The following is a 243,725-nucleotide window of genomic DNA, read 5'->3' on the forward strand; positions in this document are numbered from 1 at the left end:
AGCACACCAAGCTTTATCTCGAGCTTCTGTAATCTGATTAGGCGAACAACCAAAAGTAACTTTATCTTCTCACACACATTCAAATTTGAAGCCACACATCTTAAATTGAAAGATTTTTTTAAACCTCTTTAATAACCACACTTTAATTTGGACATTAGCCTATTTAATAACCATGTGGTTCTTTCTGCTTTTTTAAAACTAAATAAAACTTACAAAACACTGGAAAAAAAAAACTTACAAAACAAATCCCAAGGAATTCCAATGTTCCGCACATCATAACATATTTTAAGATGAAAAATACTTTCGTCCTTATTAGGTAAGTAGGAGTTTCTACATTTCTACCAATAGCACATGATATTTTGTTCCTATTTTACCATTCCTCTCTACATGTTACAATGAAAACATAATTTTTTGGAAGATTCACTATTCCAAATTATTAAAAAAATCTTACATGAAATTGACTTTAGAAACACATCCAAAGCCCATTTACAACATAATAAAGAGGCTTCGAACTTCCTAAAAATTACAAAATTGCCATTGATTTTTTAAAACAGCCCAACCCTAAAACCTCATTTTAAAAAAACCTAAAATACTCAATAGGTTATCAAACTAATTTAATAATCAAAATTAAATTCAATAGGCCAACTGTCATTTTTTTTGGGTTTGTTTATAAAAATTAGGCTTAATTAGTTCACCCTGAAATATTGGTCAAATCCCGCTTTACCCCATTAAAGGCAAAGTGACCATATTTGCCCCATTGACCAAGATTTGATGTTCCACATTGCCCTATACCGTTAACTTCATCCAAAAGTCCGTTAAGTTTGAGTGGGTGTTTTAGTAATATTGTGCACTTAGGTCATTTACTCACCAATTTGAGCGGGTGATGTGGCAAAGTGGAGCCCACTTCTAGCATATATTAATAAATAAATTAATTAATGAATTTCTATTAAATCATTAAAAATTTATTATTTTAGAAACAATTGAAGAAAAAAATTAGCTAAAAAAAAAAAAAGGAACCCACTAACCCAAACATAGCCCCATTACCCTTCCCTACACAGAACCCATAAACCCTCCTATCCCTCACCTATCAATTTCTTCTCTGCTCCCCTCCTTCCCCATCGCAACCCACCCACCCATACCTATCCCTTAGTCCTCACCCGCATAAGAAGCCAGAGGAATTCGTTTTGGAGATCGGAGGCGATGAATTGTGATAGCAAAGTTCAATGAAGATGTAGGAAGAAACTTTGAGAAGAAGCTTGTAATTTCTTTTATTAATTTTCTCTCTTTTTCGGATATGCTTTACAATGAACAGTATCTAATATTTATATGATAGAAGCACTTAGCTTCTCAACTACAACTTAACAAACACGTGAACCCACGTGAACTTCTAACTAACTAAACAATTCAACATGCCAGGTCAGCATTATACACATGTCTTTTGCCAATCATCCCCCCTCAATCGCAGTGGTGGCTGGACCAAAACTAAGATTGTGAGAGTGTTTCAAAAACAATGGACTATGCAGGCCTTTTGTGAAAATGTCGGCAACTTGGTCTTCAGTATTGACATATCGAACCACCAAATCATGACGCTGAACCCGTTCTCTGATAAAGTGAAAATCAAGTTCTAAATGCTTTATGCGAGAGTGCAAAACTGGATTACTACTTAAGGCCAATGTTGATAAATTGTCACTATGTAAGACTAGAGCTTCGGGACCAACACTATGTAAGTCTTGAAGAACAAATCTGATCCAAGAGATATCAGCAACACAGTTGGCAAGAGCTCAATACTCTGCCTCTGTAGATCTACGAGAGACAGAAGATTGCTTACGAGAGGACCAAGAGATAGGATTCTGTCCAAGAAATACCAAGTACCCTGTAGTAGAGCGACGAGTACTGGGATCCCCAGCCCAATTTGCGTCACTATAGCCAACAAAAACAGAAGAACCAGATGTAAATGTCAAACCATAAGATAAAGTGCCTTGCACATATGTCAATATACACTTAACTAAAGTCATATGAATATCAGTAGGAGCAGTCATAAACTGGCATACTGTGTTCACAACATATGCCAGATTTGGGCGTGCGAATGTGAGGTATTGAAGAGCTCCAACCAAGCTGCGAAACATTGTAGGATCAGGAGGTAATGTACCATCAATGGTCAAAACATGTCAATGAGGTTTACAAGGTGTAATTGATGGTTTACAAGTTTCCATGCCAGCTTTCTTAAGTAAATCACGAGCATATTTAGCTTGGTTGACAAACAAATCACCATTGGATTGATAAGAAACCTCCAAGCCCAAGAAATAAGTAAGCTGGCCAATATCTTTCATATCAAACACCTGTCCCAAATCATCAATCACAGATTGCACTAAGGTAAAACTTGACCCAGTGATGATAATGTCATCCACATACAGCAAAAGAATAACCACATTACGACCATCATGCTTCACAAAGAGACTAGGATCAGAGTGTGAAGAAACAAAGCCCAAAGCTGGAAGATATCCAGTGAACTTGGCATTCCAAGCGCGTGGTCCCTGTTTAAGACCGTAAAAAGACTTTCAAAGCTGACATACATAATCTGGATAATGATCATCAATGAATCCCAAAGGCTGTTTCATGTACACTTCTTCCTGTAGGTCACCATGAAGAAAGGTGTTTTTAACGTCCAATTGACGCAATCACCATCTATGAGTTGCAGCCAAACTTAAAATCAATCGAACTGTGGTATGACGAACTACAGGACTAAAGGTTTCATCAAAATCTATACCTTGTTCTTGACTAAATCCTTGTGCAACTAAACGAGCTTTATATTGAGCAATACATCCATCAACATGTCTTTTAATTTTGTAAATCTAATGACAACCAACAATATTTTTATCAGAGACTGGAGAAACTAAATCCCATGTACCTTGAGTTTGTAATGCTTGAATTTCCTCTGTCATAGCCTGCTGCCACTCAGACTTTGTACTAGCTTCTCGAAAAGTATGAGGCTCATCAAGAGCAGTAATTGTAGATAAACAAGTGGAAACATTGAAAATCACCAAAATCTTTATTCTTGCTAATACCACTTTTAAGACGAGTTTGCATAGAATGACCATGTTGTGGAATGGAAATATGAGAAGAAGAACTAGAGGCATCTGTGACAGAGAGAGGAAGCAAAACCTGTAATTGAGCAGGATCCAAAATAGGTTGCATAGTCTGAGCAGAACCTAAGACCTCTTGAGCCTGATATGTAGATACTGAAGAAGATGAATTCTCATTTGAACATGGGAGAAGAGAGTGAACAGTCTCTGTGGTAGTAACATATCTATGAGGCAATGAAACTGCTATAGCTGAAGAAGACAACTGTGTCATGACAGAAGAAGATTGGGTTGAAGATACTGAACAGTTCTTCATTGGAAACTGAGTTTCATCATGAATCACATGTCTTGAAATAACCACTTTATAAGTGTTAGGATGAAAACAACTAACCCCCTTATAACCAAGAGAATATCTAAGGAACACATGCTTTGCTGATCGTGGCTCCAACTTGTGAGAATTATAGGGTCGAAGAAGTGGATATACTGCAGATCCAAAAACCTTTAATGATTGAAGCTCAGGATTATGACCAAACAATTTGAAGTATGTTGATGTCATTTGAAGAAGCTGACAAGGCATACGATTTATGAGAAAGGCAGCATGAGCTCCAGCATAGTACCAAAACTTGTCATTCAACGCAGCAGTAGCAAGTAATGTAATTGTGGTTTCAATAATATGCCTATTCTTCCTCTCAGCAACCCCATTTTGCTGACATAAGGACATGAAATCTGATGGAGAATGCCCTTAGAAGCCAAGAAATCTTTAAAAGCTTTACTATTCTACTCCCCACCACCATCAGATTGAAAATATTGCACAGAAGCTTGAAAGTGCTTAGTAATATACGCATGAAATTTCACAAATGCGGGAAAAATCTCAGACTTATTTATTAATGGAAAAATCCAGAGGAATCGAGTATAGTCATCGATGATTGACACATAATATCTATATCCACCAAATGCTACAGATGAGGAAGGACCCCATACATCAGAGTGTAATCGCTGAAAAGGTAATGAAGAATGAGAATGTGAACTAGCAAAAGGAAGGCAGTGCATTTTACCACTCAAACAAAAAATACATAAACTCTTAGAGGAATCTGAAACACTAGAAATTTGAGACTGCTTCAACATCTGAGTAAGAACTTCGTTGGACACATGACCAAATCTCTGATGCCAGAGAACTGAAGATACTGGTTTCCCAAGTAAAGCTGTTGGAGTAGAGGCAATCCCATCAGTCACAATTGGTGAAGACTTGGTACTGGACCTTATTGACAAATCACCCAGAGCTTGAGGAATTGGATACAGACCCTTGTTACTGCGACCCTTGTACAACATGAGCCTTCGTTGCTTTGTCCTGCACATAGATATATGAGTCATCAAAAATCACCCAACATTTATTATCCTTACACAGTTGGTAAATGGATAACAAGCTGACAGTCAACTGAGGCACGTGATAAACTTGATTAAGGGGAAAAGAACCAGAAATACTAGGAATATAAGCATTGCCAACATGAGCAATGCACAGACCTTCGCCATTCCCAACAGTTATTTTCTCATCAGTGGTATAAGGAGCAACTTGAGCCAACTGAGTCACATTATTGGTCATATGATGAGATGCACTACTGTCGGCAATCCAAAACTCATCAGCAGAAAATGAAGGAGAGGTTTGAGCTGTCATTGCATGGAGTTAAGCAGGAGGTGCAGTGCCTTGATAGGCAAAGTTAGCTCTATGGTAGCAGTTCAAGGCTGTGTGACCTTTCTTTCCACAAATCTGGCATTCCACAACAGGATTAGAGACAGAAGAATTTTTAGGAACTCGATAGAAGCAGTTTAAAGCAGTATGTCCTCGTTTGTTGCAAATTTGACACTCAGGAATTACTTGAGACTTTTGAATAGAGGAACCAAAAGAAGGACGTGACTGAAAATTCCCTCTTGGATTTGAATACTGTGGTGATGAATTGTAATTGCCTCTATATCTGACAGACCTTGAAGAAAATCCTTGAGAGGTTGTGGATACCGGGAATAAGAATTCGATTGAAAACCAGAATGCCCTGACTGTTTCACACCAGTAAAACCATGGGAAGATGTAGGCTGCGCATGAATAGTACCAACAGTCGATGCTGAGAGAAAAGAAGATTGCGAGCTAGAGCCTTGAGTGGAAGAAACAGAACTCATGGGACCAGACATTTGATGAGACAATGCCATCACCCGTGACTCTATTGTACGCTCAGCAGAAAGCAATTGTGCTCGAAATTCCTTCATAGTGATGGGAGTCTCACGAGCAAAGATAACAGTCTTGATTATATCAAACTCACTAGGAAGACCATTAAGAGCCGGAATAATAATATCGTCATCCGTCAACTTGACACCAGCAACCGTCAGTTGATCTCTAAGATGTTGAAGTCTGAGTAAGAATCGTTCAATAGAATCTGCACCTTTACTAATTGTGTGAAGCTCAGTTTTTAACTGTGTGACTCGAGACCTTGATACAGATGCATAACGATCTGTGAGATTAAGCCATGCGTCTCTAGCTGTCTTACAACCAACAACATATTCAATCGCATCATTCGAAAGAGTTGCAATCAACAAGCTCAATAGAGCTTTGTCAATTTGTATCAACTGCTTGTATGCTTCAGTAAGTTCACCAGTAACTCCCTCACTCTCTGTGACAACATACTTAGGTGGACAACTACTAGAGCCATCAAAGTGACCATAGAGATCGTAACCTTGTAGCACTGATTGGAACTGATAGTGCCACTTAACAAAGTTATCCTCAGACAAACGAATGGTAAGAATTCCTAGAAGTCCTTCAATTTTAGGCATCACAAACGTCATTGTTGCAAAAAAACAGAATTGATGCAGGCTTCGTGCGAACAACTTGTCTAAACTAAGCACGGAACAACAAAGAACACAATCACCAATCAATAATCGTTGATCTCAAACAAGACCTAGGAGGCTTCATGCCAAAATAGAAAATTGAAATTAGATGCAAGAACAGATATGCTTCGTGCTTCAATTGTAAAATAAGACCTCAGAGGCTTCGTGCCTAAATCACTTGCAGGAACAGAGATGCTTCGTGCTTCAATTGTAAACTAAGAACTCAGAGGCTTCGTGCCTCCATAATCGCACTGAAAAAGTTGAGAAGAATCATCACAATTTGCAGCCACAGTGAGTACAGAACAAGCTCCATCAAGAAGTGTAGAGAGAAGAAAATTCTGATGAACAGAGATCACGCGGAAGCTATTGGATCAGAAGCCGAAGCTCAGATACCATGATAGCAAAGTTCAATGAACACGTGGGAAGAAACTTTGAGAAGAAGCTTGCAATTTCTTTTATTAATTTTCTCTCTTTTTCTGATCTGCTTTACAATGAGCAGTATCTAATATTTATATGATAGAAGCACTTAGCTTCTCAGCTACGACTTAACAAACACGTGAACCCACGTGAACTTCTAACTAACTAAACAATTCAGCATGTCATGTCAGCATTATACACATGTCTTTTGCCAATCAAATTGGACAGCAGGGTTTTGGCATTAGGGTACTTGTGGTGGCAGAGGAGAGGGTGGAGGAGCGCGAGGAGGGGGTGAGGGGTTTGGGTTAAGGAACAAGCTTGGCCTTGGGTTTATTGGAAGAATGAGAGGAGAGCGATGGGCTTGTTTGCTAGGATTTGGAGCTGAGGATGGAGAGGAGGAGGAGGGGCTACGTGAGGTAAGGAATGTAGGGTTTAAGGGGTTGGAGTTGTAGGGTTTTGGCTGCGGTTAAGAGGCTGGTTATGGTTTGGAGCAGTTGGGGTTGGGTTAAAGCTTGAGTTGGGTTGGCCATAGAGACGCGTCAAAGAGTGAGTTACAGAGTCTCATGAGGTTAAAGAAAAGGAAAAAGGGTAAGGGGAGAGAGAGAGAGAGAGAGAGAGAGAGAGAGAGAGAGAGAGGAAAAAAATTTCAATTTTTAAAATTTTAAAATTTTATGTTTGCATTTTTTTTTAAAGAAAATAAATAATTATTTATTTATTTAATCTATGTTGGAGATGGGCTTCACTTTGCCATATCACCCACTCAAATTGGTGAGTAAATGACTTAGGTTCACAAAATTACTAAAATACCCCTGCCACATCATCAAACTTAACGGATTTTTGGAAAGAGTTGATGGTATGGGCAATGTGGAATATCAAACATTAGCTAAGGGAGAAAAGTGGGTCACTTTAACTTTAAGGGGGTAAAGTACGATTTGACCAATGTTTCAGAGTGCACTGTAGCAATTAAGCATAAAAATTAAATAGTGTAGAGTTTATCTATATCACTAGCTAGTACTAAGAATGTGTATATAACTAAATACCTCTTTTTTCTATTTATTTTTCGTATTTAAAAAAAAAAAAAAAAAAAAAAACCTGTAAAGGCCCGTGATCATAGCCCATCTTTAGGGATCTTTCTACCAAAGATTATAAAACTAACAAAGAACTTTACGAAGAAAACAGATTCATCATGATATATTTTTCAATGTATCAACCCATCAAATGGGGTTTTTGTCCACAAAAGATTTTAAACTGGAGCACAAGAAAGAAAAGAGGACGACATAGATGTCGTTCTCAAGTGAAGACTCACTGATGGAAATGTCCCGACACTATTAACAAAGCTCACTGTAAGGAAGATATCTCTAGTTACCCTACTGTTTACTACATATGACAAGTTTGCTCTTGAAAAAGGTGGATAGAAGTGGTCGGAGGTGCCAAATTGTAATACAACGTTAAGTTTAGGTGGTTAATATAGAATTGCCAACGGGGTCTAGTATTGTGGAAAAGAGCATCGATTTGCAGATTAGTGGTCTCAGGTTCGAATTTCCATGAAACCTGGTCTGTATGTGTGTGAAATCTCTCTCCTCCTCTTTCTAACTTTGGCAAAAAAAAAAAAAATTGTAAAAATAGAATTAGTCTAGGTGGTTAATATATGCGACTTGGTTCCAGGTACTTTCCGTATAAACCAACCAAACGGAACCGAATCAAATGAATTGCAGTTTAATTTAATTCTTTCCAAGGTTACATTTTTCTAGCTTAAAAATCGACACAAATCACCAGTTTAATGATAGAAAAAACTTCAAAAATCAATTATTGTTTGCCTTCACTGTTGAAACATGAAAGATGGATTGTTACTGCTAGTCATCCGTCGGTAGTACCAAAGTCTATATGATCACTAAAGTTATGCAATGAATTCTTAGGTACCACTTTTTCAATTGTAATAACCGCAACCATAAAACAAGTACCTAGCCATGCTGCTATTAGGTTACACCCAATTGGCCTTTGGACGCTTGGACCATATACTAGTTTTACTTGTTTACCATCATTGTTTCGGCCTAGAGCACTGTGTTTATCACTTAATGGTAATTCATGTTACGAAAGGAGGGAATCGGACTGAAGTGCAAGGGTACTGGTACACTGTCTTGGTATTAACGACCTTAACTTAGATATGCGATCATTCGCGTATTACTAATATAATAATATTCTTAAACTTTAGATAAGTTATCTAATTGAGTAGCACATGTTAAAACAAATAAAATGATGCAAAGCTTAATGCCCAGTAGTTTCTTTTCTTTTCAATTTGTGATAAATAAGTACTAAAATTGATACTGTTGAATTGCGTCGATACTTACTCATATTACTCATAACATGAATATATATATATATATTAACTTCGATAGTGTTGTTCTTGTCACATGACAGTTTTGAGTGTCAATACAAATTTAGACGCAAGATCATCTTTTAGCTGGAATATACTACCACTCATTTCTATTTTTCTCCAAAAAGATCTCTAAATTGCCCCCACTTAGCTTTCACTTGGCCTAACTTTTTAAATTACATGCAGTTGCAGTCGGCAAGTCTAACAATGTCAACAACTCCAATGGTCATCCTTCCTATACGCAAACAGATACTTTATATTCCTACAAGAGAAATGCCATTGAATTTTATGGGAATATCCTTTACCCAACTCAACTGTGTAGAAAATAAAATGTGTAATTAAAATGCCCACTTGGGCAGGGATTTGTTACTTATTAGAAACCAAATTGTGGGGAGCACGTAGGAGGAGGACTTGGTCTAAACAAAGCCCCTAACAAAACGGCATTTGCTATCTCTCTCTCTCTCCCTCTCTCTCTCTCTCTCCCCCCATACAAAACTCCCTTCTCAAAAGGAGGTTAGTTTCCTACTCTTTTCCCCACCCTTCATTCCCATCACACGTTTCAACCAAAGATCCAATTTTAATGGAAAACTAATACCAATCAGCACCCACAAAGACCCAACAAAATTTATTTATTTATTTTTATGGGTTTTTCATTTAATTTTTATTTGACAGGAAATCAGTGAAAATAAATTGGATAAGTACATAAAAAGGACCAGCCGGCATGCTAAAGCTACCCACACTGACAGTTGGCCCTAACATCACCGGCATAAATAAAAGGTTACAGAATCTTAAAATAAAAATAAAATCCGATTCAGTTTTCTCCTTTTTAGTAACTGTTTACTAAAAAAAAGAACTTGCTAGCTCACGTGGGGCCCACAAGGTGTTGATGGGCTACCATCACGACACGTGGGTGTTTCGTGTCTGTTACTGTTTTCGGGTCACCGGTTGGTGAGTTTAAAACAAGTGGGTTCGTTTTTACCTTCGGAGGACACCATGGGTTTTCATTCAGCTTCGTCGTTACAACAAACCCAGCAGTTTCCTTGACTTGGACAAGGAAGCCACCGGTTTATTCTGGTACCTAGTGCGTAAATTCCCAGAAATACCCATTTAAAGTAAAAGGGAAAATCCAATTTCCTTGGCCATTAAATGACGGGTCGGGAAGGGCATCTTGGGAAAGGGAAATAAATGGTGAAAAAATAAAGGGGAGAGAGGGTGAGGGGGGGAAGGGAATAAATACAGAAACGGGCAAGCTTCGCATGTTACATGTCTCTCTTTCAAGTTTCAACCTTCATGGATACGCTTTTAATGGATTAAAACCTTAATTTATTGTAATTTTTGCCGTTTTTATGAGAACAAATTAAATAAAATAAATCAAAAATTAAAAGAAAAAAAAAACTCATTTCTGATTTTTCATTTTCTTTATAAGGAAAATTTTTTGTAGCTTTGTATATATCTCTCTCTTGGTGGAGGAATGCTTGTCACCTACTCTTTTTTTTTGTAGTTTCCACTATCTTCTCTCCAAGAAAGAAAGAAGAGCTTTGAGCTCTTCAGGGGAAGAAAGGTACAGAAAAAAATTTGCTCTGTTTTTTTTTTTTTTTAATAAATATTTTGGCTCTGTTTTTGGTTGATCAGAGTTTTGGGTTTTGTTAATTACAATGGAGAGGCATAAGTGTAAGCTTTGCATGAGGAGCTTCTCCAATGGCAGAGCCTTGGGGGGTCACATGAGGTCTCATATGATGAACCTTCCAATTCCTGCAAAACCAGAACTTGAGGAGGAGGAAGAAGTACCACCAGGTAGGAACCAGGACCAAGTCCAGGTTCTCATTGATGAACTTGCAGAGTCTGCTTCAGCTTCTTCATCTTCTTCTGAAGAAGAAGATGAACATGGGGAGGAAGGGGAAGAAGGGGAAGAGGGTATGTTTTATGGGCTGAGAGAGAATCCAAAGAGAAGCATAAGGCTAGTAGATCCTGAGTTTTCTTTTGCTGTGGATGCTGGCTCTGTTGTTCTTCAAGATAGAGAGAGTGAGACTGAGTCGTCTAAGAACCCAACTCGGAGACGATCCAAAAGGACTCGGAAATCCGCCATGTTAGAGCTTCATCATCAATACCAACACCACCATCAAAAGCTTGAAGCTTTGAAGAAAATTAAGCTAAAAAACAAAGTCATTAGCAGCAGCAAGACCGATTCTTTCGAGCCCGAACCGGTTAGTTCAATTTCTGATGCCACCACAGAAGAAGATGTTGCCTTTTGCCTCATGATGCTCTCAAGGGACAAATGGAAAAAACAAGACCAACAACATCATCAACAACAACATCAACACGAACAAGAACAAGATCAGGACGATGAAGCTGAAAGATCAATGGAGGACAGTGATGAATCCGAGGAACAGCTGGTGAAGTTTCCAAGAACTAGAACTACTCGAGGGAAGTACAAATGCGAAACATGCAACAAAGTGTTTAAATCCTATCAAGCTTTAGGTGGGCACAGAGCCAGCCACAAGAAAATCAAAGCTTCCAATCCTAACCCCATCTATGATCATGAATTGGAGCAAGAAAATAATGCAGGTGCTTCTTCTGTAGCAGAAAGGAAAACCCATGAATGCCCAGTTTGTTTTAGAGTCTTTTCATCTGGTCAAGCTCTTGGTGGGCACAAAAGATCCCATGTGACTGGTTCAGCAGCAGCTGCTGCTACCCATGTGAAAAATTTAAATAAGCTTGGTGACAATTTGATAGATCTTAATCTTCCTGCTCCTGTTGAAGATGATGAGATCAGCCAAATTGAGCTATCTGCAGTTTCTGATGCTGAGTTTGTGAACCCCATTAGAAGATGAAGAAGAAGTTAATTGCCAAATGAGTTTTCTTTACACATATGGCATAGCTTTGAATCAAAAGGTACAAGATTTTGTCAAGTTTTTTAGGTATTGCTTTGCTTGGATCTGTTGTTCTGCCAAACTTGTTATGCCAAATGGGATTGATTACATGGTTTCTGCTGTATGATCATCAAAATTGTTCCTTCATAATTCTAACTGTAATTCATTTCTCACAACATCCAACAATTCAGGAACTACAAATGTTTACTTCAAATTTTTCTGGGTTTTGTTCATTTTCTGTTGCTGGGAAAAAAAAGTAGCATTCATTCTGGTCATGTGTTCTGTTTCCAAGCAGTTCAAGCTAACTGCTCTAGCTTTTTTTTTTTTTTTTTTTTTCTTTTAAATATTACTATTATTATTTAATTGAGAAAAGGTCATTCTCAAAAGAGGTTGAGCAAATCCCACCTCTTTTACAACTGACATTTCACAGTTGATGAGGGGGAAGCTAATTCTCTTATTTGCCTGCCACTACTGTACAACTCTGCCTCTGTCTGTCTGATACTCCTCTTGCAAGCTGTACATACCTTACAGAGATCTGCACAAACCAGTGAGATTTGAAACAGAGCTTGACACCATTTAATGACTTGAAATGAATCTGATTTTTCATTGATTACCCAGAAGAAGAAAAAGAAAATCTGAATTTTCCCATTAAATTCTGTTTTCCATGAGTGGAAATCCTTGTTTTACTGAGACTATTATGATCGTTAGGTGTTTGGTGTTTGGCGTGACCCAAAATATCTGCCCAGACAGAGCAGGCTCAGTTGAAATTATGAAAGTCTTGGTCATATTCATTTAATTGTATTTAATGACATAAATGGCAGTTTTCATCCTTTTTGTTTCTTTCCATTTCTTAATGAATACCTTAATGTATCTTAGCTACTTAATTGACCTTTTAAGAGCATCTCCAACCGATATGTCAAACGTGCCACATAGATATTTAATAGCTAGAAATAACATCTCACATCACTCCAACCGATATGTCAAAGCTAATGTGGAATGAAGGCTAGATGTTGAGATGTTATTTTTGACATCTCAAAAGCAAGATGTCAAATGAATATTTTATTATTTTTTAAAGACAGGTGACTATTACTTTCATTTATTATTTTTCATTTATTATTTTTTTTAATTCTTTATCTTAAATAATTTGACTGTTACAATAATTATTTATTTGACATATCGGGTGGAGTGTAAAAGTATGTAAATGTCAAATTGCCACATCAGCCATCAAATTTTAATTTGATGTTTGGATAATTACTGTTTGTAGGATAGGGTTGAGTAGTAAAAATTCTATTACGAGAGTTTTTTGACAGAATGAATGGTTATAAGAGTTTTACTTTTTTATATATATAAAAAGGCGTTTTCCCTTAAAAAATTGTGCTTATTTGGCAAAAGAAAACAGAAAACAGAAAATTGGCTAAATTAGGGTTTTTCTTTTCTATTTTTAGCTAGGGAATATCTATACTTGGCTAGATCACCAACAAAATTTACTGAGGAAGAAAATAACTAAAAGGCTAGCTATGGGTTGTCATTAAGGTAGAGATAGCACCAAGGACCAAAAAGAAAATAGGACACAATTGCCAGTTAACTTGTTTTCTTAGGATATTTTTGGGGTTGAGAGCAGCGGGAGGAGAAATTATTGTATGGTATTGAGGTCCCGGAATTTTGATTATTCAATAGAAGTGGAACCATGCAAATATTTGTCCTGAGAAAAGAATAATATTTTATAAAAAGGGAAAAATAAAGGGAAGAAAGCAACAAAATGAATATTCAAAGAAGCTCCACACATAATTTTCAGGAACAATTTTTCTGAAAATTGTCAATTGTGGGGATTTAAATAACATTTGAGTACACACTTTGTTGTGGGACTGCATTTTTATAAACTTCTGCAAAAAGGGTTAAAGAGCCAACCACCAGTGTCTCATGAAACTGATGGGTTGCCCCTTACAATTTTCTAGATTTAGTCAAATCTGTTATTCAAGACCGATATTATTCTCAATTTAATTATCTACATAAAAGTTTTATCATAAAAGATCTCGCTACTATTAGTAGTCGAATATGTTATTTATCATGCATAAAATCATAATTAACTCCATGTAACAGCTTACAGCTTATACTACAACATGCTATGAGCATTTAATTTTCCTGATCACTCAATTTTCAATCTTATTATTGTGACAAAATTATTGAGTGATTAGACAATAGATGTGGCTTTTCACAAGAAATATTCTGAGCCTCTTGTAATATTTTTCCTAGTTCTAGGAAAAGCCAACTTGCACCCATCAATTCCATGTGGAAATTTAAAATAACATATGTTAGGAATATACCTGTGGAACCTGTGGTGAGAAAGAGGGTTGGGAGGGGAGGATGAAAGAATTGATTAATTAGCTCAAAAGAGTAATTAGAAAGTCTAGTAATTGGAACTGTTGTGTTGTCTCACTCTAGTACTATTCTCCCCCTTTAGGAGTCATATTGATATTTTCTTTTTCTACGAATGAGGGTTGGAAAATTGAAACTCGAAACCTCTTTCAACATTATTGAGAAAAGAAAATAAACTAGAATTAAACTACAGGCTAGTTGGTACAACTAATCTGCTTATGTTTTTTTTGTTGATCTAAAGTTAGTGTCCAAAATGACGTGGAACTTGCTTTGATCTTAGTAATTTCTAGAAGAGTTAGTAACAAAGAACTGGGAAGTTATGATCAAAGTCAAGACTTCTTGGAAAAAGCTTGCATGACGAATTTGCTTTTTTCAAAAATAATAAACCATGGTATTCTCTTTAGATGTCATCTTACATTTGATTATGTTTTTTTTAGTATAAACGATAGTTTAAATTACAAGGAGGGGGGTTCCTCACACACACAAGTTTACAACTAATAGGTCATGAGAGTTCGAACCTGAAATCTCCACTCTGCAAATTAAGACCATTTTTTCCCTAAGTTAGACTCTGTTGACACATTTAATTATATTATTACTTTTATGATATATTATTTTTTTGATTTATACCCGACGGTTATTATAAAAAATTATAAATGAGAAAAGGAGAAAAAAAGAGCTGAACAGTTTTCTTGCTTTCCTTGGGCAATAATATCGCAGCTTTGTTTACCTTTAGAAAGCAAGAAAAGCTAACTCAGGTAAGGTATTGACTAAAGATGTCCATATAGCATATACTTTGCTGATTTTACTAGCTACTACATTAAATTTTACACGTAAAGATATATATATATATATATATATTCTATTCTTAATTTTTTGATCCATTTCAGCCGTGAATTCCCACTGCATTATGTCAAACTTATCATACTAATATATTCTACTTATAATACCACATATATTCCGCACATCTAAAGGCAAAATAAAGAGAAAAAAAAAAATAAATCGAAAAGTGCATGTATGAGTAAAACCAACAACCAAAGATATATAAGCAAGTTGGTAGAATCTCCTGCACCTTGCTTTTCTTCCATCTTACACTTCTTTAATTTTCTTCCCATTTCAACCGATCATGACTAGTCTGCAAATCAAGATCTTTTTTCACTCGCCAGACTCCGTTGACTTTCACTATAATATTATTGGCAAGATGCTTTTTCGATTTTCTTTTTCTTTTCATTTTTTGGTAAAAAGTCCTCATGGTGTGTCTCCTATTCACTACTATTTATTGTGTTACTTATTTCTAATGGTTGCCTAATCACCGACTACATTTGCATAAGGATAATGCAATGTTGGCAGGACAGCTTGGGTTGGTTGGTTGGCTAGCTGGCCTTTATCTATGTAGTTGAGAAATTTGAGAGGACCATAGAGTCGGTGGGTCGGTTTATGTTCCATTCAAAAGATTAAAGAAAGTGAGGATCGATCAAAATTAAAAAGGACATGGTAAAGGCTTAAAGGGTAAGGTTTTTGTGAGTGTGAGTGCCACTGCCACTTCATATTCTTCACACTCCAAGTGGTGGAAAGATTGTGGAAGTTTGAATGAAGATATAAAAACTAACAAATGAAAACACCCTAAATTAGACGGCTTGTGACTTCAAAAAGGCCCAATAAAAGAAAGATTGAGTCAACAATCTCGGAGTGATCCTTTTCCACTCTTTTTCTCTTCAAAGACATCCTCATATTCATCATTGTCCTCATGAAAAATGAACTTTCTCTCTCTAACTTCTAGGCCAATTTGGTGGTAGTAGTAACCACAATTCTATGTTGAAAGTTCCCAATGGTATTGGCCACTAGTACAAAAGCCATAAACTTCAAAAGTAATTTAGTGATCCGCTGATTAAGGAACCAAGCATTGCACCTGGCCATGTGGATTGAGACTTGAGAGAAGCGAATGTGTATAAGCTAATATTACATATACCACACTTTATCCTTAATCACATATTTTACCGATATGATATTCATTTGCATAGATGGATTTTACATGGATCCCATCAATGTAGTTAAGAAACTTTATTACCTGCAATCAATTGTATACAACGATAATCTGTCTCTCTCATCACATGACATATCACGTAGCCAGGGAGAGAAATATTACTATGGCATAAAAGTACAGTAATATTTTTTGAGCTTGCCATAATGTTGCAATGCATGGATTTTCCCGTAGAAATTAATATTGGTCCAAAGAAATATGGGTGTTAAACCTTGAAAGTTTGATCAGTCTCTTGACTATATAAATTTGGTTGGGGGGACTTTCATATCCAAACTTTAACGACAAACTTCAAACCAAGTCAGATGGCCATTGAGTTAGAGTCTGAGAATGGCGTAGACTAGAAACAGGGTCAAGCATGCATCTTCCCCACCCTTATTATTCCAAACACTTGGGTAAGAAAAGAAGGGCTAGCAATAGAAAACATCAACTCTGAGTAAATGAAATGAAGTTGGCCCCTTTGTCCCTTGAACTTGTGTTCCTTCTTCAATCTCGCAGCATCACAGCTTTTTTCTCTGGATATATTTAGTTTAGTCTAGTCTATTTGCTTAGGTTACTTTTGGGAAGGCAATATACCATTCTACTTTTTCTCTATATATAATACATCCACCCATGTGATGAAATTTTTGGTGTTATCAAAACTTTTTGTGATTGTTGTATCAAGAAAATGAGTGTAGAGAGAAGAGATATGGCTGTGTGTAGAGGCCCCCAAAGGAAAAAAGCAATGGTCTGGTTAGAGTTATTTTGGGATTATGAAGGGTGCATATAGCTAAAAATATGATTTTATAAAAAAAAAAGAAAAAAAAAGTGATTAATGTATATATTGAGCCAAACTAAAGAGATCTTGTGGTGTATTTAGAAGTTTCAATACATATACTCATTAATCAATATATAAAACTCTTGATGAATTGTATACGTGGATTAAGTCAGTTGGTCAGGACAGTGAGCTCGCTCCCTTGCACTTAAATTCGAATCCTTTATTTTATAAATTAAATTAATTTAAAATAATTTAAACCATCACTTGCTCTTCACCAATTAACTGAATTTGAATTTAGAGTCGCATCTTTCACCGCCTGACTTGGAAGACCAAAATAACCGGCCATGACCTTCGTCCATCTTCGGTCTTTCTTCCAACCGCGTGGCTGCTGATGCAGGTTGACTTCTATGCAGTGCAGGCCAGTGACGTCACTCATGCGTCAACCATTTGCTAATTGATTACTACGCTAAGCAATTTCCAAGTCTCAACCAAAAAGCTTGGTTTTGACTATTGAGCCCAATTGAATTCTTAGCAAATTAACCTAGCTCTAGTATTGTGAAGATAAGCTCAGTGTGAGGGTAACACAATACCTGTAACTCTGGTGGCTTGGCTTAGACTTCGAGATAGTTGCAACAAAATACAATTGTTTTACTATCTCCGACCAATAATGTTATGTTATGTGGAAGTGTTACAAGTATGTCACAGTTTTATTGGTCAGGAATAACAAAATAATATTATTTCTGTTTCATGAAAGTCTTTCTCCTAGACTTGACTATTTCAATTAAATTGTCATGATTGTTATCGAACTTATATAATGAGCTTATATTAAATTAAAAAACAATCCACCATATTATGTATTACAAATGACATAGAAGGACAAGAGTGATAAGAACTAGCTTAAACTCAATTCAAGTACAGTTTAAATTTAAACCGAGTAACCAAACAAGAAACCTTATGTTATGGAGATAATTAAGTGCAAGGCCAAAGTCCAAGGCCATCGATGGCATGGCCAAACCTACACTACACCAACCATGCATGTTCATAAAGCTATAAGTTTTCATGAGCTCAGTCAAGCCTCTCAATTTAAGATCTACCAAACTGGGTTTTTATGAAGACCCCTAATCGATTCGAAGTTAGCATTTGTCTCTTAGTCTCAACTGATCACCTAGCTATTGAAGGTCTAGATTCCGGTACATTCCATTATTATGAAAACAGATAAATAAGATTGGGCAGAAAGGGCATTGGCTCTGTCATTCTCAAAAGCCATAGAGATTCCCAGAGAAGATAAGAAAACTAGAAAAAAATTAAATTAAATTAATGGCAATCATTCGTTTGCGCTTAGGCTGGTGGACTAGTTCCATATGTAGGAGTTGATTATCAAGCTGCCTTATAAATATTTAGCCAATTAGGTCTAGTGCTACAAATTGTATTCCCAATATTAAGCATGAAAAGTCAAATAGCTTCAATTGCAAATATTTTTTCTCGTTTGTAGGCAAATTTACATTACATTTACCTAACATATGAGCAACCGTTGAATCACACCAAATGACAGAAATAATAGCTTAGCGACCCATAACTTGGATTTGAGAGGCTAACACAAAATTGCAACATGATGATTAATAATTTCAAAACCAACAATTAAAGTTATTGATCATTTTATTCATCATGTCTCTTCAATAAAGTAAGACTCGTTTGCATAAATAAGTTCCGTTGTAGTGAGAAATGTGATAATTAAAAAAGAAGAAGAAGTGAAGTTTCAATGCTCAACTTGTGAATTAACCATATGGCTCCTCATCACAAATTAGGGCATTCAAGAAAGCCTATATATCCAACCACCTTCGTTTTTTTTAGGGTTTCATATTCTTCCACACATTTTTCGCCTTCCTTTCCCTTTTTTTTTTTTTTTTTTCTGAACCCTCCTTGCTAACTATTTTATTGTTACTTGGGTATTCTTTTTATGCGTATTGTCGACATTACCTTTGGTTCACGCTACAAACACCATGATTCCATGCCCCTCCTAGTAAGTCACAGGCACTCAAAAGCCTCACACTACATACCAAGTGGTGTGTGTCTCGCATGTGATCTCCAACCCACTGACTCACTAGAGAGAGAGAGAGAGAGATGCTTTGGATTTCCCTTTGTCTTCTTTGTCCTTTAAGACACTTACAAATTTACCTGTGGTTCCATGAATTTTCCATAAAGCTAGATCAACAACAAGATCATGCCACCGTTTAGGACAGTAAGTGGGAAACTTGTGACAAACAGTTGCTCACTGTTGAAATGTCCTTGAGATTTTATTTTGCGTAGACATGGTTAATAGCCATTCGTATGTGTGGTTCTTATAATAAATCGTCTACTAATCAACAGTTTAAAGTCGTCAACATGCACATAAATGACGGATCCAAATTGAAGGTCAACTGCTATGAGTCGGCATTATATGGGATTAATTATTATTTTTCTTTTTATAACGAATCTTGAATATCCTTCATATGCAAAATATGCCCCAAAGTGAATCTAGTGGCGATCAATGTAACTTTTCGTGCGTTTTTGTTGTTTTATGAACTATTCTTACATAATCTTTGTGAAAGTAAGGGGAAGAAATGAAGCTCGAACCAAAGACAAAGCCCAAAGCATATATGCATCTTATTTTACCCAAAAAACAAAACACATATGTATCTCCCTTGTTCCTATATGTTTTTTTTTCCCTGTGTTTCACTTTTTTATATTCTGGTATTTATTCCATTGAAATTGATTGGACATTTCACTGAGCTTTTAATTCCAAGAAGAATTTTCAATGATAGATCTGGGCCTATATGACTATTTCTTTTTTTCTTTTTTTTTTCTTTTTTTCTTTTTTTGCGTTTTGAAAGGTGCAAAGCTGATGACTGTTGTGACCCTTAAGCAACTCCAAGAGTCATGGTTTCTTACATGCCAAGAGAGAGTGCATGTAAAATGTTTGGTCAGTGATTTAAAAACCCAGCTCTCATCATAACATATTGATGAAACAGTGGACCAGTAAAGTGGAAAATAAACAAATGATGATTTCAAAACAATGCTAGGTTGGGCATAACTTAGCCAACAAAGTCAACACATCATTTAACTTTGGTTGCCCATAGCTTGGCGCATGGTTGTGACTCTTATGAACTGCTCATGTGGACTATATTCTTCCTGTTCCTTTGTCTGATGTAGAAGATATCTTGATTTTAATAAAGAATTATTGGCTTAGCAAGATAAATAATTATTAGAAAAATATTTCCTTCCTTACTAGATAAAGTAGGAGCTTAAATTCATGTCAATAGCAGTGTGACATGTTTGCCAAAGTTCTTCTTTTTGTGTTTTTTATGAATTATTTTTGCATATGTATCAAACTATGATTTGCAGGAAGAAGGAGTATCTCTTTATCAATAAGGAGGCAAGTAGTATCCTAATTATTATTAAACTAATAGGACAATCACCGCCTTAAAACATGCCTCTTTTTTTCTGTCATCAACCTAAAACATGCCATTGAATAAATGAATTTCTAGGAATGATTTTTGACGAGCCTCTGACATACAAATAGTACTATATTAGAAGGGGTTTGGATTATTCTTCGGGAGAAAAACTTACATGAAAAGGATGTATACACTAATAGTATAGTATAAATTTGTGAGAAGGAATTCAACTAATGCTTTAAATTCTAAATAACAAATATGCTAGCATTGATGTAACAGATTATGAAATTTCTGGTCTTGGTATATTTTGTTAGCTGAGTCAGTCAATTCATAACTAGACGCTTAGACTGTCACCTGCAAATTTGTGGTTTTAAAAGACCAGGAGTAGACTGACTTAGTCATTTTTCATCAACATGTCCCACTTGTCTTTGAATCTAATATTGTTGGATTTCAGTTCAAAGTTTGAAATGGAATCCTCTTATATAATTTTTTTTTCTTATATTTCTCATTTCTCGATACAATGTCGTATGATTCCTTATAGAAATACACAATTACTTGTTTTATTTATATCTTTTGTAGTTTGAGGATGAAGTAAAATTTTATTTTATAAGAAGTTTATGGCCATGAATAGTTTGATTTACTCTCCTTGTCTAATATATATGCAATTGTATGTTTCACGACCATTGTTAACCCAAAAAAAAAAAAAAACAAGAAATATGCCGAGGTGTTACAAGGTCTCCGCTTAGGAACGAGCTCACGAACCCTCTTGATTGTGCCCTGTTGTCATTCTTAAGAATGAGGGTTAAGGAAAGTGTAGGGCCTTTAAAAAAAAGGAATAGTGAGTCTCAGCATGTACGAATTATACATTTTCGTATAAGGTAAAGAGTGAAAGAGACTAAAGGCAAAAATTGTTAAAGTAAGATATGGAATGTTAGTCCAAAACTCTACCTTGTTTTATTCAGATCGGAAACCGCCTTAATAAAGGGCAAGAAACAGATTCAAGCTACCTATTAAAACAAAGTAAATTCTTCTTTTTTGTTTTTTTTTTCTGTTGTCGTCTGACTCTGAATAACCAACAAAGTTTTGAAAGCAAGAAAATATCTCATATGTTAGATATATATTGGGCTAACTTATTAGTGAAAGAGAGCCCACCTAGGCCCATATAAGGATGGACTTCGTGGTCGTGGGTTTGCCCAACGACATGCCCACAGCTACGTAAAAAAATTGAGGGAGAATAAGGTGAAAAGGGATTTACATTGCTTTTGTTTTCATACAACTCTAGTATTTTATTATAGTAATTTACTTAAAGTGCATAGAATTTTATTATAGTAACTTATTATGAAAAGGTATGTTATGAAAACCTCATTAACAAAAACACATAATAAAAAAACATATATATGAAAATTATAGCTTAGTTGGTTAAGTTCCACTTATGGGGGCAGAAGTTCAAAACTCCCGTCCACTCAATGAATATATGTGTAAACACCCCTCTTCCAATCGCTTGTACTAAAAAAGAGTGGACTATGTTTTATGTTGTACTTTTAATGTTGATGGTCAAACTCTTATGGCATCTCCAATAGCCTCTTCAATAACTTCGGAATGTTAAAATAGGTGAGTCATATCAATAAAATTCTCTCAATTAGACTTGTCAAACTCAGTCACCAAAGTTGCAATTCATTTCTCTTTCTTTAGAACTGACAAGTTAAAATTGGCTCTTATAAATTATGAAACTTTTTTATATATATTGTAGTAAGCCCAAACTGGGTTAAGATGAAGGTTTGATTATCCAAGAACAGAAGAAAAGGAAGGGAAGAGAAGGAGAGAATAGAGAGATCAATAGAAGAAAGAAATCAAAGCTTCTGTATAGTTCTCAATAAATCTGAACCGTACAATTGTAAGCTTATAAATTCTTAGCTTTTTGCTTACTGATTAAGCACTATAATTGATTAGCTTTTCTGACTTTCTAACCACTTTACATGATAGCACATGGCCTTACAAACAGCCTTAACTAATTACTAATTAATCTCAGCTTAACCCTAACGTGTAGATTATACGAGAAAGTTTAAAGCTTATGTTTGATTTGCTTGCCTGTATCTATATGTTGGTTACTGCAGAAAGCAGAGAAGAGTGCAACTGTTAGCAATATTATCAATTATCCGGCACAATACCCACCCAATCAAGCCATCAAAAACGCACATGATCAAGTATCTTTGGCACTATACCACCCAATCAAGCCATCAAAAACGCCTAAACTAATGTATATTTAAATTCCTAGTTCCAATCATGTTAAAGAAACGAAGGAACAAGTAAAAAAGTAGCAACCAAATGAAGAAGGAAAACACTGAAAATGAAGAACTGGTTTTGTTTTTTGGGTTTTATCTCGGTTTTAAATTTAAGGGCATTTAAGTATTTTTAATTGTATTTTTGAAAGTTTTTATAAAAACAGACATTATATACGTTTGGATCCGGATCCTCTGCTCTGATTTTCTCTGCCATGATATGCTTTGCTTTTGTTCTTCATACGCCACCTCATTAAAATTTAATCTAACGGATTTAACAATTAACACATCATCCTAAAACAATAACCCAATTTATTCCTAATTAAAAAAGAATAAAAACCCTAACACCCAACTAACGGGATATTTAACATCCAAAGCTCTCTTTTTTTTCCTTTTATTTACGTTCATATTCATATTATCTTAGCTTTGATTAGTGCGAATATATTGGCAAGGCTACTGTGAAGACGTGAACTTGATTCCATAAAGTAAGCAGGATTATTTAGCATGCTGTTCGTTTTCTTTTATCCTTGATACATACTCTTATTTATTGGTTCATGCTACATATGCTTTCATTTATTAGTCCCTACTGCATGCTTTGTTTCTTTCTGTTTTTCCTTTTCTTCTTTGGTTCCTATGTCTGCAACAAAATTTCCCTTTTTCATTGAGACTAGCTAATTGGTTTTCTGTGTGCGGCGCTTTGAATTTGATTTCAATTAATGTTTTGGTATATCTACCTCCATCCTTCTTTTTTAATATGTAAATATAAATTTGACGGTTATCATTGTATGATAGATTAATATTATTATAGATTGAGAATGAAAGATTCAGTGCCTACAATCTGTGAAGATAATTTAGATTACAAGCCCATATGTGATATGGAATTTCTTTCAGAACAAGCTGGATATGAGTTTTATAATGAGTATGGGTGAAGAGTAGGATTCAATATTAGAAGAGATTCACATAACAAGAATAAGAATACTGGTCAAATAATTTCAAGAGTATTTGTTTGTTGCAAGGAGGGTTTTCGACCGAAAGATTAGCGAGATTATTTAACTAAAAGTTATCGGGCAGAAACAAGGACGGGTTGTAATGCTAAAATGAGCATTAAGTTGAATAAATCTAATGGTAAGTATTAGGTTAGCCATTTTATGGAAAACCACAATCATCCTCTTGTAAGACAAGAATGCACTCATATGTTACCGTCTCATAGAAGAATATCTGCTTCACAAGCTATTGAAGTAGATTTGATAGAAGAATCTGGGATTCCACTTAGGCAGGCATATGAGTTAATGGGTAGGCAAGTTGGATGGAAGAGAATCTCTTGGATATATCAAACAAGATCAAAAAAATTACCTTTGGACGAAGAGGCAAAGAAAATTGGCATATGGAGAAGCAGGAAGCTTAATAAAGTATTTTCAGAATGAAGCATTGGAAAACCCTTCATTTTTTTATGCCGTGCAATTAGATTGTGATGAGCAAATTACGAATATATTTTAGGCTGATGCAACAATGATTGTTGATTATGGTCAATTTGGTGATTTTGTGTGTTTTGACACCACGTACAAAACTAATGAAGCAAATCATCATTCGGAGTGTTTGTGGGATTTAATCATCATCGTGAGATTGCTATTTTTGGGGCAACATTGTTGTACTATGAGACTGTCAATTCATTTATATGGTTGTTTGAAATATTTTTAGAGGCCATGTCCAAGAAGGCCCCCAAAAACCTTATTTACTAATCAAGATGCTACGATGGCTAAGGCTTGTGCATATATGATGCCTAATACATATCATAGGCTTTGCACATGGCACATAATGCAAAATGCCATGAAACATGTAAACAATTTATTTAGGTGCACATGTGGAGTTAGGAGTGTTTTAACACAATTTATGGATTACTATGAGGAGGAAGATGAGTTCTTAGTTGCTTGGGAATCAATGTTGGATGAATACAATGTGCGTGGACATCCTTGGTTAGAAATCATTTTTTATTTAAGGAAAAAATGGCAATGACATACTGTAAGTGGTCTTGGTCTGCAAGAGTAAAAACTACATAGATAAGTGAAACTTTTAATGCTACCTTAAAAGACTATTTGAATGTGGACCATGATGTGGTGCAATTTTTCATGCATTTTGAAAGGGTACTTAATGATAAGCAATATAAGGAGTTGGAAGCAGAGTATGCTTTGTGTCAAAAGTTACCGAATGTGATAATACATGTTTCAATGGTGGTTAAGGCATGAAATATTTATACCAAAGCAATATTTGAGGATTTCCAAGCTCAGTATATCAAATCACTTGAATTAGACATGATATCTTGTGACAAAGATGGTGATGATTTGGTGTATACAGTTGTCCTACATGGTAACTCAAAAGAGTGATGTGTTAGAAAACAAAAAGGTGGTGATGTCTCTTATAGTTGTAGGTTGTTTGAGATGAAAGGTTTCTTGTGCAACCATGCACTGAAAATTCTTACTAATTACATGAATGTCAAAGAAATTCCTGACAAGTATATCTTAAAAAGGTGGACAAGAAAAAGCAAGATATGAAAGTGTGAAAGATATGCATGGACGTAACATTTAGACAGATGTGAAACTACAACAAACATCTCAATATAGGTCTTTATGTTCCATGTTTACCAAGATATCATCTCGAGCTGCTGAGAGCGAAGAAACATATAAGATTTTTGTTAGTCATTTGAATCAACTAAGCAAAACCATTGAAGACATGTTAAGTTCAAAAATGGATGGTCAAGTACATGATAAGAATGGTCAAGGGTCACCTTCCACCATAGTGACAAATGGTGCTAATGAGGCATGTTTCTTGGGTAGTGCAAAAGTTATCCAAGCAAAGGGATTAAAGAAGAGGGAAGCCTCCTGAGGAAGAAAAAGAATAAAAAGTTGTTTGGAGAAAAACATAGCTAAGAATAAAAAATCATCTAGTTCTCGTTCGTCACATGTATTTTCTTCTTTTACATTCAAAATTCAATTTCAATATAATAATTTTTTTTATTAATTTAGTTTTAAATTTGTATATTATGAACAGGTGCATCTCCAAATGCAACACTTAAGAGATAATAATATGTCATCTAGCTACATATCTTGTAAGTATCATTATTTAATTTTTTGTTCTCATTTCATGTTTCTAGTTTAAAATGTTAGTGTAATACTGCATAGGCACAAGATCACGGGGCACCTAATACAATATCATGGATGCCTTACCTCCCCAACATAGTTTCCAACTATTACTTAAACCTGCAAGTTTCCTTATACAATTTCAAGACTTGCAAGTTTCAAATGACATTATGCGGAGTCAGGTATATTAAGATTTATAATATCCTTTTTATAAGTCATGGTAAAGTTTTTATTTATTTATTATAATCAATTTTCATAACTACTTTATACAGGCTATGAACTTGATGATCAATAAGCCACATACAGCTTCAAATGTTGATCAAACTGGAGATGTCATCTGGAATCATGGGTATGTTATGCTCTTAGTAATACCTTTATTATGAAATTTTATTTGTATAATACTAACTAGTTTTTCCTTTGGTTTTTATTTTTATTTTTATACAGATCAATATATCAATAGGAATGTTTGCCAAAGATACACAATTGTTCTTTTTATTATTATTGATGTGTAAATTTATGTTTGTCATCTATTTGATGGGAAGATAATAAATCTTTTGTCTTTTTAATGGAGATACTTATTGGAATCTATTTCCTACATCCTTTCTTTTCTGTTCTCTTTAGCACTCTAGTTAGCTAGATGATGACATGATGGTTTATGCAAGGAGAGAAAAAAGAGGAGAAAATGACAGAAAGATATATTTTTTAAAATACAAAAAAAGAATATATATATATATATATATATAAAGCAAAAGGCAGAGAATTGTGAAACATTCAAAATACTATAAAATACCATTGATTAATTCAAACATTAAGAATTAAAATTATTAATTAAATGAGGATAATATAGTAAATTCATATTTTTTCATATTAAAAAAATTAAAATTAAAAACAAAATCATATAATAGGTTCTACTTTTATGGAACATAACTACCATGTTATCTTTTCTTAATTCTAAAAATAAAATCAATTGGCACATGCATGAGCATATGCTAAGGGGCTAGTAGAACAAAATGTGAATAAGAAGGAGAAGAAAAAAACAGAACAGAACGTGAATACAGAAGAAAAAAAAAAAAAAAAAAAAGCTGGATGTTAACTACTGTTAGTTGGGTGTTAGGAGTTTTTATTCTTTTTTAATTAGGAATAAATTGGGTTATTGTTTTAGGATGATGTGTCAACTTTTAAATTCATTAGATTAAATTTTAATGAGGTGACGTATGGAAAACAAAAGTAAAGTAAATCATGATAGAGAAAATCAAAATAGAGGATTCGGATTCTATAAGTTTTAAGGGGTAAATTTTGTTTCGTTCAGTTCGTTTATAATTTGTCTTCGTGCATATTCATCAAACAAAATCCCTAAGAATGTTCGCCTAGCCCAAAAAAAAAAACCAAAAAAAAAAAAGGAAGAAGACGATATCTAATAAGGTGGCAAACAACTTTGAAAAATCGAGTGCAAGTCCTAATGTACCCCACCACATTGAATGTAGAACTTATCCTCTACCGACTTATTACCTCAACTCCCAAAGTGCCTTTATCATCCTTTTTTTTTTTTTTGGATAGTAAACAAAAGGTGCATTTGTCCTGGATATCTCATTTCCATTATTTGAAGAGTCATTTACATTTTTTTGCGTTTTATCCCATTTCTAATCTTGTCTTTGTGTTTATAATTCGGTCAATTTGCTTCTAAATTTATTTATGAAGGCCAATGTAAGATATTTTAATATTAAATAATAAATATTAGTTTCGCTTTTTTCACACTAATTCAACGAAATATTACTGCGGAGACAAATTCATGACCAAATTCACAAGAACTAAATGGAAAATATGATAAAAGTACCAAAAAGGGCTTCTTATTTTCCTTACATCACATTACCGTAATTGTGGTGATTATTTAGAAATTAGTAAATCCTTAATTGGAAAAAAGAGGTAAAAAAGTCAACCAAATCCTTAATCGGTAAATTTGGCATTCTCCCAAATATTGAATCAGAAGAATACAAAGACCAACCCCACAAGTATTGAATTTGGTATTCTCTTGTCAATATACATCACGTGCGCCTACAGAACTCTTGTCACTATTGGCACGTGGCCAATGTAAATTGTTTTTCTCTTTGGTCAAGATTTACACACCAAACTCTGAGACTAATAAAAGACATGCAAGTTTTCGGTGATCTTTAGGCTGCTCTTTTGCTCTGCAAGATGGATGATGCTTCGTCCTCTAATTCTCTCCCTGTCTTCGTCACCAGAATTTATTAGGGTTTAACAAGTAAGTTACTCTCTCCTTAACCCAAAGTTTTCATTTTTATCAATTTAGTACTCTGTTTATTGTTTATTGTTTTCTTATCCAACTAGCCCCACCTTAAGCGCGCACACGCTTTCTCTCTCTCTCTCTCTCTCTCTCTCTACAGAAAAGTCAATATGAGTTTTCAATTGTCTTGCTTTTTACTTATAGAGCCCTGATTTTGTTCTTCTTCTTGTTGGTTGTGATAAATTTGGTTTCAGATGATAACTGGTAGTAGTTTTTGGGAATTCTGAAGTTTCCAGTGATTGAATGATGTGCTTCTTCGATTTTTTTTTTTTTTTTTTTGTGGTGTTGGTAAACTGAATCTCGTCGTCTAAAACAAATTGGGGAAGTGGGTTTTTGATTTCATAGCGAGGTTGATTTGGAGGGTTTGGGGTCTGCGTTTTTTTAGATGGCCACCACTTCGTTTGAGTTGGAGGATCAGACAGACGAGGATTTCTTTGACAGATTGGTTAATGACGACATTGATTTTATTGGAAATGTGCCTAGTTCTGTACAAAACAGTGAGCCTGACGAGGTCAAAGCTTTTTCAAAATTGAGTATTTCAGAAGCCGGTTCTCTAGGAGTAGACATCAGCGGCAATGGTGGTTTTGGGGTTAATGGTGAATTGGATCATGAAGATAGGGTTGTGTTGGAATCGTTGGATCCACTTCAGGACCCTGTAGAAGTTGTTAAAGAAAGCAAGTCACCGACACCTGATTCTAAAAATGAGTTCATTGCATTGAATGATATAGCCGATAATGGAAATGAGGCTAGGGCATTGGAGGATAAAGCAGATGATAGAAATGAGGCTAGTGCATTGGATGATAAAGCCGGTAATGGAAATGAGGCTAAGGCACTGGAGCATAAAGGGGAGGAAGGTGCGGTAGATGGGGCAGGGAGTACTAGTATTGTATCAGCGGAAACTGGTGTGAAAGTAGTTCAATGGAGTTCGTTTAACTCAGATTTGAAACCTTCTGCTGGCAACTCGGATTTTTTCAGTGAATTTGGAGATTACTCGGAAGACCCATTTGCAAATTTGGGTAATACAGAAAAATCTTGGACTGAGTCTATGGTCACTAATGGTGTTTTGGAGAACTCAGTTGCTGATTTAGGTGCTTCTAGTTACGGGCAGAATCAAGAAGGTCAGCCTTGGGGGCTATTGAGGAACAAAATTTAAGATGGGGAGGACTTGAATAGTAGTCAGAATTGGGAAAATCTTTACCCGGGATGGAGGTTTGATCCAAATACTGGGCAATGGTATCAGTTGGAGGGTTATGATGTGAGTGCCAATACAAATACAGATTGTGAACGTTAATGCAAATGCTCAAGAGAGTTTTAATGTAAATTCTCAGTCTGTAGATAATGCAGTTTTTTCAGACCAGAAAGAAGATGCTTATTATTTCCAGCAACCAGCGCAGTCTGTTTCTCAGAGTGTGGCCCAGGGAAGTGAAACTAGCACTGGTTCTAACTGGAATGAGCATTCTTGCGGGAACACAGATTACCCTGCACATATGGTTTTTGATCCCCAGTACCCTGGGTGGTACTTTGATACAATTGCTCAAGAATGGAAGCAGTTGGAGTCTTCCGCTCCAGCTTCTGATCAGTCAACAAGTGTGGAGCATAATCAGCAATATCACAATACCAATGTTGAGAATCATGGGTCACAGAGTCTGATCAATGAACAAAATGTTGCAAACTGGGGTGGATCCATGAGCACCTATGATCAGCAAAGTGCGAGTATGTGGCATACTCAGAATGTTGCCAAGAGCGACACTGTTAGTTTTCCTGAGAAACAGCAGCATGCAACCCAGTATTTTTCAGCCGAGCATGTAACTAATTCTGTGAATCAACAAACAGGATTCAATCCTTCTGGATCAATTGCTCTTAATGAAGAGGTAAGTCATGGCTATGATATCAGTGGTGGGGTTGGTGGGTTTGAAAGCTTTCATCCTGCAGGAAACTTTTCTCAGCATCAGAATCAAGCGAAGGAGCCAAACCAAGTGATGAGTTTCTCACCTGCTAACTTTGATTGTCAGAAGCCAGTACATTATTCACAGCAGCCAGTCCAGAGTGGAACTCAGTTTTCTCATGAGGCCGGTATGGGCAGGTCGTCTGCAGGACGACCTCCACATGCTCTAGTTACTTTTGGATTTGGTGGGAAACTTATAGTCATGAAAGATAATAGTTATTCTCCTGTGAACATGACATATCAAAGCCAGGTCAGGCCTTACTTTCCGACTTCAATTTCCTGAGACACATACCTACATATACATACATATATATATATATATGTGTGTGTGTGTGTGTGTGTGTGTGTGATATATATATATATATATATGTAGATGCGTACATGTTTATACTTGTATGTCTGGTGTTGGCATAAATGCTGTAATAGGCCCTAATTTCTTTTCCCTTTCAATTTGTAATGTGAAGGACTCTGTAGGAGGTGTGATTAATGTTCTCAATCTGATGGAAGTTGTTGTAGACAAAACTGATGCTGCTAGCTTTGGAACTGGTTGTCATGATTATTTCCATGCATTGTGCCAACAATCTTTTCCTGGCCCTTTGGTTGGGGGGAATGCTGGAAGTAGGGAATTAAACAAATGGATAGATGACAAGATTGCAAACTGTGAAACTGCTTGCATGGATTTCAGAAGAGGGGACCATTTGAGGTTGCTTTTCTCTTTACTAAAAATAGCATGCCAATATTATGGAAAACTTCGATCTCCCTTTGGTACTGACCTGGCATTGAAGGTATTTTTTTTGGTTTGTAAACTGTTTATTTATGACCTGTTTGACTGTTTGGACGCCATATCACATTTTAATTGTATTTCAGTCATAAATATCAAAACCTGGGCATTTCATGAGCATGTAGATTTAATTCTATCACATTAATTATGCTGGTTTTACATCTTTCTTGATGGGGCGTGTTCAGTAGACAGATTTTCAAATTAGATGTTTGTATTGATATTGATAATTGCCTCTTAAATCTAAATGCAACAGAATGGCCCCTCAGTTATATTTAAACAACCATATGGCAGTGTAATAAGCGTATAGATTAAAAAATTGCAATTCCATAAATCTGGTGTTTTCATCATTAGAAATTTAGAATTCTACTGATGGATTGATTGTACTACCTGTTATTAGTGTTTTGTCTTCCTATGTGGTCCTCTCCTTCCTAAATTTATTGCAGTCCGTGATTTCATATGAACTTGGAATTTTGGTTTTTTTTTTTTTGGGTGTGAGTTTAGTTTAGTTTGAAATATCTGTTTCAACCCTAAATCCTTGCAATTTATTGATTCATGTGAAGATTGAAATTGCAGAGATTTTCTTTATATATTCAAGAGCATCTACTAGTTCTCGGTTGGTATGGTTATTAACCACTTTTGTTATCATAAAATTAGGAAACTGATAGTCCAGAGTCAGCTGTTGCTAAGCTTTTTTCCTCTGCTAAGAGAAGTAACGAGTATGGTGCTCTTATGTGCTGCTTACATAACTTGCCGTCTGAAGCACAGAGTCAAGTATGTCATATTCTCTCTCTCTCTCTCTCTCTCTCTCTCTCTCTCTATATATATATATATATATATATATATAATCTATCTTAAATTTGGTTTTTAATTATGGGTTTCCTTTTTGGCTTTAGAAATTTATCAGTACCTTCCATAATGAATATATGTTATTGCTTTAGGCTACTGCTCTTGAGGTACAGAAGCTTCTTGTCTCTGGTAGGAAGAAAGAGGCTTTACAATGTGCACAGGAAGGTCAATTGTGGGGTCCTGCACTGGTCATTGCATCGCAGCTTGGTGATCAGGTTATCAAAAACATTTTCTTTATCAAAACATACCAAGGAAACGTGTCTGATCTAATTTCAGAATTTGTTCTTTATGCTAATGTTTGTTTGCTTTGTTCATTATTGCATGCAGTTTTATGGTGATACTGTGAAGCATATGGCTCTAAACCAGTTAGTAGCAGGATCACCATTGAGGACGTTGTGCTTGTTAATTGCCAGGCAGCCTGCAGACGTGTTTTCCAATGCCACTACAGATAGCAATCTACCTATGAATGTATCACAACAACATACACAGGTGATTTACAAATTTGGTTATTTTGTGCCAAAAAAAAGGGTTTCTCTTTGTGTTGTAAAAAAGGGTTATATCTTCAGGCTTAGACCTGGGACTCCCTTTTTTTCTTCTCCTAAATTCATTTTTTGCTTCTCTACTGAATAGAACACTGAAACGGCATGTGTGTAATAGTCATGCTCATGATCCTATGTTATTGAAGTTCCTTGTATATTTTTGTCTAAGATATTGATTATTTCCTTACTACAGATTGGGGCCAATTACATGTTAGATGAATGGGAAGAGAATTTAGCCATCTTAACTGCAAACAGAACAACAGATGATGAGCTTGTTATCATCCATCTTGGAGATTGCCTATGGAAGGAAAGGGGCCAGGTATTTTGTCTGTTTCTTGGATTGAGTTCCTTTTTATTTTTATGCCTCGAAAAGATGTTATCTTCTCTGGTTTTATCCTGACTGGAAAGCAATTGCGCAGAACACTGCTGCACACATATGTTATTTGGTTGCAGAAGCAAACTTTGAGCAATATTCAGAGAGTGCAAGACTGTGTCTTCTTGGTGCGGATCATTGGAAATGTCCACGAACATATGCCAGTCCTGAGGCTATCCAGGTGGTCTACATTATCAGTCCTGTGTTTTTGCTCCATTTTTTGATATGCTTTAGTTCACTAACTGATGCATGATTTGCTTACACTTATGATTGACATGTACTGATCGTTCTACTCATTGTGTTGTGGAGCCTCCAAAAGTTTTGTTTTCATAGTTCCTCTGTATTTGGTCAGAAGTATGTGGCAGTCTGCTTTTGGAGAATGTAGGATAACCATTTGAAAGCAGAAAATGTTTCACTGTATTATTATTGTTGCTAATTATTATTGTTATTTTGTTGTTGTTATTGTTGTTTTCATTATTGTTATTACTATGGCTGTTCTTTTTGTTGTAACTAAATCAACCTTTTGCATATGTTGGCAGAGGACAGAATTGTACGAATACTCAAGGGTTCTTGGAAATTCTCAGTTTCTCCTACTTCCTTTTCAGCCATATAAGCTTATTTATGCCCACATGCTGGCTGAAGTTGGGAAAAGTTGGAGATGCTCTGAAGTAAGTATAGGTGTTGTTCATCTAGACCATTTTTATCTGTAGACTGAAAATGGTTGTTTTTTATCTGCCTCTAGCTTATTACACATTATGTTTGGTCAGATACTGTCAAGCAATTTTGAAGTCTTTAAAATATGGTCGAGCACCTGAATTGGACACATGGAGACAGTTAGTGTCATCTCTGGAAGAGCGGATAAGAGCCCACCAGCAGGTTTTCTCCAACATTCAGTTCCTTTATCAAGTCTTTCTGTCTATACGTTTTCTTACAGCGACATTTTGTACAGGGTGGTTACAATACAAATTTGGCCCCAGCCAAACTGATGGGAAAATTGTTTACATTATTTGATAATACTGCTCATCGTGTGGTCGGAGGCCTGCCTCCACCTGTACCTGCAACATCACAAGGCCATGCTCATCAACCAGGAGGCCCAAGTGCATCCAACAATCAATCAACAATGGGTATGTCTTCATTAATGCCTTCAGCATCAATGGAGCCAATAAGTGAATGGACTGCTGAGAGCAATCAACTGAATATCCCCAATAGAAGCATTTCAGAGCCAGATTTTGGGAGAAGCCCAGGAAAGGTAGATAAATGTTTTTGCCATTAGACCTTGTTTTGATCAACCGTGTCATGAATTTATATATATATAATTTTATTTTATTTTTATTTTTATTTGTTTTGGGGGTGGGGGGCGGTGGTGGTTTGTGTTCAGTCTTGAAGTTCAGCCAAACTTACTGAACAGGGCAGATCCCTTCTGGTTCAATCAATCAAAGAGCAAAAAAAATTAGTAATCCACTTAGCTTCACACATTGTGCATTACAGTATTGGATAAGTAATTAAGGATTGGACAAATTTCATAATTTCTGAGTTACTAGTGAGATCAACAATTTAAACTTAGAAGTTGTTTTAAAAAAAAACAATGTTATAAAATATCGAAGTTTGTGGTTAGATTATGGCCTATACAAGTAACGTCTATATTTTCTTTTTCATTACTATATGTTCTGGGTTATTGGGAGGTGCTCGTGCATATGAAGTGAATGGACATAGAAGAAATATATAAAATTTGAATGTAAAACATCAGTTACATGCATGAGAAGTTAGAACCTTGCTCTTTTTAGATTTGAGCAGAAACTGGATTTCAGTAGCTGGCTTGTGTTTTACTGAGAGAGAGGAGAGACAGAGGCAGAAAGAAATTTACAGCAGTTATTTGGTGTTCAATCAGGTTGATCCATCCAAGAAAGTGGACTCTTCTAAAACACAAGAAAAGGCATCAACATCTCGTTTTGGTAATTTTGGCTCACAGATATTCCAAAAGACTCTGGGATTTGTCAAAAGATCCCAGTCAGATCGGCAGGTACATAAATATTATTGTTACTAAGTTTGAATGAGGGGATTTCCTTCGTAGAGATTATATTATCTCAGTTTAGCCTCATAAGTTGTCCTGTTTTTGTTCTTCTGAAGGCTAAATTGGGTGAAAAGAATAAATTCTACTATGATGAGAAACTTAAGCGATGGGTTGAAGAAGGTGCTGAACCTCCAGCCGAGGAAGCAGCCTTACCACCTCCACCACCAACTGCAGCCTTCCCAAATAGAGTGCAAGATTACAACATAAATGACGCACTGAACACCAAAAGTTTCGATGCAGTTGCTGGGCCACAAATCAAAAGCCCGGTGCCCCCTGAGCAGAGTTCAGGAATACCACCCATCCCACCCAGTTCAAACCAATTCTCTGCACGTGGACGTACAGGTGTTCGCTCAAGGTAGACTCCTGGATTCTCTTTCTGTCTCTCATTGTTGCTCTTCATTGTATTTTTTCGACAAGAAGTGTAATGTCTCTTAACATACGATTTATTCAAATTTTCTTAGGTATGTTGATACATTCAACAAGGGTGGTGGGACCCCAGGAAGCTTATTTCAGTCACCATCTCTTCCATCTGCTAAACCTGGGGTTGGTCCCAATCCCAAGATGTTCATCCCCACTGCTGTAACTTCTTATGAGAAGACAGTTCAAACACCTGGAGAAAGCGCGCAAGAGCCATTGGCGACCATCAACAATCCCCCAAAATTATTTCAGGATGTATTCCCTACTCCACAAACATCAACATCATCTTCAATGACCACATTGCAACGGTTTCCTAGCATGGACAACATTGTACAAAAGAGAGCAGAAGAAATGGCAAATGGCAGTAGCTTTGTTCCCCCTGAATCGCGCCGTGTAGCATCATGGAGTGGAAGCCTTAATCATGCTAGCAATCCTTCTATGAGGAATGAAATAAAACCTCTAGGAGAAGCACTTGGTAGGTCTCCATTGTCGCATATGCATAGTGGTCTGCCATCATTGCAGTCTTCAAGAAGTGGTGGTAGTTTCGGAGATGACCTTCATGAAGTTGAACTTTGAAGTGTTAGGGAATAGTTGTAAATCTATAGAAAGTGTTGCATTAGACAGGGGCGGTGTCACCTGATCCTTCTGCAAGTTCGGTGATGGGGATGACACAGATGGGGAGTTCAGGTTTTTAGTGACGCCCCTTTAACCCCATTAGAGGAATTACATATATACCTGAAACCAACAATTAGTTTGAATGATATGTTGCCTTTCTAGTAAAGAGGCTTTTGTCCTCAAACCAGAAAGGACATGCGATGGCATTCTGTACAGGCCAACAGATTGCCCTGAGGAAAACGAAAGGGGCCTTGAAACGGAAAGTAAGCAGCCCTTGTACCAATTTGGGAGGGAAAATTGCTTAGCATAATTGCAAATATAAGATATACTATTTCTCCCATTCACATATCTTATTCAGAATTTTGTCGAATCAATAAATGACATTGACATGAGAGTCTGAAAGTTCTTGTTTAAGATTTCTCCTTTCATTTACCCTTATTTCTTCTTGTTACAAATAATGACAGGATTTATATTTGAGACGGTGAAATGATTCCTTGAACTTTTGTTATCATGTACTTTTTCCTTAATGGATAAGGTGCCCCTGTATTTTTTTCCCACCGCATGTGCAATGTGTAAATTTATTTTCTCCCAAATTGAAGTGACATGTCTCTGCGTCTCACCAAGGTTTGCACTCGAAGCACTAAAGTCCAACAAAGTCCCAACCCTTTTCTTTTTGTCTCCCTCCAGCCTACGAAGTTTCATGAATTGTAATAGTACAAATAACTTTTAAACATTGCTCACCAAAAGTAAACGAACTTTTCTTTCAATCGAAGCTTAGACCTCCAGTGCATGTTAAATGCTTTAACCACTTTATATATCCATTGCTATAAGGAAATAAACTTAAACATTGAGGAAGAAGAAATTTGCTACTTCATTTAATCTCCCAGTTATAATGTCAAATATTTTCTCTACTTTTTAGTAATCTACCCGATTTTGGAAGAGCTCCCAAATCCAAATTCTTTATCTCATTGATAAAAAAATGAAACCATGTTGTCAAATTAATATTTCAGAAAGAAAAAAAAAAGAAAAAAAAAAGTAAACAAGAATATGAGTGCAGAATGAAAAGATGGGAATGTGAAAATCACTATTAAAAAAAAAAAAAAAAAATTATAAAAGCTCCAATTTATTAAAATGTAATAAAATAATGGAAACCGAAATGTCCCCTCTCCCTCTTCTTGAAAAGAAAAGAAAAAAAGAAAAAAAAGAATGAAAGAAAAGAAGAATAAGTAACAAAAAAAACCAACAGAAGCTCCCTTACTACAAGGGGCGCAAACAGAAGCATCCGTGAGCAGAAGAAAAGAGAGAGAGCCAGCCATGGAATACTCCTACCCACAAACCCATCAAGAAGACCACACCCAATACCAACAATACCAACAATACCAACAACAACAACAACAACAAGAAGCAGCAGCAGCATATGACCCATCAAGAATTCAAGCCTACGACCACTCATATCAATCCTATTATCCCTACAATCATCAACAACAACAATATGAATATGACCAGCACCAATACCAGCAATATTACAATCCCACTCAAGATTACAGAAATTCCTACGACACCACCACCACCACCACCCAACATCAATTCCATCAAGAACCCACTTCGATTCATCCTCCTGGGGTCCCAATCCCACCTGAACCGCCACACAACGCGGATCCCGGGCATACCCATTTGCAGAACGCGTATTATGCACATGGGGTTGTTGAAGATCAGCAGCAGCAGCAAATGAATTCGGGTTCGGGTGGATTGATGCCGGCTGCTGTGGCTGCACTTTCGCAGCTGACGCAACTTTCTGCGAACATGGATGCGGCGCAGAGGGCCACTCAACCGCCGGTAAGGGGTTTGCTTTGTTGGTTTTGATTGCAATTTTTGAAATTATGCATTTGTGAATTAATGTGCTTCAAATTGTGATGTGTTTCTTTTTTTTTAATTTTTTTATTTGACCAATCTTATGGATCTAATGTTTATAATCTACTTGGAGTTGGCCATGTTTCTAGCATTTGACTTGATATATGGAGTTTGAAAACATTGTTGCAAAATGTGTTATATATTTGAAATAAGAAATTCACTAAGAAAGAATTATACTAATGAAGTACAGCAAATGCAAAAAATTTGATGCCATTTTCTCAAACCTATCATTGTGTTCTTCATCAAGCTTCCATCAAGCTTCTCTTATCTTTCTATTTTATTTAATGGCTCGAGCATATTTATAAGAACAAAAAAATAAAAAATAAAAAAAAGTTTTCTTCATCAATTGATGGCCGTTCCTCCAAGCCAAGAAGATAAGCAAAAACTGATTACAAGTTGCTAGGGACACATGCATGTGAGTTGACATTTCGTATGTGCTCATGCTTTTCTTTTAAACACTTGCTGAGGGGATGCAATCATGGTAAAACAGTAGACTCGTCTGTAAGAAGGTGGTTTAGTGTCTTCATGTGTGTGTGTTTGTGTATGTGCTTTTCCTTATTATCCCATGAAGGAGATGTCATGTTGAAGCAATAAAAAAACTCTATAAGAGAGTGTATTTGACATATATCAGGATTTCTCTTAAGTATGGCAGCATCTTCCATTCTTCCCCAAAATTGCATCTTAGAATGCTTTTCAGAAAACTAGTGTAGCCTTGACGATGTTTTGAATTTGATATTTTGCTTTAAGAAAAAGATATGTAATTGGATATCTCTGTCTAACAGACTTTCTTTTTAATTTAGTATGTAATTCATTTTTAAAAATTCTTTAACGAATCTGAGGAATCTGGTTCATAGCTTCTCTATTCAGGTCCCGTTGTTTATGTGGTTTGCTTAATCTTTATTCATGTATTGCTACTTCAATGATCAATCTGTGCAATCTCTTATCAGAAATCACTTAACGTGTTCGGTCAGATTAATTTTAGCATTTAATTCATCTATATACTTTCCGTTCTTTCTATATATTAAGTCTTATCGTCATTAGTGGTTTATATCTATCTTTGTGCATTTTATTTCAAAATTTTCATTATTTCTGTTACTTTTTTCTGTTCCTGGTAGCATTAGTAATAAAACCATTACATGGATTGCTTTATCCTTAAATGCTATTCTGCAGATTGGGCAAACTCCATATAGAGGTGGAGGTAGGAGGGGCAATAGGCCCTTCCGAGGGGGTGGTCGGGGCCATTTTGGTTACCATGGTTCTAGACCAGATGGCTCAGCCCACCCTTTCCGCGGTAGGGGACGTGGCCAGGGTGGTGGTAGACACTTTCCACAGTATGGTGCTGCATCAAACAATCTAAATTCAGCATCTGTACCTGCTGAAGGTGTAGCTGCTTTAATGCAGCCGCCTTCAGCATTGGTTCCCGGGCAGGCACCATTACCTGTACCAACACAAGTGTCTTCTACTTCATTCTGGCGACCTCCTCGTATGGCTTGGTGTGAACTTTGTAGGGTTGACTGCAACACTCCTGAAATCCTTGAGCAGCATAAAAATGGAAAGCGACACAAAAAATATATGCAGGTATATGAGGAGTTGCAGAAACTCAACAAAGTCAAAACTGAACAGCAGAATGCTCAAATGCCCAACACTGAATTAAAAACAGAAGTTGGTCAACCTGTGAAAGTTGAGGGATTTGAGGAAAAACAACCCTTACAAGAAAATCTTACTTCTGAAGTAGTTACTGATAATAATAGAAATGAAACAGATCAGAAAGATACTGGGGCAAATTCTGAAGCTTCTGCAGGACCTGGGAACAAGTCCGGGGATCACTTTGCAGCTCGGGGACGTGGTTTCAAGCGTAGGATGAGGGGGGGGCGAGGGGGTAAGTATATGAGGACTAATGAAGGATCACGAAGACCAGTTGAGCCTCCCAAACCGAAACAAGTGATTCCTTTTATATGTGAATTGTGCAATATCAAGTGTGAGTCACAGGTGGTTTTCGATAGTCATTTGAGTGGTAAAAAGCACCTAGCCACCCTTAAAAGGTTTCATGGCCACCGTGCTTTGTATGGAGAAGTGGGGCTTCAAGCACTTTACCCATCTAACTTCAATGCCGCCTCAACTTCAGCCACCCCAACTTCAGCCACCCCAACTGTCCAGCAAGGTGACAATGATCCTCAAGCCCTCTTGGCCCAATTGTTGATGACTTATGTGCTCACTCAAACCCAAGCACAAGGGTCATCACCAGCTCCAGCGCCTGCATCTGCACCAGTCGGAACCCACAATCAGCTCGAGTTGATTCAAGGATTGCAAGCGATGTGTCAAGATGGGAGCCAAAATGCGGTTATCTTGGAACTCAAACGTCAGCTGCAATGTGCAGCGGCTGGGAACCCAGAAACAAACACTGGGAATGGAACATCAGAGTTTGAAGCAAAGGAGGTAAGCTTACCTATAAGTAGAACGTCAGAGTTTGAAGCAAAGGAGGTAAGCGTTCCTATAAGTAGAACATCAGAGTTTGAAGCAAAGGAGGTAAGCGTTCCTATAAGTAGAACATCAGAGTTTGAAGCAAAGGAGGTAAGCGTTCCTATAAGTACGTCAGTTGTGTCGTCAGCAGAGAATCCAGTCACAAGCGAGCAAGTTTCTCAGACAGCATCAGATAAAGAGTGTGGAGCTGCCCCCTCAGATCCAATTTTTCAGCCAAAAGCTGAAAACCAAATGCAGGAACCAGAGTCCAAGAAAGAAGAGCGAACTGAATAGATGCAGTTACATATTTGTTGGGGAAACCACTGAGCAAAGTGAGGTCCTAAGCTAGGCCCTTCAATGACTGAATAAGATACACCATGGTACAGTTTTATTTTACATTGAACTAAATGGTTATGTTCTTTTGTATAACACATGTTTTGGTTGTGGGACGTTCAGAATTACCCATGTCTTTACCTTTTTGCTGAATATACATCTCATTAGCATCTATCGATTAGCCGTTTTGCTGTTTTGCCCTATGGGTATGTTATGTATGTATGCTGACTAGTAAAGTTCCCATTTCTTTTCCTTTTTCCCCGTTTCCACTTGTCTGCTAAGGTTGGCTTTCATATAAATTTGGATTTTTTTTCTTTATTTCAAACTCATGGACTATTTGCAAATCTTATAACAACAGTTTTTTATGCATATGATATGAAAACAGGAACATATCAGTTATCTTTGTTGTCTTTTATGTTCGTCGATTACGTTCCCCCGATGATGTATCCGTGTATATGTTAATAGCTAGTTAGAAAGTTAAACAAATGAAATATTGCAGTTTAAGTGAGTTTAAATTGAAGAAATGGAACATTATTTGGTAGAACAAATTTAGTGACTTTCATTCTTTTCGGACAATGATATTCCTTTCAACTATTTTTTCTTTAGTATGGCATTGTTTCATAGGGTTTCATTACATGGTTGGTTTGCCAATGTAACGATGTAGTGTGGACTTAGTTTTATAACATTGTTCAACATATTCCGACACTGGGAAGAAGACATATCATATAAATACAAAATCATATTCCGACATTGAGAAAAGAAATATCAATAATAACCTACTAATCTTTTACAGTGCGTATACTTTAGCATGTGCGGAGTTGGCCAAGATAGGTGTATGCCCACCTCCTTGCATTCGAGTTCAATCTTCCTTTCCAACCAATCATGCTATGTCACGTGTGATAACTTTTTCACTTGGCATAGCGTGATTGACCAAAGATAGCAAAATAATGTTGTTCCCGTTTCATATAAGTTTTTCTGGTACATTAGAAAATTAGAATATCGTCATGTTGAAAAACAAAAATTAAATTATTTATTTATTTTTTAACGTCTTCAAGGCAGACAGGTCCAACAAAACGAGCCGTTTTGATAGGAGAGTTGGAAAAAGTTTAAAACGCTGCGTTCTCCTTATCCCTCTCCCTCCCTCCAGCACTAAAAAATGTATTGTCAGCGACTGGCAGCTCTACCGGCACAAACCGACCTCTTCGACCTCTTCCTTCCCTTCCCAATCGGCACCGTTCCCAAAGTCCGAAATGCCCCCACTTCCATTCAACTCCCTCTCACCAAAAACCGTAAAAACGGCCCTCGAATAAGTGCAATCTCCACAGATGAAATTCCTCCAAATGCCCTCCGCCGGAAGCGTGACCCCAACTGGAGAGGGGGGTTTAGCGTAGGGGTAGATTTGGGAATGTCACGTACCGGTCTCGCTCTCAGCAAAGGGTTCAACTTTCGTCCTCTCACCGTAATTAAACCCCAACCTCATGCCCCTGATTTCAAAACAAGTCATTTTTTGTTCTTTGAAAGTATCTTTTAGTTTCGTTTTTCATTGTGTTTAGGTGTTGAATTTGAGAGGGCAGAAGCTTGAGGATCAACTCCTTGAGATTGCAAAGCAGCAGGTCCTTATAGTCTTCTTCTTTTGTTTTAGGTAATAATATGGGATTAAATAATTAAATGAAGAAGAAAAATTGTAGGAGGCAGATGAGTTTATAGTCGGACTTCCGAAATCGAGTGATGGGAAAGAGACGCCTCAGTCCAACAAAGTTCGTAGCGTTGCTGGGAGGCTTGCTGTTAGTGCTGCTCAGAGGTATAAAATCAAGCATTTGGTCATCTATACAATGCAATGTTAGATATGCAAGTATTACATGTATGTATCTGTTTTTCTTTTTTTCTTTTTGGTTTGCTTGCTTGCTTGAAATTAAAATATACTGTGCATGATAATATAATCTCTTTGTTTTGGATGCTTTGCTTCATTCAAAATACGAGGACTCTGGTGTTTTTTGTTTTTGTTTTGTTTTGTTTTTTTTGTGTGCTTGAGATTGTGCAATGTTCACCGGAGTTTTTAATTGCAGGGGTTGGAGGGTATACCTGCAGGATGAAAACGGGACGTCCATCGAAGCCATGGATCGGATGATTAACGTGTAATCCTTTCTACCAAATCACCTTTTTCGATGATTGAATACTTTTTGTTTTGTTTAAAGAATTGATTATCATAATGCATGTTTTCGTTTCTTGAGCAGCTTCTGCGTGGTTTGAACTGTAAAATGGCATTTAGAATGTGAATGGAAACAAAACTGAACACAACATGAGCTCATTATGATATTAAAACAAACAAAATTTATCCATAAATTCGCGTCCTTTGTGAATCGGACTTTTTAACTCTTTGTGAGGCGTGAAAACCTTTAGGTCAGAAAATGTGCAAAACTGAAGAGGTATTAGTTCATCAGATTAGGAGTCTTGTGCTTCATCCTCTTTCTATGCTTCCTTCTGTGAATTTATTTTTGCACCCGATGTAAGATGTTTCCCCATTTTTTGCCTGAGATCAAGTTTCTTTTCAGGGGCCTCGGCAAGTCTGATCGGCAAAGCAAAATCGACGCCTATGCTGCCGTGGTATGCAAGAAAATATAATGTCTGCTATACGTTGCCTTATTAAGTGTTTTAAGCTTTATAAGTGTGTTCATCTTTGGTGCATGTATAAGAAGGGAGCAATGCAGTTTTCTGTCCTATTTTTAGGAGGAGCAATCCAGGATATAAATTGAAGTATATTTTGTTATTTTTCTGGTTGCAGATGGTGCTGGAGAGATATTTTTCCATGTCAGGTGAGGGCACTGAGCTTGTGGTACCCAAGAATTTGGATCTGCAGGACAAACTTCGAAGAGGCCCTCCTAAAGATACTGACTTTTACCCTGAAGATTACGAGGATTAACCGTTCACTATTAACACTAAACCCGAGTCTTTGAAACACATTTTCAAGAGGAGCATAAACAAGAGAGAAGAGGCAATGATTTTGCAATCCCATTTGCGATTAATCTTTCTTTTTCACTTACCTTCATTCTTTTGTTGGTCATTAAGTGAGCAATATGCAAATATGGAAATCCCTCGAGGGGCTTTCACCTGTTGTAAATATCGCATTATATAAGAATTTTTCATTCTTAACACCTATTTGTTTTTCTAAATCTTTCTAGAAGTAATTGCATATAATTTATAAAGGTAAAACGTGCGGGTATTTTTTTTATTAAAATGAGAAGGGATAAGCAGGAAGAAAGGTGAGAATGCAATGTGTGAGAAAATATCCCCGCCAACACTTATAGTTTAGACTATTGCTTGTACTCAACAACAAAAAAACTAGCCACATTTTGCAGCACCTTGGTTGTCCAAGGATCAGAAATTCCATTAACATAATTCAGTGAAGGAACTTCCATTCGTGATGGATAAATAAATGAAAAGATATCAAAAAAGAAAGGATGTTTCAATAAAGCAATTTCCAGTTTCAAGACACCAAAATTATCGCGTATAAGAAAAAATTATCAACTGAACTCGAAATGCATCCACAATCTTTGTGGTGTACAAATTTCAAGCACATCGCCATACACAAAGTACAGTTGAATAATTTTTTTATCCTAATCCCAATACATTTCTGTTACTTCACAAAGTATAATCATCTAACTACTGACCCACCTCTATCTTGTGCTAGGTAAATAGCTAAGCTACACACAATCTACAGTTTAATTTTTGACAAGTACTCAAAATCTATGCTAGTCAGATGATATCAACCTGACTTTGACGTAAACATATGTACGATTGGTATAAGATTTATACACCTATGTGTACAATTGGTTTAAGATTTTTTCAGCTCAAATGTTCATTTTCAGTGTAGTGACCTGCAGAATCAAGCCTGAGGGCTGACCTGGAGAATCGGATATGAGCCCGTTTTCAGGTTGTTCCTGGTCCCCTCCACAAGATCAGCCTTATTGGCCATCCTCACCACTCCGGGGTATAAATATATCTCAGGAAACTACCGATCACATGACGTCAAGATCATCAAGCAAATTCGGCAAATATGAACTTGGAACAGTTGCATGATAGGTGAAAATCCAGTCTTTAACGACAATATGGCTGCACCTAACCTGTGACTGATAAAGCAAAAAGTGAAGATTAGTTAGTTACATTTTGGTTAAAGAATACCTTAATCACAAGAGTACAGCCGATAAACAACTGCATAGGAGGCATACAAAAATTCATAGTGATTTGGCGGTTCGCTGAACCTTGCTTTTTTCTGGACAAACCCTGTAGCAGAACCGTAACAATGAGAGTTCGTATCTGCATCAAAAGTGTGGAAGGCAATCTGCAGTGAAAATTACAGATCCATCTTACTAAAAAACATATATAGAGAAATTTAGCAAGAAAAATAAGAAATTTCCTATAAACCAAAAGAAATCAATTACAAAAAGGGGAAAAGACTGCATGTGTGGGAAAGCTGCTAAACTAAGTAAAACAGAAACAACCATTATAGAAAACCTCCAATATAAAAAGCACAAAATCAAGTAAACTTACGTGGTTACCCATACATAATTAACTAAAATTTAATCATGCTAGGTGCCCAAAATTAGGGGCCCAACTTGGAATTAGTAAGTTAGGGTCACTACAACTTGACACAAAACTCCATTTTAAGATGCAATACCATTTTCTAAAGCCTAAATGGTGCACCTTCAAAACTAAAAACCAAGCAACAATAATCTTTGTACTGTTGAAAATTTCTATTTTTAAATGAATTCCACTTGGAACTTCAAAACTTTTCACCTCCTGTTAGATCCACTAAAATTTTAGTCATCAATAAAGTTCCAAAACCTCTGTATCACCTAGGAAAGTCATTTTGCATCTTCAAGGGTTTATCTGTGATGTAACCATTCAAAGCAAAGAGGTGGTACAGCTTCAAATTTAAGCAAAATGATAGCAAATGTTGGTACACAAATATTTAGGTCAAAGAGAGTCAACAAAAGAGGGGGAGAGAGAGAGAGAGAGAGAGAGAGAGAGAGAGAGAGAATCAAAACCAAAGATACCTACCATATTGCAACCTCCGGTTCACACCAAAAGAACACCTTAGCTTGATCAATGATTTAGATTTCCCCTAGATTAACATAAGACTAATCCGATTGAAATTGTCAATTCACACCCACCATCCACAATAAAAGAGAAAAATCAAAAGAAAAAAAGTGAAACAAAAAAAAAGTCAAACTCTAAGATTACCTTCAAAGGCATACAACTTTCCATGCAATAAGCATCGCTATGATAGATCAATACTCGGGATGATTTTAGAAAGCAGTCTATATGAGGGCCTTGAACATAAATCACCATCATCAATGGGAAGAGAAGCAAGCTCATTCTCCAAAATAGAATATGCTTCTGAAAATGCCTGCATCATCCAACGATAGTCTTGAAATTAAGAAACAGACATATGTAGCGGCTAGCTAAAGACAAACACCAGGTTATCACTTAAGCCTTGAATATATCTGAAAAATATCAGGATAACTAATCCAAAAGAACACAGCTTACCTTGATACACTGATGTATCCGGAAGCAATTGCGCCCCACATTATTAGTTGGGAAAAGAGGATCATCAATGTGTATTGGGTCAATGCTACATGGAGTAGAATATCAAGATATAAGCAATGGATGAAATTTTAGAAATTCATCTGTCATGCATGAATAACAAAAACAGAAGGTGATAGTATTACCTGCACCCTCTTTCCCTCTTAATATAAACACCACTTCCTTGTACTGATATACGCATTTGGCGAGGATCAAACACATTCCTGGAAAAAAAAAGAGAGAGAGAGAGAGAGAGAGATAGAGATCAAATGTCAAACAATCACTATGTAATTTAAATCATATTAGAATAAGCTAAACAATTTTTCCCTTATAGATAAGTGAATTCCAAGAAGCACTTGCACTCCTATATCATTAGAAAAAGAAATAAAAATCCTTATTAGTGGTTGGCTTACCCAAAAAAATAAAGAAAATTCATCAGAAGGTTTCCAAAGTTCTGCAAGATTATTAATGTAGTGGTTAAGTGAAAGCAATCTAGTAATAATCATCAGCAAAACTGAGAAACAAAAAAGGGCAAAAAGAACAAGATTGAATGAGAAATTTGAACTTAACCCAGCCGCATGAAATTTGAATATCTATACAAAATGCAAAGGATACCTCCATTTCTAACCAAGTGATGCACACAATTGGGTTTTCTTGAGATTTAAGGAAAATGAGACCCTCAATTAAATGCAACCACGCAGAACTTCAATAATGAACAATACTGAGAGGAACATTCAATCTATGCACATTACTTGGATAATCAATTGGAAAAGAAAAAAAAACAAAGGTATTATCAATGTCACACATTAATTTGATGCATGTCTATGGTGTTCAAAGGTCCTCCACAATACTTGTAGAATATATCATCCCAGGGAAAACAAAACATACTAACAAAGCAAATTTAGACTTGAAAATCGAGATTTACTTGGTTGATAGGTCGGCTAAGATGATACTCGTGCTGGAGAAAACGTATAATTAGTAATACCTGAAACAAAAAGAGTGAGAAACACAACTTATTTACTGTAAAGGATATACTGAATTATTTGCATTTTTCTTTTACAAGAGAGATGTCTAGAAACAAAATCCAGGTACACAAAGCAGCCAACTTCCAAAATTTAAAATATATTTATGTAGAATCACTGGTTACAAAACACAATAGTTAAGAGGAGCCAACGCAACTGTCCACCTTCCACCAACAGTCAATAACAGCATGTGACAGTAGGTTGTTACGTGCATTATGTTTAAAAGTTAGGCAATGACATGGGATCAAGAAAAACTGACAAGCCAATACATGCAACGTGTTGCTTGAGTACTCTTGTCATGTTTATGCTTCCTATACTTGAGTTAGTCATGACTGGTTATCAAACTGCACTTTCTATACGTTCATAATGCATTATAATTTAGGCCTTGATCTGGATGCTGCCAGATTAAAGCATCAAATTTTCAATACTTTCTTATGGAAGCATTAGAGATCTCAATTCTACTAGCAGCCTGCCTAAAAAGAAGTATTAAAGCACATTCATTGAGAACGCATAACGTTCCGCATAACATCTGTCCCAACTGGAACATGGTGAAATCAAAAACTTCAAATCAAATTATTTTTTTAATATTAAGCCTTGGAATAAGTAGCATTACTCACCAAACAATAGGAACTCAAGCCACCAGAGTAAGACTGATCCAGGCTACGATCTGCCAAGAACTGTTTCAGTACCAAAGCAAGAGGTGCAGCAGCTGGAAACTGCTCTGTTAGATCCTTAACCTGCAAATGACCAACTACAGTTCATAAAAGATAAATAAAATATAAACGAAACATATAATAGTTTACAACATGAGCTATGAATGTCAACAAAAGTGCAAAATAAGATATAAAGAATGAAACATATAATAGTCTTCAACTTGATCTATAAATGCCAACAGAAGCGCCTCAATAAAATATATTAAAAATATATATTAAAGAAAAACCTAAGGGATAAATCACAAAGAAAAGAAAACTGTAGACTATCCAAAATGGTAAGAATAACAGAGATATTTAGTGGCACAAAAGTTTCATTTAATTTATTCTCATATGCAAATAATAAAATTTTAAACTATAATTAAATGTCTCAAGAGAAGAGATTAAAAATAAATAAATAATAAATAAATAAAAAGGCCTCCCTGAGATCCAAAAGACTCTGCACAGAATGGATGCTAAGGGACTCCAACCACAAAGGTCAAATAAGCATAATATAACCCACTAGCACACAATTGACATGGATTTGCGAACAAATAGCAATTTGCAAGAAACTACCCTGGAATTATGTATCAACAAACATAAAGGCACATTTTAGCACAGATGCAACAATCTAATGAAATTTATTAACACTTAGGTGTTGTCCAGCAAGACTTGGCATTCTGACAGCAGATATCTTTGAGAGAGGGATATTGTGTGTTTGGGTGACACTCTTGGAACATTTCAAACTAACTTATTGAATAAAGGTCCAACATCAGTATTTTTAATGATAAGTCAAGAAGCCGTCAGCATTACATCTCGTTCATTTGCAACATGAGAGAATACTTGAGCCAACCTCTGTAGAAATCTTTAGTTAAATAATATCAGAAGATGGAAGTAGAGAGTGCTATATTTCACACACAAAATGCAATACATGTATGCACACGCACACACAAGAGAGAGAGAGAGACCAGCTCTGTAGTCTGGAGTCCTGTATGAGACGGAGATTTGAAACTGATGTCAATACGAACTGATACTGAATCCTTTGTAGCATCATAATTTATCTGTGAACATTTAGGCAGTGCAGATTCTTCTAAAGCAACCACACTAGAGTTCACATGACTGCCTTGCTCACCCGACATGTGAGGTGGCTCTTCTTTTGGGGATTGGACATTGGAGGCAGAAGAGGCAATGAGATCACGGGGAACTTCCACCACAAGCATTATTATAGGTATCTAAGACCAAAGAGGAAACAGTAAGAAAATCCATGAAAACAACAGAAGCTTAAATGAAAGAGAAGTAAAAACAAAAGGTTTAAAAGAACAGGAGTTACAGCTGTATTTTCCACAGTCTTCAGCGAATCATTTTTTACCCAGTCCTGATTGACGAGATACCTGGCGGCATGCTGGAACATCAAAATAAGTGTCACCCAGGAAACAGGAAAAACAATTATAGGTATCAATTGGCACTGTAACAACTAAACAGGAGGGAACAAATCAGATAACCAAAACAATGTTTATTTGTTCATGGGATGCATCCGGGAAAACTGGTCCGGTATAGTGAAGTTCTATTATAAGATGTAAAAAACATGGAAGTAAATTAGATAAAAAGTTTAATAACAAAATAGGATTCAAAATCCAAAATGTTCCAACAAGAACAGAGTGTGAAGTGTCCAAGTTTATGCAGCCTCTTTGAGTGTACATACATGCACATTAAGCTTGTAAGCCCATAAACTGCTCGTAAAGAAAAATAATGGTCATCTACTGCTTTGAAACAGTGACAAGCTAGTGTACAACACAATTTCCTTCATTTATTGGAAAACCAATCAGTTTCAGTACACAGACATCCAATAGACAAAATGAATCACATGAACTGTCTTCCACTACAATAGTAATGTACAACATACCTGAAGGCATGTTTCTTTAATACCATTACGGCCCTCCAATATCCCAGCTTCTTTAATGGGTTCCTACAAACATATCTGCACGTAAGTTTTTTTTCTGTGAAAGTAGTTGTCTATGTAAATGAGAGATTAGATCAATAAAGTCTTTACCAGGTTCCTCACAGGAGGCAGACAAACCACAAGGTCCACATCACTTGTTGGAAGTGACAAACCAGTTGCAGTTGAACCAAATATGTTTGTCCTGGACCTGGGCCAAAGCACCTGGAGAGACCTTGTAACCCGCTTGACAGCCCAATTGATGTAGGACTTCCTAGCCATATTCTCTGCAGCAACCTTCAATCCATCATATCAAACATTCAGTAGAATGTAATGGAAGAGGGTCAAGGCTACAAATATTTGACAAACATTTTGATTGGAGAACTTGAAAATAAAAGCTAGTGATGACAGTAAGAAGGGATAAAACCAATGATGACTGATCAACTATTCTACCTGCTTGCAGAAAAAATCAATATCATCGTGGACAAGGCTGTGCATCAAAGAAAGAGACGCCTTCCTCATAGGACAGTTATGCAACTCAGGCGGTTGTAGGGGCAATGCAACATCTGGCTGTACAATGAAAATACCATCTGATGAAAGGGCTTCCAAAACATCAACGCAAATTTAAGCTCATAACATAGATGCTTACATGTTCCTGATCACGTGCTAGTTGAGAAATAGCAATCAGTCGATCCTGCAACAAAGGTGCAGGAAGAGGCTGAATCAATGGGCGGCCAGAAATATTATTACTTCTTAATGGCCAAACAACTTCAGCACCATCCATGCGCAAACAAGCTTCCTCCAAGTTAGCTCCATCATGGAACCATCCTCTCATACCCCAGTGCCTTGGGCTGGAGCTACCAGATCGAACAGTTGGAAAGCCCCTGTGTTTCCTGGCATCACTCACAGGAGAGGGCGGAGGTGGTCGGGGAGCGCGTGGAACAGAAAGCACCACGGGTGATGGCGGCCGCTTTATCCGAGGTTGCTCTCGCCTAGCAGGAGGAACACATGGGCTTTTACGATCATAACTACGCTTAAACTCTCTTGACCTTTCTCTTGATATGTTTGGAATGATGATTGGCCGCAAAATGGGATAAGGAAGTGAATCTCCTGTCTTCCCTTCGACATCACCACTTACATCAGCCAAAGATCCAGACGATTCCTCATCTGCTGCTGTGTCTGTCATTGTTGATGAGGAAAGTAGCACCTTGCCTGGTACTTCATTCCCCGGCATAACATAGCCAAGAGCTTGGTTTCCTGATCCCAAAGGATCAAAAGGAGAACAAAAAGAAGCAGTAGGTGAAGTCAAACCATTTGTACTATATGAAGAAGAAAATGCAACCATATCATCGACAGCCCTATTCATGTCAGCTTCACGCCAAGCCCATGAGCTATCATCAGAACTAAGGGAAGGAGGGCGCGAGAAAACCGTCCCTGGATGGTCAGAAGGATTCCAGTACATCACACCACCACCGAAGTATTGATTATAGTCTACCCCAGAAAATGCTTGCACCTCAACTTCATCCTCTGATATCCAGTGGCTGTCATATTCATCTGCTAGTTCATGTGCCCTTATTGGATCAGGCAGGTCTGTGCAATCCCAAGAATACCTCCTTTCGCTGTCCATTGTTGTATTAATCTGGACACTGTGGGTGGAAAAACCCTGTGGAAAACTACACTGCTTCTTTGAGAAGAATCCAGAATCATAATTACAGGTCCGGGAGAGAGCCAATCCGCGAGCACTTCGAACCATTGGAGGCCAATCTAAACTCATTGGCAATGGTCGAGTCAGAACTGGATTACACCCACCTTGAATTGGAGAACTTCTCGCCTGATGTATCGAGGGTAGAAAAGACTGGCGAAAGTGATTCTGCCAGTTATGACCAACATCCAGATGCAATCGGTCAGTGGCAGGTGGGAGATGTGAGTTGACAGGTGGAAAATAGGCACAAGCTACACCAGGCCACTCATATGGAAGGCATTCGAAAGAACTTGAAGCTCCAGTATCACATATAGGATTTCCATGCTCTTGGTCCTGAAACAGAATAGCTTCCTTTTTTATATCAGCAGCTCTTATTGCTTTGTCTGGCGAGATGTCTTTTACAGCAGATTTACCAACATGTGTGTTCTGAAAGTCAATATCCTTATGGCTAAAAGCATTATCATCCACCACAGGCACAGAAGGTATTACATTTCCAACTATTTCACAATTTCCAGTTTCTGATCCGGTAGATTTAATTTGAATTTCAGTAATATTGTCTGATGACTGGTAATCTTCTGAAACCCTACGACAGAAACTTGCGCTAGATCCAATAATATAATTCTCTTGAATGCTTTGGGTGGCATCCTCATCCTTAGTCGGTCCATTTGCAGAATCAGGAAGAATCGAATTTGTCACAAGGATGTTACAACTAGCTGAACAATCTGCAATGTTCTGGAAGGCTGAATCATCAGAAATGGGATCGCACTTTGCAGTGTAATCTTCAGGAATGACAGAGGAAGAAATAGCTTCCATGAGTGATCTTTCAGATTTTCTCACATCAACGGCATTCTTACAACCAGTTATTTTGTTTTTTCCTTTATCTTTCCTACCCTTCCTTGCAGCAGTATGAGCTTTTGCAACAAACAGTGCTTGTGCATGATCCTGATGACAAGCTACCAGTTACAAACCATTCAAATCATCAATGAGAAATGTGATCCAAATTTAAAAACTAGAATAACCATTTCATCTTTCGATGATGATGCCTCTTTGAAAGTCTTGGTCTCCTGATGTATTCCATGCATCTTCTTGGACTCCACCGAATCCGCCTTCTCTTTATGAGCCAATGTACAATTAAGATCCTGGCATAACACTGAAGCAATTAAAACTATCCACAAAATGTGTGGTGCATCCAAAAGAACATCAGCGAACTAAAAGAGTACCTTGAGAGACTTTTCACACAAAAATCATCTGTGCATGGCCTAGGACCAGAATTTGGCCTTTTCATATTGCGGGTCCTTCCCTTACTTTTTCGGCTACAAGCACTAGGCTTTGCCTTTGATTTCTTAGGTAAGGATTTGTCACCCTCTGCTAAAAGTTCCAGTTTTGTGCAGTCAAGCAAAATAACCATAAGAAATCCACGTACTTTTCTTAGTATAAAATCAGAAATGGTAGAAATTGAACTCAACGTGCTATAGAAGAGTTTCCCTTTATCATATTCACTATGGCAACATAAGGATATCATCATTACTATATCCTGAAGCAAAACGAGATTATTAAAGGCACTGACTAAGGAAGCAGATTCCCCAGAAAGAGAAGCAGGGATAATGCTTGACCCAAATTCAGTGTCAGCCACAAGTTTTGGAACAGTCTTTCGCGTAGATACATTATGGTTGTACCTCAATGGCTGTTCTACTCCTGTATTGAAGAGCCACATTTCATCCCCCACCTCACTACTTGTCCCCTTCAGAATCTCAAGAATCTAAATTTAAAATGAACTACGTCAAGCTAAAATAACAAAAATATCTGAAAAATCAAACACCGGAATGTGACCTGCAGTATAAAGATTTTCCATTTTGAGAACTTCAGTTTATGGATATTAATGCATCAATCTTTTTAAACCTTTCTTTATTACCAATTTGTTAACACAATAACTCAAACCTAATCTATCAACACAATCATTCAGAATCTATTACATTTTTTTACAAAATATCGTCCAAAAAAAAGTTAATACTATAAAACTTAAAGTTTGAAAATGTACCAAAGGTTTCGCTGATTTTCCCAACACTGAAGTCAATACATTCCTCCTTGTTGCTGAATCCAAATTTCCCCACGAGTCCACACACCCTTTCTTCCGCCAATACACATTGGCCGCCAAGCCTGCAGCACTCATCTTCTCTTTCAGCTTCACCCCTCTTTTCTTCCCATTACTACAACCCAGCCACGCCAGCCTCAAAGCCACCTCCAGCCGGTTTGCCACAAATGCTTCCATATTGTAATACCCTTTGTCCTTCAACCACTTGAATTCGACCCAATCCAATCCCAAGTCACTCTCTTCACCTCTCAAGAAGCCCCCATTTGATATTTCATCCATCACCGCCACAAACCTATCCACATTCTCAACCAAACCCTCGCTCACCGACACTGTATCGAGATCCTTCACTGAACACGAGCATTCCTCAATCTTCTCTCCTTCTCTCGACGCAAACAACCGAGTCGACTCGAATATCCTCCTCTCCAGCTCGTTCGACTCGGAAACCCGAGACAGAAGCCCACTCGACCTTTTAAAACAGAGGGTGGGGAGGTCACCTGAGGGGAGGTCAGGGAGGATGATGAAGAAGCCATGGCTATTGGTGCGAAGCTTGCCGAGCATTTGGATGAGGATCCGTACGAACTTCGAATCCACTGCGGTGAGGTGAGCTTGGCGCTGGTGGACGGTTAGAGATGAGAACCATTTGAGAATTGCAGACCTAGGGTTAGGGTTTGGTTTGAGGTCTGAAGTATTGGAGTGAGAATGGTAGAGAGAGATGTGGGAGGTGAGCGAGTCAATGAGTTGGTCCTGAGTCATGAGCGAATCGTAAGGGGATTTAGGGTTTCGATTCGACATGCTTTTTTTGTTCAGAGAGAGATGAAAATGGCGAGAGAAATTGGGAGGGAATTTCGGGTTGTGACATGCGGGTTTCGGGGGTCCGAAACGAATTTGAGTTCTCAGGTAGACAGATGGTAGACTTTTCCGGTGCGTAAACTGTCAACTGTCAATCACCAATCCCCGGAAGCCTAATTTTGTTTTCCAATCAGACCAAAAAAAATTTGTTTTCTCCAAAAAAAAAAATAAAATTGAAGAGCTATTTTTAAGCACTCTTTTAAGTTTACGATCATTAATCATACACTAAAAATTTCTTCTTTTTTTTTTTAACCAAAAACAATTTATATTTCGAATGAAATTTTTGGGTCAAATTACGTTTTTTCACTTACAGTTTAAGTCATATTCTGCATTAGTTTATCAATGAAGTTCATCCAAATTACGTTTTTGTGAATTTTGTTACTGACAAACAACTTTTATGTTCCTAAAAAGGGTAAAAAATGTTTTTGTTTTTTTTAATCAGTAGAGGTTTTGGAGTTTTTAACTTGAGAGCTCTTTCAATATTGAGAAGAGAAATACCACTAAACCAGGAGCTAATTGATTATATAATATTGAACATTTGTAAAATATATAATAAATAACTCAGTCCACCTCATGTCATGAAGAAAGCCATTCAAATATACAAAATTAAGGAAAACCTTAAACCAAAATTTCAACCTAATTTATCCATCTTAAAATACTCTAAGGAGAAATTGCACAAAATTGTTCACATGAGAAGATAAATCAAAGATGATGGCATTGATGAGATTGAAGATTAGGGCAAAATGCCCTAGCTAGGCTTTTGAATTTGGGATTTCATTAGTATTGGCATGGCTTCACTGATGGACAAAAAAATTAGGGATTATGGTTGGTATTTGTATGAGTTAATGTATTTTCAAGCACATCTCAAAATTTTAAACTATGATGGAAGACTATGTAATTTGCAAAAAGTATTTTCATCCTACACTTCATACATTAACAACAACTGTTATATCTCATTTTGTTGAAGAATATCTAGTGGCATCTAGTTTTCATTTTGAGTATGGAGCTTCAGTATCATGCTCCAAGCGTGAAACCCGAACATTTGAGTTTGGACCTCAAACACAAGAGTCTCCAACACTAGGTATCGGACTCAATTCTCGAGCCTCAAAATCATTAGACCTTAGCCTGAACGAGGCTCAAACCTTGTGACCCTAGCCCAAACCATAGCCACGTTTGTGAGCTACACTCTTGGTTGGTATAGTAGAAATCAACTTTACATAGAGGTTAGTCATGCTATCTCACCACAAACTTGCCAAGGTCAGCAACATATTCCTTTCTTTGGTCTCTTTCTCTTTGCCAAGAATAGTCCCTTTCTCGAAAGTCACACTACTAGAATAAAAGAATTTTTTTTTTTTCTAAAACCTAAATTTATTTCCTTTTCCATACTTGATCCTCGGAAGATTCCCAAGAATCATCCTCTCCTCAAAACCCTTCTCCCCCACACCACTGTTTTTCTTTTGTTGGTGTTAAGACTAAACAATTCTGAAGTGACAGCTAGTCTCATCTCAAACCCTACGATCAATAACTTGGACCCACTTTCGAAAAGCATACGGCGCCAATAAGAAATCTACAACTATAAAATGGACCCCACTTGACAAGTTCTAGGGCACCAATCACATGCATTGTAGTGCATCCTCCTTGGTTTGATGACCTAGTTGCTGCAATAATCTGGCATATTATTTGGCACAATACCATCATATAAAATAAATAATAGAGTGAGTCAATATAAATAATAACACATCATAGCTATGACCAAACACAGTAAACCGAATATGCTCAAGAATTCTTTTACTTAGACGACTCATTTATACCTTTTTCCAACAGCCACTTCATCACGCCAAGTATATGCTCCCTAATATTCTACCAACCTTCCTCCCCATAAAAGCCTTCCCAATTCTCCTCCTACCCACTACCAAACCCTTCACTCTTTTACACTCTCAAAAAAAAAAAGTCTTCTGGTTTTTGGTTTTTTGGGTCTGAAAAAACAACTAAATTTTGTAACAAGACCAAGTTTTCAATGAAGTTTGGGAAGAGATTGAAGCAGCAAATGCAGGGGACTTTGCCCGGTTGGCGCGATAAGTTCTTGTCGTATAAGCATTTGAAGAAGATTGTGAAGCTGATTGCTTCTGCAGCGCCCATGTTGTTGAATGGATCATTGGAGTATGGCAAGGCTGAGGCTGAGTTTGTGTATCTGTTGAACAATGAGATTGACAAGTTCAATGCTTTCTTTGTGGAGCAGGAGGAGGATTTCATTATCCGAATAAGGTATGCTTTTGTTCTTGATTGTGTTATAGTTTTTCTGCTGTCTCCAAACAGGGTTTTAGTGAGATCTGCTATGTACAGTTTTAATGCGTACATGGTTTGTCTGAGTGAGAGACCAACATTACTTTGTTTGCTTGGTTTTGGTTGACTCAGTAGAGTTGACTCGGTATAGACTGTGTCAGGATAACTCGGTTAAAGGTGGGACTATTGCCGGCTACCACAAGGCTGCTAAGATCAAAGTTTAAGATGAATTAAAAATCTGGGTCCCACTATGAACGTTGTTTTAAAATTAATCCCAAGTGTCTTAAGTTAACATCCAGAAGCAATTAAATTCTCAATTAAGAATTTTATCTTAATTATCTTGTCCTTAGAATGTTGGAAACAAACATGTCTCCAAGAAAGATGATTACTTTTTATTTTCATTTTTTATAAAGGAAAATTGGTAATTATTTATGCATTTACTAATGACATTCTTTCTTAAATTCCTTTATAAATATAAAGATTCATCTACTTGCAAATTACATGTCTATAAATGACGTAAGCATGACCAAACAATGTAATCAATAAATATAACACATATATTTTTTTTTTAAATTAGAATGTAAGAATTTTTTTTAAACGTACACAAAATGATCAAGAAGCTCTTATGGGTCCTACAAAAAATCTATCACTTTAGTTCCACTACATTATGGGTCCAACTCTTGGAAAAGGGTTGAAAATGACTTATTAGTATAGAGTCGAAATATCTTTTATGGCAAGTGTTATTAGCACTTCATTTTAGTTTCATGGACATCATCATGTGTGTGAAGAAAAAAATTAATATAATGTTCAATTTGAGTTGCTAGAAGCTAAAAGTATTAGTTACAATTTTGGATGGAAGTTTTTGAATAGTTTTTTATTTATTTATTTTATCCTAGAAGAAGAGTATTTATTGTAATAAAAAACTAACTGCAGGATATATGTGTAGGAATTACAGCAGAGAATTCAAAAGGTGATTGATAGATGGGGTTCGAATGGAAGCCAGCCTTCAAAGGCTATATATGAAGAAGAAGTGGGAAAAGTTAGGAAAGACATTGTTGATTTCCACGGCGAAATGGTGCTCTTGGTGAACTACAGCAATATCAATTACACAGGTAGTCCATGGCTGATGAAGCTAATTAGCTCCTCATTCTCCAATACTTATACAGCAAACCTTGAAGAAGTTACAATCCAGTTCCTATCATTTTCATTTCGTCAATTTTAAACTTTGATTAAGTTTAGACTTTTCTAACAAAGAAGTACTTACACTTAACGAAATAGTAGCATTGTACTCGTTTATGAATAACTGGCTAGACGTTGATTGATGTGGACCGTAATAGATACTCACAAGAAAATATTGGTGAGACCAATATCATTTCTGTCATGTGGTCCTACAGAACTTTGAATTCAAATTTGAATGGGTCCTACCAATAATGTTCACATGTCGTTTTATTGTTGACTCGTTGAATCAACACGACGACATGATATCTGAGTGTTGTAAAAAGGGATGCTATAGCTACAGGCAGTAGCCCACATGCGCATGGGTGACTGTTCTAGCACAATTCGCGTTGTAGATAAAAGTCTTTCTACACCAATTAACGGCGGTTCAGAATCGTTGCCATGTCAAGGCATAACGTGATTAACATTTACCGTTCACTGGTTGTATATATACATTTTGGATGAATCATGAATGGAACTTCAGTTAAAACCAGTCCTTGTAAAGCCATAGTGGAATGAAAAATTTTACCTTCATGATTGGATACACACTTACACTATCTTTTGAGTTTTGTAGGATTGGCTAAAATATTGAAGAAGTATGACAAGAGAACAGGTGCTCTACTGCGCTTACCATTCATTCAAAAAATTCTGGAGCAGCCCTTTTTTACAACTGACAACATCTCAAAGCTTGTCAAGGAATGTGAAAACACCATAGATGCAGTGTTCCCCGTGGAGGAAGAAGAAGAAGAGAGAAAAAGAGAAGTGAAAGAAGCCATAACAGTTGCTGGAGAAGGAATATTTAGGAACACAGTTGCAGCTCTGCTGACCATGCAAGAGATTAGAAGAGGCAGCTCCACTTACAGCCAGTATTCTCTGCCACCTCTCAATTTGCCTGCAGACAATGATCTCACCCAGTTGTTCCAACTCAGCCCTCCTATACCTATTGTCTAAGTTATAGTAGCTAGAATTGATTAAGCAGACAAATTGGGTATATATATATATATATACACAATACATAGCACAGGAACTGGAAAAAATGATCATACTATTTTTGTGTTTTTATGGGGAACAGGCTATGGTCATATACTTTAGCATATCTGCTACCCTTGGGTTAGCAAAGGAGAGAAGGATTAATGTGCTCAGTGATTAGTATTTTCATTTTTATATATGAAGATAATTCAATATTATAAATCATTTAGAGTATTGGATAAATAATTTGATTAATCATGATGACTGTTATTCATAATGGTTGGAACAAGAAAAAACAAGCTTAGCAATTGGGAGAAAAAAGACTTGCCCAAAGATGAGGAGTGTTGTTATTCCACCAATATGTCATATTTTCCCACTCACTCATTTAATGACAAGTTTACCCTTCTGCAAAAAGACTTTGAATGACTGGAGTACGAAGAAATATGAAGTAATCCTATACTTTATCCTCTCACCACTCTACAACCATCTAAACTCACTAATCCGTAGATTTATTGGCTCTTGTCTCTCGTATCGTTCAATTTCTTGGACTAAATGTCTTTGGATAAGAGATAAGAAAATGGATGTTTGAGTGGCACTTGCCTAGCTAGTGAAACTTAAGCAATACATTGCAATCTTTCATCATACTATCACAATTTTTTATGCACAACATATCACCCAACCTCAAAATATGAATCAAATGGTGGCATAGTTCTCATAGCAATACTCACACTAAGCAAAAAATTAAGTTGAAAAGAACGAAACTTGTCATTAAATAATGTGATTAAATATAAAAAGAAAATTATACCTTGTGATCAGTGAAAAGAAGAAAGTAAGAGCTTATAAGATATAAGTTTGGATGAGATAATAGAACTAGAGTTTATCCTCAAATGAATGACAAGTGGGATGAAAATAACAATAGTCAAAATCAGTCCACGCTATAAAGAGCCCTATATAGGGGAAGATTTTGCAAATGGATATTGAGATAGGAAGATAGTGTAATAAGGTGATGTTAAAAAGTTACCTGGGCACTTCATCTCTTATGTTTCTTATTTCTTTCTGTTTGGAATGATGAAGTCCAAATTTAGGATATCCTCTAATAAAATCTTGAGAAGTATCACTATATTAATAGTTAACTAGTCACTTTAGCTTAGAGATGGCAAAAATCTCTGTCAGGTCGAGTCCCCATTGGGTCTCCTGCCTAACGGGGGAAGATTTCAGGGGAAAACGGGGGTGAATATGAAAATCCCATATTTAAAAAAATACTCGATCGAAGACGGACCAGGGATGGTATTGTTATCCCATGCCCAAACCCGACCTAATAAATAATGTATTTATTTTTAATTAACAAATAGATATAACATAATATAATATAACAATTAAAAACTTTTAATGTATAAATAACTAATTAAATAATATTAAGTTAAATTAGTCTATTAAAGTTAAAGTAGCATGGCCGCTATACAGCAGCTGTATGTACAACCACATATCCTTTTCTTGCGCAAGTTTTTTTCGTTTTCCATTGAGTGAGGACATTCATCTTGATGATGAATTGTCAATGAAAACAATGTGTTGTATTATTTCCATTAATTTTTATCCCATTTTCTCAAAGAAAATTATATGATTTTATTATTTTTGTCAAATTGAATTGAGATGAATTTGAGAAGTTGAGTGAAATTTTATAGTTCAATTTAATTTAATTGAGTTAATGATAGTTTAAGGTGAAATTGAAGTGTAATATGGATGAATAGTTTTTATATTGTTTTAAATATATAATTGGGGATTCGGGCCGGATTTGGGATATAATCCCCTGACGAGGACATGGATTCCTCAAAATTTCATACTGGGGATGGGGGCGAGGACGAGGCTAAAGATGGGGAGCGGGGTCGGGATGGTATTGCCATACCTCTAACCCCATTGTCATCCCTACTTTAGTTTAGATTACTAACTTGTAATTAGAGTATTTTTGCTCACCACATTAACGGCATTATAAAAAAAATTAACCAAAAGTGTATGCTCATAACTATCCTTAAAAGGTAACACATGTCCTATGGATTAACCTTTGTTCAATTTTATATGAGAATTAAAAAATGAAAATAAAAATGGGCCCACAATCCTTAACACTCCCCTTTTTTCCTCCTTTACCTCTTTTTTAGATCCGTCTTTGCACGTCTCTCTCTTCCCCCCACTCCATAACCACAACGCCACTCCGCATTCCAGCCTACCAACCAAGCTGCTCCACCTTGGTTGAATGGATCTCGTAGGGGAGCTGTGGCTAGGTTGGGGTTTTGATAGAGGGTGGGGCGACTGGACCTCGCATGACAGGGGTAAGTGTTGGGTTAAGACGGCTAGAGATTAGAATTGAAATTCAGCGACTGGGTTTGTGTGGGAAGATCAGTTTGGTGGTTATGGGTGGGAGGCTGCTGATGTGGTTAGGGTGTACATTAGGGTGGTGGTATGATGGAGCCGAAGAAGATGATGCAGAACTTGGGGGCTGTGTTAATTCTTTTTTGTTTTTTAATTTTTATGTTATTTAATTATTTTACGTATTGGATTTTGAATAATTTCAAGCATTTTTAATATTTAATAGTTAAAATTTCCAAAATACCCATACCACGTTAGTAGATTTCACGATTTTTGTATCTAAAAACTAAAGAAATTGGGCAACCTTGGTCACATAGTGGAAGTTTAGGGGGTATGTTGAGTCATTATAAACTTCAGAGGGGCAACTTGAGACAATTTCGAAACCCTAAAGGATATTTCAATAAATAAGCGTATTATTTTTTCAACAATAGGCTGAGAATTTTAAACTTGGAACCTTAATGACATAATACGGTAAGTATAGCATTTTCCTTCAATATAATCATCAATTTTACTTTCTTTCTAACATTTCCTTTTGGGCAAGTATTAACATTTTCCTTCAATATAAACTTGGGACCTTAATGACATAATGCGGTAAGTAAATAGTAAAACACATTAATTTTGTACGCATCTGACAAAAATTACATAGAACATGCCAAAATTGTAATTCACTACCCAATAATCCAAATTCTTGATATCAAGGCCCTTGTTTCCATGATATCAAATTCCAAAGTCCCCATTCATTGGCTTGTATCAACTGAGACTACAATAAATAGTTGATCCAACCAATTTCATTGGCGTTTACCCAAAAATAAAACATTCATTGGCTTGGTGTTAGCGTCCAATTAGAAAGACCCGCCTTGTTTCTTTAATTAATTAGTTTCAAGGCTCGACAGCTCCGACAAGAGCGAGCTATTATAAAAGCCAAGCTTACTTGTAATTCTATACATGGAGAGCGGAGAGCAGCATCACCCAGTCTACCCAACTGGCTTTGCAGTTAGGAGACCTAGCAACAAAGTCTCCAAATGGCATCAGAAGAAAAGGAAAACCAAAAATACCAGGTATACTTTGTGAATGATCTCCTAGTTCTCTTCTTCGTATTATTGTTGCTTCTGCTACTAGCTGTCCTATTTTGTTACATACTAAATCTTGTATATATGCCACCACAATACTGTATATATACGTACGTTGAGGATGCTATATTTTCATCCTAGACATGGCCAAAAAACATCATCATGTCATGAGACCAACTTTAACAACAGAACCTAATTTCCCACAACTACTTCTTCCTAGCATAGCAAAATAATGGTGGATCAGATGTTGATACTTTTACTTTGTACGCACGTAGGCACATAGGTTTGTCATTCTACAAAGCTTTATAGCCTAGTAGTGGCACGCTCACGCAAACAATAGGTGCAAGATTTACTTAAGGTGTCATGCCTGATTGTGGCTTGGCAGGTTTTGAGCAAAACAGTTACCAAGAGAGAGATCATGGCCGATCTGTATCATATTTTATCTTTAACTCACAACATCCATCATTGAAGGCTAGCCATTTTCCACTTTTTCCCAACTGTAAACCGACATATATAGTAAGGTAGTAGCTAGGCATTTTACTCTCCAACACTTCTAGTCCCCATGTGAAACCCCTCTTTTGAGTGATTTTACACTTCAACAGATGGTTAACTATGGTTGCTCTTTTGGATGATCATGAGTTCTTATGTGAGATTCATGTTAAGATTAACTTTTATGTTTGGTGGGCTTTGATAGAATATTGTATATTTATCCTAAAATATTATAGGCTTCATTTGGAAGGATTTGAAAGAAATTATTTGGATATACAAAACCAAGAACCGCATTAGATTGCAGTGAATTTGAAATAAGTAGCTAGATGTAGTACGTTTGAAATGAATGTGAAATGACTGAGTGCAAGGAATAATTTGAAATCCACTTATTTTCTTTTATCGTTTCTTATTCAAATCATCTTGGCATACATATAGAATATTGTAATAGTCTAAACAAACAATTTAACCTTAAAATGTTATACAAATCCATAGATTTGGAATTCCCAAATCCAAATGAAACCATATGTTATAGTAGAGGATATTAATGAATCTAATTACACTTTTTTGGAGGAGTTCACACTTACATGACCCTTTTATTTTGCAATGTATTACAAAGAATATATGTAACGTGTAAGCTTTATGGGTTGGATTATTCGCCACACATTTTTAACCTTGCCTATTAACCCCTAATAGCTTAAGCTTTTGGGCTTTATATATAGTTATTGGTTGTCTAACTTAGTAGCCATGCATATGTTGTGTAGGTTAACGCAAGGATTCATTTCCTCAATGCCATGGCATACCATCTTTGCATTTCTGAATCCACTGCTAATCGGCATCCTTCAAGTGAAATGTCAAGGCGCAACCAAGTCCCCATTCGACACACACCGGGAAGTCATGTGGACATTTTTACTGGCAACTTTAGTCTACTGCTTTGCATTTGCAGCTAACATGAAATCACGGAGTAATTGCTCTACAGTCTGCTCTCGAATCTCCGGCCATTTTGCTCTTCTCACTGGATCTCTTTCCTCGGTCTCGTTGTTCTCCATCTTTCTTCCAAGGTTTCCTAATGAGCAGCTTGTTATCCTCTTGTGGATCATCATGCCTTTGATTGTTGCAAGAAAGTGGATCTGTCGAGTGTGCCAAAAGCTTTGCAAAACGACTTCAAAGGCAACCCACTTTTTAGTTCACTGCATTTGTCGTGGCTTCTTCGGAAGAAACTTGATGGGGCAGCCACAATTGCCTGTGTAGCTCTAGCCTTGCTCTTCCTTCGGTGGGGTGGGAACATATATGTAAAATGGTTTAGAGTTTAGAATCATAAAACACACATGCATCGCAAGTTTATGTGTGATAACAGTTAGTGTTCTTAAATATATTTTAGATGTTGGGCATCAGTTGTTCCTCGATTGCAGTCGTGTGGAAGCATAGCCAAACAATATGTCCATCATATTTAATATATTTACAATTTGTGTCATCAGATGTCAGACAAATCCCACAAATTATATTTTACCAACAATCATGCTTCTTTCAAACCAAATTATGTTGATTTGATGCTTCTATAGTGCATAGGTGTGTGGGTTTCAACCAATGGTTCACTATTATACATATGGAAGGAATATAGATAAAGGTTTAATGCCTGGAGTATAGATACGAAGCTACTTCTAGGCCTGGAATGGCCCTAGCCCCCTTAGATTTTTATCTATTGTTTATTATATTATACATAAAATATAGAATTTGTAATAAACAACTTATAATTTAAGTTAAAATTTCCTTTGAAACAAATTAAACATGACTCAATTAGAAATATTTAGCTCCAAACATGAAATTATTGAATACTTAGGTATTTTATATACTTGAATTTTCTATTTCGGCCTCCCCTAACTTTACAATTCTAGCTCCGTCTATGTAGATAAATGTTTATTTTTTAATGTTTGGAGCATAGGTAAAGATGTAAGCATGTAAGTGGCTGGAGATACATGGCTTGGTTCTATAAATACGTAGAAAAGAGAGAGCAGGGTCATGCGAAAGAGAAAATGAGTATGTTTGGGGGTTTTAATTATTCTTAGTAGTATAATATGATATCCATTCCTCTTATTCTTGAATAACTTTGATTACTTAGTGCTGATAGGCTATTGGGCTAGGGGTTTGTTTTTATTTTATATTTTTTATTGTTCCAAACCCACTAATTCAATCAACCAAATGATAGTTGCTTTTCTTTTATAATTATAAACAAAGAGGCCATTAGGGGTCACCGTTTGACTGGTCCATATTTAATTTGCAGGGAAAACTTAATGGTAGAATATCGGATCAAGAGGTCCACAAATCTTTTTAGGGTTCAGTTTTTCTTGTTTTCTTTAATCACCAAGTGCCATTTATAGATTTGAATTTAGAACATCTTTTGCCAGATTTGAGTGCTATACTAGATCAAATTGTCATTTTTGAGGTTGTGCTTGACATGTATGGTGGTTTTAAGAGTTATTTTGGATAGGCCAATAAATCTTCGTACTATCATTTTAAGTGATTTTAAGTGCTTTTATAGATAAGCACATCATATGGGGGAAGCTTCTCCACAAATAATATGTTGGGGTTTTTGTAGAAATGTCATTTGAATTTATACATTAGTTTCAATTTGTTATCTTAAAGAAAAATTTAAGCGAAATGTTACCTTAAGTTTTCAAAATCAAGATTTGTCACATGACTTCAACATATCTAATTTTTCATCCATTTTGAAGGGTATTCTAGTCTTTCTAATGTCTCAAGTAGTGCTACAACCTTCCCAAGTTTGGAGTTTGGGGATGTTGAAACAGAGTCTGAAAATTCTCTTCTTTCCTAAGTTTTCCTAACCTAGACACACTTTACCATGACGACGACCATACACATATATTTCACTTTGTGTAAACTTTGGGCTCACTTGATAAAAAATTTAGTTATAAATTTTCATTTTTCAAAAATTGATAACTGAAATTTTGTTTGTTATATTTTTATTTTAAAAAAAAAGTGAAAAGTGAAAATTGAACAAAAGTTATTTGGTAACTGATTTCAGTTTTATGTGGAACTTGAAAAGTGTACGTTACAAAACGTCTGTAGTATTTTTTGGTGAATTTTTTGGAATTATGATGATTTTTCGGTGAATTTTGGATATGGATTTCCCGAGGCTTGGATTGGGTCCAGGGCCAAACGTGGCTAGGTTCAGTTGAGAGGTACCAAATGCCAAGTTTTGGTAATTGGACTGCATTTCATGTGTGAGGATATAAAATGAATGAATGGAAATAGGAGCCGAAAATAAAAAACTTGAAGGGGTTGTTTGATAACAAGTACATTCGTTTTTTTTTTTAAACTAAAAACTGAAAACATGTTTAGTAGTAGAGTTTTCAAAATCATCCTTATTTTTTCAAAGAACTTGAAAGTGCTTCCAATTTTTCATTTTCATTTTTTTTGCGCTTCATTTTCATTAATTAATTTTACATATGAAATGCACTCCAGTTACGAAAACTCAATACTTAGGACCTCCGGACTTGGACCCGGCCTCTCGACTTTGGAGCTCGGACCTACAAATCCAAAATTCACAACAACAACAAAAATCATCATAATTCCAAACAATTCACCAAAAATACTACTGCACTTTCATTCTATGATCTCAAAATTTCAATGTCCCCCAAAAAATGCAATTTTCAAGTTCAACATAAAATTGAAAATAGTTTTCAAACAACTTTTGTTCAGTTTTCACTTTTTTTGAAAATTGAAATTGTTACCAAACAATTTTTTAGTTTCTAAAAGGTGAAAAATGAAATAATTATCAAACGGGCTCGAAAACACTTTCAAGTTGTTTTTAAAAAATAAGGGTGATTTGCAAAGGACTCACTAGTGTAGTAATTTGGAGTAATCGCGTCCTCGAGCAAGGTCCTGTTCGAGTCCTAACATCTGTGTAGTGTGTGTGAGTTTAGCTCCTCTCAATAAAAAAGGTTCTCAAAGAAAAAGGCAAAAACAGAGGGTGATTTTGAAAACAGGATTTCACTTTTGTGAAAACTAAAAAAAAAATTTGTTACCAAACATGTTGTTCAGTTTTTCAAAAAACTTAAAATGAAATGATTATCAAACAACCACTCTATGTGTAATTTAATTTTATATCTGTATAAGAAAGCCCTCTAGAAACACTGGTGTAGATAGCAACATTTATCATAAACCTAGACTTTTGAAGCGGTGGAGGGATCAATCTTGTTCAAAAAAGCACTATAATGGTAGATATAATTTCTTGTAGATTGGGACTGGTGACCAGGTCGACTATCTTATTTGACTACAACTTTTTCAAAGCAGAAAGACTGTAAAAATGTCATAAAATATTAAATTAGTTGCCCAAATTAGCTAGTGTTTTAAGTGCACGCGTTCAAACATGGTCATTAGAATATCAAGCATTATTTATCCCTTTTGACGGATTAGTTAGTTTTGAGCCCAATTGTACGGCTTTTATAATTTAATTGCAATCTTTCTCTAGAATATGATGGCAAAGCTGATGATTAAGGTTCTTCTCACACTATATATTATTTTGTATCAGACAAACTCCACTAGATTATTTCTCCAAAAAAAAAAAAAAAAAAAAAACAACCCCCCACTAGATTTCTGGCCAAATTTGGGCCCTCCACAATTTAGAATTCAAAGCTAAAAGCACTTGTGAAAAGCCAAAAGCAATTTTAAACTTTCCCCTTTTCTTCTAGTCTTTGACGGGGTCACCTTGCAGTGTAATTAAGTAGTATAACTTAGAAGGACATATATGCAAGAGCTTGGAATTTTCACTTGTTAAAGGCCCAAATCCAACTGTATCTTAATTAGCCCAAATCAGACAGATATATATATAGTATTCTTTTTCTTCTTATTTATTTATATTAAAAATGAAGGTTGTCACTTGTTGGATTTGGAAACTTGTGGACCAAGATATCCTAGTCCTCTTAATCCAGTTTCAACAAACCATTCCATTCGAATCACAAAACTAGCAATTAATTCTCTCAGATATTGTTTTTATATCAAAACAATGGTTATCTTCTAATGGCATCAACAAGTTAAAAGATATGGAGTTTTACAGACAGACCATAATAAAAACCCCTATCTGCTTCCTAAGCACGAATCACAATCATGAGCAACATGGTGTTGACTCGCTCACATTCGTCTATCCATTCAGTGTAGACGTCTATGGGTTCAGTCAAAGCTGTGATGGTTGTGCTATAACTCTCTTGGCAACGCTGCAGAAAGCCTCCCCAATCATGTTCTTCATGTCAATGTCGCATTCAATGCTGCTCCCGTGGTTGCAGAAGGGGCAAGGAATACTGTATCAAGCTTCTCCCTTGGCTTCTTAGCTACAGGCTTTGCCCTTGACGACGACTTTCTCTTCCCCATTCTTTCTTCAACAATTTTCTGTCTTGAGTGTTTATGCTAAAAGTATAGCAACTTTTGTATGTTGTATTAATCTTCAAATGAGGTATTTATAGAAAGCAATAATGTGTCCTAATTGTACAAGGATTGTTTTCCTACACTAATTAGGATGTAAATTTTTTTTTTCACTCATCAAGTTGGATTTGGAATCTTATCAACTAAGTCCAACTACTAATCCTAGTAGGCCTAGGATTAGGTTTAATTATCTGTTATATACACGTTTCTATTATTCTTATATATATATATATATATATATATTATATTGTCTCACTTGTCAGTCGGATTTGGAAACTTGTAAACCAAGAAGTCCCAGTCCCTAGTCCTAATCTTAATTGTATTTGGTTTAAATTCTGAAGTCTCTCCCCTATATATATATAGGCCTCTTTAGAATAGAAACCCCAATTGTTATAGCTACTATTTCTCTTGTTGTTGAATTCGTTCTTCTAATAAGCGTTCTTAATTAGTGTTCAATTTTTTGCTTTCCTTTGTTTCTATATTCATGGGCATGGCTTCCAGCAATGAAATTAGGGCACCACTTAAGCCACCAATGCGTATCATGTTGCCCCACGAGATTTTCCACGGCACAAAACCAGCACACGAATGGTACGAACATATGGATAATCATGATTATGATGATGATGATGATGAGGAGGAGCAGGAGGAGGTTGGTTATTGTTATCATAATGATGGTGATGGTGATGAGGATTATGATGATGGTTATGACGAGGATGATGATGATGAGGAGGAGGAGGATGATGATGATGAGGAGGAGGAGGAGGATGATGATGATGATGATGATGATAGTGTTTTCTCACTGCTTGTGCAAGATGAAATTGATCAACATGAGTTTGAAAGCTTCACAAGTGATCATTATTATACTCTGTCTCTGGATGGTCATGATCAAGATCCAACCGTTCATCAAGATGATGATCAAGATCCAACCCTTCATCTAGATGGTGATTATGGTGAGGGCTATTTGGCAGTGCCATTGTCCCCACCAAGATCTGTATTATACTTTGACTGCAACATGTGCATGAAAGTGGCAAGGGAGCCAGTTGTGACTTCATGTGGGCATTTATACTGCTGGCCTTGTTTGTACAGTTGGTTGAATATCTACAGCGCTCAAAGGGAGTGTCTTGTTTGCAAGAGTAAAGTGTTTGATTCTTTGATCACTCCTATTTACAACTGCAGAGACATCAACTCTGGCTTCAAAGTGCCACCAAGACCAAAGGGGCTTCGTCTCTCCTGAACATTTCAATTCATATGTAGCTCAGATTATATTTTATTTTTTATTATTATGCAATTCTTTTATTAGTTTATATAGATGCAAGTATTGTGCCAACGGGGTCTAGTCTAGTAGAAAAAGGCCTTAACTTGCAAACTAAAGGTTTCAGGTTTGAATCCCTATGACATCATAGTTGTGAATGTGTCTGTGAAATCCTCATCCCCTTCTAATTTAGACTATCGCTTGTACTAAAAAAAAAAAAAATGCAAGTATTGTAATTCAGAAAGAAACTATATCAAATTTAGCTTATTTTATTATTTTTCTTGCTTCTTTTTGTTGTGTGTCTTTGTTTCTTGATTTACCCCTCTTACAGATTAATCTCCTAATTTACCCAGAAAAAAAAGTCTTATAAGAAATTGGCATCCAAAGAAAAAGATTGGACAATTGATAGAATTATTAGGCAAAGCAAAGTGTTTTAAGTATTTTATTTAACATACCTAATTTAAGAATGAGATATGAGATCATTAAAACTTGTTGATGCTTGGAACATTTGAGGACTTACATATTTGTCAATTAGTACACGTTATAATTTTTTTTAATAGTACAAGTGATTGGGGAAGGTGGTTTACACAAATATTCACTGAGGTGGAAGACTTCATTGAGATGAAGGTGGAAAAGGTCAACCAATTGAGTTATACCCCACTAACCACGTTAGTATTTCTTAGTGTAAACATGTAAGATGACTATGTGAGTTATGCCTTAATCCTTGAGCAATTATTGAATACTCAAGATTTTATTAATCCTTGGATAAGTCCAAGTTTGATATACACTATTGGTCAATTTATATATTATTTTCAACAACAAAATTATGCCAATGGAGACCATGCTAATCTAACATGATATTAGAAGTCCTTGAAAATGGTCATAATCAAAATCAGAGAAAAAAAATTGGGAAAGGAAGGAAACAAATAGTGTTTTGCAACGCTGTACGTTTTCCGACGACGTCGTAGACCGTGCGATTGATTCTCAGATTGGCTGAAGGAAAAGGACTATCCTCAATCAGGTGAACGTAATTTTGACCCCTAATTTTCATTTCTCTGTTTCGCTGTTTCTCCCTTCATGTTTGTTTTGTGTTCTGTTTGCTTGCTGGGAAAATGTGGGCAATGAATAAAATGTAATAAATCAATTTTTTTAAAGAGAAAACTTGAGTACTTGAATGACAATCAGTTTGTAACAAAAGGGTTTCTTTCTAATTGAATGGTTCTGTGAAAGATTGCATCTTTGAATTAAAATTGGGTTTTGCTCATAGGGTCCTGCTGTTGGCTTGGCAATTTAAATCTGAGTACACCTTCTTGTGGGAGTGTTAAGCTCCTGAGTTGTATGAGATTTTGTTACTCTCTAATGAACCAGACCAGAGGGTCTTTGCTAAAAGTTTGATCTTAAATTTAACCCCCGAAAAAAAGAGTGGTGCTTGATGATGGTTGGTAACTTAGTATGAACAGGTTGGGTCTAGATGGTGTTACAAAATATCCAGTTTAGTCACTTTGGTTGGGTGTTCTTGCCATGTTAGAAGGGGCATTTCGATGCCCAGTTCACTGTTGTAAATCTTGCATCCCTAAATTGAGAAGATTTGGTGACATGAACTTTGCAAGTTGTGGTACAACTACCCCCTTGAGCTGTTCAATTGAGATTTTAAAAGATTATTTTATGATAAATAAGTCTTGTGGTATTCAATAAAGACTTTTAAATAATCTAAACAAGTCTTGTGATTTCATTAAGACTATTAGGATTTTTAAAAGAAAGTGTCCAAATCTAGTAGTATTCAATCAAGACTTTAAACAAGTAACAAAAAATATTATGGTATTCAAAAACTTGCTAATTTCAAAGGATTTTTAAAAATATGGAATTGTATGAGACTTTTTAGTTAGATGTATAAATACCTAATCCTATCTCAAATCCCACCCTAACCCATTAGACTTTTTCATGTGAGATATATATATATATATATATATATATATATTTTCCCCTCTAATGGAGAAGATGAACAGACGTGCAGTCGTGAGCTCTATATGAACAAGGTACTTTCTTCTTCCTTCACTGTGAACCTTCTATCTTGTTTGTAGTTTATGAATGATGATAACGTTCCCTTGTATTTGTGTTGTATTGATGTCATGTCAATTACTTGCGGTCGATATTTTCAATTGCTGAAGTCTACTTGCAGACGATATTTCAATTGCTGAATCCTAACAGATATTTCAATGGCTAGAGCCTACTTGCTATAAATTGTAAGTACAATCAATTCATGGTTTTTTTTTTTTTTTTAAACTTTTGTGTTTTTAATGTTTTTTATTGTACAATACTTTTCAAAACTTACTTATTTGTCAATATTTTCAATTAGAGGTTTTATTACTTGCTCAAAGTTATGTACACTACTTTTTCTTTTGTGTTTTTGTTATTTTTTTGTTCTTTTGTGCTTTTGGTGGAGCCTACTTACTTGCTGAAATTTTCAATTAGAGGTTTTATTACTTGCTGGAAGTTATGCAGAGCCGACCTTTCAATTTTCTTTTGTTTCTCACATGTGTTGTAGTAGTAATTTAAATGGGAAATCAATAACACGGAAAGGGCAAAGTTCTTGAGAACTATGAATCTTGGACCATGGATGATATCAATGAGTTGTTGCACCTCTTGGTGGATGTTATCAATAGTGGATTGTGTGATGCTAATGGGTCACTTAGCAAGCAAAATGTAGAAAGAGTGATACTTCCTCGTCTTAATGCGAAAATTAGGTTTCTAAAAACTTATAATCATTACTTGAGCCGAATGAAGTGGTTTAAGAAGTAATATAACAAGATGTCTACGCTTATGCATAACAACTTTGGGTTTGGGCTAGGTATTTCAAAAACTTACAAAATTTGGTTTGGGCTATAGCCTTATTTAGTCAGGCTCAAAAATAAATTCTATGATATAAATCTATGTGGTACTTTCAAATCTTATAAAATCTTATCATATAATCTTTTAAAATCCAAAAGTTAAAAATCCTTATTATACAAATCCATCAATAAAATCCTATAAGTCATTACATTCTGATTAAATCCACTGAATTTTTAATCCATAAATATTTTTAAAAAAATCTCAATTGAATACACCCCAACATCTGCTTGCAAATTATATATTGATCCGTAAGGGATTCTTATGCTTAGACTAATATAATGCACATGACCTTCAAAAATTGACAGATATATTGGTGATGCAAGATGTGTAGGATCTAAATTTATTAGTTTCCTAATGTATTTGTTAGTTTCCTAGATTCTCTAGTTTTCCAATTTCTAGTAGGATTTCTACTTTTCAAGATTTCCATATTTCTAGTTTTAAGTTTCCTATTTTATTTGGGTTAGGATTTCTGTTTTAGCAAGCAATTTTTATCCTTTTAGACCATCTCCAACCATATTGAAGCTAAACTCAAATTTCCACCCTCCAAAATACAACTATTCATGTATTATTATTTTTTTGTCGTTAATTTTTCTTGACATTATTTTTGTTTCAACATTTGTGATTTAATTTTGTGAATATTTTAACCTAAAAAAGTTAAAATTTCAAAGCATAATAGAATTTCACTTAAAAATAAAAACGAGTAGCTTTTGCAATATTTAAATAAATAAATAAATAAAAAAACCCACCCAGCTTTTGAAATTCAGTCGTTGGTTTCCAATGTCTCTCTCTCCTGAAGCTTCCATGTGTCGCTCAAAAGGGATGTTGGCCTGACAGTTTTGTTGTCATACAGGGCCCACCTCTTTTTCCTCTTCACATGGACTACAAAATAGAGCTTTGGGCTCCACACAAATTACCAATCCAGGCAAAACTTGGACTGGAATTCCACCCTAAATTTCACCTTTCTCAAATTTCTACCCCCCAAAATACATGGATTGTAAAGAATTTTGGACTCAAAACTTGAAATTTGGATTTCCACCCAAATGGTTGGAGATGGTCTTATGTCTAGGTTTTAGTTTGCTATAAATGCTCCAATGTAGTTCTTTAATATTTAGATTTGAACATTGAGTAAACCTTTTCTAAAACTCTCTGATTTATGTCTTTTTTTGGTCCCTTCTATCTATATTTACTTCTCCTCCATCTCTGATATTCTTCTTGTTCTATTGTTATGCTTTTTCTTTCGTCCTTTCAATCTATATTTTCTTCTCTTTGATCTCGTATATTCTTCTCTGTTCTATTGTTTAAGTGCTCAATCTAATACATACGGGCTGTACTACATCAATTGGTATTCAAAGCCTCTTACTCCGTCGCTGTACTACTTTATTTTAGGACTAAGGTCAATATAAGTTAGTACGTACGTACACTTATTACTCACTTATCACTCATTTTCTCTTTCTCATGACCTCGCTTTTTCTTCTTTCTACATATTTATAGAAAATTTGAGATAAATCCAAAACTAAAAACAAAGTTCACATATTTGTGTTGTTGATCTAAGTCATTTGACTTTTGTATTACATTCATTTATATTTATATTATTTATATTATTTTTTTATTTTTAAATTATTTTACATAAATAACGTAAGATATGTATTTATGTCATTATATGTATTATTTAGAACATATGTAATTGAATGCAAACGGCATATACACCAGATACAATCCTAAAGAAGATGGTATATATGAAAACAAGATTAATTTAGACTATATATTTCACATGAAGCTAGAATGTTTCTAAACAGTAGTTACCCTTAAGATTAATTTAACAAAGTTGACTCTAAACCATTTTACACGCACAAAGCTTATTGGCAGATATGTTCCCACCCACCTCATCGAAGAAGGCCAAGGCTAGGGCTACACCGGCAATTGTGGCTGCTCCATCAACTTTCTTCCGAAGAATCCACGACAAATGCAGTGAACTAATAAGTGGGTTGCCTTCGAAGTCGATTTGCAAAGCTTTTGGCACGCTCGACAGATCCACTTTCTTGCAACAATCAAAGGCATGATGATCCACAAGAAGAAAACAAGCTGCTCATTAGGAAACCTTGGAAGAAAGATGGAGAACAACGAGACCGAGGAAAGAGATCCACTGAGAAGAGCAAAATGGCCAGAGATTCGAGAGTAGACTGTAGAGCAATTACAGCGTGATTTCATGTTAGCTGCAAATGCAAAGCAGTAGACTAACGTTGCCAACAAAAATATCCACATGACTCCTCGGTGTGTGTCGAATGGAGACTTGGTTGAGCCTTGACATTTCACTTGAAGGATGTTGATTAGCAGTGGATTCAGAAATGCAAAGATGGTATGCCATGGCATTGAGGAAATGAATCCTTGCGTTAACCTACACAATTTTTTGTAACTTCTTAGATACAGGTTCATTTTTATCAAGATGTAATGGATGTAGTCCACATGCTCTTCCTTTTCAATTGCAGTTGACTCGATCACCAAGTAAGCAACTAGTATGTCCATAATTTTTAAGGAATTTACAATATATGCCACTATTATAAATGAATTTATGTGCAGTTACTGCTAAAATTAACCAAATATGATCCACCATTATTCAGTTAAGCTGGGAAGAATTGTAAGCAAGCAGACGCCGGAAAAAATACAAAGAAGAGAATTATGAGAACATTCACGCACCTCTTTTTTTTCGTTTTTGTTCTCTCTATCTGACCCCATTTCGAGACTTTGTTGCTAGCTCTCCCAACCGCAAAGCCAGTTGGGGAGACTGGGTGGCGCTGCTCTCTGCTCTCCATGTATAGAGTTGCAAGTAAGCTTGCCACTGAGCGCTTTTATAAATAGCTAGCTAGCTAGTGGCTATAGGGGGCTTTCCTAAAATAAAATAAATTAATGAAACAAAGGCAGTCTTTCTACTTCAAGGAAAAACTTAAATAAATGAATAAACATGCATTGCCTAACTGGTCTACTATTTTCTATTTATGAATATAGCAAGATTCAAGAATTTTTAAGTAGTGAGCAACGCCTTATGCCATTTAAGGCAGATACGTACAAGATTAATGAAGTGTGTTATGTTGTTATCTGCTTCTTGAATGGCTTAAATCTTTTTATGACAACTAAAAGCGTTTTTTAATTCATAAAAGCATTTTATAAAAGCACTCCCAAATACTTTTCCAAGAAGTACTTGGTTTCTTAAGAAAATAAACTTTTTGATAATTAAAACACTTTTAGTAGAAGCACTTGTGAACAAAAGTGCTTCTAGAGAAGCAATCCCAAACGAAATTCAAAATCCAGACTGTAATTGAGGTTAAAAAAAAACCACCACCATTTTGCAAAGTGTTTTCAAATAAAACTCATCATGGGCGAATTTATTATATTTGGATTAAAACAATTAACCATCCAAAGAGCTAAAAAAACTATAACACCACATCAAAAAAAGAAAAAAAGAAAACCTTTTCTGTTCTCAACAAAATTAAAATAGATACATCATTGTGTTCTATGAACTTGACCCACATATGAATGAGGGAGAGAGAGACTTACCATGAATGATTAAACACAAATAATAACACCAACAATGTGTTTCTATGATATGAAAATGAGTAATTATTGAAAGTATGAGCTTTTGTTGGCTGATCCTTCTACGTATATACTTTTCTTTCCACTAGATATACATGCAATCAAATTGAACATATCATAAACGGTTGTTTTTTTAATTTTATACAAGTGATAATCTATTTTAAATTAATCTAAATTATGAGGAGGGGGATTCAAACTCAGGATGCATAATAGGGAACACATCCGTTCTAACAAACTTGGCTAAGTCCATATTTACTATCATTATCAACTCTATATATATTGACGTAAGCCTTTTTCGACCCCACAAAGTTAACATGCATTTCAAGTTTATTTCTAACCACTTACTCAGTTTTTCTATTAATTTAGATGTAGATTCTTTGTTATTTCATTGTGTAGACCTAGACTTTTGAAGCGGTGGAAGGGACTTTTAGATTCGATTGGTGACCAGCTCCATCTTATTTCACCATAACTTATCCAAAGACAAAAGACTAATAATTTACCCCTTTTGACGGATTAATTAGTTTTTAATCGCTAATCTTTCCCCAGAATATGGTGGCAAGGCTGCTGGTTATGGTTGTTCTCACACTAGATATTATATTTTTTTTTATCAGATAACCCCACTAAGCTAAAAGCACTTGTGAAAAGCCAAAAGTAACTTTGCCTTTTTTTCATCAATTACTTGAAGGCTCACCTTAGAGCATCTCCAACAGCATCTTTAACAACTTTGGAATTTGCCCTTTCAATCAATGAAACCTAGTCAAACACAAAATAATTAAACTAAACACACCCAGTAGCTCAGATTCAAAGATTCACAACAGAGGAAATGAACCATGAAAGCAGTCCTACCCCCTCTCTCTTATAATCTCAAAAGTCTGCCGAAAACCCAGATATGGGTTTGTTTCATATGGAGTTGGAACTTGAATTCATGGCCGACTTGCGTTGAGATATGGTGGAGGAATTAAACGAACTGACACAAGCAACAGTCCATCCCAAGCAAGAATCAGTATGAAAATCACAATATGAATTCACTTCAATTGCAGACATAACCCAACAAATTTATACCTTCAAAACTAATGTCTCATCTCAAAATGAAATCACCATATTTGAAGGCAAGATTCCCAAACCAGCACACCAGACCATGCTATTAGAAAGAGGTTTAACAAATTTGGGTCAGGTTTGATTTTGTGCTTGAGGTGGTCATGGGTTGCAGGTATGGGTCTGGTTGATGGTCACAGTTCTTTTTTTTGTTTTTTGGGGAGGGATGGGTGTGCTGCGAAATGTTTTTAGGGGGGCTAGGCAATGGTGTCCAAGAAGAGCAACGGGACTGAGGGAGATTTCGACACGGAGATGGTGGATTGTGGCTTGGGAGCGGGAGATAGTGCTGGAGGAAGTTTTTTGTTTTTTCAAATTTTTTTTTTCAGTTCATGTGGGACCATTGATGGCCACATCATCATTTAACAGCTCATTTGTACGGACTGACTCACAGATATATATAACAAAGTTAACTCTAGACCATTTTATACACACACAGGGCTTATTGGCAGATATGTTCCCACCCACGCCATCGAAGAAGGCCAAGGCTAGGGCTACACCGGCAATTGTCGCTGCTCTGTCAAGTTTCTTCCGAAGTCGATTTGCAAAGCTTTTGACACGCTCGACAGATCCACTTTCTTGCAACAATCAAAGGCATGATGATCCATAAGCAGAAAACAAGCTGCTCATTAGCAGGGCCGGCCCTTGACCAGGGCAACTAGGGCCACCGCCCGGGCCCACGATTGAGAAGGGCATTAAAAAAAATTTATATTAGCGCATATATATATATATCATTGAGGGATCCTAAAAACTTATTTGAGGACACCCCTTGTAGAGCCCACTCCGGATTGTATTTCACTAATCCAAACCGTCTATTTTGTAGATACTCATTCAAAGATCATCTCTATAAAAAATCATTTGAATCCGATATCATTTGACCATTCAATTGAGTTATTGAAATTTTAGTACTTTCTTGAAGCACCGTGTTCGTTGATTTTGCAAGATACAATTGGATGTCGAAACGATTTCCGATTTGTCTAATTTTTTGTAAGGATAATCTATGAATGAAGACCTAAAAAATAGATGGTTTTGATCATTGGGAAAAAGTTTGTAGGATACCCTAAAGGGCGTCCCTCAAATAAAATTATTTGAGGGATCCCTCAATAAAGGGGACTGTATATATATATATATATATATATATAAATATATAGAACGGATCCGTGACACTATATTTTTGACACAAGTTTTGACACAAGTTTTAAACTCTTGGATTAACCCACTATCAATGGATGTAATTAAACAAATTAATTATTTTATTCTTTAAATAAGCAACTATAAAAAATAAATTTTAATTAACTTTTTTATTTCCTCTCTCTTCATTTAATTTAGTTTTGATGGCTTATTGACACAAGGCACTTCTTCTTCTTCTCTTCTTCGTGCCTTCTCATTAACACCACCTCCCTTATTCTTGTTGCTTTTTTCAGTAACCCTGAAATCACAAACTAGCCATCTAATTTCAGCAAATCATTCCATCTAAATCACAATCTAGCAATTAATCCTTAGAGTTAAGATTTATAATGATAAATCATTGTTTTAATAATCTATACAACAATTTGCAGAGTAGATCACATTAATCTAGCCAATTTGTGGGCGTTGGAGAGAAACTAGGTTTTTGTTTTTGTTCAATCAAAATTACTTCAGAGTTAGGGAAGTAACACGCCTTAGTTTTCATTCTCTTTATTTCCTATTTTGCTCTTGCACTTCATCCCTCTGCATCTCTGTGTCTCTCTCTTCTTCTCCATTCATTCATCTCCCCTCTATATCTTACACTTTCCCACCAATAATTATTAGAAAAAAACACAGAGAGAGAGAGAGCAACACAGAGTTAGACCAACCAAACCATAGAGAAGAAATATTGCAACAAATATGAGCTTTTCTTTTAAATATTAAAATCCTATCTTCTCTTCAATATTGGTAGCTTGAGACAGATTTTCTATGTCATGAGAGAATGCTCGGTTGGTGCTGATGAAAATGGTAAGGGGAAGGTAATGGTGATGTGAAGGTAAGGGGAAGGTAATGGTGAGGTTTCACAGGATATTAATCGAGGAGAGTGAAAATGATAAGAAAACAAAAGGGGGAAAGATAATGAGTGATTTTCGGGATTATCATAACTAATAAATAAAAATGAAATTTACTTGGCATTAGAGATTTAATTTAATTTAAGTAATTAATGAAACATAATCTCAACCATTCAATCCTTTCTAATCTAATGGTTGAAAATTTGTGTCAAAACTTGTGTAAAAAATGTAGTGTCACGGATCCACCCCCATATATATATATATATATATATGTATATGATATGCAAACCAAAATTAAAAGTGCTCATAAAAAAAAAATAACTAAAAGTAATGGGTATGGCATTGGAGTGGCAGGAATACGAATTCTTTAGTCATCATCCCCGCCCCAAGCCACGCCTAAAGACTAGAAAAACACGAGAGAGAGAGAGAGAGAGAGAGAGAGAGAGAGAAAGAGGCATGCGTATGGGTATGCCAACATATATTTTTTCCCAATGATCCAAACCATTCATTTTTTAGATATTCATTCATAGATCATCCTTACAAAAAATTAGAGAAATTAGAAACCATTTCGACATCCAATTGTGTTTTACAAAATCAATGAATACGGTGCTTCAAGAAAGTACTAAAATTTCAATAACTCAATTGAGTGGTCAAATGATATCCGATTCAAGTGATTTTTTGTAAAGATAATCTTTGAATGAGTATCTACAAAATATACGGTTTGGATTAGTGAAATACAATCCGAAGTGGGGCCTACAAGGGGTGTCCCTCAAATAAGCTTATTTGAGGGATCCCTCAATGGAAGCTTTCTGTGTTTATATATATATATATATATATATATAATCATAAATATATATTTGATGTATTTCATTTTAGGTCCTTAATTACTTGGGTCCTTAATTAATTAAACATATCAACTACAAATTAATTAAACAATATTGGACTTGATATCTAATCAATACATATGACGTATACGCTTCTCTTATAATCAAAGTAAGACATTTTTTCACATATAAAATAATAAGTTGTTTAAAGATGAAAAGTTGAAGTGGACTTTGTGGAGTTGGACACTTTTTGCCCTTCGCCATTTCATATTGTTTGGATGTTTGACTGATTAATGTTTTCAAATAGTTCATCATTTCTTGCCTCTAATTATATTTTTAATGTTTATAATTTGAATTATCTAGTGGAAAAAAATCAAGTGAAAAAAAATTCAAATTAAATGGATTAGTTCTTGGGTCCGAGTATGGCATGAGCACGGGCACAGCATGAGCCCGGCCCCGCCCGTTTCAATATGGACATGGGCTTTGGCTCGGGCCAGGATCAATGATTTTACTAAATGGGCAGGCACGGCACGACCCAATAAATTAAATGGGCCGGCTCGGCCCGACACGAAAACGTTAAAAGCACGAGTTTAAATGGAATGGGCCGGCCCGGTACAGCCCTGTTTGACACCTCTACTTGGTAATCTACATTAATTGTTTTCCAAGAAGTAGACAGAGTTTCTTAAGAAACATTTTTTTTTTTGTTGTTGTTGTGATTCTCTCTCTCTCTCTCTCTCTCTCTCTCTCTCTCTCTCTATCTGAAACCAAAACTGAGTTGGAAAACAGAGTCATTTTGAGAGGTTGAAACTCACTGATTCTTCTCTCACATAATCAACAACACCTATCGATATCTAAAATAAAGGTTTTATTGTTCTTCGTCTTCATTTAATTAGTTTTGTTACTTTCATTGTTGTTGATTGATTGTTTGTGTTTATGATAAAATTTCAAAAATGTTTCTTAAGAAACAACTTCTTGGAAATCTTCAAAGATAAAGAAAGAAAAAGGAAGAAGAGATTGCTCAAAACCTAAGAGGATCTTTGAATAAATATTAATTATTTTAAAAAAAATTAATTTATGAATAAAGGGCACACTCTTAGAGTTTTGCCCTGGGCCTTCAATCACCTAGGGCCGGCCCTGCTCGTTAGGAAACTTTGGAAGAAAGATGGAGAACAACGAGACCAATGTTTTGAAAGGCAAGGTGTTGATGGGAAGTGTTTTAATCGCGCTATGCGAGACGTAAGCTTTTTGAACATTAATTTATTTTAATAAGAAAAATGTATAAATAATACAATACAATTAAATTGTACAACTAATTTTTATTGAACCATAACAATCTTTTAAATATAATCAAATATAAGTACTAATTGTCATTCAAAGCATAATAATCAATCACAAAACATAAAATATTTATAAGTATCAAAACAAAAATATAATTCACTCATCCCACTCTCAACACGAACATCATTCAAACTAGCATCATTATCATATTGATCAACTGTATTAATATGAAAAGGATATTTCTCACTATCAAATGTTGAAAGATCTTTATCTATCTCATCATCTTCATCCATAAGCATCGTTCTTATGGACTTGCTTTTGACTTTCCTCTAACCTATGTATATTTACAATGAATTAAAATTATAAAATTTAATGGTAATTAATTAAACACTAATTGTAAATTTCACTTCATGATTTACTTTCCATACTTACTTAAGGTTTCACCATCTTTTCTCTTTTTTGAAGTTAATGAGGAAAGAAGAACATAATCGTCAAGAATAAGATCATCATCAATAATAGGATATTGAGTTCTAGAATGGACAATAGGCTCTTGAGTCCTAGCATGAATATTCCCTCGCTTTTGAGTCCTAGCATCAACAATAGGCTCCACAGAAATAGCCCTCAAGTATGTAAATCTATTTCATAAGGTTCAGTGGGCATATTTCTGACGACATCAAGATCATATAATTCTTGAGAATTAAGCCAAGTAAGATTAGTTGGTAGAATTGGTTCTTCAACCTCAACTATCCATTCATCATCAGACTCAATTTCATTCACCAATATTGGATCAATCTTTGACCTCTTTCTAATACTTCTCTCTCTTAGCGCCATATTATCCTTCACATATACTAGAGCATTGAGCTTTTGATGTTCAAGTCTATTTCTTTTCTTTGCATATGAATCTAAAATGAACATAAACATACAAAATTAGATTTATAAGCATCAAAATTTGAACAATAAATTAACTGAAGAACTGTACTTGCTCAAATGTGCTCCAATTCCTCTCACACTCAAATGCACTACAAGTAAGGCTAAGGACCCGAATAGCAAACTTCGTCAACTCAGGTGTGTCCCTTCAAAAATGCTTCCACCAATTTGCTTTAAAAAAATATATATCTATCTAATTAAGTTTAACATTTATTTCAAGTGTTCATTATATTCAAATTAAAATGGAAAAGTAAAGATTATAACATGGAGTTCGTAAGTTTCCTTGAATTCACAGCAAGACAACCTCCAAACTCTCATTTTGCTTCATCATACAAGTTCAACTAGATATCATCAGCCACACAATCCTCAAAAGACAACATCCAAGTCATGCAATCTTTCAATCCCTTCCTCACTTCATCAACATTAGAAAAGGTTTCTTCATAACGCAATTGAGGGTTCAAATAATAACCAATAGCATGTAAAGGTTGATAAAGTTGTAGGCCCTATCTTTCGTCTATTCTTCTCTAAATTGGTTTATACTTTCTTTTAACTTTTCCACAATTAAAAGTAATATTCTCTTTTGCAACATCCATTAACTCATAAATAAATCTCATACCTGGTCTCTCTTCTAAATCAACTTCTCTCAAAATAGATATTAAAGGAATAACACTTTTGATGCAAAAAGCAACATGTGACCAAAAGTTAACATCATAAAGTATAGTTAAGTGAGCCCTAATACTTTCATTATGTTAGACAAATGGTCCATTGTGTCATTCTCTAGAAGAAACATAGCCTAAAGAGGTTACTTTTGCTTATAGATGCTTTGAAGAGTAACACAAGGAGTGGCAAACCGTGTGATTGCAGGGCAAATTATCTCTTTATTTTTCATGAAAGATCTCATCAAAGCAAGAACCCATGTATGCCCATAAATAAACTTCACTACTTGCTTGGCTAGTCTAATTGTATCTTCAAAACTTTCATTTTGCTAATATCTTCTAACATCAAATCAATGCAAGGGGCAGCACATGGAGTCCATCATAACTTCTTCCTCTTCTCCATAAGTTTCATTCCATCATTCTTATAATTGGAAGCATTATCTGTTATTACTTGAATCATTCCCAACTTTTTTGACAACATCATCTAAATATTTAAACAGTAACGTTCCTTTTTTTTTTTTTTTAATGGAATCAGATGCATAAATAGATTTCAAAAACCAAGTACCTGTAGGGCTATTCACAAGAAAATTTATTAGCACTCTACTTTTACCATCAGTCCAACCATCATACATAATGGTACATCCATACTCTGCCCAAGCTTTCTTATGTTCTTCCATCATCATATTAATGTAGTCAACTTCTTCCTTAAGGATCCAAGTCCTTAGCTCATGCATTGATTGAGGCTTAAATCCTACACCATATGCGGCAATCCCTTCCACCATAGGTAGCCAAAATGGATCATTTACAATATTAAATGGGAGTGCTCTAGAGAAGAAAAAACGACCATCTTTTTACAAACTTCCTTTCTTTCTTCTTGTTTGTATGTTGAATTATGTATTTTGCCATGCTTCTAAAATGACAAATCTATTTATTGGTCCTTTTAATTTAGGTTGAGCTCTAAGAGCCTCATCAACTGGAGCACTCCAAGTATTGGGGATTCCATATTCTTCATCCAATGAAGTTTCCATACTCTGAGCCCTGACCATCCCCAATCTCTCTAAGCATTTCATTTTTTTCTTTCTCTTTTCAAGCTGAAATTTTTTCAAAGTTGCGGCACACTTTTTTTTTCACATGTTCAGGAACTTTCTTACATTGTTGCATACCATGATAAGTTTGACCAAAATGATGCTTAAGTCTAGAAATTCCTCCACTGCATCTTTAATCACAAAATGCACATCTCAAGTATTTTTTCCCCCTCTATTTCTTTTGCATACTTCCACGCATGATCTTTTTGATTCATAGCTATAAAACAACACCATTAATATTTCTAAGATTCAGAGAAATAGAATGGCTTACTTGCTGTCTAAAGATGAAGAGAATTCTTGAAATTGATGGAGATTACCTGGTAAAGATAGAAATTGGGGTTGTACTATACAATATATATATATATATATATAAGTCCATGTGTTAATATATTAATTCAGAAAAAAAAAAAAGGTAAGTAGAATAAAGGCTACAGCTGCTTGGAGTTAGGAAAAGGCAAGAAATATATTAATTTCTTCTTACCTTAATTTTATTAGAATAAAGGTAAGAAAAAAAAAATTGAAACTTGCGTTTAATTTTTTTCAAAACACTCAAAATGAAACGACGTCGTTTCATTTAAAGTTTTTAAAACACTGAAATTGAAATGACGTTGTTTCATTACAATAACCCTATAAAAAAAGCACGCAAGTCCTCTTTCTTGCAACGTCGTCTTCCTCGCATACAGTCAATTTGCAGATTACACAGCACCGCCTCCTCACTCCTTCCCACGCCTCTCGGCGCTAAATGTGTAACTTGTGAAATAGCTGACCTCCTCATGCGATTCCTTGCCACCTCTCTCCGACGCACGCTTTGACGTGCGCGACGGCATGCCTTTGAAAACACTAAATGAGACAGAGGAAATAGATCCACTGAAAATAGCGAAATGGCTAGAGATTCGAGAGTAGACTGTAAAGCAATTACGACATGATTTCATGTTACAACAAAAATATCCACATGACTCCCCAGTGTGTGTTGAATGAAAACTTGGTTGCACCTTGACATTTCACTTGAAGGATGTCGATTAGCAGTGGATTTAGAAATGCAAAGATGGTATGCCATGGCATTGAGAAAATGAATCCTTGCAACTTGCACAATATGGTTATGTATATAATGCATGGCTACTAAGTTTGACTACCAATAACAATATATAAGGCCCAAAAGCTTAAGGGTTAATAGGTACAAGGGAAGCTGTAATTTCTCCTCCACTACAGCTGTATCACAATAAAATAAAATAGCTCTATGCTATTAGTTTACTTCTTTTTTCTTTTCTTTTTTTGGTCGGAAGTGGATTTCATTAAAAACCCACAAAAAGGGCATAACAATACACCAAAAACTGAGACACAACTGAACTCAACAACAAAGTGAAAATGCCAGAGGCCTAAAATAAAATGCAAAAGAACCAACAAGTTAAAAACCCAGAAGGCATTAAGCCTACACAAGCCCAAACCAAGGCCAAGAAAGCTAACAAACCCTAACCAAAATTCAATAGAGCAGCCGCCGCCACCGCTTGAGACGACATCATCGGGACCAGTTGAGGGGAAGAGCTACCACACCCAAGGGGCACAAAACAAAAAAATCGCACTACCCACAGATTTATCCAAATACCTTAAAATCTCACATATTACAAAGACACAGACAAGAAAAAAGAAGCCAACCACAAGATCATCATCACCTTCCAAATCAAACCTGACAAAGCACCAGAACAAACACAAAAACCAAACAAACATCAACATAGTAGAAGGAGGTGGTGCAGGCACCCGAGAAAAAGCAAAAGCTCGAACTCTACACATCTTTAGAGTTGTGCGCAAAGAAACTGCATTTTTGGCTAGCCGAAGCAACTACAAGATGAAGCCAGATAAAAAAGGAGGAGAAAATTTCGGTGGGAAGGACTAAGACCATTGAGAAGGGATTTGAATGGAGTGTGTGAGGGAGATAAGAGGAAATGGATGGAGGAGGGGACAACTAAATACAGGGGATGAGAAATAAGGGGGGATCTGGGTAAATAAAGGAAACTGAAGGCATAAAACCTCAAGAGTTCAATCAAAGCTTGAGCAAAACACCCACAAAGGGGAGAACAACACACCCACAGAAGAGGAAAGCAGAAACACCCACAAAGAAAGGGAGAAAACATGCGACATATCTCTACAAGGAGATCCACAAGCAGCAGGGAGCAGGCTAGAGAAGAGGAACCAGAGCCCTATTAGCTCCTACAATAGGTAGGTTAACATATATATATATATATAGTCCCATTCAATTGAGGGATTTCTCAAATAATTTTATATGAGGGACACCCTTTAGGGTACCCTACAATCAAACCCCATCTATTTTTCAAGTCTTCATTCATAGATCATTCTTGCAGAAAATCAGAAAAATTGAAAATCATTAAGGCATCTAATTGCTAGCAACAAAATAGATGAATACGATGCATCAAAAAAAGAGTAAAATAACAATAATATAATTGAGTGGTTAAATGGTTTCGGAGTCAAATGATTTTTTGCATATATGATCTTTGAGGGAATATCTAAAAATGAGGCGTTATTATATATATATATATATATATATATTCGAATCAAAATAAAATAAAAAGGTGGATGGAGGGATTCTAAATCTATAGATTTCAAACATTATAAGGTAAAATTGTTTGTTTAGACTATTACAATGTATGCCAAGATTTGAACAAGAAAGAATGAAAGAAAATAAGTGGATTTCATCAAATGATTATTGGCATAGTCATTTCACATTCATTTCAAATGTCATTTAGTTATTTCAAATTCATATTCAATCTTATCCGGTTCTTGTTTATGTAGTAAATTTAGTCTTTGCGTCAAATCCAAATCATTTCTTTCAAATCCTTTTATCCAAATGAAGTCCTATATAAGATTTTAGCATAAATTAATATTTAATGTGCCATATCAAAGCCACCAAACATAAAAGTTAATCTTAAAATGAATCTAACATAATTAAGAACTCATGATCACCCAAAAGTAACCATAATTAACCATTTGTTAGACGTGTAAAATACTCAAAACAGGGGTTTCACATTAGGGCTAGAAGGGTTGGAGAGCACATTGCCTAGCTACTACCTAACTTTATATGTATAACACACTTAGCCGGTTCCTACAGTTGGGAAAAAGTGGAAAATGGCTAGCCTTCAACGATGGATATGTTGTGAGTTAAAGATAAAATATGAGCCAGACTGGCCATGATCTGTCTCTTGGCAACTGTTTTGCTCAAAACCTGCCAAGCCACAATCAGGCTCATGACAGCTTAAGTAAATCTTACATTTATTGTTTGCGTGAGCATCCCACTATTAGGCTATAAAGCTTTGTAGAATGACAAACCTATGTGCTTACGTGCGTACAAGTAAAAATAATAACAAAATATTTAGCTATGCTAGGGAAGAAGTAGTTGTGGGAAATTAGGCCATATTTGGTATCTTACTCAAAAAAGTAAGCTGAAAAATTATGATTCTTTTGAAAAACATGAGTTTTCAAATAGTGGTTTTAAGATCTAAAAACTTGTTTGGTATTGAATTCCAAACTATTTTTAAGATCTAAAAGAAATTGAAATTAAAATAAGAAAATCATAAACCATAATCCCCAAATTGAAATTAACAAAAGAAAAGGAAAAATATGTGAGGCATAAACCCAAATTTTGGTGGTGCGCAAGAGAGAGAGAGAGAGAGAGAGAGAGAATATATATATAAAACCTCTCACTTTTTTGTTTTTAATAATGTGGGTGTTTTTTAATTTTTTTTGGGTTTGAGTTTTTTAAAATGGGCCTCCCGAACAGCTTTTTGGGGCAATTCTATTTTTGAGTTTATAAAATTATATCCAAGTAAGATATCAAACAGGCCCTTAGGTTCTGTTGTTGAAGTTGGTCTCTCATGACATGATCATGGTTCTTTGGCCATGTCTAGGATGAAAAATACAGCAACCTCCATGTACCGTACACGTATATATATAGTATTGATGAATGAGTTGATACAAGATTTATTATGTAACAAAACAGCTAGCAGAAGCAGCAATAATACGAAGAAGAGAAGTAGGAGATCATTCACAAAGTATACCTCTTATTTTTTGTTTTTTCTTTTCTTGATCTGATGCCATTTGGAGACTTGGTTGCTGCTAGGTCTCCCAACCGCAAAGCTAGTTGGGTAGACTGGGTGGTGCTGCTCCCTACTCTCCATGTATAGTATTACAAGTAAGCTTGCCACTGTGCTGGCTTTTGCAATAGTAGCTATATCGGGCCTTCAAACTAATTAAAGAAACAAGGCGGTCTTTCTACTTAGACCCTAGCACCTTGGCCAATGAAATTGGTTATTCAGTTGATACAAGACAATGAATGGGGAAAAGGACTCATTGTGGCATCTTCTATGTAATTTACGTCAGATGCGTACAAAATTAATGGAGTGTGTTCTGCTATATGTGCTGTGCAGATGTGCTTGCCCAAAAGGAAAATGTTATAAAGTGAAATTGATTAGGCAAAAAGTTACTTTTGGTTCATGTATGTCGTTTTTACAATTTTGATATTCGTAGCTTTAATTTTGTAAATTTATCTTTGTAATTTTCAATTCAGAACAATTCAAAGACACTTGAATTCGTTGAACTTGTCCTATATGATCTTATACGAGATTTTTGTTTGTAAACCGTTTAGATCATATGTGAACAAAATACTAATGTGATTTGTACCATATTTAGTGGCCAAAATGATAGAGAGAGATAGAGTCTTACTATGTACATCACAAATAACTTTTTTTAGCCCACCTCAAAATGTGATTTTATTATATATTTTTAGACCCTTCTTCAATGATCATCTATTAAAAAAATTAACCAAATAAATAATAAATAATATTATAAGCATTATATATATATATATATAGCTTTGTCCTCATGCTTGGACTGTCCATACACATATGCAATCAAAATGAACATATATCATTAATTTGATATACATTGTTGACAAGTGAAATTATTTATTGAGGTCTAGAGGTTGTTTAAGCCGTACAACCCAATAGAAGAGAGGGCCGGATCGATTCGGGTCGATCGACAATGTTTTCTAGTTTATTTTTATAATTACTCGATTTTCCTAACCTAGCCATAACCCCAACACACACGTTACCATGCCATATATTTCATTTCGTGTAAACTTGGTGTAAGCCCTCTAGAAACACTAGTGTAGATAGCAACATTTATCATAGACCTAGACTTTTGAAGGGATCTTGTTCAAAAAAGCACTATATATAATTTCTTGTAGATTGGACTGGTGGTGACCAGCTCGATCTTATTTGACTGCAACTTTTTCATAGAAGAAAGACTGTAAAAATTATCATATGATAATAATTTAGTAGCCCAAATTAGCTAGTGTTGTAAGTGCACGCCTTCAAACATATTCGTTTTTGTTCTTTTGTGAAACATGGTCATTAGAATATCAAGCATTATTTACCCCTTTTGACAAGTATGATGGCAAGCTGGTCGTTAAGGTTTTTCTCACACGCTTCTCTTTTTATATATCAGCTAAACCCCACTACATTTAGTACTTGTTTGGGAGTGCTTCTTTAGGAAGCACTTCTACTTATAAGCGCTTTTACCAAAAGCAATTTTATTATAAAGACGTTGAAATTTTCATAAGAAACATAAGTGCTTCTTGGAAAAGCACTTGGAAGTGCTTCTAAACATTTCTATCAAACGCTATCAGAAGCGTTTTTGGTTATCAAAAAGCGCTTTTAACTATTCTAGAAACACTCCCAAACGGCCCCTTAGAATTCAAAGCAAAAAGCACTTGTGAAAAAAACCACAAGCAACTTTAACTTCCCCTTTATTTCTACTAGTTCTTGATGATGGGGTCACCAGAAGAGCCCGCTATTTTTCACTTGTCACTTGTCAAAGGCCCAAATCCAACTCTATCTTAATTAGCCCAAATCAGACCAATATATACCTAGGTTTCTATTTTTCTTTTAAAAAAAATGAAGGTTGTCACTTGTTAGATTTGGAAACTTGTGGACCGAGATAAAATTATAAATTTATAATGGCATCAACAAGTTAAAGATATGGAGTTTTACAGACATGCCGCAAAAGATTTTGGAGTTTTAATTACAAATTTATATTATAAAAACCCCTATGTGTTTCCTAAGCTAAATCATCAACAATGGTGTTGACCCGCTCACATTCGTCTATCCATTCACTGTAGACGTCTATGGGTTCAGTCAAAGCTGTGATGGTTGTGCTGAAGCTCTCTTGGCAAACGCTGCAGAGAGCCTCTCCAATCATGTTCTTCATGTCAATGTCGCATTCGACGCTGCTCCCGTGGCTGCAGAAGGGGCAACAGAATACTGTATCAAGCTTCTCCCTTGGTTTCTTAGCTACAAGCTTTGCCCTCGACGACGACTTTCTCTTCCCCATTCTTTCTTCAACAATTTTCTGTTTTGAGTGTTTATGTTTCAAGATGCTAAAATATGAAAATATAGGAACTTCTGTATGTTGTATTAATCTTCAAAGGAGGTATTTAAAGAAAGCAATAATGTCCTAGTTGTACAAGGATTGTTTTCCTACACTAATTAGGATGTAAATTTTTTCTTTAAAAAAAAAAAAAAAAAAAATTGAAGTTGTCACTCATCAAGTTGGATTTGGAAACTTATCAACTAAGTCCAACTACTAATCCTAGTAGGCCTAGGATTAGGTTTAATTATTCTGTTATATACACGTTTCTATTATTCTTTTAAAATATATATATATATATATATATATATAATCACTTGTCAGTCGGATTTGGAAACTTGTTAATCAAGAAATCCCAGTCCTAGTCCTAATCTTAATCGTATTTGGTTTAAATTCTGAAGTCTATCCCCTATATATACACATGTCTTTTTAGAATAGAAACCACAATTGTTATAGCTACTATTTCTCTTGTTGTTGAGTTTGTTCTTCTAAGCGTTCTTAGTTAGTGTTCAATTTTTTGCTTTCCTTTGTTTCTATATTCACCGGCATGGCTTCCAGCAACGAAATTCGAGCACTACTTAAGCCACCAATGCGTTTCATGTTGCCCCACGAGATTTTCCACGGCACAAAACCAGCACACGAATGGTACGAACATATGGATAATCATGATTATGATGATAATGACGAGGAGAAGGAAGAGGAGGAGGAGGTTGGTTATTGTCATTTTCATAATGATTATTGTTATCATAATGATGATGATGGTGATGGTGATGAGGATTATGATGATGATGATGATGCTGATAGTGTTTTCTCACTGCTTGTGCAAGATGAATTTGATCAACATGAGTCTGAAAGCTTCACAAGTGATCATTATTATACACTGTCTCTGGATGGTAATGATCAAGATCCAACCGTTCATCAAGATGATGATCAAGATCCAACCCTTTATCTAGATGGTGATTATGATGAGGGCTATTTGACAGTGCCATTATCCCCACCAAGATCTGTATTATACTTTGACTGCAACATGTGCACGAAAGTGGCAAGAGAGCCAGTTGTGACTTCATGTGGGCATTTATATTGCTGGCCTTGTTTGTACAGTTGGTTGAATATCTACAGCGCTCAAAGGGAGTGCCTTGTTTGCAAGAGTAGAGTGTTTGATTCTTTGATCACTCCTATTTACAACTGCAGAGACATCAACTCTGGCTTCAAAGTGCCACCAAGACCAGAACAAAAGGGGCTTCGTCTCTCTTGAACATTTCTATTCATATGTACTAGCTCAGATTATATTTCGTTTTTTTTTAATTATTATGCAATTCTTTTATTAGTTTATATAGATGCAAGAGTATTGTAATTCAGAAAGAAACTATATCAAAGTTAGTTTATTTTATTATATTTCTTGCTTCTTTTTGTTGTGTGTGTTTGTTTCTTGATTTACAGATTGGAAAACTGATAGAATTATTAGGCAAAGCAAAGTGTTTTAAGTATTTTATTTAGCATACCTAATTTAGGAATGAGATATGAGATCATTAAAACTTGTTGATGCTTGGAACATTTGAGGACTTACGTATTTGTCAATTAATACACGTTAATTTTTTTTTTTAGTACAAGTGATTGAGGGAGAGGGATTTACTGTGAAGTCCTGTATTTAAATATATATATATATATATAATAATCTGACCACATAGTTATTACTTTCATGATAAATTATTAGGAATAATACTATTATAAAAAATAAAAATTAAAACCTATTTGTTTGATTTAAGGGATGCCACGTACAAAGATATTTACATAAAGGAAACTTACCACTCTAGTTTCTTCACAAGTGTACCTAGATGACTAAGCTTTTGTTTAAAGCGCATGAGCGGTTGGCATTAGGAGAAAGTTGGATAATCTAGGAAGTCAAGCATATCACCAAACCTACATTCCACCAATCAAAAACCATTGATGTGTATATTTTATATTATATATTTAACATCATTCTTAGTATATTTTGGTTAATATTTTGGAAGAATTTTGATACTTTGAATTATATTTCCAATATAGGACTTTCGACTTCCTCTGGAGCAAAACATAATCAAATAGATGAATTTTGGAGTAATTCTAGTTGGAGGACGTTCGTGAGTCAATTAGCTTGACGTTCGTGAGTCACTTAGCTTTACTTTACAGCTGATTCTTTTTAAAGCACAGCAGAAGTCGCTTTTTTTTAAAAGCGACAGCAATCTCAAACTAGGCCTTAGCTTGATCGTATCAAAATTTCAGATTTTTCTACTGTGGGGGTCTTTTTGTTCCAAAGCAGCCTGACGAATGGGCTTGGGCTGCCGTAAGAAGAAAACGAACAGAAATTCCCAAGTATCTGAGTTCAGAAACCAAGCTCCTAAAAGAGTTTTTGAAAGGTTTGATGAAACCTTAGAAAAACACCCTCAGGTTCTTTTCACCAATAGCCAAATAAACATGATAGATTGATTAATGGCTTAGCATGATGAGCTTGTGGCATGGGAGCTAAGTTTTCACAAGTTTAGCAATTTGAGAGAGAGGAAGAAAAGCATGGATTACTTATATAGAACGAAGGTTTAGAGTAGAGCAAAGGAAAATTGGCACGATTTCTATCCTAAGGGAGGAAGAAAACGAATAAAGAAGAAGTTGGGTGGCTTGAGTAAATTTTCAGTTGCTTGACAAAGCTTGGTCAGGCTCTGAATGGTGATTTGGTTAGGTAGAAGAAGGTCCATTTTATATGCACAAAGAATCTCTAATTTTGTCTAACCTCCTTCTTCCTTTTTCTTTGCTTCTTTCTATTCTATCCTATTTGGTGAAATTTTCCTATCCAAGGCGCCTAGGTAAGGAGCCCTTTGGGGTTCCAAGATTTTGACACAGCTGGTCTTCTCTATAGGGGTGAGGCGCCACCCACTTTCTTCCTGGTTTTTCCTATGGGAGCTAACAGAGGAAAATGAGGAATGGATATACGGTTTGCCCAACGGGTATCCTTCTTGCTTGTATGAATTTCCTTTGGTTTTTACGTTGGCTAATGTTGACTCTGTCATAGAACTTTGGGCAAAGGTTGAACACGCTTGCTAGATATTTTGTAGAGCACTGGGCTGGGCTTTTCCCAAGGTTTTGGGTCAGTGATACTCTATTCTACAGCGACCAGTTTGCTTGTTTTCGTCAAGCTACTAGAAGCAGTTTGCATGTTGCGTTTTTAACAAAGTATTTGGATGTTCTAACTAACATAGGGTTTCCTAAGCAAACTACTATATTCCTTCTAAGGCATTGTGTCATGTTCTCTCTCTCATGCTAGCCTATATGTTTGGGCTCAAGAAATGTGCTTGAGTTTTGGGGCTCCCAAGCAGCCCAAAACTTCCATTTCTTGGCTCATCAATGGGTCTCATGAAAGCTTGTTACCATCCATACCACAACCCACTAAAGTAAGCCTTGGGCATTTGCGTGGCTTGGGCCCACTTAAGCTTGTAGCGTGGTTAGGTGTGAAATAATAATTTCCTGCTTGGCATGACATGTCAATCGGCGTGCTTTAATTTTATCATCCTTGAATAGGGGCATGATGCTTGACGGGGTAATTAGCATGAGCTTGTAGAGCCAATGCCTTTTATAAGCTCATTTTAATTCTTAGCATGATAAATTGCATATTTATTTGGCATGGCACGTGGTCGTGGCTCGTGAAAGCGTGCATGACGAATTCTGCATGCTCCGAATCGGGTCTTTTTCTTAATAAGACATTGCGTTGGGCCGAGAATTTATTTGGGCTCAACCCTGGATTTTTGGGCCTCAACATCTACCAATCGGTTATCTTCTGGCAATAAAATAAAGGAGTAGTACGCGGTACTGGAATATGGCTGTTATTATGTTTTGGAGCCCAAAATGACCTCGGATGGGTTCATGGCCTTCTGGAAAAATGTTCAGAATATTTTTATCTTTAAAATAAGCTATCTTGGGCCTGATTTGGAGGAGATTTGAGGCCAAAATGTGGCTGGGTAGTTTAATGCAGATTCTCCTAGTCCAATTTGGAGGACTTTTTGTCCTAGTATTATTTTATTTTAATTAGTTTCCTTGTGGGGATAGAAAAGCTGAACGGGGGCAGCTTGTTTGTAGGGAGTATTTAAGTGGGTCTTCACGGCAATATTTGGGACTTCTTTTTTTGGCTTTTGAACGTGACATTGTGGAGAGCAATTGCTAGGGTTTTGGAGTTTTTGCAACTTTAAGGTGCTTTTCATTCTTTTCCTTCTTAATAATACTTTCCATGATTTCAGTTATGAATATGCGTAATTAATTTTCTTTTGCTAGGATGAAGCCTTAAACCTTAGCATGAATATATCATTTTTATTCAATTGCTTATGATTGATTGCATGCATACTTTGAATTGTTAATCATTGTTTTAAACTATCTAATTGTCTTAATGCCTGATCATCATTAGGATCTTTAGAAAAGTAATTGGATGCAATTTTGGTTGGAAGGTTCCTTGAAAGTGATGTTGGTTTCTTATGATTAATAATTGTAATTTCACTTAAGATGAACACCACGTCTTAAGGGTTGCATAGTTTTTCGAAGGGTTTTCACAAAACATAATGAGTCTTTCATGTTCAGATTTGATTCGAACGTCCAGACGGGTTGCATGTTGGATATACGTTCTATGTTGGAGGTTCCAAGTAGAATATGAATTAGGAAAACCTAACCTTCAAAGTGGCATGTGCAAATCATAAATAATTGGTACAAATTCATAGGATTGTTAGGTGATGGTGAAACCCTAGTGCTTTTATAAATTGGTATTTAAAACTCTTTCCTTCAATCGTAATTATTTTTGTTTAAAATTTGTTTTTAGTTGTAGGGGTTTTTTTTTCTTCCGACAACGATAAATGGGTTGGGTTGCCGTAAATAGTAGATGGATAAAATTATCTCATGTGTCTGAGTTTGAAGATCAAGCCCCAAAAATGCTTCGAAAGGACAGAGATGCCTTAGGAAACACCTTGGTTACCTTCACCAACAAAAACAACAACTTACAGATAGATTTTTTAGTTTGTCATAAGAAGCTTGTGGCATGGGAGATGAGCACTCATGAGTTTAGCATGAAAGAGAGAGAGATGTGATTTCCTATGAGAAACAGAGGTTCAAAGTAAAGGGGAAAAGATTCTAAGAAGGTTTGTTGAAAAGAGAGAGAGAGAGAGAGAGAGATGAGGTATATTGGGTGTGTTGAGTAGTTTCCGGCAACTAGCCGAAAACTCTGTCAAGCTTTGGAACAGTTTACTAAAAGGGAAAATGGGGAAAGACGGAATAATAGGGCACGAAATTGCTGGGTTTTGCAGGTGAGAGAGGAAGCTTGCTCTTTAGATATGGATTGAGATGATGGGTAGGAAATGCCCCTTTTTATAGGCGTTGGAAGCTACTATTTTTCAAGAAACCCTAATGGTTTCTATCTAATTTGGCCAAGCTTTTTCCTTCATTTTTCCTCCCTTCCTTTGACTTATCATATTTGGTGAAATTCTCCCTACCTATTTGCACAAAATCAGGGATTTTTGGGAGCTTAATGCTCTTCCTGCAGCTGCCTCAGTGGAGAACTCTCATTTCAGCCATCTTTCTTCCTTCTTTTCTCCCATCTTCTATGGCTAGATCTGATGAGGGAAAGAAATGGGTATGTATACTGGTTTGAAGGGTGTTTTGCTCAAGTATCCCTTAATGTTTTGATGCCTTGTGTTGTGATTTGTCTTTGGCCATGTGCTGGAGATTTCCAGCAACCTGCAAATGTGAGTGGCTTTTGGATTTTGTCATGGTTTTGTCTCTAGCCATGTGCAAGAGACTTTCTGATATATTGTTGGTCACTTGGGCCATTCTTTAAGGTAATGGGCTACTTCACTAAAGGGATGGGCCAACTTCCCAAAGTGATGGGCTATCTTTTCTAAGGTAATGAGCTATTTTCTCTCCTTTATGTTTACCCACATATTTGGGCTCAAGAAATAGGCTTGAGTTTCGAGGCTCTCAAGCAGCCCAAAACTTCTATTTCTCGGCTCATCAATGGGCCTCTTGAAAACTCGTAACATCAATACCATAACCCACTCAGCAAGCCCCAGACATTCGTGTGGCTTGGGCCTATTTAAGCTTGTAGAATGGTGTGTTGCTTATTTTCTTGGCGTGCAAACGATGTCCCTAATTGTGTTGTGTATCCTCAACAAGAAGAGGGTGATTCGTTCGAGATCAACCACCAAATGCTTGAAATTCTACCCACTTTTCGAGGGTTGCCTAACGAGGTCGTGAACATACATATTGCAAAATTTATTGTAGGTTACAAAAATATTTTGATTAATGATTTTTCTATTGAAACCATTAAGTTATGTCTTTTTCTTTCACTTTGAAGGACAAGGCAGAAACTTGGTTATTCACTCCACCAGCTAATAGCATTACTACTTGGCAACAGTTACACACAAAATTCCTGAACAAATATTATCCAGCATCCAAGACATTGAACTACAAGAGGGAGATTTTGACATTCACACAGAGGTCTAATGAAGAGTTTCATGAAGCATGGGAGAGATATACAAAGATGTACATAACGTGTCCACATGCTAATATTGATGCAGATACACAAATGAATATTTTCTTTGATGAGCTTAATCCTACATCTAAAAATCATGTGAACGCTTCAGCTGGAGGTTCGTTGTCAAATAAATCTGCAAGAGAGGCCTTTGAATTATTTGATATGATGGCTACAGAATCTCAGCAATGGGCAGCAGAAGCCCAACATGTCTGCAGAAATGGAAAAAATGAAAAAGAAAATTGATGCAGAGTTTGATATTCTACTACAACAAATTGCAAATTCTACACAACAACAACCAAATACACAAACAGTTTGCAGTATTTGCAGCATGGCTACACACGACATAATGGGCTGCCCGCACAAAGAATCCTACCTGGACCTTGTTGAGCAACATGTTAATATGATGAATAGCTATCAAAGGCCTAGGAATGATGCATATGCAACTCATTACAATTCAGGATGGAGGGATCACCCTAACTTCAAATGGGGTTACAATCAAAATTATGCAAAACCATTCCAACATGCACAAAGAACATTTGCTCCATCCAAACTAAATTTTGATGAGCAGCTTGCTAAATTGGCAGCAACAACTCAATCATTCATCGAGGGCAACAATCATAGATTTCAAAATGTTGAAGCATTAATTAAAAGTTTGGAGCTACAATTTGGACAGCTAGCTGCACAGATTTCAGACAGAGAACAGGGCAAATTTCCTAGTCAAACAATGCCTAATCCAAGAGGACGTGAAGATTGCAATGTTGTTCGGACTTTACAATGTGGAAAAAGCTATGATAATCGTGAAAATAGCATTGTAAAGGAGCAGCTAGCAGTGGAGGATAATACAAAAATTTCTAGTCAGAGAACTCGCCAAAACTGCAGAAAAACATAATCTAGCAGATCACGAAACTGTCAAAAAACAAGTTTTACAACGTGTTTATGACCCTCCGCTACCCTATCCTAACCGTGTAATTCCTAAAGCGAGGGATCAGCAACTTAAGGACTTTATGCAGACATTATCCAAGGTTCAAATCAACATTCTATTGCAGGAAACAATTAAGAAAATTTCATCATGTGCCAAATTTTTGAAAAAAGTTCGCAGCCGCAAAAGAAACTTGCAAATTTGAACAAAGTCATATTGACAGAATAGTGCAGCCTAGTTTTGCTACACAAACTGCCACCTAAGAAAAAAGATTAAGGGAGTTTTAATATTTCTTGTACTATTGGAAATTCTAATTTTAAAGTGCTTTAATTGATTTGGGGGCAAGTATTAATTTGATGCTTTTTTTTGTTTTCAAGCAATTGGGGCAAGGAGATTTAAAGCATACATCAATTATACTGCAACTGGCTGACCATCAATCACTAATCCAAGAGGTGTTATTGAAGATCTAATTATTAAGGTTGATAATCTTTATCTATCGGCAGATTTTTGGTTCTAGACATGGACGAAGACCTTCAAACACCTATTATTTTGGGGAGGCCATTTATGACAACAGCTAGGATTTTAATTGCTGTGAAAGCTGGAACATTGACTTTATGGGTTCAGGACCAATATGTGGTGTTTAATTTGTTTGAGGCAGCGAAACATCCTGCTAAAGAGCAAGAATGAATGTGCATTGACGTGGTAGACAGTATGGTTCAAGATGGTTTTTATGTCAGTTCAAACATAGATCAGTGGCTGCATGTTTTACAAGGGGAACTTGGGATGATTCTGAATATAAAGATGTTCTTGAGTACATTCACGCATTGGACAGTTTGCCCACACTGTTGCCAAAGTTTAGGAATGTTTACAAGAGTTTAGGGGAGCTTAAACATCCCCTTAAAGTGTCCAGACAGCAGCCACCAAAATTGGAGCTAAAGCCTTTACTAGCACATTTAAAATATGCACATTTAAGGGCTGCAGAAATACTGCCAGTTCTAATTACAACAGATTTAACTCCAACAGAAGAAGATAAATTGCTTTATGTGTTGAGAAAATATCAAGATTTATTGGGATGGACAATTGCGGACATCAAGAGTATTAACACAACAGTCTATATGCACATAATTTTAATGGAAGACGGCGTGAAGCCAACAGTTGGTGCTCAACCCCGCCTTAACCCAATTATGAAAGAGGTGATTAGAATAAAAGTTATGAAATTACTTGATGCAAGTATGATTCATCCTATCTTGGATAGCCAATGAGTGAGTCCTACACAAGTTGTTCCAAAACGTACAGGCATTACAATGATTAAAAATGACAACAATGAGTTGGTTCCTACATATTTAACTACAAGGTGGCAGATGTGTGTAGATTATAGGAAGACAAATGCAGGAACTAGAAAAGACCATTTTCCCCTTCCATTCACTAACCAAATGTTGTAAAGATTGGCAGGTAGGGCTTTCTATTGTTTTTTGGATGGTTTTTCTAAGTACAACCAGATCCTGATTGCCTTAGAGGACCAAGAGAAGACAACTTTTACATGCCTATTTGGGACGTTTGCATATCGAAGGATGCCGTCTGGATTATGTAATGCACATGCAACATTTCAACGTTGTATGATGAGTGTTTTTTTTGGCTTGGTCGAAAATATTGTGGAAGTTTTTATGGATGATTTTTCTGTATTTGGGGATTCATATGATCAGTGCTTACAAAATTTATCATTAGTTCTTGAGAGATGTCAATAGACATATTTAGTGCTAAATTGGGAAAAAGTGTCATTTCATGGTGAAACAGGGAATTGTCTTGGGACATTCGATTTCTAGCAAAGGCATTGAGGTTGACAAAACAAAGATTGAAGTTATTGTAAAGCTGTCACCCCCTACATCAATAAAAGGTGTAAGGTCCTTCTTAGGACACGCATGTTTTTATCGTCGATTCATCAAGGATTTCTCCAAGATTAGCCGACCTTTGTGCAATTTATTGGTTAAGGATGCACCATTTAATTTCGATGAGGCCTGTTTAGAAGTGTTCAACAAGTTGAAATCATTCTTAACTTCGGCACCCATTATTACTGCACCAGATTGGGGTTTACCATTTGAGCTAATGTGTGATGCGTCAGATTATTCTGTCGGGGCAGTTTTAGGGCAGCAGAAAGATAAGCTTCCCCATGTCATTTATTATACAAGTCGTACTCTCAATGATGCACAGCTTAAGTATGCAATTACAGAGAATGAATTGTTGGCAGTTGTGTTCGCACTAGAGAAATTTTGATCTTATTTGGTTGGGGCTAAAGTAATTGTTTATACTGATCATGCTGCATTCAAATACTTATTGTCTAAGAAGGATGACATGCCTAGGTTGATTCGTTGGGTTCTTTTACTTCAGGAATTTGACCTAGAGATTAAAGACAAGAAGGGTAGTGAAAATGTTGTGGCTAATCATTTATCCAGATTAATTATTCTAGCAGCTAAGGAGGCAGATTCTCTACCATTGAGTGAAAGTTTCCCCGATGAACAACTATTTGTTGTTCGTCTGGATACACATTGGTTTGCTAATATTGTCAATTATTTGGCTAAGGGTGTGGTGCATCTAGATTTTTCCTTTCAGCAGAAAAAGAAGTTTTTATCTGATGTAAAACAATATTTCTCAGATGAGCCCTACTTATACAAGTATTGTCCAGACCATATTGTTTCCATGTGTATTCCTGAGGCTGAACAGGAAAGTGTTTTAAAGTTTGTTCATCATTATGCATGTGGAGAACATTTTGGGCAGAAAATGACAGCAGAGAAAATCTTACAGAGTGGGTTATTTTGGCCAACAATTTTTAAAGATTCACAAAATTAGTGCAAGGCTTGTGGTAGGTGTTAAAGAGTCGGCAACCAATCCATAAGGAATGAGATGCCCCAGCAAAGTATCCTAATTGTTGAATTATGTGATGTTTGGGGTATTGATTTCATGGGATCATTCCCATCTTCTAATGGGAACCAATATATTTTAGTGATTGTGGAATATGTTTCAAAATGGGTCGAGGCCATTGCAGGTTCCCTGAAATTGACGCTGGAAGGTTCCTTGAAATTGACGCTGGCTTTTTGTGAATAATAATTGTAATTTCACTTAAGATGAATACCACGTCTTAAAGGTTGCATGGGTTTTCATAGGGTTTTCACAAAACATAATGAGTCTTTCATGTTCAGATTTGATCCGAACGTCCGGACGGGTTGCATGTTGGATATACGTTCTATGTTGGAGGTTCCAAGTAGAATATAAATTAGGAAAACCTAAACTTCAAAGTGGCATGTGCAAATCATAAGTAATTGGTAAAAATTCATATGATTGCTAGGTGATGGTGAAACCCTAGTGCTTTTATAAATTGGTATTTAAAACTCTTTCCTTCAATCGTAATTGTTTTTGTTTAAAATTTGTTTTTAGTATCAAACAATTTCATAATCATCTTTCTCAACTTTTAATTTTGGGTAGTTGATTGGAAATTGTTTTTACATAAATTGCTAAATAGTCATTGAGGAGAATGACCTTGCATGAGTATCTATACTACAATAGCCTTGTATTCTTGCAAGTATTTTATGTGATTTTAACCTTATATGCGTGGATGGTAAAAATCGTATCAACCATCAGTTGCCGCCTTTTGCTACTATAAATAGGAACCATTTCCTTAACTTGTTTTGACAGCATGCATGGTAGTGCATGATAGAAAGCAATAGAGAGAGGAAAGAAGAGGAAAATGTTAGAAAGTGTAGAACAAAAAATTCATTGAAAGAAACTCGATGTATTTGGACTTACAACTGTGAGTTATACAATAGCTTTGGATTTGAGGTAGGGGTTTTTCTTGGGGAAGCTTTACATAAATTGATTTAATTAAGTATTGTATTATGCTTGGTAATATTATTTGATGAATATCCTTGATATTGGGTGTTTACATGTTGTCAATTATTATTATAATTTGATTAAAATTGACATGTTCATATGTTGTCGATGGTGGTTGGTATTCTTGGGTTGATAAAGAAATTATGGAAAAGAGGGTAATGGGAAGGATCTTGTGTAGTTGAGTCTGACCATTGTAGGGACCAAGTCCATGCTAGCTCGTGTGCATACTTGATTAAGAAATCGACGGTATAATTGTCGATTAGGTGATTTGGGCTTGGAGATCAATAGTATAGACAAGACGACTAGTAAAAGGAGAATTATAGGATAATTGAGATGGGTGTTAGTTTATATAATGGGGCATTAGGAAACACAGTGGTTAAATGCATGGTATGAGACATGCAGATTTGCTTACTCTATTATATAGATTAACGGGTTGAGAAAAAATTGAAGTTCATTCATGCATTGCATAAATTGTACATTATAAATCTCATTAATCACATAAGACATAGGACGCTTACTGAGCATGTAGTGCTCACCCCTTATTGAATCTATTGCAGGTTTTGAATCTGAAGTTTAGTTTGTGACGAGGAAACAAGAAGAACGAGTTGTGGATAGTTTGGAATGTTTTGTTGAAAGTTTGTTACTTTCTTGTTATTTTGCTTGTAAAATTACAATGTAAATTACTTTGGTTTAAATAGAAGTTTATGTTTAATCTTCATGTTTCTTGATATTTAAATTTGTAGTTTGAATTTTTCTTTTACCTCACATTCCAAAAAAAAAATTTGGGGTGTGACATTTACACAAAATATTCAGGAGGTGGAAGAGCTCAACCAATTGAGTTATACTCTACTAACCACGTTAGTATTTCTAAGTGTAAACATGTAAAATGAGTATGTGAGTTATGCTTCAATCCTGAGCAATTATTGAATACTAAAATTTTAATAATCATTGGAGTTTTTACCATAAGTTCAATATACACTATTGGTCAATTTTTATTTATTATTTAAAAAAAATTATACCTATGGTGACCATGGTAATCTAAATGGATTATCTATAATCATTATTCAATAATTTTTTGTTCTCATATACTATGTCATCATTGGGCTTGTATCTTTGGCAAAAACTTTTGTAAGCCCAACCCAATTACAAGCTAGGCATCATTCAATCCAACCTCTTTTTATTTTCTTTTTTCATTTATAGAGGGTTGTAGCGGTGAGTCACCCACGTGTGGAGGTGATTTCTATTCGTAAATGCATATGGTTCTCATAATGTAGCACACATACATCAATGGCCACCAATTAGTCATGCACCTAAAGTTCAACTAAATCCATCTTATTGCTGGACTAAATATCAATGATAGAAAACGTTCAACTTTTAAGTCATCTTTCAAGGATAATCTTTGCAACAAATTAATTGAACCATGAAACTACTTATCCATATCTTCGTTTCATTTTTATGTAAAGAATTGTGTTTGTTTTGCACATTTTAGATGACCAAACAACTTCAAACTCTTAAAGGATAACTTAAAATGTATATTGTTCTCATGTTTGAAATGTATTACTGAGTAATTCGAGAAAAACATGTGTGTACTTTTCTTACAATATGAACATTATTTATTAACATAGAAATTGAAATTGTAGAATTCCAAAATTCACATATAATGTTTTTGCAATTGCGGGATCCTAAAATTGAAGCTCTTGGTCTATATTGTTGTACATAAAAATTTATAACAATTAACTCCAAGCTCAACTCACTAATTAAATTCGACCCTTATGACTTTCTTGAGCAGGAGTCGATCTTTGCTTGATCTTTGCTTGCAATTTGTAAGCTCCTTCATCCATACACATATTCTATCACTCAAACTCAAGATACACATTTTCTATGGAAAACAACATCGACATCGTAGTTGTCCAACGAGATACTACACATACTAAGTCAGATGTGTCGCAGGAAAGTGAAACATGTGCGTTGGTCAATATGACACATCAATACTTGAAGCTGAAATTGAAAATAAATCCTCACACAACACGAGTCATAAATATCATATACATATAGTTTTTCAATCAATCTCTATCTGGTCTAAATCTGGACCCCACACCACAAAAAAAACAAGGGACATTTTGGAAAAAGAAATGATATAGAAAAATTTTAAAAGAAGAAAATGACAAAACTTATTTATTTTTAGATTTAATTCAATACATTTTGATTTAAAAAATTTTTTTTTAAAGTAAATTTTTTATGTCTAAAACCTAAAAAACCTAAAAAACAAAACCAAAAAGAAAAAGACAATCAAAATCAGAAAAAATTGGGAAAGGAAGGAAACAAATAGTTTTTGGCTTTTTCCCCTCTTCGCAAATATAATTTTGCTTGAGCTTGAGTTTTCTCTTTTGTCGAAAAAATAAAAGAAGGCCGAGTAAGGCCCAATACACTGCACGACAAAACCGCCATCTTTTTTTTTTTTAACCCGGTTCTAGCCGTCCGGTTTCAGCAGCGTCGTCATCGTCGCAACGCTATACGTTCCGACGACGTCGTAGACCGTGAGATTGATTCCCAGATTGACTGAAGGAAAGGACTATCGTCAATCAGGTAAACGTAATTTTGACCCCTAATTTTCAATTCTCTGTTTCTTCCTTCATGTTTGTTTTGTGTTCTGTTTGCTTGCTGGGAAAGTGTGGGAAATGAAAATAAAATGTAATAAATCAAAATTTTTTTTAAGAGAAAACATGAGTACTTGGATGGCAATAGATTTTTAAGAAAAGGGTTTTTTTTTTTTTTTTTTTTTTTTCTTTCTAATTTAATGGTTCTGTGAAAGACTGAATCTTTGAACAAAAATTTGGTTTTGTTGCTCATAGGGTCCTATTGTTGGCAATTTAAATCTGAAGCACACCTTCTTGTGGGAGTGTTAAGTTTCTGAGTTGTATGAGAATTTGTTGTTCTCTAATGAACCAGACCAGAGGGTCTTCACTAAAAGTTTGATCTTAAATTTAACTCCCCAAAAAAAGAGTGGTGCTTGGTGATTGTTGGTAACTTAGTATGAACAAGTTGGGTCTAGATGGGTTACAAAATATCCAGTTTAGTCACTTTGGTTGGGTGTTCCATGTTAGAAGGGGCATTTTGATGCCCCGGAATAGTGAAAACCAGTTCACTGTTGTAAATATTGCATCCCTAAATTGAGGAGATTTGGTGAGGCGAATTTTGCAAGTTGTGGTACAACTACCCCTTTGAGCTGTTTGAGGAACCTTGATGTCAAAAGGCAGTAGTAAAGATGATTTCAGCATATGCTTGCAAATTATATATCGATCCATAAGGGATTCTTATGCTTAGCCTTTGCACATGACGTTTGAAAGTTCATATGTTCATTGGTCTACTTTTAAGGTTATGATATGGACTTTTCTTGCGTTATAGGAATAAACTATATGATTCATGAACCCAGAGGCCATTATCTTTTTTCTAAGTCTTGTGCTTTCTACTATTTCTCTTTCTTTTAATTTTATGTTCATATGTTTCAGAGTGCAAAGCATAGGCCCTAATCAAAGTTATACTCGACTTGTAATTAAAGAATGGCATGTTTAGTTCAACCTCCATTCATGATGTCTACCAATTCAGTGCCCAGAGTCCGCTCCCCAATGCAGAAGGTGTTGAAAACCTCACATGCAGTACATTTACACACTCTGTCTCACATTCAGATGAAACATTCCCCTGTTCGCTGCATAAAACTGACTCGCTGGGAGCCCTCATCTGCCACATACACCCCCACCGAGAGTGCTGATGACAGCATCTTAAATAAAACCACCAACATATTTGAAACCCTTTCTTCAGTTAGCACTGATGAAGCACAAGAAACCAACAGTGAAAAGCGTATTGATGCAAGTAATCAGACAAGACCAGAGGTTCAGTTCCTCAAATGGCCAATGTGGCTCTTGGGCCCTTCTCTTCTCCTCATCACTGGCATGGTGCCAACTTTGTGGCTACCGCTATCGTCCATATTCCTTGGCCCCAACATAGCCAGCCTGCTTTCCTTGGTCGGACTTGATTGCATATTTAATCTTGGTGCAACCCTTTTTCTCCTCATGGCTGATTCTTGTGCTCGTCCCAAACTCCCAGAACAAGCCTGCAAAAGCAAGCCTCCCTTTAGCTACCAGTTTTGGAATATGGTTGCAACTGTGACTGGATTTATCATTCCCCTGATGATGGCTTTTGGATCCCAAAAGGGTTTCCTCCAACCCCAGCTGCCTTTGATCTCATTTTCAGTTCTATTGGGTCCCTACCTTCTGCTTATTTCAGTACAGATACTGACTGAGATGCTGACTTGGCATTGGCAGTCACCAGTTTGGCTGGTGACCCCTGTAGTGTACGAGGCTTACCGGCTGTTGCAGCTGATGAGGGGATTGAAGCTTGGAACTGAGCTCAGTGCACCAGCATGGATGATGCATACAATTAGGGGACTGGTGTCCTGGTGGGTGCTAATTCTTAGCATGCAGCTGATGAGAGTTGCTTGGTATGCAGGCTTTACTTCTCGAACTCGTCATCAGCAACAGCGGCCTTCTGATGATGACTAGTGATATATACCCTAGCTTGGAAAAGAAAAATGAAATCGACGCTGGCTTTAAATATTTGTTTTGTTTTATAGTTCAAGGAATATGTGGTTTAGTGACGCTATTATTTGCTTTGTTCATATCAATATGCACAGGTGATGTATCTATGAGCTACAAAGAACTGTCATGTCATGCAGTACAGGTCCTTTTTGTCTCAGTCTGTAAAGATCTCAATTTTCTTGTTGTGACCTTAAAGTGATCTTTAGCAATGCAACTGTACATTTATATTGTCTATGTGCATTATGTTATGTCCCCAGAAAAATAAATTTCAGCATGTAATATTTGCTAGCAGGAAACTTTAGGATTCTGTTTCTATGGGAAGAGTCTCTAGTGGCAAAGTCAACCAAATTTACTAGATCCCCGTACTTGAGTCATTGAATATGTCTTTATAAAACGTCACTTCCGCAAGCATCATCTGATAGCTTCTCTCCTTAGCTGCCGGAACTGAACAACCTACATTAATAAAAGGCATGAAATGAGCATGCCACCTAAGTTCGAATTCTCCTTATTGTAGGTTAAATTAATTTAATCTAATTGAAAATTCTCTTCGCCGTAGATTATTTTAATTTAATCTAATTGGCTTTATTGTAGCTGTCTCTTTTATGTAAGGAGTTGTAGCTAAAGTGGTTCAAAGCATTAACCGGAATGTTTCAAGTTTAAATTTCTCTCTCTGTTAATAAATAAATAAATAAACCATAATAAAATGAATGTAAAGAGTGAATTTTGGATGTAAACACAAAAACAATATTTTGTTAATGGAGGAATAAGAAAAAGACAAATATAGCCTCCAACCTTCAATAGTAAACCGCTTGATACGAACCGAAGGAACGTCACAAACCAAAACCCGAGGCGAAAGAGAGACAAGGCAACAGTCCCACGTTGTTTCTTCGCATCTCTTTCTCTCACTCTTTCCATTTCTCGGAAACTACTCTTCAAATCATTTGAATCTCTCTCGGTCTCATCCATTTTCCGTCACTGGAAAACCGCTCATCTCCGCTGTAAAACCACCAGTCTCTCTGTCTTCTCCGATCGCTTCAAATATGAGCACCGGCGAGCTTCTCAGCATCGAACCCCAAGAGCTCCAATTCCCTTGTAAGCTTTCTCCAAACTTAACTCTCTTAAACTGTTTCTCTTTTGCTTTCAGATCCGGAGTTTTTTGTTTTCTCTGTTTTCTCTGTTTTCACTGTTTCTGATTTTTCCTTTTATCTTTTTCTTTGGTTTTGATTCTTTTGATTTGAGCAAACAGTTGAATTGAGGAAGCAGATCTCTTGCTCTCTACTTCTCTCCAATAAGACCGATAGCTATATAGCTTTCAAGGTAGTCAATTTCACTCTTTTTTTTTTCTTCAGCAGACCATTTGAATTGTGGGTTTGTTCAATTTTGCCTGTTAGAGATTTGTAATCTTGATTTTGGTCTTATTGGTTGGTGTTTTAGGTAAAGACAACAAATCCCAAAAAGTATTGTGTTAGACCCAACACTGGGGTTGTGTCCCCAAGGTCTACATGTGATGTTATAGGTACACACACTATATTTCATGCCAAATTGGTTTCGCTTTATGGTTAGTTCTGTGCTTAATTTTGATATCCCTATGTGCTAACATGTTAAATTTATATGTGGGTTTAGTAACAATGCAAGCACAAAAGGAAGCACCTTCGGATATGCAATGCAAGGACAAGTTCCTTCTTCAGAGCGTAGTTGCTGGCCCCGGGGCTACCCCGAAGGATATCACTCCAGAGATGGTAGTCACATGACTTCTAAGTGGTTTTGTGTATGAGTTTAATTGTTTACTTAGCAAGATGTGTGTGCAACTGGATTTTTGTGTTTGTTCATTTCAGTTCAGTAAGGAGTCGGGGCATAATGTTGAAGAGTGTAAGTTGAGGGTTCTCTATGTTGCTCCGCCTCGGCCACCATCTCCGGTTCATGAAGGTTCAGAGGAAGGTTCGTCACCCAGGGCTTCAGTGGACAACGGGAGTGCAATAGCTTCTGAGTTTAAAGCTGTGAGTACTTCTTGATAGATCGTAAAAGAAAGAAAACAATTTATGTTTCCCTTTAACTGTAATAGAATATGTTGTCTATGTAATTTTGGTTTCAGGCTTCAAGAGCTTTTGCCGAGCAACATGAGCCTCAAGATAACTCATCCGAGGTATATTTTTATTTTAAACTATGTGGAATATTAAGTCTTGAACTTTGCAGGTTGTATGGTTGTCACTTGAAGTTTGTTTGGAGGAAATTATAATTTTTAATAAATGTTGGTTGTTTTTGCATGATTTATAGTTGCATTTGTTTTTTTTAGTACAATTCAACTAATAAAATGCTTCACTTAATAGACATGGATTAGGCCAGTTGGCCAGCGTAGTGAGCCCGCCCCCTTGCACCCCAGTTTGAATCCCCCTCCCTGTAGATGGATTAAATTAGAGTAGTTTAGACTATTGGTTTTATTTAAAATAAAATAAAAATAAAATGCTTCACTCCATAAATTCATTAGCCAAGACTAAATTTCAAACTTATAACCCTATCCAAGTGTGCTACCTTTCATGTTAACCATCCATAAGAACTTGAGCTATTCTTGGAACTCCCAATTTCAGAATTTAAACTGCCTTTGATCATCATGGAAAAGCATTTTAATGACCTGGCAGACCTGAGGGCGTCTGCTTTATGTTTCCAATTGGGGACTCTAGGCTGTGCTTACTTATGTGTCTAAGATCAAGGTTAGTTGTATCTTTTGAAGTTGTTGTTCAGATATTTTGGGCTATAGCAACAGAGAGAACTGCCTTGCTTGCCTTCCTTAGATTCTGTTGTTCATAAAGGCACTATTTCGAAGTTACCATTCTTCAATTATGAGTCCCTCCCTCAGTTCAGATTTTTGTGGAGCATGGGACTCCAGTATAGTTTGTAAGCCTTGTGTTGGTGTAGTTTGAGAAATTTCACTTTTGAAAATGTCCTTTTGACAATACCGTATAGTGAGCTTAAGCATCATTTCAACTGGATTATCCACTTCAAGTTTGTCATTTAGAGTCACTGCTGGTGACCATGCTGAATTTTCGTTGCCAATTATATCCTTGTTTATCCTTCTTCCAAGCATTGGCATGGTGTACTTTTTAATGGTGGAGGATGTTTCTTATCATTGAATGAACTTGTGGGGTTGCTGCAATATTGATGGTGGTACATGGTAATTAATTTATTGAGTAATTTTTGTAATTGCAGACCAGGACACTAATTGTGAGGCTGACTGAGGAGAAAAATTCTGCTATTCAGCAAAATAACAGGCTTCAGCAAGAACTGGTGAGGGACATTTTATTTCAATCGTTCTAATGTATAGTTGATATATATTTGAGGCTCGTATCAAACCTGTTGGTGTTTGTTTTCTACTTTGTTGGCCCTCTCTTGATGGATGCATATCTTTAGAAGTTTTCATGATTTGAAATGCTCATGAGAACTACTGACTTGAGCTAAACGAGCTGTGTAACTGTGTTAATAATGATATTTAGATTCTTGGCTGATTATGATCTGAAACGCTTATTGAAATCTAGAAAGCTTCATTCTTCATTAAATGGCCTATTTGTTTAAAGTTTTGGCAACGAACCGAAAATATAATTTTTTTACCATGGCTATTTTGTCAAATCTTATCTGACAGTATATGATGATTCTTGGAACCACCATTCATGACAACATAACCACAATGACATGACACCCATGCACGTTTAAGCTGTGTTACAAATCTGTGTATAGAATTGAGCATCTTGGTGAAGGTGAAGACAAGATTGTCGAATTGTGTGCTATAGAAGGAAAAGGGAACATTGTGAAAAGTGATTCATCTGCATGAGACTTTTTAAATGCTATTTCATATTTGGGCCTTGTGAGGTGAATGGTTGGGTGTGGGCTAATGTCAGGCTTAACTTCGTATTTTTCCAATAATAAAAAATCTGGCTGTTTTAATCACCTCTGGATTATACCACTGGAAAATTCCTCCCATGATTTTATTGCAACCATCTGATTTAGTCATTGCCTAAGTATGCCTTTTGGAACTGGGGTAGCCTCTTGCATAATGAAGTCCTCTTCATAACATAAATGCCCATAATTTCAAAATAGTTAATACCTAAACCACACTGATTTCCTTTCCACCAGGTGATTATTGGACTTTCTCTTATCATGGAATCCATGATAAAGAGAAGATGCGATTAAAGTAAAAGCTTAGTTAATGACTTTGTGGTAGTTTAAGTACTGACCATTTCAAAGTGTTTAATGTATTATAATTTCCTTATTATGTCTTAATATGCTGCCACATTTTTCTTTGTGGCTGTTATTAGAATAAAAGAAGGGGGATGGGATTAGAAACAATATATTTGAATTTTAAGAATTTCTACTTATATACAGCTGCAGTAATATAGTTAATAAGCACATAGAACAAGGCATATTAACACTGTTTTTAGCCGTGTTTAATAACTTTTTCAATTTTCATTCTTGATAAATAGTTATGGTTTCAATTACAGAAATTTATAGTAGCTTTCCAGAGAGACGATCTAACTAAAAGATTATCATTTGCAGGATCTTTTGAAGCGCGGGGCCAACAGAAGCAGTAGTGGCATCCCATTTATATATGTTGTTCTAGTTGGCTTGATTGGCATTATTTTGGGGTACCTTCTGAAGAAGACATGACCAGGCACTCCCTTTGCTGGACAATGAAATGTAAAAACAGGAAGGAGAAAAACCACCAGAAATTGAATGCGTGATTGATTAGCAGTAACCGTTGCTTATCGTATTACCAATCTGTATTGACAGTAGAGAACGTTGTGAAATGTGCGACTATTAGAGGGAACTTTGGGTCGTTGTATTAGCTGGTGTCGACACCAAGGTAACTTGTTTAAGCGGGTTTTGTAATTGACAATGGAAATTGAAAGTTTTCCTTTGTGTGATCACCTCCGTGAACATTGTTTGTGTTTCTTTCCCCCAATGAAATAATTGTTATGGGTTGACTAGTGTTGTGAGATAATCGGAATTGAAGAGTTGATTTTAATGCGGTCTGAAACAACGTGTTTAGGTATTGTTTTGCAGATTTTATACTTGTGAATGGGGTAACATGTCATTTTCATGCTTGGTAGGTGCAAACATCGGACAGGATAGGTTTTCTATCCCTTTTCTCATTCTTTAGTTTTTAACCTAAGAACTTGCTAGAGAAGGAAATGGGTGGATGATAATGGCATATTTGTGCCCTATAGCACAATTTCTACGCGTAATATAGTCAAAACAAATTGAAATGGGAACGAGATTCCTAAAATCTCATTCCGCCAAGCAAATTCTATCATAATTAGTTAAATGAGTTAATGCAAGTTATAATTTTCAGTTTCCAGCCAAAGCACACACCCTGAAGTTAAAACAGTAAGCACCACCCTTCCCGTTCTTGAAAAAATCCTCACCTCGTTTTTGCCCTCCTGTTTGTGTATCAACATGCATAAACCGAAATAGATTCCGGTATCATCTTACATCTGCTTCCAACCTTCAAAGATATTATGTACCTTCTAATTCTCTGAAATTTAAAACATTCTTTTCCGTTCAAAATCGCTTTCAACCCATCAAGCCTGTTCAGGCTCTTTTATCATGTTGCAACGAACAACAATCTTCCGAAACTCATCCAAACTCAGCTGCAATGCATTGCAAATCATATCCAAAACTACATTTATCAGCCTAGAAAAATACTTAATTCTTTTCAATTCAATTCAATGAAAGGAAGAAAAAAACAGTTAAAATAAGTAGAGATGTTAAAGGGAAACAAAAAAGTTGCTTAAACATTCAGAGCAGCAGGAACTGACCTTCCCATCACCATCACTATCAAAACAGCAAATCATGTCAGCCAACTCCTTATCAGTCCACATAAAATCATGAGCAGTTGCTACTCTTTGTAAATCCCGTAGAGAAAGTCCTCCATTGCAGTTCTCTGCATGCCAGGAGCAATGACCAGGGTTAAGAACACTTGTGCATATTTCTACTCTGGCTTGGTAAGAGTTGACCGTACTACTCAAAAGCATATGAAATTTGAGTAGGAAACATATATAAACTAAGAGAATGTGCCACAAGTTTCATAGTAAGACATAAGAGAACATGAAACCAAAAACTGATGTGCGCTATCCAATGTAGCAATGGGTTTTCTTTAAACATGCTCATCGGAGAAGTCTCAAATGCAAGCGGTTAAAAGCTTTCTTCACAAAGTCAAACATCAACCAAGCAAGAGTTAAGCTAATAGAAATATATTCTTCTGAAGACGGCATTAAACCAGATAACTACTCAAATGTATATAGCATGCGGTGGGAGCTATAATTATCAGCAAATGACCAGACAAAACCAGATCTAGTATCCTGTTATTGTTGACCATTTCTTTGTACTATTAGCTTCATAACCAACCTTATTTATCGCTTTTGGGGTGCTTCTGTTCTCAAACCATGAATTTTTTTTAAAGATGCAGTGAGATCTATGTTAACTAGTGCGAATTGTGCTTCATGTAGGGTATTACCATTAGTAAACATAAAGAAAGGGATGATGAGCAACAGTGCATCGTCTATCCTTAATACACCCACTTCGAGAGTAAATAAGCATCGCCTAATCCCCCCTTCCCCCCTCTAGTCTCTACAAGACAAAGATAATAGAATTTACCATCAAACTGGAAGAAGTGCAAAACCAACTCATCCTCTGTCATCTGCAGCCGACTAGCAAACTGCCAAACACAAATCAAAGAAAACCACCAAAATGGGAGAGTCAGCTAAGAACAAAAGGAGAAAGGAGAAACATCTCTGCTTAAGATAACAAACCGATTTCTTCCTCTTCCTCCCTGTATCTTCCGGAATCTGATTGTTTCCCTTTCTTTCGTTAACCTTAGCATTATGCACATTAGAGCGCTGTAAAGGCCCACTATGTGCCACAGCTGAAACTTCTACCGACCCTTGTAATGACATAGCAATTGCCTGCATATGAATGCAAATGGATGAGTATGGTTGTCTGAATAATCACCTAGGACCAGTATCATAGCAGTTGGTTAAGGGTCACACTATTAATCTACACTGGGCAATGAGAAATTATTTGTGTTTAACAAGATACTGAAACATACCTGCTTCAACACCTCATCATCATCGATGCAATCTTTGTTACTCAAAATACTTCGGGGAAGAGCCTTCTTAGATTTTGAACCTTTATTCTTCACCAGGATAGAGATTCAGCAAAGAAAGAATTTAAAAAGTCAGCCAACTAGTAGAGGTCATGCCATAGCACATGTCTTTCTATATAATGAGAAAACTTGCTGACCAATCCAAGGTGTCAAATTAGAACGTCTTATCTTCTCAATTCGTACATATAAGCTTTGTTTACCTTTAAATCAACTATCACTATTATAAAACTCTCATGCAGAATCCCGAATGCACCCAATCTAGATCCACCTGTGCACTGCATGGCTCCACCAGGCTAGCAACTTTAGTTCATAGTCTTCTAAGGGATCAATCCACTAAATTGGTTTCAAATTCAAAGGTTAGTCAAGAAAACATGATAATCTCCCCCATTGTTTAAGAACTTCACATAACTCTCCTTACTTGGTGAAAAATCTAATGTCCCTAAGTTACAACTTACACTGTCAATTTCGCATGTTCCTTTTTTATATTTGATTTCAATTATGAAACTCCTCTATCCATATCCATAGTTGAAGTATCAATAAATGACAACTATCATAAAACGTATATTCATTCTTTCCACACGTATGCATTGTTGTATCTGGAAAAAAAAAAAAACTTTATTTTTTATACATAACGCATATCTCACCAAAGAAAAAGCCAAACAGAAACAAAGATAAAGTATACCAATTCACCAATTCATACAGTAAAATCTCGAGACACACAGACGTACACAGAACACGAACTAACCTTTTTTCTGCGTGACCCAGATGTTTTTTCACCCAAATAATCATCGTCATCATCCTCCTGGCTAGAATATGAACAAGATTCCTCCTCTTCAGGCCTATACTCTTCATCGTCCTCAAAGACCTTGGCTTTCCCCTTCTGCACCTTCTTGTTCTTTCTCTTCCCATTCTGGCCCGAACCCATTACGGAAGAAGCAATTTTAGGCAGACCTAGAGCCTCCATTCTTGCCCTGTTTTCTGCAATTCTCGATAGCCTCTGCTTCTCGTACTCTGAGACTGATGATCCCACTCGGTCTTTTTGGCCATTGCTGGGCTTTCCCGCCTCCTCTGACTCTGAGCTTGAGTTCTCGGAGGTTCCTTCGTGTTCCGAGTCTGAGGGATCGTGTTCGGGCATTTTGGATTATGAGAATGGAGCTGTGAGATTATCAGATTCTGGCAAATTCGCTATGCGCGGTCTCAACCGCCAGAAGAAGAATAGGTTTCGCGGCCCTCACAAACATGTATAACGACACGTCGTTCAAAAGTTCGGGGCGAAGCTTGAATTAAATCGTTGTCGCTGTTGGTCCAATATTTTGTTATTGATTATCACCAATATTATTGTATTTTGCCGTACTTTTCTACCGACTATTTAACTCTGAGAAATTTTCCCAATTATAATTCAATTTACGATATAAAGTTTTCTTTGACATATGGAAGAGTCATTTGTTGACATAACTTGTATTTAAAAGTCCGTAACATCGCCAACTAGGGTTGATTCAGTTGGTAAAGTCCTTCTATATAGCTCAATCAATATTCGAGTTCCACTGCCATCAATTCTTGTTGATAAGTCATTCCGGCTCTAGGTTGTGAGTCTGTTATGGTCTGGTGGTGAGAGTAGTCAATCTCCCCTAACTTTTTTTTCACCCAAAAAAAAAAAAAAAAAAGTCCTTAACATCGAATCATAGTACAATAAACACAAATATTACAAGAAGAAAAGCATTAACCCACATAACAAAGCCAAGTTCAATTGATTGTGTCAAAGGGCTCATGTCATATTCTTTGGGCAATTAGACAGTACATTTAGAACACTCATTTTATCTCTCAATAATTTGATTCATTCCAATTCTGACATATTCCAAATCCAAGAGGTTAACTTCATAATTGATGCTCAAACAAAATATGGACATTCGTTACAAACAATTCATATACATAATAAAATAATTCTCTTTTACGTTACATGTAATTTTAGCTTTTAATTTTGATAGAAAAAATTCAAGCTATTGTAGAGGGTTTGTGTTGTAATTTTTCTCTCTTAGCAGAAAACAAATCTTATTCTTAATAAATTCTTTGGTTTACCTTCTTTGGTCAAAATAATTATGATTACCTTTAGAAGCAAAAATTGGGGAATATTTATGAATAAGGCCAAAAACATGAAGCAACAAAAGATGGAAACAAACAAAGCAACAACTATCAATCAAATCCTCTCGACACCTCCGCCCACTCTATCGGTGGCACATACAACACACTGCAAGAGCAGAATCAGAAATTAACATGCTCTTCCTCTTGCTAAATAAAACTGACCAGTAAGTAGTGAGCCTCAATCCATCATGGCAACAACGTCGTATTTCCAACTCCATCGGTGCAGTCCATTCCCACTCTCTCTTTCCTCTCGTTGCTCTTGTCCCTGCCGCCCCTCGCCCTCCAAAACCCTAGTTCTCACTCGTCCGCGCGCAAAATTGGGTCATCTGGATCTCTTGTTCGACGGAAATAGACGTGCGCTGGGGCTTGGCCGAAATGGAGCTTTGGCTAGCCGCCGGCTAATCGCAGTCTCGGCTCGAGCCAAGCCGGAACGGCTTAGCGAGGACAATGCCCACCAGGTACTAGAGAAAGAAAGGGACGATTTTGATTCTTTTTTGTTTCTGAATTTTGGTTTGGCTGTGATTGGGAATGGCATTATGTTGAAAAATTAGGGTGGGAGTGATGCGGTGGAAGGTGGCGGTGAATTTGAATGTCAATTGTGGTTTTGGCGCTGAAAAGGAACTTGCTTTAATGGTTTGGTGTGTTGATAGTGATATAAAAGCTTGGAAAATGGATTTTTTTTTGACTCATTATTGGTAATGTTTGTGAGATAATTGGGCATAATTTGACCGTTTAATGGTATTAAGGCAATGCATGCTAATAATTTCAAAGGGTCTTGAAATCGTTTCACGGGTAATGTTACAAATGTGAAGTTTTTTAAGGGGCAGTATGCTTGATTGAATTTTACTTCGAAATTTATATTCTTTTTTTAGAGGTTGCATGTTTTTATTGAAGCAATGTACTGAAATGGGTATGTTGTAGGAAGTCCACAAAGGCCATAAATTGTCAATGAATGAGGATGCGGTCTCAGAGCATCAACAGAAAGCCAGTCAGTTAAAGAAAAGAATTTTTTTTGGACTCGGAATTGGGTTATCTGTAGGCATTGTCGTGTTGGCTGGAGGATGGGTATTCACAGCAGCTGTGGCAGCTGCTGTTTTTGTTGGCGCACGCGAGTATTTTGAATTGGTTAGGAGTCATGGAATTACTGCAGGGATGACACCTCCACCTCGATTTGTGTCACGAGTTTGCTCTGTTATTTGTGCTCTCATGTCCCTAGTTACCTTGTAAGATTGGTAACGTGTCTCAAATATTTTGTGGGACTGCGGCCCAGAATTTTTTGATAATATGCTTACTGTTATTTCCATTTGAAAACATGCAAATTCAGTTGGAAGCTGGAAATAAAAGTGTAGTTATATCCAGATTCCTTATAATTTTCATTTGTTATAGAAATCATGTTCCTGTACTCAGTGTTAAGAAAATTGGACCAAAGAGTAAAATTCCAATATGTAAGATAGTGAATCTGGTGAGGACCAATTTTAGGTGTCTGTACCTTCCATTTTATCATTGCACCCTCCTGTTGAAAAAGATAAGGGATATGATTCATGTGTATTACATTGAAATCCTAGGATTGACACTTCAATCAATCTGGATGTGGTTGTGGAAAGTATTCATTATGCTCATGTAAGGCAAAAAGCCTTAACCTTGTTTCTGGTTCTTCCAACTAAAGAGCTGTAGAAAATCTATATCTGCTTTTCACGGTTGAGCTGTTCATTTCTTGTTCAGTTTAACTCCTTATGCTACTTAAACTTACATTTTACAGATATGTTTGGGATGGGTTTAGGAATTTTGAGAATTCAACCTGCATCAAATATTTATTCACTGCCTTATTTGAGTGTCTATGCTGATGCTTTTTCATTCATCTTGTTTTCAAATATGTTTCATTTGGAAGAAAAAAAAAACAGTTTTGTCTTAATAATGTACTATTTAATCGTAGAATTTTGGTTTCTTTTGGTTTGAAATGTATGCAAACGACCTTTTTCTCTCTCTTTCTTTTATCAAATTTTGTATAGGCATGAAGTTCGTTTTTGGATGTGTGGTCAATAATGATCTCTGATTAGAACTTCTGATGCGTGGGCAGGTATCGCGGTCAAATTGATGTTTCCGTGACATCTGCTGCCTTTTTTGTTGCTATGGCATTGCTTTTACAGAGAGGAAATCCTCGCTTTGCACAGCTTAGTAGCACAATGTTTGGGCTATTTTACTGTGGATATCTTCCTTGTTTCTGGGTTAAGCTTCGATGTGGCCTAGCAGCACCAGCCCTAAACACTAGTAAGAAGTTGGGTTTACATATTTATACTGGAAATTGAAGAATAGGGGGATTTTTCAAAATGAGCACGGACTTTGGTGTTCTATGTCAACCTTTGGTTCCTAATTATTTTGTTCTTTGGCAGGTTTTGGATCAGCATGGCCCATCCTTCTTGGTGGACAAGCTCACTGGACTGTTGGTCTTGTGGCAACCTTGATTTCTTTCAGTAGCATAATTGCTGCTGACACTTTTGCTTTTCTGGGTGGCAAGGTATCTAGGCTCTTGAAATTGCTCCGCAGTACATTTACTCTCTCCTTTCTTCTTCTTTTTTTTCTTTTTTTTTGGAGAATATACCTTCTCTTATTATGAACTTTTTGTAGAGCAGTTTTTTTTTAAACTTTGTCCGATAGGTATCATAGTCCCAATTCTTATGAACCTGCCATGTAACTAAGGCTTCAGGATGGGTTTTGTGAGCACTCCCAACAGATGGCTCCTAATTGGACTGTCACCATTGCAGTTATTATAGATATGCTGGCGCAGTGTGCAATCCAAGTTTTTTTTTTTTTTCTTTTGATTGGTGTGCAAAATCCAAGTTAAACCATGAAAGTTCCTAAAAATTGAACCTTCAAAATTCCTGGGTTATATATGTGCTACTGCTGGTACTTATCCTGCAAATTTTGATTCAGAACTTTTACTTTCCATTTTCAAACAGTTTAGGGAGGGTTTAATATGCTCTTTCCTCTTATAAATCAAATTTTAGATTGTTAACATGTGCCTCAGTCTGTCTGAAACTTATTGGAATTTTTTTTTTCTTTTTTCCTATCCGGCTATACTGAGGAGATTGCAGTAACTTCTTTTTGTTTTGTTTTTTTTGGTTTTTTTGGTTTTTTGGTTTTTTGGTTTTTTTTTTTTTTTTTTTTTTTTTTTTTGGTGGCAATGAATGTGAAGTTGGTTAGTTAGCAGTTATTCAATCTTGTTTACTTTTTTGTGTTGTCTAGGTTTATAAATTTCAAGAGGTCAGGACTTTTATGTCTCCTTACAAGGAACCACTGAAACTAGTGTTCATGTTTTTTAGCTCCATCTTCTTTATTTGGTCACATGCCTGTAATAAATTCTTGATATAGCTCTGTACTCCAAATGCAGGCATTTGGTAGGACACCCCTTACCACTGTTAGTCCAAAGAAGACATGGGAAGGAACTATTGTAGGGTTGGGCGGTTGTATAGCCACTTCTGTTGTATTATCAAGGATATTTTGCTGGCCCAAATCTTTATTAAGGTATTCCATCTTCCTCCAGTGCAATCTTTAGAGTTGCTTCTGAATTTTTATTTTTATTTTTTCATCTAAGGAGTAACTGTTTGGTTTTCATAATTTATAATTGTTTTGAAAAATAAAAAGAAAAAGAAATCATTACGAGTTGGAACTAAACTTCGGCAGCACCTTGAAGAGTAAACCTGAAACACAAAATTAGTCATTTCTTACTATATGTTTGGTCTTATAACTCAGACATGCTTCAGGTTGGACAATATTAACAACTTAACATGATTCTCTGTTGTAAAAGTATCATCCCTGCATATATGCAATGACAGTTTTACTACATGGTGGACTCTTGTTAATTGCAGCTTTATGCATTGTTCTTGAATGATGAAAATAGTAACTTATGCTGGAAAAACTTGATTTGAATTATTTGGTACCTAGAATAGGATTTTTTATATATTATTTATTATGTCTTCAGTGCAAGGAGCACCAATAGATGGTGTTTGATTTTCCTTTTGGATTAACTTCTGAATCAAAATATCATGTAGTTGTTCCTAGGACTTGCTTGTGTGGTGCAGTATGAAAATTTTCTTTATCAATTTATCCAAGTGCTGAGCAGTCCTTTTTGCTTTAAGACGAACATGCATACTGTATTAACAGTTTTTGAAATCATTACAGTTTTTAAGAAATGTTTCATGTGCTATTTTGTATTTTTTTGGATGGTTTCCAGCGCAATAGCATTTGGGTTTCTGAATTTTTTTGGCTCCGTATTTGGTGATCTTACGGAATCGATGATCAAACGTGATGCGGGTGTAAAGGACTCTGGGTCTCTAATACCAGGACATGGTAATACCTTCAACTCATGGTTGTATCTTGTGCCAAAGCTTACGCTTTTGAAAAGTTATGGAGAAAGTGCATTATCTGTTTGTTTGATGCAAATTATTTCAAGAATGCTTGTCTTATTAAACGTTCACTTGAAAGTTTCTTATTGGGAATACACACACACATGTACACACATGAGGTAGTGTTGCAATGAGGATTGAGAACTTAATTTGACGATTTGCATCAGAATTATTAGATCATATATGAACCCATGAGATGCAAAGCAGGTAAAAGTGGGTGAAATGTATTTCAATCATTCATGTATGATCTAAAGAGTAATGTTGAAGTCCTCAAGTTAAGAAATCAACTCAGGTCCTCAGTAGATTGCTTATGTATAGTGTGCATGCGTGTGTAATTATTTTCCAATAAGGCCTTAAACGAGGACCTGTTTCGCATTTGTTAAACTTAAACCATATATGAGGGGACCGAGATTTATTGAGATGAATTTTACTCTGTGTATCTCAGGCCTCCATATTGGTGTGATGGTTGAGAAACATGTCCCTCTTTAAGAGCTTAAAGAAGGTCCTTATTAGAGAATAAATTTCTCTCTCCACTTATGTGTGTGTGTGACAATAAACTGTTATTCCCGAATGGATGATAATAAGAATGCTCAACAACTGTCCTTCGTTGCTCGAGTAATAATGATCCCTTTCAGACCATGATTCCACTCTTATAATCTTTGTTCTTTTATTTTATATTAACACATATTGCATTATATCATATACCTAACATGAAATTCTTCAAGAGTTCTCTTAACTTTCTTTTGGTGATCAACTGACATTTGATGCAGGAGGAATACTAGATAGAGTGGACAGTTACATGTTCACGGGTGCACTTGCATACTCCTTTGTCAAAACCTTCTTGCCACTTTATGGAGTTTGATAGACATATTTGATCATTGCGAAGTGATATTAGAAAGGAAATCATGGTCATTACCAAGTCAAAATGAGGCAAAGCTGTTTTGGTTAGCATGAGCTGCAAGCATGTTGGAGGGACGAATTCTCTCGTTTATTCAATCTGAGAGAGAGAGAGAGAGAGAGAGAGAGAGAGAGAGCTCTAGATGTCTCCGAGTCCTAATTTAATCTGATCTAGAAAGATGTTCCTCAGTACTTGTAAGGGGCTTGAGATTATATTTCCTGACTTCTCCAGCTTCTGATACCAAATCCACGTTCAAAGGAATACTTGTTTAACAATGTTTCTTGAATTGCATGACATCAGTTAATCCAGCGGTAGCATGATCATCTCTGATGTCTACAGTAGAGCTGCTTTGAGCCATTGACGCTAGTTTTCTCCTCACCTCACCCTTTATCTGGGAGTCTTATTTTTTATTTTTGTATATTTATGTTGGATGAGTCCCACTTTCTTCTTATTTGTTCTACTGTTGTAGTGAATAATAACAACTATTTAATTGTCAATAAAGGTTGCATCATTCTTTGGGGAAACCCATTTGTTCTGTTGTTTGTGTTCACTCTTCAAGTTTCTTTGTTTCTTTATTTCCCACAAAGAAATGTTGAAATACTTGAGCTTGCCGGTTGGTTGTGGAAGTTTTGAATTATACCTCTTCAATTTTTTTTCTTCTTCTTTTATCTGTCAATTTCTGTATTTAGCTCTGAATACCAACTTACTGCCAGTGTATGTAGCTTTAAAAAAAATATTTATGTAAAAATTAAAAAATTAAAAACTCACTGCCAGTTGAAGGTAATGTTCACCTGCTTCCAGGGATACACCTGCTTAACTTATCAAAACTCAACTGTGGCAGTGTTTAAGGGTTTGAAACTGTTGAGTTTTGCTACAAAGAAAGTAGCTAGTGTTTGTTGGTTTGAAATCCTTGAATTTTGGCAAAATCATTTTGGTTTTGAGGAAAAACATCATACTTTGTGTGTTGACAAAAAAAAGGTCTTGCTATTGAGTGCTCATAGTTCAAATTATAATCATTTGATTGTCTCTCGATCTTAACTCAAAGACTATTTTGCCTTCCACTTATAAGTTTTTTGGGTGGTAACGGTAAATGTTATTTGTTGACATCGGTTGTCAATTCAAACCATCTCCATTGATATTTAAAAAAAAGAACAAATGCAATCCTTAATCATTGAAAACTTCGGTGGTTACGATGGGTGTTAGTTGGATTCGCTTAGGTTATGGTGTGCTCCCAAGTGGTCTTGGGTTCAAACCCTCATGGTATTTGTACAATAAATTGGCTAACCTAGTTGTTAACCCATAAAATCTTTAATCAATTGAAAAATGACAGTGATATATCTTTGTTCATCAAATATGTCAACATTTGTCCTCATAGAAAACTAAAGGCTTACTAGGACAAGGCCCCCCTTTCCCTCAAAATCCCACCATCACACTCAGTATAATTAGTTTAATGTCAATTGACTTATAATTGTTTAGCTGGTCAGCTCTTTTTAATTTATTTATTTTTGGTGCAGCATGAACTATAACAGAAAAAGAAAAGAAAGTCAATATCTTATCATGCATGTAAACCGAAAGAACCCTAATAATTGAAGAAAGTTGTCACCAATTATTTATCAGGCAGGACAAGTTGCCAACCACCACTAAGTTATATGAGTGACCCAACAGGTGTTTGTTGGGCTTATATGTTGGGTGTTGGTATAAAAAATAACCTATTTGAGACCAAAGAATGTAATTCCCAATAAATATAGGAATTTTTTTTTTTATGTCTACAACGGAGAAGATGATTCGAATTTTGAATTTCTTATAACATTAATTTGCGACCGTCTATACATTTTGAAAATAACAAAATTTGTTCAAATAACATGAAAATGTTATTCTTCAGTTCATGGATTTGAATGGTGCCTGAAAACTTACACTGAAAAAGATTATTGGTTACATGAAAAATAGTACATTCTTTCATCCATGGCAGAAGCAAACTTACATATATAATGTGTCTATTATGAGGTCATTTAGAACACTAAACCAAACGAAACCAAAGCTGATGTGATATATAATATAAAATAAAGCATGAAACAGACATGAGAAGTGATTAATGTTGGGTTGACCCAGCTCGATGAGGTTCCCTTACAGATAGAAAGATGGAGATAGAAGAAGGGAAAAAAAAAAGAACACAGGCCCTGAATTGGAGGTTGCAGTCAACTCATCCATGCAAACTTTTGGTGGAGCCAGAACACCACCAAATATGAGAGAGAGAGAGAGAGACTTGAGCAATAAGATGAGAGGTGTTTTGTGTTTTGTTTTTGAGGGCCTACCATGAATGGCTTTTGACAATCATATGAGTGCTTACTTTTTGGGGCTTTGGCATAAAAGAAAATGTGTGGGATGCAAAGAATGCGTTGTATCTAAGCTGACTAAATAAGAAAACAAGAAAGAGATAAATTAAAGTAGAAAGATAGAGAAAATTAAAAACAATGAAGAAAAGAGATGGAGAGAGTTGGAGGAGATATGCATGGTGGGCAAGCATCTATAAAAGTTGAGAAAAAGAGATAGAAGCTAATAAGATTGTCTGATTACAAAACCCCTAACTTTTCTAAAACACACACACACACACACTCCTCCATGTATCTCCAACCCCACTCCATCTTCCACCTCATACCAACTTTTGCTTTTCTTTTTATTACTTTTCTTAGCCATTTGCATTGGATGCCCACATGGTTTTGCCATTGGCTTCTTAAGTTGCTTCTGTTTTATTGTTCTTACTTATATAAAAATAAATAAAAATCTTTCTATATTATGTAGAAAAAAACCTTAATTTTAAGGAGCCAAACTTTGCTCAATAACTAAAATATCTTTTAGAAAAATGTGGTTTATAACATAATTACCGCAAAGCTAAGAAACCCGAACACTAGATGGCCTGCAATTAATTTATATAATTCTTTTTTTCTTTCTCATTTACAACCTATTTAATTGCATGGCAAAGATCATTCTAGCCAAATTAATTAATGGCTCTCTGTTCATTTCTTTGCTACTAAGGAAAGGAAGTATCAACTTGAGGAGGAGATTCGATTGAGAGCCGTGCATGAAATAATTGACACAGAAAGTATAGGGGATATGCATGCAGAAATAAATAAAGAGAAGATGATTTTGAAACTGTCACACTGTGACATGATTTAGAAAAATGTGGGAAGTTTTGGAATATGATTCTTGAAAATGATCCCTAGTAAATTATTGAACAAATAGTAGAACAAATAGTAGTACAAATAGAAATTTCAATCCCATTTGAAGAGGAATTGTAGCTGATTGAGATATATAATTCCTGCTATGCTAGTGGGGTCTCATTGTTTTTCTATGTGATTTTTGTAATAACATCTTCAAGATTTGATGGTGGATTTTTCATTGATTGAAAATGCATGATCAATTAGGCTTTATGTAGTGTCCTACCCAATTTATAGAACTTTGAAGAGGACAAAAGCTGCCAAATGTCTTTGAAGGGGGTGGGGGGAGCTTTAGCATATCTTTGTTCTTTCAAAATAACTGAAATCTCCCCTCACTCCTAGAAGGAGGCTTCTCCAAGACAAAAGTGCTTACCTCAAATTCCTTAATAAAAAGTTGACTATCATTATACTTTCCAAGGAAGGTTGATTTTCTCTCTTAGGAAAACTAGAAAAAAAAGTGAGCTGCTTTTATGGCCCTCCATATCTAGAAGATGCTTAGATAGGTCTCTCTATCCTTCTATCTTTGCCTCCCTGGCCTCCTCATGGAATCTGCTTTCAGCTCCTGAATTGACAAGGGCAAACAATGGAGAGCAGGTCCATCCAAAATGTTCTTTCCCTTTCTTCACCCCCAATTGGGCCACCTAGAGACCACAAGAAAGGACCATACTTGCTAGTTGTAAAGATTTTTGATATCTTCCTCAAGGGCAAAAATGCAAAATGACCTTTAACTAAAGCTTAGCAAAAAGATGAACAATTTTTTCATTGGTGTTGTTCATGGGTTTTAATTGGAGTTCTCTGCATATGCTCCTTGAAAACTACTCTTAGGGCTAATGTGTGGGGTTGCACCTAATTTGTGGAGGGCAATGCTTCCACCCCTTCTAAATAATTGACACATTCGTTAAGCCTGAAATGGACTATGCATTGCCTTTTGAAAATAGCCTATTTCATGGATAAGAAATTCTCTTTGTTCCTCAACCAAATTTTATGTTTACTTTAGGGCCCGTTTGATAACCATTTAAATTTTAGTTTTTAGTTTCTAGTTTTCATTTTTTGTGCTAGAGTATAGAGGAAAATGAGGGAGAATGGAAGTGAGAATGAGAGTGAAGATAGGATTGAGATGGAGGATAGGAGGGGAGGAGGGGAGGAATGAGTAAAAAAAAGTGAAAAAGTAAAAATAAAAATTGAAATGTTTTCCCTTTTGTTACTCCTCCCTCCCATCTCCCCTCTTATCCTCTCTCTCCGATCTCATCCTTACTCCCATTCTCACTCTCATTTTTCTTTATACTCTAGCACACAAAATGAAAACTAAAAATTAAAAACTAAAATTGAAATGATTATCAAACGGGCCCTAAGTTAATCATAGTTCTTGAAGCATTTGTAAAACCTGTCATTCATTGCACTAAAGGGACATGGCAATGGCTTTGTTCCCCAACTAGCCTTTGCCCCTCAAATTTTCTGGACAATCCAAAAGTTGATCAATACCTAGCATTTTTTGTCAGTTCTTATGCTGGCTCTAGTTGAGGGGTGAAGCTGACATCAATTGGACAAAAATCTTTTTCTTGGATCACAAGGACTTTAAAGCTCAACAGCTCCTTTAGAACTTTCCCTTGTTAAGAAATTGGAATCTCTAAGATGATGTCAAGGAAACACTAACAATTTGGAAGTTAATTTTTTTTTGAGTGAGGAAATAGAAAGTTTTCTACCCCACCTGCTTGAATTTGGAAATCGAATTTTTCTTCAAACAAAAGTAAGAAACAAAGTGAATGAAGTCATCATGAAGAAGAGAGTCGAGGGAATCCAACTGTCAGAGCCATGGCCTTGTTCTTGGTCTCAAGGACATTGCAAGCACTCGAATTCTAACTAAAAGATGGACAACATATCTAGATCGAATCCATGAGCAATGAAATCCACTGAGACATACTTTGAAGTTTGAAGCTAGCATGCCCATGCATGATGCATCCACCGACAGGCTATTCTAATCTCAACTCATTTTCCTAGCCTCCCCCACTACTTGGACTATAAAGGGTATGTTACAACATTTTGAAAGTTCAACGGAAAGTGAGTGGGGCTAGCTAGTACCATACCATCCATCTAATTACAGTTTGACCCTTTCTAAAATTGCTTAGAAAAGACATTTGAATTTTTTATTTTTTATTTTCTAAATAAACCTCAAAGTTGCCATGACTCTCCCAGTTGTCAAGGAGGTTATTGCTCTCATGGCAGCGCCCCCTAGCCCTAGGAGGCTGTAAGGGACGTTGGTTCACTATATATGCTGGTGCTGCCCCTCATAGGGGTAAGGGGTGGCGTGCCACCCGTGACAACCACCGTCTTCTATTAGTGAAAAATAATTAGGGCTATGTATGGGTGTTTTGTTGTGAATGTTGAATTTAAAGGAGTGGGTGTTTACCGCTATATTTTTGTCTTAAACGAAACACAAGTTGGTTGGTGATCTATGTAAATTATTAAGGGTTTGTTTAGAAGTGCCTCTGGAAGCTTTTTTTGACAACGAAAAACGCTTTTTACAATGTTTGACATAAAATAATATAAACACTTTATGGAGAAGCATCTAATATGTGTTTCTTTAGAAAGCAATCTCAAGTGCTTTTTTAGGAAGCACTTGGATTTCTTAAGCACTTGGATTTCTTTTAAAAATTTCAACATTTTTATAATACGATTTTATTAGAAGCGCTTAAGAGCATATGTGTTTTCTAAAGAAGTAATCCCAAACGAGCCCTAAGCCTCGATAATACCACTACTCTAATTTTATTATATCATTCTTTTTGTACAAGCAACTAGTTTTAACTCTTAATTTTGATCACTTTTTTCACCATTATCCAATCAATTAATTGTTAAATTTCGTCAAAAAAAAATGGTGAAAAATATCATTAGGCCAATAACTAATGTCATTATTTATTCATTTGAAACAAAGTAAAACCAATGTGTATAAATGATATTCTACTTTAATATAATATAAATTATAGAGATGGATTCGAACTCAAATGCAAAGTGGGAAGCACATCCGTTCTAACCAACTTGACTAAGCTCATGTCTGCATAAAACCAATGTACTTAATCCTCTTGGTTATGTTATGATAGAAATATGAAAAAGGAGAATATAAGATTACTTGCCCAACTATTAAACTCTTTATTGTCCTTGGAGCCAACCAGTGTTGGCTTTCTTCATATTTAAACAAAGTAATAATGGTACAGAAACATCTTTTCCTCCTCCTGCAACAACATGGCCTCATCTTCTAACCTTAGTATATATTAAACAAAAGTAGTTTAATGAAGTGTTTCCAAGGTGCTAAAAAGAAAGTGTCTAAACTAATCATGTGGGGGTCCAATAAAACACTACCCATGTGATTTCAATAGGGGAGGCACAAAAAATTAGTAAACAACAAAACATTTTAGTGTATAATAATACAAGGGGCTGACATAAATACATGTATTAAGATACACAATGTCTAGCAATAACATATGTAGATGTATATGAGAGAAGGTGTGATGAATTTAATTATCTATTACACCTACCATGATTGATTGACATTCAAACACAAAATGTCATAAGTATTTGATGAAGTCTCACAAATGCATGTATGTAATAGAGCCAATTTAGGGCATGATTGAACATCCCATCCTTTCAGATCCTTAAATAAATGGAAGAGTATTTTAAATATATAAAAAAAAAGGTTTAGCCAAATGAATATGTAATTTATGGAGTACCTACCAAAATTTGGCACTAATAATTTATGGTCAATGAAAAAAAACTCATAACAATAAATTAATTGTTATAAAAGTAAGTGTCGTTTCAAAGTTTGATTGATTACGAAATATATGATTTAATTATTTAAAACCATAAATTTTTTTTTTTTGGGGGGTAGATTTTATCATATAATTTGATATATACAACCGGTCTGGTTTCCAATCTTGGACTACATAACTAACTCAACTGGCATAAACATTTGCCAATTATTCTTAACAGCCGATCAAAGTTTAATGCATATACGGCCAACGGGTTCTAGATCAGTTGAAAAGTACTTTAATTTGCAGATAAAAAATTTTAGGTTCAAATTCGTATAACATCTTAGTTGTGTGTGTGAAAGAAAGCCCCCTTCTATTTAATTTAGATTGTTGTTTGTACTAAAAAAAAAAGTTTAAAACATATGAAAAAACTCATATGTTCGTATTTTTAATGAGTTCTTTTTACATATATATCAAATTGCGACTGGCAGAAAGTATGAATGGGTCCATTGAGTATTGGAAAGACGATAATTGACAAACTAAAGACAGAAATATAGCCAAAAATAGTTTCGATTGTCCCAGCCACTAGAAAATGCCAATAATCACATCTGATGGAGACCAAAACAAAGTCGGCATTGAAACAAGTACTCCTGATAACATTTGATTGAACCAAACTGTTGTACCAAGAAACTTTGTTTTTTTAAAACCACCGAAAGTTATCTGAAGAGAAATACAGATAATAAACATGGCAAGAGAACACTACTTTCTGACAAGTACTGGTTCAGGGGACAAAGATTTCAGCTAGAACCTCATGAGAGAGAGGGAGAGAGGGAGAGAGAGAGAGAGAGAGAGAGAGAGGGATAAATTCCAATATTCTGGGATTTTCACATACAAATGAAGTATTGGTACACAATTTCACAATCATTGGGGTTGGGTGAAGAATCCTTTGAATTGTTGAATACCAGGTCATAAAATTTCCAAGCAATTGGTAATAACTTCAAATGAGCTTGAAAACTTGAGGTATCAAATTTGAAGTTTATATAATTTTCTCATATATCTTGAGTTCTACTTTTCTTTGTTGTGTAGCGTACAACAAAAACTCACCAACTTAATTATGAAAAAACACCACAATAGATATACCCAAATCCATAGTAAGAAACTGAAAATATGAAAAAACTGTACAAAGCCATTGAGTTACTTTCGAATGTTCGGTTTCTTCATTGGAAACAAAAGGCCTACTACAGCACCATAGACAATTAGCATAGTTGCAAGAAAACTGAAAAGGTTCCGAAACTAAAGCAGTAAGTTATGAAGCACCTCGGAGACGAGAATTAATTGGTAGAACCAAGTTCAAAATGCTGGTTCTTCAGCACCTCCAAACCGAGACTGAGATGAGATCCTTGCGCTGCCAGCAGAGAACAAGTGAAGACTGTCTCTTCTCGATGTGGAAACCCCCAACTGGAGTCCGCTGCACTAAGCACTCGGCTTGAGATTCGGTGAAATTACTGAATGTCAATGGGGAGAACCCAGATGACGAAAACAGAGTCCTCCATGGAGGCGTTCTTTTAGGCGAAAGGTGGCGGCCGGTTACAATCTTTTCAATGCCTGGTTGGAGCAAGTACCTCTCAATCTTCTGCAGAGCATCTGGGTTTACATTTACAGCATCTAGTGATTCAAGCAGGCCAGAGTAAGAGTGAAGGGCTTGGATGACTTGGTGGGCAAATGGAACATCGGTCCGGTCACTGCCTCTGTCCAAAGAGACCACAATTTTTGGAGAAAGCTGCTTAACAAAGCCTAGGGCCATAGTAAGTGATAAAGGGTTATTTGAAAAGGAACCAATTGGGAGATTAACAGCAACTGCCACACCCTCAGAGACATGAAGGGGCAATCCCCAAGAACCAGAGTTCAACGCCTCGAGGCTTACAAGTTCAAGTTCGAATGACAAGTTAAGTTCACTAGCAAAGTGTTTGAGGTTTTCTCGAGTGAAACCAATCTCAAATTCATCATGCGTGGAGGAGGACATAAATGCAGTGATCTTAAAAGAAGGTGCCCCACAATTTCTCAAGGCAATTTCTTGCATAAAAGAAGCCCATTGCCCACCATAGCCAATATCAAAATCAATAACATGGACACGGTTGAAGCCTTCCACAGCTTCAAGGATGGCTTGGTTACAAGTAAAGTTGGCAAATTGGAGAACAGGTGAGATTTCAGAGAATGATTTATAAGCACCAATCTTGAAAATCAGGCTAAAAGGTGACAAAGCATTAGAAGAGTTACTAGAGGTGTTGATGTGAAGGAGCAATTGTAAGGCCTCCTTGAAATAAAAAGCAGCCCTTTGAAAAGGCTTACCAATGGGAGAGAGCTGGTGATTGAGCCGCGCCAATATCCCTTGCGCGAGTGCCGGATTTCCTGTTTCGATCAGCTCTGCTGCATTGAAAAGCTGGTCAATTGCTGCTTGCTGAAGCTGCTGCTGGTTCTGGTTCTGGTTCATCATTTCTTTAGTTCCCTCTGCTGGGCTCAACATATTCTCCTTCACCAACATTGTTGGCCTCTGTTGTTGGAGATGCTGTGGAAGAAATTGAAGCTGCTGCTGCTGCTGCTGCTGATGCTGATGCTGCTGCTGTGCCCGAACCAATAGCTCTTGTCCGGGATTCGAAAACGGTGCTCTTTGGACCGGGTAATTGGGTCCAAAGCCACCAGAATTAAGCCTTTTGGGTGGTGGTGGTGAAAGAAGGTGGTGCTCTTGCAATTGGGTATATGTCAAAGGCATAAACAAAGCTGGGTTTTGAGTGAATTGAGCTTGGTTTTGGTTCATCACCATCTGGGGATTGAAAATTTGAGGCTTCTCATCCATACCCATGTGTTGTTGCTGCTGCTGAAACATGCCAGGAGAAAGTGAAGCAGGGAAAGGGTTGTTCATTGAAGCAGAGAACATGGGGCTTGGTGAAGATGATGACCCAAGCCTCACATTGGTGCTCCGAACATTTGGGTTACTATTACTGAAAGCAAAATCAGAACCAGATGTTGCATGTAGAGAAGGATCAACATTAATGTTGCTCACCAAATTCCCAGTATTGGGTTCAAAGCCATCATAGCCTCCTTGATCCACCACATCATGAAACCCTGCACTGAATTCCAAATCTTGCTGATCAGAACCGCTTCCACTCTGCAACAGCTTGTTCAATCCAAGAGAAGGGTCTTCAATATCACTCATAATCAACCTCAAAATGGACTGCTCTTGACCCGGAGACTCAGACAAGACACTCTCCCAGTCCTCCATTCCAAGCGCCGGCCCACATTTTGATTCTTCTAATGGTGTTTGAGATATGTTTTCGTACACCGCCGCTGCAGTAGTGCCCAAGCAGGTGGTTGTGTCTGTAGAGCCGCTGCCGCCACCGCCGCCGCTGGCTCCGCCCCCGCCGCCGCCGCCGAGAGAAGAAGACAGTGTTGAAGAGGATGTGGGAGGGCTTGGGCTTCTTCTGGTGTCGAGAACAGAGGTGGGCTCAGTGCTGCCCACATAGCAATTCTCTTTGTTGCTGTTTTGATTCCACTTTTGCTGCTGCTGCTGCTGATTGTGGTGGTGGTGGAGATGTTGATTTTGCGGTGGCTGTGAATCTGAAGTTGAAGAAGAGAAATCTAACACCCCCTTCCCTTGAAACTGCTCAAAGGGTAGGGGCATGGCCTTCATCTAACAAAATAAACACTGACAAAAATACACACAAACCCAAGAACCCAGCAACCTCCAGTTTTTTAAAGACCAACAAAAACCCACCTCCCAAAAGACTCCCAGAGAACAAAATACAAATGGGTTCTCAAATTTACAAAAACCCAAGAGCTCAATGCTTAAATTTACAGAAGCAAAAGCTCTGGTTTTTTAGGCCTAAATCAAATTCTGACTCAAACAAAGGCTGCCCAAGTGCATGCACAGCTGAAATGAAATCTCAGAACACAGAGACACCTAGCTCTTAGGCTCTTAGCTGCTGCTGCTGCTGCTGCTGCTCTGGTAGCCTGATGCCTGTCTTTGTTGCAAACAAAACAAGCTCTTGTGTTTGATGTAAAACCTCAAGGCTCAAGACCCATTTTTGGAACCATCTTCTTCTTCATTTCTTGTGTGTGGTTTGGGCCCTTTGGTGGGTTTTCTTCTTTCTCCTCTACCGGTGCCTTGAGGGGAGTAGTACTTCGTCTTCCTTCTGTTTTCTGCTATGTGGATGCGTGCAACATATAAAAGTGGTAAAGTGCTTCTCTCTCTCTCTCTCTCTCGTTTTCATACTTTTTTATTATTTTGTATTTTGCATTTTTCATTTTCATTTTTTATTACAATTTTTTTATGTGGCTTTTGTCTGTAGATGTAGTTATCTCCCTGCTAGGGTTACTGTCACGCACTTCAAACCCACTCTCATGCATCACACGTAAATGCCAATCGCAAACTTCCTAGACAATTAAATTATATGTTTTTGTTCTGCCACAATTAAAATATATGTTCAACCACACCAAAAATGAAAAAAAGATTTATGTTTACATAAATATATTTCTATATAAAAAATGTATTTTCCAACTGAATTAAGCAATTTAATTTCCACAATGCCAAAAAAGAAAAATCCCAAAGAAATAAAATTTATTTAATAAATATTTAGAAGAGAAAAATCCCATTTCCCATGCACTCTTCTAAAAGGGCGCGTGAGAATGTTGTCCTTCTGATGGCTTATTTCTTTTGTTAGTTTACAGAGAGCGACGAGAGACAGATAAAAGATGAACTGGCTGAAGTGGCTTTTGCATCTTGGTGGCATTTCCTAAATTACCTTTTTCCATTTGGCTACAATCTAGCTCCACTGTTCCTGCAAGGCTCTGCGAGTATAGGGCTATTTAAGTAATTTAGGGAGAACAGCTTCTGCTGTCCTGGTTTTCGAAACTGAATCTGACGGCACGTTAATGCGTGGCCTTATTTGGGTTTGAAGATATCGAGATGGATTGGACGGACCAGATATTTGGTTTGAGTTAAAAATATGTGGTTGCGATTCAGAGCTTCAATTTTTTTGTCCAAGTTTGTATCACTGAGTAACAAATTTAAATACTCTCTATTCAAACCCCAAAATACTCATCGCACTCTCCCTCCAAATTTTGCTTTTCAAAACTTTCGGCTTATATTTTTTTTCATAATCTTAGTCAAATATTTTCGCGATTTAATATCAACATGAATTGAATTATGTCTAGTTTTATTACGCCTAAAAGTGATAGGATTATAAATCCCATCCCACCAAAAAGATGGGATTAAGCTGGATGAGTTTATGTCTAATCATGCTAGACCATGTAATAGTCTATTTTAATAAATTATGCTCCTTAATCATGCGTATTAGCACCAAATGCTCTATTCAATTACCTACCGCTACCCTATTCAATATAATATAATTTACTGTGCTACCAAATTATCTAATTCAATCGCAATCACTAAACATGTCTAAATGGCTGAAAACATTCGCTCAAAACAACAGTTAAAGAAGGAGAATGGTCAATCCATCTACAACAAATGGGTAGACTTAGCTGATATCATCTTTGAATAGAGAGCGTAGAAAATTGAATTTCTGTTGACTAATAACTAAATTATGTTGATTTAATTTCAGTTCCGTACATGAGTTTGTTAGGAGCAAATTTTACAAGGTTTTGTGAGACAAATTTAGACTAATGAATTGTGAGACAAATTTAGACTAATGAATTCTAATTGATACTTGACAATAGTAAAGGTAAAGAGCATTAGAATTTAGAACATGCTAATGTCAACTGTTTATGTAGAGTTTTGTGCTATTGGAAACAGACAGTAAGTACCAAAAGTTGATTCAATAGACTTCTAAAATTCAATAAGCAATAATGGTATGTGTAATCATGTTGGCAATGACCTTCCTAATTCTTTTGTTTCTTCACAAAGCCATTTTGGCTAAGATGAAGAATATAACGAGCACAGAAGTTTGTTAGACATGGTGGCCAGTAGGGCTCGTCAATGGGCGGGGCTTTAAAGAGAGAGAGAAAATATCGGCGGGTTTTTAGAAAATTCAAAGCCCAAGCCCGACCCATGAGCGGGGCTTGAAAAAGCCCATCGGGCCGGGCCGGGACTAAACGGGCCTACTTCATTAAAAAAATCATAAACTTAATCATAAGGGCATTTTAGTCCAAATTTGAGATTAAACTCAGTTAATTCCAATATTTTCACATCAAATCAAATTCATAAAACACCCAATAAAGTCACACAACTTAATAAGATTTTCCACAAAAATTATAAAACCAAGTATTATTTTTGAGGTTATTACATAATTAGATCGTAATACGTTTTAAGAAATAATTTTAAAAAATAATAAGTATCAAACAAATATTTTTTTTAAAGGATGGTATGAATAAATATGCAAATATTTGGTGATGTGTTCAAGAAAAACATGATTATATTTGGTGGTACAATTATGTTTCGTGATATGATTATATTTGGTGATGTGATATGTTGTTCGTCTTATTATATATATATATAATTGTTGAATTAATAATTGACACAAATTAATGTGCTAATCATCCAATTATAAACTAGGAATGAGTAAAGAAAAGTAAATGAAATGAAACAAATTATATATGTGATTTAGGTGATAAAATCCTAGACCTAAACTCTTATTTATACATAATTATATATGTATGCGGGCCGAACAGGCCGGGCTTTTGTGGGCGGGCAGGCTTTCTTGGGCTTAATCAGGCCGGGCTTTAGACACCCAAGCCCAAGCCTGCCCAAGATGGGCTGGGCCATCTCAAAACCCATAACGGGCGGGCCGGGCTTTTCGATGGGCGGGCGGGCCCTATCGGCCCATGAGCCCGCGGGCCAAATGATGAGGCCTAGTGGCCAGCCAAAATAAAAAAATTTGACATCAAAACAGATAAGGACTTTACCTCAAATTCTTCAATTGCGTATGTCAATAATCAACTTAGTTTCCAATACCCTCAAATAACTCAAACAACACCTCAAATCATAAAATCATAGCCTAACTAGCAAAATAATCTAAATGTGGACAAAATCTGAAAACCTACTCAAAGTTCATAATAATTTACCTCAACTTGTAGAGTTCATTCTCTTGATTGTAAGGCGAAATCGATTCGTATTCATGATTTTGGACTTGCAAAAGGTTATAGACAAAATAAAGGTTTGGTTAGAAAAATAAGAGAGAACTCGAGTTCGGATAACCAATCAAGGTTTCTTTTCTTTTTCATCTTCTTCTTTATAGTCCAATCAAATATTACGTCATTTCATCCAAGCGGATGCTAAAGTAGCGTGACACGCTTTACTAAGCTACCGTCCATGCGACCACACGATTAGAATACCATTCTCCTCATCCAATGCTCCACATTTTTTCATGTCAAGACTTATTAGTTTAACAATTTTCAACTTTAAAAATTCACCAAAATACTTCCAAACACAGAAAAATTCCTTGAAATCTTTTACGGGCTGGTAGTCACCTCTACTTTTATTCTGTGACTTCAAAAATCAATGTTTGGCCAGAATAATTTTTTTTTGGAAAATTTCTCACTATTTCTAGCTCAAATCATATAGTTTGAAATAAATTCTTAAAATTCCACATCGCTAAAAGTTCATAAAAACAGTGTTTGTTATGCAAGGCATTGCAAGCTATGTTTGAGTTGAAATGAATTCCATATTGAAAAGCTAGAGGTTTTTTTTTTTTGGTTAGTCAAAGTTCATTGAAACCCCAAAAATGGGAAGGAAACAAACAGAGAATACAAGGCCAAAAATGCCAAATGTAGAAACAAAGTACCACAACCACAGAGAAGATTAAACTAAGAACCAGTACAGTCTAGTATAACAAATCTTTCTCATATACAATCAAAATAAAATACAAAACCTAGCCATCGTCGCCACAAAGGGACCGGAGACCGCACCAATATGGTCACAAAGGAGGGGATTCACATTCTCCGCACAAGTCAGCATAGCTGCACATAAAAACTAGAGCTCTTTATAAGGCATATTTTTGGAAGTAGATTAGTTTGAATTGGACTATGCAAGTGGCCCAAATGAGTGACAAGTGGATTTGAACTATTGGGTCAATGCCAAGCAAAAGAAGTGAAAACTAAAGGGGTTTACCAAACAGACGTTCTGGGCTTTTCTCTACTGCGGATGTGGCATGAGAACTAGACTAGCATACCGGCTTCTTTTCTAGCCGTTTCAGAAAAGCCCATTATCGTCAAAAGCAAAATCTCTTTGTCAATTTGGTAATTTTCCCTCCTTAAACTCTGTTCAAAGGGGCCTGGCTCTCATGTATTTAGCTGGGCCTGAATGGGAAAGAAGGCGGCAAGAAATTGCTTTGCTTTGTCATAACAGAAAGAAAAGAAGAGGAGGCCGAAGGGGCCGTCCGTCAACGACCAATAAAAAGAAAGCTCGCCCAAACAGCAAAGCAGCCTTCATCATGACCTTGAATAATTTAGACATTATTTCGGTGATCTTTAAATCGTTTCAAAATGGCAGCAAAATATCATTTTCTGTGATTCTTTCTATCAAAGAATCATATGAATGGTTGATTCCAACGTAATACACTTCGCTGTGGCCCAAATGAAAAGGGTGGAGAGAGTGAGAGAACAAATATTTTTCTCTTCTGTAAAAGAACCTAACCAGGTAACCCTGCCCTGGTTTTCTATGAGCAGGCTTCGGAAACCCCGAATATACTTGGTTCATTTCGTTGGTGCTACTTGTTCTCTTTCTAAATCTTACATTCAGTCCATGCATGAAAACAACGGTAATATTGGTTCAAAATGCATCATACTGGTAAACTTGTGGTGCATCAATCGTTGCTTCAAATGCATAAAAAAGAAATGCAGCCTTTATCTGACATCATACTGGTTCAAATGCATTCAGTCCTTGATTAATTATTTCTTTTGTGCTTTGAAGGTCGTTGTGGAGAAGGCAGAGAACATTGACAGGAAAAAGTAAACCAGTTTCATGTTAGGTCCTGTTGTAATGAGTTTTGTGAATTGGTTAAAGTTATCTTTAGAATCATATTGGTCTCATAAAAAAATCTTTTTAAAAATCTTTTTTTATCCAAATCCATGTGGGGTGCTATTATTGGACATGTGTGCTCTATATATGTGTCACTTAAGCAATTTAACAGAATTTTTAAGGTATTCCCATTTTCTGTGAACTGTGCGAAACCCAAAATCTCTGTCCAAGGAGGGAGCTTTTCAACTTAATTGGGCTCATTTTCTTGTGAAGAAACAAATTGCTACCTACTGTGCTATATCAAAGCTAAAATGCTTTTATATATATAGCTCTATATATTAATGACTTGATTAATTGACTGCATGACAGGCACTGAGGCACCTAGTTCAGTTTATTTGACTGTGAAACAATTTGTCTATGCATATAAACCGAGTGCAGAATAGGCAATCTACATAGTTGTAGACAATGTCCTCCCACCTACTTACAGGGGTATCTATCTACAGCAACTTCTCTCTCCCTTTCCCTCCCTCTTTGTTTAAGTGTAGGGTTGAAATTCAATGGCAATGCACCCTTTGTCTTGGTAAATATAGTTAATTACTGATACTAGTCAAAATTTGGTTGGAAAGATGTTCATAAGATTCTGGGATATGATTAAACTTCTGCAATAATCCTTGGAGTATATGAATTGCATAAAACTTTTGCAAAAATTCAGTATTGAAGAGAGGGATTTTAGGATTGATGGAAGAATTGGTAAACAACGGTTAATGCTTGTCCTACCTATAAATCTTATATAACTAACGTTTTGAAATTGCGCATATGCGTATAATTGATTTTTAAAAGTTAATATATATATGTGTGATTTCGGAACTTATAAATATAAATGGTAAAAAATAATCGGATCCACGTGGATATTGACGACCTACCTCTGCAGCCTCATGTACAATTAAAGCACAGTATAAAAGTCATAGATCAATGAATGAATTTCTAGATATAGAATACAAGTATTTAAAAGGCTAGAAGAAGCAAAAATTATATTTAAGAAGTCATAATCGCACAATTTGTGCCGTAACTCAAAAGCCTGATTACATGCTTCAATTTGGTTTGGGGAGAATGGGGCCCCAGGGACTCGTGGGGACCTCAGCGACAGCACCTGGTAAATGACTATTTCACATGGCTGAGCGCCACGTGTCAAGCTTGGCCGGTAATGACGGTTAGGACATTTTGTCGTGGTCCTTGCTAGGGGAACAAGAGAGGTATGGTCCACGCTGCCCTTGTCTGCTGTCCCCACATCGTACACATTTATGTAGGCCCTACATGTGGGCCATGTTACGCTATTTCAATTTCTATCCCATCTCAAGAATTATGTCAATGCCATACCCACTCTTCTCTATACAATCGTTTGAGGGTAAATACTAAGAAAAGGGATTAATGTATTGTATTATATAGACTCATGAAAGATAAGTGGGGTTGGGATTTAGAGAGAGACAATGAGAATGAGTGTATACAATACAACCATAATAACTAAGTTATTGTTCATACATCAAAGTGTCGAAAGAGTATGAATACTCATGATCGATAAATTTAGGTTAGAGTTGGAAGATACGACGGGCAGAGACGTATATACTTATCATACATAAGTTTTTACCCATATTTCTGCATCTATAAGTGTCAATACTAAAACAAGGTGGTACAAATTAAGCATTTATGTCTTTAGCATATGCACCTAAAAATTACTCTATGTTGATCAACACACCACTGTAATATGACAAGAAGCCGAATTTGAGGAAGTTCTTAATTAATTTGCATTACTACTGTGATCAACTACAAGGCTGCATACATTGTTTTCTAAGCAGCTTAATGAAGAATTTTTAAATTTTCTGTTGCACGTACGCACAAACCCTTTTGCCATCTAAACAATATTTTAAATTATAGGAGAGACTAATTAAGAGGCATTTAGCGTGGATGCTTACCAACTAATTAATCACCATGAGCATGAAGTGAAACATCTTCCTTAAAAGCATGGATTCAGTTCATATATATATAGCCTAGGCTAGCCCCATCGATTCCTAAACTTCATTTGATTAATGATGAATTTCAAACCTAGCCTCTCTAGCCGTCACTCAATTTTAGAGGAAAAGAGACTAAACCTCTCAAACACACAATTTATTAAACGTAAATAAATGAACTGTTCGAATTCATACATGAACGTGAATTTTTACCTATAATATGATATAAATAGTGTTATTGTTTAAGTTATTACCGAAATGAGAGTGAGTTCCGAAGAATGAAATTTTTCCCAGAGTGACCTGCCTAGTTGCTTCATGCTATTGCATTTTAGCTCTTCAATGTGCATGCATCAATAGTTTGCTTGGAAATAGAAAATTAACTCACCCTCCATTGCTCCGTTGCTTGTAAGGCAAAAGGACGTACTACGTCAAAAGAGGTCATGACCCTAGCTGCCTTTTGAATGTGACCATAATTTGATGATTAATTAGTCATATAATAATAATCATACTTAACTCGTGATTAAAAAAATCATTAGTTAAGTTGTCCAAGCTCCGAGAGGTAAAAAGGCAGGTAGGGGCTAGGAACAAGGACGCACAACATGCAAATGGGTGTGATTAATCTACGCTATATCTCAAAGACAAGGGATATTAGAGTGTGCCTCGGTTTGAACAATTAGGCAGACAGTAGACACTAGCTTTCTTGATTTTGTTCTTTGTTTCACCTCTTGTGCATGCAGCCCCATTTTTCTATTATATATGTTTGAACCCTTCTACAATTGAAAGTAAAATTAGATCTCTTTGACTCTCTCTCTCTCACATAATCCAAACAAAAAAGAGAGTGAGCAGGCCCCCCATATATTTTGAAAAGGGTTGAGAGTTGCATCTCTTTCTCTGGTGGGTGCGTGGGTGTGTCTTGTGCCTTGGGACCCAACAATTGAAATTTGAGAGAAAATTGAAAGGACAAAGTAAGAGACCACCCATATCTTCATTTTCCTTTTCTACTACTCATCCATACACCTCCATGTTCTTCTGCTAGACCTACCAAACCTCTTAAATCTTCTGATCAAATACCTGCATTTATTGCTCTCATTCTCTCCCTCTCTCTACATATACCTCCTCTCTGATCACTAGCTCTACTGCAAACACCCCCTCCCCAAGCAAGCTTCCTCTCCTGTATCCCTAATACTCCATTTGTTTGCATCCTTCTCTCTTAATATGTCAACAAGTACTAGTGCTCATTGCCTTCTTCTTTTCCTTCTTTGCCTTTCTTTGCATGCATGTAACGCCCGGCGTCTCGGTGGGGTTGAGAAGAAGCCTGAAAACAAACTTCATCTCATCAACAAGGTAACATGTGCACCATGTTGTTTAATATGATTTCTTCAATTCTTTCAATTTGAGTTGCGGCACAACATAAATAGATGATGGGAAATAGAGTCTGATACTGGGTACCAATCTACAGTATCTGATACATTCTCAATACTGTATTTGATATTTCGTTAATATTTTGTAATATCGACAATGTACCAGATACTGTAGATTGATATATGATATTAATAAATCACTTGTCCAATCTGAAATTTGGATTAAATTAAACCAATCCACTTCACTAGCTAGCTTTTGTGGTTTTGTGCAGAGTACTAAAGAAAAGGGTTCTGATGATAACATTCCAGCTGTGGCAAAGGTGAAGTCTTTCTCATCGAAGGCAACACCTGAAGTGGCGAAAGAACAAAGCACAGCAGAGACTCAAAGTGATAACAGTATCAACACTATGGAGCCCACGCACACAAAAGCCAGTGATGTATCGAGAAAAACAAAGAGGTCGGCCTCAGGTGCTGTTGAGCATCATCCAATAACTCCAGATGATGACGATAACAAGTCATCTTTCGATTCGGTTTCATGGCGTGTTCCCCACAAGAAACGTGGAGTTCAGAAACAACCAGGGTTCAATCTGGACTACTCACCCCCAAAGACACACCCTCCTTCTCACAACTGATATATATATTCTCATCATATATAACTACATGATCACCAGCTGATGACCCACCTTTTTTCTTGTTCTCGTTTCTTTCCCTTGCCTTTGCATTAATAATTAATACTAATATATACTTCTGTCTCTCTCTCTCAATGCAATGTTCCATCAACATATGTATGCATGTGGGAAGTTACGGTAGTGAAGAAAGCTTTTAGGGACTCACAGTCCTCATAGCTAGCTAGGGTAAAATGCTTATTTACATATATATATTATATGACTATAACAAAAGTGGAAATTCTATGTGTTATCAGGCTTTTCATTTCATTAATTTACATCAGAGCAGCCTCTTATCATTTCATGTGGGCTATCAGGATTTAAACAGGAAAATGTGAAAGAGTACCACATGCATGCCTAACTATTCTAATTTCAGATGCTTATGCTTTTGGTCAATGGTTCGGTAATTGAATAGCGCGCACCAGGAAACACATTAACTGATCGGCAAAAATATATAACTTAACTCACCTGCCCAATTTTAGCTTTTGGTAAAAAAGTTCAGGTTAATTTATGTCATGCAGACACTTAAAAAAAAAAAAGGGGTCACTCCGATGGGAAAATGCCTTTACCGACCACAAAGTGCCCTTGCTAAAGGCGTTCCGTTTTGTAATGAGATCGGTAAGTTGTGTTTTTATTTAGAACATGTGTTGGGATCGACTTATACTTGATTAATTTGTATGTGTTCCTGCCCAGATCTTTGATATTTTCATGGTTTGATGGGCATGGAGCTCAAGAAACCTTCAATTCTGTGGACAATGAGGTAAACAATGAATTGAAAGCATTAAATGATACATGGCCTTAAGCATTATCGAAGACATTGATGGGTCGAGAGAGAGCATATATTTGCGGTGAGATATATATCAAGTGGTTGGTTGGCTCTGAATTAATGAGGGTGGCAATTGTAGCTTGATGACCCCACACTTCTAGTTGATGTTTATATGTTTCTTGCATGTTATTGCATTGGTATATATTTCCTTTGCGAGGAAGGGCTAGCAGTTAATGATCATCTGGTGAATGGAGAGCTCCACATGCATACAAAGTTTTTCTTTCGCACAATATTAACACGAATTCAATCTAATTGATTTTGAATTGGATGCTCACATTCTAATATGGTATTAGAGTAGGTTATCCATATGTCATGCTCAATAACCCACCATACTCTCACGTTACCAATATCTTTTCCACGTGTTACGTTTAAATAACAACATACGTGAAAGGTGTTGATGCCTTCTATAGAAAAACACACACAGAAAATGACTCCACGGTTACTTAATTAGTATATATCACCCTATATTTCCTTTTTGGCGGGTCTTGACTCCTGGTGCCTTTTAGAGATCGTTGACAATGCAATGAACTTCAAATCCGTATCTTATTCATAAGTCTTTCTTTTCTATTTGTTGTGCCAAGAAAAGACAGTGAACCTTTTTCTAGTGCTTGACCTTCATGCCTTATACATATTTTGTTCATACAACCAGCCCCTCGAAGTCCAGTTATTTTGATTAATTTATTATTCAACACAAAAATCTTCTTAGGCATGCGCCATGTCCCAGACCCAGAGGACCCAGCCCTAACCAGAGAGACATAAGATGCAACATTTTCAAGGGTGTCTCCAAAAACAGGCAATCTGTAAATGTGATTCAACTCAAAATTTTAAAATCCCCATATACAATCTTTATGGCAACAAACATCCCATGTATCCCTAGTAGCCAAAATTCTTAACAAATCCTTAAGTTGAAACCCAATGTGCCTCTTTCCCATGTGATCCAACGGCTCAAATTGCACTCCATGCTAATCCCCATCACATAACCTTGTTAATTTCTGTTCCTTGTTTGTTTGTTTTTTCGATTATTAATTTTTTTTTAATCATTCATCCCAAAGAAAAAATAAATGAGAAAGAAAGAAGAAGAGGTGGGAAAAGTTCGCATTTTCCAAGATGAGATCATTTCTCTCTACTTGAGAAACAAGATTGAGGCTCCCTATACATTTTGTCTCCCAAGATTAAGTGGAGGCAACCTAGTTTAACCAATTAATTATGCACTTTGATTTATTATTAAATTGGGCATTAAGTACTTTTGATGGATCGGTGCTTCTGGTTTTTATATTCTCAAGTCAAATGCTACGTTTGAAAATGGATGAGTGTAGATTCACACTCTTCTAATTACTGATATTTTATCACCGAATTCAACTTTACTTCTTGTGAATCGAAGTGATGTTCTCATACCAAACTCATCTAGCTAGTCTTATGTTGATGTTTTTAAATAATGAATATAACTCGTATATTGAAATACTTATGATATTATAAACCCTAAGTTAGCAAGGCGTTTGTAGCTCCAGTGGTTAAGAGCATTTGTCTATAGATTATAGGTTCGATTCCCTCCTCTCTTAATATCGCTTGTATAAAAAAAAAAAAAATCTAATATTGTCAAAGAAAAATGAAATCCTAAGTTATCAATACATAATCATAATACATAAACTGAGGAAATAAAAAAAGAAAAAAAAGAAAAAGACATTCCGCTGCCAGGAGTCGAACCTGGATCAACAATTATCCATTTATGAGCATTGCTACAGCGGATTTGGTGTTCATTAAAAGACAGAAAACTATATAAACAATTCTAACCCAATGAATATAAGCGGAAAGATATAAATAAAAAGAAATTCCGCTGCCGGGATTCGAAACCGGATTAACAATTATCCATTCGTGAGTATTGCTACAGCGGACTTCGGTGATCATGAATAGATTAAAAGATTATATAAACAAAGTTTTGGAGCCAAAGAGCCCATCAATTTCGGTTTTGCCAAAATGAGGTGGGCTGAGGAGCTGGGCCTTGGAGGTCTTAGGTGTGTGTATGTGAAACTTCTTCTTCGTTCACAATTTCCCGCCAAAACAACCTTTCCAAATTGAAAGAGAAACTCGAGATTTTCCAACAACCACAACGCATAAACCAAACAAGAGATTGAAAATTTCTGGAGAGAGAGAGAGAGAGAGAGAGAGAGAGAGATGGAGGTGAAGAAAGCAGGGGCGTCGTTGGATTCGGTGATCTCAGGGTTCAACCGTCGGATCGCGGAGCTTCAAGACCTCGTCATTGGGCGAAACAGTAAGACCCGACCCGACCCGACCCAACTGCTACTCTGCTTTATTCAATTTCTCTAATCCCAGGCGTCTATCTGAGCTCTGAAATGTCCCCGTGGCAGTGTATCCGGCGAGCAGCGTCACCGATTTGTCGGCCGTTGACGCCGCAGTGAAGGCCATGGAGCTTCAGGTTCAGGCCATCAAGGACAGCCTCCGCGACGAAACCCTAGCCATCCCCAAAGCCAAAGTACCCCCCTTCTCTCCATCTCTCTCTCAAGTTTTCAATATTCGAAATATGAATTTTAAAAAGGGGAAATTAAAAAATGAAGTAAAATTCTTAATCTTGCAACTAGGAAAGTAAAAGAATGAAATTTGATCATCTGGGTGCGTTTGGTACATATTTTTCTTGTAAAATTCTCAGTGAATTACAATTAGATGTTATAATGTGATGGCAGAAACTCATCGATGCGGCGGTGAAGCAGCAAAAGAAATTGCAGGACCTGTCAATTTATGTGCCCTCACATATTCCTGAAAGAATGTCTATGTTCGGTTTGGATACTAATAGATGGTAAAACAAATTTCTCAGGCATCCATATGGATTAAGTAACTTTGGTTTGAGTTTGAAGTTTATTTGCATTTGACAGCTAGAGGATTTGTGTTGTGTTGTTTGTTTCAGTTTATTCCCAGAAGGCTCTCAACAAAACACCGGTTTCGAGTCGTTGAAGCTTGAGGAAGTGCCAGCAGCACTACCTAAGGTAATAAATGATGTGCAGAAAATTGCTTAGTGTTTCTTAAAGAGTGGCCCTTTTCTTCATACTATTGGTGTATTGCTTAGGGTTGGGTACTATCATACTAAGATTGGATTTTTTTCGTTCCTCTGTGCCCTTGGGAAATGATGTGCACAAAATGATAATGGAAGACTGTTGCTCATTTCTGTAGCTAGTTTGTTCTCGAACCATCTTTTGTTTTATATTTCAGATACCGTAGGAGGGTCATCTGTGCTTTCTGTTTTTGTTAATTTCAGGAGAAAAAGGGTCGTTCCACTCCACCACTGTGGTTCATAACTGCTGAAGAGCTGGATTCCCTGTCAGGGTGAGTGAACTTTTCTTAATTTCTCTTACTTTATTTGTTAAGAGCACGTCCCATCTTCACTGTATGCTTTTGAAAACAAAAGCTTACTTACAAGATAGGTGCGTTCACATCTGAGTTGGGCATAGGCTGTCCAAATGGGACATCTCAAAATCAAGTTGTATAAATGTGACATAGAGCTCTAGTAATTGTGTAAATCTATGAGGTCGAACTCCTACATGTACAAACAAGTAATAGTATTGGACTTAAGCCTTGTCTCAAATGGTTTACAAGTAAAGTTGGCTGTCACGTACGTCTTCTTCTAATTCCAGAGTAAAAATGAGTTAGATGACTTGTCACTGTCACATCTTCTTCGAATTCCAGAGTAAAAATGAGTTAGATGACTTGTCTGTCGACCTGATCTTAAAGTACTATACATCCACAAACTACAGACATTTCCTTTGTTGGGAACAAAAAGCTTCCCCCTAATATGCAAGTATGCAAAACAAAAACAAAAAAACACAACGGGAATAAAATTGATGAAAAGCAAGAAATATGGCAATGCTAAAAAGGATTTAGAAGGTGTTCTCTTTCCATCATCATACATAATACTATCCTTTCTTTTTCATTGAAGAATGTTCCACCACTTCAAAATCTCTAACTCATGTTGCACCACTTCAAAATCTCTAACTCTTTCCAGCTATGATACACATACTATAACAATGAAGGTTTCCAATTTGAAACATAACTTTCTTTGTGTTGCCTTGGCATATAAGAGAATATGATAGCTAGTAATTCAATAGAACTGTGATATATATTGGGTAATCCGATATTGTCTCCTTTTAATTTTTCCCCAATTTTCTTTCCATGGTGGGTAGGTGATGGAAAATGAGTTCTTTGGTATCTAGTCCGTATTATTCACGTCATTTGCTTGCTCTAAGTATTTTTAGCTGCAGATACATGAGAGGAAGGCTTACTGTAGAAAAGATCAATGCAGCTATCAATGACATGGCAACATATGCTGAAGCAAATTCTCAGCTTATATCTGCCCCGAAGAAGAGGGTTTATGCTCCATCTCTTTGAGTTTTTGGTTTGTACATTAATGCTATTGCACAGGTCTCACTCTGGTGACCAATTATCATGCAGGTGGCAGGAGATAGTTGGGAAAAGGCCCTGGTAAGTGAACTTATAGGCTTTCAATGTTCTGGGGTTCCATTGGTGGCCAATTGGGCCCATGGGTTACAAAGTGGGAGATAGCTCTCTCTCATCATATAAGCCTCTCCATCCTTGGAGGTGGGAATTGATCCCAGGTTAAAAGGGCATGCTTACTTCACTTTTCTCAGGATTGAGGGCAGGCCACCTCATATTGTGTTGCTTACTATGCACTCTTCGAAATAAATATATAAAAGAAGAAGAGAGAAATAGCAATGTCCTTTCCTCTGTCCCGTTCCAACACCATTGTGTTTTCTTTTGGTTATAAATGATGCGTCCAGTAGGGTTTTGGAATATGGGACTCTGTGATCTGTATTACCATTTCAGTCAACGGGCATGTGGGCTGTCACTGCTGCTTAATTAGTCATATTCCTGATCATGGCATGTAATTGCTTACTTATGCCTTAGTATTCAATACCCACCCTAAATTGTGCAGGAACTGAGAGATATTGCAATGACAGAAGCAGTAAAGGGAAAACACTTCTTTCTCGAAACTGACATGAAAGGACCAGCCTTGAAGCCTGACAACACTGGAAAAGCAATACTAACTGTAAGTCTGTGCCTTATCTTTTATTTTTCAAAATTTTGTGATGTGAAAAACTAAAAAAGAAATTAGGAAAAAAAAATATCATAGTTCAATTAAGAAAACTACACTGGTTTTTTACTTAACTTGAGTAAATATATTACCTTCCACGGTTCATGAACTACAAACTGAATATTTTATAATTTGTACAAATTACCCGGTAATTGTATCAAGCTGCTGTACTTGATTTCTGTTATCTTTTTTAGTTGAGACAAATGGAGTTAGCTAGTCATATATGTAAGATAATCCTTGAGTATGATTTAGTTAATGGCTACATTCTCTTCTAGCAAAGAGGTCTTAAGTTCAGATCCTACCTTCTGAATAAGTGATTAAACAAAAAGAGTTTCTGTGCTATATCCACTTGGAAGATGATGGCTTGACAAGTGCAAGGTTTTGCAATGGCATTTCTCTTACATGCCTTGTTACTTATGTTCAGTTACTTGAGTGAATAAAATTGAATCCTTGTGCATGCTGCATTACAGGTCCTTCGTCACCTTGGTCGTGTAAGCGAGACACGGATTGGGCCTCATCGAGTGATCATTCTTTTGAAGCGTCATTGACAGGGCCTGCTTTTTCAAAGAACTGGCTGTTTGGTTCTTAATCCGTTTCAGATTTGAACAAAACTGCAAGTTCTTACATTGCTTCCAAGTTAATTCTGGCCTAACAATGTGTGGAACGTTGGAAATGGCAAGGAGCCGATGAGCTTTTTAGGCTGTGCTCAATTGGTTAAACTTATTTTTGATAGTTATGAAAATGCTGGCTATTGGAGCTTTTTGTGAAGATCTTTCATTGATCTTGACATTACCACAATGTATTTCATTCTTGATCTCATGCTATATGTAATATAACGGTGAAGGAAAAGTCTTACCCTTATCAATAATTATGCCAAAATCGATGAAGCGACAGTAATACAACTAGAATACTCATACATTCGGCTTATGGTTGAATTGGTTGAATTTTTGATAGACTAGTATGTCTGCATTCCTTACGCTTTTATAGTGAAAAAGAATGCTACGTATAGTCAATACTAACCGTTTCTGCTAAGACTGCTCAAGGTGTGGTCAATTGGTATTAAATTAAAACTTAGGATGATTAAATGTATATACATGATATATGCCTAAGCTTCCATGGTTCACATGCTTTGTGTGTGCATATTGTACATACATGATATTTGCTCGTATTGTTGACGTACTAGGTATGAGTCAGTAATGTTCTTATAACGTATACATTGTATGAGTAATGTTTTCTTGCGAGGCTTTTTAATGTGTGGTCAAATTCACAGTATCACAATGTAAGTATTTATCATTTTCCTTATATATACGTATGTTGTATAGAGGGAGCATGTGTCTTTACATAGTGTGAGAGTTTATATTGGGTTCCTCTTTACGAAGTCACCATAAATTGATAAAAAGTTAGATACGTGACTTATAGTAAGATTAGCATGACTCATATCATATACATTGTTTTCTAATGACTACGACCTAAGTCATTCAATTTAACACACTGCATACTTAATAAACAAATGAACCAAAAGGTGATCATAACTTCTCAACATTGTATCAATAAGGAGGGGAAAAAAGGGTGTTTTTCATTTCTCTCATGTCAACATAATTAGTTTTTCCTCAATGAGAAATTTGAGAGTTTGAGAGTTTGAGAGTGGTGTAATCTATGAGGATTGAGATAGGTTTAAAGTGCATCCCTGTTTGAGCTCATAGTTTGGTATGTTTTGATCTCGATACTGATCATGATTTGGTTTGGTTTGAGGAACCTCTTGTTTTGATTCAGAATTTGATTGTATTGTTACTTAAGTTTGTTCAATGCAATATAGTTTTTCTTCAAAAAGAAAGAAGAAAAAAAACTGAATGTAATGTTGGACTATTTTGGTTAGTTGGGCGGGATATTGGAGAATTGGTTTGAATAACAAGAAGACTGCCACCTAAATTTGGCTATATAGATTGCCACGTGTCTCAGTTACCGTTTGTTGTATAAATCAACTCTTTCTCCGTAATTCATTAAGCAAGATCATATCAAATATGGTGGATGCTATTCATTTTTTCGCAACTCAATTGGACAAGTTCACCAACATTGGTGCAATTGCTTGGCTCATTCTTTGGCACAATTTGGTCTGAAAGCACAAACCTTTTGCTTTTGGGAATATATCGCTGCAAGCTGGTTGTCACCGCTCTTGGAAAAGGATTTAGAGAATAATTAGAATGTTTTTTTTTAAAAAGTTTTTTTTAGATGTCTCGGTACTCTTTTTTATATATCTAATTTTCTTCCATTGGGGGTTTTCAACCCAAGGTTATCTGGTCTGTAAGGAATTCTTGTATTTGACTGCTTATTGAATTAAGTTTTTCACCTTCTTGATTAAAAAAAAACAGTATTCCAGTATTATACGATAATGGCTCTAACCTTATGATAAGAAACTCCACAAATGTCTTTCAATTAAAAAGTAATAAATAAAAAGTAAATTTATTAATAAAACCAAACAAACCAAGAGGCAGCCAAAGGCATGCCCAACAAATGTACAACCAACCAGCTCAAAGCTGAAAACATTGAGAAACAATATAAAGGTCCAACAAGTTAATCAGGACCTAAAACAACAACAAGACCTAACCAAAGCTTAAAACTGAAAACAAAACTAGACCTAGCTGATGCAAAAGCCGATACCTTGCTCATCATTAGGTAAAAATCAAAGAGTGAATTAATCCGAAAATTAAACACAGCATTGCTACAAACGTCATCCCCAGGAAGGATAACAAGATGAGCGCATGTATGCTGCTTAGTCTTTGCCCTATTGTCATTCTTTTTCTTCTAGGAGCAAGTGCTTCTCGACGAGCATACATGGTTAATTTAATTCTCTCTAATATGAACAAGTAATTTCTATTCACTGATTATGATTGAACAAACAACCTGATTCTTGTGTTATTTATAAGCTAGTAAGATGGCTATGATCATCAGAATCCTTTTAGGAAAAGATAAGAAATTTGAGTTCATCAAATTAGGATTTGCTTGCTAATACTTGAAAAACAAGGAATCGAATCTTTTTGTACTTTGTTTTCCACTTTATTAATCTAATCAAATTATAAATTTATTTGAAAGCCAGCCAAATAAATCTATGTTTTGTTCTTAGCTATAAATACATTAACTAAACGCATGGATTCCAAAATTAGATCGAAAGTTGTAGGTGCAAATTTTGGTAATCGAAATTAGTGTTTTGTGCTTTGATTTCATAACCACGTTTGTTCATGTTTAAATTGTTTCTGAGAATCATGCCTACGTGTGCCCTTTGCCATGTTATTTGTTCATATGTGAGGTGAATTTTTACTGCACTTTTTTTTTGGGTTACCCAAACAACAAAATTGACTGCATTAAATGAAGCACATCGTATTCGTATCTATAGTTTCACTGGTCGACATTAATGAAAATTCTCTTGTCTCTTTGTTGTATTATGGATCATGATGAAGATTGAGCTCAACCTCTGGTCGACATTATTTGTCTGGCTAAATAGTGGACCTTGTATGGCAAGCAGCAATTGAGGTGTGAACAAGATGCTAAATTGAGGTATTTTGTCTGATGCACTACTACATTTTACACTTTGCGCGACAAAGAGAATTTCGTCGTGCAAAATGCATTGTAGTCGCACAAATTTTAGCACGACGAAACTTCGTGCAGATTCCGTCGTGCAAAGATCGTGAAAAAGACTTTGCGTGCGATTTTTTTCATTCGTTGAACAAAGAGACTTTGCGCGACGAAAAACATTGGTCGCAAAGCAACTTTTGCGACGAAATAATATTTGTCGCGCAAAATTTTGTCGAGAAAAATTTAAAAAAAAATTAAAAAAATTATTTTGGTTTTTGACTTTTTGTTTTATTATTTTGGTTTTATATTAATTATTTGCGCGATGAAATATTTTGGTTTTTGACTTTTTGTTTTATTATTTCTTTAATATTAATTTAATTATATTAATTATTTCAAATTTTTACTTTTTAAATTTAATTTAATTGTATGATTTTTTTTCGTTACTTTAATTTTAATTTTAATTTATTTAATTATATTGATTTATTCAAATTTTTACTTTTTAAATTTAATTTAATTACTTTAATTTAAATTGACATATTCAAAATAAAATTACATATGAAAAATAGTGATCAAATTATCCAATAAATAAATATATATATATATAATATTCAAAATGTACACATAAATTAACAAAGTACAATAAATAAATAAAAGGGATAATCTCCCCTAAAATTGTTATACAACAAATCTAACCCAAACTCCAATTCCATCCCCTTTACTCAACCCCAAACCCCACACAAACTAACTCCAAAAACACATATTAATGAAAAAAAATTTAAAATTTGGAGAGAATCTACCTTTTGGCAAGATTGAGAGTGAGTGAGAATAAGAGAGAGAAGTGAGTGTGAGAGAATTAGAGAAGATAGTGATAGAAAGATGAGAGAGTGAGTGAGAGTGAGAGATAGTGAAAAGAGAGATGAGAGAGTGAGTGAGAGTGAGAGATAGTGAAGAGAGAGATGATGAGAGATTAAGTGAGAGGAGTGAGTGTGAGAGAAATAGTGGGATTTGGGGAGAGGGAAAGAGAGAGGAGAGGTAAGAGTAGAGAAAGACATTGAGAAAATGGTGGAGTTATTTTCATTTTAAAAACGGTATCACTTTGCACGACGAACGACATTGTTGGTCGCGCAAAGTTTTTGTGACGAATACTGGAATATTGGTCTCGCAAAGTTTTGCGCGATGAATATTAGTATATTCTAAAATTTTTTAAAATCCCGCGTCCCATTTTTGGTACCTACCAAATTTTTAGAGTTTTTGACGATTTAATTGTTAGGTTGCGCAAACTTTTGAAAGACGAAAAATTGGTTCGTAGTACGATATTTATAAAAATAATTGTTATGAATAAAAAAATAATTTTTTTTACGATTTAAAATATAAATAAGGTTAAAGCTACTTAATAAATGTATATACCAATTTCTTAAGTGTTATACGTATAAAATAAATAAATTTAAAGCTACTTAATAAGTAAATAAATATATATATACACACACCATTCAACGATCCAACCGTCAGACTTGTTTGTATATACTTCAAGATCGTATACCCCAAAAATCGCAAAAAAAAAAACATTCGGAGACCCAGTAACGGGACAAAAAATTTCAACGGTTCTAAATGAAAAATCACGATTTAACGGTTATTTTAACTCCGATTTTAATGATTTTTTACAGCTACACTCCTTGACCTTATATGAATACAATGAACTAATTCGATCGTCAATTTAAAATATTTACACTAGTAGATACCACAAAATCATATGTTATATTTAACAAAAGTATAAATAAACTCTTAATTGTTAGTGAATATATTGTTTTGATGGCATACGCATTCTATGAAACTAGTTTGAACGATCCAACCGTCAAACTTGTTTGTTTATACTTTCAGATTATATACACCAAAAATCGGAAAAAATAAACATTCAGAGATCAAGTAACGAGACAAAACTTTTCGACGGTTATAAATGAAAAATCATGATTTAATGGTTATTTTAACTCCGATTTTGATGATTTTTTACCGCTACACTCCTTTACCCTATATGAATACAATGATTGAATTTAATCTTTAATTTAGAATATTTACACTAGTGGATACCACAAAATCTTATGTTATATTTAACAAAAGTATAAATAAACTCTTCATTGTTAGTAAATATATTGTTTTGATGGCATACACATTCTACAAAACTAGTTTGAACGATCCAACCGTCAAACTTGTTTGTTTATACTTTCAGATCATATACGCCAAAAATTGGAAAAAATAAACATTCAGAGATCAAGTAACGGGACAAAACTTTTCGACGGTTATAAATGAAAAATCATGATTTAACGGTTATTTTAACTCCCATTTTGGTGATTTTTTACCGCTACACTCATTTACCCTATATGAATACAATGACTAAATTTGATCTTCAATTTAGAATATTTACACTAGTGGATACCACAAAATCTTATGTTATATTTAACAAAAGTATAAATGAACTTTTAATTGTTAGTGAATATATTGTTTTGATGGCATACACATTCTACGAAACTAGTTTGAACGATCCAACCATCAAACTTGTTTGTTTATACTTCGATATCATATATGCCAAAAATCGAAAAAAATAAATATTCAGAGATCAAGTAATGAGACATAACTTTTCGACGGTTATAAATGAAAAATCACGATTTAACGGTTATTTTAACTCCGATTTTGATGATTTTTTATAGCTACACTCTTTGACCCTATATGAATACAATGAACTAATTCGATCGTCAATTTAAAAAATACATTTTCTAACAAAAACCCAATCGAAACAACAATAATATATTTTTCTAACAAAGATTTTAAAAAATATTATTTATTTATTTATTTTATTTTATAAGGACTTTGCGCGACGAAGTTTTGTTGTTTCGTAGCTCAAAGTAGCTTTGAGCGACTAATTGTTTTCGTCGCGCAAAGGAGTTTTGCGCTCTTTGACAATTTTTTCAGTCGCACAAGACTTTGCGCGACGACGATTATCGTCGCGCAAAAGTTGGTCGCAAGGTTTTTAGCGACGTTTTTTTAAAGTGACTTTGAGCGACGAATAATTTTTCGTCGCGCAAAATTTGGTCGCGCAAGGGTTATTTTGTAGTAGTGTGAGTCGCATTTTCCCTATCTTTATGCATAAGATATTTTTCACTACCTATGAAATTTGGGATTTGTTCATGAAAGCATCCTTCCCAAAAGAATTAAGATTTCATGGATGGATTGTTTTTTTTTAATTTTTTTTTAATGAACCATAATAATTAAATTTTGATATAGAGAAATCCATATAGTTTGTTCATTGATCTTGACACTACCAACAATATTTCTATTCTTGATCTCATGCTATATACAATGGTGAAGGAAAGGTTTGACCCTTATCAATAATGGTGTCGAAATTGATGAGCTACTAAGCTATGTTTGGTGACTGGGATTGGATTGAATTATGAGGTAGAATTGAATTGCAATGGATTGAAATGATAACACTAATCCAATGATGTGTTTGATACTACACATGATTAAGGGGTCGGATGAATTGAAATGTGCTATATTACATGACTTAGTAGGATTCGATATAATTCAATCCAACTTGATCCCCACCTTTTGGTAGGATTCATAATCCTTGATGTAGAACATATGGCGTAAGCAATCGAAGAGGAGCTGGAGTGACGCACGCGCAAGGGAAAATCGGAAAATTGCAGATTTGGGCTTCGAGCTCAGAATCGAGCCCATTACCCATCAATTCGAAAAGAATGACGTCATGAGTAAAACTCATTGCTTGACTATGAGTATGAGCTTTTTCGGGCATCCAAGATCGTTTAATTGCCCGAAATCCAGTTTTAAAGTTTTTACAATTTCTGGAAGCTTTGTTATTTTTTCTATTTTAATTCCTTGTTTATTCCTTAGGTTTCTAGGAGTATTCAAACAAATTTTACTCGTGACTATTATGTTTTGTTATTTATGAAATAAACTTTGAGGTTTCCTCATATCTTCCTGGTGGATTCTAAAGTTACATGTTTTAGGCTTAGGTTTTTGCCAATCTATTGTCAGGCTGCGTCAATCCTACTACATTTTGACTTTAGTAGGATTAGACATAATCCAATCCATGTTGTTGTTAGGCCACCAAACATTTGACTAGGATTATGAATCATATCTACATAATCTAACTCACTAAGCGAGCCCCTAGAATATTCATACATTTTCGGCTTATGGTTGAATTGGTCATTTCAAAGAAGTGTGTATTTTTGCTTTAAAAATAATAATAATAATTTGTGGTCACAGAAGGTTTAACTTCAAAATATAATTATCCATCTTGTATAAAAATTCTACAAAATATCCTCAGTTAATAAAAAGGAAGAAGTCATCGATCCCGAACAAGGTTAAAGTGTTCTGTTGGAAGCTTGCCCATGATATTCTGCCCACGAAGGATAACTTGATGAAGAGAGAGGTGGCGGTTTCCTCTGAGCGCTGTGTGTGTGTGTGGGGTGGGGCGGTTTGGGGTTGTGGTTGGGGTGTGTGGGTGGTGTGGGTGGTTGGGGGAGGGAATAGGAAACAGAACCTGGATGCAGATGGACTTAAGGGAGAAAGAAGGGGAAGTGCGGGATTTGATATTGTTGACTTTGTGGCTGTCTGGACAAATCGCAATAACAAGTTGTGGAATGGTAACAAAAGAGCCCACAAGAAATTGGTGCTTTTGCAATTGGATGCAGAGAGGAGTTCAAGAGGGCTCGTACAAGGATAGACCCAGGATTTGAAATATGGTGGGCTAAATTTACCTTACATACAAATTTAGATAACTTGACGATACTAGTGAATTTCATTGAAGTATGAATTTTAAGGTCAATTAGCAATTACATGATAAACTTCTCCATGAAAGGAAAAGAATTGAAAGCATTTATTATCTATTACAAAAGAAGAAAAAAAAAATTGAACCATTTTAATTTATCTAGAGCCAAGCCAACTTGGAAAATAAAAATGAAAAGAAGGCAGCCAAAATTTATAAGAAAAAAAATGAATTGACGTTTTATGTGCCACTAGAAAAGGTTATTTTTTTTTGGACTGAAAAAAGTAGTGTGTTTTCTAAAAAGGACCGAGTATTAAATATTAATGTGGGGTTGGTATTTATTTTACTTACTGCCACACTTGTGGGATTAGTTAACTTAGAAAAAAAAAAGATTTTTTGTGGCTGGGATCACTGGAATGGGGTGTGTGGAGGTGTGCTTTGGTGGGCGAAGTATTAATATTGGACTAGTAAAATATCAAGTCACCCGGGCTATAGCCCATGTTAACATAGATGTAGGACTGTCCCTAAGCTCGCATGAGAAAGTTAAAGGAGAAAATTCGTGATAACCACATTCCATGGCGGCCCCCTCCGAGTGGATGTGTTAGGTAAATTTTGATGGGGCGGTGGGAGAGGCTGGAGGTGTAGGAATGGTGGTGCGTGATGAGAAGGGGCAGTTTGTGGCTGCTGCTGTGGTGCACATTCCGCAGGCTTGAGTGGCTGGTGACACTGAGGCTTTGCGGCAAGAGAGGCTGTTAGCCTGTGATGCTTGCACAGAAATTTGGGCTACACAACCGGTCGGATGAAGACCAATCCTATTTTGGTAGTATTATTGAAAATATGAAGACCCTGGTTAAAGACCATAGTGGGTTTAGTTTTATGTTCACGCGGCATCAAGCTAACGAAGTGGCTCATAGACTTGCTAGGTGTGCTCTTTCTTGTAAGTCTACGATTGAGTAGTTTGAAGAACCACTAGATATGATTAAGGACACTTCGATTTATGATGTTTATAATCGGGATAACATATATATTTATCAGTAATGTTTCCTTACAATGCTTTTTAAATGTATAGTTTAAATTCACAACATCACAACTAAATACATATGTATTACGTAGTGTGAATTATAGTGGGATCCTATTTACAAACTCCATAAATTGATAAAAAGTTAGATACGTGACTTTTATGGTAAGATTAACATGACTCATATCATATACATTGTTTTCTAATGACTATGACTTAAGTCGTTCAATTTAACACACTGCATACCTAATAAACAAATTAACCAAAAGATGATCATAACTTCTCAACATTGTAACAATGAGGAGGGGGAAAAAAGGTGTTGTTTCAACTTCATTTCTCTCATGTCAACACATATATAATTAGTTTTTCCTCAACAAGAAGTTGGAGACTTGAGTGGTGGGGCATATTGGAACATTAGAGCTCAAACTGAGTAATTCATCTCTGCTTGGTGTAAGCTATGAGGATTGAGCTAGGTTCCAAAGTGCATCGTTGTCTCATGTGCCCCGTACTTACAATAATGTAGCTCATAGCTTGGTATGTTTTGATCTCGATACTGATCATGATTTGGTTTCGTTTGAGGAACCTTTTGTTTTGATTCAGAATTTGATTTTATTGTTACTTAAGTTTGTTCAATGCAATATAGTTTATCTTTAAAAAGGAGAGAAAAAAAAACTGAATGTAATGTTGGACTGTTTTAGTTAGTTTGGTGGGATATTGGAGAAAGCTAAAGTATTTTAAGTTTGAATACATGCTAGCTTAGAGTCACAAAAAATATATCTTCTACATGATCCGTGGCGGAGCCAAGAATTGAGGTTAGATGAGACCTCTTGTAAAATATAAAATAAGGAGAGTGACGAATGAGAGCATCTTGAAAATCATTTTCAAACCCCTTGACCAATATAGCCTGAAGTAAAAATCAAGAAATAAGCTTTAAATAAGACAACATTAAATTATGGGCAATGATTTCCCCACTTTATTTTATTCACTTACACTCTTATAAAAAAGAGTGTAAGTGAATAAAATAGGAGAAAAAAGTGGAAATTCACCATTCTAAATTATTTAAAGAGAGAGAGAGAGAGAGAGATGAGTAGGGGCCTGGGACCCCTCTAATCCCCACGCGGTTCTGTCACTGTACATGACATGACATTTCTCTGGGTGTCATTGTTCTGTACATCGTTTTCTTCTAACATATTCATGTACTTGACCCATCTCTAGGTTTACACTACCGGACCCGTCTCTAGGTTTACACTACCGAACTGAATAGTTTGAATTCTATATGGAGACAAATTTCTTTATTTGGTAATGTATATATTTTTGTAAAATAAATCATATTTATTTTCCAATTGTAAAAATTCACACATTTTATTATTGTTAGAAATTACAATTGACAAATACAATATACGATTTTCCATGTATTATTTTTTCCATTGCCTACCCCATAGGATCTCAGTCTCCACTGTAAGAATAAGTTTAGGATTTGTAGAGAATAAAGAGAAAATGAAATCATCATTTTTTTGGCCCCAGAAAACACTCTGTCTACCTTTTATCAAAGGGTCGTAAGTGTTTTCAAGCGGGTTTACTAAGTGGTTGTTGCTCTCCCCTTCTCTCTATGACATCCGCTATCGAAACAGGATTACCTTTTCACCCATTGTAACAAAAAAGAGAAAGGGTATACGTAGTGATTTTTTTTTTCTTCTTCTTCTTTATCAACTAAAGCATAAGCGGTGAAGTTGGAGTTGTGAATTTATAACCTATGAATAATGGAACCAAGTATTTCTACAGAATATAAATGTGTGGGTAATCAATCTACTTCATATATTATTCCAAGTTATATCACATAACAATATTCCATTATTATACAATAATGGCTCAAACCTTAGGACAAGAAACACCACAAATGTCTATCAATTAAAAAGTAATAAATAAAAAAGTAAATTTATTAAAACCAAACAAACCAAGAGGCAGCCCAAGGCATACCCAACAAATTTACAACCAACCAGCTCAAAGCTGAAAACATTGAGAAACAATATAAAGGTCCAACAAGTTAATCAGGACCTAAAACAACAACAAAACCTAACCAAAGCTAAAAACTGAAAACAAAACTAGACCTAGCTGATGCAAAAGCCGATACCTTGCTCATCATTAGGTAAAAATCAAAGAGTGAATTAATCCGAAAATTAAACACAGCATTGCCACAAACGTCATCCCCAGGAAGGATAACAAGATGAGCGCATGGATGCTGCTTAGTCTTTGCCCCATTGTCATCCTTTTTCTTCTAGGAGCAAGTGCTTCTCGACGAGCATACATGATTAATTCTTTCTTATATGAACAAGTAATTACTATTCTCTAATTATGATTGAACAAACAACCTGGCTCTCATGTTATTTATAAGCAAGTAAGATGGCTATGATCATCGGAATCCTTTTAGGAAAAGATTAAGAAATTTAAGTTCATCAAATTAGGATTTGCTGGCTAGTACTTGAAAAACAAGGAATCGAATCCTTTTTATACTTTGTTTTCCACTTTATTAATCTAATCAAATTATAAATTTAATTGTAAGCCAGCGAAATAAATCTATGTTTTGTTCTGAGCTATAAACACGTTAACCTAAACGCTTTTTTGATGTCCCATGTGGATTCCAAAATTAGATCGAAAGTTGTAGGTGCAAATTTTGTTAATCAAAATTAGTGTTTTGTGCTTTGATTTCAAAACCGCGTTTGTTCATGTTTAACCATTGTTTCTGAGAATCATGCCTACGTGTGCCCTTTGCCATGTAATTTGTTCGTATGTGAGGGGAATTTTTACTGCACTCTTCTTTTTGGTTACCCAAACAACAAAATTAACTGCATTAAATGAAGCACATCTTATCTATCGTTTCACTGGTCGACATTAATGAAAATTCTCGTCTCGTTCTTCGTTGTAAATTGTAATATAGATCATGATGAAGATTGTGCTCAAACTTTGGTCGACATTATTTGTCTGGCTAAATAATGGACCTTTGAATTTGATTGAGGTATTTTGTCTTGTTTTTGTCTGATAAGTTGCTTTTTCATATCTTTACGCATCAGATATTTGTCACTACCCTTGAGCTTGGGCCGCCAGGACTATGGCCTAGGGCCCCAAAAAAGATATTATAAATTTATAAATAAATCCAATCTTAGACATGTATTTATAAAAAAACTCAAGCACTATTTAAATATAGAAACACACCCAAAATCAACCCCAAAGTCAACTTTTTGGGTGTGTTTATAAATGGGTTTTGAGTGTGTGTAATGATGGTTTTTGGGTGTGTTTATAAAGTGTTTTGGGTGTTGGGTTTTTTTATAATTTCAACCTCCATTTTGGGTGTTTTAGTGAAACTCCCAAAATTACAAATTTATAAAGGAATGAAAGAAAAAAAGAAAATACCTTACATGTGCAAAACAAAAAATTTATTTCTTGTTAAACTATGATTAAGGGAAAAAGGCTTCATTCTAATTTATTCCCTTGGCCCACTCAAAAGTCATAATAATTAAAGCTTCCTAGAAATCTGGGATTAGTGCATGAAAGCTTTCCTTCCCAAAAGAATTAAGATTTCATGGATGGATTGTATTTTTTTTTTTAATGATTAAATTTTGATATAGAGAAATTCATATTGTTTGTCTTGTGACTAAAGAATAACAAAATATTTTCACACAAAAAAAGAAGAATAACAAAATATTGACAGTGGAGTACCATTTATCTTCTGGGTGTGAAGCCAGTGAGCAAGTAGAACGGAAGGCTTCAGTTTGATTGTTATTAGGTCGACACATTTGGTAGTTTACTAGTTTACATTACATAATTACTCCTTGTTGTGAAAGTGATATCTCTCATTATGAATTCGGTGGTAAAGCTCATCTATCTACACAACCAAGATAGGGGCTTCATGTTGTCAAAGTGATTCTCTTACTAGTAGAGGCGCGTCGTTCAGTGACAGAGAGCTATCTACACACTCAAAATCGATGTCGACTGGTAACTCTCTTTAGTAGAAGGAGAACCTTGATTCTTGGAAGTATTTCGCAAAATAAGGACACGATCAAGATGTGTAAACCTTCTTTGCCTAATAAGAACACGGGAGTCCTTTGTTTTGGTGCCATAGATTAGAAAGCACAAAATTCAGAATGCTCCAAATTTGAATATGACCTATTGCTACCCAGAACAGTGTACGCTATTTGCACACATGGGGTGTCTTTGACGAATATATATATATATATATATATATATATTTTTTCAGAAAAAAAAAGTTTTTTTTTTTGTCAGAGAAAAAGAAAGTCTATAAATACCCTAATTGTGTTCACTATATCCACCACCTCCATCTATAAGTTAACGCAAGTATATTTCAATCAGGCACTTCACTGCCTGGGGAATTTAGTTCTAAAATGGCTTCTCCTAATGCATTTGCAACTTTTGCTCTTCTTCTCTCTCTTACCCTTGTGTTTTTCACTACAGTGAGTTCAAATGATCATGTTCCTAATTGTCCACCACCAACACCACCAAAATCCCCAAAACACCCTCCCCCTTCGACCCCAAAACCAAAACACCCTCCTCCCTCAACCCCAAAACCAAAACACCCTCCCCTTCAACCCCAAAACCAAAACACCCTCCTCCCTCAACCCCAAAACCAAAATGCCCTCCCCAACCCCACCCCCAAAATGCCATCCCCAACCCCAAAACCACCTCCCCAACTCCAAACCCAACCCCAACACCAACTCCAACTCCAACCCAACCCCAACGCTAACTCCGACCCCAACGCCAACGCCTAACCCCAACACAATCTCCTCCAACCCCAACACCAACGCCTAACCCTAACGCCAACCCCAACGCTAACCCCACACGATATCCTCCAACCCCAACACCAACTCCAATCCCAATGCCAACCCCAACCCCAACACAATCTCCTCCAACCCCAACCCCAACCCCAACCCCCACACAATATCCTCCAACCCCAACCCTAACCCCAACCCCACACAATATCCTCCAACCCCAACGCTAACTCCAATCCCAATGCCAACCCCAACACAATCTCCTCCAACACACCAACCCCAACCCCAACCCCAACCCCATACAATATCCTCCAACCCCAACCCTAACCCCAACCCCACACAATATCCTCCAACCCCAACGCCTAACTCCAATCCCAATGCCAACCCCAACACAATCTCCTCTAACACCAACTCCAACCCCAACGCCAGCCCCAACCCCAACCCCAACACAATATCCTCCAACCCCAACCCTAACCCCAACCCCACACAATATCCTCCAACCCCAACGCCAACTCCAATCCCAATGCCAACCCCAACACAATCTCCTCCAACACCAACACCAACCCCAACCCCAACCCCAACCCCAACCCCCACACAATATCCTCCAACCCCAACACAATATCCTCCAACCCCAACCCCAACCCCAAGCCCTAGCCCTCAAGCCTCTTGCCCTAAGGACACCCTTAAGCTAGGGGTATGTGGCGATTTGTTGAATGAGTTGGTGCACCTTGTTGTGGGGACCCCACGAAAGACCCCTTGTTGTAGCCTCATTGCGGGTCTTGGTGATCTTGATGCTGCTATTTGCCTTTGCACTGCCATTAAGGCCAACGTTTTGGGCGTCAATCTTAATGTGCCAGTCTCCTTAAGCTTGCTTTTGAATTATTGTGGTAAGTCTGTCCCAACAGACTTCCAATGCGCCTAGTGGTGTCATGATCACGAAGGTTGCAAGCCTTGGTCTTGTCCTTAACAAGCCCTTGACAGGAAAATGGATTCAACTTCAAGCCCAAGGATAGTGGAAAATGAAGCTACAGCAATAACTCCCAACATGGCAAACTAGTCCCAAAAACCCTCACTGCTTTGCCTCATCTATGATTATTATATATATATATATAATTTCTATATATTATATATGTGTGTATGTTTGTTGTTGTATTATTACAGTAGGGGAATGAGGTATCTTTGAAAATAAGAAGATTATGTGTAGTTTCATTTCAGCTTATGAGGAAGGTTAGCTACAATTTCTTATAAACTCTCCGCTTAATTGTTTAATTATGACTTAAATAGTGGTGGATTCAGGAATATTCCATTCGGGGGTCGACATGTAAAAGCTCACAAATTTTTTTAGACAAAAAAAACCCGTCTACCAATAATATTATCATTCATAATTCATTAAAAAAACTACATTACAAAACACATATTAACCAATACATCATATTGTTATTAACTATACTAACCAATCCACAAAAAAACACAACTTATATTAACTAATCCACAAAGAATTGGACGCCTAAAGTAAGCAACTTTAAACCTATCAACCTATTATGAAAAATTATAATGACAATCAACAATGTAATCGTCGAGGTTAAAATCATATCGAAGTATTCAACCTAACTTTTTTATGTTTAGTAACCAAAAGAAAAAGCAAGATAATAACTTTTCAAACTGGAAATACAATTATTTGAAAACCAAAAGTAAGTAAAGATAAAATAAAAGCAAGATGAAACAAATTATATAATAAAGAAAAGGAAAAACTACATGGAAAGGAAAAATGCAAAATAAAGGAGTCCAATTTTCCTGTTTTCAATTTCCATGTGCCCTCCCTCTCCTTTATCTAATTTTACATCACTACACATGCATTGCACTCTAGTTATCAAAAGTCGATATTTGGGACCTCCTGACTTGAGTATGTGTCTTTACAACGTAAGTATTTATCATTTCCCTCATGAATACACATATTGTATAGAGGGAGCATGTGTCTTTACATAGTGTGGAAGTTTATAGTGGGTTCCTCTTTACAAAGTCACCATAAATTAACTAAAAAGTTAGATACATGACTTTTATATATGGTAAGATTAGCATGACTCATATCATATTCATCCTTTTCTAATTACTATGACTTAAGTCATTCAATTTAACACAATGCATACTTAATAAACAAATGAACCAAAAGGTGATCATAACTTCTCAACATTGTAACAAGGAGGGGAAAAAAGGGTGTTTGTTTTAACTTAATTTCTCTCATGTCAACATAATTAGTTTTTCTTCAATGAGAAATTGGAGAGTTTGAGAGTGGTGGGGCATATTGGAACATTAGAGCTCAAACTGAGTAATATTTCATCTCTCTCTGCTTGGTGTAATCTATGAGGATTGAGATAGGTTCAAAGTGCATCGTTGTCTCATGTGCCTCGTTTGAGCTCGTAGTTTGGTATGTTTTGATCTGCACGATGGAGAAACTGAGTTTTCTACTGATCATTTGTCTGGGTGTCCTTGTTCTTTGATTTGGACACATTTTTGGTTCGAGGAATTCTATACGGAGACAAATTTCTTTATTTCACAATGTCAATATTTTTTTAAATAAATCCTATTTATTTTCCAATTGACAATTTTTGCACACGTTCTATTATTGTTTCTTATAAGTTACAATTTACAAATATCGATATTCGATTTTCCATGTATTCCCATTTCCATTGCCTACCCCATAGGAAATCAGTCTCCACCAGTGGTGATGTTATAAGAATAAGTTTAGGATTCGTAAGGAATAAAGAAAAACACCAAATCATCAGTTTTTTTTTTTGGGTTTCACTAAAACACCCAAAATAAGGGCTGAAATTATAAAAAAACCCAACACCCAAAACACTTTATAAACACACCCAAAACCCATCATTACACACACTCAAAACCCATTTATAAACACACCCAAAAAATATACAATTGTTGATTTTGGGTGTGTTTCTATGTTTAAATAGTGTTTGGGTTTTTTTATAAATACATGTCTAGGATTTGGTTTATTTATAAATTTATATTTTTTTTTTGCCCTAGAAAACACTCTGTCTACCTTTTTATCAAAATTGGTGAATTTTTTTTTTCTTTTCTATTTTCCTTTTCTTTGTCTTTATAAAAAATAAAGTGTAAGTGGTGGAGTTGGAGTTATGAATTTATAACCTATGGATAGAACCAAGTATTTGTACTGGACATAAATTTATGGGTAATTAATCCACTTGCATTATCACAAGTTATATCACGTAACAGTATTCAAATATTATAAGATAATGGCTCTAACCTTAGGATGAGAAACGCCACAAATGTCTTTCAATTAAAAAGTAATTTAAAAAAAAGTAAATTTATTGAAACCAAATAAACCAAGAGGCAGCCCAAAAAATGTACAATATAAAGGTCCAACAAACCTAACCAAATCTGAAAACTGAAAATAAAACTAGACCAGCTGATGCAATAGCCGATACCTTGCTCATCATTAGGTAAAAATCAAAGAGTGAATTAATCCGAAAATTAAACACAGCATTGCCACAAACGTCATCCCCAGGAAGGATAACAAGATGAGCGCATGGATGCTGCTTAGTCTTTGCCCTATTGTCATTCTTTTTCTTCTAGGAGCAAGTGCTTCTCGACGAGCATACATGGTTAATTCTTTCTGATATGAATGATATGATTTTTAGTACCTGCAAACAGGGTTAAAATCACTGAAAATACTTGCAAGAATACAAGGTAATTGTAGTATAAATGTTCATGCAAGGTCGTTGTCCCCAAAGATTGTTTGACTAATCTGTAATTAAATTAACTCTTAATTAATAACTAAAATAGATTTTATCAAAGATTTGAAGTTTATGAATTTGAAAAGATTAAACTAACAGTAAAAGAAATCTGAAAGTTGGGAAATAATAACAGCAAAGAAGAAAAACGATTTCTTTTTAAAGACTAACAATTTAGAGAAAACTAGGATTTAGCCAACACCGTCGCAATCCTATGCAATTCTATCAATTACTTATGAATTCCCACATATATGCTTTAAAGGTTATATTTTCCTAATGCATATTTTCCTTGTGATGTTCAAGCGAAAACGTATATCTAACATGCAATCCTTCCGTGATGTTAAGATCAAATATAAACATGCAAGACTCATTAAGTTTTGTGAAAACCCTTTGAAAAACCATGCAACCCTTAAGAGCGTGATGTTCACCTTAAGTGAACTTACAATTACTAATCACAAGAAGCCCTCCTCAATTTCAGGGTGATGTTCCAACAGAAATTGCATCAAATTACTTGTCTACATATCCTAATGGTGATCAGTCATTAAAATAGATAGATAGTTTTAAACACAGTGATTAATAATTCAAAGCAAACATGCATCCATTCATAAGCAAATTAATAAAACTACATATTCATGCTAAGGCTTACGGCCTCGCCCTAACAAAATGGATTTAGTTACGCATACTCATAATTGAAATCCAAGAAAATATCATTAAGAAGAATAAGAATGAACCTGAAAGTCGTGAAAATCCAAAATCCTAGCAATTGCTCCAAAAGCCAAAAAGAAGTCAAAAGGGAGTTCCTAAATTTCTGTGAAAAGGAGCTTAAATATCTCCTAAAACCTAGCTACCTAATCCCCACAAGGAAACTAAGTTAAAATAAAATAAGACTAGGAAATAAAGTCCAAATTGGATTAGGAGAATCTGCCCACAATATGCCCAGCCACGTTTTAGTCTCAAATCTCCTCCAAATCTGGCCCAAGATAGCTCATTTTAAAGATAAAAATATTCCGAACACTTCTCGAGAAGGCCTCGAACCCATCTGAGGTCATCTTGGGCTCCAAAAACGCAATACAAGCCCAAAATGTCACTATTCCAGCATTGCACATCACTCCTTCATTTATTCACCAGGAAATCATCGCTTAGTGGAAAAGTCTGATATTTTGATACAATCAAGCTAAGTAACTCACGTACGTCCTCCAACTGGAATTACTCTAAAATTCGTCCATTTGATTATGTTTTGCTCCAGAGGAAGTCGAAAGTCCTATATTGGAAATATAATTCAAAGTATCAAAATTCTTCCAAAGTATTAACCAAAATATACTAAGAATGAGGTTAAATATATAATATAAAATCGACTCATCAATGAACAAGTAATTTCTATTCACTGATTATGATTGAACAAACAACCTGATTCTCGTGTTATTTATAAGCTAGTAAGATGGCTATGATCATCAGAATCCTTTTAGGAAAAGATTGAGAAATTTAAGTTCATCAAATTTGGATTTGCTTGCTAATACTTGAAAAACAAGGAATCAAATCCTTTTTGTACTTTGTTTTCCACTTTCTCTTACATCCCTTGTTACTTATGTTCAATTACTTGAGTGAATAAAATTGAATCCTCCTGCATCTTCATTACAGGTCCTTCGTCACCTTGGTCGTGTAAGCGAGACATGGATTGAGCCTCATCGAGTGATCATTCTTTTAAAACGTCATTGACAGCGCTTAACAATGCATCCAAGTTAATTCTGGCCTAACAATGCGGAACCTGTGAAATGGCAAGAAGCAGATGAGCTTTTAAACTTATTTTTGATAGTTATGAAAATGTTGGCTATTGGAGCTTTTTGTGAAGGAATATCTTTCCTTGATATTGACATTACCATCAATATTTTTATTCTTGATCTCATGCTATATACAACGGTGAAGGAAAGGTCTGACCCTTATCAATAATTGTGCAGAAATTGATGAAGCGACAATAATGCCTATACACTAGGTCATGTTTGGTGACTAGGATTGGATTGAATAATAAGGTAGAATTGGATTGCAATGGATTACATTGGATTGAAAATGATAACACTAATTCATTGATGTGTTTGGTACTACACATGATTAAGGGGTTGGATTAATTGAAATGTTACATGGCTTAGTTGGATTAGATATAATTCAATCCCACTTAATCTCCACCTTTTTAGGATTCATCATCCTACTACATTTGGCTTTAGTAGGATTCGACGTAATCCAATCCATATTGTTTTTAGGCCACCAAACAGTTGACTAGGATTATGAATCCTATCAAACTATATAATCCAACTCACTAAATGGGCCCCCAGAATATTCATACATTTTCGGTAATGGTTGAATTGCTCATTTCAAAGAAGTGTGTATTTCTACTTAAAAAAAAATTTAATTAATTTGTGGTCATAGAAGGTTTTAACTTCAAAATATAATTATCCATCTTGTATACAAAATTCTACAAAATATCCTTAGTTAATAAAAAGGAAGAAGTGAGAATAAATTATTATTAAATAAGGATAGAATAGCGAACTAACAATCTTTCATAATAAGTCATAGTGCTACACTGATTGGCAAAAGTACGTGAGTTTTATGGTAAGATTAGCATGACTCATACCATATCTATAGTTTTCTAATGACCGACTTATAGTCATTCAATTTATCAAAGGTGATCATAACTTCTTGATAAGCCTATATTTTATATATATTTTATGCCTCATTTACTTATTTATTTGTTAATTTTCTTGGATTAAATTGGTTGTTTTAATTGGTTTTGTGAGATTTGTGAAGGAACTGTGGAAATAGGAGAAAGTGTGCTAAAAAGGGCAAGAAGATGAAGATTGAAGATTAATCAAGTCAAACAAGGAGAAATAAAGAAGACCCTATTTTAGAAGGAATTCCTACTTTTATAACAATTGTAATTATATCTTAGATAGGATTTCTAGGAGTCTTATAAATAGGAAGTTTAGGTCATTGTACCACGGACCACCCATCACCCATCATCCTCCATATTCATACTCATAGCCTAAATATCCAAAGGAGAATACAAAGAAAGCTTGCGCAACCTTGGCATTCTACTTGGAGAATTCGTGTCTTCCATGTCTTCCATGTCTTCATCAACCATCATGATTCTCAATAAGTCCTTCATGAACTAATTCCTTTTACTAGGGCTACGATGTAGCCTAGCTATGAATACTCAAATTCTTTTATATTGTTAATTTTATTTATCTATACATGTTGAGTGCTTGTTACCGTTCTTAATGCTTTCAATTAATTGGCCACTAATTGCATGATTGGAAGAATTAGGTTGAGACCGGAAGGAGATTCCTAGTAAATAGCTTCTTGTAACAAGTACCATAAATTACATAGCCAACTCGGAAGACTAGGTTATGGTTTGTGTAATCTTTATTATTTTCCACAAATCTTAATGGGTTCTTAGCTATCTAAATCCATAACTAGGAATAGAGTGTATTGACTGTAAGGAATACAACTGATATAACTCGGAAGAGAGTATTGGTGAGGTAAGGAAAACGATTATCAACATGTTAGTTAATTAGAATTAACAAGCTAGAGGATTTGGGTGGGATTAGCTAGGTGAAATCGATGCCCTAGTGTTTTATCATCTTTATTTTCATATTTTACATTATTTCCTTAATCTCAATTTATTTTGCTTGCTTGATTAGATTTTAATCATCATAATTCTCTTTTCGTTTAATTCAATTATAATTAGAAATAAATCACTCTAGTATTTAATAGATTACTTGATCACTGTTGGAACGATACTCTACTTACTACTATATTAATTTGAGCGATATTGTCCACTTGCAATTAATCACATCACTTCTCAACATTGTAACAATAAGGAGGGGAAAAAAGGGGTCGTTTTAACTTCATTTCTCTTGTGTCGACACATAATTAGTTCACCAAGGGAGGTCTGAATTCATCTCTGCTTGGTGTAATATATGAAAATTGCATGGAGATCTTTTCAGGGTTCCAAAGTGCATCGTTGTCTCATGTGCCCCGTACTTGCAATAGCTCATAGTTTGGTATGTTTTTTGATCTCGATACTGATCATGATTTGGTTTGGTATGAGCAACGTCTCGTTTTGATTTAGATTTTTTTTGTTTCAGGATTGTATGGTTGCGTAAGTTTGTTCAATATGCAATATAGTTTATTTAAATAAAAAAATATTGTAATATGTTGGAGCAGTTTTAGAATTGGGTGGTACTGGATAAAGCTAAAGTAGCTCAAATTTGAACAGAGTCAAAAGTTGCCTTATGTATGAGGTTTTTCTTGGTTAAGCGTAAGCACTAAGGGCTCATTTGATACGTCAGACTGTACAGACTAATGTAAGTCAAATAGTATTAATTTGTTATGAAAAGTACCGTTGAATTCAATTGAAATATTGAATTCAAGGGCTTTGAGTTGCTGACCTGGTCACCAGTTACCCATTAAAATATTAGTGAAATATTAAAAAACTCATGAATTACGATTTTGAGCACAAAATATCAACGGAAAATCACTAAACATGGGAAGAAATTAGCAAAAGAAAGGTGATGCTCAATTTAAACGCATTTGTTCTTTTCTCTTTGTTTTTTTAAATTGGAAGTATTGAGTAATGGAATTATATTGTAGCAAATTCAAATGCTGAATTTGATGATGATTTATCTAGTTGTAATGATTCGTGAATGTAAAAGACATAAAGATGAAAATGAAGTTGAAAGGTATAAAGTGAAAGCACTCCTTTTCTATTAATTGTTGCCGTTTGGTTTTTGGAGTGTTGTTTTGTTTATATAAAGTTGGTTTATATAGTATTAAAGGAAAGACAACTAAAGCATGCAGAACAAAATGTGATGGGAATAAATTATAAGACATGGAAAGAATAAGAGATGGGTTTTAATTAGGATGGTAGACAACTTTACGTGGCCATGGAATATTCCTGTAGTCTTGATGGGTGTAGGAGTGCAGATGATTATTGTTAATGTTATTATTCCCAAGCTAATCTACGGGTTGAGCTTAATTAGCTTGGCACTTCACTCTTTGAACTTCTGCTTTGGAAGAGATTTAGTAAAGATATTTGTAAGTTGTTGGTGAGAGGACATGTGAGCAATATCAATGGCCTTTGATTTGACAACTTTGCAAAACCCAAGGGGAGGTGTCATACAGCAGTATAGTTTGGAAATCCGAGTGTCATATCCACAGAGAGCGGTGTTAAGAAAATAACAGAGCTGAAACAGAACAATCAAGATAGAAAAGTAGATTTAAGCAAGATTTGATTTAAAGAAAATTTAATTAATTAAAACAGTAAGGCATTGGGGTTCCACTTTTAACATAATCATGCTATTCTTTCCCATTCTTTATTTTTCTTTCTAGTGCTGGCAGCACCCTTCATGCTTTTTGTTTTATTTATATCAATGCCATTATCACTTCTTCATTTGAAAAATCTTTCTTTGGCACACTTCATCTACTCATTGGTTAATTGGCACTTCAATATGCAATTGAATTGGAGCTTCTTGCAAGTACCCTTCTGCTTGGGAAAGACAGTTAACTGAGAGAGGTTACGCTATAGAAGCAAAACATAAGCTTTCTAATTGGTGAGTTTGCAAAGAAGGGTGCCCTAGAAATTTTGAAATTATGTGGCCTACTTCCATTAGTTTATACTTTATAGTTATTAATTTTCTAGTTTCAACATATCTAAAGCAGATATTGAAAAAATGGAAATTTCACAGTAAATCAACATGAGAGTTCAATTATTTCTCTTTTTTTTTTTTTTTCGCATGCTAACGTCTGCCTTGGATCTACTTCATTCTCTCGAGTGCTACATGTGTATTTTACTGAGTCTTTAAGATGTGTACGGAAAATGGAAGTATTATTGAAAGACACATACATACGTGTATAATACAAGTATTAAACAGGAAAAAACTAAATTCTTTATACGAGTAATAACTCTATAAATGTAAAAAATTAAAAAAGGACTATGGAGACTCGAGTAATGGCCTAATAGTAATGGATAATGCTCTAAACGAAAATAAGGGAAAATTTTTTATTGAAAAAAATGGACCCCAATATAGCCGAGCGGCAATACTCTTTAAATATATTACATATAACCGTATAGCCGCATGGCCATACTATTTATTAAAAAAATGAAAAAAAAAGACCACAGTATAGCTGTGAGGCTATACTATTTATTAAATTTAATTTAAAAAAATGGGACCCGCCTCATAACACTAAGCGACCGATTTTTTAAATTTATTTTTTAGACGCCATAGCCACACTCTTTCTTTCAGTCATGTCTATCGTGAAGCGAACTTTACTGCGGATGCCGTTGCTAACTTGGGCCATGGGCTGAATCCTTCCAAGCTGTGGGAGAAAAGGCTATCTTTGAATTGTTATGTTCCTTTCTTTTTCGACTATTTGGGCATTCGTGCCCGCGTGGTTTCTGCTTGTAATTTTCCTTTTTCAGTATAAAAAACACCGTGTTGCTGTACTATTTACTAAAAAAACTTTAAAGAAAAATCCACAGTAAGAACTAACAGCATGAAAAGCACCATTGCACAACATGATCATAGTTGTTTAGAGGGTTATCCATTACTATTAGGCGTACGTGTTTTGTTCGACAAAATTTTGCCAAGTTAGAATTGAAAAGTTTGGCCACTATACAATATTTTAATACAATTTATTTAAATATTTAAATATACATTATTTTTATTCAATAATATGTGAAAATTATGTGTACAATATGTGAATTTTGTGTGTATTATTGAAAATTTTGTATAATACATGTGTATTGAACTTCAAGAATACATAGGTACATGTGTAAAATACGTGTATTGTATGTTTGCTTATTAAAAAAAATCGTGTATTTTACCGAACCTTTAAGACATGTACGAAAAAGGAATGTATTATTGAAAAATATGCACGTATGTGTATAATACGAGTATTAAATGGGAAAATGCTAAATTCTTTATACGAGTAATAATTCTGGAAAAGTAAAAAATGACAAAAAGGATGACTTAATAGATAATGTTCTAAACTAATCTTATTGATAAATGAAAATAAGGTAATTGAGGATCCTCATAATTTTAGAAATGCCCTTTAAGTACCTTACAATTTTTTTCAATGATCAAAACCATCTATTTTTAGGTCTTCATTCATAGATCATCCTTACAAAAATTAGACAAATCGGAAACCGTTTACATCCAATTATGTCCTACAAAATCAATGAACACGGCGCTTGAAAATACTAAAATTTCAATAATCAAATGGTCAAAAGGTTCAAGTGATAGAGATGATCTTTGAATATGTATCTACAAAATAGACGGTTTGGATTAGTGAAATACAAAAGGAGGTGTCCTCAAATAAGCTTATTTGAGGATCCTATATATATATATATATAAAGAGTGTAGCCGATCGGCTATACTATTTATTTATTTATTTTTTTAAAAAAGGGACTAATACAGCCGCCATGGCTTGCTATACTATTTAAATATATTATATTTAAAGTTATAGCGATCTTGGTATACTATTTATTTATTTATTTTTATAAAAGAAGACCCACCGAGCCCTAGGAACTGATACTCGTTTCATAGGCATGCCAAAATTTTGAATAGATCCTCGTTTCTTTTGCTTGTTCATTTAAGCTTATGTGTAACATACACAAAGTTTAAGTTATATTTCTTCATATAGCGTTGTTAATATGTGCTGCATGACATTCCTTTGTTGTTTTCTTGACTTTGAAGTTGCTATCAAGAGGCTTTTTACGCTTTTAAGGAATTTGTGACAACAATTTCTAAGTCTGCATTCTATCAAAAGTTTTTCTCATTGGATCAGCTTTTAACTTGTAACTTTCTTGGTTGACTTGTCTTACTGTTTCCCTCTTTTTGGTGAGCGGCCGATGGAAGGAACTTTTGGTCTTTCTTCTTTTGGATGCAGGCGTGCCACCACCAAGCCCCGAAATTGGGCTTGAATGGAATGAGAATAGATGGATGTGTTGCGCTTCTAACTTCTAACCAAACGATTGATCAACTAAGCAATGAACCTCTTCTTGGCCTAGATTCTTTCACTTTCTCGGGCTCGAGAATGATTAGGTTTCGTACGGATGTTTTTGTGATTTTTATGGTTTAAGTAAAAATAATGCAATTAAACTAAATATGCGTATAAACGTAAAGACAAGAATTGAAATGCGATAAAATAAATCAAAGCGATAGATAAAGCAAGAATGAAATAAAAGCGATAAGAACGATAAGAACGAAAACGAAATAAACTTGAAAGGAAATTTAATCGAAGTGCGATAACAATTAAATGTAAAGGAATCGAAATAAACTTGAATTGAAATGATAAGAAATATAAACCGAACAAGAATTTAAATGACAGGGAAAATATAAACTTACACTAGAAATATGAAGAACTCACTACACTAGGTGCTTGAAAAATAAAATCCTAGGTCTAGGAAAAGAAAAGTGCGAGACGAAAGATAGGTTTGTTTGTCTGATGTTGTGTCTCGATGTCTTCATCAAGCAAGGTTTATATAGGGCACTCGTCAGCCCATGGGCTGGCCATTGAATGGTCAAAGGTCACCTCTTCTAAAAAATCTTTCCTTTCGAAGCCCTCCTAAAATCCGTAAGATTGCATTGATATTCGACATGCTTGATTTTTCCTTGTTTTGGAACACTCAGAGTTACTATAAGAAATCCCTTGATTTCTTTCCTTGTGAAGGCCCTCCGTCACGTGCACGTAATCCTCCGAAAATCTGGGCAATAATTGTTGGCTTAAACTTGGGCATCCGATTTTTCTTACATTGCCATCCATATGATATACATTAAATTCTATATATATATATATATATATATATATATATATATAATAGGACTAGGAAAGCTCCGCTTGAGAGCCTGGCCGACATGCAAGTTCAAAACAATTGTATTTATATATATATATATATATATTATATTATATATAAATGCAATATGAGATAATGCAGGTTCAATTAAACTAGCCTCATGCATTTCAAACAGCTTGCCCACTTTGAAAAAAGTTCCTAGGGCACCAATCGTACATATATAAATATAATTATATATACACATATTCAGCTTGTTTTTAAACTTCAACCCAACTTTGAAGACTAACCAAAGGCCCCAGCCCAAAGAGCTTCCAGTACAAAAGTCGGGCCGCAATTCGCACACCCACAGCACTCATCCGGCCGCATCTCCTTGGGCAACAAAATCCGGCCGCATCTCCTTGGGCAACAACAATTCGGCCGCAATACATCCATTCCGAGCCCGACTGGAATTTTCCAAACCTGCCCAGCCGCTTTCATCACCTCCGGTCGCACCAAATTGTGCCTAGTTACATTTGGGCCTCACTCGAACAAATCTCGGCCTCCAACACTCCAAGCAGAACCCGGCCACTCTCTCAACCACGCAAGCATCTGGCCGTGCTCTTCACAAGCCCCTTCCTCCAACGGCTGCCCAGCTTCATTCGGCCCAACTCCGTAGTTGAGAAGCCCCGCCGCTCTTCTTCTTTTGTTTGGGTCAATTCTCGTGCCCGGGTTAGGTAGATTTCTACCACCCCAAACACTTACATAAGATCGAAGTTCTTAGTTATGAGGACAGTATGGAGCTGTGCTTCTTTCGGGCATGAGTTCAGAAGCCTTTTATCCAGCTATTGATGACGGTTTCTATACAATGATTGGAGAAGGATCACGAGCAGGTTACAACATTAATGTCCCCAGGGAAAATGGTCGGTGTGGGGATGCAGACTATTTTGCAGTTTGGGACCATATTTTGGTTCCTGGAATTGCAGCCAATAACACACCCTCCCTTCCCTAAAAAAAAGGGCAATTCCAGAAAAAACATGCTCTCCAAAACCAGATAATTTATGCATAAAACTCCATAGAAACTAAAGTATATTTGTCATAAATAAGAACACCTACAATATTTACCTTCAGAAAGTATGATGTCAGCAATTTCATATTAACTGATTATACTATCATTTTCAAATATCAGCATCTATTTATACATTTGGAATAATGAGGTCATCATATTTTGTTTGGCCTGGGTGATCATTATAGTTTATAATCGTCATAAACTACCATTTTCTTATAGGATAAACAGCCAGTGATCTATAGCAAATATCCAAAAGGCAATTCATGCACAAGAACCAATTGATCATCATATAAATTTCCAAAGAAGAAAAGGCTTGTAACTCACAGGTTAAGAAGCTTAGATGGTGCGGGACGTAATACAGTTAATGCCTCTTTCCACTGCCACTGGCGTTCAGATAACGAAAGAAGATGCTGCAAAATTGACAACTGCCATTCCCACTCTTCAAATGTTTAGCAATTGATGCTCTCCACTCCAATGCTTGTCTTCCACCCCTACTTAGCCATCACTTAGAGCATGATCTAGTTCAGTTATAAACTTATAGTTGAAGGAAGACAGTGATATAATATATCTAGTAGTTTCCCCATGAAAGATACAACTAATTTGTTTCCTTCTTCACGTGTTAGATCAGTTTGCTCTGAAGCACATGTGTAATGTGATTCAGAATAGCTCCATGGTGAGGCACAATGAGCCAAATTGAGAGAAAGATCATCATCTATATGTAAAGGCGAACTTACGACATCGCCACCCTGATCTGCATCATTACAGAAGCATTATAAAATAATTACAATGAAGAACAAAGATGCAGCAAACTAAAAAAACTGATGACATCACATACAAATTAAAAGCATTTAGATTTCAAAGGAAAACATGAAACTTCAAAGTAAAATTGAACAAAATACCAAAATGCAATCCATTTAGCAGTTGCTAAATCTCTAGCATCAGAACATGAATGATAAATAATTTGTTTTGCATGCATTTTTCGGTGATTATATTTTACACAAAACAACTTTCAAAGACAACAGGCAACAGATTTGCCCAAGGAAACATGTTAGATATGTAATTGCAAGTTGAACTTATCTGGCATAAACATGAGAAAATAACAGTTTTAACAACCCCAAAAAGAAGGTACGATTGAAAATGTTAGGCTAAAAGAAAACCATATTCAGTATAGACTACCTTGCAAGGGATGTCATTGATCATTGATAGCCTCCAAATGGTTCTGTAGATCTTTCAAATGGTCAATGCAACTTGATGAAAACTTTTTCTTTCACCAATCATATAGTCCTTTCCATCACTCCAACCGCAAGAACAACTAAATCTAGAGCATACCACATGTGCATAAGTTCAATATCCTGCATTCTACCATATAAAAAAATATAACAGAGAAACGCGAAACCATCAACATGTGAAGAAAAGCATGTCAAATCCCAAAATGCCAAAAATATGAAATACATTGAGTGCAAAATTCGTTTGTAGATCTAATTTAAGGGTTCGAGAAATCCATTTTTGCGATTGGGGCATAATTCTCCCTTGGATGCATAATGCGTTGGCCTTCTTCTTCCATTTCATTCCCCTCCACCTCCCCGCCCCCTGCACACAGAGACACACACACACACACACAACAAAAAAGACTCCACAAACTTGCAAGTTACAACACAATATGAAAGTATTATTATATTAACGTATCAAAACTTACAGAAATATTACAATAGCTTCTCTTGGGGCGTGTTTGTTAAAGCATTTCAAAGACTACTTTAGTGTAACACATGTTGGTTGGACAGAGTTTTGGGCTGAATGTAATCTGATTTCATATGTCATGTCATGATTGTTGGTTTGATTTTGATGGTTTTCTACAAGATATCTTTGAAGACGAAAAGAACAAAGAAATAGTTTTCCTTTCTCCGTTTTGTTTCTCTGTTTTGACCTCTGTTTGGAATAAGATACATTTTTCCCTGTCAAAACAACAAAGAAATAGATCAGAACAAGATTATTTTGAGGATTTTGAGGACTTACCCGAAGTGGACTTTGATTTCCAGTACGAAATTCTCAACAAAAGGGTCTAACAGGTGATCTTCGCATGCTATTTGTTCTTCCGCAGACAACATCAACTATAATTTTCAATTCCATGCTTGACCAGAATGACGCGGGCAACAGAAGAGGCAAGATCAAGCCAATAACATAAAGAATCACAAGGAAATTTTTGACAAATCGGGCTAGGCGGCGCCTAGGCGCTAGGCGCCTGAATAGGCGGCCTTGGCGGCTCTGTGAAATATAAAATTAGTTTCTTTAGTTTTTTTTTTAAATTTTATTTTTTGTAATTAAATAATATATTTGCTTTATTTTAATAACTTTTATTAGTAAGTATGTTTTAATTATTATTTCCTTAGTAATATTTTAATTGAGCAATATCTTAGTCTTATTTAATTAATAATTACTAATTAGATTTCAGTTATTATTTCTTTATGAATAATTAGTATTTGGATATTTAATTTGTTTCATAAATTACTTATCAAATAGTAATTAATTTTTATGAATTATTTTGTGCACTTAAAAAACAAGAACCAACACATACATATAGTATATTTGATTTGCTTATTAACTTAGTTTTTGATTAACTGGTTTGTAGTGGTTACATGTCCATCAGAATATGCAATTGATGAGTTCTACTCGATAAAATCCGATGTCAATAGTTTTGGGGTGTTGGTGCTAGATATAGTGAGTGGGAAGAGAAATATAGGATTTAATCATTGCTTGTTTTTGTTTCTTCTTTTAAATAAGCACAGTGGTTTTGAACTTTTGATACAATTTAGAAAGTAAATTCCTATACAAGCAATTTTATATTATGAAATTTAACATTCTTTGGTCCACAAAATGTTGGCAGATCCCTATTTTTGTTGTTGTATTTATGGGTTGAACATGTATTATTTGTTATAAATAAAATTCATTTTTTATTCTTGACCAATGGGCTAATAGCTGGAAATCATTAGAATATGTGGTATCGGAAAAAAATTATATTCTCATTCTCCTAATGTCACTTGTATAAATAAAGTAATTAAAGAAATAACTCTAGCCCAATGGGCTAAAGTGGTATTTTATCCCAAAACCCTAAAATTATTTGCCTATCTCTTTAATTCTATAGAGTAGTTTACAAATTTTGGTGGCTGGTTTTCTAATTTTCTAGAACTCTGAAGGCACATATAACTATATCACTTCAATCTTGAAGATGTTGAGCCGCAAATCTTTGCAAAACTTAAACATGTAACGGATTGTCTGTTCCTACCACCAAAATTATTAGTTGTAAAACACTGAGAATTACATGACAGACGCTTGTATTACCCTAAATAATCTCATCTAACAGGTTTTCTTACCATGAATGCATATGTTAAATTGTTGAGGACTGCACCATTATGTACAATCACGACCGCTCCCATACTGTGGATGGTGTTTCCAAAGTACATTCAGAATTGCTAAAAGCAAAAGTATTCAATATTTTAAAATTATAGCCGCACAAGCTATACTCTTTAAATACATTTGAATATTTTAAAAGTATAGCCGCGCGGACTGATATATCTCATAGGAGAAGAGTAGGGTTGTCAAGAGTGCAATGAGAAAAAGGTTGTAATTGGCTTTAGTTCATAATTATGATGGATACAATTTAGAAAGTAAATTCTTACACAAGCAATTTTATACTATGAAATTCAACATTCTTTGGTCCACAAAATGTTGGCAGATCCCTATTTTTGTTGTTGTGTTTATGGGTTTAACCCGTATTATTTGTTATAAATAAAATTCATTTTTTATTCTTGCTCAATGGGCTAATAGTTGGAAATCATTAGAATGTGTGGTATCGGAAAGAATTTAAATTCTCATTCCTCCAATGTCACTTGTATAAATAAAGTACTTGAAGAAATAACTCTAGCCAAAATTGGCTAAAGTGGTATTTTAGCACTAAACCCTAAAATTATATGACAAAATTGTACATTTTAAAAGTATAGCCGCACGACTATACACTTTAAAAAATTAAAAAATTAAAAAACAGTATAGCTGAGCGAATATACCCTTTAAATATATTCAGGGTTTAGAGACAGAGAAATGAACATGAAGCTTGCAATTGGACTCACAGCCATTTCGTTTCCAAGCTTCAAAGACTCGGTTGATTTTTTTTTCCTTCAGTTTCGGCTGTTGTGTTGATTTGATTTAATTGGGCTTTCTCAATGTCTACCAAGGCGAGACTTCGTACTCGGGTTCGGCATCGAAAAAGGCCGAACTCGCCTAGCTTCCTAGCCGGCAAACACCCGCCTAGGCCAATTTTTTGAACACTGCGATTGAGTGAAAGTCTGAAACTCGAAATTGAAAAATAAAATACCGACATGTAAAAGTTGTCAAATTGTTGGAGTTCCACGACAGCTAGGAAACCAACAATTCAATTCAAGTGATGATGCCTTCACTACAAGATCTTGAGCGCTTCAGCTTTTAGGTAACTTTATATTTCTCTTTATTAAAATTGAGTATATTGTAGGCTGTGATTGCAGGTATTAATGTATGATTGGATGCAGCTTACTTCTTTATCAAACCGACGTCCTCATGAAAGGTTGGATCTCCTACGCTTGAGAGATACAAAGGAGGTATTGCACTTTTCTCCCCTCTTCACATTGGAAATTTCAGGTGCACGTGGGTATGGTATATGTAAGAATGAGATGCTACTTCTTATCTAACACATGTTGTTTGAATTCTCATTTAGAATACTTCATATATCAATGCCATATGACCTTTGATACCTTCAATTTATTTCAAAACAGAGTCGCAAACTTCTCTTCGTTGTCTCTTTAGACTGTTTTGTATCCAATTTTTCATCTGCATAGAATACAGTGCAGACTAATATATCATATAGCAGAAGAGCAGGGTTGTCAAGTGCAATGAGAAAAATACAGTAATTGGGTTTAGTTCATAACTACGATGGACATTTTAGAAAGTAAATTCTTATACAAGCAATTTTATACTACGAAATTCAACAATCTTTGATCCACAAAATGTTGACGGATCCCTATTTTGTTGTTGTATTTATGGGTTAAACCCGTGTTATTTGTTATAAATAAAATCCTTTTTTTTTAATTCTTGCCCAATGGGCTAATAGCTAGAAGTCATTAGAATGAGAGGTATTGGAAAGAATTTAAATTCTCATTCCCCAATATCACTTATACAAATAAAATAATTGAAGAAATAACTCTAGCCCAATAGACTAAAGTGGAATTTTAGCCCCAAACCCTAAAATGATATGACAAAATTGTATATTTAAAGGGGATAGCCGGGCGGCTATACTCGCCAAATATTAAATCACAGTATAGCCGTGCGGCTATACTCACAGCCATTTCGCTTCTCTATCAACTCAAGCTTCGATTTGTTTTCTTCGGTTTTGGCTGCTTCGTCCTCCGAGTTCGGCACCCAAAAAGACCCAACCCGCATAGGAGGCCCGCCCAGCCGCCTAGCGCCCGCCTAGCCTCCTAGCTGCCCGCTGGGCCGAATTTTCGAACACTGCGATTGACTGAAAGTTTGAAACCCGACATTGAAAAAATTTAGCTGCAAATTTGAGCTTGAGATTGAGATTGGGAAGCTAAAGCAATGAAACACAAGTCAAGTCCATAGAAGAAGAGATCATGAGACTCTTAATTCATCTAATTCCATTCCTCTTGCTATTTCCCGCTTTATTCTCTTCTCTCTTGGCCAAATGACATGTTCACCTCACCACACCAACGACAACGATGACAATTCCTCCCTTTGACAACTCCGCCTTATTCTCTTCTCTCTTCGCATTGACGGCATGGCACAGAAGAAAGAAATACTTGCTGACTTGGTGTTTGTCTTCAGTGGAAGGAAATGATGAAGCTATCCTATCATGGAGTTTCTGTGGTCTTGCCAATAACAAGGTTCGGTTTTTAGGCCCCCATCTCAAATTCTGACTATTTATTTCTGGTTTGGTTAAGCAATAGATTGATTGGTTTGGTTCTTCTTGCTTGAAACTTGATAAATCTTTATGCATTTGATATTCATCCATTGATGGTTCTTCTTGGTTGGATTGCATTTCTGTTATAGATTTTCACATTTGATCATGCCGTCATGTGTGCTGAGAGAAAAAAGAAGAAGAAAGATTTGTGTCCTCCTCCTTTTGCATAGGACCCCAAAACCAACCCACCAAAGAACAGAAAAAAAGAAGAAATATTACACCACCACAAGTGGAAAATCTAATTCATTTAAGCTTTTATATTTGTTCTTGTATCAGCATATGTGTTTCTGTTGTGTGAACTCCACCTCAACTCTAAAGAAAAAATATATTAGAGGGTGCATTTGCTAACGCATGGGTTGGGAATCTCTTAAGTATATTTAACTTTTCAAACTGACTTTGAAAGAACAAGATTAACACACCAACATGAAATATTGTTTATCGAGCCTCCATTAGTGTAAAAGGACTGTGACTTCATTAGCTGAGAATGCTTTAGAAGAATGATTGACTTTGAGTTCATTGAGATCCCTTTCACTATGAAAACCAGGTTTTTGAGGTTGAGGCAATGACCCTTCACCACTCATCATTACAACTGCAGCTGGCATGATTGGCCTATTTGTCGGGTTACGCTGCACGCTTAAAAGACCTACATGATGAAGATAGAGGAGCCCCCAAGAAATTCCATTAATAATGTCAAGGCTCTTGGACCAATCTAGCATCATGCTTTTTCTTGCAATTTCTAGTCTTGTGATTTTATGTTTCCACTTGTAGGATGAAAGTAAGGTTTTCTTCAGGATCAAAAGAAGTACAAAGCTACAGAAAATGGTTGATGCTTTGTGTACCACCGTTCCCTGGATCCTGAATCATTAATAATTTTGTTTTAGAACGACCACATTAGAGGAGTAACTTCATCAAAACCAATGTTTTCAAAGCGGTATAAGGCGTTTTTAGTAGCGCTATGCGAGCGTAAGCCTTGAAGCATTGATCGTAAGCCTTTTGAACATTAATTTATTTTAATAACAAAAATTTATAAATAATACAACACAACTAAATTATAGTACTAATTCATATTTTGTAAATATATTTATACAACATCAAAATATTAATTCAATTCATTCATCCCACCCCATAGAGGCAAAAGAATTTAATAGAAACTTCATAAAACTAGGGAGAAGAGGAACAAAAGAGTGGACAAGAATATCGGGTAAGGGTTATATCCTCTGCGGCAAGGTTATCCTTCAGGTCCAACTTGGGTATAATATTAATGTTATAGTATATAATATATATATATATATATATATATACACCCCTTCTATTGAGGGATCCCTCAAATAATTTTATTTGAGGATGCCCTTTGTACCCTACAATTTTTTTTCCAATGATCAAAACCATCTATTTTTTAGGTCTTCATTCATAGATCATCCTTACAAAAAATTAGACAAATCGGAAACCGTTTCGACATCCAATTATGTCCTACAAAATCAATGAACACGGTGCTTCAAGAAAATACTAAAATTTCAATAACTCAATTGCATGGTCAAAAGATATCGGATTCAAGTGATTTTTTGTAGAGATGATCTTTGAATATGTATCTACAAAATAGACGGTTTGGATTAGTGAAATACAATCCGGAGTGGGCCCTACAAGGTGTCCCTCAAATAAGCTTATTTGAGGGATCCTCAATGGAATATATATATATATATATATATATATATACGTCAGTTATAGTTGAGGAGTCAAGCGTCGTTTAACTTAAAATCAAGAAACCAAAACCTTAAAGCGAAGTCGTTTTATTGAAGAAAACCTAAAAACTTCATCTTCTTCATTGCGCCTGCGAATGCAAAAGCAGTGCCGCCTCGCTCCGCCTCGACCGCCTCACCACGCCTTGATGCGCCTCCTCCGCTAAGCGTGCGTAAGCTAAACGGACAAGCTTGAGGCGATTTCCATTCGCTTGTTTTAGAACGATCAAAACCACAGTATATAACGTTACTTATAAAAATAATTTTATTGTTGCTTAAATGATTTGTTACCTTATTATAGATGATGCCCCTAAACTTATATATTTTTGCTTCTCATGATCAAATCCTTGTTCCTTCATGACTTTGTGCAGCATCAAATGGAAGACAGTGATGAAATCGATTAAAAACACAAAACGGGGAGGAATGAGAAGCTTAAATAAGGATGATTTCTTTACCCAAAAAAATAAGGATGATTTGTTTGGTGATAGGACAATTATGGCCTTTCCTGCTTTGGTAATTCCTTCTTAGCTTTAGCTTAGCAGATGGTGCCAAAGAGTCTCTTGCTTTTGGTAAAAAAAAAAAAGGGCCCTACTTGCTTTTACAAAAGGAAATACTAGAATTTCGTCTTCGTGATGTAGTTGCGCTATATTATTGCTGGACTAGTAACTAGTTTCTTTGTTGAAATGCAGAAAGTGCTTGTTGAATGAACAATTATCCAACACTCCATCAATTAATTCTCTTGTTTGTTCTTATTATATAGGAAAAGGATTACCACATGATTGTTTTCCCAGGTTTCTTTGTATTCTTTTGAAATTTATGGTTTTGTTTTCATTTAATTTGGTGTTTAATTAACTTATTGTGTACATAGGTAATTATATTAAATCGTTGTTGCAGATGGATGAACAAAGATGGGAGGACTTAGAAATGGACTGCTTGGTCAAAGTGTTGGAGAAAGTTGGAATGGAGTCTGTTGATGCTCAAAATGGTTAGGCCAAGATTGAGTCCAACTTAGTGATGAGATGTGATGGATGAGGAATGAAGGTGAGGACCTTAAGTATGTGTGTAAGGACTTGGGCAAGCGATAAATGTAAAGAAGACAAGATATACGTGGTTCACCCTTAATGAATGGGCTACGTCCACGGAGAAATATGTTCTCATTATAACGGTGTATGATTACATTTGTACATGGGGTTGAACCTGAATATAAAGATGACAAGTGAGATGCCCAGGCTAGGGATCTAAAAGAGAGTCCCCGGCCCTAGGGTCTAGCTCTGAGACCCGGATCCTCTTCTAAGTGGAGAGAAGTCCCCTTTTCACATGGATACTATTCCCTATTTATAGGGAGGTGAAAGTGGGATGTTTGTGTAGATTTCCGATGTGGGACTTTGCGCAAGTCGCCGTGGTGGTGACACGTGTCATGGATGTTGATGCTCTTGGTGCTAGTTGCTTTGAGGCTGGATATGCTCGGTTGATTATGGCGTAAACAGAGTCACTGCTTTTGGATGTCCCTTTTGTGTGAAAGTCATGGTACTACAAGGCGACCCTCAATCCTTCATACTGGCAATCTCTCATTTTCCCAGACAACGAATGTATGGCAGTCTCGCCTTGGGATGTGTCTGAATGTCCAAATTTTCAAAATCTTATGGACAGATTTGCAAGTGAATATCAAGTTGATGGGGATCGCTTTTCTAAAGTTTGTGATCAATCGGAGCAGCGGAAACGCTACTGTGCTCAAGCTTCCCAAATGCTGCATACTAGAAGCCTTTGAATTTGCTGCAATGTGTAAGTTTTCTCATTTTCACTTGTTTAACAAAACAAGTTAATTTTCAAAACCCTCAAGTATACCCAGTTTAATTTTCCTTGTAAATGTAAATGTAGCATTTTTGTTGTTCTGGAATGTGTGCAGGTGTCCTCACCTTGTGACTTCGAGTTTACCAGTAAATTTATTGGACAGCAAACACACGAACCCAGAGCTGATTGGCAAGTGGAAAAATTTGGAGGTGTTATCATTGGGTTCATGCTTAAATTTGGCGAAAATACTTGCAATTATACAAACACATTGCAAGAATTTTTATGGTTTAGATTTGTCCAAAGGCACTGTTCATGGGCGTGTGGCATTGTCAATTGTGAAGTTGGTGCCTAATATCAAGTACTTAAATTTGAAGGGTGCAAAAGTTAATGGGGATGGTCTTGTCACGTTGCTGCACGAATGCAAAGATCTGGTGATGTTGAACCCCAAAGATTGTTCTAGTTTTTGATGAGAACGACGATGAAATATCAAAGCTTGCGTCTCATATTAGTAAATTTATGTGTGAGGGTTTTGAATTTCCTGAATTTCTTCATGGTATGGACAATTTTGTTCTTCCTGTTGATGGATGCTCATTTCATCTGCATGTGGAGGAGATGCGGGATGAAATGCCTAATGATTTGCACGATGTGTTCAATGATTTGGGCGACGAGGAATGAAGAACTATTTGATTGTACTAAGCGATATCTCATCTTTGTTATATTTACAACACTAATGAGTAATTATGTGTGTTGAGTGTGGTGTGGTGTTCATCGTGTGTTTTTGGACAATGTTACTCTAATGAGGGCTTGTTATAAGTTCCTATCTTGATTTCATTATAAGCTGCGTTCTTAATTTGGAAAATGGCCATTCTAAATTCCTTAGCTACATTTTCTATAATATCACATGTGCTCACGATTGTTCTTCAGGCCTTGCCTCTGCCTTTATTTCTATCTTAACTTTCCCTTCCCACCAAAGGTTTTCCTAACTAAATTTCTTTGAGGTTCAGGAAAAATTTATTGGTGAAAGAATTTTGGTTGCACCAGCTTAACAACAGGCACAACCAGTAGACAAATGAAATAATATGTTATATTTAAGAATGAGATGCTACTTCTCATCTAACACATGTTGTTTGAATTCTCATTTAGAATAATTCATATATCAATGTCATATGACCTTTGATACCTTCAATTAATTTCAAAATAGAGCTGCAAACTTCTCTTCGTTGTCGATTGTTTTATATCCAATTTTTCATCTATATAGAATACAACGCGAACTGATATATCTCATAGCAGAAGAGCAGTATTGTCAAGGGCAATAAGAAAAAAGGCTGTAATTGGGTTTAACGTGTATTATTTGTTAGAAATAAAATGTGCCCAATGGGCTAATAGCTGGAAATCATTAGAATGAGAGGTATAATAAATAATTTAAATTCTCATTCCCCAATATCTCATGTACAAATAAAATAATTGAAGAAATAACTCTAGGTCAATAGGCTAAAGTGGTATTTTAGCCCTAAACCCTAAAATGATATGACAAAATTGTATATTTAAAAAGTTATAGCCGCGCGGCTGTACTTTCTAAAACATTCGAATCTTTTAAATGTATTGCCGGGTGGTTATACTCTTTAAATATTAATATATTTGAATATTTTAAGAGTATAGGATCTTTTAAAAGTATAGCCGTGCGGCTATACGCTTTTAATATTAATAAATTGGAATATTTAAAGCGTATAGCCGCTCGGCTATACTCTGTAAATATATTCCAATCCAACACGAAGCTTGCACTCGCAGGGGACGGAGCTTGCAGACGCAGTCACAGCCATTTCGCCTCTCTATCAACTCGAGCTTCGATTTGTTTTCTTTGGTTTCGGCTGCTTCGTCCTCCGAGTTCGGCACCCAAAAAAGACCCAACCCGCCTAGGAGGCCCGCCCAGCCGCCTAGCGCCCGCCTAGCCGCCTAGCGCCCGCCTAGCCGCCTAGCGCCTAGACCGATTTTTCGAACACTGCGATTGACTGGAAGTCTGAAACCCTAAATTGAAAAAGTTTAGCTACAAATTTGAGCTTGAGATTGAGATTGAGAAGCCGAAGCAAGCACAAGTCAAGTCCATAGAAGAAGAGATCATGAGACTCTTAATTCATCTAATTCCATTCCTCTCCCTGTTTCCCGCCTTATTCTCTTCTCTCTAGGCTCTCTCCCAAACGACATGTTTACCTCACCACACCAACGACAACTACGACAATTCCTCCCTCTCCCAACTCCGCCTTATTCTCTTCTCTCTTCGCATTGACGGCCTGGCACAGAAGAAAAAAATACAAAATTTGCTGACTTGGTGTCTGTCTTCAGTGGAAGGAAATGATGAAGCTATCCTATCATGGAGTTTCTATGTTCTTTCCAATAACAAGGTTCGGTTTTTAGGTCCCAATCTCAAATTCTGACGATTTATTTCTGGTTTGGTTAAGCAATAGATTGATTGGTTTGGTTCTTCTTGCTTGAAACTTGATAAATCTTTATGCATTCGATATTCATTCATTGATGGTTCTTCTTGGTTGGACTGCTTTTCATTCTTTGGATATTGCATTTCTGTTATAGATTTTTTTGATCATGCCCTCTTGTTTGCTGATAGAAAAAAATATATATGAAAGATTTGTCTCCTCCTCTTGCGTAGGAACACAAAACCAACCCACTAAAGAACAGAAAAAAAAATTGAAATATTACACCGCCTCAAGTGAAAAATCTAATTCATTTAAGCTTTTACATTTGTTCATGTATCAGCATCTGTGTTTCTGTAGTGTGAACTCCACCTCAACTCTGAAGGAAACAAAAAAAAAAAAAAATAGAGGGTGCATTTGCTAATGCATGGGTTGGGAATCTCTTAATTATATTTAACTTTTCAAACTGACTTCAAAAGCACCAAATTAACACACCAACATGAAATATTGTTTATCGAGCCTCCATTAGTGTAAAAGGACTGTGACTGCATTAACTGAAAATGCTTTAGAAGAAGGATTGACTTCCAGTTCATTGAGATCCCTTCATTATAAAAACCAGGTTTTTGAGGTTGAGGCAATGACCGTTCACCACTCAGCATTACAACTGCAGCTGGCATGCTCGGTCTATCTGCCGGGTTACGCTGCACACTTGAAAGACCTACATGAATTGATCTCACAACTTCATGTGGATCACTGGAGTCCCCTACTGATGTATCAAGCACTTCAATGGACCCGCTTTCTGTGTATAGCATCCATGCCTAAACGAATTCCTCAAAAGTTCAAAACTGTTGTGCTTAATTAAAAGAAGAAACAGAAACAAGTAATGAGTAAATCCTTTGTTCCTCTTCCCACTCGCTATCTCTAGCACCAACTCACCTATTCTTCAACTCATTGAAATCCTCTGTTTCTCCTCATGTGTAACCTCATTCTTCAACTCATTGAGTCCTTGTGTAGAATGTTTTGAGAGCCTTTTCACAGCTATTTCTTCTCCATCTTTTAATGTACCCTGAAATCCATTAGCCACATATGATGACCAAAATCCATACTCTTTTGTTCACAGACGTTCAATATACGACTTGTATCCATAGTCCTGACCCAAATGACATGTGGAAACTGTCAAATTTAATTGTGGGGAGGACTATGTTTGATTTTACCTTAAAGACTGATCCTAAACCACCTTCTCCAAGTTTATTGTTGTTTGAAAAGTTTTTGGTTGCACAAACAACAGTGGCCAAGTCAAATAATGGTAATTCCAGATCTTCCTTTTGGCCGGGCTTCAGTTCTCCTGTGAAGTATGTAGTGAAGTAAATAATGTAGCATGGAACCTTAGCTTAGAAACCAGAGAGGCAACAGCAAAATTTTTCTATAGAACTGAACCTACCTATCTTAGAAAATGGAGGGGGCAGAAGAGACCTCACATATAATAGCAGGGTTAGGCCCAGGATCAGCAGTGCAGTAGACAACACAGTACTGGTTACTATGATCTTTGTATTGTGTCCTTGATCTAGGAATGAAGTATTTGAAAGCAGAAGATTGAGAAGTCAGAAATTCATAAAGAAAAAAATCTTTACTTTTTATCATCCAACGAACAATTAATGCTAGTTTCTGAGACAATTCTAAAGAAATATTTTTCTAATAATGTCAAAAGTTTTCTGGCTCTATCTTGTTTCTAATCATGTCACTGTTGGAAGATTTCTTTCTTCTTTTTTCCTTGGTGGCTTTTATTTTTCTTTCAAACTTTGTTTTAAACAGCAAGATGATTCCATACCTAGTTCTGATGAAGCCATTCTTATGTAAATATCTTGCCCATTTATATTGGAATATCTTATATCAACCAGATCGCTGAACCACAGCAAGCACCCCCTTCCTCCATCTCAGATATCCAAATTTGAAAAAGCGGTGCAGGAGCAGATGTTCATGCACATCATCTCACATTCCTTGAGGTTCATACTTGTGTTTACCAGGATTGTTCTGTACTTGGCAATTTCACCCCAGAGTACTTCTTAAAGATGTCTCCACTGCAATTCAGTTGGCTCTTTCTCACACAGCTATATGACCAATCCACCAAGTCCCAGTCTTGTTGAAAGTTTGGTATAAATCCTTTCAAGCAGCTACATACTGGGGACTTGTCAATACTACATGCACCATTCGGACCACATATTCCATATTTGTCACAGATGTCAGTCGTTGCTATTAGATAAACGACCCAACCTTGGTTTCCATCACTCTCGATGTAGCTCAGCCCAAATCCATCTTGAGTTAACGCCAACCTGAAAATAGTTGAGCTGTTAGAAGCTTATAACCATAATATACTTTATCATCATTATCCAACACAAAATCATATGTTGGATTTAAATTATGCATCCCACTATTGGATTCCATTCCATGGTGCAGTCCGATATTTTATAACAGAACCCTCCCTCAGAATTAATTCATGGTATCCATAAGGACCAAGTTGATATGCATAATGTCCTTGAGAAGGATCCTGGGGCTTTTCCAGGGTGTAAAATGCCAATTAAAACCTGGGATTTTGTTCCTAACAAGCTTCATACCTGGTATTAATGTATCACCTGGGTAATCAAAACTCTGCCATAAAATATTATCAGGGTCATTATGACCATTGCCATCTATCACAACAAGATTTCTGGAATCCAAAAGTTGTGCCACTGGATTCTGTGCAGAACTTGATGTGTTGGAAGGCCTGTAGTGTTCTTATGGTCGACAGGGACAAGAATTCCAGGGCTGCTCAACTTGAATACACCTGATGAACTAGTGAGGGGTGTGTTTCTTTTAATCTGCACTATATATGCAGAGTCTGACTCTAATTAGAAGATAATTGTATTAATTTGGTAAAGCTTTGTCTGTAACTCTCTGACCTTTAAAAATTTCACAATTAGCAGCATTGGCAATACTTGATTAGAAAGTAGAACCCTACAGTATATAGTTAAGTTGAGTAGCTGGGAAGACAATTAGTAACCTTTCAATACTAAAGTTGAATAGTGGGGAGACAAATTACTAAAGTTTCAAGGACAGATAAATAGGTTGAATTTCTCATAAGGGATCCCCCTTCACTGTAGCTTGGAGTAGAATTTATTTTGACACAATATCAAGTATCAATGTAAACACGTTACTGATGCATTATCGACAATATCGATGCACGTCATACCAAATTTAGATGCGTAATTGAATGGAAATAAACATCACTCTCTCCAGTGTGAAATGGAGAAAATTCTCTTCAATCAAAAGTGGGCTTACTTCAAATTTAGTTCAAGAATGATGGTGTCTTGCCTGACAATTGACAATTAGGAGCGTTCCTCTAGTAGAAAAATCTAAATCATTTGTGGTCAATGGTCATCCACTCACTTGGTTAGTCTTCCGGAATCAAATACCAAATCAACTCAAAGGAAGCTGCAATTTTCTGAATTGTATACTTGTTTTAATTCTTCTTATCTTTTTCTCTCTTTCAGTTTTTTTTTTCTCCCTCAAGTTAATACTTAAGTGAGTTGCCAAATGGGTTAAAAAAAGAGAGTAGAAGACATGAACCCCACATTTGACTTTAATAGACAAATGCCCAAGAGAAGTACCAATAAGAGCATTTATATTTTTTTCAATTCTAACATCATGTCATCTATATCGCAATAGGCCATTGTAGTTAAATTTTCAAATAACCAAGATGCTCTCTATTTTCCAAAGAAGACTAGAAAACAACTTACCATCTATCTGGTGCTGCTTCTTCCAAACATTAGAAAAAACAGAGCTACACGCAGGAGGAGCACAGGAGATGACACAATACTGCCTACTATGGATGATTCTTACTTTCTTCACGTTCAATGAGACTATAAAATATAACCCAAGTGGTGTAACCCCCCGGGGCGAAAATTGGGTTTAGCAGGTTTAGCACTGATTGTTGTGTAGTCTTCATGATCTAGGCAGGAAATATAATTGAAAGCAAAAAAGAGTGAGAAGTTAGATATTGATAAAAAAAAAACCTTCTGTAATGTCTATCATCCATTGATTTTAACAGACGAATTTTGAAAGTAGAGTTTGATAATTGTGTCCAAATCCAAAATTATAGAGTAACAACCTTTGGGTTTGATATGTTTTGACCTTAATTTTTGTACATGATCATGAAGAGATGGATAACTCCCAATTGACTGTTCCATATCCAAAGATGTTTCTTTTTTTCTCTTGTTTTCTTTAAAATTTGCATTAACACACTGACTTTTGAGATTAAAAATGACTCGATACCTAGTTCTGATGCTGCCATTCTAAAATAAATATCTTGCCCATTTTCAGTGAAATTTCTTACATCAATCAGCTCACTAAACCACAGCAGTATCAAGGGGCTTTTGATTCTGTGGGCGTTTGGCAAGAGACCCTTGCTGGGATTGAAGCTACTGTCCTAAATTACTTTGGTGATATTTTCCTTTCCCATGGCATTCTCTGTAGTGCTCTACAGAAAACCTTATCTGTTATTTCCCTTTGTGTCCCAGTAGAGATGAACTTATCTCTGATGCAGCCATACTCCCAAGAAGAAATTCGTGAGGCCTTATTCCAGATGCACCCATCCAAATCCCCTGGCCCCGATAGTTGTCCCCACTCTTCTTCCAACAATACTGGCATATTGTGGGTCCAGATGTGACCTCTGCTGTCATCTTTTTTCTCTCCTCGAGTCGTTTATTGAACGAGGTCAATTTCGACTCTGATTCCCAAGGTCAAGGATCCGGTGAACTTGTCCCAGATGCGTCTTATTAGATTATGTAATGCCATTTACAAAATTGGCAAGAAAGTCTTGGCTAACCGTTTAAAGCCATGGTCGTAAAAAAAATAATCTCCCTTTTTTAGAGTGCTTTTGTTCCTAGTCGTCTCATTCCTGACAACACCCTTGTGGCTTCTGAGATTGGTCATTTTCTCCACAATAAGCGTCTTGGAAAGACGGGTTTTTTGGCCCTCAAGTTGGACCTTAGCAAGGCTTTTGATAGAGTTGAATGGGGGTTTCTTGAAGCGCTTATGTTGCGGCTTGGTTTCTCTCATACGTGGGTCAAACTGATCATGGCTTGTGTTTATTCTGTTAGTTACTCTTTTCTCATTAATGGTGAGCCTCATAGGCGTCTTTTTCCCTCCAGAGGGACCCACTCTCCCCTTAACTCGTCCTTCTGTGTGTTGAAGGCCTCTCTTCTTTGATTGCCCAGCATGATCGTGAAGGAAAGCTATCTGGTATCGCTATTTGTCGTGATGCTCTTAAGGTTCACCACATTTTATTTGCTGATGACAGTTTCCTTCTTCTTTTTTTCCAAAGTCGGAAGCAACTTTAATAAAAGCGGATGTAAACGTTTACATCCATTGCAAGGAAATTAAATAGCCATTGCAGGCCAAGTTGGCCCCAACTAGAACAACCCCCATTACGAAATGCATAGGCAGCAACTTGGTGAGCCATCTTATTGCAATTACGCGGTGTGTAAAGGAAAGTCACCTGCTGGACTGTCTGCGTCCACATCAGTACATCATAGATGATCCCTTCCACATCCGCATCAGGTTATCTCTGACCAGAAAGCATCTGAACTACTTTCAAAGAGTCAAATTCAGTTTCTATTTTACCATACCCACTTCCAGAGCAGACCTTCAAGGTTTTGCGGATGGCCTCAGCCTTCATCATCAGAGCTGAACTTGCCATCATATTACCAATACCATCCCCCTGAACCATCCAACCAAAATCATCTCTGATCACCCAGCCAATACCACATTTTCTATTCTATGCCTTCCAAGCCGCATCAGAATTGGCTTTGATCACTCCAGCTGGTGGTTTTTTCCACCATTCCTAAACCTTGTGCACTTCCTCAGGTGGTCTAGGAAGATCACCAAACTGAGGAGCCCGGGCATCAAGCATCTCTTGACACTCCTGACATTGAGCGAAAAACGTCTGAAGAGTCTCCACAGGATCAACATGTGTCCCCTCAAAAACCCCTCTGTTTCTACTTTTCCAAAGTTGCCACAATCCCACCACAACCATTCTCAGAACCTCCGTTGCTCTTTCATATCAACCAAACTGTTTCACCACCTCCTCCTAACAGGCCAGCAAACCCCCCTTGGAGCTAGAAGGGAGTGGCAAACTAGAAAACTCTTGCATAATCACACTGAAACAATATATGTTCATGTGTCTCATTTTATCGTCCACATCAAGCACAGAAATCCTCCACATCGATATGCCTTCGGCATAGATTAGCCTGAACTGCAAGAGAATTACACAGGCCCTCCATAAGAACGATCTTAACTTGTTTGGCACTTTGATCCCCCATATCACTTTCCAGAGCTTCCATTGTGTCCCTTATTTACTACACTCTCCCTCACCTTTTCACCCCAACTCGCCATTTCGCTGTAAATTCGATGCTACCTCATACCCAGACTTGATAGTATAGCTCCCATTTTTGGTAAAATGCCATATCAGTTTATCTGGATAGATCCAACAACTAATGTCCATTTCCAGTATACTTTGTGCCTCTTTCTGGTAAAAGCAATCATTGATCACCTCTTGTTTCCAGTGGCGCGTAGTCAATATATAAGTTAATGGAGCATCCTAGGAAAATTGGGGTGTCTCGCTGTGGTCTTGAAATACCACGGAATAGGAACCCACCTGTCACGAGACACCCAAATCTTCTCTCCATTACCAACTCTCCATCGTACACCAGACTCCAAAATTCTTCGCCCTTGAATCAGCTCGTTCTAGCCCCATGACATGCCTTACCACCCCTGAGCAGACAGGAAGACCTTTCCAAAGAAATATTTGTCATGCTAAACCACAGCAAGTAAGGATTCAGGATGTTGCACAACTCTCCATCCTACTTTGGAAAGCATAGCAAGATTGAAACCATTAAGTCTCAAAAACCCATACCACATGCCTTTTTCATGGCACTAAGCTTCGGCCAGCTAACCCAGTGAGTGCCTTTTTTTAATCTTTGTTACTCTTCCACCAGTACTTAGCAATGTCCTGTTCAATTTCTTTACATAAACTAACCGGTAATTTAAAGCAAGGCATGGCAAAGTTCGGCATAGCCATGGCTACCGCCTTAATCATGATCTTCTTCCCAGCCTGTAACAAAAACTGTTCTAACCAGCTGTTGAGTTTCACCCTAATTTTCCTCCGCACCTCATCAAAAACCGCTTTTTTCGAAGCCCTAAAGTCTGCATGTATGCCCAAATATTTACCAAAATCATTGCACTGTTGCACCCCCAAAATAGTTTTCAATTTTTGTTGAGTTCTTCAGGGGCAATTATGGCTAAATAAAATGAAACTTTACTCTAAATTTATATGTTGGCCTGAGCCCTCCTCATAGCATTTCAGAATATGTTTGAAACATGCCACCTTTTCTGCTCTTGCCTTACAGAACAAGACGAAACCATCCGCAAAGAATAGATGAGTTATGCTTCTACCTCTCGAATGAAATCGGAAGCCCCAGATATCCCCACGTTCCTCATAACTATTGATCATTGCAGATAAGCCCTCCGCACAAAGAAGAAACAGAAAGGGAGATAAAGGGTATCCTTGCCGCAAGCCTCTCGTTGGAATAACAAGAATCATGGGTTCTATATTAATCAAGAGACTATACGTAACAGTTGAGATACATTCCACAATCCAAGAGCATGTCTATTCCCAAAGCCAACTTTCCTCATCGTAGCCTCCAAAAACACCCATTCCACTTGATCATAAGCCTTGGGCATGTCCAGTTTCAGGGCGATATGACGGTTTTCTGCTCCTTTGATCGCTTTCAATGAGTAAAGAATTTCATGGACAGTTAAAATATTGTCAACAATAATCCTGTCCTTAACAAAAACAGACTCATTCAGACTAATTATCTTTGGCAACTCATGTTTCAGTATGTTAGACATAATTTTAGAAATAGGGTAAATTACTCAAATGGTCCTCAAACTTATACCCGATTTACATTTTGGTTCATCAATTAAATTATTCGTTCAAATGGTCCATCAACTCTATATTATTCGCTTCATTGGTCCTACCGTTACATTCTGTCAATATTTCCATTAAATATGAGGGCAAATTGGTCATTTCGTCCATCAACTCTCTCTCTTCTTCTTCTTCTTCTTCTTCTTCTATTCTTCCTCCTTTTCTTCAATTTTTTCTAATTTTGTATTTATTTTAACCTTATTTTTAATTGTTAATTATGAAAAGTCATGTTTACCCTAAATTTGGTTAAATCTAATAGAAAATTAGACGGTGGGACCAATGAAGCGAATAATATAGAGTTAATGGACCATTTGAACGAATAATTTAATTGAGGGACCAAAATATAAATCATGTATAAGTTTGAGGACCATTTAAGTAATTTACTCTTTAGAAATAAGTTTGTACAGAATATTGCATAAAGATATGGGTCGCTATTGAGTCATTTTTCTCGAATTGGGGACCTTTGGAATGAGCACAATATGTGTTTGATTTATTTTCCTTGTCATCCTTCTAGTATGAAAAAAACCTTGCACCATGCCAATTATGTCCTTGCCAACAACATCCCAATATTTCTGGAAAAAAAAAAAACCTACCCTTGTAACCATCAGGGCCATGGGCTATAGTTGGGTGTAATTCCTTCATGGCCGAAATTATTTCATCCTAAGTCACCATCTTATCCAGCATCTCCCTATGTGCCACTGTCGCATATATGCTTGGCCACACAATCTGTGATTCATGAATAGCTGAGGGGTTGCTTGTACAGAAAATTTCCATAAAATAATTGGTAGCAATATTATTAATCTCATGTTCACCTTCCCTCAAAATTCCACTTTGGTCCTCTAATCCATACATTCGGTTCAAACGTCTTCGTGCCATCATTTTTTAGTGAAAGAATTTGGTATTCTTATCCCCTTCCTGTAGCCATTGCACTCGAGATTTGAGCTTCCAGTAAATCTCCTTTTCCTTAATTGCAGTAGAAAGTTCACCATTCATATGTCGAACTTTTGTCCCATCATATAAACATTTTGTTGATATGCGTCATTCAACTACCCCTTTAATTCCTCAATCCGTACTTTCAAGTTTCTCCATTCTCGTTTTCTCTAGTCTAGCAACCCTTTCTTGACCCATCATAGGTTCTGGGAAACCTATTCATAGGTTCTGGGAAACCTATTCACCCTGAGAACTGATGAGTCGATTTTATATTATATATTTAACCCCATTCTTAGTATATTTTGGTTAATATTTTGGAAGAATTTTGATACTTTGAATTATATTTCTAATATAGGTCTTTCAACTTCCTCTGGAGCAAAACATAATCAAATGGACGAATTTTGGAGTAATTCCAGTTGGAGGACGTTCGTGAGTCACTTAACTTGATCGTGTCAGAATTTCAGACTTTTTCACCAAGCGATGATTTCCTGGCGAATAAATAAAGGAGCAGTGCACTGTGCTGAAATAATGACATTTTGGGCTTTTATTGCGATTTTAGAGCCCAAGATGACCTCGGATGGGTTCGTGGCCTTCTGGAGAAGCATTCGGAATATTTTTATCTTTAAAACGAGCTATCTTGGGCCAGATTTGGAGGAGATTTGAGACCAAAACGTGGCTGGGCAGATTTGGGCAGATTCTCCTAATCCAATTTGGACTTTATTTCCTAGTCTTATTTTATTTTAACTTAGTTTCCTTGTGGGGATTGGGTAGCTAGGTTTTAGGAGGTATTTAAGCTTCTTTTCACAGCAATTTGGGGGTTTCCTTTTAGAACTTTTTTTTGGCTTTTGGAGCAATTGCTAGGGTTTTGGATTTTCGCTACTTTCAGGTGTTTTCATTCTTACTCATTCAAATGATATTTTCTTGGATTTCAATTATGATTATGTGTAACTAATTCCTTTTGCTAGGGTGAGGCCGTAAGCCTTAGCATGAATATGTAGTTTTATTAATTTGCTTATGAATGGATGCATGTTTGCTTTGAATTATTAATCACTGTGTTTAAAACTATCTATCTATTTTAATGACCGATCACCATTATGATATGTAGACAAGTAATTTGATGCAATTTCTGTTGGAACATCACCCTGAAATTGAGGAGGGCTTCTTGTGATTAGTAATTGTAAGTTCACTTAAGGCGAACATCACGCTCTTAAGGGTTGCATGGTTTTTCAAAGGGTTTTCACAAAGCTTAATGAGTCTTGCATGTTTATATTTGATCTGAACATCACAGACGGATTGCATGTTAGATATACGTTTTCGCTTGAACATCACAAGGAAAGTATGCATTAGGAAAACCTAACCTTCAAAGCATATATGTGGAAATTCATAAGTAATTGATAAGATTGCATAGGATTGCGACGGTGTTGGCTAAACCCTAGTTTTCTCTAAATTCTTAGTCTTTAAAAAGAAATCGTTTTTCTTCTTTGCTGTTATTATTTCCCAACTTTCAGATTTCTTTTACTGTTAGTTTAATCTTTTCAAATTCATAAACTTCAAATCTTTGATAAAATCTATTTTAGTTATTAATTAAGAGTTAGTTTAATTACAGATTAGTCAAACAATCTTTGGGGACAACGACCTTGCATGAGCATCTATACTACAATTACCTTGTATTCTTGCAAGTATTTTCAGTGATTTTAACCCTGTTTGCGCAGGTACTAAAAATCCTATCAAGAAATTGGCGCCGTTGCCGGGGATTGTTTTAACTAATTTGTTTTTATCATATTCTTAGTTGATTTTGTTTACACTTTTTCTGTTTTTTTTTTAATTTTCGTCAAAATATTAATATGAAAAAAAAAATTTGAATCAATTTGATTCTCGCAAACTGCATGGTCTGCACGGATCGAACTGCACATCTTATCTGATTTGATCCGTAACTGAGCGCATTCGCGCATGCATAAGAGAAGTTAATTGGGCCTGGGACTGTTCACTGCAGGACACTTTTCTGCAGAATTTGTTTGTAGACGAGGTAACATGGCGTTAGAATTACCTGCAATGGTAGACCACTCAGAGAGTCATTGGCAGCCCGTGCCACTGATGTTCCTAATTGCATAGTCTATCCGACCCAGGAAGAGGGTGATTCGTTCGAGATCAAGCACCACATGCTTGAGATTTTACCAACATTCCGTGGGCTGCCTAATGAAGATGCAAACATACATATTGCAAAATTTATTGTGGGTTGCAAGAATATTTTGATTAGGGGTTTTTCTGCTGAAGCTATCAAGTTACGTCTTTTTCCTTTCACTTTGAAAGACAAGGCAGAAACTTGGTTATTTACTCTACCAGCTAATAGCATTACTACTTGGCAGCAGTTACACACAAAATTCCTGAACAAATATTATCCAGCATCCAAGACATTGAATTACAAGAGAGAGATTTTGACATTCACACAGAAGCCTAATGAAGAGTTTCATGAAGCATGGGAAAGATATACAGAGATGTACATAAAGTGTCCACATGTTAATATTGATTCAGATACACAGATGAATATTTTCTTTGATGGGCTTAATCCAACATCTAAGAGTCATGTGAATGCATCAGCTGGAGGATCGTTGTCAAATAAATCTGCAAGAGAAGCATTTGAATTATTTGATATGATGGCTACAGAATCTCAACAATGGGCAGCAGAACATTCACAGAAAAGGGGAATTTTTGAGTTATCAGCAGGATCTCCTAACATGTCTGCACAAATGGCACAAATGGAGAAGAAAATTGATGCAAAGTTTGACATTATTCTACAACAGATGGCAAGTTCTACACAGCAGCCACCTGCAACAACAGTTTGCACTATCTGCAGCATGGCTACACACGACATAATGGGCTGCCCACATAGAGACTCCTACCCAGAGCTTGTTGAACAACATGTCAATATGATGAACAGCTATCAAAGGCCTAGGAATGATGCATATGCCAATCATTACAATCCAGGATGGAAGGATCATCCTAATTTCAAATGGGGTGACAATCAGAATAATGCAAAACCATTCCAGCATGCCCAAAAACCTTTTGTTCCCTCCAAACCATCTCTGGATGATCAACTAGCTAAATTGGCAGCAACAACTCAATCATTCATCGAGGGTAACAATCAAAGATTTCAAAATGTTGAAGCATCAATTAAAAATTTGGAGCAACAATTTGGCCAGCTAGCTGCACAGATTTCAGACAGAGACAAAGGCAAATTTCCTAGTCAAACAATTCCTAATCCAAATGGACGTGAAGTTTGCAACGTTGTTCGGACTTTACGTTGTGGAAAAAGCTATGACAATCGTGAAAATAGCATTGAAAAGGAGCAACAAGCAGTGGAGGATAATATAGAAAATTTTGCAGCAGCAGAACCTACCAAAATCTGCGAAAAACATAAATGGCAGATCCAGAAACTGTTCCAAAACAAGTTCTGAGCGTGTTTATGAGGCCCCAATTCCATATCCAGAACGTTTGAAGCCAAAAGCAAAGGACCAGCAGCTCAAGGACTTTATGCAGACATTATCCAAGGTTCAAATCAACATATTCCATTACTGGATGCAATCAAGAAAATTCCATCATATGCCAAATTTTGAAGGAAGTTTGCAGCAAGAAAAAGAAGTTTTCAGATTTGGACAAAGTCGTTTGATGAGCAGTGCAGCAGTTTTGCTACACAAATTGCCACCTAAGAAAAAGATCCAGGGAGTTCTAATATTTCTTGCACTATTGGAAATTCTAATTTTAAAAGTGCTTTAATTGATTTGGGTGCAAGTATTAATCTGATGCCTTTTTCTGTTTTCCAGCGATTGGGGCAAGGAGATTTAAAGCCTACATCAATGATACTTCAACTAGCTGATCGTTCAATTACTTATCCAAGAGGTGTTATTGAAGATCTAATTATAAAGGTTGATAATCTTTATCTACCAGCAGATTTTGTGGTTCTAGACATGGACGAAGACCTTCAAACACCTATTATTTTGGGGAGGCCGTTTATGGCCACTGCTAGGACTTTAATTGATGTGGAAGCTGGAACATTGACTCTAAGGGTTCAGGACCAATCTGTGGTGTTTAATTTGTTTGAGGCAGCAAAACATCCTGCTGAACAGCAAGAATGCATGCGCATTGATGTGGTAGACAGTATGGTTCAAGACAATTTTATGCCAATTCAAAAACAGGTCAATCTGATAAACCATTTGCTGGGAAAAAGCGAAAATTGCAGTTCAATAAGCTAGAGGAAATTCGTCAAGATGCTTCTAATAGTTCTCGCATCTACAAGGAAAGAATGAAGGCATTTCATGACAGTCAGATTTTACGGAAGGACTTTCAGCCGAGACAAAAGGTTCTGACATTCAATTCAAGGCTCAAGTTATTTCCAAAGAAATTAAAATCTCGCTGGACTAGACCCTACCTGATGACTCAAGTTTTTCCTCATGGAGCAGTTCAAATCACTAATGAAGCTCAAGGCAACACATTCAAGTTCAACGGTCACAGGCTGAAACCCTACGTGGAGACACCCTTTGACACTGCAAACGAGTCTTTGACTCTGAAGGAACCAGTGATTTGACCACCATGCTTCTGCAAAGTCTAGCTACAGACTTAAAATAAAGCGCTTATTGGGAGGCAACCCAATTTTTCTAAACTCTTTACTCTTTTTAATTTTTTTTAAAAATATATATATATATATATATTTGTTGTTTTCTTTAACTAGATGTTTTTATTTTCTTTCTATTCCTAACACACCATTAATTCAATGCAGGACACAACAATCAGCAAAGCAAACATCAAAAGCAAAAAAATCCTACGCTGGAATCTCTGCACCCAGCAGCAAGTCTACACTGGAATCATGCACCCAGCAGCAAGTCTACATTACATCACCACATATACACTATGCTGGCCATTCAGGCAATTAACAAGCGCTCACTCAAAGATGCAAGGGATTCGAAATTATACCTATGAGATGCACGGATTGGGGGTCCTAAGGGCTTTTTGTTTTTTTTTTTTTTCCTTCGAGCTTGTATGTTTATTTCCCTTTCCCTTGAATCTCTCTTGGATCCGCAGACCTTACACATCGAGCACCAATATGAGTACCTGCAGGGACAAAGAACGCACATCTCTACATATCACACTTCTTTACAGATCAAGACCCAACACAAATTCTGGAATTACTCTTACCTTTGGATGATATCGGACGACATTGGTGCTGCGAGATCGAGGACCATCATGGATGCAGGTGGACGTTAGTGACGGTGCTTGACAGAGGTTTGAGACAGAGGCATGTACCCAAGAGGCTTCCAACACCTTCAGATCAGGCTCTTTCAGCTACTAAACGTGCCAAGAATTGAATTTTCCGCCACTAGCTTCAGCGCATCACCGTATAATGTCGATTTCACTGCGAAAATTGGGGGTAAGGCATCTGCGCAGATATGGGGTTCTTCAACCCAACTCAAATACACCAACCCAAATCCCCATTTTCCAGCAACTGACAAGCTTGGCTCCTTCTTTGGCTTTTAACTCTGACCGATTGTTTGAAAAACAAAACAATTGAAACTTTCTTATGAAATAAGGTTTCTGGGTCTCACAAAGGAAACCCTTGCTGCTCTGAGCTCGGGCTGGTAGAAGGGGATATATTATCTTTCAAATGACAGATGCAGCAGCTCGACCAGGTTATATTGTAGTTGTCGCTCGATTTGACACAAGCGCCTTGAACTTGGTTAAGTTGGTCGTGCCTTTACGCCACACGCAGCAACCGTCCGACCTTGAATCACCACAGCGTCCCTCGCTTTCATCATCCTGGTGTGTTAGTTTTCTTTTATTTCTTTTCCTTTTCTTTACTCTCTGTTTCTGTTTTATGTTCCTTTCTTTTATTTTATTTTATTATTATTTTCTTTCTCTCCTAATTTACTTCTTTGGTTGTTTCCTTTGTTTATTTTCCACACCTTGAGGACAATGTGTGATTTAAGTTTGGGGGTGGGAAATAAAATTTGAGTTTATTTTATTTTTGAGTCTTGTTTAAAATTTTTGTTTTTAAGTTAATATCCATAGATTATTTTAAACTTTGGAGCAAATGGACATGGTAAAGATTAATCCCACAATAGAGTCTTTTCTATTTATTGTTGCTTAGACACTAATTCATGAATTATACTTTGAAATTTGCACATCACACCAACATGGTTTTGGGGAGTGAGATTGAAATACTTACTTTTGTCTAAGTGTGTTTTAATTTTTGTTCTTTATACAAATAAAGTTAGTATGTGTTATAAAGTAATAATTGCCTCACCTGAAGCTTTGCTAGTAACCGGGCCAGTCCTGCCTAATCAGCAGTGATTCTTGAGTCAAACGGTAGAGTTTTGGCATGAGGCAGGGTGGTTAGTTGGTTTCGTAGCCTTTTCAGCTTGAGTTAATAAGTCCTTAGGGGTGTTCTACACCTAATGCCTTAAAGCCTTAGTGGTTTGGGAGTCATTGACCTAAAGCTCGCTACATGGGTTGGATCGAAAGCTTAAGGGAACCAACATTGCACAACCACTATTCTGAAAAAAAAAAAAAAAAGAAAAGAAAAAAAAAAAAAAAAAGAAAAAGAAATATATGTGAAGTATGAATAAAAGGGATGAGAGATGAGGGTTTTAGTCAAGTCTCCTTAACTATGATGGTTCACTTTACACCGAAGGAAGTTTGTGATTTCTTTTCTAATTGATTCTAAATAGCTTAGACTCTGTGGTGGGATTAATTGGATCTTTTGAACAGATGTTCTAGTTTTTAAAATTCGCTATGGATTGCAACTTGAAGGTGGAAATTTTGTTTTGGTTAAAGTGTTAGCCAGATGTCTAGTTTGTTAAGTTTTTATTGTTGTTTGAGTCTTGTTTTGCTTGAGGACAAGCAAAGAGCTAAGTTTGAGGGTATTTTGATGAGTCGATTTTATATTATATATTTAACCCCATTCTTAGTATATTTTGGTTAATATTTTGGAAGAATTTTGATACTTTGAATTATATTTCTAATATAGGTCTTTCAATTTCCTCTGGAGCAAAACATAATCAAATGGACGAATTTTGGAGTAATTCCAGTTGGAGGACGTTCGTGAGTCACTTAACTTGATCGTGTCAGAATTTCAGACTTTTTCACCAAGCGATGATTTCCTGGCGAATAAATAAAGGAGCAGTGCACTGTGCTGAAATAATGACATTTTGGGCTTTTATTGCGATTTTAGAGCCCAAGATGACCTCGGATGGGTTCGTGGCCTTCTGGAGAAGTGTTCGGAATATTTTTATCTTTAAAACGAGCTATCTTGGGCCAGATTTGGAGGAGATTTGAGACCAAAACGTGGCTGGGCAGATTTGGGCAGATTCTCCTAATCCAATTTGGACTTTATTTCCTAGTCTTATTTTATTTTAACTTAGTTTCCTTGTGGGGATTGGGTAGCTAGGTTTTAGGAGGTATTTAAGCTTCTTTTCACAGCAATTTGGGGTCTCCTTTTAGAACTTTTTTTGGCTTTTGGAGCAATTGCTAGGGTTTTGGATTTTCGCTACTTTGTGTTTTCATTCTTACTCATTCGAATGATATTTTCTTGGATTTCAATTATGATTATGTGTAACTAATTCCTTTTGCTAGGGTGAGGCCGTAAGCCTTAGCATGAATATGTAGTTTTATTAATTTGCTTATGAATGGATGCATGTTTGCTTTGAATTATTAATCACTGTGTTTAAAACTATCTATCTATTTTAATGACCGATCACCATTAGGATATGTAGACAAGTAATTTGATGCAATTTCTGTTGGAACATCACCCTGAAATTGAGGAGGGCTTCTTGTGATTAGTAATTGTAAGTTCACTTAAGGCGAACATCACGCTCTTAAGGGTTGCATGGTTTTTCAAAGGGTTTTCACAAAGCTTAATGAGTCTTGCATGTTTATATTTGATCTGAACATCACAGACGGATTGCATGTTAGATATACGTTTTCGCTTGAACATCACAAGGAAAGTATGCATTAGGAAAACCTAACCTTCAAAGCATATATGTGGAAATTCATAAGTAATTGATAAGATTGCATAGGATTGCGATGGTGTTGGCTAAACCCTAGTTTTCTCTAAATTCTTAGTCTTTAAAAAGAAATCGTTTTTCTTCTTTGCTGTTATTATTTCCCAACTTTCAGATTTCTTTTACTGTTAGTTTAATCTTTTCAAATTCATAAACTTCAAATCTTTGATAAAATCTATTTTAGTTATTAATTAAGAGTTAGTTTAATTACAGATTAGTCAAACAATCTTTGGGGACAACGACCTTGCATGAGCATCTATACTACAATTACCTTGTATTCTTGCAAGTATTTTCAGTGATTTTAACCCTGTTTGCGCAGGTACTAAAAATCCTATCAAGAACCATTACAAACTGTTTGCCATCTTTCTGCAATTATGGTACGACAACCGTTATCCGTGCCCTATTGAGGATCATAAATAAATATTCGTGTCCTTTGCCTTAGTGGGGTGACAGTTTGCAGGAGCAACAACGCATGGTGAGATCCGGGTACCATATGGTGGGTGATTTTGTTGAGAATTAAGCTACTCACTGAGCTTAATAAGAAACTGCAGATGACAATCCAGCAGATTGTTCCTGAGAAGAATGAAGAATTGAAGAACTTTCCCTTTTGGGAAGTAGCCGTTAGCTACTCTAGCTATTTTGGGATAATTTCTACAGCTGGTTTTTTGTCTGTTTCTTAGCTGTACTATGTTAACAGACTCTAGCCTAGGTGTAAGAATCGTAGCCTCCAATCATTATGAATGGTAGGAGATGAGTTCTTGTATCCTAAAATATAGGATCCTGATTTTGGCATCTTAAGTCATGTATATGAGAGCAGGTTTCGCTCACTGCATATAGAAAATACAGAACATTTTCTCATTCTCTCTGGTTTTTCTTCTCTCTTCTGCATAAACGTTTTTAATATACCAAAAACCAACATGGTATCAGAGCTCCTGTCCGAATCGAGAGAGGCGTGAGCTGTGAGAGAGAGAGCTTTCCTGAAAAAATTCCCAAAAGGGATAAAGGTTGCTCTTTTATTGTTTGGTTCACTAAGACTCACTAGGAAAATGGTGGGATCAGGTTCTTCAGGTGGAGATCTACGAACTCCACAGTTTGATGGTGCAAACTATGATTTTTGGGCTGTCAAAATGGAGACCATCCTCATAGCACATGATCTATGGGATGTAGTTGAGGTCGGAGTACAACCTCAGCCAGTTATTGAGGAGGAAGAAGACTCTGGAGGTGAAGGAAGTGAAGCTGAGCAAATTCCAGCGGAAGCACCTACTATCTCCAGAGAAGACAGAATCAAAAATGCCAAGGCACTGAGTCTCATTCAGAAATGAAAAGACTGCAAAAGGAGCTTGGGATATCTTGAGGAGAGAGTTCAGAGGAGATAAAAAGGTAAGAGCTGTAAAACTTCAAGCTGTTAGAGCAGATTTTGAGTATATGAGAATGACTGATGGTGAAAGCTTAGATAGCTATTTGGCTAGATTTTTTGGAACTGTGAATAATCTGAAATCTCTTGGTGAAGATGTGACTGAAACAAGAATTGTGCAAAAACTTTTGATGAGTCTAAGTAGAAAATATAAGTCCATTGTGTCTATCATTGAAGAAACTCGAGATCTTGATGTTCTTAGAGTTGAAGAAGTTATTGCATCTGTCAAGGTTTATGATAAAAGGGAAGACCTGCATGATGAAAGAGATAAAGTGGCTGGAACTGAGAGAGCTTTTAGTAGTCTCAAGGTTGGAAATAACCAAGTTCATGGCTCTAATAAGGGCTCACAGAGTAGACCAAATCAAAAGTGGCAGGGACAAGACAAAAAGGGATCAAATTGGTCTCAAAATAACAATGGCTCAAGCTGGAATAACAATGCTGGAGGAAATTGGAACAATAGTTTTAATTCTCAGAACAAGCAAGGTAGCAGCAGTCAAGGAAGTGTGAAACCACAATGCCAAGTCTGTCAAAAGTATCATTTTGGTGTGTGCAGGCACAAAGGCAAACCTAGATGTGGAAAATGTAATAGGTTTGGTCATACTGCAAAAGACTGTGAAGGCAACAAGCAGGTGGCTAACTGTGCAAAGGAGGAAGAGGTAATCACAGGCACCATGTTCTATGCTTGCCACTCTGCAAGTGTGAAAAATGGAAGTGTATGGTTTGTGGACAGCGCCTGCAGCAACCACATGACTTCTCAAGAGTCTGTGTTAATAAACATTGACAGGACTGTGACTTGCAAAGTTAAAATGGGCACTGGAGATCTTGTACAAGCATCTGGAAAAGGCACTCTAGTAGTTGAAACTCAACATGGGAGAAGGTATATACATGAAGTGTTGCTTGTTCCGGGCTTGGATGAGAATCTATTGAGTGTAGGCCAAATGATGGAGCATGGTTACTATGTCCTATTTGGGGGTAACATGGCTGTTATTTTTTATGATGGCAGCCTCAACAATGTTGTAGCTAAAGTGGTCATGGGAGGAAATAGATGCTTCCCTCTCTCACTAGAATCTATGACAGCTGCAGCTAGAAAAGCATCAGTGATTGAAGATTCTTGGATCTGGCATAGAAGACTTGGACATTTGAATTTTGTTAGCATGAAAAAAATGCAGCAGATGGAAATGGTGGCTGGACTACCTATGTTAACCGAAATGAAGGATGTGTGTGAAGGTTGTGTTTCAGGAAAACATCACATAGAGAAGTTTGACAAAGAGGGAGCATGGAGAGCAAGCTGTCCACTGGAATTAGTGCACACAGACTTGTGTGGACCAATGCAAAATGAGTCAATTGGTGGAAATAGGTACTTCATCACATTCATTGATGATTTTTCAAGAATGTGTTGGGTATACTTTCTCAGAAACAAATCTGATACCTTTAATGTGTTCAAGAAATTCAAAGCCTTTGTTGAATTGCAAAGTGGATTTAGTTTGAAAAAACTAAGGAGTGATAGAGGTGGTGAATATACCTCACATGAGTTTCAAGAATTCTGTACAAGCATGGGAATGGAGAGGCAATTAACCATTGCCTACTCTCCTCAGCAAAATGGAGTTGCTGAGAGGAGAAATAGAACAATATGTGAGATGGCAAGATCCATGATGACAGAGAAAGGAATCCCTGTGATTTTTTGGGCAGAAGTCGTAAGTACACTGTATCTTCCAAAACAGATGTTTTACAACATCTGTGCTAAGTAAAACACCATTTGAAGCATTCACAGGAAGAAAGCCAGGAATCAAGCATCCGAAAGTGTTTGGTTGTATCTGTTATACTCATGTTCCATCACCCTTGAGGCAGAAGTTTGATGACAAGGCTAGAAAGGGAGTTTTTATGGGATATGGAAGCTGTGAAAAGGGTTACAGAGTGTATGACTTGCAATCTAAAAAAATTGTGCTCTCAAGGAGTGTAATTTTCAATGAGGACAAGGCATGGAATTGGAAGAGTGATCAAGAGGAATCTGTTCCAATACCATTCAACCTTGGAGGAAATGAAATAGAAACTGAATTTGGTGAAGAACAAACTGAAACAACTCAGTTTGATAATGGTGGCAGCTCTCACTCAAACACAACTGTTGGTGTTTCAGTAGGAAATAACAATCAAGCTTCTACACCTAGCTCTACTCCAGTGAAGTTGAGAACTCTGGAAGACATATATGCAAGATGCCACATGTGTATCATTGAACCAGAGAACTATCAAGAAGCAGCTGGTGATTTAGCTTGGCAAGAAGCTATGAATGCTGAGTTGGAAATGATAGAGAAGAACAATACCTGGGAATTGGTTGAGAGACCAGCAGATAAACCTGTTATAGGTGTGAAGTGGGTGTTTAAAACCAAGCTTAATTTGGATGGAACAGTTCAAAAACATAAGGCCAGACTTGTAGCAAAAGGGTATGCACAGAAACCTGGAATTGACTACAATGAAACCTTTGCACCAGTTGCAAGGTTAGACACAATTCGAACTCTCATTGCTCTTGCAGCACAAAAAGGATGGAAGTTGTTTCAGTTAGATGTCAAGTCAGCATTCCTAAATGGTGTGCTTGATGAGGAAGTATATGTAGAGCAGCCTGAGGGTTTTGAATCTGAAAAATGCAAGTCACAAGGTTTACAAGCTGAAAAAAGCCTTGTATGGACTTAAGCAGGCTCCTAGAGCCTGGTACAGTGAGATTGATGCATATTTATCTATGTGCAAGTTCAAAAGAAGCATTAGTGAAGCTACTCTGCATACACTAGATCTGATAATGAAGGAGGTTTAATCATTGTCTCAATCTATGTTGATGACATTGTTTATACTGGAAACAGTGAGAGGATGCTTGCTGAGTTTAAAAGGGAGATGATGCAGAGATATGAAATGTCAGACCTTGGACTCCTTCATCACTTCTTGGGCATGGGAATACTACAAACTGATCAAGGGGTTTTCATTCATCAAAGCAAGTATGCCAAATCCTTGCTTGTGAAGTTTGGGCTTGAAGATTGCAAACCAGTATCCATTCCATTGCCTACTGGTGAGAGACTCAAGAAAGTGGATGGAAGTGACTTAGCTGATGAAGGACTCTACAGAAAGATAGTAGGAAGTCTACTATACTTAACAGCAACTAGACCAGATTTGATGTATGCTGCCAGTTTGCTGTCAAGGTTTATGACTAGTCCTACAAAGAAGCATATGGGAGTTGCAAGAAGGGTCCTAAGATATGTGCAAGGAACTCTCAACTATGGCATTGAGTATGTGAAGGATAAGTCTGCAATTCTCATTGGATTCTGTGATGCAGATTGGGCAGGTAGTGAGGATGATAGCAGGAGCACTTCTGGCTATGCATTCATTTTGGAAGTGGAGCATTCTCTTGGGCCTCTGTGAAACAAAATACAGTGGCACTATCAATTGAAGGAGTATGTCTCAAGATCTCGAGGCAACAGACAGCTATTTGGTTAAGGTTTGTCCTTGATGATTTTGGTGAAATGCAAACTGAGGCAACACCTCTTTTCTGTGACAATATGTCAGCAATTTCTATGGCCAAGAATCCAGTTTTTCATCAAAGGACTAGACACATAAACAGGAGGTATCATTTCATAAGGGAGGCTCTACAAGAGGAAGTGATTGACATGAAATTCTGCAGAAGTGAAGAACAACTTGCAGATATTTTTACAAAGGCACTGCCTAAAGACAGATTTAATCAACTAAGGTTGAAACTTGGAGTTAAGCCGAAGCCTTAGAGAGGTCTGTTGAGAATTAAGCTACCACCGAGCTTAATAAGAAACTGCAGATGACAATCCTGCAGATTGTTCCTGAGAAGAATGAAGAATTGAAGAACTTTCCCTTTTGGGAAGTAGCCGTTAGCTACTCTAGCTATTTTGGGATAATTTCTACAGCTGGTTTTGTCTGCTTTAGTGTACTATGTTATGAGACTCTAGCCTAGGTGTAAGAATCGTAGCCTCCAATCATTATGAATGGTAGGAGATGAGTTCTTGTATCCTAAAATATAGGATCCTGATTTTGGCATCTTAAGTCATGTATATGAGAGCAGGTTTCTGCTCAAACCTGCATATAGAAAAATACAGAACATTTTCTCATTCTCTCTGGTTTTTCTTCTCTCTTACTGCATAAACGTTTTTTTAATATACCAAAACCAACAGATTTTTGCATCAGGATACATCTGCAGCCATAGACTGACCATAGTCCCCGGTCCAGCCGTTCCTAAATATGGCCATCCATTCTACCGTTCCTCCACGTAAAAGGGTGCCCCACAAAACCCAAATCTATAATATCACAATCCGCCACAAAGCTTCGAAAACCTATTAGACTCCACTCAGTCTGGGGAATTCCCCCTTCTCTCTCCATTGTTGTGAGGATATCATTAAAATCACCCATTACTAAGCATGCATCCTAACAACTTTGGATTCGCTCCCTTAGAATACAGAATTGTGTCCTATGAACTCTGTCCTCCGTACTCGCATACACTATAAAGAATCTCCACTTCCATTTTTTCTCCCATCTTGAATCACCACCTTAATAAAGAAAGTTGAGTATTTAATTAGCAAAACCATATGCGGGTCCTTCCAAAACATACAAAGACCTTCCCCCAGTCCTATGCGGTTCCACAGCATGCCTAAAGTTCATACCCAATTATTTTTTCAAATAAACATAACAGCTACTTCTGTTCTTGGTTTCTATAAGCACCAATATGTTAGGAGTTGCTCCTTTAGTGTGGATACTGTCTGAGCACTCCCAATACCCTGACAATTCCAAACCATTAGTTTCATGGTGATCGTGGAGACCCATTTTGGCCGATTTCTGCTGCCATACTAGTTTCACAATCTTACATATTCTCCTTGATAGTGTTCCTCAAGTGCAAACCAAGCTCCACCCCAATCTCTATTGGCTCCTTACGTACCCACTTCTCCACCTCTAGGCTTCTTTTTCCCACTAACCGGTTCCCTCCGCGTTGTCCCTTTCGTGTGCAATGATAAAAGAAAAAAATTAGCTCTCATTTGCTCCTCCTCTATCTGCACTTGTGGTACTTCCTGCATCCCCATCATCGACTCTGTGGCCCCACTAGGAGGGGTGTCAGGATCCGCTATTATATTGAGGTCAATCTCCACACCATCATTCGTTGAAATCTGGATCTTTCCTTCATCACTTCTTTTCTTTTTCTCAGGATGACATCTCCTATTATTACTTCTCAGGTTAAAAAAAAACTGCATTATAAGCTCGCTTCTCTGAGTTTCTCTCTGCTTCTCCTCTTCTTCGCTTTCTCTCTTTGCTGCTCAATTAACTCTGCCATACTTCCTCTAGCATGTCGACCCCCATTCAGTGAGGACCTAGGTTTTGAGGGAGATGTGGTTATGTCTTCCACTTCTATAGTTTCACTGCCTGCTGAACCTGGTGTACATCGCCAATCCTTGTCACCATTCAAGCTTGATTACCCCAGCACCTTCTCCATCCGATCTCCCTTCTCTTCTTCCTGACCATCAATGCCCTATTTTTGGTTTGTCCCAACTATCAGATCAAGTGGGGATCTTCTCACTCCAAGTTGTAGTCTCATACCCCTCAAATCCTCTAATGCCTCAAGTCCAAGAAACAGTTGTATTCTGTGTTCCTTCCTCCGCTGGCTATTTCTTTTTTCTCCTCCGTAGATAAGTTTTCACATGACTAGTTGAACGCCCTAGACAGCCACAAACCAAACATGTAATCGGGTAAAAACTCATACCAGAAGTCCACCCATAGTGCTTCTTCTCCAGGAGAAGCCACAAGAGTCCCACACATCAGTGGTTGTCTCACATCAAGACAGATGCTCACACGGGCAAAATGACCAATACATTATCTTCCTCTTGATTTATCCCCTTCTAGCACCTCCCCTATCAAATTACTAATCTTGGAAACAGCCGACACCATTAGATTCAAAGGCAAAAGGCCATGGATTTGTATCCAAAACACATCCTTAAATAGAGGTGTGCCCTAAATCTTATGATCCCTTGTTTCCTCAGCAACAAGCACTAAGGAGTCACGAAAAACCCATGGCTCCATATCAAGCACTCTTCTCGTGTCACGTAACCTATTAGCATATCAAACGCTTGTTTTGACAAATGTGCTGTTATTCAAGATATTTTTTATATTTATTCTCAGGTTTCGGGTGAATTGATTAATTTCCACGAGAGCAGTGTTGCTTTTAGTGCAAATGTCCCTACCCATCTGCAATCTCATATGGCTTCTTTTTTTTGTGGTTGCCCATGTGCCGTTTCACGACAAATACTTGGGTCTTCCTACTTTCATTGGAAGGGGAAACTCTTGAGCGGGGCCGGTCATGAACTCTTCATTAAAGCTGTGGCTCAGTCTCTGCCACTATACACCATGGAAACCTTTCTCTTGCCCAAGACCTTCTATCTAAATCTCCAACGCTTTTTCGCCAAATTTTGGTGGGGTAGTTCGGTTGACTTAAAAAAATTACACCTGAATGTCCTAGAAGAAAATATTTAGGCCTAAATCGGAAAGGGGATGGGTTTCGCGACTTATGCCTACAACCTTGCTCTCCTCCGCAGCAAGGTTGGAGATTTGTCCACAATCCTAATTCTTTGCCCGGATGCTCTTCAAGGCTAAATACTTCCCTACTACCTCGCTATGGGATGTAGTGGCTGGTCCTGGTGCCTCCCACTGCTGGCGTAGCATCATTAATGCATGCTCGATGCTTCTTGGTGGTTCGATGGCTCCCGACCTAACACTTTAAGGTTATTTCCTCTACCCTATCTTTTTGCTGATTTGCATGTACAGGACTTGATCGATGTTGTCAATAGGCTGTGGAACTCCGATAGTTTAACCTTGTTATTCTCTCATGAGGACCAACTTGTTATCAAGTCTATCTCGTTGAGTCTCAAATTTCCTACTAACCGTCTTATTTGGCATTATAATGCAAGGGTCTCTTCTCTTGTCACAAGAGTGCTTACCATGTGGCTTACTCGTCCCTCCAGGATCATTGTTTGACTGCTTCAACTTATGTTGGTGGTTCCAACGGCTACAGTCACCTTTGGTCTACCTTGTGGAGGGCAAATGTTCCAAACAAAGTTAAAATTTGCGTGTGGCTTGCTAGCTCAAATATTTTGGCCGCCCACTCTAACCTTGTTCAGCGGGGTGTTCAGATTGATCAATCATGTTTTCTTTGTAATACTCCTGTAGAAACTACTCTTCATACGCTACGGGACTGCCCTTTTTTTAACACGGTGTGGTTTGCTTCTAGTCTGGGTTTGTGTGTTTCTAAATGGGAATTTACTATGAATGACTGACTTTACTCTATTCTTGATGAGGTGTGTTCACGCTGAAAAATAGTTCGGCACTTTCCAGCGCAACTTAGTGATGTTGGACCTTGGTATGCTCTGGGACTCGGTAGAGTGCGTGATCTGCAAGATAACAAATGCTCGTAAGACCTAGGGCACCGGTGTGGTACCGGCCGAAGGCTCTCCGATGCTTAAGTAAGTACGAATTTAGTAAAGTTGAACTACATATCAATAGGCTGTATGCCGTAAGTTCTGATAACCTCCATTTTGGGAATTGTGCTTCTTTTATAGACCTTGGGAGGTGTGCAAGTTGTGTAGAATTTCGATGTGGGACTGTAGACATCGATTGTGGGCTTGTCACGTGTCCTAGAGGAGGTGGTTGCCCTAATCGTTGGATCGGTAGGTTGGGTGCCGAAGTAAGGTACCAAGGCTACAATAGACCCAATCTTGTCCACACGTTCGATTCTCATTAGCTGCTCATTTTGGTATAAACAGGAGTCCTCCAACTTCTCTTTCGAGAGTTCTCGGAAGGGGACTTAATATTCTCTTCACAGGAAATGCTATCCTACAATTCGATTACTTTGGTGGATGGAGGCTCAATCTTGGCACTTTCGTGTTCTCATCCGAAGCCACGCCGGGAGTCAAGGTCGCGTCGAGTTGATGTGCAATGGGACCGAGGGCGCTTGCCTTCCGTGCCCGCGGTCGCCGAGTCATCCACAAGATGAATGACACGTGGCGTGTGCACTCATTAGGTGTGGCACATTAATGCACCGCTTAGCTTTTGAGGCGCATCGTTATGAACCTCGCCTATAAATAGGGGTGACTCGAAGAGAGGATCACTTTGCATTTATGAGATAAGCGAGAGCTCTATTAAGGTGATTTCGACAAGAGCTAATGGCAATCAAGGTGATTTCTAGCGAGAGCTAACGGCAATCAAGGCGATTTCTGGCGAGAGCTAACGCAATCAAGGCGATTTCGTAGCAGAGCTTAACGGCAATCGAGGTACCGTTCAAAGACTCTCATTTAACTCTCTCATTTAATATTATTATTCGTCGACGCCCTTCCTGGCATGAACTAGACCTGACCATAGGATTGTGTTCGGTAGTCTAGTTGCCATAGGTAGTGATGTAGGAATCAGTGAGGCTAGTTCTTCCGCATGGGCCTTAGTTTCCTTTTGTCTATTTTGTAGATGTCTGATAGCAAGTCACTATTCGAGAGTTAGCCCAATTCATTCGATGGGGAGTCATCGGACCGTCTGCTTGATTTAGATAATAAGGCCATAGGCGCCAATTCGAGGACGGGAAGATACTGATGTTGAGGTGCTCGCGAAGGCCCAAGCTCCGTTCCTCTACACAAGATCGAATGGGCTCAAGACTAAACAACCAGTGTCGCTGGCCGCTGTCTCACCGTGACGATCGCCACGCCGGCATAGCCCAAAGATGGTGAATCTAGCCCCGTCACCAATCGAGACTTCACGCCTCGCCGTGGGGAGATAGCATCAAACGCCTTCCGTCCGAGGGTATCGTAGTCTTCCCAAGAATACTAGGTGCCGATAGAGTATGGAAAGAGCACTGCTTGTGTAGATTACCTAAAGCCCAACAAGATTACCGAGCGGGAGATTTCAAGTACCACGCGAGTATTGCATCCCGATTTTGTGATGATGAGGATCCCGGTCCTACCGAGTCTCTCAAAGAAGCGTAGGGCAGCAAAGTCGTCTTTTTCATCGATTTGCTTCTCCAAGGAGTTCGCCCACCGCAATCGTGGTGCAAGAAGACATTGACGCAGATCGACTATGCGCCAGTCAATACACCCAAACTCGGGTGGCGCTGATGGGGTAATCGCGTTGGCATTGTCGGGAAGGAGAACCTTCCTATGAATGCAGCTTCTTACCTCTACAAAGATTATGGGTCTAAGAGTGCCGACCATGGTGGTGGGTTCAAGCCAACACTTGAAGGCTTCCAACGCGGCCATTTTGTCGTTGTCGTGCCGACTTCGAAGTCGTGGAAGAATCGCTAGTGGTCCTTTCGGCGCATCGAGTCGCGTCGGATAGCTCGTCCACTTCCACATACCCACTACTTTCCAAATAGCCGTAGGTTGACGCATCGCTCGTAAGCAAATTGTCGTTTCTTTCTTGTGAGATCTCAATCGTTATGTTTCTTTTACAGTAAATTGAAGCAGCCGAGTCCTATGCACCGAGATTCGCAGATCGACGGGGTGAGGTTGAAGGTCCCGTCGAGAGGATGTACCCCAGCTCTTCATTGCGAACTTGGTCGGCCGACTTGCCAATCATGCCGAAAGTAAGTGGACATCGTCTTTGTGTCGCCATTCGATATTGTTGATGCCTTACCTATCTTTTTCGTGGCAGGACTAAGAGAGGAAAGCTACCGAGGCAAGAAGAATGAAGGAATCTCCAAGCGGCGCCGATGATGGGCCTACAAGGAAAAAGGCTAAACGAAGGCGAGGCGCGCCGTTCCGTCGCGGTGGTTGAACCGAAGATCAAACCTTCCCAATCGCTGAGGCAACTCAATGCCGGACGACGCTCGCTAGTGCGGCAGCGGTCGGCTCTACGCCGAGGCAGGCGGACTACAAGGTCATCTCCTCCGAGGGGAGGTGCCGAGGTGACCCTTGGTCTTTCGTGCTTTGATGGACATGTGGTTGTGCATGCAGCGGGCCATCAATGCTGCCGAGTGCGCTAAAAAGACCTACGAGGATGACTAGGCCAAGGTTGCCGAGGCTAGCAAAGCTCTCCAAGACCACACTCATCTCGTCAAGGATATGAAGGTCGCCGAACGGCAAGTCAAAGCTACGGCCAAATTTGCTGAGATGACGGCGACTCTAGAAGGTGCGCAGTTGTTGGCTAGGGGAGGCCGAGGAGGCAAAGGAGGCGTGCAGGTGGCCTTGGAGGAATCGAAAGGCGATCGGCTACCGCTTGTCGACCGAAGTTCTCCGTCCCGCTAGACAAGGAGGTGGGCTCGAGATGGCGGATCTGCTTACTGCTTCAAGTGCATACAACTCGGGCGAAGGAGCCTTAACTTCATCGCCGATCCTCTTCCTCTCGGAAGGTCTCACCGATGAGATGATCAAGACTACGAAGGGGAGGACGCCTGAAGAGGTCCTGCCGCCAAAGGCTCATTCATGCCAAGAAGCTCATGCCGATCTGATCTTTCATAATTTATTTAGTGTATTTTTGTACCGCCATAAGGCAGTATTTCTGAACACCTTGGTGCTAAGGGAACCTTTAATTTATTTTGTTTCAGTTTTTTTTTATCAAGTTTTGTTCAACTACGAAGTGTTTTTACTAGCGATCGTTGTTAGTTTAACTGCCTTAGTTGCCGAGGGCTCAATAAAGGTAAACTGCCGAAAGGCTAGTAGAAACTATAAACTCAAGTGAGCCTGCAATCGGTAAGACACTTAAGACTTAACCATTTTAAATGCCGAGGGCTAAATAAACTAATTGTTTTAACTTGCCGAGGGCAAAATAAAAACTTATTAGCCGAAAGCTAGTAAAAGAATAACTCCCAAGTGAACTTTGAATCGGTAGGAAGCTGAAAACTAATCAAATTATTTGCCAAGGGCTAAATGATTGATTAACTGCCGAAGGCTAGTAAAAGAACAACTCCCAAATGAACCTTTAATCGGTAAAACACTGGACTTAAGTGTTTAATTGCCGAAGGTTAGAAAGTGTTTATAAGAGTAGTATGCTGTGACCGATGGTCCCTACCGTATCTTTTCATTTAACGAAATAAATAAACACACCGAAGGTTGCCGAAGGATTTTTTCATTAAATATTGCCTAAGGCAAAGATAAGTTCAGAGTTCATTTTACAATTAAAACATGTCGTAGGCTATGGAACTACTTGAAATAATACTTCAGATGTTCGACGCTCCAAGGATGACCTGAGGGTCTTGCCGTTGGACTATCTGAGGCGATAGGTTCCCGATCGGAAGATGCCGATGATCTCGTAAAGTCCTTCCTAAGAAGGTCCGAGGGTTCCTTCCGTGGGGTTCTTAGTTGCCAGTGAGACTTTTTGCATAACCCAGTCCCCAATTCGAAAAGAGGATCCGACTCTTGAGTCGTAGTACCAAGAGACGCGTTGTTTGTAAGCTTCGCCCAAGGTTGGCTTGCGCCGCGTTCTTTGATTAGGTCAGGCTTAATGCGAGTGCTTCTTCGCTTGCCTTTGGAGTAAAGGTTTTGTTCGGTAGGAAGGCTCGTGATATCTCCACAGGACTACTGCTCAACCAAAGGCGAGAAAAAGGGTTTCCCTGCCGCTTGGTAGGATGTCCGAATGGCCCATAATGCTTCTCGAAGCTCCGCCAAGCTCCTTTGGCTTTGTCAAACTGCCGCTTCAGTAGCTTGATGATTTTGTTTATTGCTTTGACTTGACCGCTCGATCGGGGGTGGGCGAAGCAAAGAACATGATTGATCTTGAGGCGAGTGCAAAATTGCCTAAAGACTTCGAATCAAACCGCATGCCGCTGTCGGTGATGATTGCATAGGGGATACCAATCGTCACCAAATGTGGGACTAGATGAAGTCCTCCATTCTCGCTGCCGCTATAGTTGCTAGAGCTTCGGCTTCTACCCATTTGGTGAAGTAATCCACAAACTACGGCGATTTGACTTGGCCTTTGCCTTGTGGCATTGGACCGATCAAGTTGAGTCCCCATTGGGCAAAAGGCCATGGGCTTACGATCGGGCGTTAAGGGTTCGGCAGGGATGTAAGATACATTACCAAACTGCTGGCATTTGTCGCACTTCTTCACTAACGCGCTTGCATCTTAGTGCAAAGTCGACCAGAATACCCTTGCCGAAAGGCCTTATGTGCCAGCCGATCAAGAACTGAATGATCACCACATACTCATTGTGGATTTCCGAAGGACATAGTCCCCTTGTCTAGCAGTGATGCATTTCAGGTACGGTGTGGTATAGCCTCGAGTACAAGACGTCATCGATGATGGTATCTTGTCGATCGGCATCACCGTAGCTTCCGTGCTTGGGACTTATCGGTGGGCATAGTTCCGGCCAAGAAAGCATAGATTCAAGACATCAATGTGTCTTCGCATCAGACGGTACATACCGCAAGAATCGCCGTGCTTGGTCGATAGTATCTCCACCGCACCTTCCTTCCGACCTTATCCTTTATTACCGGCCAAACGTGAGAGTGCATCGCCGCTTTTGATCTAGAGATCTGCGAATCTCGTGAGGCCGGAATTTTTGTAGGAGGTGGTGGGTCGCCGATAGGTAGGTTGACATAGAGGTATCCTTGGCGCGAGTGCGCCATCCGATTCACTATGAGTTGGGAGTCACCGTGAATGCTGATTTGTTTTGGCTTATGCTCTTGGCTAGCCAAAGGCCGCCAAGAGAGCCTTATACTCGCCTCGCTGTTAGAGGTTCGAAGTTGAATCGAAGGGCATACTGATCTTGGCTCGTCGAGTAGTCAACACTGCATCAGCTCCACAACCTTTGTTGATTTGAAGAGTCATCGACATGCAGAATCCATACAGAACGGAAGAATCAAGGCTCGTATTCTCGCTTTCTAGTTTTCCGTACGGGCCTAAAATGGCAGTTTTGGTAGTACCGTAGGTGTAAGCTCTGGAAATGAAGTCGCAATGCCAGACTCTTCTCGCAGCCCGGCTTGAATTGTATGTCAAATTCTCCGAGCTCAATCGCCCATTTTACCAATCGACCTGATGTTTCTGGCTTTGGAGTACTCCGCCAAAGGGGTTGATTGGTCGAACCGTAATCTCGCGGCGCTTGAAAGTATGGGAAGAGCCTTCGAGCCGAGACGAAGAGAGCTAAAGCTAGCTGTTCCAATGGGGGATATCAAACTCTACGCTCTGCAGTGCCTTGCCGACATAGAAGATCGGTAGTTTTGCATTCTCGCTTCCGTATCAACACCGAGCTAACGGCAATGCCGATACCAAAAGGTAGAGAAGGAGAACTTCTCAGAAGTGGTTTTGACAACACCGATGTCTTGTTCATGTAGTTCTCACACAATATGCTGTTTGTCCCCTTTCAAGGCTTTAAAGAACGGTAAGAATTTATCGGTAGCCCTAGAGATGAAGCGGGTTGAGGCAGCGACACGTCCGTAAGGCTTTGGATGTCCTTCTGCGTTTTTGGCCTCTCGATGTCGATTATGGCCTTGATTTTCTTGAGATTTGCTTTAATCCCTCTCTGACTGATCATGAACCCAAGAAACTTACCCAAAGACACACCGAAGGCGCACTTCGTTGGTTTAGTCTCATTTGGTAATCCTTTAGTATACCAAACATAAGGGCCAAGTTTTCCAGATGCTCCCTGCGTTCGGCTTTTCACCAACATATCGAGACATACACCTCCATGATGTCCTGATGTGTTTGGCGAAACGTTGACAAGCCTTTGATATGTTGCCCCGCGTTTTTCAGCCGAATGGCATGACGTTGTAACAAGATAATCCACGGCCGCGATGAATGCCATATGCTCGCCTTCGGCGGTACATGAATATCCGTTGTATCCTCGAATAGGCATCCATGAAGTCGAGCTCATAACCGCCATCGATCAACGAAATGGTCGATCCTAGGTAACAGAAGCTATCCTTCGACAACCCTTGTTCAAGTCGGTGTAGTCTTGGCACATTCGACATCCGCCCTTGGGCTTCCAAACCATTACCGAAGTTGGCAAGCCATACAGGGTAATGAGCTTCCCCGATAAAGCCGATGACATTTAGTTTGTCAACTTTACGCATGGCCTCATACCAATCGACATCGCACGAACAAGCGCTTCGTCTGATGGGCTTATAGCGGCGGAGATACTAAGTTTATGGCGATGCGCCAAGAGATATGCCCAGATGTCCTCGTAGGACCAGCGTATACTCGCGTGATGGCGAAAAACTCGAGAAACCGTGCTCGAAGGTGAAGGCCGAGTGGTGCCGATCTTTACGCATCATTCGTGATGCTTTTCATTCAAGCATTACTATTTCCGATTTTTGCAAGTTGTGCTTGCGGCGTTGGCGTGTCCTCCTGGGTCGCTTATGGGCCCGCTACCGTCGGCACCTTGCATGACCATTACCTCCCATCGGAGGTTTGCAAGCTACCGACTTCGTGCCGCATAACACGTCCGCGCACCGAGCCGATCTCCTCGGACAGCGCCAAAGGTTGCTGTGTTGGTAATTTCGCATCGAAGCAACATGTGGGGACAGCGCTTTGATTCAGTGAGTGTCGCTCGTCTACGATGCGCTGTATGCCGGGGCACCAACGGCGATGAGAAACTGGTCATAGGTCATCATTTTTCGAGGGGCAACGCCGGCGATGGGCAGATTGACATTGCCAACTAGCTAGACCAAATCCCGGAGAAACTAAGTAAAAGTGTTATCCGCCGATTGACCATGCTGCGCCGGCAATTCCCAATCCTCTAAAGGCATCGAAAAAATCACATTTACCGAGCTTCTAGTGTCGATCGGTACCCTTCCGATATCATAATCGCGATTTCACCAATGATCATCGGGTCGCCATGGGGTAAAGGATCCTTTCTTCCTCCTCTTCACAAAACGTGTTGGGCTCCCATCCTACCTTTGGAACCTTGCGGTGCCGGTCGGCGTCTATGTTGAAGACTTGAGGGTAGTACGCAGCCCGTACATCGCTTTATCGATCGGTTAGATGGTCCGCCAAAGTTGGGCCTCACGATGGTGCCGATCATGTTTATCCGCCAACCGCATTCGAGATTAGCGCCTGCGATGGTCCGGCATTGTATTGATCCAATTTTCCTCCCGAATCGTCGCTCAACAATCTTCCTCGACTTATACAGTCTTCGATGTTATGGTGTTATGCCTTGGTGGTATCGCAGAATTTGCGGTATCCCGATTATCTTGCCGATTGGGCTTTGAGTGGTTCGGTGATGATTTCTTGCTCATTCATCAATACGGCCGATATGTGGTATTGACAAGGTGAATACTTCTGGCCGTCTTGATTCGTAGTGGTCATTGCGACCGTATTTTCCTCCCTTTCTTAGAGCCACCTTGCCGATTATCACGATCATGCTCGCTTGTATCCTCGCCGAGGTTTCGCGGTTCTCCTAAGGGCATACGGTGATCCTTTGCCCGGATAGCTATTCAAGGTGGTTCCTCGCCGAGCCGACACCCGGACTTTGAGTTGAAATATTCAGCCTTGGCGGAATTACCGCTGTGCTTCATCGATTCATCATAGGTGCACCAATTGCTCACGTGCACGAGGTACCAAAGTGTGAGGACCGAAGGCCACTCTTGAAGACTCGTGAGGCTGCCTATCGTGCTTCCGACATCTTGAGTATTCACGTAGTGTGCGCGATTCTCGTAAGGGCTCGTCCTCTCTGCCGAATCGCAGCATCATCGGCAAAGTACGCATACCGTCCGATCATAAAGTGATTGAGGAAAATCTGTTTCGCCGTCGAAGAAGTCCATCATTTTTGTTCAAATCGTAGAACTAATTCAATGCCGCCTTTAAGCGCGAACGGAAATAGTAGGCATTGCTCTTCATCATCGAGCCCCTTGCATCCTATTGCCGATTGGAAGGAGTGAAGATGCATTAAGGGGTCTTCCACCCCGTAGAACGGTATACGAGAGGTTGTATGTCTCTAACTCGCCGTGAGCACTTGATACGCTCGGTAAATGGTCTTGGCCGAAGCTTTCCCCCGTTCCTAAGAGCAAACTTGGTCGCTTTCATCTTCTTGACTTTTGGAGAGAAGTCGGATGACGGGATCTCGACTTGGGATTTCCTTGGAACCGTAGTCTTCCAAACATTTTTGAAGACTTAAGGGCGGCCTCCGAGTACTCCCTGGCGTTCTCGAACGGTAGGTGGAGCTAGTCTTGGAAGAGACATACTCGGAATCGACTCTTTGGTGGATCGTAAGCCCGAGCCTTCCGAATCGGTGACTTATTTCCCAAGGCTTTCAACCGTGAGTCTCGGAGTTTTGCGTTGATCCTAATGCCGCAATCGACATAAACTTTCTTCGATATGTGCGGTTGGTCCGGGTGCGGAACTACCAATCTTGAGGCGCAGCGCTGCCTTTGCCCTCTTTTTACCTTTCTTGTGCCGACTAGGAGTATGCAGGCTCTGGGACGATTGGGTTGTTTGAATGGTTTGCGTTTGCTGCTGATTGAGCAGTTGCTAGGTTTCTTCCACTTTGGACGAAAGAAAGTTGTTGTGTTCTTGCAACTTAGCCATGTCCTGCCGAAGGGAGGTTATCTGAGCCAAAAGCTTGGCTTCGGCGGTGAGTTGCATAATGGGCGAACCCGAACGGAGTGCATGGGCAGCGCGGGCTAGCTCCGCCTTCCAAACGGTGGCTCTTCTTCGGCAAAAATACGTATGCGAAGTGGTCCCGTGTGTTCTTTTTAGGATGGTGGGTTGGTTCGGATCATATTCCCACAGACGGCGCCAAACTGTTGACGCTGAAAAATAGTTCGACACTTTCCCACACAACTTAGTGATGTTGGACCTTCGGTGTGCTCTGGGCCTCGATAGAGCGCGTGATCTGCAAGATAACAAACACTCGGTAAGACCTAGGACACCGGTATGGTACCGGCCGAAGGCTCTCTGATGCTTAAATAAGTATGGATTTAGTAAAGTTGAACTACATATCAATAGGCTGTATGCCGTAAGTTCTGAATACCTCCATTTTGGGGAATTGTGCTTCTTTTATAGACCTTGGGAGGTGTGCAAGTTGTGTTGAATTTCAATGTGGGATCTGTAGACATTGATTGTGGGCTTGCCACGTGTCCTAGAGGAGGGGTTGCCCTAATCATTGGATCGGTAGGTCTGGGTGCCGGGCAAGGTGCCGAAGGCTACAATAGACCCAATCTTGTCCACGCGTCCAATTCTCATTGGCTGTTCATTTTGGTATAAACAAGGTGTCTCTTTCTGATTTCAATATAGTGTTAATGCTTATTTGGGCCATTTGTAAGGAGCGCAACTCCCACCTTTGGGATGGTACTCGTGTTGACCCTGCATTTGTCTCTTTGTAGGCTACTAGTTGGCTTCAGGAGTTCCATCGTGTTCATTCGATCCCCTACACACACCGCCCGCCTACTGCCCGTGAGATGGTTGGCGCCCTTGGAATGCCTTGATTCAAAATTAATGTTGATGGGGCCTTGAACATCCCCCTCGGCCTGGGGTGTGGGTGTGGTGGTCTGTGACTGCCGAGGAAATTTCATCTATGCTCGCATTCGGAGGTTCTCGCCATATCTATCGGGCCGAGCACATTGAACCTGCTTGTTGTCCGTGAAGGTTTGAGTCTGGGTTCTTCTTGGTAATCCTCACCGCTCGCCTTAGAAAGTGACTCTCACGATCACACCACTATCTTAAGGAAAAATACGACTCTTCTTTTCTTGGCCACCTCTACGAGGATGCCAAGTTCCTTTTATCTCAGCTTTGATGGGGCTATTGTTGCCCATGTTTCTCGCCACTGCAATGATGTCGCTCATTGCTTGGCTAAAATCTCTTTCTATTGATGGTTTGGCTGACTGGAATGAGTGGCCCCATGCTATCATCCAGGATGCCTCTTAAATGATTGTAATCTGCTCTAGTGCTTTGCCTCAATTTGTTTGATTTTGCTATTTTCCCTGTGTGCTTGAAGTAAGTCTGATTTAATTTATGGATCCTAGTTGGCTAGTATGATATATGAGGTTTTGATGTTATTTTGTTTGGTAATAATCTGAACAATTTAGGCATTTGGGTATTGTAAGCATGATTTTGTTTTGGTGTATCTTTGTTTTTGTAACTCAAGACTTGATGGTCTTGAAAGATGCCATTTTACTAGAGTGAAAAAAATTGGGTTGATTAATCTAATAACCAATGTTGTTAATTATGAAAAATAATGAATATATATTGTCCACATTGTTGTTTTTAAAAATACGAAAAGATATTCCATTAAAAAAACCATAAAAACAGTACATAGTGAGAATCAATATGTTAACTGGCCTCATTAAAATCTGCTCGGAGGAAACCACATGGGACAAAATCCCGAGGAGGAAAGAGTACTACTCATACTTTCAATTAACAAAAGTCAAACTCACATGAACTGATAAAGAAGGCCTCTTATAATGAAACAAATTGATCTATTGAAATTTAGCATCATAATTCTTTGCACAGATAAAACTTCTCTCTGCGGGCATTGATTCAATCTTCAACAGAGAGCTAGACACGGAGAGAGTGAAAGAAAAAGGCTCATCAATGAGCAGAGAGCTTGATAGGGAGCTTTGAAAAATAAAAGGAAATGGCAACAGCATAGAGAAAGAAAAAAAAAAGACTGATTATAGAAGGGAGGAGAAGATGGAGAACTATACATAAGCAAACACCCTTCGGGGGAGGAGAGCCAACGACTCTCAATGTTGGCAAATGAAGGATCGCTAATTGGCATTAGCCATTAGCTCTGATTATATGTAGAAACTGATTTTCCCTTATATTATTCATATGATCATTATACAATATATATAAAGTCTGTAGAGAATAATCTATAGTTACAACAAGCCATTATCATAAACATAAATATGGAGTTATGACCTAATAACAACGTAACTGACAACTGACCATTTCCTATCATTAGTAGGATTAACTATTGTAACTCCCTAATACTCCCCCGCAAATCGAGCGCACACAGTATAGCAAGATTTGAATGAAGAAACTACATAGTAATTGAGATGGCGGCAGCAATCGGTTGTAGTAGTCCAGTAAAGGGAACCAAAAAGAAGAACTCCAATCTCCAGAGTTGCAACAGCGGCATGAGAGAAACAAAGTAAACATAATGCCCATTGAAAGGCAGGAAGTGAAGGTAGGATAAAGAGCATGCGGTAAGTGAGAAAAAAAAGTAGCCATGTAGAAAAATAAAAGTTGCGCAAAATAAATAAAAAAAGTTACACCCATAGGAAGAGAGGAAGTGGAAAGAAAAGAAAATGTATCACATGGTAAGCAACACAGTAGAGGATGCAGCACAACAGTAGAGGATAAGAGGTGAAACCAACTTGGGACACAGAGAAAAGAAAACGAGAGCATGGGCAAGTTTGAATTTCAAAGCACCATAGAAACAAGAAGGTATGAGGAAGAAAACCACGGGGGAATAGAGAAGTAATAAAGAAAAATCATCACACGAGCATAGAAGCCCATAGAGATTAAAATAAAGAGGGATTATTGACCCAAAAAAAAACAATAATAAGAAATAAAAAAGGAAACCAAGTGAGACAGAGAAAGTAGTCAAGAGAGGGAGAGAGAACAAGATGCAAGAGACAATCCATGAAAAGGAAAGGAAACTCAAGATTCCAGAGACAACCCATGACAGGGAGAGAGAAAACACAATTGAAAAGAAGAGAAGAGAATACCTCAGTAACATAAAATAATTATAAAGAAAAGAAGACAATATCCGAGTAAAAGAGAAGAAGAAAGGCAGCGCAAGAGAGCATTGAAGAAGACAGAGACCAACAGTAAAATCAAAGAAATAGATTGGGCTTAAGAGGGGAGGAGAACACAGGTTGAGCATAGATAGAGCATGAGAGGCCGATACCAAGGCAACAACACAATGATAGGGCTTGAGTGGCCAATACCAAGTCGGCAACACAGAGGAAGAAACAAGGGCTGTGCAAAGGGAACACTGGCAGGGTAGCAAGGTAGAGAAGGCTCATGAAGCGAGCGTTGATTTGAGGCTCACGGAGGAAAGAGAAACCAGCTCAAGAGAGAGGCGGCGTGAGGGAGACAAAGAAGTGGACAGAGATGTCAAGAGAAAGAGAGAAACCAACAATAGAAAGGTGTGGTCTTCAAGGGAAAACAGAGATATGGCCATCATGCCAAGAGACGGACATGGAGAAGGAAGTGAAAGGAAGTTTTATTTTTATTGATTTTTTTATTTATTGTTATTTTATAAAGAAGATACGGGCTTCTAATAAAAACAAATAAAAAACAAAATAATAAAAAACAAAATAAAGGAAGGAAAGCATAAAGTTGAGGAGCACGAGTGTTTGGGCAGGAGAGAGAGATGAAGCGAAGGGGAAGCATGCGTGTAGATAGATATTGGAAAAATGGGGGGCTCATGACACCAAAGAGAAAGAGAGAAAGTTCAAGAGGGAGTTTTGATAGAGAAAAAAAAAAGAAAAAAAATGAGATCCTGGAGAGAGAGAGGGAGAGAGAGGATAGAGCACATGAAGGATAGACAACGATTGTGCAAAGGGACTAACGACAGTGAAGCACAGCAGGATAGATACAAAGGCTGGCTAGGATAAGGCTTGGCGAGCGATGACAACTGACATGGGGGAGAAGGCTCAATCTTCAATAGAGAGCATAAAAAGGAGAAATGGCTCAATCTTCAACAGAGAGCATTACATGGAGAAATGCATGGCTCAATCTTCAACAGAGAGCTAGACACGGAGAGAGTGAAAGAAAAAGGCTCATCAATGAGCAGAGAGCTTGATAGGGAGCTTTGAAAAATAAAAGGAAATGGCAACAGCATAGAGAAAGAAAAAAAAAAGACTGATTATAGAAGGGAGGAGAAGATGGAGAACTATACATAAGCAAACACCCTTCGGGTGAGGAGAGCCAACGACTCTCAATGTTGGCAAATGAAGGATCGCTAATTGGCATTAGCCATTAGCTCTGATACCATGTAGAAACTGATTTTCCCTTATATTATTCATATGATCATTATACAATATATATAAAGTCTGTAGAGAATAATCTACAGTTACAACAAGCCATTATCATAAACATAAATATGGAGTTATGACCTAATAACAACGTAACTGACAACTGACCATTTCCTATCATTAGTAGGATTAACTATTGTAACTCCCTAATACATTCCATGATAGCCACAACCAACAAGGGGCACACACAACCACAACCTGTCGATGACCCCGAAACCAGAAAATAGAGTATCCAGGACATCAGATATGCCAAAACACCAGTATTTCGGGGCAAAATCAAAAGAGAGGTAAACCACACAGATCCGAAGTAGAGCAGAAAACTCCAATCTGCAAATCAGAAACACAAAACCAAACCAAGAAAACAAAGAGGGAGGGGAGGGGCGAGTAGAAGGAGAGGATGAGGAAGGGGGGAAAGGGATTGGAGGGGAGAAGAGGGATGCTGGAATTCCTTAGTCTAGAGTATTTTTTCTTCTTTCGAGAGGACCCAAGGACACCATTGTCGACATTGTTGTTAAGTAACCATTATTGTTGTAATATACATTTTTGTTATAAGTATTTTTCTTTTCTTTTTCTTTCCTGTGATAGTTGTGATTATTTCTGTTGATTCTTAGATACATATATAGATAAGGTAAAGATGTTGATGAATTAGTTCCGGGTCTTAACTGTTAAAGTGATCTTATAATGGGAAAGTTGGTTTTACTTCCTCCATATAGAAGGAGGAGCGTGTGGAACTAGTTTTGTCCCCTTGGCACCATATAGAATTAGTTTTGTCCTCTGCCTGCCTCAATTAATTTTGTACCTTTATCAATTAGTTAGAGCACTGAAGTTTTCTTGTTCAACATGGCATGTGGTGGTAATTGTAATTGTGACATAGTATGATAGATCCCATCAATTCATTGTTTGTGGAAGATCTTGATAAGATTTTTTTTTTGGCTTCTTTGTTTAGACGATGTATATACTTACATAAAATAAATAATAATTTTATTTTCCAAAAACATCTTGAAAATATTTTATTATTGTTGGTTAAAAGTTACAGATTCGGATGGATGCTTCTTAGTCTTTGCCCTATTGTCATTCTTCTTGTTCTAGGTGCAAGTGCTTCTCGACGAGCAGACATGGTTAATTCTCTCTAATATGAAAAAGTTAATTTATATTTAATAATTTTGATAGAATAAATAACTTGGCTATCATGTTATTTATAAGTTAGGAATATGGTTCTGATCATCGGAAAAAGATTTAAAATTTTAAGTTCATTAAATTAGGATTTGCTGGCTAATACTTGAATCACTAGGACTCGAATCCTTTTTGTGTTTCACTTTATTAATCTAATCAAACTATAAATACTTTCTAAACGCGTTTTTGGTGTCCCATATGGATTCCAAAATAAAATCGAAAGTTACCGGTGCAAATTGTGTTAATAGAAATTAATGTTTTGTGCTTTGATTTCATAACCAAAGTTATAAATGAAGCAGCGAGCGTGTCTATACACAGTTTCAGGTCGACATTATTTGTCTGGCTAAATAGTTGATAGATTGAGGTGTTTGTCTTTATGCATAACGTATTTGTCACTACCTATGAATTCTGGGTTTTTGGATGAAAGCCCCCTTCCCAAAAGAATTAAGAATATTTCTGAGTTTTCATATTACAATACCTTATAGTAACAAAAATAAAATAAAAAATAAAAAATAGAATGCCATACAATTAGTAGAGCCATTTATCTGCGGGGTGTGAAGCCAAGTGAGCAAGTAGAACGGAAGGTTCCAGTTTCATTGTTTATCAGGTCGACATTTGGTAGTTTACTAGTTTTTCATTACATAATTACTCCTTGTTGTCAAAGTGAAATCTCTCATTATGAATTCAGTGGTAAAGAGCGTTCACACACCCAAAATTGACGTCGGCTTGTAAGTCTCTCTAGTAGAAGGAGAACCTTGATTATGGGATCTATTTTGGCCATATATATATGGACACGATCAAGATGTTTAAACCTTCTTTGCCTAATAAGAACAAGGGTGTCTCTTTGTTTTGGTGCCTACCTTGCACCCCAAAACAGTGTACGCTCTCTGGACACTTGGGCGTCTTTGAAAATTTAGATTTTTTTTTCAGAAAAAGAAAGTTTATAAATATACCACCACCTCCATCTACAAGTTAATGCATGTATATTTCAATCAGTCACTTCACTGCCTGAGGGAATTTAGTTCTAAAATGGCTTCTGCATTTGCAACTATTGCTCTTCTTCTCTCCCTTAACCTTGTGTTTTTCACTACAGTGAGTTCAGATCATCATGTTCCTAATTATCCACCAACACCACCAAAAACCCCAAAACACCCTCCCCCGTCAACCCCAACCTCAACCCTAACACAATCTCTTCTAACCCCAATCCCAACGCTAGAACAACCTCCTTCAACCACAACCCCAACACAATCTCCTCTAACCCTAATCCCAACGCCAGAACAACCTCCTTCGACCCTAACCTTGACTCCGACCTTGACCCCAAGCCCAAGCCCAAGCCCTCCTAAAGCCTCTTGCCCTGAGGACACCCTTAAGCTTGGGGTATGTGGCGATTTGTTGAATGACTTGGTGCACCCTGTTTTGGAGACCCTACCAAAGACCCCTTGCTGTAAACTCATTGAGGGTCTTGCTGATGTTGATGCTGTTGTGTGCCTTTGCACTGCCATTAAAGCCAACGTTTTGGGCATCAATCTTAATGTGCCAGTCTCCTTAAACTTGCTTTTGAATTTATGTGGTAAGTCTATCCCAACAGACTTCCAATGCGCCTAGGGGTGCCATGACCTTCTCATCTAGTGCTGCCCTTCTGAAGCTTTGTTGGAATGAAAAATAAAAATATATTACCTTCGAAATGTAATATATTATGCATTTTGGCTTTACTTTGTAATATATTATGCATGTTTCCTTCGAAATGTAGCTGAGATCTAGAGTGTTCTCTCTTAGGAATGTTCATACATTTTCTTCAAAATAAAAATAAAATTATGCATGTTTCACTCTTGAGTTTGTGGTTTTTATTAGGATTTGTCCAATATAGATCCCTACATTTTCTATTTCCTATACATATACCCATCACTCTATAAATCTATGTGTAAAACCCAATTTCAAATTTAAATTACCAGTAGGATATAAGAGATCGTAGTATTCCTATATTTTTACATCATTCCCACCATACTTTATATTTTATAAGAGGTCGTAGGTAACTTGCTTACTTGAATCCCAGTCATTGGGTTTTATTTGAAAAAATTGGGTATTTTAAATATAAAAATAAAGAAAAGGGTTGTAGGTGATTAAAAATAAATTTTATGGGTCTAAGCTCAATTTACTATTTTTATTATTGATACAGACAATGAAAATTAAATAATGCGCCAATCATGATTATTAGTTATATGGATCTCATCATTTCGACAACCGAAAATGAGAAAAAAATAATAAAATAATAAAATAATAAAATAAAAAAGGTGTTAGTATCTTGCTTGAATGCATGGTCTAAATTGACATATGACAACATGATACACCATTAGGCAAGATAAGCCTCACAAGCAGAGACGGAGCCACAGTGGGGTCAATGGGGTCGCACGACCTCTTGGAAGCCATGAAAATAAGCTTAGAGGTCCCTTGGAGCTGCTGGTGCGACTTCTTGGAGCTGCACACCACGTGGTCGACGAAATGCCTGAAAGAAGAAGGAAGAGTTCGCTGAAAGGTTGAAGAAGAAGGAGGCTGGCTGGCGCGCGTCTTTTTTTAAAAAACAACCTGGGCAAAACGACGTCGTTTCGCCCAGGAATTTTAAATGACCTGGCCAAAACGACGTCGTTTTGGGCCAGGTCTAAAGAAAAAAGATAATGACCAGCGTATCCTCCAGCCTCTCCTTCTCCACAAATCCAATTCCTCCATTCCAAAACCCCAATTTTCCCCAATTTTCTTTTGTTACTGCTTCTCCAATCTGTCCTTATTTCCATTTTCAACATTTAAGTAAATGTCTTTGTCCTTTTACTTTTATTTATTTTTATATTACTCCATTTACTTAAGTTTACAATGTAAATAAGGAAGTACCCCCCATTTGGATTCAAATAAAAATACTAGAAAATCAAATTCTCACCAAATCAAAATATGAAAATTCGGTTTTAGTGCAAAATATGATTTAGGCTAAAAATGATGGCTCATTAAGTCAATATATACTTCATACTAAAATCCCATAAAATCAAGTTTTCTTATTTGATGTGTAGAGAATAAAAGCCGCCAAAAATTATCTTGAGAAAATGATTATTCCGAAAAACCATTTTTCATACTTAGTATTGCACCTCCGTTAAAAAAATTCTGGGTCCGCCTATGAGACACTATAATTGAAGTCAAAGCAAAATGGCAAATTGCTATCTATTGGCCTCTGGACCATCACAAAGCATTCTTGCCCCCAGTAATAACAAAGTTTACACTTTAATATTTATCCGAAGTGCAACTTCGCCACTCTTGCGCCTCTGTGCATGCCATTCTAATTTTTTTTTAAATTAAAACTTAGGCAGCAGTTTAATTAAGGAATTTAGGGTAACTACATAATCTCCTCTCTCCTCCCTCCCTTTTCTATGTGATCTCGAATAAAATGATGTCTCAAGTTTATGTGTTTAGTGCGTAAGTGAAGTATGAAATTCTTAGAGATGTTTATCGCACTAATTTCCAGTAACAATGTAAGTTTTTATTTTCATTTTTTTGCATATGTAGAATATATATGTTGATTCCATCCTAAATTTTTTTTTGGGACTTTTACACTAAGACCCCTTGTGTTTCGATTCCTGGCTCCGCCACTGCTCACAAGAAAACATTGTTTTTCCCGTTATCACTCATGTGCCTATAGATAGTAAATTCATCCTTAAATGTGTGATTTTAGTTAACATGGCTGGATCATATGATTAAATAGATATAATTATTGAGTTTATTTCTTTGGGAAACCAAATATGAACCACATGTGCAACATCATTCATTTTCGATAGAGTTCTTGCTTCTACCATGCATTTTGTAAAACTACGCAGCATAAATTAATCTGGCCGGTTTAATCCAATAACATCAATCATATGCAATATCAATGGGGACATCAATAAGGTATGACAATTTCTAATTAAGCACAGACAAAGCCTTGTGGCACCTTTCCCGTACATACATTAACAAGCAAACTAAGAGCAACATGCACTTCGAGCTTGACAATTCCCAGGACATTGGCCTTAATAGCAGTGCACAGACACAATGCAGCTTCAAGAACTGCAAGACCTTTTTGTCCCAATAACCTCGGTCACCAACCCTAACCAGCTGCGTTTGGGGCATTTTGTTAAATTTGCTGTGTAATGTCCTTGTTGTCCGATAAAATCAGCACAAGGCTAAATATTTGTTTTAGGCTGTAGATATTATCAGCTTTCTATACATGTATATAAGAGAGGAAAACCTCTCCACTAAGTTTTCATCCATCAGAAAAATATCAGAGAACCAAGTCTTAGTTTAGACCTCTGAGTTCATCTTTTCCTTGTTATTTTCTTCTCTTCTTTTATCATTGCGTAAAATCCAACATGGGTATCAAAGCTTAGTTGAAGATTTATTTTGCTAGCTGTATGTGTTAGATAAGAGAGGGACAAAATCCCCACTAGCCATGACAGTTCAAGCAGAAATGGTGTCATTGAGAAAGCTATGAAGAAGGGCAGCAAGAAAAGAGCCAATAAGCTTCATCCTCTGCAAACACCTTGAATAAGAGAAGCTAAAATAAGGCATTGAAGAAGAGAACAACTCTCTCATGTTAGATTTTTTTTTTTCCCAATCAGTTGGGTGGTTGGTATTACTAGCATCTTTTCCATTTGCGACTCACAGGGAGAAAATTCTGATCCCATTTTAGTTTAACAGATTTAGTCTCATGTCTGCTCCACCGGCAAAAACATCCTAAAGAAATATTCAAAGCCTTGTGGTTGAATATTTGTTTCTTTGCTAATATGCTCTCTCTCTCTCTCTCTCTAGCGAGGAATCATGAAACTGCTAATGCTACTATCCTTATATTTTTAAGTAGCGAAATGCTAAAGAAACCCTAATTTATTATGTATCTAGTGTTGGATGATCTCTCCATCATGAAGAAGTCCTTGCAAATCCCAAAAATAAGACCCAACTACATGAGATAGAGACATCGTTTCCTGAGGCCAGGTGATGACATGCCTAATCAATCTATTAGTATTCTAAACTTGGGATTTCTTACCTAATTAATCCCCTCAGAAGACAATAGCATATACATGAGTACAAATTGTGGTGCCCATAAGTGCTTATGACTCTCCATACACAATGACATGATACAACTTATGAGCGCTTCCCTAAGAGCACCTCCACCCCAAAGGGCAAGGGCAAGGCAAAGGCAAGGCAATGTTTGACATTATTCACGTGAATAGTGGCAGCCTTGTCTTTTTTGGTTCCACTCCAAATGGCAAGGGCAAGGAAAAATACTATTCACTTTAATGTATTTTCTATTTTTTATACTTAAACCATTAATTTTGATAAGGTTTTCAAACAATATTTTCGATTGCCACGTGTCACTATTTATTATAAAATTTTCGGATAAATTTTTGAATTAAATTTTCGGATAAATTTTTGAATTAAATTTTCAGATAAAATTTTCAGTTGTCATGTGTCCATATTTATTATAAAATTCACATCTCACTCATCATACAATTGAAATACTTCCGGTCCTCATAGTCTGACACAATCGAGTACAAGGACGACTCAATCATTGGCAACGGTGGTTCCACCAGATCACAACGTGATGGAGTATTTTCCCGGATGCGTAATAGCGCTATTATGACGTAATAGCGCTATTATTTCTGACACGGAACGCACCACTAGAACTAACTGCATGCATTGTTCACTTGAGGAGCCATGTGTAATGGTTTTCCTCTTTTTTGTTTTGCCTTGAATAATCTATTTAAAAAATAAAATTGGAAATGCAAGAAATATATTTTTAAAAAATACATTAAATTGAATAAAACAGCAATTAATTTGTTTCTACCTCAGCACCAAGATTTTGACCTCTTTGAATATTTTTCCACGACCCACCGGCTTCGATGGAAGAGACCATTTATTTTTTTTTATACAAATGGTAAGTAGTAGAAAAATGTGAGTGGATAGTAAAAAATATTGGAAGGAGAAAAGTTTGTATGAAGATTTGGTGTGGAAAGTGAATAAAATTGTTAGGTATTTTTTTGCAATTTTTTAGCCAAAAAAATCAAGGTCGTCAAATTTCTGGACAAAATACGATCAGAGCGTCGGGAAGGGACATGTGGCATCTTCCTGTTGGGCTTGTCACGAGCGTCAAGCTAAAATCAAAATTTTTTTAACGTTGGCGCTTGAACACGCACTAACGTTAAAATTAAAATTAAAATTTTGATTTTGGCATTGCTTGACGGTGCCTTGGCTTGAGCCCAATCAAGATTTGCTTGTGGGCTTTGGTGGGTCTCGGGCTTGCCCAGGCTGCTTTTGTTGCGCTGGAGGCAGATTTGGGCTTTGTGGGGCCCTGTTGCCAAGGCAGAGCCCAGCGCTGCACATGATCTAAGGACTTATGGGTACCAAACAAAATGTGTACAAATTTTAGTTGTGATTATCAAAATGTTCTTACCCATAGAAAACAAGGAGTTCAAAGGGTTTAAAGTTGGTGGACTGGATCCGGTTTGGACAATGTTTGGGTTAGGTTAGGCTCTGTTAGAGAAGGTGTTTGAGGCCTTTGGTGATATGTGATGTCACATTGAAAAAGAAATCTGAACCCCAAAGTAACAATCCTTTTCATGCGGTAAAACTAATCGAAATTGAAAGAAAAATCTGAATTGAACCTAACATCAAGCTCTACCTGAGTAACAAATGAAAACCTAGCTCGCTCTGATCTTGTTCGCTCTGGTCTCGCGTTCTGGTCTCATGCTCTTGTCTCACTCGCTCTAATCTTGTGCTCGTCTTGCTCGATCTGATTTTGCTCTAGTCTCGCTCCTAAAGTCTCGCTCCGTCTTTTTTTTTTTTTTCTATTTGATGCAATACCCTCCGTGTTTTGGGAAAAAAAAATTAAGTTTAAAAAAGGGACGTCACTGATGTATCAAATAAGAGAAGGAAGGCTACCTTGGCATATGTGTTCATCACTAATAACATAATTAATCTAAATACTGGTCAGAAAATTTAGTCATTAAAAATTTAAAATTAGATGCCAATCATTTTAGTGACCATATAGTATTTTAATCATTAAATTTACTGTATTTGTGACCAGTATTCATTTGGTCACAAGGAAATTGGTCACTCCTGACCTTTTTTCTTGTAGTGTAGAAGAGGTGTTTGAGGGCTTTGGTGACATGTGATGTCACATTTGGTGCAACTGGTGACTAACCAATTTTGCATCCAAATTTGGGATGCCATTGGAATTGTCAACCATCCTGAAGTGAAAATAAAAGACATATTTCTGTTAAATCCTCCTAAGTAGCCCACTTACTTGTTGACGTGTTTGACACATATACAAAAATTAATTGAATTTTTTTTAATATTTGTGAAAATAAAAAATAAAAGCCACAACCATTGCCCTACCACCGACACCTCTCCCCACCCCCCTCCCTCTTATCCTAACATGTTGCAGTAGCATAAGGCATATACGAGTCCTCCCACTTCTTTGTCACACCTAGCTGTAAATTAATTAGAAAATGGTTTTAGAAATTATAAAATGTGTCTGGTACTACAATATGAGAATCGTATCAACAATGAATGTCACTTCTTTCAACTTTTAATAAATTTTCACTGAAAATGCATCATGTAGAGTAAATTGCTAAAATTATATGGAGAGAATAGTAATTACTTTGGTGTCCCATATGGATTTCAAAATAAAATCGAAAGTTGAGGTGCAAATTTTGTTATCGAAATTAGTGTTTTGTGCTTTGATTTCATACCACGTTTGTTCATGTCTAACCATTGTTTATGAGAATCATGCCTATGTGTGCCCTTTGCCATGTAAGTTCATGTGAGGTGAATTTTTACGGCACTCTTTTCTCTTTTTCTTTTTTTGGTTACCCACACAACAAAATTTACTACATTAATTTGTCAGTGAAGCACAGCATATCAAGTTTCACTGGTCGACATTAAATGAAAATTCTATTGTCTCATTCCTTGTTGTATTATAGATCATGGTGAAGATTGAGCTCAACTTCTGGTCGACATTATTGTCCGGCTGAATAGCTGACTTGATTGAGGTATTTTTTAAATTTTTTTTCTTGTTTTTGTCTGATAAGTCGCATTTTCCCTTATCCTTGTGCATAAGATATTTTTCAGTATCCAAAAAAATTAAGATTTGATGGGTGGATTATTTTTTTATGAACCATAATAATTAAATTTTGATATAGAGAAATTCATATAGTTTGTCTTGTCTTGTGACTAAATAATAACAAAATATTGACAATAATAATAAAGGTTTGGTAATAGATAATAAATTTGATTATAATGTGCATGTGTGCTTAATTTCCTTCATTGTGGAAGATAATGAAATTGGCATCAACAGAGATCCTAAATTTGTGCTGGGTGTGAAGGCAGTGAGCAAGTAAAACGGAAGGTTCTAGTTTGATTGTTTATCAGATCGACTTTTGGTAGTTTACTAGTTTTTCATTTGTTTTTCAGTAATAGTGTTACTCCTTGTTGTCAAAGTGATATATCTCTCATTATGGATTTAGTGGTAAGTAGAGCATTTATCTACACAACCAATAGATGGGTGCTCATGTTGTCAAAGTGATATATCTCTTACTAAGACCTTGTGGTTTCAGTGATAGAGAGCATTTATCTACACAGCCAAAATCGATGTCGGCTAGTAACTCTCTCTAGTAGAAGGAGAACCTTGATTTCTTGGATATATTTTGGCCAAATAACACGATTAGATATGCTTTAACCTTCTTTGCCTAATAAGAACAAGGGTGTCCTTTTGTTTTGGTGCCATATATTAGAAAGCCAAAATTCAGAATGCTCCAAAGTTGAATATGGCCTATCATGCACCCCAAAACAGTGTACGTTGTGTGCTCCCATGGATGTCTTTCACAAATTTAGATTATTTTTTTTTCAGAAAAAGAAAGTCTATAAATACCCTAATTATGTTCACTATATCAATCAGTCACTTCACTACCTGAGGGAATTTAGTTCTAAAATGCCTTCTCCGAAGGCATTTGCAACTATTGCTCTTCTTCTCTCCCTTAACCTTGTGTTTTTCAATACAGTGAGTTCAAATGATCATGCTCCTAATTGTCCACCAACACCACCCAAAACCCCAAAACACCCTACCCCCTCAACCCCAACCCCAAAACACCCTCCTCCCTACACCCCAAAACCAAAACACCGTCCCCCTCAACTCCAAAACCAAAACACCCTCCCCCTCAACTCCAAAACCAAAACACCCTCCCCTCAACCCCAAAACCAAAACAGCCTCCTCCCTACACCCCAACCCCAAAACACCCTCCTCCCTCAACCCCAACCCCAAAACAACCACCGCCCACGCCAACCCCTAAACAACCTCCCCAACCCCAACACCTTGCCCAATACAACCTCCCCAGCTCCAGCACCAACCCCAAAACTACCTCCCCCAACCCCAGCCCTAAACAAGCCTCCACCAACTCCATCCCAACCCCAAACAACCTCCCCAACTCCAACCCTAAACAAGCCTCCCCAACTCCAATCCCAACACCAACCCCAAAACAACCTCCCCAACTCCAAGCCCTAAACAACCTCCCCAACTCCAATCCCAACACCAACCCCAAAACAACCTCCCCAACTCCAATCCCAACACCAACCCCAAAACAACCTCCCCAACTCCAGCACCAACCCAGAACAACCTCCCCAACCCCAAAATGCCTCCCCAACTCCACCCCAACTCCAGCGCCAACCCCAGAACTACCTCCCCAACCCCAACCCCTAAACAACCTCCACCAACTCCGATCCCAACCCCAAAACAACCTCCCCAACTCCAACCCCAAAACCACCTCCCTAACTCCGACTCCAACCCCAAAACAACCACCCCGACTCCAGCACCAACCCCAAAACAACCTCCCCCAGCTCCAGCACCAACCCCAGAACAACCTCCCCAACCCCAAAATACCCTCCCCAACTCCAACCCCAGCCTAAACAACCTCCCCAACCCCACACCAACCCCAATACAGCCTCCCCAACTCCAAGCACCAACCCCAGACAACCTCCACCAACCCCAACCCTAAACAACCTCCGCCAACTCAGTCCCAACCCCAAAACAACCTCCTCCAACTCCAACCCCAAAACCACCTCCCCATCCCCAAAATACCTCCCCAACCCCAACCCCAACTCCAAAAACCTCCCCAACTCCGACCCCAACCCCAAAACAACCACCCCGATTCCAACACCAACCCCAAAACAACCTCCCCAACTCCAACCCCTAAACAACCTCCCCAATTCCAACACCAAGCCCAAAACAACCTCCCTAATCCCAACTCCAAAACAACCTCCTCCAATCCCAACCCCAAAACAACCTCCCCAACTCCACTCCAACCCCAAAGCAACCTCCCCAACCCCAACCCCAAAGCAACCTCCTCCAATCCCAACCCCTAAACAGCCTCCCCAACTCCAACTCCATACCCAAAACAACCTCCTCCAACTCCAACCCCAAAACAACCTCCTCCAACTCCAACCCCAAAACAACCTCCCCAATACCAACCCCTAAACAACCTCCCCAATACCAACCCTAAACAACCTCCCCCAACTCCAACACCAACACCAACCCCAAAACAACCTCCTCCAACTCCAACCCCAACCCCAAAACAACCTCCTCCGACTCCAACCCCAATCCCAAAACAACCTCCCCCAACTCCAACTCCATACCCAAAACAACCTCCTCCAACTCCAACCCCAACCCCACAACTTCCTCTTCCCTTAACCCCAAGCCCAAGCCCTCCTAAAGCATGCCCTAAGGACACCCTTAAGCTAGGGTATGTGGAGATTTGTTGAATGACTTGGTGCACGTTGTTGTAGGGACCTCACAAAAGACACCTTGTTGTAGCCTTATTACAGGTCTTGCTGATGTTGATGCTGCTGTATGCCTTTGCACTGCCATTAAAGCCAACGTTTTGGGAGTCAATCTTAATGTGCCAGTTTCCTTAAGCCTACTTTTGAATTACTGTGGTAAGTCTGTTCCAACAAACTTCCAATGCGCCTAGAGGTGCCATGACCTTCTCATCTAGTACTGCCCTTCCTAAGCTGTGTCAATGAAAAAAATGCCATTAAGCTTTGGTTGTAATACATGTTTCCTTCGAAATATAACTGATATCTAGAGTGTTCCCTCCTCGGAATGTTTGTATGTTTCCTTCGAAATAAAAAAAAACATAATGCATGTTTCACTCTTGAGCATTAGTGGTTTTGATTATTGATATTAGACAATGAAAATTAAATGCGCCTAACATGATTATTAGTTATATATATCTATCATTTTGACTACCGACAATGGAAAAAAAAAAAGTTTTAATATCTTGCTTGAATGCATGGTCTAAATTATGACAACATGATACACCATTCGGCAAGATAAGGCTGGCAAGAAAACACTGTTTTTCCCGATTGACACTCGTGTGTCTATAGATAGTAAGATTCATCCTTAAATGTGTGATTTTAGTTAAGTTGGCATGATGATATAATTATATAGCTAGAATTATTGACTTTATTTCTTTAGGAAAACCAAATATGAAACGTACATGCAACATCATTCATTTTCAATAGAGTTCTTGCTTCTACCATGCATTTTGTAAAACTACACAGCATAAATTAATCTGGTTTAATCCAATAACATCAAATAGGCAATATCAATGAGTACATCAATAAGGTAGGCAGTTTCTAATTAAGCAGAGACAAAGCCTTGTGGCACTTTTCCTATACATGCATTAACAACAAACTAAGAGCAAGAGGCACTTCAAGACAATTCCCAAGACATTGGCCTTAATAGCAGTGCACAGACACGAGGCAACTTGAAGATCTACAAGACCTTTTATTAGGATACAACATTCCTTACTGGGTTTAGTCCCAATAACGTCGGTCACCAACCCTAACCAGCTGCCACAAACACCAAACTTAAGGTTATCTCTGGGCATTTGTCTTGCTTCTTTGGAATAGAGGGAGGTAAAAAGAGCGGCTGCTTTGAAACCCCTAAAGCCCATTATTGTCGCCCTACAAATCACAGATTGGAACAATCACTAGACACTCCGTAAATACTTATAGAAATATGACATAATCAAATTGTTAGAAATGATTTTGCTATAAGGCAAGTTGCTCACGCGTGTGTGAGTGATTTCTGAACATTAATGTAATGTGAATCTCAGTTGCATGCACAGCTAGACGTGGGCACAACCCATTGTTAGTATTGTGGCTGAGATTGGGCTGTGTGGTCCATGGATGGGGCTCAAGTTATTTTTTTTTTTCCCAATCAATTGGGTGGTTGGTATAGCATATTTTCCATTTGTGGCTAACAGTGAGAAAAATCTGATCACATTTTGGTTTGTTAGATTTAGTATTCATGTCTGCTTTACCGGCAAAAACATCCGTCTCTCTCTCTCTTTCTCTCTCTCTCTCTCTCTCTCTCTCTCTCTCTCTCTCTCTCTCTCTCTCTCTCTCTCTCTCTCTCTCTCTCTCTCTCAGAGTTGGCATTAAATAGCTAGGAATCATGACACTACTAATGCTATTATCCTGATTTTAGACGACAACTCTTATATTTTTAACTAGCGAAATGCTAAAGAAACCCTAATGTATCTAGTTGCTAGATGATCTTTCCATCATGAAGAAGTCCTTGCAAATCCCAGAAATAAGACCCAACTACAAGAGATAGAGACACCATTTCGTGGGGCCAGCCTATACATTTCAAGCCCACCAATTTCAGGTATCCATTATATAATTGTTTTGAGTTGTTGAAACTTGACGAAAGGTCTAGCCAATAGCCATATCCCATATGTGAATTATGAAAAACAAAGTCTTAGCCAGCACTCTATACTCCATATAAAAACGCTTTGAACTCTTTCTTTTTCCTCACTTCCTTTGAACTATTCCATCACCATCCAGCTTTGAGACCAAATTAAATTCGAGAAAGAAAAAAAAAAGAGTATGGTAAATTTTGGTTTAATGTTTGTGTTTGGGGACCATGGCTGGAGCTTTTATTGCTAGACGTCGCCATCATCATCATCATCATGATCACGAAGGTCGCAAGCCTTGATCTTGTCCTCAACAAGCCCTTGACAAGAAAATTGATTCAACTTGAAGCCTAAGGATAGTGGAAAATGCAGCCACATCAACAACTCCCAACCTGGAAAACTAGTCCCAAAAACCATCACTACTCTGCCTCATCTATGATTATTAGATACGTATATATAATTTTCTATATAATATATATGTGTGTTCAAGTTTGTTGTTGTATTAATTACAGTAGGAGAATGAAGTATATCTGCAAATAAGAAGATTATGTACAGTTTCATTTCAGGTTATAAGCTAGGAATCATGATCACGTTCCTAATTGTTAGTGTTTACCAACACCACCAAAAACCCCAAAACACCCTCCTCCCTCAACCCCAACACCAAAACACCCTTTCCCAACCTCAACCCCCAGCCCTCCTAAAGCCTCTTGCCCTAAGCACACCCTTAAGATGGGGGTATGTGGCGATTTGTTGAATGACTTGGTGCTGATTGTCATGAGGACCCCACCAAAGACCCCTTCTTGTAGCCTCATTGCGTGTCTTTTTAATATTGATGCTGCTGCGTGCCTTTGCACTGCCATTAAGGCCAATATTTTGGCCATCAATCTTATTGTGCCAGTCTCTTTAAGCTTGCTTTTGAATTACTGTGGTAAGTCTGTCCCAACAGACTTCCAATGCACCTAGTGATGCCATGACCTTCTCATCTACTGATGCCCTTCCACAGCTTTGTGTTAATAATAAAAAAATGTCATTAATATTTGGATGTAATACATTATGCATGTTTCTTTCGAAATGTAACTGATATGTAGAGTGTTCATACGTTTCCTATTAAACTGAAATTGAAGACTTATTAGCAACTGAAAGACTTGGAACAGGTAAAGGGGCTAATCAAATTCGATGTCTGCAACGACCTGGAACTACTCGTTGGGGCTCACATTTTAGTTCTATTAGGAGTTTTATTTATTTATTTGGTGCAACCAAGACACTTCTAAAGGATATCGTCATAATGGACCTACCTCACAATTTCGTGGGGAAGCAAAAGGTATTAAAATTTCTATATGTCGTCTTTTGACTTTGTCTTTGCCTTGAATTTGTTAGACAGAACTATAAGATTCACTGATTTTCTTTGTCAAGAACTTCAAAGAAAATCTCAAGACATTGTAAATGCTTTGAATTTGGTTACAAGTACAAAAATGGAGCTTGATGAGTTGAGAAACAATAGTTGGGATGACTTTATACAAAGTGTATGATCATTTTGTGAAGAACATGAAATTAGTATGCCTGATATGGGTGTCCATCATACAATGGGAACTGGGCGTTCTTGTCAACAAAAATATTGTATCACAGTGGAGCATTATTATTATATGGATGTATTTAATGAGGTAATAGATTATCAGTTGGGGGAGTTAAATACTAGATTTCCAGATGAAACTGTGGAACTCTTTCGTCTTAACTCATCATTGGATCCTCGTGATGCTTTCAAGCTATTTAACATTGATGATATATACACTCTTGCTGATAAATTTTATCCTCCACTACAACTAAGTTGTAGGCTTTAAATCAACAACTGGGATTTTATAAGATTGACATGGATCACAATCCAACCTTCAAGAATCTTGATTCCATTCCCATATTACTTGAGCGCTTAGTGGAAACAAGATTAGCACAAACCTACTACTTGATTGACTGATTGATTCATTTGGTGCTAACTCTTTTTGTTTCTACAGCAACAACAGAACGAGCATTTTCTTGTATGAGACTGATCAAAAATTGGCTTCGAAATAAGATAGGTGATGAATTTCTTGCTGATTGTAAATTACTTCACATGAAAGAGAATTTGCTGATAATATAGATAATTAATCGATAATTAATGATTTTAATTCTATGAAAACTCGAAGGGTGCAACTTATATATTGTTATTTAAGAGGCAAGGCTTATTATGTCCCCCCTTTGAGTAGATGTATTATTAATTTTTTGTTATCAATGAAATTACATCGAACTATCGAGTTTTCTATCTACTTACACTACTAAGTTTTCCTATTTGCGCGACCGCATTTTGCGCGACGAAGTAATATTCGTCACGCAAGAGATAAATATGCGACGGAAAAACACATTCGTCGCGCAAATTGTGAAAAGATGCGCGACAAATTGAATCATCACGCAAGATAACTTTGCGCGACGCAAAATCCTCTCGTCACGCAAAGGAGGAAAAAACACGGAAAGTTTTTATGGCGCCAAAACCTTGCGTGACAACAAAAGTCGTCGCGCAAAACAATTTAGCGCGACAAAAAAAAAAATTTGGTCGCACAAAGTTATATAACAACCCCCCAAATTTATCTCTGGCGACAAACACTTGCGCGACGACCAGAATCGTCACAAAAGAGAACTTTTGCGCGACGATAAGAATGGTAAATCACGCAAGAAGTTGGAGCTCATACCTTGCGCGACGGCTTCTTAATTTTGCGCGATAATAACGGCAAGGACACTTTGCGCGATGAAAAACTTTGCGTCGCGCAAAACCTGGATGTCGGCACGAAGTTGCGGGACGGAAGAAATTTTTGCACGACGAAACTTGACATATGCGTGGCGGGATTTTGCTCGACGAAAGTGTCTTGTTTGCGCGACGGAAGTTTTCGTTTTTTGCGCGACGAATAATGTCTTTGTCTCGCAAACTCTTCTTCTTCATATGCTGGTTTCGCCATTGCAGAGGCAGACTTCAAAAAAAAAAAAACTCTGCTCTGCCTACCTCTGGATCTACTGCAGCTTCTGCTTATGCTGGGAGTTGACTATGGTCATTAGGTATGTATTTGTAGTCGTTAGTTTGAAAGTATTAATTTAAATTCACACTAACGCAATTAATTTCATTGTCTTTAGGGATAATTGTAATTTGCGATTGGTGGAAAACGATTGAGAAGGTATTTGATTATTTTAATATTTTTTGTTGTGAAATTATATTTATATTATATTGTTAAATTGTCCGTTACGTAGCACAATGTGTTGTGATGTACGAAGTTAATTGAAATTAAATTCGTACTTTGTTTTTTATTGTATTAAAACTTAGTTTCCCGTTCAAGATTAGTTAGATTTCATGCATGGATGCGTAATGCATGACTACGGTCCAATTAATTCTTGAATTGTCCTATTATTTGGACAGTTTGGTAATGCATAGTGTTGTCACGTAATCTACGGCTACAGGACTAGGTTTCGATTGTGGAAATTTCGGTGTCATCTCAGATGCGTTCTTGGGTGGTACGTAGGTATTTATACCTATGCCCACCTCAAGAAGCTATGTCGAGATGCTGCCAAAATTCTTCCACGTCAAAATCTAATCTCATGTAGCTGTAGGTTACGTGACAGACTATGCATTCCCGAATGGGATAGGACCCTTACCGGAGGCATAAGGTGACATTATAACTTCGTATGAAGTTTTTGTGATTGTTGTGTTGTGATTGTGGTTCCAGGAATTATGAGCAGGCTGTGGATACAGAACCCGAATAGATGCGCAGACGAATACTTGGATGTAATCGAGGATTTCATTAAGTTTGCACGTAGACACAATCCGGGTGCAACTAGAATCCATTGTCCTTGTAGAAGGTGTAACAACACATTGTGGGAGACAATTGAAAATGTTGGATTTCATTTAGTAATGAATGGAATGATTGAGACATATAGCATTTGGAACCTTCACGGGGAACAATTAGACAATGCTTCGTCTTCAAATGCCATAAGAGTGGACAATGTTGAACCTATTGTGGATCCTAATGAACAAGTGATGGATATTATAAACGATGTTTTTCCATTTGCATCGATGAACATCAATCAGGAAGGGAAAGATGACGTGCCTACACCAATGGACAGTGCAGAGTTCGAACAATATGTAAAACTGTTAAAAAATGCCAACCAAGAGTTATACCCGGGGTGCAAGAGCTTTTCCGTTCTCATGGCCATTGTGGAGCTAATGCACGGAAAAATAAAATATCGTATGTCGAACTTGTGTTTCGA

General features: G+C 37.0%; 16 protein-coding genes, 3 long non-coding RNA genes, 1 other non-coding gene and 7 pseudogenes across 25 annotated transcripts; 16 read left to right on the forward strand and 11 right to left on the reverse strand.

The window, feature by feature from the left end:
* Positions 1–10,054: 10,054 nt before the first annotated feature.
* LOC103331703 (zinc finger protein ZAT9-like) lies at positions 10,055–11,826 on the forward strand. The gene has a single exon (XM_008234350.3). The coding sequence runs from the start codon at positions 10,398–10,400 to the stop codon at positions 11,571–11,573; it is 1,176 nt and encodes a 391-aa protein (XP_008232572.2). The 5' UTR covers positions 10,055–10,397; the 3' UTR covers positions 11,574–11,826.
* Positions 11,827–23,305: 11,479 nt separating this feature from the next.
* On the forward strand, positions 23,306–25,567 carry LOC148917213 (protein FAR1-RELATED SEQUENCE 5-like; annotated as a pseudogene).
* Positions 25,568–28,161: 2,594 nt separating this feature from the next.
* LOC103331704 (protein transport protein SEC16B homolog) lies at positions 28,162–35,927 on the forward strand. Its single transcript, XM_089052203.1, is given in 15 exon segments — positions 28,162–29,205; positions 29,207–30,121; positions 30,336–30,656; positions 31,307–31,423; positions 31,591–31,713; positions 31,826–31,987; positions 32,231–32,356; positions 32,457–32,591; positions 32,950–33,054; positions 33,056–33,078; positions 33,178–33,286; positions 33,360–33,659; positions 34,299–34,430; positions 34,538–34,836; positions 34,943–35,927. Coding segments are annotated over 15 exon segments (4,293 nt in total). The 5' UTR covers positions 28,162–28,311; the 3' UTR covers positions 35,475–35,927.
* A 780-nt stretch (positions 35,928–36,707) lies between these two features.
* On the forward strand, positions 36,708–40,474 carry LOC103331705 (uncharacterized). Of its 2 annotated transcripts, XM_089051499.1 has the most exons (3): positions 36,708–37,349; positions 38,595–39,905; positions 39,951–40,474. In XM_089051499.1, the coding sequence occupies exons 1-3, from the start codon at positions 36,828–36,830 to the stop codon at positions 40,176–40,178; spliced, it is 2,061 nt and encodes a 686-aa protein (XP_088907625.1). In that variant the 5' UTR covers positions 36,708–36,827; the 3' UTR covers positions 40,179–40,474. The 2 variants fall into 2 exon arrangements, with proteins under 2 accessions (XP_088907625.1, XP_008232574.2); XM_008234352.3 differs by having other exon boundaries at positions 36,710–37,349; positions 38,595–40,474.
* Positions 40,475–41,373: 899 nt separating this feature from the next.
* Positions 41,374–43,367, forward strand: LOC103331706 (Polynucleotidyl transferase, ribonuclease H-like superfamily protein). Its single transcript, XM_008234353.3, has 6 exons — positions 41,374–41,676; positions 41,771–41,830; positions 41,906–42,018; positions 42,284–42,352; positions 42,770–42,821; positions 43,000–43,367. The coding sequence occupies exons 1-6, from the start codon at positions 41,374–41,376 to the stop codon at positions 43,135–43,137; spliced, it is 735 nt and encodes a 244-aa protein (XP_008232575.2). The 3' UTR covers positions 43,138–43,367.
* Positions 43,368–43,663: 296 nt separating this feature from the next.
* MEE44 (Nucleotidyltransferase family protein) lies at positions 43,664–54,192 on the reverse strand. Its single transcript, XM_089051498.1, is given in 19 exon segments — positions 43,664–44,344; positions 44,444–44,556; positions 45,276–45,355; positions 45,459–45,624; positions 45,765–45,849; positions 45,947–46,024; positions 46,214–46,254; positions 46,726–46,785; positions 47,440–47,559; positions 48,480–48,743; positions 48,842–48,913; positions 49,415–49,477; positions 49,562–49,744; positions 49,901–50,017; positions 50,097–52,091; positions 52,169–52,288; positions 52,370–52,389; positions 52,392–52,908; positions 53,188–54,192. Coding segments are annotated over 16 exon segments (4,710 nt in total). The 5' UTR covers positions 54,034–54,192; the 3' UTR covers positions 43,664–44,344; positions 44,444–44,556; positions 45,276–45,355; positions 45,459–45,495.
* A 1,778-nt stretch (positions 54,193–55,970) lies between these two features.
* SPX3 (SPX domain protein 3) lies at positions 55,971–58,792 on the forward strand. Its single transcript, XM_089051471.1, has 3 exons — positions 55,971–56,365; positions 57,320–57,485; positions 58,163–58,792. The coding sequence occupies exons 1-3, from the start codon at positions 56,108–56,110 to the stop codon at positions 58,537–58,539; spliced, it is 801 nt and encodes a 266-aa protein (XP_088907597.1). The 5' UTR covers positions 55,971–56,107; the 3' UTR covers positions 58,540–58,792.
* An 8,790-nt stretch (positions 58,793–67,582) lies between these two features.
* On the reverse strand, positions 67,583–67,862 carry LOC148917214 (transcription elongation factor 1 homolog pseudogene; annotated as a pseudogene).
* A 2,244-nt stretch (positions 67,863–70,106) lies between these two features.
* Positions 70,107–106,125, forward strand: LOC103331711 (cytochrome P450 family protein). 2 transcript variants are annotated; one of them, XM_089051500.1, is made up of 2 exons: positions 70,107–70,186; positions 104,806–106,125. In XM_089051500.1, exon 2 carries the CDS (start codon positions 104,857–104,859, stop codon positions 105,853–105,855), a length of 999 nt encoding a protein of 332 aa, XP_088907626.1. In that variant the 5' UTR covers positions 70,107–70,186; positions 104,806–104,856; the 3' UTR covers positions 105,856–106,125. The 2 variants fall into 2 exon arrangements, with proteins under 2 accessions (XP_088907626.1, XP_008232578.2); XM_008234356.3 differs by lacking the exon at positions 70,107–70,186 and adding an exon at positions 103,676–103,882.
* On the reverse strand, positions 81,476–83,721 carry LOC148917215 (uncharacterized; annotated as a pseudogene).
* Positions 89,567–89,942, reverse strand: LOC148917216 (transcription elongation factor 1 homolog pseudogene; annotated as a pseudogene).
* On the forward strand, positions 90,432–91,352 carry LOC148917217 (uncharacterized). The gene has a single exon (XM_089053415.1). It carries the CDS (start codon positions 90,505–90,507, stop codon positions 91,210–91,212), a length of 708 nt encoding a protein of 235 aa, XP_088909541.1. The 5' UTR covers positions 90,432–90,504; the 3' UTR covers positions 91,213–91,352.
* On the reverse strand, positions 105,908–106,820 carry LOC148917218 (uncharacterized). The gene is made up of 2 exons (XR_016126604.1): positions 106,684–106,820; positions 105,908–106,344 (listed from the first exon to the last, which is right to left on the reverse strand). It is a non-coding gene; the product is annotated as an uncharacterized LOC148917218 (long non-coding RNA).
* Positions 106,729–110,864, forward strand: LOC103331712 (vesicle-associated protein 1-2). The gene is made up of 8 exons (XM_089051502.1): positions 106,729–106,983; positions 107,138–107,208; positions 107,326–107,407; positions 107,515–107,630; positions 107,727–107,888; positions 107,984–108,034; positions 109,096–109,173; positions 110,437–110,864. The coding sequence occupies exons 1-8, from the start codon at positions 106,932–106,934 to the stop codon at positions 110,545–110,547; spliced, it is 723 nt and encodes a 240-aa protein (XP_088907628.1). The 5' UTR covers positions 106,729–106,931; the 3' UTR covers positions 110,548–110,864.
* A 276-nt stretch (positions 110,865–111,140) lies between these two features.
* LOC103331713 (uncharacterized) lies at positions 111,141–114,295 on the reverse strand. 2 transcript variants are annotated; one of them, XM_089051501.1, is made up of 7 exons: positions 113,790–114,295; positions 113,245–113,319; positions 112,988–113,074; positions 112,692–112,844; positions 112,537–112,597; positions 111,699–111,823; positions 111,141–111,530 (listed from the first exon to the last, which is right to left on the reverse strand). In XM_089051501.1, exons 1-7 carry the CDS (start codon positions 114,177–114,179, stop codon positions 111,462–111,464), a joined length of 960 nt encoding a protein of 319 aa, XP_088907627.1. In that variant the 5' UTR covers positions 114,180–114,295; the 3' UTR covers positions 111,141–111,461. The 2 variants fall into 2 exon arrangements, with proteins under 2 accessions (XP_088907627.1, XP_008232581.2); XM_008234359.3 differs by lacking the exon at positions 113,245–113,319 and having other exon boundaries at positions 113,790–114,293.
* A 926-nt stretch (positions 114,296–115,221) lies between these two features.
* On the forward strand, positions 115,222–121,008 carry LOC103331714 (phosphatidate cytidylyltransferase 4, chloroplastic). The gene is made up of 7 exons (XM_008234360.2): positions 115,222–115,641; positions 116,105–116,406; positions 117,261–117,451; positions 117,574–117,698; positions 118,572–118,705; positions 119,415–119,530; positions 120,357–121,008. The coding sequence occupies exons 1-7, from the start codon at positions 115,372–115,374 to the stop codon at positions 120,446–120,448; spliced, it is 1,230 nt and encodes a 409-aa protein (XP_008232582.2). The 5' UTR covers positions 115,222–115,371; the 3' UTR covers positions 120,449–121,008.
* Positions 121,009–128,576: 7,568 nt separating this feature from the next.
* Positions 128,577–131,692, reverse strand: LOC103331715 (scarecrow-like protein 6). 2 transcript variants are annotated; one of them, XM_016794763.2, is made up of 2 exons: positions 130,501–131,663; positions 128,577–130,314 (listed from the first exon to the last, which is right to left on the reverse strand). In XM_016794763.2, the coding sequence occupies exons 1-2, from the start codon at positions 131,125–131,127 to the stop codon at positions 128,806–128,808; spliced, it is 2,136 nt and encodes a 711-aa protein (XP_016650249.2). In that variant the 5' UTR covers positions 131,128–131,663; the 3' UTR covers positions 128,577–128,805. The 2 variants fall into 2 exon arrangements, with proteins under 2 accessions (XP_016650249.2, XP_088909050.1); XM_089052924.1 differs by having other exon boundaries at positions 128,577–131,692.
* A 7,763-nt stretch (positions 131,693–139,455) lies between these two features.
* On the forward strand, positions 139,456–140,695 carry LOC103331716 (uncharacterized). The gene is made up of 2 exons (XM_008234362.3): positions 139,456–139,760; positions 140,050–140,695. Exons 1-2 carry the CDS (start codon positions 139,632–139,634, stop codon positions 140,407–140,409), a joined length of 489 nt encoding a protein of 162 aa, XP_008232584.2. The 5' UTR covers positions 139,456–139,631; the 3' UTR covers positions 140,410–140,695.
* A 2,573-nt stretch (positions 140,696–143,268) lies between these two features.
* Positions 143,269–147,322, forward strand: LOC103331717 (spindle/kinetochore-associated-like protein). The gene is made up of 9 exons (XM_008234363.2): positions 143,269–143,537; positions 143,635–143,759; positions 143,968–144,080; positions 144,189–144,267; positions 144,537–144,604; positions 145,537–145,642; positions 145,727–145,756; positions 146,229–146,342; positions 146,858–147,322. The coding sequence occupies exons 1-9, from the start codon at positions 143,441–143,443 to the stop codon at positions 146,933–146,935; spliced, it is 810 nt and encodes a 269-aa protein (XP_008232585.2). The 5' UTR covers positions 143,269–143,440; the 3' UTR covers positions 146,936–147,322.
* Positions 147,323–160,822: 13,500 nt separating this feature from the next.
* LOC103331718 (uncharacterized) lies at positions 160,823–161,805 on the forward strand (annotated as a pseudogene).
* Positions 161,806–173,350: 11,545 nt separating this feature from the next.
* On the reverse strand, positions 173,351–176,435 carry LOC148917219 (uncharacterized). Its single transcript, XR_016126587.1, has 2 exons — positions 175,373–176,435; positions 173,351–174,947 (listed from the first exon to the last, which is right to left on the reverse strand). It is a non-coding gene; the product is annotated as an uncharacterized LOC148917219 (long non-coding RNA).
* Positions 176,436–182,428: 5,993 nt separating this feature from the next.
* On the forward strand, positions 182,429–184,191 carry LOC148917220 (F-box/LRR-repeat protein At3g48880-like). Its single transcript, XM_089051662.1, has 4 exons — positions 182,429–182,446; positions 182,828–182,918; positions 183,584–183,713; positions 183,840–184,191. The coding sequence occupies exons 1-4, from the start codon at positions 182,429–182,431 to the stop codon at positions 184,189–184,191; spliced, it is 591 nt and encodes a 196-aa protein (XP_088907788.1).
* Positions 184,192–186,444: 2,253 nt separating this feature from the next.
* On the reverse strand, positions 186,445–190,833 carry LOC107881147 (G-type lectin S-receptor-like serine/threonine-protein kinase At4g27290 pseudogene; annotated as a pseudogene). Its single transcript, XR_016126685.1, has 3 exons — positions 190,675–190,833; positions 187,365–189,005; positions 186,445–187,216 (listed from the first exon to the last, which is right to left on the reverse strand). The product of XR_016126685.1 is annotated as a G-type lectin S-receptor-like serine/threonine-protein kinase At4g27290 pseudogene (transcript).
* Positions 190,834–197,469: 6,636 nt separating this feature from the next.
* On the reverse strand, positions 197,470–200,724 carry LOC148917221 (uncharacterized). Its single transcript, XR_016127508.1, has 3 exons — positions 200,291–200,724; positions 200,069–200,206; positions 197,470–197,722 (listed from the first exon to the last, which is right to left on the reverse strand). It is a non-coding gene; the product is annotated as an uncharacterized LOC148917221 (long non-coding RNA).
* On the reverse strand, positions 197,518–197,624 carry LOC148917222 (small nucleolar RNA R71). Its single transcript, XR_016127559.1, has one exon. It is a non-coding gene; the product is annotated as a small nucleolar RNA R71 (small nucleolar RNA).
* A 26,885-nt stretch (positions 200,725–227,609) lies between the features above and the next one.
* Positions 227,610–228,516, forward strand: LOC103331719 (uncharacterized). The gene has a single exon (XM_008234365.3). It carries the CDS (start codon positions 227,659–227,661, stop codon positions 228,286–228,288), a length of 630 nt encoding a protein of 209 aa, XP_008232587.2. The 5' UTR covers positions 227,610–227,658; the 3' UTR covers positions 228,289–228,516.
* A 7,117-nt stretch (positions 228,517–235,633) lies between these two features.
* Positions 235,634–237,903, forward strand: LOC103331759 (14 kDa proline-rich protein DC2.15-like; annotated as a pseudogene).
* Positions 237,904–243,725: the final 5,822 nt, after the last annotated feature.

This window comes from Prunus mume, linkage group LG5 (genome assembly GCF_029339155.1).
Source record: "Prunus mume cultivar Tortuosa linkage group LG5, ASM2933915v1, whole genome shotgun sequence".
NCBI classification, from domain to species: domain Eukaryota; kingdom Viridiplantae; phylum Streptophyta; class Magnoliopsida; order Rosales; family Rosaceae; genus Prunus; species Prunus mume.

Coding starts and splice junctions, on each gene's coding strand:
- LOC103331703 (XM_008234350.3), top strand. CDS start 10,398: ATGGAGAGGCATAAGTGTAAGCTTTGCATGAGGAGCTTCTCCAATGGC.
- LOC103331705 (XM_008234352.3), top strand. CDS start 36,828: ATGGAATACTCCTACCCACAAACCCATCAAGAAGACCACACCCAATAC. Junction 37,350..38,594: donor AGAGGGCCACTCAACCGCCG/GTAAGGGGTTTG, acceptor GCTATTCTGCAG/ATTGGGCAAACTCCATATAG.
- LOC103331706 (XM_008234353.3), top strand. CDS start 41,374: ATGTATTGTCAGCGACTGGCAGCTCTACCGGCACAAACCGACCTCTTC. Junction 42,019..42,283: donor GCTGTTAGTGCTGCTCAGAG/GTATAAAATCAA, acceptor TTTTAATTGCAG/GGGTTGGAGGGTATACCTGC. Junction 42,353..42,769: donor ATGGATCGGATGATTAACGT/GTAATCCTTTCT, acceptor GTTTCTTTTCAG/GGGCCTCGGCAAGTCTGATC.
- SPX3 (XM_089051471.1), top strand. CDS start 56,108: ATGAAGTTTGGGAAGAGATTGAAGCAGCAAATGCAGGGGACTTTGCCC. Junction 56,366..57,319: donor TCCGAATAAGGTATGCTTTT/GTTCTTGATTGT, acceptor ATATATGTGTAG/GAATTACAGCAGAGAATTCA. Junction 57,486..58,162: donor CAGCAATATCAATTACACAG/GTAGTCCATGGC, acceptor TGAGTTTTGTAG/GATTGGCTAAAATATTGAAG.
- LOC148917217 (XM_089053415.1), top strand. CDS start 90,505: ATGGCTTCCAGCAACGAAATTCGAGCACTACTTAAGCCACCAATGCGT.
- LOC103331711 (XM_089051500.1), top strand. CDS start 104,857: ATGGCATGTTTAGTTCAACCTCCATTCATGATGTCTACCAATTCAGTG.
- LOC103331712 (XM_089051502.1), top strand. CDS start 106,932: ATGAGCACCGGCGAGCTTCTCAGCATCGAACCCCAAGAGCTCCAATTC. Junction 106,984..107,137: donor CCAAGAGCTCCAATTCCCTT/GTAAGCTTTCTC, acceptor TTGAGCAAACAG/TTGAATTGAGGAAGCAGATC. Junction 109,174..110,436: donor ACAGGCTTCAGCAAGAACTG/GTGAGGGACATT, acceptor TATCATTTGCAG/GATCTTTTGAAGCGCGGGGC.
- LOC103331713 (XM_089051501.1), bottom strand. CDS start 114,179: ATGCCCGAACACGATCCCTCAGACTCGGAACACGAAGGAACCTCCGAG. Junction 113,320..113,789: donor CTGGGTCACGCAGAAAAAAG/GTTAGTTCGTGT, acceptor GGAGCCATGCAG/TGCACAGGTGGATCTAGATT. Junction 112,845..112,987: donor ATGATGAGGTGTTGAAGCAG/GTATGTTTCAGT, acceptor ATTCATATGCAG/GCAATTGCTATGTCATTACA.
- LOC103331714 (XM_008234360.2), top strand. CDS start 115,372: ATGGCAACAACGTCGTATTTCCAACTCCATCGGTGCAGTCCATTCCCA. Junction 115,642..116,104: donor GCGAGGACAATGCCCACCAG/GTACTAGAGAAA, acceptor GGTATGTTGTAG/GAAGTCCACAAAGGCCATAA. Junction 118,706..119,414: donor TGGCCCAAATCTTTATTAAG/GTATTCCATCTT, acceptor GATGGTTTCCAG/CGCAATAGCATTTGGGTTTC.
- LOC103331715 (XM_089052924.1), bottom strand. CDS start 131,127: ATGAAGGCCATGCCCCTACCCTTTGAGCAGTTTCAAGGGAAGGGGGTG.
- LOC103331716 (XM_008234362.3), top strand. CDS start 139,632: ATGTCAACAAGTACTAGTGCTCATTGCCTTCTTCTTTTCCTTCTTTGC. Junction 139,761..140,049: donor AACTTCATCTCATCAACAAG/GTAACATGTGCA, acceptor GGTTTTGTGCAG/AGTACTAAAGAAAAGGGTTC.
- LOC103331717 (XM_008234363.2), top strand. CDS start 143,441: ATGGAGGTGAAGAAAGCAGGGGCGTCGTTGGATTCGGTGATCTCAGGG. Junction 144,268..144,536: donor TGCCAGCAGCACTACCTAAG/GTAATAAATGAT, acceptor TGTTAATTTCAG/GAGAAAAAGGGTCGTTCCAC. Junction 144,605..145,536: donor GAGCTGGATTCCCTGTCAGG/GTGAGTGAACTT, acceptor TTTTAGCTGCAG/ATACATGAGAGGAAGGCTTA.
- LOC148917220 (XM_089051662.1), top strand. Junction 182,919..183,583: donor GTCTGTTGATGCTCAAAATG/GTTAGGCCAAGA, acceptor TCTTATGGACAG/ATTTGCAAGTGAATATCAAG. Junction 183,714..183,839: donor GCCTTTGAATTTGCTGCAAT/GTGTAAGTTTTC, acceptor GAATGTGTGCAG/GTGTCCTCACCTTGTGACTT.
- LOC103331719 (XM_008234365.3), top strand. CDS start 227,659: ATGCATGTATATTTCAATCAGTCACTTCACTGCCTGAGGGAATTTAGT.